General features: G+C 32.0%; 14 protein-coding genes and 2 long non-coding RNA genes across 20 annotated transcripts; 5 read left to right on the top strand and 11 right to left on the bottom strand.

The window, feature by feature from the left end:
- Nucleotides 1–21,085: 21,085 nt before the first annotated feature.
- Nucleotides 21,086–25,199, bottom strand: LOC145331836 (peptidyl-prolyl cis-trans isomerase-like 3). Its single transcript, XM_080176683.1, has 5 exons — nt 25,026–25,199; nt 24,311–24,415; nt 23,081–23,168; nt 22,007–22,106; nt 21,086–21,278 (listed from the first exon to the last, which is right to left on the bottom strand). Exons 1-5 carry the CDS (start codon nt 25,164–25,166, stop codon nt 21,221–21,223), a joined length of 492 nt encoding a protein of 163 aa, XP_080032809.1. The 5' UTR covers nt 25,167–25,199; the 3' UTR covers nt 21,086–21,220.
- A 27,729-nt stretch (nt 25,200–52,928) lies between these two features.
- On the bottom strand, nt 52,929–55,636 carry LOC145331833 (proteasome subunit beta type-2-like). Its single transcript, XM_080176679.1, has 5 exons — nt 55,498–55,636; nt 54,892–55,077; nt 54,492–54,618; nt 54,049–54,104; nt 52,929–53,425 (listed from the first exon to the last, which is right to left on the bottom strand). Exons 1-5 carry the CDS (start codon nt 55,563–55,565, stop codon nt 53,239–53,241), a joined length of 624 nt encoding a protein of 207 aa, XP_080032805.1. The 5' UTR covers nt 55,566–55,636; the 3' UTR covers nt 52,929–53,238.
- On the bottom strand, nt 55,587–79,966 carry LOC145331832 (uncharacterized). Its single transcript, XM_080176678.1, has 30 exons — nt 79,880–79,966; nt 79,551–79,607; nt 79,036–79,173; nt 78,238–78,389; nt 77,785–77,857; nt 76,964–77,059; nt 76,315–76,575; nt 75,709–75,840; nt 75,161–75,391; nt 74,774–74,841; nt 74,400–74,478; nt 72,673–72,833; nt 71,137–71,530; nt 69,896–69,993; nt 69,416–69,537; nt 68,870–69,035; nt 67,407–68,539; nt 66,453–67,039; nt 65,844–66,137; nt 65,228–65,570; nt 64,724–64,888; nt 64,296–64,402; nt 63,426–63,516; nt 62,637–62,981; nt 61,972–62,087; nt 59,799–59,917; nt 59,355–59,421; nt 58,634–58,707; nt 57,732–58,178; nt 55,587–56,052 (listed from the first exon to the last, which is right to left on the bottom strand). Exons 1-28 carry the CDS (start codon nt 79,934–79,936, stop codon nt 58,639–58,641), a joined length of 5,721 nt encoding a protein of 1,906 aa, XP_080032804.1. The 5' UTR covers nt 79,937–79,966; the 3' UTR covers nt 55,587–56,052; nt 57,732–58,178; nt 58,634–58,638.
- A 428-nt stretch (nt 79,967–80,394) lies between these two features.
- On the bottom strand, nt 80,395–84,180 carry LOC145331835 (peptidyl-prolyl cis-trans isomerase-like 3). Its single transcript, XM_080176682.1, has 5 exons — nt 84,003–84,180; nt 82,917–83,021; nt 81,741–81,828; nt 81,299–81,398; nt 80,395–80,580 (listed from the first exon to the last, which is right to left on the bottom strand). Exons 1-5 carry the CDS (start codon nt 84,141–84,143, stop codon nt 80,523–80,525), a joined length of 492 nt encoding a protein of 163 aa, XP_080032808.1. The 5' UTR covers nt 84,144–84,180; the 3' UTR covers nt 80,395–80,522.
- A 1,376-nt stretch (nt 84,181–85,556) lies between these two features.
- On the bottom strand, nt 85,557–91,350 carry LOC145331834 (uncharacterized). Its single transcript, XM_080176681.1, has 4 exons — nt 91,196–91,350; nt 89,286–89,498; nt 86,016–86,118; nt 85,557–85,731 (listed from the first exon to the last, which is right to left on the bottom strand). The coding sequence occupies exons 1-4, from the start codon at nt 91,331–91,333 to the stop codon at nt 85,631–85,633; spliced, it is 555 nt and encodes a 184-aa protein (XP_080032807.1). The 5' UTR covers nt 91,334–91,350; the 3' UTR covers nt 85,557–85,630.
- A 14,494-nt stretch (nt 91,351–105,844) lies between these two features.
- On the top strand, nt 105,845–112,978 carry LOC145331556 (trans-3-hydroxy-L-proline dehydratase-like). The gene is made up of 17 exons (XM_080176268.1): nt 105,845–105,900; nt 106,256–106,292; nt 107,255–107,308; nt 107,630–107,699; nt 108,495–108,604; nt 109,152–109,210; nt 110,047–110,108; nt 110,185–110,225; nt 110,769–110,829; nt 111,026–111,084; nt 111,170–111,221; nt 111,393–111,431; nt 111,489–111,582; nt 111,681–111,733; nt 111,849–111,931; nt 112,332–112,415; nt 112,841–112,978. Exons 1-17 carry the CDS (start codon nt 105,848–105,850, stop codon nt 112,883–112,885), a joined length of 1,056 nt encoding a protein of 351 aa, XP_080032394.1. The 5' UTR covers nt 105,845–105,847; the 3' UTR covers nt 112,886–112,978.
- A 4,609-nt stretch (nt 112,979–117,587) lies between these two features.
- Nucleotides 117,588–141,275, top strand: LOC145332674 (uncharacterized). 4 transcript variants are annotated; one of them, XM_080177681.1, is made up of 25 exons: nt 117,588–117,620; nt 124,545–124,617; nt 124,749–124,778; nt 125,299–125,394; nt 127,064–127,192; nt 127,604–127,702; nt 127,820–127,921; nt 128,059–128,175; nt 128,246–128,344; nt 128,481–128,570; nt 128,780–128,866; nt 131,712–131,810; nt 132,052–132,162; nt 132,471–132,569; nt 133,847–133,945; nt 134,189–134,308; nt 135,848–135,946; nt 136,088–136,207; nt 136,320–136,454; nt 136,593–136,691; nt 137,122–137,220; nt 137,377–137,454; nt 139,952–140,032; nt 140,674–140,722; nt 141,156–141,275. In XM_080177681.1, the coding sequence occupies exons 1-24, from the start codon at nt 117,603–117,605 to the stop codon at nt 140,700–140,702; spliced, it is 2,208 nt and encodes a 735-aa protein (XP_080033807.1). In that variant the 5' UTR covers nt 117,588–117,602; the 3' UTR covers nt 140,703–140,722; nt 141,156–141,275. The 4 variants fall into 4 exon arrangements, with proteins under 4 accessions (XP_080033807.1, XP_080033808.1, XP_080033809.1 ...); XM_080177682.1 differs by having other exon boundaries at nt 137,377–137,458; nt 139,956–140,032; XM_080177683.1 differs by lacking the exons at nt 131,712–131,810; nt 132,052–132,162; nt 132,471–132,569.
- A 3,166-nt stretch (nt 141,276–144,441) lies between these two features.
- On the bottom strand, nt 144,442–149,946 carry LOC145332673 (uncharacterized). The gene is made up of 14 exons (XM_080177680.1): nt 149,858–149,946; nt 149,119–149,229; nt 148,424–148,522; nt 148,165–148,263; nt 147,941–148,030; nt 147,704–147,802; nt 147,514–147,612; nt 147,280–147,384; nt 147,045–147,143; nt 146,867–146,950; nt 146,638–146,736; nt 146,392–146,469; nt 145,650–145,698; nt 144,442–144,571 (listed from the first exon to the last, which is right to left on the bottom strand). Exons 2-13 carry the CDS (start codon nt 149,201–149,203, stop codon nt 145,670–145,672), a joined length of 1,065 nt encoding a protein of 354 aa, XP_080033806.1. The 5' UTR covers nt 149,204–149,229; nt 149,858–149,946; the 3' UTR covers nt 144,442–144,571; nt 145,650–145,669.
- Nucleotides 149,947–186,525, bottom strand: LOC145332443 (uncharacterized). The gene is made up of 20 exons (XM_080177435.1): nt 186,493–186,525; nt 159,257–159,311; nt 159,078–159,146; nt 158,683–158,799; nt 158,137–158,277; nt 157,396–157,506; nt 156,032–156,133; nt 154,158–154,259; nt 153,913–154,011; nt 153,689–153,778; nt 153,465–153,554; nt 153,230–153,328; nt 153,040–153,138; nt 152,806–152,910; nt 152,575–152,673; nt 152,397–152,480; nt 152,168–152,266; nt 150,992–151,069; nt 150,394–150,522; nt 149,947–149,990 (listed from the first exon to the last, which is right to left on the bottom strand). Exons 1-20 carry the CDS (start codon nt 186,508–186,510, stop codon nt 149,947–149,949), a joined length of 1,830 nt encoding a protein of 609 aa, XP_080033561.1. The 5' UTR covers nt 186,511–186,525.
- On the top strand, nt 177,463–178,626 carry LOC145332006 (uncharacterized). The gene is made up of 3 exons (XR_013883998.1): nt 177,463–177,623; nt 177,952–178,021; nt 178,500–178,626. It is a non-coding gene; the product is annotated as an uncharacterized LOC145332006 (long non-coding RNA).
- Nucleotides 186,526–189,062: 2,537 nt separating the features above from the next.
- LOC145332672 (uncharacterized) lies at nt 189,063–241,001 on the bottom strand. The gene is made up of 14 exons (XM_080177679.1): nt 240,949–241,001; nt 239,761–239,830; nt 236,093–236,161; nt 235,710–235,811; nt 234,741–234,863; nt 233,600–233,698; nt 228,727–228,849; nt 227,501–227,599; nt 225,190–225,291; nt 224,957–225,055; nt 224,719–224,817; nt 224,482–224,556; nt 222,613–222,661; nt 189,063–189,282 (listed from the first exon to the last, which is right to left on the bottom strand). The coding sequence occupies exons 1-13, from the start codon at nt 240,964–240,966 to the stop codon at nt 222,633–222,635; spliced, it is 1,107 nt and encodes a 368-aa protein (XP_080033805.1). The 5' UTR covers nt 240,967–241,001; the 3' UTR covers nt 189,063–189,282; nt 222,613–222,632.
- Nucleotides 202,840–206,330, top strand: LOC145332754 (uncharacterized). 2 transcript variants are annotated; one of them, XM_080177806.1, is made up of 5 exons: nt 202,840–203,062; nt 203,645–203,781; nt 204,601–204,687; nt 205,001–205,092; nt 206,141–206,330. In XM_080177806.1, exons 1-5 carry the CDS (start codon nt 202,846–202,848, stop codon nt 206,214–206,216), a joined length of 609 nt encoding a protein of 202 aa, XP_080033932.1. In that variant the 5' UTR covers nt 202,840–202,845; the 3' UTR covers nt 206,217–206,330. The 2 variants fall into 2 exon arrangements, with proteins under 2 accessions (XP_080033932.1, XP_080033930.1); XM_080177804.1 differs by having other exon boundaries at nt 204,977–205,092.
- On the top strand, nt 206,546–210,976 carry LOC145332219 (uncharacterized). The gene is made up of 9 exons (XM_080177173.1): nt 206,546–206,765; nt 207,510–207,570; nt 207,913–208,037; nt 208,560–208,604; nt 209,114–209,177; nt 209,581–209,615; nt 209,917–210,021; nt 210,174–210,227; nt 210,568–210,976. The coding sequence occupies exons 4-9, from the start codon at nt 208,574–208,576 to the stop codon at nt 210,675–210,677; spliced, it is 399 nt and encodes a 132-aa protein (XP_080033299.1). The 5' UTR covers nt 206,546–206,765; nt 207,510–207,570; nt 207,913–208,037; nt 208,560–208,573; the 3' UTR covers nt 210,678–210,976.
- On the bottom strand, nt 212,663–218,127 carry LOC145331898 (uncharacterized). The gene is made up of 8 exons (XM_080176770.1): nt 217,965–218,127; nt 216,810–216,883; nt 216,593–216,651; nt 215,717–215,885; nt 214,674–214,928; nt 214,349–214,415; nt 213,766–213,841; nt 212,663–213,413 (listed from the first exon to the last, which is right to left on the bottom strand). The coding sequence occupies exons 1-8, from the start codon at nt 218,120–218,122 to the stop codon at nt 213,342–213,344; spliced, it is 930 nt and encodes a 309-aa protein (XP_080032896.1). The 5' UTR covers nt 218,123–218,127; the 3' UTR covers nt 212,663–213,341.
- Nucleotides 241,002–248,892: 7,891 nt separating the features above from the next.
- On the bottom strand, nt 248,893–251,792 carry LOC145331101 (uncharacterized). The gene is made up of 5 exons (XR_013883685.1): nt 251,760–251,792; nt 251,063–251,112; nt 250,475–250,561; nt 249,922–249,954; nt 248,893–248,957 (listed from the first exon to the last, which is right to left on the bottom strand). It is a non-coding gene; the product is annotated as an uncharacterized LOC145331101 (long non-coding RNA).
- Nucleotides 251,793–251,960: 168 nt separating this feature from the next.
- Nucleotides 251,961–279,734, bottom strand: LOC145332442 (putative G-protein coupled receptor Mth-like 1). Its single transcript, XM_080177434.1, has 17 exons — nt 279,601–279,734; nt 278,865–278,959; nt 275,282–275,377; nt 269,048–269,122; nt 268,244–268,335; nt 266,393–266,480; nt 265,989–266,081; nt 263,368–263,481; nt 262,951–263,018; nt 258,765–258,872; nt 257,951–258,035; nt 257,344–257,387; nt 256,252–256,375; nt 255,253–255,315; nt 253,895–253,985; nt 252,069–252,193; nt 251,961–252,011 (listed from the first exon to the last, which is right to left on the bottom strand). Exons 1-17 carry the CDS (start codon nt 279,677–279,679, stop codon nt 251,961–251,963), a joined length of 1,491 nt encoding a protein of 496 aa, XP_080033560.1. The 5' UTR covers nt 279,680–279,734.
- Between the last annotated feature and the right edge of the window lie 237 nt (nt 279,735–279,971).

Here is a 279,971-nt window from a genome sequence, read left to right as displayed (position 1 = left end):
ATTGATTAATGGCTTATTTTCTTCGTTTTTTAAGGCAATTAATATAACATTAAAAAAATATTTCAGTTTTTTAATTAAAATTTACAGTAAAATCTAAAATTCAAACTTAGGTGACAACATCTAAAAATGGTTTTAGCGCATTTTTCTTATGTTTAAATCTCATACCCTTTGCAAGAAATGTTTTTTGATTTTCAGTAGTTGACTTTGGAGGGCCAGTACTCCCTCCCTGATTGAGATATGGCCTTCAAACTTTGATATATTCTAGTACATGTCCCCAATAGTATCTGTATCAATTTTAAGCTCTATATCTCTACTTTGAAGCGTTTTGCAGCCATTCTTGCAAAAGGTAGAACATAAGAAAAATGCGCTAAAACCATTTTTAGATATGTTGACACCTAAGTTTTAAATTTTACATTTTACTGTACTTTTTAGACTAAAACTATAATATTTGTTTGTTGTTTTATAAATTGCCTTAAAAAACGAAGAAAATAAGCCATTAATCATTAAATTCTGATAACTATAAGTGGGGTAAAATTGCTTTCAAAAAAGTTCTCATAAAAAAAAACACACTGTATATATAAGGGTACTGGATAGCCCCGCAGGTGAAGGCCCTGCTGTTTAAGGGCAACCCACAGGGGTCATACATTATTTACTAATTATTAAGGTCAGGGGTGGGTTCATAGTGCTTAAAAGGTACTTTGAGAGAAAGCACTTAACTAGGTTGTTTCCTTCCTATGTTAAAACCTATAAGTCCAATTTCCAAAATATCAACAGGACAGTCTACAATTGTTTTGATAGGCTTGAGAATGAAAAAAAAACATTTCTGGAAAATATAACAAGATTCTCATGTGATAGATTTTTAAAAGCGAAGCTTTTCTATAATTAGGGTCGGTCCGTCCGTCCGTCCGTACGTCCGTACGTCCGTAACGGATAGCTTTTTTCGTTAATTTAGACATGTTAGAATTGTCCTATCGATTTCAAATTTTGCATGGTGATTCCTTTAGTAGTTAGGTACGATTTAGAAAGCGTAGCAACTTTATAATCATTACCAAAATGTCCGTACGTCCATTTTAAACATGTTGATTTTTTAACTTTTTTAAATAGCTTTTTTCGTTAATTTAGGCATGTTATAATTGTCCTATCGATTTCAAATTTTGCATGGTGATTCCTGTAATAGTTAGGTACGATTTTGAAAGCGTAGCAACTCTATAATCATTACTAAAATGTCCGTACGTCCATCTTAAACATGTTGATTTTTTTACTTTTTTAAATAGCTTTTTTCGTTAATTTAGGCATGTTATAATTGTCCTATCGATTTCAAATTTTGCATGGTGATTCCTGTAATAGTTAGGTACGAGTTAGAAAGCGTAGCAACTCTATAATCATTACCAGAATGTCCGTACGTCCATTTTAAACATGTTGATTTTTTACATTTTTAACAATAAATTTGTATGTGACCTAATTATCTGATTGGTCTGATTTTTTGTATACTGATTCCTAGGACAACAAAGTACAATAATTAAAGCGAAGCAACTCTATAATCAAGTCCTAAAAATGTAAGTGTGTCCATAATCATTATCCTGTATCAAGCAGTTTTTCAACAAATTTACTTACAATTTTGCTTTGACTCTTATACATTCGCATTCTGATTATTCAGTTCTGACATTATACAAGTCTTAATGTCCGTTTGTCCTTCCATTTCAGAGCTTCGCTTTTATGGATGTTGTCATCCTTGTTTTTGAGAAAACTATTTTGTTATTTTAGTGTTCAGTATTATACTTCAACTTTTATCATAGGGCAAGATGTAATTTTCCTATTATTGTGAATACCAAACCAAGCATCTAAAAAAGTGGTTATTATCTAAAATCTATAAACTTCAATATTTGGGTAATATTGGACCTTCATGGTAAAGGTTAATTATCTGGCCATTATCTATGTAGAGTAAAATATAGCAGTACATAAAGTACAAATATAATGACCTGAATAATCTAATTTAGACAATTTTTTATAAAAAAGGACAGTTATCTTTCATTTCACAAAGTCAAAATTTTTCATCAAAACCAAAGTTTAGAAGTTATTTATTACTTTAATAATATTTGTGTTCTAATAAGGAGAATGAGATGTACATTGTGGAAATATTAGTTTGATAAATTACCCAAATTAAAACTAAGACATTATTATGTTGAGATAACAGGTCTAACAAGGATAATAATAATTATAAGCAGCACAGCTAAATCAAGTTAGATTAAGAAAGAAAGATTCTATTATAGTAAAAAAGTTATATTACAATTGTACTTTCCTACAAAGCGCCTATCAAACACTAAAATAACCCTCCCAAGTTTTAAATCAATTGAAAATTAGTGGGGAGGCAGTTTTTATTCTATGCCTAGCCCCCAGGGGAGACTCTAAACTTGTGGGACTCATCACTACAATGGCTTAACACTGCAGGGCTAACCATTACCAAATATGATTAAATCTTACCTAAAGTAACTAACAATATATTGCCCCTTTTTTTAAAGTTTCTGAAATTCATATAACAGATAATAAACAAGGATGACAACATCCATAAAAGCAAAGCTCTGATACGGTATGACAGACGAACATTAACTCCTGTAGAGTGTCAAAACTGAATATACAAAATTTTTATATATAAGTTTTGACAAAATTATATGTAAAGAAGGTGTATCAACTTTTTTTTTATAGCTAGCCGGTTCTTTTAGTAAGTAGTAGATGTAAAATTTTTCATAGAATTCAAATATGCAATCGGTTTTTTTGTAGACCTCTTATTTTTTAAGTAATTTAAGTTTTTTAAAAAAATAATTAAGTCGGTTTTAAGGTACTAAAACGCAACAAAATAAAAGAAGAAAATGGCCAGTAAGAACAAAAATAGTAAGATCTTTAATTTGACACCTTACTTTTAAAATTCTGTTGAGTAATTATCAAAAAAATCTATCTTTTTAACCTCGGTTTAATAAAAACTTTAGACCTAAATATTTTCTCAAACAGACATAAAAAACATGGGTTCATATATACCTTTAGAATCAGAAAAATATTACGAATCCATTGTAAGCAAAATTGAAAAAAAGTAAAAAAATTAAAAATTAAAAAAATGGCCAATTGTATTTTTTGTTCTGGCAACACTATCGTCTTCCCTTTTTTACCCCCTCTTTACCCCCTCTATACCCCCTTCCCATTTTTATACTCAATTCAAAAGTTAAGACGTTGCCTGTACAATATAATATGATATTTTCATATAATTCCTTTTATTGTAGTTTATATACTATATTGTAAACTTTTTTTTTCAATTTTGCTTACAATGGATTCGTAAAAATTTTCTGATTCTAAAGGTATATATGAACCCATATTTTTTTACTTGTGAAATGATAAAATTGAGTTCAAAGTTTTTATTCTCGTTGGTTTAAAAAAATCGATTTTTTCAATAATTACCTGACAGAATTGAAAAAGTAAGGTGTCAAATTAAAGATCTTACTATTTTTGTTCATAATGGCCATTTTCTTTCTTTTTTTTTGTTGCATTTTAGTACCTTAAAATTGACTTAATTATTTTTTTTTTAAACTTAAATTACTTAAAAAATAAGAGGTCTACAAAAAAACCGATTGCATATCTGAATTCTATGAAAAATTTTACATCTACTACTTACTAAAAGGACCGGCTAGCTATAAAAAAAAGTTGATACAACTTCTTTGTTACGAAACTTCATAAATACAGAGTACTGTTTAAGAACATACTGACATTTTTAGGACTTGATTATAGAGATGCTTCGCTTATAACTTTGTACCTTATTGTAATATGAATCAGTACACCAAAAATCAGATCAATAGGATGATTATATCGCACAAAAAATGTTGATAAAAAATTAAAAATCAACATGTTTAAAATGAACGTAGGGGCATTCTGGTAAAGATTATAGAGTTGCTACGCTTTCTAAATCGTACCTAACTACAATAGGAATTATCATGCAAAGTTTGAAATCAATAGGACAATTCTAACATGCCTAAATTAACGGAAAAAACTATCCGTTACGGATGGACAGACGGACCGATCATAATTACAGAAAAGCTTCGCTTTTAAAAATAGCAAACTATAGAGTAGGTGTGCTGCAAGCGTAAATGTTCATTTAGTGGTCTGTTGAATGATGATTAGTGCGAATTTATAGACAGTATACTAGGGTTGGGCCGGATATCCGGTCTGGCCGGTTATCCGGCCGGATATCCGGCCATTTTCAATATCCGGCCGGATACCGGATATTAAAACTATTCGGTTACATGATATCCGGCTGATTTTTGAAGCCGGATATCCGGTTATCCGGCCGGATATCCGGTAAATTGCCGGATATCGAATGTTGGCCAGATATCCGGCCGGAACCGGATATCCGGCTTTAGAAATCAGCCGGATATCCGGTATCCGGCCAAAAAAGTATCCGGCCCAACCCTACTGTATACATACATATACTGACAGACATACCCTAATTATATAGAAGCTGTACTCCTATACAAATGTTGTAAAGAAAGGTCAAATAGTGTATTTAATAACTGTGCATTTTTCTCTTTTCAAAAGCGAAGCTTTTCTTCATTTAGGACGGGTTCGTACTTTATTAAGTAATTATGTATGATTTTTTTTATAAAAATAAATCATTTTAACAACAACAACAATTTAGGCATGTTAGAATTATCCTATCGATTTCCAAAGTTGCATGATGATTCCTGTAAGAGTTAAGAGCACGATTTATAAATCTTTACCAGAAAGTCCGTTCATGTTGATTTTTAACTTTTGACAAAATAAATTTTATTTTTATTTATCTGATTATTGGAATAATGATTCCTATGATAATAAGGAACAAATTTATCAGCGAAGCATCTTTATAATCAAGTCCTAAAAGCAAGTCCTTTAACAGTAACCTGTTGTTAAGTGTTAACACTCTAATTTTTGAGCTTCACTTTTTTGAATGTTGTCATCCCTATTGTTGATAAAATTCTAAACATTTGGATACATTTATATTTCTACATGTACATTCATTTTGTACAGTAGAAGCCCTTTAATTTGATTTTATACTTTTAGTATAGAAGCTAGTCCATAAGTCAATATTTGAGACCTGCGGATTGAAGTGTCTAGGGGATTTTGAGATGTGGAGGGTGAAAAGTCAATTTCAAATTTTTTAAAAATATTTGGTTGTGTCATTTTTTCCAGAGGGGTTTTCTCTTGGGAGGGTGTTGGTAGCAGCCCTAAAATTGTAAATGAGACCAATATCGGTTCAACTGTTAGTGAGATGCTTGGGTATAGACAGAAAGACTTTCTGTTACTTTTATAATAAGCTTCTATTGTACAATTACTTGGTCTTTAATTTATGCTAGACGGGAGAAATACAATTTATATTACTATTATAATAGACTAGCGACTTCGCCCCTAGCCTCTAGGGGCTTTGCCCAAAGAGATAATTAATAAAAAAAATAAAAACTAAGTACTACTGGTTCTGCCAGTAGTTTTATGTGTTTACTAACTTCCTCATAAACCAAAAAATTGGGGGGGGGGTTGGGAGGGGGTTGTGGGTGTCCCACCCCCCTACCCCCCCCCCAAAAAAAAAGCCTAAAACCACCACAGGAACAGTAGGTATATTCTCTGAAGAGTAGAATAAAATCGGTTCAGTGGTTACCGAGATCTTAAGGGACGGACAGACATCAAGCTACTTTTATAAGAGATAGAATGATGAAGTTTTTTTGCAAAGATTTTTTTGACAATGAGAATCTAACCTACACAGTCTCTTGAACATAAGAAAAATTTAATTGTCCGTTAAGATATCATAAACCACTGTATTGATAAAGTTTTTATTTTAGGTAAGCTTCATTTAAGTAAATTAAAAAGCTTTCGTTTGTGAGATGGTTTAATGCTTTTTAGTTTTGAAATGGAGTCATACTTTTGGTTTTAGGCTATTTTCTGGCACCTTTCTCTCTCCACTCGAATACAGAGCCCCTGGGCGCTAGGGGCAAAACCCATAGTTAGTAAAGTAATTACCTAGATAAATGTATCAAAAAATTATACTTTTTAATAAACAATTAAAGTGTACATGAAACAAGGATGACAACATCCATAAAAGCGAAGCGCTGAAATAGTAGGACAAACGGTCTTTAACACTTGTATAGTGTCAGAAAGAAATAATCAGAAAATAAATGTACATATAAGAGTCGAATCAAAATTGTAAGTAAATTTGTTGAAAAACTGCTTGATACAGGATAATGTTTATGGACATAATTACATTTTTAGGACTTGATTATAGAGTTGCCTTGCTTATAATATTGTACTACGTTGTCCCAGGAATCAGTATACCAAAGATCAGATCAATCGGATAATTAGATTACATAAAAATTTGTTGTTAAAAAAGTAAAAAAAAATCAAAATGTTTAAAATGGACGTACGGAGATTCTGGTAATGATTATAGAGCTGCTACGCTTTCTAAATCGTAACTAACTACTACAGGAATCACCATGCAAAGTTTGAAAACGATAGGACAATTCTAACACGCCTAAATTAACGAAAAAAGCTATCCGTTACGGACGGACGTACGGACGGACCGACCTTAATTATAGGAAAGCTTCGCTTTTAACAATTAAAATGTACATGAGAATTAAAAAGCTCCGTTATTTTGTATATATTCATCCTATTTTGATTTGTACACAAATACTTCAAGTTTACAAAAGTTCAGGGATCTTAAGGGATAAGCAAATGAACCGACACAACCCAATCTGTCCCGATTTTGTATCACTTTGAAAAGTGCGATTCTAGTTACGTCATATACGTTTCGGGAAAGAAAAAGGGAAGGGGGGAAGAAAATCTGTTCAAAAGAGAAAGGAGAAAAGGGAAGAGATTTTCTTCCCCCATTCCCTTTTTATATGACGTCACAGGAATCGCACTTTTCAAAGTGATACAAAATCGGGACAAATTGGGTTTTGTCAAATGAACCATATATGCATGTACATTAGACATTAGACAAGTAGACCAAAAACAACCTGGAGGAGGGAATTCCTGGATGAACTGAAAGATGAGAATCTATCATCTTTCAGTGATGCCTCTACTGAGATGATGATGATTAGACATATAAATTACCACTTCTGTAGATTAAGAGTATTGGTCGAACAGTTTGTGCAATGCAATAAAGATTTATTAAAAGACCTAAAAAATTTTAGGCCAACAAATAAAAAATCATATTTATAAAACTTTGGGTACCATCTAAATTTATAATCCACAGTCCTCTCCCTCCCTCCCTGACAAAAAGTCAAAGAATTTATAAAACTTTGGGTACCAGCTAAATTTATAATCCACTGTCCCCTCCCTTCCTCCTGACAAAAGTCAAAGTATTTATAAAACTTTGGGTACCAGCTAAATTTATAATCCACTGTCCCCTCCCTTCCTCCTGATAAAAGTCAAAGTATTTATAAAACTTTGGGTACCAGCTAAATTTATAATCCACTGTCCCCTCCCTTCCTCCTGATAAAAGTCAAAGTATTTATAAAACTTTGGGTACCAGCTAAATTTATAATCCACTGTCCCCTCCCTTCCTCCTGATAAAAGTCAAAGTATTTATAAAACTTTGGGTACCAGCTAAATTTATAATCCACTGTCCCCTCCCTTCCTCCTGATAAAAGTCAAAGTATTTATAAAACTTTGGGTACCAGCTAAATTTATAATCCACTGTCCCCTCCCTTCCTCCTGACAAAAGTCAAAGTATTTATAAAACTTTGGGTACCAGCTAAATTTATAATCCACTGTCCCCTCCCTTCCTCCTGATAAAAGTCAAAGTATTTATAAAACTTTGGGTACCAGCTAAATTTATAATCCACTGTCCCCTCCCTTCCTCCTGATAAAAGTCAAAGTATTTATAAAACTTTGGGTACCAGCTAAATTTATAATCCACTGTCCCCTCCCTTCCTCCTGATAAAAGTCAAAGTATTTATAAAACTTTGGGTACCAGCTAAATTTATAATCCACTGTCCCCTCCCCTCCTCCTTAACAAAAGTCAAAGTATTTATAAAACTTTGGGTACCAGCTAAATTTATAATCCACTGTCCCCTCCCCTCCTCCTTAACAAAAGTCAAAGTATTTATAAAACTTTGGGTACCAGCTTAATTTATAATCCACTGTCCCCTCCCTTCCTCCTGATAAAAGTCAAAGTATTTATAAAACTTTGGGTACCAGCTAAATTTATAATCCACTGTCCCCTCCCCTCCTCCTTAACAAAAGTCAAAGTATTTATAAAACTTTGGGTACCAGCTTAATTTATAATCCACTGTCCCCTCCCTTCCTCCTGATAAAAGTCAAAGTATTTATAAAACTTTGGGTACCAGCTAAATTTATAATCCACTGTCCCCTCCCCTCCTCCTTAACAAAAGTCAAAGTATTTATAAAACTTTGGGTACCAGCTTAATTTATAATCCACTGTCCCCTCCCTTCCTCCTGATAAAAGTCAAAGTATTTATAAAACTTTGGGTACCAGCTAAATTTATAATCCACTGTCCCCTCCCCTCCTCCTTAACAAAAGTCAAAGTATTTATAAAACTTTGGGTACCAGCTAAATTTATAATCCACTGTCCCCTCCCTTCCTCCTGATAAAAGTCAAAGTATTTATAAAACTTTGGGTACCAGCTTAATTTACAATCTACTGTCCCCTCCCTCCTAAACAAAAGTCAAAGTACATAATAAAATGAAACTTTTCATTGCCACAAACTTTAATTAATGATTTAAATCTTTCGCATAAGCAGGGATAGGACAATGTAAAATGAATTTAAGGCCGAAACTTATAAATAAAGTAACAAGATCTTTTTGCATCTTTGTGTATGTCTGTTTGCACTGAAGGATTTCGCTGAACCTATACGGTTCTGCTTTACAGTGTAGCTTCTCATAGGTCTTTGGCAGGTTTATAACTGTTTTGGGGGAGGGTACCAACACCCTCCCAAGAGAAATTGCCCTTAGAAAAAGGTGCCCCCTGTAACTGGACATCAGCCATATGACGTCATAAAAATGAGGAAGATAAGAGAAGTGAGAAAGAAAATCCCTAAAATAAAGATGGATAATCCTCTCATTTCTTTGACGTCACATGGCTGATTTTTGAGACACTTTGTCCAGTTACGACCCCCCTTCTAAACTTTTTATTTTTAAAACTATAATCGAAAGTGGGAATGGTCTACTTCCCCACCCCTAACAAGCCTTTAGAGGACTCTAGGAGCGTAACCTTTAGTTTTACCTAACTTAGCTAAGCAAGAATTGTAGATTAATTTTATCATCTATCCTTGTTTTTAAGGCAACAAGGACAAATTTTTATTTAAAAGCGAATACATGTAAATTACCCCGTCCCGTTTTAGAAAAATTTTGTTAAAATTTTTGCCCCCAGCCATAATATGGTTGATTTATGCAAAATAATGACCCATGCAAAATAGTTTTTCTGTAATGCAAAAATTGCGATGGTACAAGCACTGCAAAGTTTTTAAATTTGCAAAAAGACCTGTTTTTAAAGCTCTTGTACCATCTCAATTTAAAAGATTTTTACAAAATTTCAATTCTAGTGTGTCGATATCAACCTGAAATTTACCAAAAAAATGGGGGCAGTCTCAATTATAACATATGAAGGACAAAGGTGCAGCAAGTAATTTTCCAAAGTAAAAATTGCCAAATTTCATACATTAATAATAGGGTTAAGCTGGATTGGACGGATACGGATATCCAACTGATTCAAAATGCTAGATATCCGGTATTCAGGTTTATATTGACACACTAGAATTGAAATTTTGTGAAAATCTTTAAAATTGAGATGGTGCAAACTTTTTAAAATCTGCAAAAAGACCATTTTTAAAGCTTTTGTTCCATCTCAATTTTAAAGATTTTTACAAAATTTCAATTCTAGTGTGCCAATATAAACCTGAATACCAGATATCCAGCATTTTAAATAAGTCGGATATCTGTATCCGTCCAATCCGGCCCAACCCTATTATTTGTGTATGGAATTTGGCAATTTTTACTTTGGAAAATTATTTGCTGCACCTTTGTCCTTCATATGTTTTAATTGAGACTGCCCCCATTTTTTTTGGTAAAGAAGGATGTATCAACTTTTTTTTTTATAGCTAGCCGGTTCTTTTAGTAAGTAGTAGATGTAAAATTTTTCATAGAATTCAGATATGCAATCGGTTTTTTTGTAGACCTCTTATTTTTTAAGTAATTTAAGTTTTTAAAAAAAATAATTAAGTCGGTTTTAAGGTACTAAAACGCAACAAAATAAAAGAAGAAAATGGCCAGTAAGAACAAAAATAGTAAGATCTTTAATTTGACACCTTACTTTTAAAATTCTGTTGAGTAATTATTGAAAAAATCTATTTTTTTAACCTCGGTTTAATAAAAACTTTAGACCTAAATATTTTCTCAAACAATAATAAAAAACATGGGTTCATATATACCTTTAGAATCAGAAAAATATTACGAATCCATTGTAAGCAAAATTGAAAAAAAGTAAAAAAATAAAAAAATAAACAAATGGCCAATTATATTTTTTGTAAACACTATCGTCTTCCCTTTTTTACCCCCTGTTTACCCCCTGTTTACCCCCTTCCCATTTTTATACTCAATTCAAGAATTAAGACGTTGCCTGTACAATATAATATGATATTTTCATATAATTCCTTTTATTGTAGTTTATATACTATATTGTAAACTTTTTTTTTCAATTTTGCTTACAATGAATTCGTAATATTTTTCTGATTCTAAAGGTATATATGAACCCATATTTTTTTACCTGTGAAATAATAAAATTAAGTTCAAAGTTTTTATTCTCGTGGGTTTAAAAAAATCGATTTTTTCAATAATTACCTGACAGAATTGAAAAAGTAAGGTGTCAAATTAAAGATCTTACTATTTTTGTTCATAATGGCCATTTTCTTTCTTTTTTTTGTTGCATTTTAGTACCTTAAAATCGACTTAATTTTTTTTTAAAACTTAAATTACTTAAAAAATAAGAGGTCTACAAAAAAACCGATTGCATATCTGAATTCTATGAAAAATTTTACATCTACTACTTACTAAAAGAACCGGCTGGCTATAAAAAAAAAGTTGATACACCTTCTTTCAGGTTTATATCGACACACTAGAATTGAAATTTTGTAAAAATCTTTTAAATTGAGATGGTACAAGAGCTTTAAAAACAGGTCTTTTTGCAAATTTTATAAACTTTGCAGTGCTTGTACCATCGCAATTTTTGCATTAAAGAAAAACTATTTTGCATGGGTCATTATTTTGCATAGATCAACCATATTATGGCTGGGGGCAAATGTTTTAGAAGAAAAAAGAAGATACAAATTTCCCATATTTATTCATCAACGCTATTAGAGAATTTAGTTCTAAGTAGAAAAGGTACTTTTTGATCCGAAATGTCCGTCCGTCAATGTACATTGATTGACTGACCCTAGTCTCTAAGTCCTAAATATGCATGGTCATAGGTTACGCATGTTTATGTGTCAAGGCATTCCCCCTACTCTTACTCTTATTGTCAAACTCTAAAAACATCAGAAGCTAGCAATTAGTATCATTTTTTAAAATCTTAAGAAAATTTGCAGACGCCTGTTAGATTTTTTAAAGCTTTGGTTGACAAGAATAAAAAGGACCTCAATAGTTTTTCTTCAAGAGAAACATTCCTCGGATTTCGTCTTATTTTGAAGTAGCCTTTCTTTTATTTCTAGCTCTATCATTATCATAATCATTAACATTTTCCTTACCTAACCTAAATTAACCTATCAAAAGCTACTGTAAAAATACGACGAAACTCGCTACTTCGTTTTCTTTCCATGATCCCATTCCTCTATCTTCTTTAATTAGAGTCTACACTCAAATCTGCCCCCTAATATTTACATGACAGAATTTTACACATAAGAACTTACATCTTCAGTTTTTAGATTTTTTTGTCTTCTAAAGTGATTGAGTTCTTTTTTTTAGGGGAGCTTCACAAAGGTTACGGGATGGTTTTAAGATGTTTTATTTTAAATTTAAAATTGGATGGTTTAATGCTATCTTTTCTAATTTTTGCCCCTAGCTTTCTACCCTGTGACTAGGGGCACAGCCGCTAGTATGTTAATATGATGGCAGCACAAAATATTGATAGGGCAAAGCCTGGACCAGGTGTTAGCAATCCATCCCTCAAATAATTTAAATGTTGTTGAATGTTTACAGATATATAACTGTGTTAATTCCCCCCCCCCCCTCCCCTCCCTCCCTCCATCTCTCTCTCTCTCTCTCTCTCTCTCTCTCTCTCTCTCTTTCTCTCTTTCTCAGTTGTTCTGTCTTTAAATCTTCTATTCATAGATATAACGGTATAACTATGGAACAACAAAAAGTTTATAATAGCAATACTGAGCTGGATCTTTAAATCATTTCAATGGTGCGCCAAATCGGGGTGAGCCAACTTTCCACCAATGAGAGCACAGCATTTTACGAAATGCCGCGCTATGATTGGCTGAAATTCAGCGCACCCCGATTTGGCGCACCATTGAAATGATTTAAAGATCCAGCTCTGAATAAAATGAATTTTGGTAATGTTTTTGATCATGGAAAGAAAATATAGTAGCGGGTTTCGTTGTATTTTCACAGTAGCTTATGGTTAAGTAAATGTTTAATAGGGTTAGGAAATTGGCCCTGCAGGGTTAGTGTCCCCCACAGGGGCTAGAAATAGGAGAAAAGCTACTGTGAAAAACGACGAAACACGCTTCTTAGTTTTCTTTTCATGATCCATTTTTTTTGTTGTAGAAAGATATATTGTCTGATAAAAAGTTTTTCCTCCTTATAAATTAAATCATATTTTTAAAAGCGAAGCTTTTCTATAATTAGGGTCGGTAAGTCCGTACGTCCCTCCGTAACGGATAGCTTTTTTTGTTAATTTAGGCAAATTTTGCATGGTGATCCCTGTAGTAGTTAGGTACAATTTAGAAAGCATAGCAACTCTATAATCGTTACTAGAATGTCCGTACGTCCATGATGTAATTATCCGATTGATCTGATTTTTGGTATGCTGATTCCTGGGACAACAAAGTACAATATTATAAGCGCGAAGCAACTCTATAATCAAGTCCTTAAACATTATCCTGCATCAAGCAATTTTTCAACAAATTTACTTACAATTTAGCTTCGACTCATTATACATTTATATTCTGATTATACAGTTCTGACACCATACAAGTGTTAATGTCCCTTTGTCCTACCTTTTCAGAGCTTCGCTTTTATGGATGTTGTCATCCTTGTTTAAAGATTAAATGGGAGGGGAGCTAGAGCATTGTAGGTCTAATTAATTCACAATAACTCTTTGGCCAAAATAACCAATTGCTGAATTTACAACATAGACTCTGATGGGAAGATTTATTTTCCGTTCATAACATCCTTTAAAATCATCCAAATTAACACGTAGGAACAATATATATTTTGTCTCAATTGTAAATAAGCAAAATAAGAATCTTAGGTGTACAATCAAACAATTTTTCCCCTTTATTATTGGTCTGTTAAAGTCTTTCTAGCCACTGAACCAATTAGGTTTTAATTTTGGGGAATGTTATCGCGACTAATAAATTTCAAATCTAAGATCTTGATGGTTTTTCTACCTCAGATCCCCTAGATGCTAGAAGCACATTCGCTAATTTTGAAAAATTTATTCGGCTGTATATGAAAAACTGTGTAAGATATAGAATTAAAGCTACCACCGAAGTATTCAGTATCAGTATGCTTTATAGTATATGCTGTTACGGTACACCCTTCATCCCCCTCCCCTGCATCCTTAACCCACCTCCCTTACACCTCTTTACCCACGTCCCCAGCAAATCTTTACCCACCTCCCTTACACAACATTGCCCTTGTTGGCGCCCTCCCCTCTCTGATGACCCTTACTTACTCGAGAACATAGGCTACTAAACACAGAATAATATAGAGTAGCAACAAGTAGAAAATGGTAATAGTGTATTTGGTACAATAACATGCTATAATAGTTATTTATCGCATCGTATTATAGACAACTTTCCGCAGATATTAAAATGAAAATTATTGAGGACTCTAGTGGGACTTTTTTAAAAATAATACGTAGTTAACATTTCTATGTTGCGTTCAAGTCTCTACGTAAAACAAAAATTTCGATTTGTTTGCTATTTATCTTGGGAGGTTGGTGATACCTCCAACAAAATAGTTATAAACCTTTCCGGGACCTATGAGAAGCTACCCTTTTAAGGAGAACCCAATTGGTTCTGCGGTTAGTGAGATCTTTTGGTACAGACAAACAGACAGACAAACAGACAGACAAACAGACAGACAAACAGACAGACAAACAGACAGACAAACAGACAGACAAACAGACAGACAAACAGACAAACAGACAGACACACAGACAAACACACATCCTGTTACTTTATTATAGGGATATTTTAGGCGATACATAATAAGCTGAACCCGATCGGTTAGCGAGATCCTTCGGTACAGACAAACAGACAGACTCAGAGACAAACGCATATCCTGTTACTTTATTATAAGGATATTTTAGGCGATACCTATTTAAATATCTATATTTTTCTATGTTACTATACTATACTAAAGAAGTTACAACTATTTAGTGTAAAGTATATAAGGTGTGTAACGGGTCCAAATAACGGGGGTAGTTTTAACTGGTTGTAGATAAAGTATATCTGACATGAAAAATATATATTCTAACCGGTTTATGATAATAACAATAATAAAAGGAAAATCTCATTATTCGCTCTTTTTTTAAGTGCAACTACAAATCCTAGCGATTTTAAAATACTAAAAATGATAAAAAGATTTTAGAATAAAATAGGCATAATATTTGAATTGTAAACCTATATATTTAATTACATCCAAGAAAAGCCACAAGGCAAATAAATTAAAGAGTAACTGCACTGTTGATCAACAATTTTTTGGCTGGAAATCCACAGTTTGAAAATTATAGGACAATTCTAACATGCTTAAATTAATCAATTTATCGCATCATATTATAGACAGCTTTCCACGGTTATTTAGAATGAAAACATATACAAATAAAACCAGTTTTGTGGGCCCTGAGGTGCCTAAGGCCCATGGTAAAAAAATTAGCATTAATTTTATGATTTTTATTTTAATAATTGTGGAAATCTGATTGTTATACCAAGCTAAACATTATTTTTCAGTATTGCATAGAGCCGGTTCTAATCCAGCGGATATAAATCGGTTTGGAAGCCATACTGGAATAGGTATTTATCGCATTGTATTATAGACAGCTTTCCGCGGTAATTTAGAATGAAAAAATATACAAATAAAACCAGTTTTGTGGGCCCTGAGGTGCCTAAGGCCCATGCTAAAAAATTTAACATTAATTTTATGATTTTTATTTTAATAATTGTGGAAATTTTCTGTAATACCAAGCTAAACATTATTTTTCAGTATTGCATAGAGCCGGTTCTAATCCAGCGGATATAAATCGATTTGGAAGCCATACTGGAATAGGTATTTATAGGTATTATAGACAGCTTTCCGCAGTTATTTAGAATAAAAAAATATACAAATAAAACCAGTTTTGTTTGCCCTGAGGTGCCTAAGACCCATGCTAAAAAATTAAACATTATTTTATGATTTCTATTTTAATAATTGGAAATTTGACAGTAAAACGAAGCTAAACATGATTTTTCAGTATTGCTTAGAGCCAGTTCTAATCCATCTGATATAAATCGGTTTGAAGCTATACTGGAATATATATTTATCGTATTGTATTATAGACAGCTTTCCACAGTTATTTATAATGAAAAAATATACAAATAAAACCAGTTTTGTAGGCCCTGATGTGCCTAAGGCCCGTGGTAAAAAAATTAACATTAATTTTATGATTTTTATTTTAATAATCGTGGAAATTTGACTGTAATATGAAGCTAAACATGATTTTTCAGTATTGCTTAGAGCCAGTTCTAATCCATCGGATATAAATCAGTTTGAAGCTATACTGGAATAGTTATTTGTTGCATTGTATTATAGACAGCTGTCTGCGGATATTAAAATGGAAAATTATAAGATTAAAACCAGTTTTGTAATAAAGGCCTGTGATAAAAAAAACTGACATTATTATTTATGATTTTTATTTTAGTAATCGTGGGAAAATGTGGAAATTTGACTTTAATATGAAGCTAAACATGATTTTTCAGTATGGCATAGAACCGGTTCTTATCCAGCGGAAATAAATTTGTTTGGAAGTCATACTGGAATAGTTATTTATTGCATTGTATTATAGACAGCTGTCCACGGATATTAAAATGGAAAATTATACAATTAAAACCAGTTTTGTGGGCTCCAAATGGCCGAAGGCCTGTGCTAAAAAAACTGACATTATTCTTTAGGATTTTTATTTTAGTAATTGTGGGAAAATGTCTGTAATACAATGCTATACATGACTTTTTCAATATGGCTTAGAACAGTTTCTTATCCAGCGGATATAAATCGGTTTGGAAGCCTTACTGGAATAGTTATTTATCACATCGTATTATAGACAGCTGTCCGCAGATATTAAAATAGAAATACAAGAGTTAAAAACTTAAAAACGAAGTGAAAAACGTTATTCTATAGCCATTAAATTACTAACAATATTTGTTAAAAAGTATCGTTAAATTGGATGGTTTGTAACGTAAAAACAACGTAAAAAATTGATTAAAATAACGGTTATTCTATAGCCATTATATTGCTAACAATATTTGTTAAAAAGTATTGTTAAATTGGACGGTTTTAACGTAAACATGATGTAAAAAACTATTTAAAAAAAACGTTATACTATAGTTATTAAATTACTAAAAATATTTTTATATAAAAAGTATCGTTAAATTGGATGGTTTTAACGTAAAGACCATGTAAAAAAGGATTAAAAGACGTTATTCTATAGCCATTAAATTACTAATAATATTTGTTGAAAAGTATTGTTAAATTGGACGATTTTTAACATAAAAATAACGTGAAAACGATTCTAAAGCCATTAAATTACTTACAATATTTGTGCCAAATTGTCTGTAATATGATGCATTTCAGTATGGCAGAGAACCAATTATAATCTAGCGGATATAGCCATATAGGTTTATAAAACTTTGGGTACCAAATGTAATTTACAGTCCAATGTTTACTAAAGGTTATGAAACTTTGGATACCGAGTGTAATTTACAGTCCAATGTTTACAAATGGTTATAAAACTTTGGGTACCAAATGTAATTTACAAACCAATTTTTACTAATGGTTATAAAAGTTTGGGTACCAATTAGAACATGTTGTATAGTTAGGTTGCTAATATGGACCTCATTTATTGGTAAGGGGTAAGGGGTTGGGGGCAGACCCACATGGCAGGATTTATGCTAGCTTTCATTTACTAGGTTTAAATTTCGGATCAATTACTTTTTTCCTGTAACAAAATTTACATTAACTTTTTGTGCAAAAAAACCCACTAAAAATAAAGAAAGGAGTCTGAATTTTTTTGTGTCGATTCCTTAGGCAAATAAGAATCGCAGTTCTATTATGCTTTGTGCCCGATTTTTACGTTTAAACCCCTATAGTTATGTAATCTTTGTCCGTAGGTTTTTCGTTTAAATTTCGGATCAATTATTTTTTTCCTTTCACAAAATTAACTTTAACTTTTCGTGCAAAAAAAAATTAAAATAAAGATAGGAGTCTGAAATTTTTTGTGTAGATTCTTTAGACAAATGACAATCGCAGTTTTTTCATGCTTCATGATCGATTTTTACGTTTAAATCCCTTTAATTATGCAATCTTTGTCCGTAGGTACTACATTTAAAAAAGTCTTTTTTTATACTATTAAATAAAAAATGTTGATTGTCTTTGAGTGTCATTAACTCGTTGGCCTTTCAATGTAGATCGATGAAATTTTAAACATAGCTAGTTAAAGTAGTTGGTAGTCTCTGTATGAAATTTCATTATTATCACATGAATACAAAAAAACTTATTACAATCGTAAAAAACGACACTAAAAACCATAAGCCCCAAATGAAAATAAAAAAAACATTTTTAAAATAAATTATTTAAGACTGTTCATGTTATCGTCAGCTAAGGGGTTAATACGAGCCCACTTATTGAAACCATTTTTAAGATTTTTCATGAAAGTGAAAGTGTTCCCCATTTTCAGGCCATAAAGGGGGAGAGGGAAATGGCCACAAACCGGTTTCAACATATCCAACACAATACAGAATTAATCTATACTCAATCGTTTTAACTAACTCCCTACTTAGGGTGAGGTGGGGTGAGGGGGGGGGGGGGTATTATGAGACACCCTCTTGTTGATTGAGTATAGATTAATTCTATATTGTGTTGGATATGTTGAAACCGGTTTGTGGCCATTTCCCTCTCCCCCTTTATGGCCTGAAAATGGGGAACACTTTCGCTTTCATGAAAAATCTTAAAAATGGTTTCAATAAGTGGGCTCGTATTAACCCCTTAGCTGACGATAACGTGAACAGTCTTAAATAATTTATTTTAAAAATGTTTTTTTATTTTCATTTGGGGTTTATGGTTTTTAGTGTCGTTTTTTACGATTGTAATAAGTTTTTTTGTATTCATGTGATATTAATGAAATTTCATACAGAGACTACCAACTACTTTAACTAGCTATGTTTAAAATTTCATCGATCTACATTGAGACAATCAACATTTTTTATTTAATAGTATAAAAAAAGACTTTTTTAAATGTAGTACCTACGGACAAAGATTGCATAATTAAAGGGATTTAAACGTAAAAATCGATCATGAAGCATAAAAGAACTGAGATTGTCATTTGTCTAAACAATCTACACAAAAAGTTTCATATATGGCTATATCCGCTAGATTATAATTGGTTCCATGCCATACTGAAATGCATCATATTACAGACAATTTGGCACAAATATTGTAAGTAATTTAATGGCTTTAGAATCGTTTCAGGTTGTTTTTATGTTAAAAATCGTCCAATTTAACAATACTTTTCAACAAATATTATTAGTAATTTAATGGCTATAGAATAACGTCTTTTAATCCTTTTTTACATGGTCTTTATGTTAAAACCGTCCAATTTAACGATAAATACAAATTAGGTAGGAAATAAGAATGAAATTATAACCAAAAAGCAATTTTCTAACTGTTAATAATTAGTGGCAAAGGTACAGGTATGATTTGAAATGTAAATCTGTTTGTCTTTATGCTTCGCTACTTAAAGATATTTTCATCTTTGTTTAGATAAAAATGTATACATACCTTATTAATTTTGTTCTTCTCCTGGAAACCTAGGCAGTATCACATTTCCTGCTTTTTTGCATTTTATACAAAGTTTCATCTGAAAAATATTAAAGATTCTTATAGAGTTGCTTATAAGTCATACCTAACTGTTATAGAAATCATCATGCCATGTTTGAATTCGATAGGACAATTCTAATCTGTTTAAATTAACAAAAAGAGCTAACCGCAATGGACGGACGTACAGACAGACCGACCCTTATTATAGAAAAGCTTTGCTTTTAAAATTTGTATAATATCATCACTAGACTAAATTTTATCTTGGGATGTAATTGTAAAGCTCTCTATAATGGAGAACTATATTAACATACAAATAACGTATTACAATATATATAAGGATACAAATATTACATTATATAATCTTGTCAATAAAACATTTTAAAAAAAGGAAACCAAAAATCGCCACGTGTCACTAAATGTGTGTATATGAAGACGTTTGTTTGTGTGTGTATTTCTCTCTAAAATCTTTATACACTGAACTATAATCAACAGCAGAAAATATATTCTATTAGCGTAGCTACTTTATGACGCATTTATTTTAATTTTGATTAATGAAAATTATCTAACAGCAATTTAATTATTAATTTAAAAAATAAATAAAATATTTTCTGTAATTATAACTGCAAACAAGTATTCCAGAATTATTTTTTTTTGTTTCTGATAAGTCATTATGATTTTAAAATTATTAAACTAAAAGATTTCTGTCTGCTTGTTTATTGTTTATCTTTTTATTATTGCGCTAGTTTTTATAAGAATGCCCCGTCATGTTGCATGATTTCTCGTGACGTCATTCATATTTTAGTCCCCAAAGTCAGTCAGAAACTGCTAAATTCATGCACATTCCCTTTAAGCCAGTCCCCAAAGTCTGAGACTCCTAAAATATGAATATTCGATCCATTGTCCCCTCCCTTCCTCCCTGATATAATATTCTTTGTTAGAGATATCTAGAAAACAAGGACAAAATCCATAAGCATAAGAAGCCCGAATAAATCTTGTAGTGCGCGAACAAACAAAATGAGTAATTGAGCAGATATTCAGTTCTCATAACAATAAAAAAAGAAAATATGCAAAATAAAATCCAATAATATCACAAACCTTAAAAAATAACATTGACTTACTTCTTAAAATGCTTGACCGACAGACAGACGAACAAACAATGTATAGATTAGAAAGGCATATGTTACAGGAATCTTCATTAAAAATTTCAGCTGTTTATTTTTAATAGTAGAGCCGAGAATTTTTCTTTCATAGCGATACGGACAGACTTACGAATAGAGAAATTAAATAACAGAGCAGCTTCGCTACTAAAAACCTTACCTTGCTAGGTTTTACTGTTCTCTTCCCTTCCCCCCGATGTCGATATAAAAAATCCATTATTTGTTTAGTCTAAACTCTGAAAGCAAAATGATTATTTTTCAACAAAATTAACAATAGTTTATGTAGTTAAAGGGGAGGTAGCAATAAAAAAATATGTGGTTGAGGGAAAAATGTAAATATTAAGAGAACTGAAAACATTTTTTTTCTTCTATTTTTCTTCCCTCCTTGGTGAAAAAAAAACTAAAAGAATATGTGGGAATTATTGTGAATAAAATTAAGAGTTCTGTAAATATTTTTTCTTTTTTCCCCTTCCTTGGTGAAAAAAAGCAGGAGGGGGAAAAATATTTGCAGCAGGGGAATTAAAATGAATCTTGTGCAGAATATACACCCCTGGAGGTGCGGGGAAAATGACGCTCAAGTGATTTCGTTACCAGTTTTTTTTTTCATTTGATAGATTTTAAATTTTGCTTTCTTAATGAAAAATGTAAAAAAATCAACAAAAAAATTATATAAATACAATGTCAGGTACATACAATAAGTAGAATGATTGACTAATCAATTCTTCAATGATTATTTCTCTGTTTTAACCCGCCAAAGGATTGGCATGAATTGTTATCCTCTCAATTTTAGCCTCTTTTCCTTAAGTTTAAGTCCATAAAATCATCAATTCGTTTAATTTTACACTGAAATGTATGTGGTATATCAAGGTAGGGAAGGAAGGGGAGGGGATAATGCAATTTATGTTGAACTGGTCCCTAAAGTTTTATGCACAGTAACAGAGATGGGTTTTTGAAATATGAATGCCGCGTTTTTTCGACATTTTTTCGACATTGATTGATTGAACGAAGACGATTGAATTTCAACAGAGTATACAACTTAAGAATTCAAAATTTTAAAATTATTATTTTAGCCATTTGTATAATGTCTAACACAGCTCTAAAAAGATGCATTATTAATATGCAGCAAAAAAAGGATTGAAGATAATTTTATTTTCTTCTATGAAGGCCGTACCAACAAAAGCGAAATAATTAAATATATAGTTGTATACTCTGTTTAGATTTCGCGAATGCCGCGCTTGTTATTCATAGCGTAAAAAATGTCGAAAAAACGCGGCATTATCTTTTAAGAACCCATCTCAGATCCCTCATTAGTTTGCTTAAAATCTTTAAAAAAAACTTCTGTGTGCAAAATTCCACCCAAAAAAATTAATCTACAGAATGGGCAATTTTATTTAACATAATCGTGAGTGTAAATCAAATTATCGTCCATTGTCTTATCCCTTTAGATACTACTGTCTGTCTAAGAAAATAAGTATATTGAAGAAAAAATATGACTATATTGCAATTTGACAGATTTTAAAAACTTTCCTGGAGTAGGTTTAAAATTTTTGGGATTAACAGGCAGACGTTCCAGAGTGTCCAAACTGTCCCACCCATCAATTACTTTACCAAATACTGTGTTCTTTAAATCTAAATATCAGAAAATAAGTCATAAAAATAAAACATGTTAACTGATATAGAATACGAGAATATATTGAAAGGTGAGAAATTTGTCGTCAATTTAGGTTGACTATAGGGACATCATTAACTGGTCAGTTCGTTCATCCAGTAGGATGGGAAGGAAATGGGGTAAATTGATTATCATTTACTAAGTATATTTGCGATAACTTTTATTTAATAGATTCTTCCAATTTTAAACATTTACAAAACAGCCTGCTATATTGCTTCAAGATACATGTCAGATCTATATAGGAAATAAATGTCTATAAATGAGCTCAAGTTTTCCAAGGAATAAATGTTCAAAACTCATAGTGCTCCAATAATCCTCATTAAATTCTCATTGACCAAAGCGATAAAACCTTTATTCTATTTGTTTATGGAATGAATAAAGTTTTTCAATCCATGTTGATATTTGAATTACATTGACGTATTTAATCTTGATTTAATAAACAAAAAAATATACGTTCATAATATAGAAAATCAAAGAAAACTCTGTTTTAAAAGAATTCGATTGTGGCGACACTTCCGTAGTGTTCAAATATTAAAACTAAAATTTTAATCATATTAACCCTTTGGTGATGGTAATGTAAATAAAAAATATAATTGAAGAAATCTTTTTAAAATCATTTAAAATATTAAATATTTACTTCTTTCTTTTAGATAGTAATGGCGAGGGAGGAAAATTTAAATAGATAAATAGATATGTACTTATAGAAAACTAGCCAATAGTGAGATAGTTATATCGAGCCAACTCTAGTATTCAATACCAACAATTCATTTTAAAAATACATAATAATTTAATAAAAGTCATTATGAAAACATATTTCACTAAGACTATACTATACAATTTGCTGATCAAAACTATGAACTATATTCTATGTACAAAATAGACCAACACATTGGCTTGTAAAAAATCTTTGCTGGCAAGCAATATGAAAACGTACCTAATGTTGGTTGGGGAGCATATGTAATGTAAAATTGAGATCCATTTGTGTTGGGTCCGGAATTTGCCATAGATACTACGCCTCTAGCCTGAAAGCAGGACAAAGTTAAAATCTTCTAGATAAACCAAAAAACATTGTTTCGTGTAAGCGCTGGCCCGACAATATATAGGTATTAATATTTATTATACTATATGGTCAATCAAATACAAGAATTCATTTAACTCGAAAAGGACTTTCGGGTATAGTCCCTTTCGTGATAAAGCCTCTTAAGGGCCTTTCATCATAGATTCACACTAGCTTTTGATATGTTATTTTAGGTTAGGTTATGTTAGGTGATTGCACCATAGGGATACAGTCCAACGCAGGGGCTTGAAATAAGAGAAAATCTAGTGTGAAAACGCCCTTTATTTGTTATTTATCGCATATTAGACAGCTTTGTACGATTAAAATCAGTTTTGTTAGTCCTGAGTGGCCGAATGCCTGGGTTAACATAACTAGTATTAATTCTATGTTCTGATATTGCTATATGCTATACATGATTTTTTAGTATGTTTTGTAACAATAATGGAAAGGGGTAGTTTCACGAAATGCATTTGAACTTAATTTAGTGAACCGCATATTTTTGGCTAATTAATGGGTTAAACTATATTATTATGGCATATATTTGAATGAATTTTAATTTAAAATGTAGTTTTGAAAATATCAAGACTTGAAAATCGTCTTTTTGTGATATTTGCAATTTAAAAAGACAGTTTTCAAGTCTGGATATTTTGAAAACTACGTGGTAGAAAATTGAAATTCTTTCAAATATATGCCATGTAAATGTAGTTTAACCAATTAACCAGGAAAAAATATGCTCACTAAATTAAGTTCAAATGCATTTCGCAGGGGTGTATATTCTACATGGGATCCCCTGCTCAGGGGGGGGGGGGGGGAGGGGGGGAAATAAAAAATAAGTGGTTGGAGGGAAAAAAATGTAAAAATTAAGACAACTGAAAACATTTTTTCCATTTCCCCCCCTCCTTGGTGAAAAAAACCTTAAAAATGTGTGGTAGGAGGGATAAAATAAATAAAATATGGAGTTCTTTAAATATTTTTCCATTTTCCCCCTACTTGGTAAGAAAAAACTAGGGGGCGAAGAAAAATAAAAAATTTTGGAGCAGGGAAAAAAAATAAATCTTGTGCAGAATATACACCCCTGGCATTTCGTGAAACTACCCCTTTAGTTACCTTGTGTTTAAGATCATCCTTTATTTCATCAATAAATTTTCCTCCCCAAATACTTTCTCCTCCTTTGCCAGTATTTGTTGGATCTCCTGTTTGTACTATAAATCCCTAAATAAATATTATTTCATATTATATGCGCAGCTAATTCAAAACAAGCGTATATCCTTTAGCGGAAGGGAGCTATAAAACATAAATAATTTAAATCATAGGTATTGCCATTCATTTACTTCTAGAAATTCAGAACTTTATAAGAATTTTTACATCAGTAATTTTCTTTTTTATATTTAAAAGCTAGTAAAGTTATAAAATAAACCCTACTTTATTGCAACTTAAAAATTGTGTTTATTGTTTTAATTTCAAAGAATTATTGTGTATCAATTGTAAGTCTCAATTAAAGTATTTCAAAGAACTGAGAAAAATCAAAATAAACAACTTTAACAGTATTAGTCATAAAAAGGAAAACCAAGGGAGGAGTTGCGCTAAAAATCCGTAAAGGTTGTGAGTTAAAAACAGTACCTAGTAGAACGATAAAAATTTAAGTTAGCTTAAATTTTTTTGTCTTTAGTTATTTCTAATAAGAAAGACCTACATATATTTAGTGAATATTACCGTTCTACTACTAGTTTTAAGCCTTAAAACTCACACCGTTACGGATTTTTAGCGTAACCTACTACTTCCCTTTACATTAATTTTTAAGTCTTCTATAGAACTAGCTTACCTTAATATTTCTGATAAAAATGCATCCGTTATAGTAGTCAGTCCCTGCCAGGGCCAGAAAGTTCTCCACAGTTTTAGGACAGGATTCTGCAAACAATTCTAGTTTCATGTCCCCCACTGTTGTGTGTAATGTTACAGACATTTTGTTGTCTGAAAATATAAATCATTTAGGTATATTTTTAAGTTTAAATAATAAGGACAGTTATGCTCATAAGTAGCGCAGCAATAACTAAGAAAATTTTCAATAATAATGTTTAAGTGTGGGGGGGGGGGAGGGATAAGTTCTGACACTTTTGCGTGATTATAGGCTTTGTCTTTGGAGTGAGAGGATAGATTATTTAACAAAAAAGATTATTTTTGGGATGTAGTTTTCCTATTTTTAAAAAATTTTTGGATTTGGCCTCCAGGTTGTCTCTGGACAGGTAAAGCTGAAATTTTTTTTTTGAAGAGATAGAGTCCAACTTATTAAACAAAATATGCATCTTTTATCTTTCAATATGTAAATAACATTCAAAAAGATGCATATTTTGTTTATAATTTGACTTTTTTTCATTATTACCTGTCCAGAGACAACCTGTAGGCCTGCAGCACCTGAAAATGGAAGCCAAATCCAATTTAAAAAAAAAAAAATAGGAAAACTACATCCCAAAAGGAGTCTGTTTTGTTAAATAATCTATCCTCTCACTCCAAAGACAAAGCCTATAATCCCAGTTTACGCAATAGTGTCAGAACTTACACCCCCCCCCCCTTCCGATAATAATATACAAAAATATAATATATACTAAATAGTAATACTTATCGATTGCAATGTATAAATCAATTTATATTTTTGCTGGAATTTGTGACAAACCGATATTATACCGATTATTGACTACGCTACTTATGTAGCTATCAATTTTATTTTCAGGTACTTAACAAGCGTATTTGTTAAAAATGCATTTTTATTACAATATATAAAAAATAGCGGTTTCGCCACTAGCCTCTAGGGGCTTTGCCCCATAGGTGATTTTAAAAAAGTTAAGAACCACTGGTGCAATAACAGCCACATTTTAAAAAACGGGGCGATATTTTTTTCAGTTTTGGTTAGGTTGGGGGAGACCCACCTCCCAAGAAAATAGTTTAAAACCACCACAGGACCAGTAGGTATATTCCCTGAAGATTAGAATCCGATCGGTTCAATGGTTACCGAGATCTTAAGGGACAGACATGATTCTACTTTGTATTATAGATACTTAAGGATTCAAATTTAATTTAAGAATCCACCTCAGGATGATGCTCGATCTGTACCACTATTGATTCCTGTGACGTAATAAAAATGAGGGATTCTCCATCTTTTTTTATGGGTTTTCTTTCCCACTTCCCCTCTCATCTCCCTCATTTACATGATGTCACAGGAATCAAAAGTGGTGCAAAAGTGGTACAGATAGGCATAGGCGTCCAAGGGGGGGGGGGGGGGGTAATGGGGCGATTACCCCCCCCCCCAAACGATTTTGGGGGGAAATAAAAAATCTCTAATAAAAAAAATTTTTGCTCGCTTCGCGCGCATTTTTAATATTATATATTTAATAAAATTTAAATTACCCCCCCCAAAAATTTTACCCCGGGGGTAAATTTTGGGGGGGTAAACTAAATTTACCCCTGCCAACAGATTTCAGGGGGGGTAATTACCCCCCCCCCCAAGCAAATTTTACCCCCGGAGTAAAAATTTTGGGGGGGGTAAAAAAAATTTGCGGCGGGCATCGCGCGCCATTTTACCCCCCCCCCAAACACGAATTACCCCCCCCAAAATAAAAAGCTTGGACGCCCCTGCAGATAGGTACTGATGTTACATATCTATATCTCATTACAAAATGATGTATTAAGAAGGGATCTAAGGGGATATGACAATGGCCGATAAATTGATGTACATCCCCAAAAATGATACACAAAATTGCCCTTTCTGTAGATTTAAATTAGTGGTTGAAACATTTGAACGCACAACTTAATAAATGAACCAATCAAAATTTACGTCAACGAATAAGAAAACGTTAATATAAAGCTTTGGGGACTAGTATAATAAACAGCCCATTATCTCCTCTTTGTTACACACTATTTTTTAAGAGAGACAAATATTTTCAACTTCCCGAATTGTTTTAAAACCCAAGGATAAGTTTTATTTTCAATTCGTCATAACAATTAATAATTCAAACTGTAAAATTGTAAATTGAATTTCATATACAAATATACTTATATTTTATACAAATTGGGACTTTGTTTTAAGAAAGCTAGAAAAAATATAAATGAAAACAAGGATGGCAACATCCATAAAAAAAACGAATTTAAGATACACTTAATCACTTAATTGTACTAGGAATCATGTTAACCAATTAATATCCACTGGATTAGAACCAGTTCTCTGCCATACTAAAAAAATCATACATCATATACATATAATATATGTATATACTACCAGGCTGGGCTAACAAAACTGGTTTTAATCACATCATTTTAATATCCGCAGAAAGCTGTCTATAATGCGATAATCAACTATTTTAAAATTGAAGCGATAACCATATCCTATAATAAAATTATCTATTTTTAGTGGACATACAAACTTATTAGTAATGATTATAGAGTTGCTATGCTTTATAAATTGTACCTAACTGTTACATGAATCATCATGTCAAGTTTTAATTAGTAAGACAATTCTAACATGCTTAAGTTTACTGTAAAAGCTGTCCGTTACCGACTGACAGACGTACTGGCCGTCTCTATAAGTAGAAAAGCTTCGCTTTTAAATATATTAGAACACACCCTTTGCTGATATGTGCTTTATACATTTTTTATATGCGAAGCTTTTCTATAATTAGGGTCGGTCCGTCAGAGAAGTTAGTTCTTTTCGTTAATTTAAACAGGTTAGAATTGACTTGTCGTTTTTAAACTTTGCATGATGATTCCTATAATAATTAGGTACGATTTAGAAAGCGTAGCAGTTCTACAGTCGTTGCCAGAATGTCCATTTTAAACATGTTGATTTTAAACTTTTTTAACAACAAATTTTTATGAGATAAAATGATCTGATTGATCTGATTTTTGGAATACTGATTCCTATGACAACAAAGTAAATGCTATTAGCGAAGCATCTCTATAATCAAGTCCTAAAAATGTAAGTACATCATTAAACAGTATCCAGTATTCAACAAATTTTGCAACAAATTTACTTACAATTTTGTTTAGACTTATGCATTAATATACATACTGCTTATTCATTTCTGACACTGTTGTTGTTCGTTTGTCCTACCGTTTCAAGGCTTCGCTCTTATGGATGTTGTCATCCTTGTTACATAGATTTTGTTTGTATTAACAGTTTAAATTTCTCAATCAACGGAAACTTGTGCCAATAATAGTTTATACGTCGCGAGTACATTCATCTTAGCCACTGATATACAGATACAGTATTCGAAGAAAAAGTATTTAAACAAAAGTTAAAAATAAATTATAGTGCAAGGGCGTCCAAGCTTTTTAATTTTTTTTTTTTTTGGGGGGGGGGGTGGTAGGTAAAAATTCAAAATTTAATCTTTATATCATACAGGCAGGCTTTTTATTTTTTTTTATGTCCATGATAAAGTGTTTATATTTTTTACGGTAAAACACACCTAGTATCGAAGGGGGAGAAAAAAAAGCCTAAAACCATCCAATTTAAAAATTAAATAGCCCAACCAAAAGGATGCCTTCAGAAAATGTTGAAGTCAACTGGCTCAGTTGTTACCAAGATCTTAAAGAAAAGGCGAAATATACATTACCACTTTTTTACTTGTTAGAAGTAAAAGATCTCTAAAATGGTAACACCGTTTGGATTGTAATTTTTAAAGACGCATTTTGTATCTTGAGAAGGCCTGAAGCGGAGCTGCTAATAAATATGACTATTTGTTTTCTTTGATAACAACTGTGATATGCTTTTCCACATTAAGATGAGAAAAAAATTATTTTTAATATTTTTATAGTAATTTATGTATGATGAAAAAGTAAATCTCATTTTCAATTTATTTTAGCGATTTTAATCGTCTATGTTTATATGTGTTGATTATCATTAAGGGTGTAATAGTTATTTCTCGTATCGTATTATAAACGGCTTTCCGCGGATATAGAATGTACAATTATAAGATTAAAACCAGTTTTTTAGCCCCGTGGTGCCGAAGGCACGGGCTAAAAAAACTGGTTTTAATCTTATGATTGTACATTTTTATATTCGTAGAAAGCTGGATATAATACGATGCTAGACATAGTTTTTTCGTATGGATGAGAACCGGTTCCTATCCACCGGATTCGAATGAATACGAGAAATCAATATATCCTCCATTGTCTTATCCCCTGAGCTCCATGATTACCCCATGGTATTGTCTTATCCCCTGAGCTCCATGATTACCCCATGGTATTGTCTTATCCCCTGAGCTCCCTGATTACCCCATGGTATTGTCTTATCCCCTGAGCTCCATGATTACCCCATGGTATTGTCTTATCCCCTGAGCTCCCTGATTACCCCATGGTATTGTCTTATCCCCTGAGCTCCATGATTACCCCATGGTATTGTCTTATCCCCTGAGCTCCATGATTACCCCATGGTATTGTCTTATCCCCTGAGCTCCCTGATTACCCCATGGTATTGTCTTATCCCCTGAGCTCCATGATTACCCCATGGTATTGTCTTATCCCCTGAGCTCCATGATTACCCCATGGTATTGTCTTATCCCCTGAGCTCCATGATTACCCCATGGTATTGTCTTATCCCCTGAGCTCCATGATTACCCCATGGTATTGTCTTATCCCCTGAGCTCCATGATTACCCCATGGTATTGTCTTATCCCCTGAGCTCCATGATTACCCCATGGTATTGTCTTATCCCCTGAGCTCCATGATTACCCCATGGTATTGTCTTATCCCCTGAGCTCCATGATTACCCCATGGTATTGTGCTAAACCTTTGCATATTTAGCGGCGCAATATTTTAGGGATAATTATTCTTAAAAAAATAATCTAAAAACTTTTGATTACTTCCCTCAAAGTGCCCCCACTCCCCTTAAGAGATAAGACAATGAACACGAATTGATGATAAACAAAATGACCCTTACTTTAGATTAAACTATCGGTTGAAAAGTTTGAAAACTTCAAGTTTGAACCAACCAATCAACGTTGAATCCGTACAATTTTTTGCGACTTCTAATTGGTTTAAAATTAGAAGTAAGTTGTTATATTTTTTGGCAAAATTAATTGAAATGATTGCTAAAACGTGAATAAATTCCATGTCTTTGAATATTGAAACTTTAACATAAATAAATCAAAGCTATAATTTTTTCTACTGTTTATTTTTACTAATTCTTATCTCTACCCCACAGCAACCCCCAAAATAAAACAATTACGGTGAACATATTACAACAACAAGAGGGTTGTAGATAATGTATATCTGACATGAAAAATATATCTTCTTTGAATTAAGTCCCCAATAAACTTTTTTTGGGGGATTTAAAAATTAATTTTTAGTGTTGCTGTAATCATTTTATCCGGAGCAAAAGCTCTTTTTTTACTTCGGGTAATATTGTGGCTTACAGAACATTTTTATATAATTCACTTTATATTGATACAATAAAAAAACATTACTCTGTTCATTGGAAATAATTTTTTTTTCCAAAACAATTAATTTCATTGAAAAATCTAACATTTACAATAAAACAAATAATTCTGAAATCTAACCAATAAGAAGTCTTGTTTTATATAATTCTTTACAATTCAAAAAAAGAGTGTTTTCACAAAGTGACTTATTTCCAATGTAGTTAAATATTTTTTATTTAATTAAAATGAAAAGAATGAAAACCATACACATAAAAGATACATACTTTTTAAAATTATTTTAAAAGATAAGTTTGAATAATCTTATTTTATAACACATTTATATATGTGACAAAAATAAATTTGTTGTATTGCATGAACATTTGTTGTCATTTAACCCTTTACAGCCATTTTTTATGTTTTTAAAATAAGTGAGAGAACACAAACATGTTAATGTTAATTCGTTGATATATTATAAAGAATTAATTTTTTAGTGAATTTTTATAGTAAAATCATAAGGCCTAATTTTACTCTATACCAGAATACAATATTTATGAAGCAAAACACTCTAAAAGCTACGAATTTTACCCAAATAAAAAAAAACCTTTTGCTTCGGTCAAAATGATCACGGCAACAGTAAAAATTAATATTTAAATCCCCTCAAAAAAGTTTATTGGGGACTTAATTCAAATTTAGGCTCTGCAGTCTAATTCTACTGGTGTCATAGTATATTTTTTATATACGTTTTAAAAATAGGTTAAAAACAGTTTAAGATATAAACTTTTGCTAAAATAAAATTATATTTATAATTCCATGTAAATAAGACTAATATAAAAGTAACAGGATTCCTTTTGGGTGGAGGTTACCTCCCCCCTTTCAAGATAAATCGCCCCTAGAAAAAACAAAACAAAAGTGGAGGGTCGATATCCCCCTTCCGTACAGTGTCCCTAGAGGCCTCTAGAGGAGTAGCTCCTAGTATGAAATATAGAGAAAGGGAGTGTGAGCTATTTAGACAGAGATTAAGTGGAAGGTGAGGTTAGGTTAAATAAGTTTACTTTGGCACCACTTTGATTATACCTGGCAGGTTCACCACCACAATGAAGATCTACACATTTCCAGCTTTCAGCCATTTTTATTCTTGTCATTGAAATTATGTGTTTGTTTTATATGAACACTAGCGGCTTCGCCCCTAGCATCTAGAAAAAATTCTGGTGCTGCCCATAATTTATGGGCATCACCATGGGGGTGGGGAATTTTCATTTTGGGGGGGGGTTGGGGGTGTCCCATCCCCCCAAGAAAATAGCTTAAAACTACCACAGGACCAATAGCTATATACCCTGAAGAGTAGAATTCGATCGGTTCAGTAGTAACCGAGATTTTAAGGGGCGGACGGACAGACAGACAAACGGAGAGACATCAAGCTACTTTGTATTATAGATAATATGAATCCTTATACTAAAGTAACAGGATGTTTGTCTGTGTGTGTGTCTGTCTGTGTGTCTGTACCGAAGGATCTCGCTAACCGCTGAACCGATCGGGTTCTCCTTAACAGGGTAGCTTCTCATAAGTCCCGGGAAGGTTTATATTACGTTTTTTAACTAAAATTAAAAATAATGGGGGGGGGCACCCCCCCAAAAAAAATTTCCACCCCCCAAATATTTTTTAAAATTGTTCTTTTAAAATCTAAAATAAGAAATTGGGTTATCAAATTCGACTCCCCCCTCCTCAAGTAGCCGCTAGTATGAACATAAAGTAAGATAATAGAGGGGACATGAGCTTTATGTAACTCTCCCCTCAGGCAGGGACCATCTCCTGATTTTTGTATTGGGTTTTTGCAATCAGCGAATAGTGTCGGAAATATAAACACAGCCGAGACCTAACAAATGACAAGAAAGCAATTTGCAATCAGATGAGAAGGGTCTCTGCCACTAGGGTAGGTAGTTGTCTGGATTATACAACATCTATACTTTAGTTATAAAAGCTATTGATCAATCGCAACCCAAGACTACTTTATCAAACCAACATCTTTGTACAGGCCAAATATATATTTCAAAAACCAAAGTTTTCATTCTCAATCGTCCTGTAAAGGAAAAAACACAAATCAGTAAATCATACATACAAAAAGTCTATTTTTGAAAAATCTGAATAAGATATTTACTTTATATTTAAAAGATGAACATTTTAATCTTAACTTTTTGATAGATTTGTTGTTTCGTCCTAAAACTGTATCACAATGATTGATTACAGTCAATAACATAAAAACATATACACATACTTAAAGCCTTTTTGAATTTTATTTCAGTAAGGTTTTTTTTTGTCTGTAGCTTAAGATTTCTAAAACTACTGAACCGATATGGTTCACCTTTACAGTAAGGCTTCTAATAGGTCCTGGTATGGTTTTAGGCTACTTTATTATTTCTATAAATAAGTCCAGGTATGGTTTTAGGCTATTTTTCTGCCAATTTATATCATTTTGAATACAGAGCCCATAGATGCTAGGAGCGGACCCAATAGTATAATATAATCTGGTTCTTTTAACTGTATATTTGTCTCTAACAGATAATTATGATACTTTGTATGTTCATTGTTTATTCCTGTAACACTCAAGCATAATTTAGAAAGCATGTACACATTTTAGCATTTTTGTCTACATTTTTTCATTTCCCATAACTCGATTTCTGGCCTGTTAATATCTAGAACGATTGTCACGATGTGCAATGATATGAGCAAAGTATCTTTATAATCTAGTCTCAAATTGTAATTATGCACCCTTCTTAAGCATGTTTGTTAAAAGCGAAGCTTCTCTATAATTATGGTTAGTCCGTCCGTAATTTTTTTTGTATGATATAATTATTGAAATAGACATGTTAGAATTATCCAATCGATTTCAAACTTTGCCTGATGATTCCTTTTACAGTTAGGTACAATTTAGAAAACGTAGCAACTCTATAGAGGGGGGGGGGGAGTTCTAACACATTTGCGTAAACCTGGTATATAGGCTTCATCTTTGGACTGAGAGGATAGGTTATTAAAAGATAAAATCATTCTTTTATGATGAATTTTTCCAAGTTTTAAGATTTTTTGGATAGGCCTCCAGGTTCTGGAGCTCCAGGCCTCCAGGTAGTCTCTGCGCAGGTAAAACTGAAATTTTTTTTTAAAGAGTTAGAGGTCAACTTATAAAACATGCATATTTTGTTTTAAAAGCTGACCTCTAACTCTTCAAAAAAATATTTATTTTATTTTCAATTGTACAGAGACCACCTTGAGGCCTGGAGCTCCGGAACCTGGAGGCCTATCCAAAAAATCTGAAAACTTGGGAAAATTCGTCATAAAAGAATGATTTTATCTTTTAATAACCTATCCTCTCAGTCCAAAGATAAAGCCTATATACCAGGTTTACGCAAATGTGTCAGAACTCCCCCCCCCCCTTATTACAAGAAGGTTCATACCTCCATTAAAACATTTGCTGATATTTTTTAACATTTTGACAACATATTTTTGTATTTTTGCAACAAATTTATGTACAATTTCGTTAACACTTACATTGTGCTGCTTTTTAATTAAGTTCTGACATTCTTTAAGAATTGTTTGCCCTTCCTTCTGATTATAGAGATTCGCTTTTATGTATGTTGTCATCCTTTTTCAATAGGATTTGGATGTGTTATCTAAAACACTTCCAATTACAAACTGATGTCTGAACATAGATTTATTAATATTCAGGGAGAAAAAGTAAAATAAAGTTTGAATAAATTTTTTAACCGCTATTATTTACTACGTACCAAAGGCAAAAAATTACAATCTCAGAATATTTTTGAGATATTTTTTTAATCATTCATTGACCCATGCCTGCATTCCTGGATTAAGCAGACTTTATGATGGTGTTTTAATTGATTTTAAGTGTTAATGTTTTCAGCAAAGCCACTTTACATTTATGTTTTGAGTCTGTTCCTACTTTGGATAATCGCTAGTGGCTACGCCCCCCTCTTCACTTTCAATTGTAGTTTTAACAAGGATACAACATCCATAAGTAGCGAAGCTCAAAAATTTTGATTGTATATCAGGAAAAACAAACTATAAAGCAGTGTCATATAATAAATATTAATATTGGTAAAATAGGGAAATCATCACACCTTTAAAATCACGCAACCTTATAATCATGAAAACTTGAAAATCTAGGAATCAAGCTAGCACCGCAATTAATAGACTAATCTTAATGAATCTTGATGGAAATATGTAGAACATGAGTATACTCAATCCCTGATAATTTCAACAGTCAATCCTGAATAGGAATTAAGAAAACCACGAAAACCAAAAAAATCTAGGAATCGATCTAGCACCCCAATTAATAAAAAAATATTAATAAAAATATTAATAAAACTTGGTGAAAATATGTAGAATATAAAATTAATTAATACCTGAAAATTTCAGCCCTTAATCACGAAAACATAAAAATCTAGGAATCGATCTAGCACCCTAAATAACAAACAGACGGACAAAACAATGTATATATTAGATGGGCATATATAGTGGAAATCTTCACTAAAAATTTTAGCTGTCTATCTTGAATAGGAGCCGAGAAAATCACGTTTCCCCCAATTCATTAATTACGGACAGACGGACGGACGGACGGACGGACGGAAATTGTGAATTATAGAGTAGCTTCGCTACTAAAAAGAAAAATTTTATAAATTCCTATCAGGGTAGGTAATTTTTTATAGAGCCGATTTCTCTTGGGAGGGTGTTGGTACACTCCCCCAAAATAGACATAAACCATCCCAGGACCTCTGAAAAGCTACCCTGTAAAGGAGAACCATATCGGTTTAGTAGTTAGCGAGATCCTTTGGTACACACACAAAGACAGATAAAGAGAGATCCTCTTTCTTTATTATAAGGATAACTTCGCCCATAGCCTCAAAGAGTGGGGGCCGGAGGGGAATACCGCCCTCCCTCCATTTAATAGTCATGTAAGCTAATTCTAGGCTTTTTAAAAAAACTTATTGTTATTACCTAATTGATCAGATCAAGTATAAATTTTTTTGCCAATCCTCCATAAAGCATAATTACATTTTTAGTAGCGAAGCTACTCTATAATTCACAATGTCCGTCCGTCCGTCTGTCCGTAATTAATAAATTGGGGGAAACGTGATTTTCTCGGCTCCTATAAAAGGTAGAAAGCTGAAACTTCATCAAGGAGCACAATTAACTATAAGACATCAATGGCGGTCGGACTGCTTTTTAGCAGGTTTTAGGCTATTTTTATATTTTCCAAATTTTCCCAATATCTTTGGTGTTTATGGTACGATTTTCAAATTTTTTTCAGTTAAAGATATCAAAATTAAATTTTCCGTCGTTTGAAGAAAACAGCGATGACGGTCAGACTGCCTTTTAACAGGTTTTTGGCTATTTTTATATGTTTGACATATTTCCCCATATCTTTGATTTTTTTGGTCCAATTTTAAAACTTTTTTTGCATTAACAGTTTCAAAATATTTTTTTCACATTGTTATGTGCATCTAGTATGTAATTTACTTTAACCGTCTTCATCATACAAAATAAAACAAAGTTTTGTGTTTATTTTCTCCATTAAATCTATTCTTGATTTAATAAATGCACTTTAAATCTATTTGTACGTATTCCCATCCACAATTTTTTGTGCTTTGCTACTTATGGATGTTGTCATCCTTGTTTTCAGATTCTTCCTTCTCTTTATTTTAGAACTAGGGGCTTCGCGCCTAGAGGCCTCTAGGGGCACATGAGGGGGGGGGAGTTGTCTTCGATTACCAATTTTTTTTATTTAGATTTCAAAAAAATGTAAAAAAAAATATTTGGGGGTGGGAATTGTCGACCATCCCTTCCCCCCCCCCCCCCCTAGGTTTTCAATTTTAGTTTGGAAAAAAAATTTTTTTTTTTTTTTTTTTTTGGGAGGGGTAATTTTGTTTCTAGAGGTGAATTCTCTTGGGAACCCTCCTCCAAAATAGTTATAAACCTATGACCTATGAGAAGCTACCCTGTAAAGGAAAACCATATCGGATAAGCCGGATCCTTTTATTTTATTATAAGTATTCAAAGCTGCACTCAGTGGCGTGCGAAGCACTTTGTCTAGGGGGGGGCATTTTGAAAATTTTGCCCCCCCCTAAATCAAAGTGCCCCGGGGGGATTATTTGATTATGGGCCTTCTAGTCCTTATCCCTTCTTCCCCATCCCTATTTCCCATTTATATCCCCCATATCTTCCCCCCTCTCTCTTCTCCCCCATCCCTTCTCCCCACCCTGCAATGACCGAAGGGAAGGGAGCTAGAAAGCATCTTCGAAAAAAAAGAAGATAATTTAACCTTCCACCCCCCCCCCCCACCACAAAACATTTTTTATGGGAGGAAGGGGATGTTATAAAATCTCAGCAGGAAGGAAAATTTTTTTGGGGGGGAGATAAAAACACTCATTTTGGAAATAATTTACCAAAAATAAACCTAATATGTAAAACTGATTTTAAATATTTCTTTATTGTATGACAACAAGGATGACAACATCTATAAGTAGCAAAGCACAAAAAATCATTAATAAGAATAAAGACAAGAAGATTTAAAGAGCATTAGTTTAAATAAATATATATTTTAGGTAGAAAAAGTCACAAATCCTTTTTCTTGTATGTTGTGTGATGACAGTCAAAGTAAATTACATACTAGATGCTCGGAACAACGAGAGATTTTATTTTTTTGATATTATAATCCACAAAAAAATTTGTTGTGCTATAAAATCCAAAGATATAAAGAACTTTGTAAAAAATAAAAAAAAATACTTGTCCTTTCATCTACAGATATGAAAATCTCTTAGAAATATGGAAAACTTTGGGGTATAGTCTCTTTTGTGGCAACGCCTCTTAAGGGGCATTTCGTCGTATTTTCATAGTAGCTTTTAATAGTTTATTATAGGTTAAGTTAGGTTAGGTGATTTTCCCGCAGGGTTAGGCAATTGGCCCCACAGGGGCTATAAATAGGGGAAAAGCTACTGTGAAAATATGAAGAAATTAAGAGGCAATGTCACGAAAGGGACTATACCCGAAATTTGATTTTGATACCCTTAGCTACAAAAATTTTGTGAATTGGACCAAACAATGGGGGAATTGTGAAAGATACAAAATTGCCAAAAACCTCCTAAAAAGCAGTCCGACCTCCAGAAATTTCTAATATTTAATTATACTCCATAATGTTGGGAGTGTTAACATTAAGTTTTAGCCTTCTATCTTTAATTGCAGTTAAGAAAATTACATTTCCCCATTAGCATTACAAACTGACAGCCATAGTTATTATAGAGAAGATAAAAAGTTATATCAACATATCCTACCCTCTTCAAATGGCAATTTAACAATATGTCAATTTTTCATGTAGTGGTGTTTTAAAGGATTTATTAGGGCAGTGTGCAAAGCGCACCGAAAAATATTTATTTCCTCTTTGAACTAAAATCAATTAACTACAACAAGAGTGACGTATTTTAACAAGTTAGGAATATAGAGTGTAGTTAGTTTTAAGGCTCTTTAATGAAAATTGCCATAAAAAAAAACATGTCTTTTTGTAAGGGTATGTACACAAAAAAATTATAAACTTATCATGAACATCATATGACATCATGTATAGTTATTAATTTAGACAGACATACAATGTTGAAAAAAAGGCTTAGATAAATATCAACGCTGTTTCATTTTTATTTAAATAACTTTTTGATTAAATATTTGATTTTTACAAATGTTTTTATACAATGTGATAAAAAGCAGAAACCAATTGGAAGGGCGCGAAGCGCAAATTTTTTTCTTCAAATATGCAGGAAGGAGGGAAGGTGTTTTGGGCTTTTTATTACACTAGTCCCCAATATTTCATATAAACATTTTCTTATTCGTTAGCTCAACATCTTTTGGGACTTAAATGGAATATTGATTGGTTGGTTAATTAAGTTGAGTTTCCATACGTTTCATCCACTAATTGTAATCTATATAAGGGGTAATTTTGTGTATCATCATTGGGGATGTACAAAATTTCTTTGGTAAAAAGTTTATATTATACAAAAAAAGATACTTCCTATTAAGGTTAAATGAATAGTAACTGTCTGTTTGGCGTGAAGCGCCAAAACATTTTTTTGTTGAGTATTTCTTGATCTTTTTTTTGGAAATTGGGAGAGTTTTGCTTTTTGTATGGTAGGGGGCAAAAAGGGGCATTTTTGTTTACCAGGGGGGGGGGGGCAAAACGGGGCATTTTTCAACATTTAGGGGGGGGCAGGGGGGCGGTCGCTAGGGGGGGGCAGGGGGGGCGTTTTGGTCGCTAGGGGGGGGCGATTGCCCCAAACGCCCCCTTCGGTTCGCACGCCACTGGAGTCTGCACTAACGAAGATATAGGTGATTATTTTTCTATAAAAAAAAAACATATAGGATTACAAATATGTAAGTGGTGCTTCTAAATAGATCCTACAAGAACCATATTAGCTTCTCATACCCTGCGGCCCTTTCTATAGGGATATCTGTCATAAAATAGGTACAAACCTGCTTGAAACTCCCTGGAATGCAGAATTTAAATAATACCCCACATTTATTTTTTATTTTATTTTTTTTTTTTCGGGGAGGGACGTTTCCTTGGCCAAATTTCTCTCCCACCAACCTCCAATTATCGATCCTGACTTCCCGGAAAATTGCTAAACAAATTGAAATTAAAATATGAATTTTATTTTACATTACATAGATAAATAGACATCCTGTTACTTACGAATTAATGTCAATTATAATATGATTTTGCTTTTGATTTATTTTCGAGATGTCTGGAGAAATATAGTTTCTCGTATTCATTCGAATCCGGTGGATAGGAACCGGTTCTCATCCATACGAAAAAACTATGTCTAGCATCGTATTATATCCAGTTTTCTACGAATACAGAAATGTACAATCATAAGATTAAAACCAGTTTTTTTAGCCGGTGCCTCCGGCACCTCGGGGCTAAAAAAACTAGTTTTAATCTTATAATTGTACATTCTATATCCGCGGAAAGCCGTTTATAATACGATACGAGAAATAACTATTCCTGAAGACCTAGATTTTTAGTAGGAAATTATTACTTATAAAAGCTTTTAATGAAACAAACTCGACTATTTTTAAATTTCCCCCAATTGAGCAAAAAAAAGGTTAAAAAGAAAAAATCAGTTTTATGGCATAATTGTCTCTTTTTTTTGTTATTTTGTTTTAATCAAATAATGCGGCCTTATTCTAACGACGACATTTATTTACTTTTGTACTACTGCGCATGCGCGATTTCGGTACTTTTGGGCTATGCGCACAAAACTAAACAGAGTTACCATATATTAATTATTGTAAAACTTCTTTTTCTGTATCTTATGATAACTAGCTATAATAATAAAGTAACAGGATGTGTGTCTGTTTGTGTGTACCGAAGGATCCGCTAACCGCTGAACCGACCGTGTTCTCCTTACCAGGGTAGCTTCTCATAGGTCCCGGGGAGGTTTATAACTATTTTGGGGAATGGTATTATCACGCTCCCAAGAGAAATCACCGATAGAAAAAATTACTCCCGTCAAAATAAAATTCTTTTCATCTTTTGTAATAAATTTCTAAGAGAACAAGAGGCGAAGCGAAGACAAAGTCATAATTTCATTTTCAGTTAAGTTATACATTTTAGGGAAGATTTATAAAGGTCCTGGCAGGGGCGTCCAAGCTTTTTTATTTGGAGGGGGTAAACATTTTTTAAGGGGGGGCGGGATAAAATGGCGCGTGAAGTGCGCCGCAAATTTTTTTACCCCCCCCTTGGATTCTGGAATGCTTTTGGTTTTTTTATCATAACATCTAAAAACGGTTTTATGCAATTTTTCTACTCTTAGAGACTAAAACTGATATTTTTTTGGTAAATGAATTGCTACCAAGTTCTTGATCTTGATAATCATGGGCTTTTAGTAAAGTAGCGTTTGGGGGATGGTGCATTTTGAATTAAAATTAATTAAAAAATAAATAAATTTCCAATAAAAGTTGCACTATCAGAAAATCTCATTTTATCTGGAATTATCTGGTTTTTCAACCTTAAAGTGTCACAACTATAAAATTGAATTAACTGCCCATTGTCCCCTCCCTTCCTCCCTGTTGTTTAATTGTAAACAAAAATAACACAGTAATAATACTGTAATAATATGAGTATCAATGAGTAGCAACCAGGGAGGGAGGGGAAATTTGACTGTAATTCATACTGGCACCCACAATTTTATAAACACGTTGGGGACTGTTTTCCAATATTGGTCTAAATCTACAGAGGGGTATTTTGTTTATCATTATTTAGGATTATTATCCTTTGTCTTATCCATTTACATCCTTGGTAGCTTGACATATAGGGATAGGATAATGGAATATAAATCAATGTTCACCCAAATTTGTTTGTAGACACAACACAGTAATAATACTGTAATAATGTAAGTATCAATGAGTAGCAACCAGGGAGGGAGAGGACATTTGAATGTAAATTATTCTGGCACCCAAAATTTTATAAAACGTTGGGGACTGTTTTCCAATATTGGTCTAAATCTACAGAGGGGTTATTTTGTTTATCATATTTAGGGTTGTTGTCCATTGTCTTATCCCTTTAGATCCTTGGTATCGGGATTCATGGCATATAGGGAAAGGATAATGGAATATAAATCAATCTTCACCCAAATTTGTTTGTAGACACAACACAGTAATAATACTGTAATAATGTATCAATGAGCAGCAAGCAAGGAGGGAGGAAGATGACATTTGACTGTAATTTATACTGGCACCCACAGTTTTATAAAACTTTGGGGACTTTTTTCCAATATTAGTCTAAATCTACAGAGGGGTAATTTTGTTTATTATAATTTAGGATTATTGTCCATTGTCTTATCCCTTTAGATCCTTGGTAGCTTGGCATATAGGGATAGGATAATGGAATATAGATTAATCTTCACCCAAATTTGTTTGTAGATGCAATATCAATATCAATTTGACTCTAAATTATACTGGCATTAAATTTTTTTTGGCATAAAAACATTAGGAACTTTTATTAAGTCTTTATGAATTGGTTCTACTAGTATAGTATCCAAACTTTTCCACCAATAAGCTCAATTAACAGAAGGGGTAATTTTGTTTATCATCATTAGTTGGATCAGGGGGGGGGGGTTTAGAGGTTCATCAATTTATCATCTAATCCCTGTAGCTTTAATGTAAAACAATGCGCTTGTAAAATATATAAGCTCAAAGTTTTAAGAAAAAGTTAATTAAAGAAAAGCTTCCCTTTCAAAATATTTATAAAGAAAAAAGGTATAAAATTTGTGAAAGTAATTTTATGAGCTAACTAAACTTCTTTTGTATTTCTAAGAGCGTGGCTTTTCTATATTCAGGACAAATGATGTGTATCAAATATATATTTATGAAATTGAAAGCATGTTAGAATATTTCTATCAATTTCAAACTTTGTATGATTATTCCTGGAATTATTGGGCACAAGGTTTTTCTTTTTTAACAAAAACAACACGTCCAAAAGTAGCAAAAATGTTTGAAATTAAAAGCTAACAAGATCTGTGTCTTTCAGTCTGTCTGTACCAAAGTCTCTTGCTAACCGCTGAACCGTTATGGTTTTCTTTTACAGTGTAGCTTTTCATCCTGGGAAGGTTTATAGCTATTCTGAGGTAGGGTAACATCACAATCTCAAAAGAAAATAACTCTAAAAAATGACCCCTCCCCTCTAAAAAAAAAAAAAATTTTAAAAAATTTATTTCAAACTAAAAAATAAAAGTGGGAGGAGTCGGCTTCTCCCCCTGTACCCCCAGAAGCCTCTAGGGGCGTGGCCGCTAGTATTAAGATAAAGAGGACTTCTAGCATTACAGACAGACAGGGGGATAAATACAAACAAATAGAATATCTTTGCTACTAATAATATTATGTTTCTTAGACATTTAAAGTACTTTTGGTGCTTTCACTGAAATCTATATCTTGACCAACAAATCCTACCCCACTGATTTATACTCCTGCATGAGGCTCTAACCCTACAAAGGTCTTATTACTACGGGTAACTATCCATGCGGGGCTCTCCTAACCTTAACTTGTTGTAACTTATCCTAAAATGACAATGAAAAATACAGGTTTTAAAACTTTTTTCTTTTTTGAATTTGAAATGAGAAAACCTTTTCGCTTTCATTTCATTAACATATTAGTGCTTATTTGTCCATATGCAGACTCGCTTTAATGGATGTTGTTTTCATCCTTGTTTTGGGTGTCTTTTGTTATGAAACTGATAATTATACAATTCATCTTAAAAAGGTTTACAAAGATTACAATATTCAGCGATAGAGATTTGACATCTGAAGAAAAAACATAGCTGTAACCAACAATTAAATCATTTCATTGTATAAAATGGTTGATTTTGTTTTTCATTAATAAGGATGTACATCAATTCATCGTCCATTGTCTTATCACTTTTGATCTCTGAGTTTTTGGCCCAAAAACTTTTTTTCATAATACTTTTCTGTATTCTTTGTTTAAATGATTGAAAACAAAAGTCAACTTTTAAGTACAAAGATTCTTTACAAACAAAAGATTTAGAAAATAAAACAAGGATAAAAATATCCATTAGTAGCGAAGCTCAAAAATCATGGTTTTATAGGAGCCGAGAAAATCACGTTTCCCCCTTTCTGTCTCAGACGGACGGACGGACGGACTGACAGACGGACGGACATTTCGAATTATAGAGTAGCTTCGCTTATTAAAATTAGGGTGAACGAAATCTACAACAATAGAAGCGAAGCTTGTTATATTTGAATGTGTTAAAAAAGGACGTATAGACTTTAGTGGGTCTGTTATTTATGGAGAACTGAAGGGACAAGACAATGGATAAACTGATGTGCATCCTTAATGATGAAACACAAAATCAACTCTTCTATACATTAAAAGTTGTTAATAAAAGTTTTTAAGCCATCAAATGGAGGAGCGTGTTCGCAAGACTTTCAGTGTTTTAAAGCTGGAAACTTCTTTTTGGAAACTTAGAGAATTTTTTTGTTTTGTTTTAGAAAATAGCCTCGGTTGCGTGCACAGTGTTTTGTAATAGACATGTATTATTTCAGGGAGTGAAAAAAATTAAAATTTTTAGGGGAAGGTTATCATCCCCTTACACATGCATGTGCTCGACTAATGACACTATAAGTTCTTACAATTCAACAGACAGTGACTTCAACTTATAGAGTAGATACGCTTCTTATAAGATGAAGAATGAAGATAAAAAATGTAGAGTTGTGCTAGATATTTATTCAAATCAAGGACATGGACAATCAATAATAAAAACTATTTTGTCGACCGAATGTTCGTCCAACTCTTTAGATCCTTCTAACCACTGAACCGATTGGGTTGTGCTTTTTTATGAATAAACTGGTCCCAAGGCAGAATCAATTTCGTAATTTAGAGTGGGGGGAGGGGGGGATATGTCACCCACCTTTCACAAACCACTGCACATAGGGGCAACAAGGGGCATCAATTCACCACCCCCAAATCAAGTTTTAAACATTCTATGAGTATTATCATACCCAATGTACATCAGATTTCAAAGGAATCGTAAAAATTTGCTTTTCAAGTAAGCATTCTAATGCATGAAAGTCAAGAAATGCAAAAATTTTCTTACAGAAAAAGGCATACTTTTTGTGTTTCACCAACAATTATAAAAGTATTATAAAATCTCTTAGAATTAACGTAATTAGACAAAATAACTTTTGATGAGTCATGCATTACATATATTTTGACAGTATAAAAGAAAAAAACACAAATTGAAGAAATTAGTCCTAAATAATTCTAGTTGAAGTCAAGATTTTAGTTTTTTTTATTTGTTTTTTAATCAACTTTTAAGTAGACAGTAAGAGGAAACATGTTTTCGCCGGGTGTCGCCGGTTAAAAAAAACGATATTTGATTACCCAAAGACATATTTTAATCGCCAGTACTGGTTTCACTTACCCTCCCGCGCCCCTGTAGGGGTTTTTAGTCCATTTTCTGAACGTAAGTGCACGAAAAGTTTGTAAGAAAAAGCGTTTAAATGCACTTTTAAAGTCAAAACTTAAGATATAATTTAAAATAAAAAAAGACACAAAAACATAGACATATTGGGAAATATTTATTCTGACTTAGAATTAAAGTTAATAATAAATATTTTCTATTGCACTAAATGATGGGAAGGAGAGGGGGGGGGGGGCTAAACCTGAATCTAAACTTCTTTATGTTTGATGTTTTAATGTAACTAAATAACCGTTTCTATAGATTATTACAAATATCAGGGATCTAAAGGGATAAGACAAAGGTCAATAAATTGTTGTACATCCCCAATGGTAATACACAAAATTACCCCTTGTGTAGATTAAGGTTATAGTTAAAACATTTGAACACACAACTGTAAAACTTTTGGGACTAGTTTTATAAATAGCCCAATGTCCCCTACCTCACTGCGGAAAGGTAAAGTTAATATGCAAATAACGTGAGGTTCTTATAATCATTCTAAATTGGAATTAGCAAGTAGTCTATCTGTCTGTCTATTGGTAATGCTTTGTTTTTAAATTATGTAGTTACATGGTATTCATGTTTAACATCAGCAGTTTTATTTAGAAAGGGAGGGGACTGCTAATTACACTAGTCTCCAACCTTCAAAGTTTTATAATAACGTTTTTATATTCGTTAGCATAAGAACTTCAGGAAATTTAATTGATTTTTTATTGGTTGGTTCATTAAGATAAGTGTCAAAACTTTTCAACCACTAATTGTCATCTACAGACAAATAATTTTGTAATATAATTTATTAAATATGTATCAATATTGGGGATGTACATATTAATCGGTTATTGTTTTGTTCCTTAGATCCCTAGGTGTTAATATATAATACAAAGTAGCTTGATGTCTGTTTGTCTGTCCGCCCATCTCTTAAGATCTCGCTAACCACTAAACCGATTGAATTCTACTCTTCAGGGAATATATCTACTGGTCCTGTGGTTGTTTAAAGCTCTTTTTCAAAAATAAAAATCCTCCTCAATTTTTTCATATTTCTATAATTAGGGTCGGTCCGTCCGTACGTCTGGTACAGATAGCTCTTTTACTTAACTTTAACAGGCTAGAACTGTCCTATCGATCTCAAACTTTTCATGCTGATTTCTACAACAGTTAGGTACGACTTAGCAAGCACAGCAACTCTATAATCGTTACCAGAAAGTCTGTACATCCATTTATAACAAGCTGATTTTTACTTTTTTGACAACAAATAATGGTTTTGAATGTTAAAAATATCCTATTCATCTGATTTTTTGAATTCTGATTCCTATTTCAATAAGGTGTAATGTTATAAGCGAAGTATCTTTATAATCAAGTCCTAAAAACGTCAGTATGTCCTTAAACAGTAACATGTATTTAATCAGTTTTAATTACAATTTTGTATAGACATGCATTAATATTCAGTTCTGACACTTCACAAGTGTTAATGTTTGTTTGTCCTTCCATTTCAGAGCTTCGCTTCTTTCATGGATGTTGTCATCCTTGTTTAATTACCTCTTGGGGCAAATCCCCTAGAGGCTAGGGGCAAAGCCGCTAGTATTCATATGAACAGTAAACAAGAATCATAATATCATTATAAATATAGATATTAGTTAATAAAAATTTATGTTAATCATGCTTACATTTATAATGGATTTATTAAACATAAAAATAAAGTGAAACTTGTAGCTTGCTAAAATAAGGATCCCCATCCACCCCCATTTACACCATCCCCTCCCCTCTTACTGAAATGAATTCCATGACCCCAAATTTGACACTTTGAACACTAAAATCGGACTACAATTGACATAGTTACACTTTTAAGTGCCCAAAAAGCTAGTGATAGGGTAGCTGCGCTACTAAAAAATTCTCATATTGCTCTGATAACCAAAACCCCTAATTAGACATTTTAAACATGAAATTCAAGATAGATAGATGGATAGATAGATGGATAGATAGATGGATAGATATATAGATGGATAGATGGATAGATAGATGGATAGATAGATGGATAGATAGATGGATAGATAGATGGATAGATAGATGGATAGATAGATGGATAGATAGATGGATAGATAGATGGATAGATTGATGGATAGATAGATGGATAGGGTAAGGGGGGGCTATTTTCGGGAGGGGTTAATTTGGTAATTTTCTATCTACCTTCATAAAATGACCTTTATCTCCATGTTTCTTTCAAATGACAGAAAAAAACATAAAAGCAAATTTGTTTGTTGTTAAATTACCTACAAAAAAGTATAAAATGAAATTTTAAGGGTACTAAATAATTAAATCCCCTTTTTGGTTGATTTGCCCCAATGTGCACTGGTATATATTGAGTCATCAGTGGGATCTTTTGAAAAAAATCGGGACATCCAAAAAATTTAAAATTGACTTTTATCTATCCTAGGAATTAATAATGGCTGTAAGTAGACAGCTAGAAAAGAAATTTTTAAAAAATATTCATTTTTGGCGGATTTATGCCATTTTTAAAAAAGGTAGTGAAAAATTTCTTTTCAGTTTTGATGATTTTCCAGATTTTTTTACACAATTTTTTCAAAGCAACAAAAAATACATTTATGTTCATCTTATGAAAATAATTTTTGATTGAGGTACTTTTCAGATACCTGTACCAATGTCTAATTAAAGAAAAATTTTAAAAAAATATTTTTTTGGTGGTGTAAATTGACATTTTGTGAGAGAATTTCACCAAAAATATTAAGATTTTTAACCCCAAAAAATCAGTTTTCTCCATTTTACACAAAAACGGACAGGAGGCCCCGGGTTTTGCAATAATAATATCAATATACAACATGTATTGTGTATTAAACAGTTTTCACAACCTGGGGCCTCTTGTCCGTTTTTGAGTAATTGAGCATTTTACATTGCATGGTTTGAACAATTTTGTTCTTGTTAATTTCAAATTTTCCCCCGTTAGAGGGGGAAGGAGTCATTTTAGAGCCCAAAATCATCTCTGCAATGTTTTCTAACTTTTAGAGGCGGAACTTTCTTTACTTCTGCATTATTTGCCTCCGGTCAACCGTTACCCCGTTATTTGCCGCCGTTGGCGAGATTTTTAACGATTTTTGCCGTTCTCGCGGTTTTAATGGACATTTAAGGGTTATAGGAGTCATTAAATAAAAATGACTTATAAATACTTTTATTTTAGCAATTAAATTTGCTAAATTTCATGTGTTCTAAAAAAATTTGTATTTCTAACTGGTTTTGGTCCAGCAGAAATTCAAATGTGCGAATTAATTATAATATTGCAAAAACATTATATACGCATCAGAGAGAGAGAGAGAGAAATATACGTTTGAGAGAGAATATAATATTAGTAATTATGTTTATATTCTTATACAAACTTTAAATGAAGATAGCTAGACTTAGAATAAAGGTATTAACACAAAATCAAAAGTGTTTTGAAAATTATGTTATTGTTGTTTATATCTGTAAAAAAAACATTTGAAAACATGCCTTATAAGTGTCCTATTTTACTTATACTGGACCTACCTAAAAATGCCGGGACTCGAACTGGGTGCACCTGACGCTATATTCATGTTCACAAACATTGTTTGCATTGAAGAAATATTTACATAGACGTTGATTTTGTTAAAATATTCCTATCTTAACTAAAGTTATGAAGTTTTATAGATTTTTAAAAAATAGGGTAGCTTCGCTCCTCCAAAACAGCAAGACGTACATACCAAATGCACATTAGAAGTTAACAGGAGCAAAATTTATGTTATTTTTGAGTTAAAGCAAAAGAAATTACATCATTTCGTCAAATACAAGCTTTTTTATTGATGTTTACTTTTGTCTACCCTAAATGTCCCGTTTTTTGGCAAAAGATCCCACTGTGAGTCAGTTTATAAAACAAGATATTCCAGTTATGCCAATGCCTCATGACACATCAGCAGTAGAAACAATTTAAAGTTTTATTTCAGACGCGATTCTAATAATTAAATTCAATAATATATTACCCTAACTCTAATTGTGGCATCAGATATCGCGCAATGGATTTCTTCTAGACAATGCTAAGTCTGCGCAATAATTTTGCACTTAATTTAAAATCAGACTTAGAAGATTGTCAAAATTTCATTGCTTAGTTGGGATGTTCGAAGCCCACCAAAAACGTTACACTGCACTCCGTTCTGACTTTTAAATACTATTTAGAACAGGTAGGGAGGGGACACTGGGCAGTTAGTTACATAAGTTCTCAAAGTTTTATAACAACGTTTTCTTATTTGTTGGCTCAAAAACTGTTGGTAGTTTTTTGGAATTATCCAGTGTCAAATAATCCAATTATTCAATCTACAGAGGGGATAATTTTGTTTATTATCATTTATGATTTGTGATCAATTTATCGTCGATTGTTATATCCATTAAAATCCCTGGTATGAATGTAATTTATACTGAGCTGGATCTTTAAATCATTTCAATGGTGCGCCAAATCAGGGTGCGCCGAATTTCAGCCAATCACAGCGCGGCATTTCGTAAAATGCTTTGCTCTCATTGGTGGAAAGTTTACTCACCCCAATTTGGCGCACCATTGAAATGATTTAAAGATCCAGCTCTGGTAACCCAAAAGTTACATACTTAAATACTTCATAATATCTTTATAGGTTTGTTCAAACTGGCAGTACTTAACAAATAATTTTAGTCTACAAAAGTCCTCAGGGGTTATCCTACTATATAAAGTATAGTAAGCTTGTCTATAATACAAAGCAGAACGATGTCTGTCTGTTTGTACCGAAGGATATCGCTAACCCCTTAACCGATCGGGTTCTCCTTAACCGGGTAGCTGCTCATAGGTCCCGGGAAGGTTTATAATTATCCCAAGAGAAATCACAAAAAGTTCGAAATTTTTTTTTATGTAGACTTGACACAACATATGTAGAAATTATTAGAAAATTATAGACAACATTTAAAGTGCCACTAGAGGCCTCTAGGGACGTAGCCACTAGTATATATAGACTTTGGGGGTGTATTGTACATTAATTTATCGCCCATTTTCTTATTTCTTATACCTGCATTTAAATCCCCGGTTATAGAGTTGCTTTACAATTTTTAAATGAAAGTCAGGTATCTAAAGGGATAAGACAATGGATGATAAATTGGTAAACATCCCCAATTATGTCACACACAATTTCCCTTATGTACCTTAAAATGGTTAAAACATTTGAACACTTAACTTAATAAACCAACCAATCACAATTCACTAAAGTCCCCAAAGTTGTTCAGCCAACGAATAAGAAAACGTTATAAAACTTTGGGGACTGATTGTAATAAACAGCCTATTGTCCCCTCTCTCTCTGAAAGAAAGTTGTATTTTTTTCCTGTTACAACTTGTATTAATTATCAAGAAACCAATCTAATATGCAGGGATATAAGGAATTGGACAATGGACCATACAATAATATTTTTCTAACTATTGTAAAGATCCTGTAATAGTTATTTCTCGCATCGTCTTATAAACAGCTTTCCGCGGATATAAAATGTACAATTATAAGATTAGAACCAGTTTATTTAGCCCTGAGGTGCCGAAGGCACGGGCTAAAAAAATTGGTTTTAATCTTATGATTGTACATTTTTATATTCGTAGAAAGATCGATATGATACGATGCTAGACATAGTTTTTTCGTATGGATGAGAACTGGTTCCTATCCAACGGATTCGAATAAATACGAGAATAGTTATTTCTCGCATCGTATTATAAACGGCTTTCTGCGGATATAGAATGTACAATTATAAGATTAAAACTAGTTTTTTTAGCCCCGAGGTGCCGGAGACACCGGCTAAAAAACTGGTTTTAATCTTATGATTGTACATTTTTATATTCGTAGAAAACTGGATATAATACGATGCTAGACATAGTTTTTTCGTATGGATGAGAACCGGTTCCTATCCACCGGATTCGAATGAATACGAGAAAGTATTTTATAAAACTTTGGGGACCAGTATAATTAACAGTACTATGTCCCCTTCCTCCATGATGTTACGTAATAAGGAAACAATTTTGAGCAATATCCCATACAATTTGTTTAGACTGAAAATTAATAATGGTAAACTAAAACAATCGATATCCTATTTTTATGTAGAATAGCCTTTTTTTTGTCTGAAGCTTAAGATTTCGATAACTACTGAAACGATTGAGTTCTCCATTTTGTGGAAGCTTCTTATAGGTCCGTGGATCGTTTTAGGCTATTTTCCTACTTTCACTCCTCTGTTGAATACAGAGCTCCTAGATGCTAAGGGCACAGCCGATAATATATATATATATATACTAACGGCTTCGCCCCTAGCCTCTAGGGGCTTTGCCCCAAGAGGTTTGATTAATATTATTTTTGTATTTTAAAATTTAAAAAAAAAATTTAGTTTTAAAAAGAAATTTTTCTATAGAGGTGATTTTTCATTTTTTGGGGTAGTTAGGGGTGTCCCACCACCGAAGAAAATAGCTTAAAACCATTATAGGACCAATAGGTATATTCCCTGAAGAGTAGACCCCAATCGGTTCAGTGGTTAAGCTTCAGACGGACAGACAGACATCGTTCTACTTTGTATTATAGATATTAATATCAGGATGTTGCACCACATCATCATGTACACTAATAAAGTGATACTTGCAGCTGGCTAAAATAACTCCTAATGGATGAAAGAACTGGCCAATAAATGAGGTCTATGTTAGCAACATAAATTGACGACTAATTTTCCCCTGTCATAATATCCACGTATATTCTGTATCTATTAGAACGGTACAACTCAAGTCTACGAGAAAATGGCTCATTTTTAACTGGCGACGGTACAAGGTATAAAAATTTGAGGAATGCTGTTCTGTATTAAAATCAACACGGATATGTAATGATTAAACAATTACAGAGAAAATAAGGATGACAATATAATCTACAAGGGGTTACGCCCCTAGCATTAGGGGGCTCTCTATTCTAAGATTAAAAATAGCGTATGACTGCAAATAAAATAGCCTAAAACTATGACATTTGCGAACCTTCCCTTAAAGGAAAAACTCCATCGGTTAGGTAGATATTGAAAAAAACCTTACTACTTAATGATAATAAAAGCAAAGCTTTAAATATTAGAAAGTAAGACAAAAAAATCATCAACGAAAGTAGAGCATCTACGCAATTGATTTTCAACATTAGAGTAAAAGTTCTAACAAAATATGGACACACTTACTGGACTTTCCGGGAGGGAATACATTGGACTGTTATTAGGTACACTTGTATCCAAAGTTTTATAATCATGTTATCTTATTTGTTGAATCAAAAACTTTGTGTTCTTTTAATCAATTTTGATTGGTTAGATTGCGACGAGTAATGTCCAAACGTTTCGACCATTATATTTATTTAACAGATTGGGACATGCAACAATTTAATAGACCATTGTCTTGCTTTTAATAGCGAAGCTACTCTATAATTTGAAATTTCCGTGATTTTATCGGCCTCTTTTCAAGATGGTTTTATATAACTCATAGTCTAGATAGACAGTTGACATTTTCAGGCATGAAATAAGTTAACATTTTAAATATTTTCACTAAGTTTCTTTAAAATTTACTTATTGGTTGTGGTGCTAGATCAATTCCTAGATTTTCAAATAATAAATCATTAAAGGTTTCGTGATTTATTTTATTTTAATGTTTAATTTGTATTATACTGCTCCACAGTTCATTTTTGCCGTATGTCCCAATTGTCCATCCATAATTTTTAGGCTTCTCTACTTATGGATGTTGTCACCCTTGTTCTATTTAGCAAAGGATTTGGTAATTATTACAGTGTGAATAATGTACTATTTCTTTTATAGCACTGAATGATTTTTCTCCTCAATTGGATTCAACAATTTCATTTGATGAACCAAAAAACCCATGACATTATTTAAAAATATTTTCCAGTATTGGCTTCTAAACCAATTAATATCCGCTGGATTAGACCGGTTCTCAGCCATATTGAAACATCATGTATAGCATCGTATAGAAGACCATTTTCACGGATTTTAAAATAATAATCATAATATTAATCCCAGTTTAGTTACCCCGGGCCTTAACAAACTGGTTTTAATATCAAATTTTACATTTTAATATCCGCAGAAGGCTGTCTAAGTATATATGATGCGATAAATAAGTATTCTTAAAACAGTAGATTTTTAATGGATTTTAAACCACCATATAAAAGTTAAACGTTAGCTTTGCTTTGGAAAGGTATAAAAATGGACAAGCTGATACTGAAAATAGAGAACAATTCAACCAAAAAAAACTTTAAAATTAATTTTAGTTTTTATTACAAATAATTGCAATTTAAAAAGTTTATCACATAGTATGACAATACATAAGATACAATAATCTTGAAATTAACCAGTTCAAATAAATAAGAATAAAATACAACAGTTGAATTTTTTTGAATACTTTTAAAAGTTTTAGTATTATTATTTCATAAAAAATCTTCCAAAATTTTGAGAAAAAAATCTGTCAAACTTATTTTTTTTACGAAGGATCACTTTCCAAATGAATCAAAATTGATTTTTGTTGGGTAAAAGACACATTTTTCTGGAAATAAAAATAGGAAAGAAAAATATTAAGCACTGGTAGCGGAGTTGGCGACAATCTGGGGGGTGATAGGGTCCATATCCTTGACTCCGTCCTTGTCAATGACGGTGACACTGAAGTTGGGAAGGTTGATGATGAGCCTCTTGTGCACCTCCTTGACACACTCCACCATGAGGGCGTACGCCTGCTCTTTAGTCATGTCAGGCTTGTAATGTCTGAAATATAAATTTTTAAAATATCCTATTATATAAAGTAGTAAGGTTTTTTGTCTGAAGCTTAAGACCTCAATCTTTATTGAACTGATTGAGTTCTTTTTTTAAAAATCCTTTGATGGATTTAGACCGTTCTATTCTAAGAATTAAGTCTTGGGATGTTTTAAGCTATTTTTCTAGCCCACCTCTTCCTCTTCGAATACAGAGCCCTTAGATGCTAAGGGGGTATCCGTAAGTATAATATAAAATGATGGCATTATTGTTCATCATTGGGGATGTATATCAATATATCGGACAGTGTTGCGGATCCGCATTGATTGTATGCGGATCCGGATCCTCCAAATTTGGTCAGTGCGGATCCGGATCCGGCTCCGAATCCTTGACAATAGAAATACCAGGGGTATACGAAAAGGGAAGGGGAGATTATATACAATGTGAGAGAGAAGAGTGTGGGAGTGAATCAGCTGATCTTAACACGGTTACCAGATATTTCAAAATTTGTAAGTGACAATTTTATATAAATTTAGGTAGATTTTTCCATAAATTTATACCCCAGGATCCGGATCCGCATTTTTTTGCGGATCCGGATCCTTGGACTTAAAAAATGCGGATTCTTGCGGATTTACCTGTCCATAATAGTAGTTGTGAAGAAACCACCATAACCGTGGGCAGCATAGGGAGCCTAAAATATGAAAACAGTGATCAAATCATTTAACCAAAGCAACAAATTTCATAACACAAGATATATAATCCATACGCTTTCGATCAAAAACCAGATTACCTTCGAGACACTGTCTTTTAATTATAAAATAATATGGATTTTTTTATTTGCAGTATGGTTCAGATACTTCTTTTAGGTCCAGAAAAAATGTTTATTCAAGAAAAATCTCCCAAGAAAAAAAAAATTACCCCCCCCCCCCCTCCCCACATATCAAAAATATTTCTTTGGTGATTTTAAGATATGAATTTAGATGGTTTTAGGCTATTTTTTCATTAATATTCAGAGCCCATGATGCAACCACTAGGTAGAAAATTATATAGTAGCTGCGCTGCACACAATAAAAACTACCTTGATCATGGCTGCCAAGTAATCCATCTGGTAAAGCTCCGGGGTGCTGGTAGCTGTATCATATCCTGCCAGCAGAAGGTTCACCTGGTAGGGTGTGCGAGATCTCAGGTAGTCGGCAAGGTTACGTCTGAATAAATAATAGATAAATTATAACTTGGATGTTGTACTAGAATTTCGTAATTGTAATTTTAAGGTGCTTTCCCTCAAGAGTATAAGTACCCATTCGAGACCCCTTATTTTATTTTATTATTGTTTATATTTTAATAAATTGAACGTATGGGGGGAGAGTGGTTTTCTTGCGTTGACATAACCCTGTGGGGCTACCCAATAACCTAATCTAACAAACAAATGACTAACGCCTTATTATCAACGGAAAATCGCCGGGGAAAAAAAACTCCACCTGGTAAAGTTGGCAGCAGCCGCCGGTGACAGCTCATACCCGTTCCTCATCTTGTAGAGCTGGATGTTCTTCTGGATGTACTCGGCAAACTGGGAGGTATCTCCGCTCTCTCCGGACACGGCCATGATCAACCTGTCCGACAGCTCCAGGTATTTCTTCTGGTCAGATTTCATCACCATTATGGATCTGAACAATATCATCATATGTAAGTTTGTCAACATAGAGATCAAATAGTTAATAATCGCATCGTATTATAGACAGCTTTCCGCAGATATTAAAATGTACAATGATAAGATTAAAACCAGTTTTTTTTCCCCGAGGGACCGAAGACTCCTTTTCTTGTGATTTTTATTTAAAATTTTGTGGAAAATTGAATGTTATACGATGTTGTACATGATTTTTCAGTATGGCTTAGAACCAGTTGTAATTCAGCAAATATTAATCGGTTTAGAAGCCATACTGGAAAATCTTTTCTTAAAACAAGACATTATTTTTTTTGCAATATGCATAATTTCCCCACACCGTTTTAAAAAGACAAACAAACAGACAGCCAATACAAGTGAATTATAGCGTAGCTGCTCTAAACAACAAATATATATGTATAACCTGGCGTTAGTCTGATCCGCAGCGACCATGACAAAGTCCTGAAACTGCATTCCCATCAGACACTCCATTTTCAAGTATTATCACAAAAATCTGCAAAATCATAAAGATTCTGGTTTTTAACTTTTTTTATATTTACATTATTTTTGACATATTTTTTCTTCATTATAATCTTATGGCAGCTGGAATAAACAAATACTTTTTTTTCTTTTTAACTATCTACTAAAATATAAAATAATAAACTCTAATGAAAAAAATACAAGACTAATATAAAGAAATAAAAAATCTGAACAAAAAAACAAAATTAGCTACCATTTCAAATTGTTTAGTACTTTAGGTTCGTTTTTTGCCTTTCAAATAATCATTACTAAACTATAAAAAATATGAGAATTAAATTTCTGGCTAAAAATGCGAGACCTGCCATACTATCGAGTATATGATGCATTACAGTACGATACATAAATGTATTCAGTTTTAGGCTATTTTTCTAAATACAACAATAGTAGTATACATAGACATTTCTTTTATGTACATTGATGTAAATTTCAGTATTGATGCCTAATGGTGATTCGGTATGATATTATTAAGGACAGTTATGTTCATAAGTAGCGCAGTTGACAAAATGTAAAAAAATACATTAACCAGAACATTAGAGTAAAGTAAAGAGGGAGATAGGGTTAAATAACTGTATCTCCCCATCGCATCAACCTTTCTATTTCTATTGGGTCATTGAAAATCAACCAATGGTGTCGCTTATATTAACACAGCCAAGTAGCAGACAATAATTTAGAATCAGACGAAAAAGGTCATTGAAAAAGAAAGGGAGGTAGTTGTCTGTATGTACATCTATACTATAGATCTGTTACCAGAAAATCCTTCCACATTTTTAAAAAAATATCATGAAATTTGATGTGTGTCTGTTGGTACAGGTCTGTAGAGGTTTGTACCTGCGAATAGGAGCGCTATACTTTAACAAGAAAGAACCAACGTATTGACATACAAACAGAATCTATGTAATAAAGTAGCTGAACATGAAAAATCATAATTATGATAAATGAAATGAAGCATAATATTTTTCAGCAAGACAAAAATATGCAAATAAAATGATACATATTAATAAATGCCCTTAATAGAAGAATTATCAATTTAGGAGTTTTTAAAGTCGCCTATAGGCATCTATTCCATTATACAAAATTTTTTTCCAGTATGGCTTCGAATCCGCTGGATTAGAACAGATTCTCAGCCGTAATGAAAAATCATCTACAGCATCGTATTATAGAATATTTCCACGAATATTAATCTTATAATTTTTCATTTTAATATCCGCGGAAAGATCTCTATAACACGATGCGATGAACAACTATTAATTCACCTTCAGCTTGGCTGACGAAACACAAACATTTGAGCTTCGATATAAAAAAAATGAAGTCTATCTCATATCCGATAAAAACCGCTCGTTAATACTAAACGGTTTTTATTATATGAGATAAATATGTAAAATATCATGGTATCACAAGTTTTTTTTCTGTCAGCTAGGATGACAATTTTATTGGCAAGAGAGAGAGAAAATAATGAAAATTATTTACCACAAGACCCGGACAAACAAAAATTTAGCTTTACAACATTAATTTGAGTATTTATCTTCAAATAGGCCTTTTTAAAAGCATTGGCAACGTTACCTTCGAAATTTCGGCGGAATCGCCGCTCCCGCCGAAAATTGCCGTTTCCCGCCGATTTTTTTTGTCGCCATATTAGACAATTTTCAATCATCTTAGATAAACTTTTGTTTTTCATAAAAATTTCCCTTATATTTTCACTTGACACTTGTAAGATTTTAGACTTGCAATTTTTTAAAATATTGACATTTTTGAAATATTTCAAGTGTCACGTGAAAATATACCTAAGAGAAATTTTTATGAAAAAAAAGGTTTATCTCAGATGATTGAAAATTGTCTATTATGACGAGAAAAGGCAAAAAATTTCGGCGGGAAACGGCAATTTTCGGCGGGAGCGGCGGATCCACTGCAGTTTCTTCGCCGTTCCATAATGTACCTCTTTAAAGCAACTGCCATGTCAAATCTCAGAGCTGTGACTCTATATTTAGTATATCAGACCAGTCTTAGAAGATACTTAAGTTATCATACAAGGGATAACCCCAGAGTTAGGACAATCGAAGATAAATTGATCTACAACCCCTTAAAAAAAACAAAAAATCTGATGGAGAAAAAATTATCTACCATTGTCCTATCCATTATTCCCTGATATATTTAATCTATTCTGATGTTTTTGTATGAATTGTAGAATTTTCAATGGTTGTAGAACCAACAGAAATCTCTTTGGTGTCGTCTTTTACAGAATCCATGTGATCTTCAGTGGGATCTTTTGACGTAACTTGATGCTCAAGCGATGACTCAATTGAAGTTCCTTCAGCTATTGTAGCAAGATCTTTAGAGGCTTCATTATCAGGAGAATCCTCAATGTTATCCTTCAATCCATTTATAATATCAGCAATAGCTTTGGATTCAGCCTCACCAAGAGAATCAAACAAATCCTCACTTTCCTCTCCGCCAAATGGTTCATTGTCATGGGCATCATGGTTGAAGTCTCTGGATTGGTTAGCTTGATCTAGATCATCTTGTTTATGGTGAACACGGACCAGGCTGAACTTTCCAGGACTTGTTGCACTAAAACAATAAATGTATAAATTTATATAGATGTATAACCAGACAATTACCTAGCTCCCCATGTTGAGAACCTTTTTTGTCTGCTAGCAAATTTGCTCTGTCCTTTGCAACTTGTCTGTTAATATTCCCGACGCTTTTGGTTGATTTTCAAGAACCCAATTGAGAGTCGGTAAAGGGTCCTCGAGAAGGGAAAATACAATTATTTAACCCCTTCCCCCCCCCCTCTTTTTTTACTCTAACACTAAAACAGTAAGAAAATGCTGAAATGAGGGGTGGATATTTTCCATCCCAGTTAAACTTCTTCCCCTCCAACCCTCTAATTCTTCCCTAATTCATATAGTAAAAATGTGTAATATTTCATTATTTTGAATACCCCCCCCCCCCCCCAAATAGAATAAAGCTCAAAAAGGCAAGGGTGAAGAAACGAAGATAAAACAAAAGGTAATTAGGGTTACCTGTGCTAGAGATGCCAGTTTTTATCCACGTCTGATGGCGCACAATCTGAACAGGCCCAAGACCAGCCATGAACCTTAATATGGACATATTATTGATTCACTTACATTCAAGATGTCCGTCTGTACATTGTACAATGTATGGTACATCTATCTATCTATATGTCAATTTTATAGCAATCCAGGATTATCTAGATTCTTATTTATTTTCAATTCATTTAATACAAAAAAAAACCCTCGAAAAGTAAAGCTGAAAAACAATAATATCTAAACTTTTTGACTGACATACAAGTCGTATTAGAATACAAGTGGAAACCGGTGAAAAAAGTGTCGGCTATTTAACTTGCTAACATGGACATTACATGTTGGCCAGTTCGTTCATACAGTAGGAGGGGATGGGATAAATCCGATCGTTATTTTAGCCAGCTACAAGCAGGGGTAGCTATTCTAACCAACAATTCTACAAAAAATCACGAAACCTTATAAACTATCTGGTGGTATATTTTGTTTAAAGAAAGAAGGGAAGGAAAAGGGAAGAAATAGGGGAAGGGTATTGGCGGGAAATTTTCCTTTAAAAAATTGGGGAAGGGGGTGTTTGTTTTATGGGGGGTTGGGGGAAGAGTAGAATCCAATCGGTTACCGAGATCTTAAGGGACAGACAGACATCATTTTACTATGTATTATAGATTGTGGATAATTTCCGATAAAAGTAAAAAAAACTCACCTTGGGAGATTTTTTGACAGGTGGATTAAGACATCCAAAATGGAAACATTTGGCACATTCGTCACATCTGAAAAAGTATTAATAATTCAACTGTAATGAAACTTGGAGAAAGGCTGAGGGGGGGGGCGGGGTTGTTTTGAGTAATTTAATTGAATTTTGATTGTTTGGTTCTAGTTGTATCCACTCCCAAACTTCAGAGAGGAAGGGGAAATTGGGCTGTTTGTTACACTAAACACCAAAGTTTCATAATAAAGTTCTCATTTGTTACCTTGACAACTTTAGGGACTTTTATTGAATTTTGATTAGTTGATTCATAAAGTTGAGTGTCCAAACTTTTTAACCACTAACTTTAATGTACAGATGAGGTAAGTTTGTGTAATAACATTGGGGATGGTACATAAATTTATCGGCCATTGTCCATTTAAATCTGTACCGCAAACATACCTGACAAGAGTAGAATTGTTGCCCTCTCCCTGGCAAACATCACATTTAGTTCTAATATCCCGCGACTTCTTTGTTGTACTTGTTGACCTCTCCCTGCGGGGCCGACTACTCAGAACATTCTAAATATTTTATATTCTAAAGCATCTGTGTCCTGTCCAGTAAGTGCAGCCACTATTTTTTTCCCCCTTGGAATAATATTGCAGTTACTTACGTTTTTTTCTTTATTGGCGTCAATGTCTGTTAAGACAAAAAATTTATTCAAATACTTTTTCCTGTTTTATGTCTTTAAACGTAGATTTGTTACAGTTTTTCGTCATTTGTATTCTAATAAGACTAAAAGGTACTGTTTTGGTTCAACTTATTACAAAAATTATTAGTTTTAAAAACTAAATGTTTTTAGACATTTCATATGCAGAAAATTCACTTTTCAGATAAAAGGCAATTAAAATCTTTATTTATTTTATAAAAGGTTACAACTGCACTTATATTCCAAAATTTTTATTGGTTTTAGTGAAAATTAACTGCACTTACTGTCCAGTAAGATCTCGGAAAAAGAAACAATAAACAAGTGATTCTGACCCTTATAAAATCTAATTGGAAAGGTTTAAGGTAAGATATAGTCGATGGAAAATTCAAATCCCCCCCCCCCCCTCTTAAAGAAAGAATCCTTCAAAAAATGAAAAACCATTTTGATCATGATTACGCTTTACTGCGAAAAAGAAATATTTAAAAACAAGCAATTACGTTTCATATTTGAAAGTTCAATTTAAGGAATTAAGTACATTTTAAGGAATTAATTCTATTCATATTATATCCACTGATTTGACCTTTTCATTTTAAGTTTAAACATTCTGCAATGTATGCTCAATAGACTGGCCCAAAAAAACATGAATTTTAAAATCTTTACCATATCAATTTGCGGATACCTTGAAGTTGTTACCGGCTCAAATGTAGACCTTTTAGTGAAAACTAGACCTCTCTACAATGAGAATTGATCTCGAAATTTCAATCTTAAGTTTTTTTTTATGATTTTAACAAGAAATAATTAAAGAACTGCCAACCTAAAATAATGTAACAAGAGTTCAAATATGAAGCAATTATAAAAAGTAGGCAGAACCGCCATTTCTGCCGAATAATTCCGAAAAACGTCTAAAAACATTGTTTTATTTAAATTGATAATTTGTGTAAGAAATTGATCTAAAACAGTAGCTATTAGTCTTATGAGAAGAGAAATGATGAAAAACTCTAAAAAATATACATTTTAAAGACATAAAATAGGAAAAAGTGTTTTAAATAAATTTCATGGCTCAACAGGCATTGTCGCCGCCTATAAAGAGACAATTTATTTAAATAAAAAATTAAATGAAGGTAAAAAATATGTAATATACTTATTCTCATATTTAAATTTTAAAAAAAGCATACCTACTAATAAAAAAATTAATATTGCAAAAAATAATTTGATTGTTTTTTATTAAACCAGGAATAAAGAGTAAGGCTTATCTTTGATTATTTTTCTTCAATGATTTTGCAGTATGAATTAGCTTTCCCAAATTATTGTAATTGTACATAAATAAATTTTTATACTTTCTTTCTTCATATGTTTATTCCTGGTGATTTTAATATTTTATTTCAATGTTTGTAAACAAACAGACAGAAAATTTGATGTTTTGCTTTATATCTGGTGTAAGGCTATATTAATTTGGGAAGAAAGAATGAAAATAAAAATGCATTTGACGAAATAGCGATAGATTTTTTCTTAAAATCAATTATAGGGCTAAAATCTAAAAACAATACATAACCTATTTTTACATTCCGCACATTGAAAAGCGATTTAGACCTTCATTTGGGCCACACTAATGCTCAACTATCTTACAGGGGTGTATTATATTCTGCACAAGATTTATTTTTCTCCCCTGCTACAAAATATTTTATTTCCCCACTACCCTATTTTTTTTTAGCAAGGGGGGGGGGGATGGAAAAATATTTGAAAAACTCTATATTTTATTCATTTTATCCCCCCTACCACACATTTTTTAAAAGTTTTTTTTTGTCAAGGAGGGCAGTGGGGGATGGAAAAAATGTTATCATTTCTCTTAATTTTAACATTTTTCCCCCCAACCACATATTTTGAGCAGGGTCAATTTTGCAGAATATTACACCCCTGCTATCATACCTCTTTCCCAAGATCATCCTTCTTTGAGTTTAACTTTTTGGCAGCTGTCTCGTCCGTTTCCTCTGGAGTTGCTTCTGTGTTGGAGGAAGATTCGGCTGCTTTTGTACTAGTAGAACCTAAAAATATATTATCCTATTATCGTAAAGAAGTATGGTTTTTCTTGTCTGAAGCTAGAGATGGCAGAAAAAGTTGATCTGAATTTGTATTACACATCTTTAAAAACAACAAGGTAGTTGTTTTAATTTCTAACCAGCGCTGCGGAGCCGTTTGATTTTGGTGCGGCTCCGGCTCCGGCTCCGCGGAGCCGTCTGTGAAGATAGCGGCTCCGACCTAAAATCCAGAAAAACTCATAATTTTTTTGCCAAGTCTCGTTTTGAATTTTGACGGTTTAAAAGTTCAAGTTTTGATAAAAATGAACTTGAAAAACTTAAAAGGGGCATTTGCACATGACACAACAGTTACCAAATTGTAATTAATAAAAAATTTCTTATTTTAGCTAACCCGGAGCCGTTTTTAACGAAAATAACGGCTCCAGCAAAATATGGCGGCTCCACGGCTCCCGGCTCCACAACGCTGTTTCTAACTATTGTCCTTACTCCTAAAATCCAGCGTTTTCAAGATATTAGGCAGAAAAAAAAACAAGAAAAAAGTTTTGTTTATATCACCTGTCTCTTTAGCTGTTTTCGCGGGTTTCTTACTTGAAGAAGATTGCTCCCTATCAGCTGAGTTATGGTGTTCTTTATCAGCTGCTATTTGGCTTTCCTTATCAGTTGATTTGCGCCGCTCTTCACCAGCTGATTTTTGTCGCTCCTTTTCAGCCGATTTACGCAATTCTTTGTCCGCTGATACTCTGTATGCGTCGGAAAACGCGGGAACGCTGGGTAAATTTTTGGCGCTACTGACAGTTGGTGACGCGGCCTCGCGCGCAGGTCCTGGCAAGAAGGGTTGGACACCACGCGGCACAGGTATGTGACTGTAGTGGTGAGGTTTTAGGCTAGGAATTGAGTGACCTGAACAACATAATGTTTTTAAATAAGTTTGAAAAGTTGTTTCATAAAGCTTTATCTAAATGTTAAATTTCAGTTATTTATTTACCTAATGACTTTTCTTTTTAAAAATCTTTTTTTTTTCATAGATAGAGCAGCAACGATTAAGTAACAAAAAATGGGATATTAAACACTAAACAGTAAATAACAGTAGTACCCAAAGTTTCATAACCACCTTATCTCATTTGTTGGCTCAAAAACTTTGGGTACTTTTAATAATTCGTCGGTTCTAAGCTATTAGTACCCAATCTTATCAACCAAAAATTTCAATCTACAGATGATGTAAACACTGTGACTTGGATTTGTGTATCAAGAGGGCTGTATGTAGGTAAATTAATCGTCCATTGTCTTATCCCTTAAATCCCTCATTTCAGTAGGTACACAACACCACTAACTATTTATATTTACCTGGAGATTTTAAAGAGAGGTATCCCTGTCCAAATCCAGGAAATCCAAAGGGAGGTATCAACCCTTTCTCATGGTCTTCCCGTCCGCCATTCTACAAATTAAATGTTCGGTTAAGTTAAAAAAGGATATTAAGAATGGACGTAGAATATACGTAATATTATGACGGGGGGAAAATGTCATCCATTTAGGTTTCTATTTCCTCTGTCATTTATTGGCCACTTCGTTTAACCAATAGAAGGGGGGGGGGGGATGGGTAAAGAAAGGATCGTTATTTTTTTTGCCCGCTACAAGTTTCACTTTAATAGATTTAGTTTTACTTTAGACTTTTTTTGAAAATTTTTTCTAGGGGGGATTTCCAAAAAAAAAATAGTTATAAACCTTCCCGGGACCTATGAGAAGCTACCCTGTTAAGGAGAACCCGATCGGTTCTGTGGTTAGCAAGATCCTTCGGTACAACTATACAGACAAACAAACATACATCCTCCTGTTACTTTATTATAAGGACTAGCGGTTACGCCCCTAGAGGCCTCTAGTGGCACTTTAAGTTTTTTTTTTATATTTAAAATATGTCTATGTTGCGTTTGACGTTTATGTTTGCGTTGAAATGTCTTTCTAAAATCGAGAAACGTAATAGAAATTTCGATTTTTTTTATTTCTCTTGGGAGGGTGGTGGTACCCTTCCCCAAAATAGTTAAAAACCTTCCCGGGACCTAGGAGAAGCTACCCTGTTCAGGAGAACCCATCGGTTTAGCGGTTAGCGAGATCCTTCGGTACAGACACACAGACAGACAAACATCATGTTACTTTAGTACAAGGATGGCAATAAACTAACTAGGTACTTAATTATCTAGAAAATAATGAAAAATTCACCTGCAAATGACCACCTCCTCCGCTGGAGGAATGGGCTAGTTTCATCTTTTTCTTTGGATGCAGAGATTTGTGGATATCTAGTCCTTCCCCTTCATCATCTGCTTCCCCTAAACATACATCGCGGCAATTAAAAACAGAATCGAATGCTGTTTTAACAGTGATCTCATGCGCATGTGGATGATATTCAACCTTTTACTTAAACATTGGTCTGTGTATGACAGGTGTTCTACTTCTATTTGATGAAAACAACGAAAACACACAGCCCCCACATTAAAAAAAATAAACTAAAATCAAGGGATAAGTTTTTTTTCCATTGCCTAACCCCTGAAGAGAGGGTCTTATCACTGTAGTACCCTAACCCTGCGGGGCTAATTAACATAACTTAAACTAACCTATAGTAATAAATAAAAATAAACGCAAAAGCTCACCTGACGTGGCAAGACGATCCTCCACTGTGTCCGGGGTCCCTTTACGGTCACGGTCGGTCTCTTCTGCGGGTGGAGGCGGGGGTGGCAGCGGCTTTATCTTGATCTTTATTGGTTTCGGGGCTATTCGTATGACACACTCGTCGCCGTTTTCTTCTATGTCAGGTTCTAAACACATTTGACAATTAAACAGGAAAATATTTGTTATGAAGCTACCTCCTCAGTTTTAGATTTTTGGGTATACAATACATACAGACACAAGATGGAAAAGATGTTTAGTGTAAATGAAGGAAACGAAATGTAAAATAAAATGAAAATTAAGAAACCTATTTGTAGCACGACCGACAGTCCAATGCAACGGACCAAAATATGTCAAAACTTAATGCAAATTAGCGTTGAGAATATATACAAAAAAATCTCCTATCTTTGTTAACTAGAAGCTGAGGAAATCACATTTAGAATTAAAGAGTAGCTTCGCTTCTTCATAAATACAAAAAATAGCTTTACCTGAAATAATATTTGCAGACAGCAGCGCCTGTTTCCTGGCCAACTTCTCCAGCCGTTTCCTCTCCTTCCGCTGTTTCTTCCTCTCCCGTCTCTCCATCTCACTTTCGCTGCTCTCGTGCAACGTCTTCTTGCCGCCAGACGTTTCTACACCACCGCCACCCAGTCGCGATGGGGAATTTATCGACCTGTCGTCGGTCAGGTTCAGCGAGTCGGTGGTGGTGTTGGCGTCCGAGTTGTCCATGTCGTACACGGAATCATCACTCATGGAGGTAGAATGTTGGCTGTTGGCCCCGCCACCGCTGCCCCCGTTCACTGTGCGTCCAGTTGAAGTCGACGGGGGCAACTAAAAATTTAAGATATTTTTTTTATGCGAAAAGAATCCAAACTTGATTTTTTACGATGAACGTCACATCATAAACTAACAAATTAAAATTTAAAAAAAAAGTCTCCTAAGATGTTAAGCCAACGAATAAGTAAATATTACTATAAAACTTTGGTGACTAGTGCAATAAATAGCCCAATGTCTCCTCCCTCTCTGTGAAATTCAATTGTTATTTTTTACGAGAAAAAAGTTTCTTGTCTGACGCAACTATCTTAAAAACAAAAAGAAACATACCTGACCAATCTCCTTTTCTTTTTTACCCAGCCAGGTCTTGAAGTTCAAGCTATCACTTGAATTATTATAGCCGGATTTTGTGCTATGCGTCGGGGACAACATTCTATTTCTTTGGGGACTTGTAACATGGGGCGGGGATGGAGTGACGGGGGGCATTTCCTTCAGAGTTGCTTTGCTCTTGAAGAATTTCTTGGGTGGTAGGCCAGGGGAGACTAAACCGTTTCTAGTAGCATTGGAATCTGTGGATTTTATGGGTTCGTCTTTTGGTGGTGGTTTGGAAATTTCTGGGATTCCCTAAAATAATTTTGACATTTATAAATATGACTACAATGTAAAATAACTTTGACAGTCCTAATATTTACAAGGGAAGGAATATTTGAAACTAAAATACGTCAGTGTGACTTTAATCGGTCGGAATCCGTGCAAATTAACTTCTATTTAAAAGAATTTTCCACTAAAGCTTTAAAACGATTAAGTTGGCAAGGGTCAAGGACCAAACAAAAGCTAACAATTGTATACAAAATATGACAATAAATATATATTTTTTTCAGGTTAAATTACGCTTTAATTTTACCCCTATAAAACGTTTAATAGCCGCTTTTTCATTACCTGAACGACTTTAGAAGCCTTGGCCTCGCTGTGATGCTTATTAACTGCAAATGTTGATTGTCTGTTGGGTGTGCTTGTGGCAGCCGGTGACTCTTTCACACTTCTGGATGGTTTGTCAGGTGTACCAACAACGTCCTTGGAACCTGCTGCTATCTTATCTTGAGCCTTAGGGTCCTTGGCATCTGCTTTCATATCTTGAGTAGTCGAATCCTTGGATTCGGCCGGCTTTTCTGGGTTTGCAGTCTCTTTTGCTACTTTGTCAGACATGTTGCGCGCTTTAGACCTGCTTCTAGACGATGGAGTTACAGAGGTTGACCTGCTCGAGGACGCTGATCGTCTGACAGAGGCTGACCTACGTGCCCCTCGCCCACTTGATGGCGTCTCACTTACAGAATCTTCTTTACTAGGAGTGACAAATTGATCCGTAGAAGTATTCCCCTTGCTATTGTTTACACTGTTAGATAAAGGTTCATCCTTGTTATGCTCTTCTGATTGTTTTTCCGACTCCAGGGGAGCTCTGCGCCCTCGCAATCCACTTCTCCTTGTTTTCCCACCTTCTTTTGTGCTTGGTGTGGACTCATCTTTAGCTAGGAAAAATAATTTTTGAATATCATTAATTTTTTGGTTATTTGTTAGTATAAGAAAAGAAATATTCTCAAAACAGTGGCGTGCATAAGAGTTATGGTATTTGTAGATCGTACAGGGGGTATATGTTAAGATAGGCCTACTTAATGATATCATCAACACCCTCTCCCAAACAAATGATTCTCTTTTACAGTGAAGCTTTATATAAGTCTAGGTAATCTTCCAAAGAGAAATCACCCCACAAAAAATGATTTTTTTCCTTTTTAAAACAAAAATTAAGGGTCAACTTCCATTCCCCCCCCCCCCTAACCTTAAGTGTAGCGAGAGACCTCTAGCGGCGTGGCAGCTAGTTTAAGATAATCTATATACCTGGAGTTTGCTTTACAGCCTTGGTACCCTCAGCTACTTCTTTCTTATCAACATTTTCACGAGATTCTTTGGATACTGTTGTGTTAATACTCTTCTCTGACTCTCCTTTAGATTTATCAATATTAGGAGTAAAATTCGAGGTTTTGGCCAAAAATGCGCCAATATTTTCTACAGTTTCTTCCATGCTTTGATTAAGAATATTTTTATCAGTTTCTGTAGTTTCAGCCGATTTTTCAGTTCTACTTGTAGTTGATTTGCCAGCAATCTTAGTGTCATCATTTTTGTTTGAATCATTTGGCTTATGGTCAGTTTTAATGGTATTCTTGGCTTCCACTGTTCTATCCTTAGGTGCTTTATTATCCTCTTGAGGTTTACTGTTGGTAAAAGACTTATTGCTTTCCTCCGGTTTCGAGGAACTACTTGTAATCTCTGATTGCACTGAAATATTGCTGCTCTCATTATCACCTCCTTTTGCAACTCTAAGCTTCCGAATGGATCTTAATGGGTTGTTACTACGAGGCTTCTCGGAAGAAGCAGTCGGATCAAGAGATGGTTCATTTGAAGCTTTACTTGATTTATCATCATTCATAATAAGGGTATGGTGAATAACTAACGGTGACTTGATAATAGGTACACTTGAACCATTGTCTGTATCTAAGTTTTTATTGGAAGCATTTGGATTAGAATCAGCAATTTCAGAGCTCTTGTTAAGCGAACTTTCATTAGATTTTGCTTTAGGAATTTCATCAACTGGCGCTGCTTTTGCTAGCTGGGAAGATTCCTCTTTGTCCTGTTGAACAGCAGCTGCCAATCGTTTGGAAGATTTCACCTTGGGAGTTTTAACTACCGTGGATTTTTCTTTTACCCTGCTAGAGGATTTTTCTTTTTCAGCATTCGAGGATTCTTTAGGTTCATTAATTTCCAAAGAAGCATCGACATTATCTGTAGTTTTGTTTGGTGCATCCTTGTCTGCAACATTTTCCAGGCTACTTTTATCTGCTTTGCTTGGGGTAGGTGTAGGGACAGTTTTGGCTGCTTCTGGGGTAGATGGGGTGGTAGACGTTGTACTTCTTCCCGATCTACGACTTGATTTCCTGCTGTCTGATGGTTCAGCAGTTGTCTCAACAATATCACTAAAAAATATCATTTATAAGATTAAGGCAAATTGTAATTAACTAGTGGCTTCGCCCCTCGTAATTATGGAATAGAATATGCATTGATATATTGACTGGGAAAATTTTTCATCAATTTAAAGGTTGCTAACATGACCTCATTTATTGGTCAGTTCGTTCATCCAGTTAAAGAGGAAGGAGATGGGCTAAATGGGATGTATCAGTATTTTAGCCAGCTGCGAGTATCGCTTTATTATAGTAAATGAAAATCTGGTGCAACATCAAAGTAATAATATATCTATTCTGATAATAGAGTAGCCGAGGTGCAATACACAAACATAATCAAATTACCTTGAAATTTTAGGCAAACTAACAACAGCACTCTTGAAAACTAATTCTTGTGAATGTGAGGTTTTCATGGGTTGAGGAGTTTCAGCTTGTTTAGTATTTTCATCAACATGGGACATTTTCTTCTTTTTACCCTTGGATTCCTGGCGACTAGATTCGCTACCAAGATCTAAAAAAAGACAAATTTTTAAATCAATATTATGTAGAAAGCTTTTCACAATTTCATAAAGGAACATTGATGACAACATCCATAAGTAGAGAATAAAATTATCGATCCAGCCGTTAACTAGATTCTAATGGACATAAAAAATACAGTCAGAATTCCTGTTACTTTTCTTCGATTAAACCTATGTTAAAGGTTGTATACACTGAATAATGAAAGGTTTTAATCCTATAGTGATAATAATGAAAGTTTAAGTCAATTAGGACGATTTTAACATAAAGAGTGTCCCTATGCTACCAATTTTCTTGCACGAGATCTGACTGAAGGTTGTGGGCCAAATTATGAAAGGTTTAAATCCTATAGACCGATTTTAACATAAAATTTACCTTGCTCTGTTGATTTTCTTTTATGGGAAGTAGGTGGGGGAGGTGGACTGAGTGATGATATCGACAGAAACGAGGTGTCCAGAAAACTGTCATCATCTATGACCGGAGCGTTTCTTCGTTTTCTACATAAAAATACAATTTTATAAGATAATCTAGTAGGACAAAAACCATAAAAGCAAAATCAAACGATCAATCCCCCCCCCAAAAAAAAAAAATTGTAGAAGTAAAATTTTCGTATCATGGAAAGAAAGCGAAGTAGCGGATTTCGTCGTATTTTCACAGTAGCTTTTCTCCTATTTCCTGACCCTGCGGGGCAATAATTAATTTTTACCTAACCTATTTTAAAATAACCTATAAAAAGCTACTGTGAAAAAACGACGAAATCGATACTTTGTTTTTTTTTCCATGATCCAAATTTTCATTCATAAGTAAAATGAACTTCCAATTGTCCCTAGAGGCCTCTGATAACAGAATAGGTACCTTGAAGATCTAGGTGCATCAAAGTCAATAATTTTCTTGTCATAATGGAATGGTTCTGAAGGATCTTTGTCGCAATCTGTGCACTGCCAACCGTATGCCTGAAAAAATATAAAATTATTTTCTAAGGAAATAATTTAAAGTTTGTGGATAAAAACAAGGATGACAACATCCAAAAGTAGCGAAGCTCAAAATTATGGATGAATATCGGGAAAAAAATTACTACAGAGAAGTGTCATAAAATAATCATTAAACTTGATAAAATAAAGAAATCACAAATCGCACAACCTTTTAATCATGAAAACTAAAAAATATAGGAATCGATCTAGCACCGCAATTAATGGACAAATCTTAATGAAACTTGATGCAAATATGTAGAATATTAGCATATTCAAGCCCTGATAATTTTAGCCGTCAATCCTAATTAGGAATAGAGAAAATCATGAAACCTAAAAATCTAGGAAACGATCTAGCACCCCAATTAATAAATAAATATTGAAAATATATAATGTAGAATGTAAGATAAATTAATCCCTGAAAATTTCAGTTCTCTCTCTTGAAAAGGAGCCGAGAAAATTACAAAAACATAAAAATCTAGGAATCGATCTAGCACCCCAAATAACAAGACAGGTGGACAAAACAATGTACAGAATAGATGAGCATTTGTCAAAGGAATCTTCACTATAAATTTCAACTGTCTATCTTTAATAGGAGCCGAGAAAATCATGTTTCCTCCATAGCGTTACGGACTGACTGACGGACAGACAAAGTGAATTATAGAGTAGCTTTGCTACTATCACTTCCAATGGAAAACAAAATGTAACACAAACAATCTTTTGGAATAAAAACTTACTTATTATGAAAAACATTTCAATCTACGCTTTGAAAAAAACGGTTTTATTACATGACTAAAAAGCGGATAATTAACATATATTAAAGTTATCTCTGATGAATCTCAAGAACCCCCCCCCCCCCCCCCCCCAGTGCAAACTAATAAACAAAGCAGCAAATCAACCTTTACCGTTCGTTGTCTTATCCCTCAAGATCTCTGATATTTAATACAGATTCAAAACTAGAATAGTTATTGAGACAGCTTTCCGCGGATATTAAAATGAAAATTTAAAAAGTAATATTATGATGTGATATTTCAATATTTGTAGGATACAATACATGATTTTTCAGAATGGTTCTAACCCAGCGTATATTAATCGGTTTCTAAGACATACTGGAAAACAAACCCTTACCCTGGTCTTTTTAGGCATCTTTGGAAGCGGGGGATTAAGACAGGCCAGATGGTAATAAAACTTGCAGACGTCACACAGTGCCAGCAGATGCTGGTCCTGATTGCTGGCGCATGTCTGGCAGGTCTTCAGGTCGGCCAGACCGCCGCCACCGCCGCTAGCGGAAATCACAGTTGGAGGAGTGGTGTTATTTGTGGTTGAAATCACAGCTGGTTGCTTAGGCGTTGGAGTTTTATTGCTTGGCGGATTTTTCTTTTCCGAATTGGAGGATTTTTTAGCTGTGGGACGTCGCGACGAGTTGCTGCTACGTGCAGAGGATGGGCTCATCAGAGGTTCAAAATTTGTTTGGTAGGAGTCACCGAGTATGTTGGGAATGTTTGTGTTTTCAGGGTCTAACCTAAACACAAAAAAACATAGTATTAATAAAAACTGAAAATAATAACTAAGTTTTTTTTTCTCTTTTCTGAAAGATTTTGGAAATAAATAATCTGATTTAGTTGACTTTTAAACAGGCATATTGGAACTTTTTTCATAGATGGGTCACTATCTCCTTTTAATTTCTTTCTGTATTAACAGAACATTTAAACACGAGGTAAATACAATAAGGATCTAATTCTTAATAATTAGGTAAAAGGGAATGATATTCTAACAAACAATTCTAAAGGAATATTACCCCACAACCCCCTTCCTCTTTTCCTCCCCTTCTTACCCACCCCTCTTTAGGTATATGAAAAACCAAGATATACCACCAGCTAACTTCAAAGGTTTCGTAATTTTTTTTTTGTAGAATTGATTGTTACAAAAGCTAGGCCTGCTGAATAATAGATGCCTATGTTTGACCATTGTTGGATAATACTAAGTAGTTTTAACTTTTTTTATTCTAGAAAAACTTTGTAAAATCCTTGGTAGGATTTTGTAGGTAGGTATATTTTATTTTAAATTCTAAGTTCCCACTTGAGGATAAGCCACAAGTACCCAAATAGGATGACAACATCCATAAAAGCGAAGCTCTGAAACGGTAGGACAAAAGGACATTGACACTTGTATAGTGTCAGAACTGAATAATCAGAATATAAATGTATAAGAATCGAAGCAAAATTGTGAGTAAATTTGTTTGATGCAGGATAATGTTTATTTATGGACATACTTACATTTTTAGGACTTAATTATAGAGTTGCTTAGCTTATAATATTGTATTTTGTTGTCCTAGGAATCAGTATATCAAAAATAAGATCAATCGGATAATTAGATCACATAAAAATTTCTTATTAAAAAAGTGAAAAAATCAACATGCTTAAACTGGACGTACGGACATTCTGATAACGATTATAGAGTTGCTACGCTTTCTAAATTGTACGTACCTACTACAGGGATCACCATGCAAAATTTGAAATCGATAGGACAATTCTAACGTGCCTAAATTAACGAAAAAAGCTATCCGTAATGGATGTACGGACCGACCCTAATTATAGAAAAGCTTTGCTTTAAAAATAGGGTTTCCACTGATCTCCATAAAAAATCTAACTAAAGGACACACACCTGTGTAAAAGATCATAATAGGATTCAATTTTATCTCGGAGTTGTTTGTTGACATCTTTTTCCTGTTGGTTTTCCTGTGCCAGCCTGTCATACTCGACTCTGTTGACTGTATCAGTGTCGGTCAGCTCGGTGTAGGATAATACTGTTGCGGCTACTTTCTCCTTTAACAAAAACCATTGATTTGATTATGGAAATAAAACGGGTAAATAAAATCTGAAATATAAATGACGCAAGTGAGTACAAAATATATACGCATATTTTGGTCAATTTTGGTGTTTTTTTAAAAAAGCTAAATATAATGATAACTATTAAAACAATTTTAAGTATAACTTTTATCTTATTAGGATAACAATTAAAAAAGAAAAATATTTTTACTATATGCAATTCGTGTTCAAACACCTAATTGAAAAAAATAATGCAAGATATAGCTTTTATTTTAAGATAGACGAGGGGCAACGCCCCCAAGAAGCCTTTAGGTATTATTAAAGTGGGAGGGGGATAATTCAACCGCCTTTATACTTTTTAATTTGAGTTTTAATAAAAAATATTATAAAAAAATTTTAGGTAGTGGATTTGAAATTGGCGCATTTGTATAAACACCAGTTAATGCACAAAAATAAGGGGGGGAACAAAACAAGTTTTAAAAAATCTGAGATTGATTAATATACGCTGGATTAAACCGGTTCTTTGCGAAACCGAAAAATCATGTATTACAGACAATTTTCCACGAATAATAAAAAAATATCCATAAAATTAATTAACAGTTTTAATCATAATGTTTTATTTTAATATCCATGGAACGTTGTACAAAAAAAACAGACAAAATACAAATCATAGAGCAGCTTTACTACAGGGGTGTATTATTCTGCACAAGATTCATTTTATTCCCTTGCTACAAAATTATTTACCCCCCCCCCCCTCCCCCTATTTATTTCGACCAAGGAGGGGGGGGGGGGTGAGAAAATAAGAACTCTATAAGGGGGGGTTTTTAATGCAACCATCTCGTAATCAGTGAGCAAATGGCACTTAGAATTCGAATCTACATTTATAGATTTGCATGAGTAATCCTTGGTAGGTTTATTTTCCCTAAATCGAACAAAAAGTTGGAAAAGTAACAGCTAACGGCTCAGCTGTTTTGCCATTTTTTTATATTTATATTGCAAATTAGTCACGAAACCTCTCTCAACATAATACTCTTTTCTACTCCAAAACGTTATCAAACGGTTCTAGACGGTAGCTGTTGGTACTAAAAGTTTTAAAATTGGTTATTGCTATCATTTAACATGAATTAAACCAAAAATATGTTTTAAAAAGTTGATTCCTACGTAATTGATGATGGATTTACCCTGAAAATAGGCAAAAAACGGCTGAACGGCTGAGCCGCTAGCCGTTACTTTTCCAACTTTTTATTCGATTTAGGGAAAATAGACCTACCAAGGATTACTCATGAAAATGTTCAGATCGAAATTCGAATTCTAAGTGTCATTTGCTCACTGATTACGAGATGGTTGCATTAAACCCCCCCCCCCCCTTTATTCATTTTATCCCCCCTGCCACATATTTTTTTAGTTTTCTTACCAAGGAGAGGGAGAAAATGGAAAAACTATTGTTAGTTCCTTAATTTTTACATTTTTATTCCACCGACCACATAATTTTTTCCCCTTCCCCTTTGCAGGGTCAATTTTGCAAAATATACACTTCTGCTTTACTATCTTAAAATTTCTGACCTGCATGGAGACTATTCTATCTGTTCTATCATGATAATACGCTGTAAATTCTACATTCAAAGCAGGATTCACACTCCACCTAAAATGATAATTATTCAAACGAAATGTATTGTAAAATCTGTGTATAAAACTATTCCTAAATTACCAGTGTGGGAAGAGATATTGGACTGTAAATTACACTGGTAACCAAAGTTTTAAAACTACGTTATTTTAATCATTAATTTAAAAACTTTGGGTACTTCTATTAAATTTGATTTTTTGGTTCAAAACATTTTCAACCAATGATTTTGATCTACAGGCGGGATAATTTTGTTGATCATCATTGGGGATATATAAAAAACATTGTCTTATCCCTTATGATCCCTGAAAATTACCTTTTACTAATATCTGCAAGAATTTCCCTGTTCTTCTCTGCCTCGTCCATTGCTTTTCTGTTCAGCCCCTGAAATGGTTTTATTATCACTTGGATGTTACAACAGGTTTTCAGGTTTTGTAATAAAGTGACACTCTCAGCGGGCTAAAATAACTAAAACCTCTATCCACCCCCTTTACCTCACCTCTTTTCCCCTACTGGATTAACCAACTGACCAATAAATGAGTTATATAATAGCAACTTAAAATGGAAAACAGTTTTTCCCTGTCAAAATATTCACGTATATTCTATACCTATTCAATTCAGGCAAACTATAAATGATATAATTTATAAACTCGAAACCGGTTATAAAGATAAGAGAAAAAAAGAATATGAAATATTATCTCACCATGAGATCCATTTTGTTGTACGACCGTTTCAGGAAAGCACTGCTCGTCAAAATGGACCGCGGCATTTTCTGCGTGGGCAACCAAGATGGCGGATGCGTGTTTTCCCGCCATCTTGTCTGCTGGTACTGCAGTTTGCGTAAAATGCGGGAAATACCGTTATCACTGGTGCCGCCAACGTCTGGTGGGCTGGAAATGGCGGCAAAATCTGACCGAATCTTGGCACATCGTTCCTAGGTAATGAATATTCATAAGTAGTGCAGCTACTCTATTAATAGAACAAAACGGTGTCCGTCAGTAAAAATTTCCGTAGGTCTCTTACATATTGTTTAGAATACAATCTCTTTATGTAAACAATACACATTTAATAGACCACAAAACTTAAGAAAAACAAACACCTTTGGTAGGTTAAACCTCACATGTACATTTTTACTGAATATTTTTATTCTAAAATTCTGCTTGCTTGCCGATTTTAATGATATTTTTTGTTAGATTGCATCTGAAAAAATATATAAGAATCTTCAAAAGGCTTTTTTGAAAGGCCACCTACCTTGTACTGTAATGAATAGGTTAGAAAACTAAGTTTTCTTCTTTTAGTGGTTTCTGAGTCTGAATGTAGTTTACAGTGGGCAAAATAGGATTCATGGTCGTCTTCCTTCGGTTCAGATAACAGGCCATGCTCCTGAAAATAGAAATTTACATGATCAGGGATCTTAAGGGATAAGACAGTGGATGTTAGTTAAATTGACGCAAATAATTTTACCCCTTTGTAGGTTTAAGTTAATGATTGGAGACCGATTTATAAAAACCAATCAATATTTAAATAAGTCTTTAATTTTGTAATGAAAAAAATGAGAAAATGTAACTATAGAACTTTTAAAACTTTCCTATGCTTTATAATAAATGAAAATCTTAAGGACAAAGGTTCGAACTAAGACGCTGATATTCCTTTACAGCCAAGCTTCTTATAGTTTCAGTGAAAGTTTTTTTTAACTATTTTAGGAATGGTACCTCCAACCTCCAAATAAAAATAAAAAATGACCCATCTTTAAGTAGGTATTTCTTTTTTAAACCAATCAAAGGATCGACACCTTCTTTAGGGACGTAGCCGCTGGTCAATTTTTAAGTTCTGTGCTACAATTAGAATATAAATTACCTGGGCACAGGTGACATGAAAATATGATTTACACATGCCAGCATCGCACTCAATACAGATACCGGTGCGCGCAAACTTCTCCTCCGCGCACACCAGGCACGAGCGCCGTCCCCAGTTCTGGTAGTTCAGCTCGAACAGGGTTGCGCGCGTGATACGCTGCGGGTCGAAAAAGCTGATGCCGGGAATGTAAAGCGCGCACACCAGGTGGATCCAGCCGCCGGCGTCGGTTTCCTTGTAGATACCCCCAGTGTTGGGGCATACCTGAAACAAGATTAGTTTTCATGAAACGGATGCCTTTCCAAAATGAAAAAAAGATTAATGTCCCTTGGTTTACATACGCACAAACCCCTAAGGAAAAGAAAAAAGGCGAAGATACGTAAAATTTCAACACACATACACGCTACTTCTCTAGGTAGCAAATAAACTTAATAATACTGCATAGAATGATTGAAAAAATTGACAAACAAACATGTTTTAAGGGACCACTGTTTTCAAGGACCCTATGACCATACAAATATATATATAGAAATTATTAGGTAATTTTTTCATGAATTTAAGAAAGAAATAGGTGAAATTATAGATAAAAAAGCATAGGTAACTAGGTATTTTATTTAACTTGTTTATGGCTTACTAATTTTTTTTTGTTTACCTGGCAAGGAGGATTCTGGACCGAGGCCCTGCAGGGTTCACAAAACCAGGGTTCTGTGCTCGCGTCTGACAGATTACTTGCTATACTTCCAGATTCCTAAAAAGGAAACAAATTGAAAGTATGAAGTATTGTAGGATAAAATTTTCAAATGATTACAAATATGTCTGTTTAAAGACCATACACATAAAAGTGGGGGGGGGGGGGGGGGGGGGCGAAAGTGACACTTTTTGAAACCAAAACTAAAAGTCAACAAAGGAACTCAACTAAAAAAAAGAGTTACAGGTCTGAGATTTTGCATGGCAGTTGCTTTATAGGGGTACAATATGGAACTGTGAAGAAACGGCGGCGCAACCGCCGTTTCCCGCCGAAATATTTTTGCCTTTTCTCAGCGGTTTTCGGCGGTTGCGCCGCCGTTTCTTCACAGTTCCATATTGTACCCCTTTAAAGCAACTGCCATGCAAAATGTCAGACCTGTAAGTCTTTTTTTTAGTTGAGTTCCTTTGACTTTTAGTTTTGGTTTCAAAAAGTGTCACTTTCGCCCCCCCCCCCTTTAAAGTTGAGGTATAATACAGTATGTGTTTACTTTATAGTCATTAATTCTTAGTAGCCACTAGGGGATTAACTCACGCTTAATGTTCGAGCACATGATGACTTGAGACGCTGTCTCATGTAAAGTAGGGTTGGCCGGATATCCGGCCGAATACCGGATATCCGGCAGACATCTAATGCCGGATATACGGTCGGATATCTGGTAAATTGCCGGATATCCGGCCCAACCCTAATGTAAAATATACAGTATTAAGTTTTGATAAAGAAACTACCTGAATTCCATAGCAACCTTCATGTACAGAAACCCCACAGCCATCACAGACAGCTATCTCATCAGTGTCATCACTAAAACAATAACATAACAATAATAACAAAAGAGAATGAGATAATATATACACACTCTAAATCAGCTAAATAATGAGTCAGCTATAAATAGACGCATTACTCGACTATTCGACCCCCCATGTTTTTTTTTAGTTTCATAAGAAAAATTTAAAACATTCAAGGCGGAGGGGGTTATTTTTTTTTAGGACGATTTGTTTGGGAGGGTGGTGATACTCTTCCCCAAAATAGTTATTAACCATTCCAGGACCAATGAGAAGCTACTTTGTAATATAGAACAATAATGGTTCAATGGTTAGCAAGATCCTTCAATACAGACAAACACACAGAGATCCTGTTACTTAATAATAAGGATTACAAAAGGAGATATCGAAATTTCTTACCTTCTGGAACTAAGACAGGCGCCACAAACAGTTTTCCTGGCGGCTAAGCTGCTGGCAACAGCTGCGGCCGTTTGTCTGTTTGAATGCTGCCGTCTAGCAAATGTTAGCAGCTGGTCTGTGGTAAGATTTTTTCTCAGCTGTAAAAGTGCGTCCTAAAAATTAACAACCATTTTTAAATCTTAAAATCAAACACTTAGTAGCATTACAATTTCTTTTTTCTCCTGCATTTTGAAAAATAAGTAAAATACATGGGCAATAAAACTAAAAATTGTTCAATAAAATAGTGCAAAATTATTATCATAATCTTACAATTTAAACGGTAAAATGTCACAATTTAACGTTATTTCTTAGAATTGATTTATGTTATCAAACACTTTTTAAAAGTCAAAAGATTGAACGTTAGTAAAACCTTAAGAGTTTTGTGTTATTTTCAATAACTCTTCCCAATACTTGTTAATAAAAAGAATTATTTAATTTTCATCTTTCCCAATTATGCTAGACAATTGATTTTAAGGAATCGTTTCCTACCTTAAAAGCTACTAGGAGACTATGTTACCTAGAGAGAGAGAGTGGACAATGGGCTGTTTATTACACTAGTCCCCAAAGTTTTATAATAACGTTTTCTTATTCATTGGCTCAACTTTGGAGACTTAAGTGATTTTGATAAGTTGATTCATTAAATTGAGTGTTTAAAAGATTCAAACACTAATTTTGATATATAGAAGGGTTAATTTTGTAAGATGTACTGTACATCAATTTAACGACCATTGTCTTATCCCTTTAGATCCCTGACGTTACCTCTTGAGGTTGACTATCGTCACTGGCGTCACTATCATCCCCATCATCGTCACTGGAATCCTCCCCGCTACTCCCATCCCCATCCTCTCCCCCACTGGAGTCAGACTTATCAGAGTCTATATCCTCATGGTCGTCAACCTAGGAAATAAAACGTTCGTTTAAATCTGGTTTTAATTTTTCATAACATAATCAGATCAGGAATTAAACTTTAATGAGTCTATATGGATATTGTGTATCTAGCTTTAAATCTTCCTACACACTGTACTAATATGGTTCTCCTTTATAGTGAAGTTTCTTAAGGTCCAGAGAAGATTTGTAAATATTTACCTATTTAAAATACACCAAAGAGGAGGGTAAACTTATCCCTTCCTCTTCCTCGAGGCCTTTAGAGGCTTAGCCGCTAGTATTTACGAAAAATAGTACGAAATGAACAACAAAATCATAATGTTATTTTTAACTGACATATTACAATTTCCTTCCTGTTGGCATTAACAAGAAACCAATAAGAGTCTGACCTGAAAATCTGAGTCATCTGATTCCTCTCCACAGAGGGCCTCTAAAGCTTCTGAATCCTGAGCAAAAAAATAATCATTAAAATATGTAACAAACAACTCCAAGAAATTCTTAAACCTTAAAAAATAACATTTACATTTTTAAATGTTTGACCGACAGACAGACGAACAAACAATGTATAGATTAGATGCGCATGTCATAGGAATCTACACTAAAATTTTCAGCTTTTTATCTTTAAAAGTAGCCGAGAATTTTTCTCCCATAGCTTTACGGACAGATTTACGAATAGAGAAATTGAATAACAGAGTGGCTTCGCTACCAAAAACCTTACCTTGCTAGGTTTTACTGTTCTCTTCCCTTCCCCCCGATGTCGATATAAAAAATCCATTATTTGTTTAGTCTAAACTCTGAAAGCAAATGATAATTTTTAATAAAATTAATAATATGTAGTTACCTAGATAGTTAAAAATTAATTCAGGGGTGTATATTCTGCAAATTTGACCCTGCTAAAAGGGGGGGGGTGGTAAAAAAATGAAAAATATGTGGTTGTGGGAAAAATGTAAATATTAGGAGAACTGAAAACATTTTTTTTCTATTTTTCTTCCCTCCTTGGTGAAAAAAAAACTAAAAGAATATGTGGGAGGGAGGATAATATGAATAAAAAGAGTTCTGTAAAATTTTTTTTATTTTTTTCCCTCCTTGCTGGAAAAAAAGCAGGAGGGGGGGAAAAAATTTGCAGCGGGGAATAAGAATGAATCTTGTGCAGAATATACACCCCTGGAGGTACGGGAAAATGACGCTCAAGTAATTTCGTTACCAGTTTTTATTCAGTTGCTAAATTTGGAATTTTGCTTTCATAGGTAATGAAAAATGTAAAAAAAACAAAAAAAACAAAACAATATAAATACAGTATCAGGTACATACAATAAGTAGAATGATTGACTAATCAATTCTTCAATGATTATTTCTCTGTTTTAACCCGCCAAAGGATTGGCATGAATTGTTATCCTCTCAATTTTAGCCTCTTTTCCTAAAGTTTAAGTTCATAAAATCATCAATTCGTTTTATTTTACACTGAAATTTATGTGGTATATCAAGGTAGGGAGGGGAGGGGATATTGCAATTTATGTTCAACTGGTCCCTAAAGTTTTATTCACAGTAACAGAGATGGGTTTTTGAAAGATGAATGCCGCGTTTTTTCGACATTTTTTCGACATTGATTGATTGAACGAAGACGATAGAATTTCAACAGAGTATACAACTTAAGAATTCAAAATTTTAAAATTATTATTTTAGCCATTTGTATAATGTCTAACACAGCTCTAAAAAGATGCATTATTAATATGCAGCAAAAAAGGATTGAAGATAATTTGTTTTTCTTCTATGAAGGCCGTTCCAACAAAAGCGAAATAATTAAATATATAGTTGTATACTCTGTTTAGATTTCGCGAATGCCGCGCTTGTTATTCATAGCGTAAAAAATGTCGAAAAAACGCGGCCTTATCTTTTAAGAACCCATCTCAGATCCCTCATTAGTTTGCTTAAAATCTTTAAAAAACCTTTAGTGTGGAAAATTCCACCAAAAAAATAATCTATAGAATGGGCAATTTTATTTATCATAATTGTGAGTGTAAATCCAATTGTAGTCCATTGTCTTGTCCCTTAAGATACTATTGTCTGTCTAAGAAAATAAGTATATTGAAGAAAATATGACTTTCATTGCAATTTGACAGATTTTAAAAACTTTCCTGGAGTAGGTTTAAAATTTTTGGGATTAACAGGCAGACGTTCCAGAGTGTCCAAACTGTCCCACCCATCAATTACTTTACCAAATACTGTGTTCTTCAAATCTAAATATCAGAAAATAAGTCATAATAATAAAACGTGTTTATTAATATAAAATACGAGAATATATTGAAAGGTGAGAAATTTGTCGTCAATTAAGGTTGCCTATAGGGACATCATTTACTGGTCAGTTCGTTCATCCAGTAGGATGGGAAGGGAATGGGGTAAATTGATTATCATATTCAATACCAACAATTTATTTTAAAAATACATAAGATAACATATTTCACTGTGACTTTACTATACAATTTGCCGATCAAAACTATGAACTATATTCTATGTACAAAATAGACCAACACATTGGCTTGTAAAAAAAATCTTTACTGGCAAGCAATATGAAAACGTACCTAATGTTGGTTGGGGAGCATATGTAATGTAAAATTGAGATCCATTTGTGTTTGGTCCTGAATTTGCCATAGATACTACGCCTCTAGCCTGAAAGCACGACAAAGTTAAAATCTTCTAGATAAACCAAAAAACATTGTTTCGTGTAAGCGCTGGTCCGACAATATATAGGTATTAATATTTATTATACTATATGGTCAATCAAATACAAGAATCCATAGTTTCACACTAGCTTTTGATAGGTTATTTTAGGTTAGGTTATGTTAGGTGATTGCCCCATAGGGATACAGCCCAACGCAGGGGCTTGAAATAAGAGAAAATCTAGTGTGAAAACGCCCTTCAAGTTATTTGTTATTTATCGCATATTAGACAGCTTTGTATGATTAAAATCAGTTTTGTTAGACCTGAGTGGCCGAATGCCTGGGTTAACATAACTAGTATTAATTCTATGTTCTGATATTGCTATATGCTATACATGATTTTTTAGTATGTTTTGTAACAATAATGGAAAGGGGTAGTTTCACGAAATGCATTTGAACTTAATTTAGTGAACCGCATATTTTTGGCTAATTAATGGGTTAAACTATATTATTATGGCATATATTTGAATGAATTTTAATTTAAAATGTAGTTTTGAAAATATCAAGACTTGAAAATCGTCTTTTTGTGATATTTGCAATTTAAAAAGACAGTTTTAAAGTCTGGATATTTTGAAAACTACGTGGTAGAAAATTGAAATTCTTTCAAATATATGCCATGTAAATGTAGTTTAACCAATTAACCAGGAAAAAATATGCTCACTAAATTAAGTTCAAATGCATTTCGCAGGGGTGTATATTCTACATGGGATCCCCTGCTCAGGGGGGGGGGGGGGAGGGGGGGGGAAATAAAAAATAAGTGGTTGGAGGGAAAAAAAAACGTAAAAATTAAGACAACTGAAAACATTTTTTCCATTTCCCCCCCTCCTTGGTGAAAAAAACTTTAAAAATGTGTGGTAGGAGGGATAAAATAAATAAAATATGGAGTTCTTTAAATATTTTTCCATTTTCCCCCTACTTGGTAAGAAAAAACTAGGGGGCGAAGAAAAATAAAAAATTTTGGAGCAGGGGAAAAAAAATAAATCTTGTGCAGAATATATATACACCCCTGGCATTTCGTGAAACTACCCCTTTAGTTACCTTGTGTTTAAGATCATCCTTTATTTCATCAATAAATTTTCCTCCCCAAATACTTTCTCCTCCTTTGCCAGTATTTGTTGGATCTCCTGTTTGTACTATAAATCCCTAAATAAAAATATTTCACTTTGTACGCGTAACTTATCCATTGAATTGGATTTGGCATCCAGGTTGTCTCTGGACAGGTGAAAATTTAAACAAATTATTTTTTCTTCAAAGAGTTAGAGTTCAATTTATAAAACAAAATAGCCATGCATCTTTTATCTTAAAATATGTAAATAACAATCAAAAAGATGCATATTTTGTTATATAAGTTGACCTTTAACTCTTTAAAATTTTTTTTTTCATTTTTATCTGTCCAGAGGCAACCTGGGAGGCCTGCAGTACCTGAACCTGGAAGGCCTAATCCAAAGGGAGAGGTAGGTTTCGGGTAAAATCAGTAAAGGTGTGTGTTTTAAGGCTTAAAAATAGTAGTAGATCGATAATACTCACTAAATATGTGTATTTCTTATTGAAAAGAAATATATACAATTTTTTTTTAAGTTTACATAAACTTTTATCGTTCTGCTACTGTTTAACTTATAACCTTTATGGATTTTACCCGAAACCTACCTCTCTTTTTTTTTTAAATAGAGAAACTACCTACATCCAAAACGGAAACTTTTTGGTGAAATAACATTATATCCTCTCACTCCAGAGACAAAGCCTATAATCACGGTTTACGCAAAAGTGTAAGAACTACCTTCCCCCCTGGATAAGTCTTAATTAAAGCATTTCAAAGAACTGAAAAAAATCAAAATTAACAACTATAACAGTATTAGTCATAAAAAGGAAAACTAAGGGAGGAGTAGGTTGCGCTAAAAATCCGTAAAGGTTGTGAGTTAAAAACAGTACTAGAACGAAAAATTTAAGTTAACTTAATTTTTTTGTCTTTAGTTCTTTCCAATAAGAAATACCTACATATTTATAGTGAATATTACCGTTCTACTGCTATTTTTAAGCCTTAAAACTCACACCGTTACGGATTTTTAGCGCAACCTACTCCTCCCCCTTTCATTTATTTTTAAGTCTTCTATAGAACTTGCTTACCTTAATATTTCTGATAAAAATACATCCGTTATAGTAGTCAGTCCCTGCCAGGGCTAGAAAGTTCTCCACAGTTTTAGGACAGGATTCTGCAAACAATTCTAGTTTCATGTCCCCCACTGTTGTGTGTAATGTTACAGACATTTTGTTGTCTGAAAATTTAAATCATTTATTTATACTAATGTTTAAATAATAAGGACAGTTATGCTCATAAGTAGCGCAGCAATAACTACGAAAATTTTAAATAATAAAGTTAAAGGGTGGGGGGGGGGGGATAAGTTCTGATATTTTTGCGCAAACAGTGATTATAGGCTTTATTCTTGGAGTGAGAGGATATAGTGAGAGTTTATTTAAGGGATGTAGTTTTCCTATTTTTAAAAAAATTTGGATTTGACCTCCAGGTTGTCTCTGGACAGGTAAAGCTGGAAAATTTTTTTTTTGGGAAGAGATAGAGTTTAACTTACAAAACAAAATATGCATCTTTTATCTTTCAATAATGTAAATAACATTCTAAAATATGCATATTTCGTTTTATAATTTGACTTCGAACTTAAAAAATTTTTTTTTCATTTTTACCTGTCCAGAGACAACCTGGAACCCTGCAGCACCCGAACCTGGAGGCCAAAGCCAAATTTTTTTAAACTAGGAAAACTACATCTCAAAAGAAATCTTTTTTTTGTGAAATATCATCTCACTTCAAAGACAAAGCCTATAACCACTGTTTACCAAAAGTGTCATAACTTACCCCCCCCCCCCCCCTATAATATACAAAAATATATAACCTTGGTTACTGTATACTAAATAGTAATACTTATCGATCGCTATGTATAATTCAATTGATAATTTTTGCTGGAATTTGTGACAAACCGATATTATACGGATTATTGACTACGCTAATTATGCAGCTATTAATTTTATAATTCAGGTACTTAACAAGCGTAATCGTTAATAAATGCATTTTTGTTACAATATAAAAAAAATAGCGGCTTCGCCCCTAGCCTCTAGGGGCTATGCCCCATAGGTGATTGTTAAAAAATTAAGAACCACTGCACTGGTACAACAGCCACATTTAAAAAAATGTGGAGGTATTTTTTTCAGTTTTGGTTAGGTTAAGGGAGACCCACCCTCTAAGAAAATAGCCTAAAACCACCACAGGACCAGTAGGTATATTCCCTGAAGATTAGAATCCGATCGGTTTAATGGTTACCGAGATCTTAAGGGACAGACATGATTATACTTTGTATTATAGATACTTAAGGATTCAAATTCTGTAATGTTTGCGCGGAATCTACCACTTTTATTCTTTTATATCCCATCTTATAATGTAAAGTAGTAAGCTGTTTGTCTGTGGCGAAGGATCTCGCTAACCGCTGAACCGCTATGGTTCTCCCTTAAAGTGAAGCTTCTTTCGTGTGTCCAAGGAAGCTATTAAATATTTTTGAGAAGGCTATCTCAACCTTCCCAATAAAAACTTTCTTAAAATTGGAAGGGGGCAATTTTTCCCCCGTCCACCGTCATTAAGTTTCCCTGGAAGCTTATAGGGGGCGTAGCCGCTGGTATTTTCATTATATATTCATGTAAATTACAATATTTTACGAGTAACATAGCAAACATTACACTTAAACATTTTCCTACGTGTTCATGTTATTATAAACAATGTTGTAGCTTTTCTTAAGATTTTGTACTTTCTCTGAATTCTCGAGGAAAGCTCTTCTGCAGGAGTCAACATCTTCTAAAAAACAAACATTTTCTCCTATAAATATTTGAGAACATTTTCGTCATATCTAGTTAACCAAAATACGACCAATCACAAAAAAAAGATTTTTTGAACGCAACATAGAAATCGCAAAATTTTTAAAACTTCTTTTAAAATTGGCCGTTGGAATTCAACTCCCCTCTTCTCAAGTTCTCCTAGAGGCCTCTAGGGGCGTAGTCGCGAGTATACAAGAAAGGACTGACTAACACACTGAAATTGTAGACTTGCTGTGCTTCCAAAACAAAATGAAAAATTGGTACCTGATAATTTATTCATACTCTGTTGCCTAGCTGCTAATAATTCCTCGGAAGGTTTAGGAAAAGTGACAGGACAGTTTGTAATTGGTGCGTCTGTTTGTAATACCTAGAAAAAATATGATATGAACAGTGTTTTTAATCAAATAAAAGCAAAATATTATTTATTTTATTTTATCAAATTCAATAATGAACAAAAAATGATATATTAATTTTAAGGTAGGAGCCGGAGCCGCATCAAAATTATACGGCTCCCACACCCTGGATATGAACATATCATTATGTTAGAAAAATACCGGCTATGCCCCTAGAAGACTTAGGGACCCATGAAGGGAGGGAGAAGAGTAAAAATAAGTTTATATTTCACATGGGAAAGAAGTGGTTCCCCCTCCAACCCTTCTCCCCAAAATATTTATAATCCTTCCCAAGACTTATGACAAGATACATTGTAAAGGAGAACAATATCGTTAGGCGTTTTAATAAGGGGGGGGGGGGGGAAGTTCTGACACTTTTGCGTAAACAGTGATTATAGGCTTTGTCTTTGGAGATAATGGATAGGTTATTTGGCAAAAAAGTTTCCTTTTGGGATGTAGTTTTCCTATTTTAAAAAAAATTTTGATTCGGCCTCCAGGTTCCGGTACTCCAGGCCTCCAGGTGGATTATGGACAGGTAAAAAAAAAAATTCAAGATAGAACAAAACTTATTTAAAAAAGTTGGTACTTTATGGATGGTATGAACTAATTTGAAGAAAATTTTGAAATCGGGCTCCAGGTTCAGGTGCTGCAGGCCTCCAGGTGGATCCTGGACAGGTAAAAATTGAAAATTTTTACTTAAAAAGTTAGAACAAAACTTATTTAACAAAAGTGGCTTCTTTATAGATGGTATTAACTAATCTGAAGAAAATTTTGAAATCGGGCTCCAGGTTCAGGTGCTGCAGGCCTCCAGGCGGATCCTGGACAGGTAAAAATTGAAAATTTTTACTTTAAAAGTCAGAACAAAACTTATTTAACAAAAGTAGCTTCTTTATAGATGGTATTAACTAATCTGAAGAAAATTTTGAAATCAGGCTCCAGGTTCAGATACTGCAGGCCTCCAGGTGGATCCTGGACAGGTAAAAATTGAAAATGTTTACTTTAAAAGTTAGAACTAAACTTATTTAACAAAAGTTGCTACCTTATGGATGGTATGATCTAATTTGAAGAAATTTTTGAAATCGGGCTCCAGGTTCTGGTACTGCAGGCCTCCAGGTGGATCCTGGACAGGTAAAAATTGAAATTTACTCAAATTTTCAATATTGAAAAAAAAATTTCTAAGAGGATAATACCAACAAAACTTATTTAACAAAAGTGGCTTCTTTATAGATGGTAGGAAGTAATTTGAAGAAAATTTTGAAATTGGGCTCCAGGTTCAGGTGCTGCAGGCCTCCAGGTGGATCCTGGACAGGTAAAAATTTCAATTTTTACTTTAAAAGTTAGAACAAAACTTATTTGACAAAAGTGGCTTCTTTAAAGATGGTAGGAAGTAATTTGAAGAAAATTTTGAAATCGCGCTCCAGGTTCAGGTACTGCAGGCCTCCAGGTGGATCCTGGACAGGTAAAAACTGAAAAATTTTTCTATTAAAGTTAGAACAAAACTTACCTATTTATCAAAAGTTGATACTTTATGGATGGTATTAACTAATTTAAAGAAAATTTTAAAATCGGGCTCCAGGTTCAGGGATTGCAGGCCTCCAGTTAGATCCTGGACAGGTAAATATTGTATTCATAAAGTATCAACTTTTGTAAAATAAGTTTTGATCTAACTTTTAAAGTGAAAAAATTCAAATTTTTATGTCCAGGATCTACCTGGTGGCCTGCAGTACCTGAACCTGGAGCCCAATTTCAAATTTTTCTTTAAATTACTTCCTACCATCCATAAAGAAGCCACTTTTGTTCAATAAGTTTTGTTCTAACTTTTAAAGTATCAACGTATCAACTTTAGTTCAATAAGTTTTGTTCTAACTTTAATAGAAAAAAATTTCAGTTTTTACCTGTCCAGGATCCACCTGGAGGCCTGCAGTACCTGGACCTGGAGCCCGATTTCAAGATTTTCTTCAAATTACTTCCTACCATCCATAAAGAAGCCACTTTTTTTCAATAAGTTTTGTTCTAACTTTTAAAGTAAAGAATTTCAATTTTTACCTGTCAAGGATCTACCTGGAGGCCTGCAGTACCTGAACCTGGAGCCCGATTTCAAAATTTTCTTCAAAATAGTTCATATCATCTATAAAGAAGCCACTTTTGTTAAATAAGTTTTGTTCTAACTTTTAAAGTAAAAAATTACTGTTTATCTGTCCAGGATCCACCTGGAGGCCTGCAGTATCTGAACCTGGAGCTCGATTTCAAAATTTTCTTCAGATTAGTTAATATCATCTATAAAGAAGCCACTTTTGTTAAATAAGTTTTGTTCTAACTTTTAAAGTAAAAATTTTTAACTTTTACCTGTCCAGGATCCACCTGGAGGCCTGCAGCTCCTGAACCTGGAGCCCGATATCAAAATTTTCTTCAAATTAGTTAATACCATCTATAAAGAAGCCACTTTTGTAAAATAAGTTTTATTCTAACTTTAAAAGTAAAAATTTTTAACTTTTACCTGTCCAGGATCCACCTGGAGGCCTGCAGCACCTGAACCTGGAGCCCGATTTCAAAATTTTCTTCAGATTAGTTAATACCATCTAAAAAAAAGCCACTTTTGTTATATAAGTTTTGTTCTAACTTTAAAATTAAAAATTTTCAATTTTTACCTGTCCAGGATCCACCTGGAGGCCTGCAGTACCAGAACCTGGAGCCCGATTTCAAAAATTTCTTCAAATTAGTTCATACCATCCATAAAGTACCAACTTTTGTTAAATAAGTTTTGTTCTATCTTAAATTTTTTTTTTTTTTACCTGTCCAGAATCCACCTGGAGGCCTGGAGTACCGGAACCTGGAGGCCGAATCCAAAATTTTTTTTTAAAATAGGAAAACTACATCCCAAAAGGAAACTTTTTTGCCAAATAACCTATCCATTATCTCCAAAGACAAAGCCTATAATCACTGTTTACGCAAAAGTGTCAGAACTTCCCCCCCCCCCCCTTAATGACTGGTTGTCGAGGGCAAGGCTAAGTAAATTACTATGTGTAAATCTCGTCAAGAAAGCGTGTGGCATTCATACTATTTCGTACTTAGGGCTTCCAGTCAAGTATTGTGCGAAAAAAGATAGGTTCTTCTAGGAATGACCAAAGAAACAAATACTTACTTTTAGAATCTCGGAGTTTGTCTCCAAGGTTTTTTCGAGCATTTTTGCTGCCTTATTTGGATACTTAGCCCTGCGCCAAGTTGCAGTCAGCAACGCATCATTTAATTTCTCTACATCGTCGGCTTCGGTTTTACCCTGATCGGACGATTCTGTTGTCACTTTTTCGTCTGCTGATTCGTCGCCAAAGCACTTGAGGATGGAAAACTGAATGCTCTAAATAGACGTTGTTGTAGTTAGTAGTGATGGGAATCCGGATCCGGAATCCGAATCCGGAATCCAGAATCCGCCCAATTTTCGGCCAATTTAGGAATCCGAATCCGGATCCGGAATCCGTTTTTTATAGCGGATTCCGGATTCTAAATTGGTAGGCTAAATTTAATTTAAATAGGTTAGAAAATACCAAGCACATTTTTAGGACATACGTAGCACTTAAATTTTTAAATTTACTAATGTGATGTAAATGTTTATTTATGCTGGAAGTCAACACTTTAAACAAATCAAGGCTTCAACCAAGTAACATAGTGATAAATTAACGAAAAAAGCTATCCCTCTGTGACGGACGGCCTTTTAAAATACTGCTAGAATCCGGAATCCGAATCCGGAATCCGCCAAAAATAAGAATCCGGAATCCGCAAGAATCCGTCACTTTTTTTGACGGATTCCTTCAGAATCCGGAATCCGAATCCGGCCCAAAAATTCGACGGATTCCCATCCCTAGTAGTTAGGAATACAATAATTTTGATAATAAGGGGGGTGGGGAAGTTCTGACACATTTGCGTAAACAGTGAGTATAGGCTTTATCTTTGGACTGAGAGGATAGGTTATTAGGGATAAAACCATTCTTATACAGGGGTGTATATTCTGCACAAGATTTATTTTTTTTCTCCAGCGACAAATTTTTTTATTTCCCCCCCCCCCCCCCCTAGTTTTTTCTCACCAAGTAGGGGGGAAAATGGAAAAATATTTAAAGAACTTATATTTTATTTATTTTACACCTCCTACCACACATTTTTTTTAGTTTTTTTCACCAAGGAGGGGGGGAAATGGAAAAACTGTTTTCAGTTTTCTAACTTTTTTTATTTTTTTCCCTCAAACCACTTATTCTTTATTTCCCTTACCCCCAGATTTAAGATTTTTTTGGATAGGCCTCCAGGTTCCAGAGCTCCAGGCCTCCAGGTGGTCTCTGTACAGGTAAAAATTCAAAATAAGATTTTTTTTTGAAGAGTTAGAGATTATCTTATAAAACAAAATATGCTTCTTATTGATTGTTATTCACACATTTGAAGAAAAAACATACATATTTTGTCTCATAAGCTCACATCTCACTCATTAAATTTTTTTTTTCATTTTTACCTGTACAGAGACCACCTGGAGGGCTATCCAAAAAATCTTAAATCTGGGGGAAATTCATCATATAAGAATGATTTTATCCCTAATAACCTATCCTCTCAGTCCAAAGATAAAGCCTATACTCACTGTTTACGCAAATGTGTCAGAACTCCCCCCCCCCCCCTTGTATTTCAGGATGGGAGGGGCTAATACTAAAAAACATTAAAAAAAGATATGAAGGACACTTCAAGATGACACATAACAATAAAGCATAATACATTTTATCATAAAAAATTACTAGACCCAATCAAATTAAAGTCGGTAATATGAATCTTAGATTTAACCAACGACATAATTAATTTAAAAATATCCGTGATTTCAGCTATTGTTTTTGAGTTCTTATCATGACCAGCCCACAAAAATAGCTGAAATCATCTAACTACAGAAAAAAAAATATTGCATTGGCGCAGACTAAAATACTAATACCTATTAATTGCAATATGCCTAATTCTTGGACAACTCGCAAACCTTGTCCCCTAAATAAGTCTAATCTACGGATATCAAATATGTTTACAATTTACCTGTCTAAAAGCTTGAACATATCTGTCAACAAAGGCTTCTTTATCTTCTTCCAGAATATCCGTGTCATGAACAGAGTTTTCTACTTTTTCTTTAAATATGGAAATAATTTCATCTACTATTTCATTATGTAATGCCATGCTTGATTTTTTTGTAATTATCTGAAAAATAAAATAAATCATACGTCGGCCTCAGAAAATGAATTAATTGCAACTGGGTCACTTTTAGAAACTAAAACAAAATAAATCAAGCTGAAAAAAAGACCTTACCTGGGAATTGCATAAATTGGAACTATCGAGAATGTCATACATAAAAACACTGCCGTGAATACAAACATATCAGGTGATAACTAAATTATCAAAAGAAATAAAGCTAGCTAGGAAGAAGGCTTTTATAGTTCCGTTACTATTTTATAAAAATCCATATTGTACCACATCAAGGCAGCTGCAAAGAATCCCTTAGTGGTGTAAGAAAGTAGTTTCATTTAAGCGGAGGAAAAGGTTAAGTTTCTTTGCAGTGTTGTGGATCCGGATCCGCAAGGATCCGAATTTTTTTGAGTCCAAGGATCCGGATCCTCATCCTCGAGTGTAAATTTATGGAAAATATCTACCTAAATTTATATAAAATAGTCACTTACAAAGACATTCTCGTGATGAGAGCCAATCTTTAAGGTTTAGATTCAGACTTAAAAATTAAAAGTATTTTTGACTTCGAGATTAAGGAATAATTAAATTTTTTTGAAAAATTTGGTGATTATATTTTTATTGTCAAGAACCCGGATCCGCATACAATCAATGCGGATCCACAACACTGTTTCTTTGTATAGTGTCACATATATACGCTTACACCCTTTAAAAATAATACAAAAACTAAAAATTCACAGTTATCTATTTTGTATCCTTTATATATATATGGTGCAATTCACAAATTAAGTCCATAATTTATAGAATTAAAATGTAAAATGTACTCAATTAGCCGGCCTTCCTGCAGTTAAATTAAAATAAGAAAATCATCCAAATTGAAGCCTGTTTTGTAGTAGGTACGTATACAAAGCAAATGTGATTATTTAAGTATTAATTAATCATGCTGAATCTCATAATTTAAACATATTCGAGGCAGGGACATGACACTAGATAATATCTTTACTCAACTTAAAAACTTTGAAAGCTAGTTTAGAAATATGTGTTTTTTTTAAAGGATATTTCACCGGTTAAATAATATTTCTTATTAATACGCCAAATTGAATTAATATATGTATATAAAAACAGCTAAATAACTATAAAACAACAAATTGTGTAAGTTTTCATTAAATTCATGCTTACTAAAATATATATAAATTAAATTCAAAGTCATGTTTTCACTTCTTCTTTTGTGATCATTTTTATGCAGAGTAATGAAAATTGTGCGCGGCATGCGCCTTTTAAGACAGATGTGCCGCATGTCTAAAAATGAAATTATGATTTTGTCATTAACAAGTGGCTTCGCCTCCTATTCTCTTGAAAATTTATTACAAAAGATGAAAGGGGGGGGGGGAATTTTTTCTATGTTCGACTTCTCTTGGGAGCATGGTGGTACCCTCCCCCAAAATAGTTATAAACCTTCCCAGGACCTATGAGAACCCGATCGGTTCAGCGGTTAACGAGATCATTCGGTACACACAAACAGACACACATCCTGTTACTTTATTATAAGGATAGCTAGATATCATATATACGTTAAATAATTTAAGATTCAGAAAAATAAGTTTTTTTACAATTAATATCTGGTAACTCTGATTAGTTTTGTGCGAATAGCCCAAAAGTACCGAAATCGCGCATGCGCAGTAACACAAAAGTAAATTAATGTCGTCGTTGGAATAAGGCCGCATTATTTGATTAAAACAAAATAACAAAAATAAGAGACAATTATGCCATAAAACTGATTTTTTCTTTTCACCCTTTTTTTGCTCAATTGGGGGAAATATAAAAATATTCTAGTTTGTTTCATTAAAAGCTTTTATAAGTAATAATTTGTTACTAAAAATCTAACTCTTCAGGAAACTATATTTCTCCAGACATCTCGATAATAAATCAAAGCAAAATCATATTATAATTGACGTAATGTAAAATAAAATTCATATTTTAATTTCAATTTGTTCAGCAATTTTCCGGGAAGTCAGCTAGGATAATTGGAGGTTGGTGGGAGAGAAATTTGGCCAAGGAAACCCTCCTCTCCCCGAAAAAAAAAATAAAAACAAGGATGACAACATCCATAAGTAGCGAAGCACAAAAAATTGTGGATGGGAATACGTAGAAGTAGATTTAAAGTGTATTTATTAAAATCCATAGATTTATTGGAGAAAATAAACACGAAACCTTGTGTTATTTTGTTTGATGAAGACGGTTAAAGTAAATTACATACTAGATGCACATAACAATGGGGAAACAAATATTTTGAAACTGTTAATGCAAAAAAGTTTTAAAATTAGACCAAAAATACCAAAGATATGGGGAAATATGTCAAACATATAAAAATAGCCAAAAACCTGCTAAAAGGCAGTTTGGCCGCCATTGTTTCTTTTCTTAAAACGCCAGAAATTTAATTTTAATATCTTTAACTGAAAAATTTTTGAAAATTGGAGCATAAACACCAAAGATATAGGTAAAAATGTGAAAAATATAAAAATAGCCAAAAACCTGCAAAAAGGCAGTCTGACTGTCATTGTTTTTTCTTCAAATGACAGGAAATTTAATTTTGATATCTTTAACTGAAAAAATTTCGAAAATCGGACCATAAACACCAAAGATATGGGGAAAAATGTGAAAAATATAAAAATAGCCAAAAACCTGCAAAGAGGCAGTCTGACTGTCATTGTTGTTTCTTCAAATGACGGGAAATTTAATTTTGATATCATTAACTGAAAAAATTTTGAAAATCGGACCATAAACACCAAAGATATAGGGAAAATTTGGAAAATATAAAAAATAGCCTAAAACCTGCTAAAAAGCAGTCTGACCGCCATTGATGTTTTATAGTTAATTGTGCTCCTTAATAATGGGAATGTTGTCAAAAAATTTCTGCTCTCTATCTTTTATAGGAGCCGAGAAAATCACGTTTCCCCCAATTCAGTAATTACGGACAGACGGACGGACAGACGGACGGACGGACATTGTGAATTATAGAGTAGCTTCGCTACTAAAAAATGTGGGGTATTATTTAAATTCTGCATTCCAGGGATGCTTCACACTAGCTGTTTCAAGCAGGTTTGTACCTATTTCATGACAGATATCCCTATAGAAAGGGCCGCAGTATTTTAAAGGGTATGAGAAGCTAATATGGTTCTTGTAGGATCTATTTAGAAGCGTAAGCCTATAATATGATAACATTAACCACTTACATATTTGTAATCCTATATGTTTTTAGTAGCGAAGGTACTCTATAATTCACAATGTCCGTCCGTCCGTCCGTCTGTCCGTAATAAATGAATTGGGCCCAGCTAGAAACGTCGTAAGGAAACTCGCATCCGATATGTAGTATATTATCGCCAAAATCTTATTTAAGATTTTATAGCAAAAATCGAAAAAAATCGCTAGGGATTAATTCGATTTTGTAGTAAAAATCGCGGCAACCACGATTTCCCTAAGATATCGTAAACAATAGCATTTTATGTGTGTCAACACACACTTACAAACAGACACACAACCAACATATAATCAACATCATTCTGTGAGAAATATAGTTTATAAATTGGCCGCTAGAAGCTTACATTATTTTAAAAAATATATTGCATTTTTTCTGTTGTCAAACAAAATAAATATAAAACTGATAACTAAAATTGTCATAATGTGTTTATGTTTAATATTGCAAATAAAAGTATTTTTAAAAAGTTTTTTTTCTAAATAGCAACATTTTTAAATGTGTGTCTTAAAATTCCTTAAATCATTGCCATTCATCATGATAAACAAATAAAATATTCTATCAAAGTTATTTGAAAACTTTTGAGAGTATACATGAAGTAGAAGGGCACAAATAATGGGGTCTCTTTACACCATGTCTCTCTCTGTCTCTCACTCTCTCTTTCTCTGTCTGCATGCACAGTATGAAATGGATTCTTTATGCAACCTCTTACTTACATACAATATTTACAAACAAAACTACATGATGTTAAATATTTTTTAAATGTACTTTTTATTCACGATTTTGGCACGATATCGCTTACGAGCCTTACGATATCGCTTACGATTTCGTGTTTGTATCGCGCAGCTCTAAGTACCTTTTCGACCATTTATCGTAACATATCGTCGATGTGCATTGGACGACTATTTAGCGATATCGTAAGAACTCGTGCTCGATTGCTACACGATATCGGCGCTATAGTAGCGCGATAGTGACGCTACTTTCTGGCTGGGGGGGAAACGTAATTTTCTCGGCTCCTATTCAAGATAGACAGCTGAAATTTTTAGTGAAGATTCCCACTATATATGCCCATCTAATATATACATTGTTTTGTCCATCTGTTTGTTATTTGGCGTGCTAGCTAGATCGATTCCTAGATTTTTACGTTTTCGTAATTTTCTTAACCCCTTTTCAAGATAAAGTGCTGAAAATTTTCAGGAATTAATTAATTTTATATTCTACATATTTTCACCAAGTTTTATTAATATTTTTTTTATTAATTGGGGTGATAGATCGATTCCTAGATTTTTTAGGTTTTCATGGTTTTCTCAATTCCTATTCAGGATTGACGGTTGAAATTATCAGGGATTGAGTATGATCATGTTCTACATATTTCCATCAAGTTTCATTAAGATTTGCCTATTAATTGCGATGCTAGATCGATTCCTAGATTTTTAAGTTTTCATGATTATAAGGTTGCGTGATTTTAAAGGTGTGATGATTTTCCTATTTTATTAATATTAATATTTTATTATATGACACTGCTTTATAGTATTTTTTTCCTGATATACAATCATAATTTTTGAGCTTTGCTACTTATGGATGTTGTCATCCTTGTTTTTTTATTTAAAAATAATCACCTATATCTTCGTTAGTGCAGCTTTGAATACTTATAATAAAGTAAAAGGATGTGTCTATGTGCATCTGTCTTTCAGGATCTGTTTTTGTGCGTACCGGTGGATCTTGGCTGATCCGATATGGTTTTCCTTTACAGGGTAGCTTCTCATAGGTCATAGGTTTATAACTATTTTGGAGGAGGGTTCCCAAGAGAATTCACCTCTAGAAACAAAATTACCCCTCCCAAAAAAAAAATAAAAAAATTATTTTTTCCAAACTAAAATTGAAAACCTAGGGGGGGGGGGAGGGATGGTCGACAATTCCCACCCCCAAATATTGTTTTTTACATTTTTTTGAAATCTAAATAAAAAAAATTGGTAATCGAAGACAACTCCCTCCCCCCTCATGTGCCCCTAGAGGCCTCTAGGCACGAAGCCCCTAGTTTAAAAATAAAGAGAAGGAAGTATCTGAAAACAAGGATAACAACATCCATAAGTAGCAAAGCACACAAAATTGTGGATGGGAATACGTACAAATAGATTTAAAGTGTATTTATTAAATCAAGAATAGATTTATTGGAGAAAATAAACACAAAACTTTGTTTTATTTTGTATGATGAAGACGATTAAAGTAAATTACATACTAGATGCACATAACAATGTGAAAAAAATATTTTGAAACTGTTAATGCAAAAAAAGTTTTAAAATTGGACCAAAAAAATCAAAGATATGGGGAAATATGTCAAACATATAAAAATAGCCAAAAACCTGTTAAAAGGCAGTCTGACCGTCATCGCTGTTTTCTTCAAACGACGGAAAATTTAATTTTGATATCTTTAACTGAAAAAAATTTGAAAATCGTACCATAAACACCAAAGATATGGGGAAAATTTGGAAAATATAAAAATAGCCTAAAACCTGCTAAAAAGCAGTCCGACCGCCATTGATGTCTTATAGTTAATTGTGCTCCTTGATGAAGTTTCAGCTTTCTACCTTTTATAGGACCCGAGAAAATCACGTTTCCCCAAATTTATTAATTACGAACAGACGGACGGACGGATATTGTGAATTATAGAGTAGCTTCGCTACTAAAAATGTAATTATGCTTTATGGAGGATTGGTAAAAAAATTATACTTGATCTGATCAATTAGGTAATAACAATAAGTTTTTTTAAAAAGCCTAGAATTAGCTTACATGACTATTAAATGGAGGGAGGGCGGTATTCCCCTCCGGCCCCCACTCTTTGAGGCTAAGGGCGAAGTTATCCTTATAATAAAGAAAGAGGATCTCTCTTTATCTGTCTTTGTGTGTGTACCGAAGGATCTCGCTAACTACTAAACCGATATGGTTCTCCTTTACAGGGTAGCTTTTCAGAGGTCCTGGGATGGTTTATATCTATTTTGGGGGAGTGTACCAACACCCTCCCAAGAGAAATCGGCTTTATAAAAAATTACCTACCCTAATAGGAATTTATAAAATTTTTCTTTTTAGTAGCAAAGCTACTCTATAATTCACAATTTCCGTCCGTCCGTCTGCCCGTCCGTCTGTCCGTAATTAATGAATTGGGGGAAACGTGATTTTCTCGGCTCCTATTCAAGAGAGACAGCTGAAATTTTTAGTGAAGATTCCCACTATTTATGCCCATCTAATATATATATTGTTTTGTCCGTCTGTTTGTTATTTTAATTGGGGTGCTAGATCGATTCCTAGATTTTTACGTTTTCGTGATTTTCTCACCTCCTTTTCAAGATTAAGGGCTGAAATTTTTAGGGATTAATTAAATTTTCATTCTACATATTTTCACCAAGTTTTATTAATATTTTTAATTAATTGGGGTGCTAGATCGATTCCTAGATTTTTTAGGTTTTCGTGGTTTTCTCAATTCCTATTCAGAATTGACGGTTGAAATTATCAGGGATTGAGTATGCTCATGTTTTACATATTTCCATCAAGTTTCATTAAGATTTGTCTATCAATTGCGGTGCTAGATTGATTCCTAGATTTTCAAGTTTTCATGATTATAAGGTTGCGTGATTTTAAAGGTGTGATGATTTCCCTATTTTACCAATATTAATATTTATATTTACTTCTCTAAAATAACTGAGACAACGGGAAAAATTAGGGAAGAACTTGATAAGCTAAGTCAATGTAATAGTGGGAAGCCTAGTGAAAAGGCTAAAATCATAGCTCCAATAACCAATTGGTTTATTGAACTAGAATCTAAGATGAATGATTTGTCTAAGTTTGTTTTCGGGTTATCTAATAACCAGAAGACGCTAATTGAAAGAATTGAGAAACTAGAGGCCACCGTAGCTATCAATGTGGCTTCTGGCGACCTTGTGTCTGATATCGAAAGGTCAGCAGGGTATAAAGATTTGTGTAATGAAACCATGCTTGCTTCTCTAAGTAGTAAGGTCCCCAACTTGGATTTAGGCGTTCACATTGATAGGGATTCTGACATTTCTATGATTGAAACGGTGAAGACAAAGCTTTCTTCTACTCTCACCCCTAAAGTTTTATCGGACGTAGTAATCACCCCATTAGCAAAAGAAACATTTGAGAAAAATGAAAAGTTTATCGTTCCAGTATTACTAAAATCCAAAACTAAACAAGGAAAGGCTGCTTTAGATAAGGCTCTAAAGACTAAGGGGTTAGATGTTAACTTTCATTGGCCTAAACAATTGTTTCCTATTATTAAAAGTTTAAGAGAAAAGTACCAAAATGTTAAATCTGAGGACATAGATTTAACCTCTAAGCAAATTCTTATTAGGCCCAGCGCAACCGGAAAATCCATAATGGTGTCTTACAGAACAAGGATGGGTACTAACTGGACATTTTTAGAAAGTTTTAAAACTCCTGCGCCTCAAGCAATGCTTGTAAACACCAAATTCTTGCAACCTTTCTCTAGTAAATATATACAAATGTGAGTAAACAAAATAATCATTGATTTAAAATATTCTTGTCAAAATAATGCATTATTTATATAAACTGCTCCTTTTTGTTGTTACTTTTAAATGGTATATTTACTATAGATGTGAAATGTTATTCCCCCTTTTACATTCTCCCCCTTCTGCCCTTGGTTGTAATTTACCCCAATTTTATCATCCAAATCTCTACTTTGACATTTCTCATAAATTGCAAAAAAATATTTTGAAACATTACACTATGTCTCTTGGTTCAGTTTTATCTTTCAAAAAAGGGATAAACTTTTTTAACTTGAAGAAAAATTATATGTCTTTTTGTAAGCTTTTAGGGGATCCTAAATTTAAAAAGGCGAGGAATTAATATTTGAAGAAGTAATTTTAAGTCCCCCTCCCCCAGTAAACCAGCCTACATCTGGAAATTCTTTTTGCTTAGACAATGTAAAAGTTATAAGTCAAAATATGAACTCGCTAAATTTAAGTTTGGCCTCTCTAGATAAAGATGGTGGGAAGTTTAAAATGAAAATTAATGCAGTTTTAAAAACAAATTCACATATAATTTTACTTCAAGACACGCGTGTGGGTAATAATATAACATTTCTTAAAAACTATTTAATGATAAGTAAATTCGGAAATTATGATATTTATCTTAATAGCACAAAAGGGGATCGTGGTGTAATCACAATGATAAGGAGAAATTTTTGTCATAAAGTTTATAGAATATTTAAATCTAGGTGTGAAAATGTCATTATCGTTGATTTGCATATAAATAATGAACGAATGCTTATCATTAACTGTTATGGTCCAACTCAATCTCAAAATAAAGATTTTTATTCACTCTTAAAACAAAAAATTGAAAGTATTGGAATTTCTAAGTTTGTTATTTTGGGAGATCTGAACTGTTTAACTTGTGATTTGCCTATAAATTCTAACGTAGTTTTGAATAATTATGAAATTCTTAACATGAGCGCAATACCTAACTTAATTCACACAAAAACTTTAGTTTCATGGATAAGGGATGGATTTATTGTAGACAAATTTAGACTTTTGTATCCAAATTTAAAAACTTATAGTTATATTCCTTTTAGTGAACAAGCTATAAATAGGTCAAGGATTGACCATTGTTTGGCAAGCCCACAATTTAGTCCATTAATCAAAAAAGTTGAATATCCAAATAGGCTATCAAAATATTTTGACCATAAACCTGTCACTTTCTTTGGAAAAAGTAAGAATATTACTAGACCAAAAGTTATTGATAGCTCCCTACTTAATATTGAACATTTATATTCTACAGTAAAATTTTCTGTGTACAGCTTTATGGTTGATAATACAGAACCTCCAAATAAAAATGAATTAACTCTACTAATTAATAGGATTAACATTTTATCTTTGTATATTCAGGGGCTTGAAAAAACGATCTTAAATCTACCCAATGACAAATTTTGTAAACATTTAATTAAAGTTTATAGTAATGAAATTGAAGAAAACTGTTCACTTTTTCCCAGTATTGAAACTTTTTTATCTTATAACACTAAGTTGGAACCGGACTTAATGTTAGAATGTTTATTAAATGAAATAAAAAATACATGTATATCATTTCAGTCATTTTATGTTAAAACAACAAAGGAGGAAAAAAATAAATTGTCTGATCAATTATCATATTTAAGAAGTATTGGTGATTTTAATTCTGTTAATTTTAAAGAAACTGAGGCAAAACTTTTGGAAATTGAACACAGAGAAAATCTAAGACTTTTGGAAAACACAAATTATTTTAACTTATTAAACCATGAGAAAAGCACTAGAAGCTTTTCTGAACTTTTGAAAAATAAGAACTCTCATGAATCTGTATCTTTGATTAAAGACTACTCAGGGAATATTATTCAAAATGATGATGAGAGACAAAATTTTATTGTTAATCACTTTAAACAACTTTTTAGCACGTCTGTTGAGCCAGAAATTTCTTTTGAAGAATTTTTTGAAAGAAATGAAAATGATCCAATTTTTGACCCTTTTAAATTATCGCTAGAAGATAAATTAAATCTTGAGTCACCTATTCAAATGTCTGAACTTGAAACCGTGCTTAAAAATGCTAATTTAAATGCTGCTGTTGGTTTAGATGGCATACCTATGGCGTCAATTAAACATTTTTGGGATTTAATTAAAGATACAATGTTACATGGTTTTAACTATATGGCTAATAAAGGGGAGTTAAGAGGTATGATGAATATAAGTAGAAGCAATTTGATTCCAAAGGGTGGAGATAAAGATCTTTCTAATATTAAAAATTGGCGTAGCATTGGTATACTTACATCTCCTTATAAACTATATAGTGGAGTTATAAATTTAAGATTAAAAACTGTTGTAGATTCCATAATACACAATGCTCAGAAAGCTTATTCCGATCAGTATTTTATACAAGAATGTTTAATAAATGTATATGAACTGCTTTCAAAATCAAACTCCACAAATTCTCCTTTAGCAAGTCTAATAATTGATTTTTCGAGGGCATTTGATACAATAGGAAATACCTACTTACAATCTGTATTGCATTTCTCTAATTTTGGTCCAAAATTTATTTTAATGGTATCTTCTACTTTTAAAAACCGAAAATCTTGTATCTTGACTGATTGCGGTTTAACACAAAATTTTGAAAATAAAATAGGTATTATTCAAGGAGACCTTCCATCTCCAAATTTATTTAAAATTGCAATAAACCCACTCGTTATAAAATTATGTCTAACAAACACTCTTAAAATTCCAAATTCAATTCCTTACAATTTTAACAGAGATGAAAATAAAGTAAATGTAGCAAGTGGTTTTGCAGACGATATGCAAAACTTCATGGAAGTAAAGGCAGAATCTCTCCAAAAATGTTATGATATTTTGACCAGCTTTGGAAAATTATCAAACCTTAAAGTTAACAACTCTAAGACTCAAATTATAATAACTGGTGGGTTACCTTCTTTAGATTTTATAAGAAAAGTTGAGGAACTGAATTTTGAAATTTCAGATAATTTCACAATTTTAGGTCTAAGCTTGCACAAATCTTTAAATGACACTAATTTAATTTGGGACAAAATATTGGCAAAAGTTGTAAAATTGCGCAATTTTTGGAATTTATTCAATCTTAGTATTCCTGGAAGGGTTTCTATTATAAAAACATATTTTTATTCACAATTATCATATCTAGGTTCAATTTTCGAACCAACAGACCAATTTTTAGCAGACTTTGAAAAGTGTGTTGTAGGCTTTCTAAAACAAGGGGGAAGGATTGCAAAGGATAGAATTTTTCTTGACTGTAGCAAGGGTGGGCTTGGCCTGCCTAACCCAAAAGAATTTCTCACTAGTCTTAAAGTTAGCATTTTTTTAAAAGGTCTTAAGGCAAATGATTCATGGGGTAAAGAATTGAGACAATATCTTGCAGATCCCGAAAACCCTTTGTCTATACAAATTGATAAAATTATTCCAGAATCTAACCCAATTTTGTACAATCTAGTTAAAGCTTTTTTACGTTTTTGTGATTATTATTGGAAATTTAGTGGAAACATTCTCGCTGCCCAAGTTGTTAATAATCATTTATTCACGGATAATCAAGGAAATATGATCAATAACAACTTCTTCACAATAAACTCATGGTTAAGGTATGGTAATGAACTAAAAAATCTTACCTTAAGTAATTTTATCTCAAACTTTGGCAATGTTTTAAATTATGATGAATTTTGCAGGAAATCTTCCTGTTATGTAACCCCAAATGAATTTATAAGAATGAAACATAATCTAAGAGTATTTTTAAATAGGTGTAAAACAAAATTTTCTCAAAAATCTGTTTCAATATTAGTCTTTATTTCAAAGCCCAATTTGAGAGCAAAAGATTTTAGATACTTCTTAGATATATCCAAATCTATGTTAACTAATTGTCAACCCGTTAAAACTAGAAATATGTGGCTCAGTAATGAAATAGATATAAATAGAGAATCAAGGTTTATGTGCATGTGGCGATTATCCTATCTTCCCATGAACATAAGAGACTTTGCTTTTAAATTATCTAACAATCTTCTTCATTTTAATGCAAATTTATCAAAATTTAGTGACACTAGTCCAGCATGTACACAATGTACAATAGCTTTAAATCTTCCCACCCCTAGAGAAACTTCTTGTCATTTTTATCTTTATTGTTCATCAAATACAGAATTACTTTTAGAATATTTTAACACTTTTCTTTACCAATCTAATATAACATGGGTTGCCAATTATGTTCTCTTGGGAGCACCGTCTAATATACCATTCTATAAAGCTATAATAATCAATACAGAAATTATTATTTCAGCTTGGTTTCTTTTTGAATGTAGAAATAAGAAAATTAAACCTGTATTGTCAATGTTAAAAGAGTTTTTAAAGAATTTTAGAGCAATATTTATGCGTTTCCCAAAATATCAGAATGCGTATAATAAGTGGATAAGAGGATAAAAGGGTTAGTGTTATTACAGGGACATTAAGAAAATCTGTTTGTTAGTTTTTGTATCTCTTTCTTAATATCTGTCAATATTTCTTTCAACTATGAATTTTTTCTAACTTAAACTTTCATTCTTTTTTTTTCAGTTTCTTAAGCTGACGGCTCAGGGTAAACAGATAATCAGGATAACCAAAAATCCTTGTGTTAATGAAAAAGATGCCATTGCCCTCACTTTGACTAGACGAGAAATTACCAGCACTCAACACATCTTCAAAGAAGACGGAACACATGAAAGAAACCAAATTTATTTTTATATAGTAATTGTAAATAATTTCAATTTTATATTTTTAGTAATATTTTTGTGATTTTATATTTATAAACTGATTAAAAACCAATAAAATACGTAATAATAATAATAATATTTATTATATGACACTGCTTTATAGTTTGTTTTTCCTGATATACAATCATAATTTTTAGCTTCGCTACTTATGGATGTTGTCATCCTTGTTAAAACTACAATTGAAAGTAAAGAGGGGGGCGTAGCCACTAGTGATTATCCAAAGTAGGAACAGACTCAAAACATAAATGTAAAGTGGCTTTGCTAAAAGCAATAACACTTAAAATCAATTAAAACACCATCATAAAGTCTGCTTAATCCAGGAATGCAGGCATGGGTCAATGGATGATTAAATAATTTTCTCAACAATGTTCTGAGATTGTAAATTTCTGCCTTTGTTACGTGGTAAATATTGGTGTTTTGAAAATTTATTCAAACTTTTTTTTACTTTTTCTCCCTGAATATTAATAAATTTATGTTCAAACATCAGTTTGTACTTGGAAGTGTTTTAGATAGCACATCAAAATCCTATTGAAAAAGGATGACAACATAAATAAAAGCGAAGCTTTATAATCAGAAGAAAGGACAAACAATAACTCTTATAGAATGTCAGAACTTAATAAGCAGAACATCAATTTATAAGTGTTAACGAAATTGTACATAAATTTGTTGCAAAATTGTGTAAATATAGGAAACAGTAAATGGACATAGTTTCATTTTTAGGATTTGATTATAAGGTTGCTACACTCACAATAATTTACCTTGTTGTCCTAAGAATAATTATTCAAAAAAAAAAATCAGTTGAATCAATTCATATTAAAAAATGTAGTCAAAATGTTAAAAAATGAGCATATGTTTTGAATGGACGCATGAACCTTCTGGTAATGATTATAGAGTTGCTATGCTTTCTAAATTATACCTGAGTGTTACAGGAATAAACAATGAACATACAAAGTATCATAATTATCTGTTAGAGACAAATATGAGGGGAGATATAACTCATGTCCCCTCTGTTATCTTACTTTATGTTCATATTCATATTATCTACTAGAGTTGGCTCGATATAATTATCTCCCTATTGGCTAGTTTTCTATATGCATATCTATTTCTCAATAAATCTATTTTCCTCACCCGGCATTACTATCTAAAAGAAAGTAAATATTCAATAATTTAAATGATTTTAAAAAGATTTTTAAAATTATATTTTTTTCTTTACATTACCATCACCAAAGGGTTAATGATGATGATTACAATTTTCGTTTAATATTTGAACACACAAAGTGTCGCCACAATCGAATTCTTTTAAAACAGGGTTTTCTTAAATTTATTATATTATAAATTTAAATTTTCTTTTTTATGATTAGAAATTAAATACATCAATATAAGGTAAATAGCAACATGAAATGAAAATAATGAATTTATTTTTAATAAAGTAAAACAATGGGTCTTATCGTTCTAGCCAATGAGAGTTTATTATGGATTATTGGAGCACTATGAGTTATATACATATAATCCTTGGAAAACTTGAGCTCGTTTATAGACATTTATTTCCTATATAGATCTGACATGGATCTTGAAGCAATTAAGCAGGCCGTTTTGTACATGTTAAAAATTGGAAGATTTCATTAAATAAAAGTTATTGCAAATATACTTAGTAAATAATACAAAGTAGCTTGATGTCTATCCGTCCGCCCCTTAAAATCTCGGTAACCACTGAACCGATCGGATTCTACTCTTCAGGGTATATAGCTATTGGTCCTGTGGTGGTTTTAAGCTATTTTCTTGGGGAGTAGGACACCCCCAACCCCCCCAAAATGAAAATTCCCCACCCCCATGGTGATGCCCATAAATTATATAAGGGCGGCACCATAATTTTTTTTAGAGGCTAGGGGCGAATCCGCTAGTGTTCATATAAAACAAAAACCTAATTTCAATGCCTAGAATAAAAATGGCTGAAAGCTGGAAATGTGTAGATCTTCATTGTGGTGGTGAACCTGCCAGGTTTAAAATCTTTTTAAAAGCGAAACATTTCTATAATTAGGGTCCGTCCGTCCGTAGCTTTTTTATTATTAATTTAGGCACGTTAGAATTGTCCTATGGATTTCAAATTTTGCATGGTGATCTCAGTAGTAGTTAGGTACAATTTAGAGAGCGTAGCAACTCTATAATCGTTACCATAATGCCCCTACGTCCAATCCATTTTCAACATGTTGATTTGTTTCACTTTTTTAACAACAATATTTAAATTCTGATTACTTGGTTCTGACACTGTTAATGCCCTTTTGTTCTACCGTTTCAGAGCTTCGCTGTTATGAATATTGTCATCCTCTTTTTTTTGATGATTATTTAAATCTAGGATTGTTCTGTCTGGTGTTCCAGATTTACAGGGACAGGTATCTAACATTAAGTTTATTCTTGGAAGCGAAGTTTTTCTATATTTAGAGTTGGTCCGTCCGTATCAATCATCTATTTTTGTTAATTTAGACACGTTAGAATTGTACTATCGATTTCAGACTTTTCATGGTGATTCCTGCAATAATTAGGTATGATTTAGAAAAAAGTAGCAAATCTATAACCTGTACTGAAAGTCAGTATGTCCAGTCCATTAAAAAAAACATATTTTAACTTTTTTCACTAATTTTTTTGTATGATATAATAATCCTATTCATCTGATTTTTGTAATAAGGATTCCTAGGACAACTAGGTATAATATGTATACAACAGAATTTTTTCTTTAGACTTAGAACTTAATGTACTGCTTATTAAGATCTGACACTCTACAAGAGTTATTGTTCGTTTGTCCTTCCTTCTGAAATTCTAAGCTTTGATTCTATGAATGAATTAAAACTCGTAGCAAAATAAAAGAGAATAGTTAAAAGGTGAGCAAAACATATGGACCTTTTTAAAATTCAAATTGCGTTGCTTGTGAACTTTAATTTTTTGGAAAAATAAGAACAGTTTCTGTGCTATGTATACCTGTGCTACTTATAATTAGGGAGCTACAACCTAGCTACTAAACTATTTGTAGCTCAGGAACTGTACTTATATTTCCAAAAATTAGAGTTCATAGCGGTTCTATCAGTATGCATGATATTTTTCTACTATTAGCACAAGCCGCGCAATTTGAATTTTAAAAATATACACACTACGTTTTGTACACAATATTCTCTAATATTTAGTAATATACTCGCAAGTCAAGTTTTAAGTCAGTTGGAACATTTTACCACGTAGCTCCCTCATTATACGTAGCACAGGTATACGTAACACCTAGGAATCGTTCTAAAATTTCTAAAAATTAGAGTTCATACTGGATTTTCTAATTATTTTAGGAAATCCCCATACAATTTTATTTTAGACAATGGCTGAAAAGCGAAAATACTTCATGGAAAATTATGACAATCTTAGAAAAGTAAGATTTAAAACTAATAAAATTGTAAATCTATGAAATTTTTTTATTATCTTAAATTATGAAAAAGTCCTTTAAATCAATTAAAGAAAAATTTACAAATGATTAGATCTTTTTAATAGTACATAATCGTAAAATGGTGAATGTAGTAGGAATCTAAAGGGATAAGACAATGGCCTATAAATTGATGTGCATCCCCAATAATAATACACAAAATTATCCTTTCTGTAAATAATTTTTCGTGGTTGAAACGTTAGGACACTCAACTTAATGAACCAACCAATAAAAATTCAATAAAAGTCTAAAGAGATAATTTTAAATTAGATTTTGCTAACTGAGCCCCGAGGTTATCCCTGTCAAAATGTTAACTTTCTAGTTCCACCAACAAATCCAGGTATCCAGGGATCTAAAAGGATAAGTCAATGGCTGATAAATTGATGTACATCCCCAATGATGACACACAAAATTTACCCCTTCTGTAGTGGACGAAACCTTGAAACACTCAACCTAATAAATAAACCAATCAAAATTTAATAAAAGTCCTCAAGGTTGATAAGCCAACGAATAAGAAAACGGTATTGTAAAACTTTGGATACTAGTGTAATGAACAGCCCATTGTTTCCTCTCTCTCACTTCTATGTAGGTATCATATTTTGGAAATGGTGGGAAAAGAAAAAACTTGGTGAAGTTAATTCTGAAAAGTTCTCTAATCTATGAATAATGAATATCATGATTTATAGTTCTTAATAAATCATAGTTTTGAAAATCTAACATAAAAAGTTTTGATTTGCCGCATTTATTTTTAAAAGCGAAGATTTTCTATGATTAGGATCGGTCCCTTTTTTCGTTGATTTTGGCATGTTAGAATTGTCCTATTGATTTCAAACTTTGTATGATAATTCCTGTAGTAGTTAGGTACGATTTAGAAAGCGTAGCAACTCTATAATCATTACCAGAATGCCCGTACGTCCATTTTAAACATGTTGATTTTTCTACTTTTTTAACAACAATTTTTTATGTGATCTAATTATCCGATTTATCTGATGTATATTGATTCCTGGGACAACAAAGTACTATATTATAAGCGAAGCAACTCTATAATGAAGTCCTAAAAATGTAAGTATGTACGTTTGTCCTACCGTTTCAGTGCTTCGCTTTTATGGATATTGTCATCCTTGTTTAAAATTAGAGGCTGATTTTGGGTACATAATTGGTGAGCAGAACAAGATCTATCCTTTATTTTCTGGACACAATACCATTTGTACAGTCACCTGTATACTGGAAACTGGATTACACAAGGTAAATTCCATGGATCTAAAGGGATAAGACATTTTAAGACAGATAAATTGAAACACATCACCTATGATAATTTACAAAATTACCCCTTCTGTAGATTATAATTATTGGTTGAAACGTTTGGGCAATCAACTTAGTAAACCAACCAATCAAAAAGTCCCCAAAGTTGTAAAGTTAACAAAAAAGAAAAATTAATTATATGTATAACATTGGGGACTAGTGTAAAAAACAGAACTTTGTCCCCTCCCTTCTTTGTAAATACTTACATATTTCCTTACTAGTCACAGCGCCTCTAACGGTTATTTTTCCTGGAAGGGTAGAGAACCCTCCCCAAAGAACCATATAAGATCAGCGGTTAGCGAGATCCTTCACAACAGACAAAAAAAGCTTACTACTTTAGGATAGGACAATTTAAGACAGTTTGGATTTCAACAAAACTTTTTCAATTTTCAAAAGTTGATGTGAAACCAGCAATAAACTATGATGTTACAAACTAAATCAAATTTTTTATTCTCATTGCGTTTTTATTCTTTTTTTACATTTTCCTTAGATAACAGAACCTGTAACAAATCTTGTATTAGAGGCTCCTGGTGGACTCATAGAAATAAGGTTGTCAATTTCAACTCAATTATAATAAAGTTACTCGCAGTCTCATCGCAGTCTCATCGCAGTCTCTCCGACCGTCTGTTAATAACAGTTAGCTCTCTTTGTTTATTCAGACGTGTTAAAATTGTCCCATCGATTTCAAATTTTGCATGATGATGTCTATAATAGTTAGGTATGATTTAGAAAGCTTAGCTTCTCTGTAATCGTTACCAAAAAGTCCTTACGTCCATTTAGAACATATTGATTTTTAACCTCTTTGACAACAATTTTTTATGTGATGTAATTATCCTATTCTTCTGATATATTGAAGACTGATTCCTATTACAACAGGGCAAAATGTTATAATTAAAGTATCTCTTTTATCAAGCCCTATGTCCTTAAACAGTATACTCTATTTAAGCGTTTTCTAAATTTTAAGATTTTAAACTGTTTTATTCAATTCTGACACTCTACAAGTGTCTATGTTCGTTTGTCCTATCGTTTCAGAGCTTTTATGGATGATGTCATCCTTGTTACAGATTAACCAAGATCAAATTATAAAGAATTCAATATTTGATTCTGGTATATGTTTTAGAATTAAATATGATTTTAAAGTTTTAATCACTATAATAAAGTAGCAGGATGTTTGTCTTTCTATCTGTACTGAAGAATCTCGCTAACTGATATGGTTCTCCTTTACAAGGTGATTCATGACTATTTTGGGGAAAGTTACTCCCACCCTTAAAATACTTTTTTAAAGCTAAAATTTAAAAAACTCCCCTTTCCTCAAGGCCTCAAGAGGCTTAGCCGCTAGAATTTATATAAATTACTATGGTAATAAATTGTCACCATATATTTAGTGCTGAATGTAAGGATGGCAGGGTGTTGAAAGTTAAAATGAAGTCAATGCTATCATTTGTAGGTAAATTAACAGTCTGTAATTTTAAAATATTTTTTTTGTGTTATGATTTTATACCTAACTTTTTATTATTATTCAGAAAAGTGCAATGTTAAAGTTCAAGTTCCTGACATCGGTGAGGTACATAGAAAACATTAGGAACTGATATACTTAGGGTTGGCAATCCAAATCCGAATCCGAAATCCAGAATCCATCCAATTTTTGAATCCAGAATCCGAATCCGCAATCCATTATTTTAATAGCGAATTTGGATTGCTAATTGTTAGGCTAAAATTAGCGTCTTGAGTTTTTTGTTTCAAATATATATTTTAATTTTTAACAAAGTTAGGTTTGGTTGAGTAAGGGTTAGAAAATGGCCTCTGTACGGTCTAGAAATAGGAGAAAAGCTACTGTGAAAATATTAAAATTGATTCTTTCCAGTACCCGATAAAATTTAATCCCTTAATTTATTTTAGAAATGGCCTTGTAAAATTTTGCTACAATCTGCAATCAGAAAATTCGGAATCCGTATAAAAATAGGAATCTGGAAACAGGGATTAATCTTTTTCAATTTTGGGCAGATATTGTAAGAATCCGAATCTGGTCCAAAATTGGACGGATTGCCAACCCTAGATTTACTATCTTAATATTCAAATAAAATACATGTATTGTTAAAATTTGTAGGTTTGTGCAGATATTGTCTTCAGTGGCATGTGGTATGTAGTGGTTGACATTCATCAGTTAGGTAAATGATTAAAGAACCTTTATAATAAAGTAATAGGATCTTTGCCTGTCTATCCATTCATAAAATCTTAGCAAATTTCATGGCACTGAAATTAACTTCATTCAATAATTATCCACCCTTATTCTCTTAATTATCTACACAGGCAAAGAGGCAGTTGCTTAAAAATAATAAAGAAATAGATTTAAATATTTTATAGGAATTGATCTAAAGCCTGAAAATGGCAGAAAGCTTGCTTCTGTTGGGGAAAGGATAAAGGTTAGAATATGATAAAAATTTTGATGCTGTAAATTATAATGCTGGCATAAAATTACTTATATAAAGATATAAATTTTTACTTAAGGTTGCAGCTCGTGAACAACATCCAGTTAATCATCCTACTTTAGATTATCCAGGTGAAGTAGCAAGGACGTCCAAGCTTTTTTTTTTTTTGTGGGGGGGGGGGGGTAGGAGTAAAAAATTAAGAATTTTGGGAGTCTAATTTTTTTTTGGAGGTCTCTGTGAAAGAGAATAGTTTATATTACTAAAAAAATATTTTTCATGTGAATGTAATATTAATTTTTCAGGACCTGACATTCTTGTATTCATGACAAAGCCTAATAAAGGTAAAATAAAAGTAAAATAACTTTTATGTTAGTTTACTATAAATACTTCACTCATAGAGGATGGCATGTTTGTTTCCCAAAACACTGTAGTCATGTCTAATGGTCAATTAGATTGGAACAACCCAGATACATTTACAGCCATGCTGGACAGGTAACACAAGTTTATCTGAAATTTTACAATTTGATTGAAAAATGTAGATTAGAATTAATGTAGAAATTCTTGTGTGGTATGTAATTTTCTTCTGATAGGTCACCATGTGGATCAGGAACTGCTGCTGTTATCACTCTACTTCATCATAAAAGTTTGTCTCATTCTTATTTCAGTCTTTATTATCTCATAAGTATTATTAATGATGTTGTTGTGTTTTCGTGTCTGGGGTCGTTATCTTTTAATATGTTTTTTAATTAAACTATTAGAAGTCATGAAGAAAGGAGACACATTACGCCATCATGGTATTCTGCAAACTTATATGTATGGACACATTTTAGATACCCATGAGGTAGATTTTATTAACATTTATGATATCTTTTCATGATATTATTTGAGGTTGTTTTACCAGGCACTACTAATGTAAAAGAAAAAAGTTGACCCTCAAGATTACACCTTAAAGTAATAATTTTCGAAAAGGTTATAGTCCCCTAAAACGTAAACAAGAAGAATTAAAATCCATTCAGACCCTTCTTATGAGATATTGGCATGTTTTTGCACACATTTTTGCAAACAGTAATCATTTCCATTATTTGAAGTTTGGTTTTATATTTCCAAATTCATACACAAGAGTACAATTTTCATCCACCATTTTCTAGCAATATAATTATTGTAATCAAGATATAAATGCACATCTTATGTGGTGAAAAAAGGCTAGAATGCCATCCCTTTTTAACACTTTTTCGTATTAGTTGGAGGATGGAAGTATAGGGGTTCTTCCAGAGATTTCTGGTAGAGCTTGGATGACTGCTAGAACTGAAATTATAATGGAAAAGGTAAGGATGATAACGATCAAATTCATAGAAAATCTTAAATATTTATTACTATTTGCCCCATGATGTAATTTAAAAAAAAAAAAAAATCTTTTTTTTTATTTCTGGTGCTGCTGCCCCTAATTTATGTGAAGTAATTTCCCCTAAATTTTTTTTTGAGGTGGGGGTGGTTAGGGGTGTCCCACCCCCCAAGAATATAGCTTAAAACCACCACATGACCAATAGGTATATACACTGAAGAGTAGAATCTGATCGGTTCACTGGTTACCGAGATCTTAAGGGACGGATGGACGGACAGACAGACAGACGGACTGATAGACAGACAGACAGACATCAAGCTACTTTTTATTATTAGATAACTTGAATGAGACTCTCCCTCTTTGAGTTAGGAATTTTGTATAACCTTTACTGTACTTTTTCTTTTCCAGGATGACCCATTGCAAACAGGATACACAGTCTCAGATATTTGGTGATAGATGCATCATTACTAAAAACATTTATTCCATATTGGTAGTCTTACTTGTTATTTAGTTTAATAAAAATAATTGAATGAATGTTTTCTTTAAAAAAATATTAAAATAAATATAACACACAGGAACTAATGAAAAGTAAAAACAGGAAAATATTTTAATTAGACACAAATTATGTTGAAGAAAAGTGGAGAATTGAAACAATCTAAAACTGATCTAAATTCTCAATTAGTTGATAAAAAATAGTAAAAAATGATGCCCAGGGAACCCAGAACTAGTTTTGGTTAAACTGTATGAGTACCTTCCCTACTATGATTTTTTTAAATAACTTTTTTCACATAAGAGATAATGGAAAAAAAACTTTTGCATGGGGAAAATCTATACTCACGGTATGCGAAAACTTTATATTTGATGACTGTGGGGTGTAGGGTTCAGTCCCTCCCACTCCCTTCCCATCCCCAAAGTGGGAGCAAATATATTTGGAAAAATTCTAGTTTTTGCCTCTTTAGAGGGGGAAAGAGTCATTTAAGGGCCATCTCTGCAGTGTTGTAGAACTTTTGAAGGCGTTTGATATTATCCGCCAAGGAAGTTGTGACTTTTGCCATTCCAGAGATTTTACATCTCCTTCTCACCCAAAATATCCATCAAAAACTCAGGAACAGCAAAAATCACAACTTGGTCAGTCAATAACGGCAAAACTATTCGCCAGAGGCGGAAGATAAATAAGTAAAGTTCTTCAGTGCTGCAGAGATGGCTCTTGGCCCTAAAATGACGCTTTCCCCCTCTTAAGGGGCAAACACTAAGATTTTTCCCCAAAAATTTGCCCCCAATTTGGGGAGGGAGTGGGGGTGGGAGGGACTGAACCCTACACCCCACAGTCATCAAATATAAAGTTTGACATAATGTATAAAATTTCTATCCTATTGATTTCAAACTTTGCATGCTAATTTTTCTAATAGTTGGGTACAAATTAAAAAGCGTAGCAACTCTAATCGTTACCAGAAAGGCCGTCAATTTAAAACATTGCTGATTTTTTAACATTTTGACAAAATTTTACAAAAGCTGTAGATGCCAGCAGCTGTCAAAATTAATTCTGCCACAGGGACAATGCAGCTGCTTTTTTTTGCCGCAGCTCTGCAGCTAAATGTACATCTACCCAGGGAGGGAGGGTAAATTGGGCTGTTTATTACACTAGTCCCTAAAGTCTAATACGAAACCTTTCAAAAACAAAAAAATCCTTTTCTATAATGGATTTAGAATATACGTGGATATTTAGACAGAGGGAAAAGTTGTCGTCGATTTAGGTTGCTAACATTGACATCAGTTATTGGTCAGTTCTTCATGCAGTGTGAAACGGAGGGGAGGTGGTTAGGGAGTGTGGTATCGTTATTTTAGCCAGCTACACATTTCACTTAATGATAATTTCCAGAGTAAATGATAATCTGGTGTAAGATCCAAGTAATAATAAATCCATTATTTACCCTAACCTTCCTTTGAATAATTACATATATTCCAATGCTTTTTAATAACAGCAGGCCTATTCCAACAATCAATTCTACAAAAAAATCACGAAACCTTTGGAAGTAAGGTGGGGGTATATTATCTTGTTTTATGTGACTGAAGAGGGATGGGTAGGAAGGGGAGGAGAAGGGGAAGGGGGTAGTGGAGAAATCTCCTTTAGAATTGTTTGTCAGAATCACATTCCCTTTTCGAGGCTTATCTAAAATTAGGGTTGGTCCGTCCGTCCGGCATGGACAGTTAGCTCTTTTCGTCAATTAATAAAAATGTTAGAATTTTTCTATCGATTCAAATCTTTGCATGGTGATTCCTCTAATACTTAGGTACAATTTGGAAATTGTAGCAACTCTAAAAGCATTACCAGAATGTACGAACATCCATTTCAAACATGTTGATTTTTAACTTTTTTAACAACTAATTTTCATTAGAGCGAAGCTCTGAAATGTAAGGACAAACAAACATTAACACTTGTAGAGTGTCATAACTGATTAATCTGAACATAAATGCATAAGTCCATACAAAATTGTAAGTAAATTTGTTGCAAAACTGATTAAATACATGATAATGGTTAAGGAAATAACGTTTTCAGGACTTTACTATACAGATGCTTCGCTTATAACAGTGCACCTTGTTGGAATAGGAATCAGTATTAAAAAAAATCAGATGTATAGAATAATTTTACCATACAAAAATTTGTTGTCAAAAAATAAAAATAAATAGCTTGTTTTAAATGGACGTACGGACTTTCTGGTAACGATTATATAGTTGCTTCGCTTTCTAAGTCGTACCTACCTGTTGTAGGAATTAGCATGCAAAGTTTGAAATCGATGTACAATTCTAACCTGTCTAACCTGTTAAGGACGTACGGACAGACATACGGACCCTAATTATAGAAAAGCTTAGCTTTTAAATAATAACATTTACTCCCTAGGGCGGACATAGTTAGTAATTGGGTAGCTTAGATATGAAAATCTAGTTTAATATCTTTTTTTTATAATTGAAGAAGCAAAAAATGTTTTTAATTAACCCATTGACAGCTCAGGTAGAATTTATGTCCATAAAAACTCTATTGGGATGACCTAGAAATTAAAATGTAACATGCAAAGCAAATACGCTTTAATTTTTCCTAGAGCCCCCTTTTCATAAGATTGCATTTAAGACTTCAATTTCTTTGATTTATTAATTTTATTGTTAGTATCGAAGCTACTCTATAATTCACTTCGTATGTCCGTCAGTCCGTAACGCTATGGGGGAAACGTGATTTTCTCAGCTCCTCTTCAAGATAGACAGCTGAAATTTTTAGTGAATATTCCTATTAATTGCGGTGCTAGATCGATTCCTTGATTTTAAAGTTTTTGTGATTTAAGGGTTGCGTGATTTTAAAGGGTTCGTGATTTTAAAGTTTAATGATTATTGTATGAAACTGCTCTGTAGTAAATTTTTTCCCAATATCCATTCATAACTTTTTGAGCTTCGCTACTTATGGATATTGTCTTCCTTGTTTTTATTTAACTTAGAGGTTAACTCAATAATTAACTAAAAATTGATCATTATTTGTTTTGGCCGGTGTCTAATGTATAAATATCATTTGACCACATGAGGTATAGAGCAGATTATATGTTTTCATAACAAAGAAAGAGAGAATATGCAAAAATTTGAATTCACGAAACCTTAGAAAAATAAGGTTATGTCTTTGAAAGTTGTAAAAAGGAAAACAGCTAAAAACAGTCAGACTATCATAGATCTTTTATGTCTAATTATGGTGCTTAATGAAGGGAATATTGGGAAGAAGTTTCAGCCGTGTAACTTTTGTAGGATCAGAGAAAATCTGTTGTAATAAAAAAAGCGGTATTATCCTCTTAAAAATATTTTTTTCAATTTTGAATATTTGAGTACTCCCCCCCCCCCCCCCCCCGACAGCGAACTGTGAACTCTGGCCGCAGCGCTCGGCTCCCTAGCCGCAGCGCTCGGCCCCATTGCCTGCCTAGCCGCAGCGCTCGTCCCCCTTGCCTGCCTAGCCACAGCGCTCGGCTCCCTAGCCTAAAACCTAACCTAACCTAAAATAGTTGTTTGTCGTAAGAGGATAACGCCAAAAAAGCTGCTTAAAATCAGTCCGACCACTACGGATGTTTTATACTTAACTATGCTCCATATTTATGTAAATAGTGACAAGAAGTTTCAGCCTTATATCTTTTATAGGAGGCGAGAAAATCAGTTGTGGAAAACAAAAACGGATTAAAAATAAATGGACAGACGGACATTTCGAATTATAGAGTAGCTTCGCTACTAAAAAAAAGCTAATGCTATGAATTAAACTGACATATATAAAAAAATGCTTATTTTTTTTATTTTTAGCTTATCTAATAATTGGGCCAAAACCTTTGTGGGTTGTAACTGACAGATTGACGAACTGAATGATGGACTGACTGACGGACTGACTGATGGACTGATGGACTGACGGACTGACTGACAGATTGACGGACTGAATATTGGACGGACTGACATTTACACACACACAATTTCAAACTTTCTCTCTAACACACACACACACACAAACTCTCACACACAATATAAAGCCCCACCTTAAATTCTTAAAGTACTAACACAACAAGAATGACAACATCCATTAAAGCGAAGCGCTGAAACGGTAGGACAAACAGACATTAACACTTGTATAGTGTCAGAACTGAATAATCAGAAAATAAATGTATAGAGGTCGATGCAAAATTGTAAGTAAATTTGTTGAAAAACTGCTTGATACAGAATAATGTTTATGGACATACCTTCACTTTTAGGACTTAATTATAGAGTTGCTTCGCTTATAAAATCAGATCAATTGGATTATTAGATCACATAAAAATTTGTTGTTAAAAAGTAAAAAAATCAACATGTTTAAATTGTATGTTCGGACATTTTGGTGATGCTTATAGAGTTGCTACGCTTTTTAAATCGTACCTACTAGAGGAATCACCATGCAAAGTTTAAAATCGATAGGACAATTCTAACATGCCTAAATTAACAAAAAAAGCTATCCGTTACAGACGGATGTACCGACCCTAATTATAGAAAAGCTTCGCTTTTAAAAATAGGTTGAAATCTCGGTGAATTACATTTTGTTTTAACTTGGTGAATTACAAAAAAATACCAAAAAGAGAAAATACATTCAGATTCAACAATCATTAGTTCTTTTGCTTCCGTGATCATGATAACATCTAGCTTTGTAAGTATTTGCTTTGACTCTAGCCTGGAGGGGGAGATCAAAAAATAGCCTAAAACCAACCTATTAATAAAACATTCTTTACAGTTACAACCTATTCAGAACAGAAATTTTTGAGATATTTAGCTTCAGACAATAAACCTTACTACTTTATGTCACAGGGTACTAGCGGCTACGCCACTAGATGCCTCTAGTGGTACTTTAATTTTTTTTTTATATTTAGAATATGTATATGTTGCGTTGACGTTTATGTTTATTGAACTCTCTTTGTAAAATCGAGAAATGTAATTTTTTGTTGTTGTTTTTTTGTGATTTCTCTTGGGAGGGTGGTGGTACCCTCCCCCCTAAATAGTTATAAACTTTCCCGGGACCTATGAGAAGCTACCTTGTTAAGGAGAACCCGATTGGTTCAGCGGTTAGCGAGATCCTTTGGTGCAAACATACAAACACACAGACAAACATCCTGTTACTTTAGTATAAGGATTATATTATCATATCAATGCAGTGATTATGATATATTTAACATGCATAGCTGAAGAATTTTAAAAAACAGGTTTTTCTATAATTAGGGTCTTAAAAGCGAAGCTTTTCTATCATTAGGGTCAGTACGTCAGTCTGTCTGTCATTCCATCAACAGTTATCTCTTTTCGTTAATTTAGGCTTTAGCTTTTAAGTTAAGATATTTGGGTGGTTTTTAAGCTATTTTCCAGACCTGCCTCACCTCCCCTAGAGGCTATGTTTGAAGCAACTAGTATATTACAAAAAAATGTTTGTTACAAAACTTGTGATGCACACACTAACACACACACAAAAACCTACTAAACACACACACAAACAAACCTACCACACACACACACACATACAAACCTACCACACACACACACACACACAAACCTACCACACACACCCACACACACACAATAGTTATGTAAAAACAAAAATTGTGAAAAATATAGAACCCAGCCTATATATTTTCACTAGAGTTGGCTCAATATAACTATATCGGTATTGGCTAGTTTTCTATAAGTACATATCTATTTATCTATTTCTCAATAACTCAGTTTTCCTCCCCCGCCATTACTATCTAAAAGAAAGAAGTAAATATTTATTAATTTAAATGATTTTAAAAAGATTTTTTGATTATATTTTTTCACATTACCATCACTAAAGGGTTAATAGGATTAAAATTTAAGTTTTAATATTTTAACACAAAGGAAGTGTCGCCACAATCGAATTCTTTAAAAATAGAGTTTTTTAGATTTACTCTATTATGAATGTATATTTTTTATTTATTAAATAAGGATTATATACTTTAATGTAATTCAAATATCTACATGAAGTGAAAAACTTAATTCATTCCATAAACAAATAGAATAAAGGTCTTATTGCTTTGGTCAATGAGAGTTTAAAGAGGATTATTGGAGCACTATGAGTTTTAAACATTTTACCACTGGAAGACTTTTCTCGAGCTAATTTATAGACGTTTATTTCCTATATAGATCTGTCATGGATCTTGATGCATTAAAACAGGCCGTTTTGTAAATGTTAAAAATTGGAAGATTTCATTAAATAAAAGTAATCGCAAATATACTTAGTAAATAATTTCCTCCATAACTTTTTCTCAACCCAACATTTAATGTTTTTAAAAGCAAAGCTTTTCTATAATTATGGTCGGTCCGTCCGTCCGAGACAGATAGCTATTTTCGTTAATTTAGGCATGTTAGAATTGTCCTATTGGTTTCAAAATATGCATGGTGATTTCTGTAGTAGTAAGGTAGAATATAGAAAGCGTAGCAACTCTATCATCTTTACCAGAATGTCCGTACATCCAATTTGAAATTTAAATTTTTAACTTTTTTAACAGCTAATTTTTGTGTAATAAATTATTTGATTGATCTGATTTTTTGCGTACTGATTCCTAGAACAACAAAGTACAACGTTTTAAGTGGGGCATCTATATAAACAAGTCTTAAAAATATTAGTATGTCCCACCGCGCTTTAAGCAAGCACTTCTACTGTACTATAAAATTTGAGTCAAAACAAATCATTTTGCATCTCTAGAGTCACTTTACATCAAATAATCACAGTATGTTAAAGAACATATTTTTCCTAATCCTATTGTAACTTCTGAACATTTGAAATGTTTAGGATCAGCTGTTATATCAGCTGTACACAGAGTACAGCCAGTAATAGTATATAACATGGTTGCCATGCAATTTGGAAACTTTTTCCCCTTGAAAAATAATATTCATTAAAATTTTGGAAATACATTTTTTTGTATTGGTAGCTTCTAAAGAACAAATTAAAACTTTAAATATGGTTGTGAAAATCTGCATTTGAGCATAAGATATCTAGCTATACTACGTGCGGTAGTGGTTAGTACCGTCTTACCCGTAATTTTTGCCTTCCTTCTTAGCTCAAAGCAATGGATTGGTTTCTACTATAGGCTTGCTTATCTCAGTTATGCTTGGGTCCAACTAGGACATTGTTTTTACTCATTGAGCCTTAAAGTTTTTCAAAATTGTCTAATTAATTAAGAACAAGCTAAATTTTTTTCAGGGGATTACCAGTTTTCGGCGGCAACAGCAGTTTTGCAGCCATTTCTTAACAATTTCATATTGTATGATATTAGAGCAACTGCCATTTCAAATTTTAGCATTCTACTCCTGTATTACAGTCTTAAAACACATACCTTAACGAAGATAATAATGACCCCATTTTTTATAAAAAATAACAGACAGTTGGTTCTAGTGATCAGAATGAAAAGAAATTGCTAGGGTATGTTTAAAAATGTATTTTCTTTTAAATACTTTCTAAAAAATGAGTATAAAAGCTCAATTTTAAAAATTATCAGACTTTAAAATTCATAAACTTTAGTCGTCAATTTTGAGAAATTTTATTTATAAAGCAGTTATTTTAAGAATTAATATAATTAAATAAACTAGTTTTCTCTATCTTTACACAGTTATGGAATCTCAACGACAAAGATTTTTTTATCCAATCTTGACAAGTGAGGTATTTTTGGAAAGAGGAATATATATAGAAAACGCCTATGAAAATTAGAAAATCCGCAGAAATCATATTTGCAAGTTATTTGCAAAAATCTGCAATGCTAATTTGCAAAATTAATTTCATGCTTTAAATGACTTATTTAGAAAAAAATCTTTTTATGAAATGTGTTTATTTATAAGTTTAGAACATACTTATGGCCAAAAAAAATTCTATAATGTTACTTTTTTCACCTGATATGTGAAAAAAGCAGTTTCTCACATTTTGTGATAAAAAAAGGTATAGGAACAAAAAATATGATTTTTCTTGATGTAAACACAATAATTGGCATAAAATCTATCATTCTAAATGTAAAAATCAGATATAGACTCCTTTTTTAGAGCTAATATAGTGCAAAAAGTAACCAAGACATTTTTGCAAAGTATGAAAATCTGAAGAAAATGGTTCTTTTTGCTTTTGATATACATATCAGATAAATGTATATAAGATTAGTGATTAAAAACTATAAAACATGTTATAAGTTTTTTCAACACTGTCATTGATTAAATTGCACTTTTAGGTTTAAGAATTACCAAAGTAGTGCATAAAAACTCTTTTTATGATGTTATTAAACAAAATAAATGCCAAAAAACCAACTACAAAATGGTCTACTGCATTATAAAAAACGCCTAATTGTTGATTTGAATTTATTTTGTTTAATAACTTAATAAAAAGTGTTTTTATGTGCTACTTTGGTAATAAGTAAACCTAAAAGTGCATTTTAATCAATGATAGGGTTGAAAAAGTTATAACTTGTTTTATAGTTTTTGATCACTAATTTTATATACATTTATCTGATATGTATATCAAAATCAAAAAGAACTATTTTCTTCAGATTTTCATACTTTGCAAAAATGTCTTGGTTATGTTTTGCACTATTTTTGCTCCAAAAAGGATTCTATATCTGATTTTTACATTTAGGATGATAAATTTTATGCCAATTATTGTGTTTACAACAAGAAAAAACATATTTTTTGTTCCTATACCTTTTTTTATCACAAAATGTGAGAAACTGCTTTTTTCATATATAAGGTGAAAAAAGTAACACTGAAGAATTTTTTTTTGCCTTAAGTATGTTCTAAACTTATAGATAAACACATTTCATAAAAAGATTTCTTTTTAAATAAGTCATTTAAGGCATGAAATTAATTTTGCAAATTAACATTGCAGATTTTTGCAAATAACTTGCAAATATGATTTCTGCGGATTTTCTAATTTTCATAGGCGTTTTCTATATATATTCCTCTTTCCAAAAATATCTCACTTGTCAAGATTGGATAAAAAAATCTTTGTCGTCGAGATTCCATAACTGTGTTTAGCTATAATTTAATTTCAACAATCGTTTTATTACATGTAAAAAATCACTCTAAACTTTGGGGAAATATATCAACAAAATGTGGCGACCCTGAAATTTAATGGTAATATTTGTGACACACCAGAAATCCAATTAGTTTTGATTTAACGCGCCATGGTCCTTTAACATAATTATGTAATTAAGCAGTTTTTCAACAAATTTATTTAAAATTTTGTTTCGGCTTTACATACATTTATATTCTGATTATTCAGTTATGACACTGTACAAGTGTTAATGTTTGTTTGTCCTACCATTTTAAAGCTTCGCTTTTATGGATAATGTTTATGAAAACTCAAACTAATATTACATTTGTTGGCCCATTCCTTACGTCTGTTGGTGCAGGTGCAGCTATTCAGCCAATTAATACTATTTGAAATTCCAAAATTTAAATATTTTGTTGGCATAGAGTTGGCGCAAAACTTGTTTTTGATGTAATTGGAGGGAAGTGGGTGAGAAGGGGGGGAGAAAAGAGGGAGTTGTGGGGAAATTTTCACTTAGTATTGTGTAGTCCTTGCTCTTGAGGCAAATTAAACTGAATTTAATCCTAAGATTTTTAGTACATAGCGAAACTACTCTATAATTCACTTTGTTAGTAGCAAAGCTAATCTATAATTCACTTTGTCTGTCAGTCCGTCTGTCCGTATGGGGAAAATGGGATTTACTCAGCTCCTATAAAAGATAGAACGCTGAAATTTTTTATTAACATTCCCATCATTAAGGAGCACAATTAGCAGGTTTTAGGCTATTTTTATTTTTTTTTTCATATTTTTCTCTTCAGTGTTTATGGTCCGATTTTCAAAATTTTTTCAGTTATAGATATCAAATTTAAATTTCCCGTCGTTTAAAGAAAACAACCATGAAGGCCAGACTGCCTTTTTAGCAGGTTTTAGGCTATTTTTGTATTTTTTCACATTTTTCTCTTTATCTTCAGTGTTTATAGTCCGATTTTCAAATTTTTTTCAGTTATAGATATCATAATAAAATTTCCCGTCTTTTTAGCAGGTTTTAGGCTATTTTTACATTTTTCACATTTTTCTCCATATCTTCAGTGTATATGGTCCGATTTTTCAAATTTTCAAAGTTAAGGATATAAAAATTAAATTGTCTGTCATTTTAAGAAAACAACCATGGCAGCCAGACTGCGTTTTATCAGGTTTTGGCTATTCTTATATGTTTTACATATTACCCCATATCTTTTTTTTTTTTTTATCCAATTTTCAAACTTTTTGGGGATATCAGTATCAAAATAATTTTTCCCATTGTTATGGGCATCTTTTATGTAATTTACTTTGACCATCGTCATCATACAAAATAAAATAAGGTTTCGTGTTTATTTTATCCAATAAATCTATTATTGATTTTAATAAATACCCTTTAAATCTACTTGTACATATTCCCATCTACGATTTTTTGTGCTTCGCTACTTATGGATGTTGTCGTCCTTGTTTTCCTATCTCTACAAAACTGCAAAATGCAATAAATAACTAATCTTTAAATAATTATTAAAATGATTTAGTACTTTATTTCAGAAAAGCTTCACATGGGTCCCAGGCTGATTTTAAGATATGTTATATTTAGATTTAAGCCATGGGATGGTTTTAGTTCATTTTCTATCAAATATAAAGCTCCTAGATGCTATGGGTGAAGCTGATAGTCCTATTATATGATATTCAAAATATAATATATTGATTTTAAAAGAATAATATAGCAATTTGTCTAACTCACTTCTAGTAAAGCATAAAAAAAAATTGGGGAGAAGGGGGGGGGGGTGCTGTTGATCTTTTGAAGGGTCTAATACAGGCAACAAAAGTGGTATTTTTAAAAGCGAAGCTTTTCTATAATTAAGGTCAGTCCGTCCGAACGTCCGTCCGTCTGTAACGGATAGCTTTTTTAGTTAATTTAGGCATGTTAGAATTGTCCTATTGATTTCAAACTTTGCATGGTGATTCCTTTAGTAGTTAGGTACGATTTAGACAGCGTAGCAACTCTATAATCATTACCAGAATGTTCGTACGTCCAGTTTAAACATGTCGATTTTTTTACTTTTTTAACAACAAATTTTCATGTGATCTAATCATCCGATAATGTTATAAGCGAAGCAACTCTATAATCAAATTCTAAAAATGTAAGTATTAAGTATGTCCATAAACATTATCCTGTATCCAGCAGTTTTTCAACAAATTTACTTACAATTTTGTTTCGACTCTTATACATTTATATTCTGATTATTCAGTTCTTACAATTTACAAATGTTAATATCCGTTTGTCCAACGTTTAATTCAGTGCTTCGCTCTTATGGATGTTGTCATCCTTGTTATTAATAAATTATGATTAATTCCCTTTAGGAAATATATGTTTTTATTAGCTGTAATCAGATTGCTAAAGATTTACCATGCTTTCACCCTATACAACTCATTTTGTTTGTCTGTATGTCTAATTTTTCATAATTCTATGATTAAAGGCTATGCTACTTATTTTAGTTTTTATTATTATTTAGCTACAAATAAATGTTTTACTAAATTTAGGTTTGTCTGATGTTGTATGTTGGAGGCAGCTTATCCAACACATACTTCATACATACTCCAACTTACGATTATGGTAAGATTTTTTTGATTACAGAACCTTATATAACATTTATAAAATCTATTTGGTAGTTAAATCAAATTTATGTTATATACTAATCAGACATTACCTAAATGTAATTTGAATTGTTATTTTTTTATTAATAGAATATGAAGAAAGAAAAGAGAATGAAAGTGGTGAGTTATATTCAGATTTTTGTAATTATTACTTTCCTTTTATTTAACAATCTTTGTTTTTAAGTCCTTCACCTCATCGACTGTTAAGGGTTAAAAATATTTTTTTTTTGAATATGTAATTTTAAATTTTTCTTTGTACTAAGAAGTGATGAGAAGTGCCAACCCCTTTATTGTTGTTATGTGTGATTTAATCTGCAGTTTTAATCAGGGATCTAAAGGGATAAGACAATGGCTGATAAATTTATGTACATCCCCAATAATGATACACAAAATTACCCCATCTGTAGATTACAATTAGTGGTTGAAACGTTTGAACACTTAATTTAAAGAGTCAATCAAAATTCAATAAAAATTCCCAAAATTGTTAGGTCATCAAATAAGAAAACATTATAGGAGACTTTGGAGACTTGCATAAAACAGCTGCCTTCCTCCCTGATTTTTTTCCCAAAAGTATAAAAAAAGGAGAGAAAAAGAGTTGATGCAGCACTAAAAAGATAACACATAATATGTATTTGTTTAGAAATAATAAAAGCTGCTTGTAATGGAAATGGATCAACTGAACTTGTAAAAGAGTTACTAGATGCTGAAGCCAATATTGAAGAATTGAGTGAGATAGGTAAATTTAGCATATTTATTATCAAGCTCAGGAAGCAATGTTAACAGTTGACACAAGCCTGAACCAAATACCATTTTTTCCCTCCCAATTCTATACACTAAATTGTCACACTTTAGTCAGGATGGGCATATATTTTTGTAAAACTTGTGTTAAAGGAATGGAAAATTAAAAATGTCTGTATGTGTAATATTACAAAACTCCGATACAAATTTTGTTTACACATTTACAATAGTTTTACAACTATAGTTCAAGATAGTTTAATAGTTACTTATTATACAGGGCGTTTAAAAAAAAACTGCGTTTTCCAAATTTGGAAAACAACCATTAGGAGTACAAAAAAAATAATTATATATTCTCTATAAAAATATGCATCGAAATTGTTTTAGGTGTTTTTTAATATCTCTGAAAATAACGGCGCATTTTAGAGCATAAATATTTCAAAAGATGCGTATAATGCTTTTTTCTGGTAGAATTTTGTGCCTTAAGGTTGGTTTTCAAAAATTTATTCACTTGAAAACAACATCTTAATATGGCCAATACAATTTTCTACCAATTACACTAAAAATTTCATTTAAAATTCTCTCACTGAAAACAAATATTCAGTTTTTCTTTTTGTATACTTAAGAAACATGACCTTAAAAATTGCTCATGTTCGTAATTCCCCACCCCTCATTTATTCCTATAATACTTTAATTTGATTGACAGGTTAAGATGTAAACTCATAATTTATCCATAATTTGTAATTAAATGCTTTAATAAAAAACATTCAAACTTCAATAACTTTTTTGTCTTTAGAGATTTTTTTATCAAATAAAAAGGAGTTTTTTTCTTTTTACTATAACCTACGTTATTAAAGAAGATTCTTTTAATGCAAATACATCACAATCAAGAAATGTGAAAAAATGACAATTTGCAGTTTCTTGAAAATGCTTTTGTAAGGAGCTAAAAAGCATTTAACCTTTAAAACTCATTAAGGTACTTTTCTTATACCTTTTTCTAAATTAATATTGAAATTCTACGATTTTTTTATACATAATAAAAGAGTTATTTTAATTTTTCTTGCACAACATTTTTCACATAAAGCAATTTTGTAAACTATGTACCTATCATAGAGGCCGTATTTTTAGAGATAATGAAAAACACCTGTTATAAATTTGATGTACTTTTTTACAGAGAATAAGGACATATAATCGTTTTTTCTGTATTCCTTCTGGTTGTGTCAGAAAAACGGAAAACGCAGTTTTTTCTGAAACACCGTGTATACTGTAATGGATATAGAAAATATTCTGGCAATATTTGAAATTTCTCACTTCCCTTTGTCGACAAAGAAGGTAGAAATAATAAATTTTACCCTGTGCTTACTATATTGACCAAATCTATTATATGTTCAATATTACAAAAATGTAATACATAATTTTGTAATATTTGAAACAAAAGCAACAAGTATTTCTGAATTAACCCACAAATAAAATTACAAAATAACAAGAAGATCTTTTTTTTGGAATCATAATTACTGCAGTTGAGCCATCACCTTCCCACCTTTGGGCATTTTAACTAATATCATCAAACATGAATAGGTCTTTATTGATTTTAAATTTTTATTGTTAGTTAAAATTGTCTGTTTCACATTTCTTTTTGATATGATAATGTGTTCAAATGTATTTTTTAGCTTATCTTCCTGGTGGTTATGAAATAGCAAACAAAACAAGTCTTATTTGTGCAACTGAAAAAAATAATAAAGAATTAATCTTCTTCCTTCTACAATATGGAGCAGATGTCAATGCTATGGATTCAACAGGTTAGTAAGATACGTACAAGTTACAGCAGTACATGATAATCATTTTATTGCAACAAATGACTATACTTATATGACAGAGTAGGTTTGGTCTGTCCATCTCATAAAAGACTGTATAAATTTTCATTGAAAATTAATCGGGTTTGTTTAACCCACACTGCCATTTAAGTTACTTGCAGATTTAACCCTGGCCTCTATAAGATTGTTCCAAAGAGGTACTGGAAAGCCTCCCTCCTATAAAGACTTGATATTAAAGCTTTAGAGATATTATCTAAACTGTTCATTATTGTCACATTATTTATATATAATTAACATCCATCCATCTATATAACACTATAAATTTAACTTTGTGTATATATAAATAAAATATAAACTACAAAATGCATATCATAAATTCAATATTTCTATATCTAGGAATGAACAGTCTTATGTATGCAGCAAAGTCTGGTAACACAGATATAGTTAGGATTCTTTTATTTTATGGAGCTGATGTCCATGCTATGGATGAATATGGTAAGTTATACTATTATTGTCACGTTATCTATCCATACATCTATCTGTGTATCTAAATTACTATAAATGTACTATAAACAATAAAATATATTTTAAATCCAATTTGGCTATTTCTAGGAAAGACCATTCTTATAATGGCAGCAGGATCTTATGGACCCCCAGATACAGTTAGGATTCTTTTAGAACATGGAGCTGACATCAATGCTAAGGATAAACAGGGTAAGCTATATTAGTACATTGTCACAATAACTATTTATCCAACCATTTACATATATATCTGTATACATTTATCTCTGTGCATTGAATCCCTATAAATACATTATTATCAGTAAATATAATATATATATATATATCAGGAGAGACAAGTCTTATGAAGGCAGCAGGTTTATACAGTTACAGTTTAGAGGAGGATTCAGCTACAGTGAAGTTTCTTTTAGAACATGGAGCTGATGTCAACATTACGAACGAAAGGGGTAATATAACATATAATCTATATGTGATATATATTCATGAATTTGCATAACACTATATGTCTATATCTAGGACAGACCAGTCTTATGCTGGCAGCACAGTTTGGTAACACAGATGCAGTTGGAATTCTTTTAGAACATGGGGCTAACGTCAATGCTAAGAATGAACAGGGTAAGTTACATACTATTAATGTCAAAATGTCTATTTATCCATTTTTCCTTATACATTTATTTATGTGTATATAACTCCTATAACTGTACAATAAAGAACAAAATATGTATTATTAATTCAATATATGTATTTCTAGGAAAATCCAGTCTTATGTATGCAGCAAACACAGATATAGTTAGGATTCTTTTAGAACATGGAGCTGACATCAACACTAAGGATAACCAGGGTAAGTTACACACTATTATTGTCAAAACATCCATCTATCTATAAACATTTATATCTGTTCATATACATACATCCTATAGCTGTACTCTAAACAATAAAGCATATTTTAAATTCAATATGGCTATATCTAGGAAGTATCAGTCTTATGTGGGCAGCAGAGTACAATAAAGAACAAAATATGTATTATTAATTCAATATAAATATATCTAGGACAGACCAGTCTTATGGTAGCAGATACAGATACAGTTAGAATTCTCTTAGAACATGGAGCTGACATCAACACTAAGGATAAGAGTGGTAAGCTGCATACTATTAATGTCACAATATTTATCTATCTATACATCTATTTTCTATATATATACAGTAATACCCACAAAAAAGTATCTTTTTAGGGTATACAGCCATAGATGTCCAAGGGGGGGGGGGGGTAATGGGGCGATTACCCCCCCATTTAAAATTCACCCCTAACCTGGGGGTGCCGTAGGCACCTACAACCATTTAGGAGGGGGTATTTACCCCCCCAAACAATTTTGAGGGGGTAAATACCCCCCAAAATAAAAAATCTCTAATAAAAAAAAAATATACCCCCCCCCCAAAAAAAAAGCTTGGACGTCTATGTATACAGCCTTTATTTCTTAAGCCCAGTTCACAAAAGACAAAGGTCGACCTCTAAAAATTTTAGGTCGACCTATAGAAGCTTTAGGTTGACTTATTTTATAAAGGTATTTGTGGGTTGTACTTCTTTAGGTTGACCTACAGAAAAAATCGGTCGACCTTGAAACGTTATTTGTGAACTGGGCATTAATGTATCATCAAAAATGATGTTCTTGTTCTCTGTACAATTTTACACCAGATCAAGAAAAAAAATAATTTTAAGTATATATCAACAGAGGTTTTTAAGGCCAAAGTTTCTAAAAAGCTCTTGAGAAAAAGAATTTTTTGTTTGTTTTTTGTTTATCATATTTTTTTGAAGGATGTATAATGTATTTCTGCTAACTGAAGAATAATATACAAAGAATGAAAACTTGTGAAAACCTTGTAGAGACCTAACTCTGTATTGTATTTGAAATCCTTACATAAAAGTAACAGTATATCTGTGTGTCTGTTTGTACCAAAAAATCACAATAACTGCATAACCTATATTGTTCTCTTTTTCAATATAGCCTCTCATAGATAAGGTTGGGTAAGGCTTATAACTATTTTGTAAGAGGGTACCACCACCCTCCCAAGGAAAATTGCTCATGAGAAATCCACCCAGTCATAATCTTTTTTAACTTTTATTCTATCAAACTAAAATTGAATATGGAGAATCAATTTCACCTCCCCCTCCACAAAACCCATAAGTGCCCCTTGAGGCCTCTAGGGTTATAGCAGCTAGTATAGTGTATACTAGCGGCTACGCCCCTAGAGCCTCTAGGGGCACTTGAGGAGGAGAGAGTCGAATTTGATAACCCAATTTCTTATTTTAGATTTTAAAAGAAAAAGTAAAAAAAAAATTGGGGGGGGGGGGAAATTTTTCTTATTGGCTTCACATTGAAGAGGTTTCGTGATTTGCAATAGATTTTTTTTAAAGGTGAACAAAAAAAATAAGCTTTTCTCTTTAAAATTAAATCAAGCCTTTGCCAACGTCTCCATCAACTGCGTCATATCTGTGATAATTTTAGCAGGCAAGGGTATATAGTCTCCCTTAATCATTTTAATTATCTTCATACAACGTTGACTCAGATTAACTTTATGAGCAGGCAAATCGTCGCCAAGAACTGAGATCTCACTATTAATTGATTTCAGCTCCTCAATAGCTTTCAAAGTCATACCAAGTTCACTATAATTCTTTTGTGCCATGACAACATCACTATATAAGTCTTGTAAGTTATCATCATTCTGGATTAACACATCAAGGGTGGAAAAACCATTCATAATACGATCAAAGTTTTTATACATATCATGAACAAGGAAACACTCCTTTCCGAGATTGACGTCAAGATCAGCAGTATCAGTCACTACTTGCATCACTCTTTGTAACTCATTGGCCAAGTCATCCACTGCCTTGGGCAGTCTCTCCGACAATATTTTGTACCTAGACTTTTTAGGTGGCATTTTCACTTTTGATCAGCACTGATTACAATTATAGTCACGTGTGGAATTTAATCACATCCAACACATTCACGGTAACTGTCACTGGCTAAATTGTTCATCTGCTGTCTGACTTGAATACCGTTTCATTGTTTCGGTACACGGCTGACGTAGAAGGCTGATGCCTGACCTATGGATACATGGCCGTATACAAGATCTTAAAGTGCAGATGCACTAAACCTCAAAATAAGTCAAAAATAAAAAAATTCTTATTGGCTTCACATCGAAGAGGTTTCGTGATTTGCAATAGATTTTTTTTAAAGGCGAACGAAAAAAATAAGCTTTTCTCTTCAAAATTAAATCAAAAACATATTATGAATTGATAATTTTTTAGATAGAATCATTTTAAATTACTATAAAAATGTTCTGGTTCAAAAATAAATCAATTACTTGGTCTATTTTAATGAAAATAAGAACATTAATTTGCTTCCTTGAAAATATCACTCCATTCTAATTTTAGGGCTTAAAAAAGAATTAAATATTTACCAAATCGTTGATCATGACAAGCAGGGAAGCATCCAAGGTATATTCAGCACGAAGAACACCACATTTCATTGCAAAACATAGTTTTTCATTCACACAAGCTCCGCGCTTCTCAAAGGAATAAAGCAATATGGCCTCATGGCGTCTGTTTACGCTTGGTGCGCGTTCATTGTTTAAAATGCCGCACGCACATATGAAATTCAAATATTAGCATCCTTCTAACAACCCTATTATGATAAGGAAAAGAAAGGATAAGAGTTCTAATCCACACAGGAAACATACTATTCAAATTCCAATACACTATGATAACAATAAAATATATATCTTAAAAACACTCTATTCAATTAGATTAATAGAAAACTAGTTGCTTCAACTCACCATCCTCATATTATATATTTAATCAGAAAATAAGTTTTTAAAAACATAGAAGATTTCAAATATTTATTTTTCTTTATCAACTTTCTCTGTAAATAAGAACTTAATCAATGCAATTATATATTTTAAATCCACTATGGCTATTATCTAGGAAGTACCAGTCTTATGCGGGCAGTACAGTATGGAACCCCAGATAAAGTTATGATTCTTTTAGAACATGGAGCTGACATCAACTCTAAGGATAAAAGTGGTAAGCTACATACTATTATTGTCACATTATCTATTTATCCATTAGTGTACTAATTTACTAGTGTACTTTTAAACCAATATGTTGCAAAATAAATGATAATAAAAGTTTTATCACAGATTAGTTAATTCTAAAATTAATTGTTTAACAAAACTGGATAACGCAGTTAATTTTGGGCCATGGTGTATGTAAACATATTCTTAACAACAAGATATACATTAACATTCAATATGTCTATATTAAGGAGAGACCAGTCTTATGAAGGCAGCAGAAGGTGATTATGGTATTGAGGCATTTGCTAAAGTAAAGATTCTTTTAGAACATGGAGCTGATGTCAACACTAAGAATGAACTAGGTAAGCTAAACACTATTAATTTTACAATATTTATCTATACATCCATATATATATATTAGGGCGGGTTCATATTGGAATTAGACAAAGAGGGGATATGCAAAAGATATAACTAACTTAAATAAAATTTCTGACCAAAAAAGAATTTTAAATAATTCTGTTTAAGAATGCAACCACTTAACAATGTATTTCAATGATAAAAAATATACAAAGACGACATTCATGTCCTCTCCTCTTATTATTTCAGTTGCTATTAGTGCTAGAGGGCTAAATATTTAAATATATTTTAAATCCAATATGTCCATATCTAGGAAGGACCAGTCTTATAAATGCAGCATTGGGGAGAGACACAGATACAGTTAGGATTCTTTTAGGACATGGAGCTGACGTCAAAGCTAAGGATGCAAGTGGTAAGCTACTTACTATTATTGTCACAATAATCTTAGTAAATTAAATAATTTAAAAGACACATTGAAAAATAAGGACACATCAAAATGATCTTATATGAATTTAAAAAGGAGATGGAACAAACAGTTACTGATTTTGTCACCAGATGGCAGTTGTTAACACTCCCTGTTTAGCTTTGTTTTCTCCATGTTTTGACCTTATTTTTAGTTTGACAATTGTTATTTTGTAATGAAATGAAGGATTTTAGTACTACAAACACCCCTGTGAATTCATATTTTAGTTTTAATGAAAACTAATTTTTTTGTGGGACATTCTACAAAGAATGGAACCATATATAGGTCAAGTAACTTTTTCAATTAGCAATGATTTAATTGAAAAATATTATTTATTTAATTCAAAAATATTATCTATTTAAAATTTTGAACAAGTTTGCTTTTATAAAGTTCTACATAAAACCACTCCTTAAGGGAGTTGATTCATGGCCATTTTTTTCAGTTGCTTTGCTAAGGTCACGGAAATTCAGCTTTAAATAAATCATATATAGAGAGGTTTTGTGACAGACTTTATAATAGCAAAGTTGTTCAAAATTTTAAATAAATAATATTTGCTTTTCTTGTCATGATTATGCGGTAACTCCTAGTGGATGAAAATTGAACTTGAAATTTTCAAATCTAATTTTCTCAAAAACGGCTGCATTTTAGATTTTGTTGAAAAGTGAAATGAAGTTACCTAACCTAGAGTAATGAAATGCACTATATCCCAATTTAGGTTCTGACACAAAAGTCAAAGCACCTTCATACGCACTGTGTATATGCAGCGCGGGTGCAAGATAGTTACACAGTTAGGATGCTTCTATACATGAAGCTCAAAGTCAAAGCACCTTCATACGCACTGTGTATATGCAGCGCGGGTGCAAGATAGTTACACAGTTAGGATGCTTCTATACATGAAGCTGACATCAATGCTCAGGAAGAGAATTATGCTAAGCTACATACTATTTTTGTCACAATGTCTCTCTATCCATATATACATTTATCTCTGTGTATATAATTCCTATGATAACAATAAAATATATATCTTAAAAACACTCTATTCAATTAGATTAAAAGAAAACTAGTTGCTTTAACTCCCCATCCTCATATTATATATTTAATCAGAAAATAAGTTTTTAAAAACATAGAAGATGTCAAATATTTATTTTTCTTTATCAACTTTCTCTGTAAATAAGAACTTAATCAATGCAATTATATATTTTAAATCCAATATGGCTATTATCTAGGAAGTACCAGTCTTATGGGGGCAGCACAGTATGGAACCCCAGATACAGTTATGATTCTTTTAGAACATGGAGCTGACATCAACCCTAAGGATAAAAGTGGTAAGCTACATACTATTATTGTCACATTATCATTTTATCCATTAGTGTACTAATTTACTAGTGTACTCTTAAACCAATATGTTGCAAAATAAATAATAATAAAAGTTTTATCACAGATTAGTTAATTCTAAAATTAAATGTTTAACAAAACTGGATAACGCAGTTTATTTTGGGCCATGGTGTATGTAAACATATTCTTAACAACTAGATATTCATTAAAATTCAATATATGTCTATATTGAGGAGAGACCAGTCTTATGAAGGCAGCAGCTGCAGAAGGTTATGGTGGTATTGAGGAGGCATTTGCTAAAGTGAAGATTCTTTTAGAACATGGAGCTGATGTCAACACTAAAAATGAACTAGGTAAGCTAAACACTATTAATTTTACAATATTTATCTATACATCCATATATACAGTGTGTTTTTTTTTATGAGAACTTTTTTGAAAGCAATATTACCCCACTTATAGTTATCAGAATTTAATGATAAATGGCTTATTTTCGTCGTTTTTTAAGGCAATTAATAGAACAACAAAAAAATATTTAAGTTTTTATTTAAAAAGTACAGTAAAATTTAAATTTCAAAACTTAGGTGTCAACATATAAAAATGGTTTTAGCGCATTTTTCTTAAAAAAATGGATTTTCTGTAGTCGACTTTGGGGGGCCAGTACTCCCTTCCTGGTTGACATATGACCTTCAAACTTTGATATGTTCTAGTACATGTCCCTAATAGTATCTGTATACATTTTTAGCTCTATATCTCAACTTTGAAGTGTTTAGCAGCCATTCTTGCAAGAGGTTGATTATTTGAGCATAAGAAAAATGCGCTAAAACTATTTTTAGATGTTGACACCTAAGTTTTGAATTTTAGATTTTACTGTACTTTTTAAATTAAAACTTAAATATTTTTTTGTTGTTCTATTAATTGCCTTAAAAAACGAAGAAAATAAGCCATAAATCATTAAATTCTGATAACTATAAGTGGGGTAAAATTGCTTTCAAAAAAGTTCTCATAAAAAAAACACACTGTATATATATTAGGGCGGGTTCATATTGGAATTAGACAAAGAGGGGATATGCAAAAGATATAACTTAAATAAAATTTCTGACCAAAAAAGAATTGTAAATAATTCTGTTTTAGAATGCGACCACTTAAAAATGTATTTCAATAATAAAAAATATACAAAGACGATATTCATGTCCTCTCCCCTTATTATTTCAGTTGCTATTAATGCTAAAGGGCTAAATATTTTTGTGAATTTCACCAGTTTGAAAATGAATTTCAGACTATAAATAAGTCAGTGTCATATTTCAATTCCTTACCCTTTATTTACCAACCTTTTACCTACAACTAGACATATATTTGTATACCTGAAAGTCAAAAATTTATTTAATCAGAACTATGGCTTCATGGTGCTCCAATGAAAGGCCTTGAGGAGTAGAATCAGGAACTTTTGTCTGTTTCAAAATATCTCATTCCCAGCCCTAGAAATTACTAAAAAACTACCATTTTTAAAGGTTTATAGAGACTTGTCCAATTTGTAGAGGTTTTTTGAGATTTTCTCAGGCTAGGAACGAGATTTTTTGAAACAGCTAAAAGTTCCTGATTCTACTTCCCAATGCCTTTAATGGGAGCATTATGAAGCCATAGTTCTGATTCAATAAATTTTTGACACCCATTTACAAATAGCTATACAATTGTATTTCTGGTCATTAGCAGTTTTAAGACTTAGGATATATTTTAAAACATCCAGAGGTGTATTATACTCATAAAAATCATTTGCAGATCTTGCTTTGGTCTCAGAAAAAAATGTCCAAAATCAACCCACCCTAATATTTATAACTGTAAATTTATCTCAGTGTATAAAAATATATATTATAAATTTAATATTTCTATTTCAGAAGAGACCAGTCTAATGAAGGCAGCAAGGTTTTGTTACACAGATTTAGTTAGGATTCTTTTGGAACATGGAGCTAACGTCAATGCTAAGGATAAAAAGGGTAAGCTTCATACTATTATTGTCCCATAATCTATATATAATATATATCCATCCATCTATATAACACTGCAAATTTATCATGTGTTTATAAATATAATATAAACTATAAAATATATTATAAATTTAATATCTCTATATATAGGAGATACCAGTCTTATGAAGGCAGCAAGTTTTTATTTCAGAGATTCACAGTTTGATAAAACAGCTACAATGAAGATTCTTTTAGAACATGGAGCTAATGTCAACACTAAGAATGAACTTGGTAAGATCACACTATTAATGTCACAATATCTATTTTATATATTTATCTCTAAATTCCAAAATTGTACTTTAAACAATGAAATAGATTTTAATCATATATATATCTTTATCAGGGGAGACCAGTCTCATGAAGGCACTAGTCTCTAGTTATGAGACTTATGAGTCAAGAAGGAAGGAGTTTGACGAAGTAGCTACAGCCAAGATTCTTTTGGAACATGGAGCTGATGTCCATGCTAAAGATGAAATTGGTAAGTTACATACTATTAAAATGACATTATCTATATATGATATATCTCTATCTATCAATATAACACTATAAATTTATATCTGTGTATATATTAATATAATCTAGACAGCAAACTAAATATAATAAATTCAATATCTAGGACAGACCAGTCTTATGTGGGCAGCACGATATGGAACCCCAAATACAGTTAGGTTTCTTTTAGAACATGGAGCTGATGTCAACACTCAGAATGGTTGGGGTGAGTTACACGAATCATTAATTATATAATATGTTAACAGTTATATCCCTAGAGTGTCTATAGGGACACTTGAATTTGACATACCAATCTTTTATTTTAGTTTTAAAAAGATGAAGAAAATATAAAATAAAAGTGGTACTTTTTTTCTTAGGGGCGATTTCTCTTGGGAGGTTTGTGGTAACCTCCTCCAAAGTAGTTATAAACCTTCTCAGGACCAATGAGACAATACATTGTAAAGGACAACCATATCAGTTCAGTGGTTAGCAAAAGCTTTTGGTACACAGTCACACAGAGATCCTATTACTTTATTAACAGGATATCTTTATCCATCCATCTGTATATCTGTATCCATACATTTATCTCTGTGTAGATCTGAATATAAACTAAAAAACAAAATATTATAAAAAAAAATTAATATGTTTATATCTAGGAGGAACCAGTCTTATGTGGGCAGTAGAGTCTGGTAACATAGATACAGTTAGGATTATTTTAGAAAATGGAGCTAACATCAATGCTAAGAATGAACATGGTAAGCTACATACTATTACACTCACTATATCTATCTGTTCTTGCATCTCTTTTTATATGTGTGTGTATATAAATTCATATAACTGTATTCTAAACATTTAAATATGTTTTCATTAAATCAACATTTTAATATAGATCCTAACATTAATGTATCTAGGTAGAACAGCACTAGATACAGCACTATATCAACAAGAAACAGCATTCAACAGAAGAACTGAAGTATCACAACTTTCTGGTAAGTTACATACTATTTTAGTCACATTATCTATATATAAGATACATTTTCTTTATATATTTAGTTATAAATCTCAACAAAAACATTTAAAATTAGAAACTACAGCTGCTTCATAACAATATATATTTTAAAGAGAAAAAAATCTTCATTATCAATTGCATCTCTTGCTAAAGCAATATTATCTTGGTCGTATCTTGTATTGTATAATATACAGATGGCCACTACATAATAGCTCTCAGAGCATACAGTCGCATGCACAATGTGAAAGCTGCAGTAAACTCACTTGTGACTTAAGTGAGTAACTTCACACAAAAAATGTAGCTTATTAATATCAACTTTTATATAAAAACATTTATTCCAAGACATATCTTCTAGAAACTACAACTCAAAATGGATCTAAGTGATAATATCTACAAACCCAATTCAATGTCAACCACATTTTCTAGACAATATCAACACTTCATCTTTAAAATTTCATAATCCTCATAAATTAAAATCGCTACTATGTCATCTCCGCCTTCATTTATAAAAATAAAATTCTTCAAATTTAAAATATTTTACCTAAATCGGCCACTTATTCCCAAGAAAATAAGCAATATTTCATAGTCAACTTAGCCTTCAAAAAATAATTTTCCGTCAAATCTTCTAATATAACTTAATCTGCCAGACATTAGTTGTAAAATTATACTTACATCACTCACTTCTGTAATATTCATAACAAAATTGGCCTAGCATCAGAATTCTGCTAGCTAAGGGAGGGGTTAGCATTTTTCTAGGTTTTATGTAGGTCTCCAAAAAATTAGTCCTTAGATTTACGCTTAATGAGATGGGGCATGAATCTATATTGACTACATATAATAATTCAAACTTCAGAGGTGTTTTTTTATTAAGTAGATTTAACAGCAAATGTCACCAATATCAACTGCAAACCTAAAATAATGTATCCTAATTGGCCACCACGTTCAATTCTTAATCTGCTAGACATTAGTTATAAATTATACTTACATTATTCATTTCTGTAACACAAGACAACAATGGCCTAGTATCAGAATTTTGCTAGCTAAGTAGTGGGGTTAGCATTTTCAATTATAAAGGTCTACCAAAAAAAGTCTTTAGATTATGCTTATTGAATGATGGGCAAGGGCATTTATCTATTTATGACTACATATACTAACCTAAACTTTCAGGAATGTCAATATGATTTAACAAAATGTCAGCAATGTAAACTTCTCCAAACCAAACTACCGTATCCTAAACGGCCACCACATTCCATTCTAAAAAATCACAGCTTCAAACAATTTAGACATCTAAATATAGAGTAGCTTCCTTCTAAATATCACAATAAAATTTTTTTTATTTATGATACAATCAGCATAATTTTCTTCTAAACACACAAATTAGCATATTTTTTACATTTTAGAACTCTTAAATGACATTCATTATTTCTACAATTGTTTTACTTACAAAATTTCATTATAACTACAATAATAACTACATATATAACTACAAGGTAATTACATTTATAACTACATTTCTATTTATACAAACAAAATTCCAATAGAAACACATAATAAACACCAGTAGAGTCACATTTAATTAAATGCAGTGTAAATAACTGCAATCATATCTCCAAGGGTTTTTTTTACTCCCTTATCAGATAACACAAACAGCGGCTTGGGTAAATCCTCTAACTTGACTAATGGTCATAAATGAGGTGTCAAGTCGCAATTATTTACTTATGACTGACTTTATGTTCTATTTTGCATTATGATTAATTGTAATTGTTTTTTCTACTATGTGATATGGATGTGAGGAAATGTACAGATTTCCAAAGAAGCCCAAAAAAGTTTATGGATTGTACAAATTCTTTTTGTGTGCGGAAATGTGATGCATTTGTCCCCATCGTGAAAAACAAAAAGTTTATTTTACTTTAATTCTAGTCTTGCCCTTTGTGCTTAGAATTATATTTTACAAATGAAATTTATTAAGTTAGCAAGGAGGGAGTAGAAATTTTAAATTATATCATTACCTCAAGTATTATAATGAAAATGCTAACTTATTTTTATTAAATTTTGATTCATTGGTTCCAATCAATAATTTTATTCAATAAGGGTAATTTTTATAATTGTTTTGGTTGTTGTAGATGAATGTGTTATCCAATGTCTGATCCCTTAAGTTCCCTGATATCATTTAAGGACTTACAAACCAGGGATCTAAAGTAAAAAGACATTGATGTATAAATTAAAGTGCATTTGCAAAATTACCCCTTTTGTAGATCACAATTAGTGATTGAAACGTTTGGACACTAGACATAATAAACCAACAAATCAAAACTCAATTAAAATACCATACATATACAATATATATACATTTATTTTTATCTGTGATTATCTAAATTCATATATCTGTACTATAATCATAAAATATGTTTTCATCAAATCAATATAATCAATATTTTATTATTATTACTAATATTAATGTATTTTAATGTATTTAGGGAGAAAAGCAATAGATAAAGCACTTTATCAACAAGCCTTCAAAAGTAGAACTGAAGTAACAAAATTATTGAGAGCAAATGGTGAGCTTTAACTTAACTTCTTACACTTTAACTAAACTTTTTTTTCTTTTTCTTTTAGTGAGATTTAACCCTGTAGAGACCAAACTCTGTTTTGCATTTGATGAATATTGTATAAATTCTTACATAAAAGTAACATGATTTCTGTATGTCTGTTGGTTACAAAGGATCACAATAACTTCAAAAATCTATATTATTATTATTATTTTCAATGTAGCTTCTCATAGATAAGGTTGGGGAAGTTTTATAACTATTTTGGAAAAGGAAGAGAAATCAACTCTAGAAAAAACACCCACTCATAATCTTTTCTAACTGTTATTCTTTTAAACTAAAATTGAATATGGAGAATCAACTTTACCCCCCCCCCCTCCCCCAAAACACAAGAGCCCCTTGAGGCCTCTAGGCACCCCTCTCCTGGATAAAATGTTCATTTTAGAAATAATGCGCATTCAGTTTTTTTCATTATCTGATAAATTTATTTTAAAATCAAGAAGATGTCAAATATGTTTCTTTTATTTATTAATTTTTTCCTGTAAATAAGAACTAAACCGATACAATGGTTGGCATGATCTTTAAGGACAGACAGACAAACAAACATCCAAGTCTCTTTTATATAAACACAATTAACTTCAATAATATTTTAGGAGCTAAGAGAGGAGCTGAAATTGAGTAAAGTGTAAAAAGAAATGGAAGGTAAAATATTTCGCAGTTATAAGTTAAGCTTTTGTCATGGAAGTAGCAATTAATAAATTTCTATCTAAAAACTCACCTTAGAGTAAATAAGTAGTTCTTTTAAGTTTGCCAAAAATATGCGAATTTTAAAATTTTGTACACCCATCTATCCAAACAATGGTATAGAGCCATATATAAATCTATTTTTGTTGTTACTTCTCTGGTAGCATATTCAATATCTAGAATAAATCAATAAATTTTTTTTTACTTTTTTATAATCTTAAATGTTTATGGCAGATGTTTAATGATCTACTTTTTATTTTTTATCTATCTATGGTATAAATAAATTTGCTACCAGACTATATATGTTTCTTTGGTTTATCTTAAATCCTATAATTATGTCAATTATATCAATTTAATAACTGTTATAGTATTTACCTTTTTTTATTTTCAGTTCAGAATCACTTTGGATGATTGAATTCCTTTACCTACCTGCTTCGTTTTAATAACTGTGTTTTGTGTATATAATTGATTATTGACTGATCATGATTTTCAATATATAAATTTTCAATATTTTCATTGTCTTTTTTTATATCTAATTTTCTTATTATGTTTCTTTAAAAAGTGGCCCACACATATGTTAAAAAAAAACACATTTTCAAAATAATTTTGCAATATGCAAAATGATTTTTTGTTCCCTTTTCTGTGATGATTAAGTTTTGTAGGATATTTTTCTTGTAATATAGACTAAAACCTTGGACAAATACTCTGAAAATATGTAATGTTTAATGATAGATATAGCTGTTTACAAAATCTTAATAGAAACAAAACTACTCTTTATGTTTAGAATTTATTTTTGGTAGGAAAGCTACTCAATAATTAGAAATAGCCTTCATACTGTCTGTCAGCAAGGTTTAGTGGGGAATGTTATTTTCTCTGCTGCTATTCAAGACAATGAAGATTTTTTATACTAGAATATACATACTTATTACATTGTCAAGAACAAAAATTTAAATATTACACCATATAAATAAAACCTATGTACAAAAGGTTTTGTAATTTTCTATTATAATCTTATTATAATTCTTTTTAATTGATGTCCATCCTATCTGATTAATCAAAACTTACCTCCCTCAAACTAGTTAACAAGATTTATACCTAAGAGAAGCTAAACAATAAAAAGTCCATTTCCATATAAACCTTCCCTAGACCTTTGAATAGATTCACTGTGGAGTAGAACCATATCAGTTCTGTGGTTACCTAGTTCCTTGATACAGATATCCTATTACTTTTATATAAGAATACCCTTTTTTACAAGGAACAAGATTTAGCAGAAATAAGGATTTTAAGGATCTACCTGAACCATAACATTTAAATTAGTAAATACTGCTGCTTCATAACAAAATATATTTCAAAGAAAAATCTTCATTATTAATCTGTAATAGAAATCAACACATAAATAGAAAAAAAAGCTTTAAGAATTATAAAAAATAGTCAAATTGTTAAAATATATCATAACAAATAAAATTACAGCTAGTTCATACATCTTTACTCTATAAAAATCAAATGAAAAATGGTCAAACTAGCTGTGTAACAAGAGAGAGAAAGAATAGGGTAAGCAGTGGTAGATGAAAATGGAATATCAATATGCATGTAGCCATGGTATTAAATCTTTAACCTGCAGGATCAAACCTGGAGGAATTTGAAATTGACTTTAACACTCACAGGGTGGGGCAAATAAAACCTGAGATATTTTAAACAGCCATAGCGCTAAAACTACTTGACCAGTCATGATGTTTGATGCAACTATAAAAATCTTAGGTAACAACCTTTTTGCCTATAAAATTTGTTAAGCGATGGAGGATGTGTACTCCAAGCTGTATACACATATGTTCAACAAGGCAGATTTGAATTGTGCCTTTAGTTACCTTGGATTCCCGACTTTGGCCCACTAAATCTGATCTCAGTCCATCTGTAGGTGAGATGAACTTATGAAACTTGCTGGAGATACTGTTATATACATAATAAAGACACTAGAAAAGACTAGAGGTCTATGGAACAGCTAGCTTGGTCGTAATACTCAGACAAAGTGAAACGTGCCAGATTTGATATGTCAAAAGCGTCAAAAATCTTGAAAATTTCTAGGTTCTCGACTTGAGGGGCCAATATGGAACCCTGAAACTCGTTTTAGACCATGGGTTGAGCTGACAATTCTAGCTAATTCTTTGTGCCATTTTCAAAAATATTAAAAAAACGTTGTTCTAGCTCTACTGTGGCCAAAATGAGAGACGTTGTGTCTAAGGGTAGCTTGAAAGATGGGTGAATTTGGATCCTGCAGTTACTCACGTTTCTAAGGAGATATTCCTCCCAGCAGCCCCGATCTTAATTCATTTGACTTTAGGGCCTGGGGCCCCTTGAAGCATACACCAATATACGCGCCCACGCTATAAAGATCTTCCTCATTGCCATTGTTGAGGAGAACTCTGCCAGCTAGGATATGGACATGCTGACAAGAGCCTGTGAGCAGTTCAGGGGGCGGGTAGATGCGGTGATTGAGGCTAGCGGCGATTTTATTGAATAATCTTATAGTCATATACCTAATTCGTTTCCCAGTTTTTAAAATTTAATAAAATCTGGAAAATTTACGATTTTATTTTCATTTGTTCAAAAATTTTAATATATCTGGTTTTATTTGCCCCACCCTGTATATTTGGATGTACTACTATAGGATATTTTAGTATTTTGTTAACATTAAAGGCTTTGTTTAAGTTAACAAAAGAAATTAGCTCTTTACCTGGATGACCCTGTCAGTTTTGCTGGCATCCTGTGCCCGCCAGTATAGAGATATTCAAAAAAATTCCACTCTCAGTTATGTGTCATACTAAAATTTACTTTGTTTAGCCCTCTATCTTTCACACACAGAAAATGAGATAGAATAAACGTTAAGGCTTAAGTGCTTCATTGTGGACAAATTAAAACAATTGTCAACTCCTACAAATCGCAATTGGTAATTCTAAGTTTATTGTATGCCTGAAAAAATGTTAATATGTTACAATATTTTACAAAATCTAAACTTTACTAAACTAAATTTGAACATGACGATGGAGCTTAAGTCAAATTTGTTTTACTCACTTTGTTATTAGGTCTGCTGTAATTTGTTTTGTATATAATTGTTGCTGGCTGCAGTTTAAGATAAAACATGCATAATTTATAATTCTCTATAAAATTTTCTATTTGATATGGAAACCTGTATATATTTTGCAAAATGTTTACTCTTTAATAACTTTTAGTCGCTGGTACAATCTCATTTAAAGCTTAGATAATGACACTATTATCCCTTCAAAAAACGTATTCTAGGAAAACTTAACCCAAACAAATGAACATTACATTATTCTAAAAAGTTGAAATAGTGGGAGGGGGGGAGTTTGTATGGTCCACATACGACTAGAGGCACATTACCACATTCATTGCACTTAAATCATAAAAACTAAACAAATTAATTCTACTCTGATTAACAAAGAAAAAAAAGTTTGCCCTTATTTTTTTGATTTTAAAGAAAAGACCAGGTAGCTTTTATGATTTTTTATATTTTTCCCATTATTTTTGGTAATTTTGGTGCGATTTTCAAAGTTTTTGTGGGTAATAGTATCAAAATAGATAAAAAACTCTTCCAGTCAGACAGTAAAAGTAAATTAAGATACGTTAAAAAAAAATTCAAATCATATTAAAAAAAAACAATAAATATTTTGAATATATATTAATTGAAAACCATAATCAATCAAAAATCAATTATTTTCACAAACATAAATATTTTTACATAAAATTGAAGCAGGTAGGTAAAATAATCCAATCATCCAAAGTTATTCTGAACTGAAAATAAAAAATTAAATACTTTGTGCACGTTTTTGCACAAACTTTATGTTAATCTTGAATGATTTACTTACAAGTCAAGTTTTAATTCAGTAAGAACATTTTACCACGTAGCTACTTAACTATAAGTGACGCAGGAATAGTTTTCATAATTTTAAAAGATAGAGCTTAAAGGGGTTCTAAGGGTATGCATGACATTTTTTCTACTATTAACACAAGCTGCCAAATAATTTTAAAAAAGCATTTTTTGCACACCCCTTAGGAATTAGGATAAGCAGAAGAAACATATATAGACTGGTAGTAAATTTATTAATACCATATATAGATAGAAAATAAAAAGTAGATCATCTGTCATCTGTCATAAACATTTAGGATTGTTTAGGGGCTGCTATTAAGCTAATTAATTCCATTTGAAATTGCAGAAAATTAAATATTTTGTTGGAGTAAAGTTGGAGTAAAACTTGTTTTTGGTGTAACTTAAAGGGAATTGGGTAAGAAGGGGAGAAAAAAGGGAAGAGGGTAGGGAATAGAAGTAACAAGTAAATAGATTCATTCAATTGTTTAGATAGATAGATGAACAAAATATTAAAATTTGATATATTATTTTTCAAAGAACATGTTCTAACTTTTGTGATTTTTCTTTAACCTATTCATGACGAGCTCCCAAAGTTCAAAGGTTTGATTCACCACACCAGGGTTCAACAAAATAGATGTTTTCAATAATTACAGAATTCAAAAAAGTAAGGTGTCAAATTACAATTCTTACTATTTTTTTCTTCTTTTTTTGTTGCATTTACGTGCCAACTTAATTTTTAAAAAAATTATTACTTCAAAAATAAGAGGTCTACAAAAAAACCAATTGCATATCTAAATTCTATGGATCATTTTACATCTACTTCTTACTAAAAGCACCGACTAGCAATTTTCTTTTTAAATCACAAAAAGTTTGGACACCTTCTTTTAAAGAACTACTTATTTATAAAATAATTTTCCTTAATAGAGGTGAGTTTTTAGGTAAAATTAATTAATTGCTACTTTCATGACAAAAAATTAAACTTACAACTATAAAATATTTTACCTTCCATCAACTTTAAAACTTTACACAATATCAGATCCTCTCTTAGCTCCTAAAATATTAATTCAAATTAAATGTGTTTTAGAGAAAGGGATGTTTGTTTGTCTGTATGTCCATAAAGATCCTGCTTAATGATTCAGTTCTTATTTACAGGAAAAAGTAGATAAAGAAAAGAAACATATTTGACATCTTCTAGGTGTTTAAAAACTTAATTTCTGACTAAATATATAATATGAAGATGGAAAGTTGAAGCATCTAGTTTTCTAATTCAATTCAATTAATTAAGTTATCTAATTCAATAGAGTTTTTTTAAACTTTAAACTTTAAATTAGAAAATTTTGTCTTTACATTTATACACTATACTAGTGGCTATAACACAAGAGGCCTCAAGGGGCATATGTGGTTTGGGGGAGTGGGAGGTAAAGTCGATTTTTCATATTCAATTTTAGATTAAAAGAAAAAAGTTAAAAATATTTTGAGTGGTCGATTTCTCTTGGAAGGGTGGTGGTACCCTTTTCCACAATAATTGTAAAACTTCCCCAACCTTATCCATGAGAAGCTACATTGAAAAAAAAAAAATAGGTTCTGCAATGATCATTTGGTACAAATAGACACACAGACATCCTGTTTCTTTTATATAAGTTTCAAATTTAATACAGAGTAAGGTCTCTACAGGGTTCAAGATCTCTGAAAGGGCTAAAGAAAAAAATTTAGATAAAGTGTAGGAAATTTAGTAAATGCTCACCATTTGCTCTCAGTACGTTTGCTACTTTAATGCGATATCTACCTCTGATATCTAGTGCTTCATCTAGTGCTGTTCTACCTAGATGCATTAATGTTTAGATTAGTAATAATTTGTTGATTTAATATTTCATTGTTTAGAGAACAGTTAGATTTAGATAATTTCAATTGCATAATAATAAATGTATTTAGAAAAATAGATGTATGGATGGATAGATAGATATTGTGAAAATAATAGTATTTAACTCACCATTCTCATCCTTAGAGTTGACATCAGCTCCATTTTCTAAAAGAATCCTAACTGTTTTTGTGCTACCAACCTTTGCTGCCATTATAAGACTGGTATGTCCTAGATTTATACATATTTGATCTATAACATATAATTATAACATAATTATAACATATAAATACACAGATAAATGTATACAGATATATAGATGGATTGATAGATATTGAAAAAATAACAGTATGCAACTCACCACAAATTTTAGCTCCATGTTCTAAAAGAATTCTAACTGTATCTGGGTAACCCTTCTGTGCTGCATACATAAGACTGGTCAGTCCTATAAATAAATATAATGACTTTAAAGTATATTTTATTGTTTAGAACTTGCATTTATGAAATTATATACACAGAGATAAATTTATGAAGCTTACCATCGTTATCCTTAGTGTTTATACCAGCTCCATGTTCTAAAAGAATCCTAACTGTATCTGTGTTACCCATCTGTGCTGCCTTCATAAGACTTGTCTTTCCTAGATATAGTTATATTGAATTTATAATACATATTTTGTTGTTCAGAGACCAGTTATAGGAGTTATATACACAGAAATAAATGTATAGAGATATATGAATAAATAGACATTGTGACAATAATAGTATGTAGCTTACCCTGTTCATCCTTAGCATTGATGTCAGCTCCATGTTCTAGAAGAATCCTAACTGTATCTGTGTTACCCTCATAATCAATTGCTGCACTCATAAGACTGGTCATTCCTGATATATTAGATTTAAAGTATATCTTATTGTTTAGAGTTCATGTATAAAAATTATATACACAAATGAATGTATACAGATATATAGATGGATGGATAGATATTGTAAGAATAATAGTATGTGACTCACCCCTACTACTCTTAGTGTTGACATCAGCTCCATGTTCCAAAAGAATCCTAACTATATCTGTGAAACCCTGTTGTGCTGCATACATAAGACTGGTCACTCCTATATAAATATAATGGCTTTAAAATATATTTTATTGTTTAGAGTGTATTTATAAGAATTATATAAACTGAGATAAATGTATGAAGCTTACCATTTGTATCCTTAGTGTTAACATCAGCTTTGCGATCTAAAAGAAATCTTACTGCCTCTGTTTGCCACAAATTTGCTGCCACTATAAGACTGGTCTGCCCTAGATATATATATATATATTGAATTTATAATACATTTCATTGTTTATAGTACAGTTATAGTAATTATGTACACAGAAATTAATGTATACAGATAGATGGATAAATAGACATTGTTACAATGATAGTATGTAGCTTACCCTGTTCATCCTTAGCATTGACGTCAGCTCCATGTTCTAAAAGAATTTCAATTGTATCTGTGTTATCAGTAAACATAAGACTGGTCCTTCCTAAATATAGACATATTTTATTTAAATTATATTTTATTGTTTAGAGTACAGTAATAGTAATTATATACACAGAAATAAATGTATACAGATATATGGATAAATATACATTGTTACAATAATAGTATGTAGCTTACCATATTCATCCTGAGCATTGACGTCAGCTCCATGTTCTAAAAGAATCCTAATTATATTTGTGTTACCAGTCATTGCTGCCATCATAAGACTGGTACTTCCTAGATATAGACATATTTTTTTTAGAATATATTTTATTGTTTAGAGTACAGCTATAGAAATTATATACACAGATGTAAATGTATATATATATATATATATATATATATATATCAATGAATTGATAAATAGTTATTGTGACAATGATAGTATATAACTCACCCTGACTATCCTTAGCGTGGACATTAGCTCCATGTTCCATAAGAATCCTAACTGTATCAATGTTATTATTCCCTGCTGCCTTAATAAGACTGGTCTCTCCTAGATATGGAGAGATATATTAAAATACATATTATTATATTGAATTAAAATACATATTTTTGTTATTTATATATATGTAGCATCCAGTTTTGCTGGATACTACACAAGTTCTACAATGGTGAACACTATGGATGGTCAGACATATGGACAGATATATCCTAATTTTATACAGCTTTGCTTCCTTGATAATAAACAATAAGGACAGGATCATGTATAATATAAGGTGTATGCTACTACATGGTCTTAATAGAACTAGTTTATTTAGCAAAATAATGAAAAACCGCTGTAATGACCATAAGATATTGAAATTTAAAATCTTAATAATATTTATATGGGTTATAAATCTTATTTTTAACTCTGCAGTATAATTCTACAGGTGCCAGAGTATATTTTTGATAACCCTCTCAAAAGTGCTTCAAAATAATCTAAATGACAGTGTGGGTCCCAAATCTTATACCATGAAAATTATAAAACTATCAATACAGCCTTTTATCAGATCTTGATGAATAATCAAAGCATACACTGTTATATAAGTATTGAGTTTTGTTGAAAAAGAAATGATTATCATTTACTGCAGTAAAAAATATTTTACTAACCCCATTCATTCCTAGCATTGATATCTGCTCCATGTTGTAGAAGGAGGTTGATTAATTCTTTATTTTCTGCAGTAGTTGCACACATCAGACTTGTTTGGTTCAAAAAATCACCTAAACAAATATTTCTATAAACACATTATCATTTCAAATGAAATTTTAAAGTAGATAAGTTTTATTTAAAAAGAAAACAAAATATTGCTAATTCATGTGTAATGATGAAACTTTGCATGAGACTATAAATATTCAAGTATGAATTCATATTACATTAATTTATACATTTTAGTTTAAAATATGAATAAATTATGTATTGGATTTTTGTAATATTGAATATGCAGATAACATTTCAAATTATTCTGTCAATATAATGATCACACGGTAATATTTGTAATTTTTACATTCTTTATCTGAAAAGTAGAGAGAAATTTTACCATGTGATTACACATTGCCAGAATATTTTGATTATCCATTCAAGTATGAACAATATAAACTACAATTTACCAATGGGACTATAGCACATCCAGCAAATTTACAGTGGATGTATTTTTGGCAAAATGTTTTCATTTTTTTATACTGTAATTCATATGTTTTTACTTAAAATAGTTAAAGTTAACATTTTTGTATTATTGCAGAAACAGGAATAGTTTAATAAAATTTCTTTGAATGTTTTTTTTACAAATGGTATTTGCTTTAATTGCTTACTAAATTTGCTAAGCTTGATAATGATAAATATGCTATTTACCATATTCAGAACGTCCCAAATGTCTTTCTTCTACATTGGCACCAGCATCCAGCAACTCTTTAACAAGTTTAGTTGATTCATTTGAATTTCTAAAAATCTCCATTATTTCCAAAACAAGCAGCTTGTATTATATCTAAACAAGTATATATATATATATATATATGTTATGTGAAATCTTATGAGTACAACAGCAAAATATTTCTGTCCTATTTTACATCACCTAATTTACTTTACTAGGTTATTTATTGTAAGTGACATTTATATGGGAAAATGGCAATACCATGGATGTAAAATTAATTTCAATCTTCTTGAATTTTAATAATGAATAAATTTCCATTTGAGTCTGTCTTTATATTAAGATACCAAGATATGATGGTAGGGTAGGGGAGATTTGGGGTTTAATTAAAACTACAGATTACATCAGACATAATAATAATAGTGGGGATTGGCACTTCTCATCATTTCTTGGGGCAAAGAGAAAAATATATTGAAATAAATATATACTTTAGAATTACAAAAATGGGAATATAACTTACCAGGTTGATCCTCATAATCTAAACTAGGTTGATCCTCATAATCTAAACCAGGTTGATCCTCATAATCTAAACTATGTTGATCCTCATAATCTAATCTCATATTCTCATTTTCAGTTCCTCTTTTAGCTCCTAAAATATTATTGAAATTAGTTGTGTTTATATAAAAGAGAAGGGATTTTGTTTGTCTGTCTGTCCCTAATGATCCTGCTAACCATTGTATTGATTCAGTTCTTATTTACAGGAACAAAATGTTACAACAAAAAAAAACATATTTAACATCTTCTAGGTTTTTAAAAACTTTTTTTCTGTCTAAATATATAAATATGAGGATGGAAAGTTGAAGCATCTAGTTTTCTATTAATCTAATTCAGTAGAGTTTTTTTAAACTTTAAATTAGAAAATTTTGTCTTTACATTTATACACTATACTAGTGGCTATAACACTAGGGGCCTCAAGGGGCACTTGTGGTTTGGGGGAGGGAGAGGTAAAGTCGATTTTCAAATGCAATACAGAGTAAGGTCTCTACAGGGTTCAAGATCTCTGAAAGGGCTAAAGAAAAAAATTTAGATAAAGTGTAGGAAATTTAGTAAATGCTCACCATTTGCTCTCAGTATGTTTGCTACTTTAATTCCATATCTACCTCTGATATCTAGTGCTTCATCTAGTGCTGTTCTACCTAGATGCATTAATGTTTGGATTAGTAATAATTTGTTGATTAAAGGGACTATGAACGTAAATTTTTCTCATCTTAATATCAAATCTTAACATTATCTCATTCATAATATCTCACAGATAGAGCAAAACGCGCTTTTGTTTGCTGAAAAAACAGATTTTTCTGAGGATTTTTATAATGTAAAGGGAAAGGAAGATATTTTCCGTATTATATAAAATGTGCATTACATTGCTTTTTTTTCTCCCATTATAGCTAAAATTAAACTTTTTCACATAGTTCTTGATTTTTCCTAACCATTAAGCTGACTTTTAACATAATCCTTGCTTTAAACCAATGTATAGTTACTTAGAAATTGATGAAATAAGCAATATTTTTTATTGAAAATGAAATACAATAACAAAGCTAGAAACAGGTTTTTTTATTAGTATCCAATTAACTTTAGAAGGCCCATCTCTCGCCTTCCTTTAATTACAAATTTGTAAATAATAAAGACGCAATATTTCTTTATAAACAGTCTGATAAAACTGTAAACTAATTCTCCAAAGTGGGTTATTTATTGTCCAACACAATAAAAAAGGATATTATTGTTTTAAGTAACCTATGAGATTCAACCCTTTGTAGACAGTGAGGTATTTTTTGTCAATAATACGAATTTAAAATAGGTCTTTATTACCTAATTACTACGTTATAAAAAAACTAATTGGCAATTTTATATCATAAAATAAATCCTTAACAGTAAGTAAATTGTTTCAACTATATATGACAAGTTAAATATCCCTACAAACATTATAAGAAACAAAAACATTCAGATTTTCCCTGTTTTTTCCTTTTTCCCTTCCAAAATACCATAAAATCAAGGCATTATTCCTGGAAATTTTTTTTAATAGGACGTTTTTGGTTGATCAGTGTAGTAAAATGTGCTTAGAAAATGATTTGATAATCAGATGAGAAATATTTACATTCACACTCCCTTTAAATATTTCATTGTTTAGAGAACAGTTAGAGTTAGATAATTTGAATTGCATAATAACAAATGTATTTAGAAAAATAGATGTATGGATGGATAGATAGAAACTGTGAAAATAATAGTATTTAACTCACCATTCTCATCCTTAGAGTTGACATCAGCTCCATGTTCTAAAAGAATCCTAACTGTTTTTGTGCTACCAACCTTTGCTGCCATTATAAGACTGGTATGTCCTAGATTTAAACATATTTGATCTATAACATATAATTATAACATAATTATAACATATAAATACACAGATAAATGTATACAGATATATAGAAGGTTTGAAAGATATTGAAAAAATAATAGTATGTCACTCACCACAAATTTCAGCTCCATGTTCTAAAAGAATTCTAACTGTATCTGGGTAACCCTTCTGTGCTGCATACATAAGACTGGTCAGTCCTATAAATAAATATAATGGCTTTAAAGTATACTTTATTGTTTAGAACTTGCATTTATGAAATTATATACACAGAGATAAATTTATGAAGCTTACCATCGTTATCCTTAGTGTTTATACCAGCTCCATGTTCTAAAAGAATCCTAACTGTATCTGTGTTACCAATCTGTGCTGCCTTCATTAGACTTGTTCTTCCTAGATATAGTTATATTGAATTTATAATACATATTTTATTGTTTAGAGTGCATTTATAGGAATTGTATACACAGAGATAAATGTATACAGATAGATGGATAAATAGATATTGTGAAATAGTATGTAACTCACCATTCTCATCCTTAGCATTGATGTCAGCTCCATGTTCTAGAAGAATCCTAACTGTATCTGTGTTATCCTCATAATCAAATGCTGCACTCATAAGACTGGTCATTCCTGATATATTAGATTTAAAGTATATCTTATTGTTTAGAGTTCATGTATAAAAATTATATACACAAATGAATGTATACAGATATATAGATGGATGGATAGATATTGTAAGAATAATAGTATGTGACTCACCCCTACTACTCTTAGTGTTGACATCAGCTCCATGTTCCAAAAGAATCCTAACTATATCTGTGTAACCATGTTGTGCTGCATACATAAGACTGCTCATTCCTATATAAATATAATGGCTTTAAAACATACTTTATTGTTTAGAGTGTATTTATAGGAATTATATACACAGAGATAAATGTATGAAGCTTACCATTTGTATCCTTAGTGTTAACATCAGCTCCGCGATCTAAAAGAAATCTTACTACATCTGTTTGCCAAGAATCTGCAGCCAAAATAAGGTAGGTCTGCCCTAGATATATATATATATTGAATTAATAATACATTTCATTGTTTATAGTACAGTTATAGGAATTATGTACACAGAAATTAATGTATACAGATAGATGGATAAATAGATATTGTGACAATAATAATATGTAGCTTACCCTGTTCATCCTTAGCATTGACGTCAGCTCCATGTTCTAAAAGAATCCTCATTGCATCTGTCCTACCATTCAACATAAGACTGGTCCTTCCTAAATATAGACATATTGGATTTAGAATATATTTTATTGTGTAGAGTACAGTTATAGGAATTATATACACATAAATAAATGTATACAGATATATGCATAAATAGATATTGTGACAATAATAGTGTGTAGCTTACCCTGGTTATCCTTAGCATTGACGTCAGCTCCATGTTCTAAAAGAATCCTCATTGCATCTGTGTTATCAGTAATCATAAGACTGGTCCTTCCTAAATATAGACATATTGGATTTAGAATATATTTTATTGTGTAGAGTACAGTTATAGGAATTATATACACATAGATAAATGTATACAGATAGATGTATAAATAGACATTGTTACAATAATTGTATAAAGCTTACCATATTCATCCTTAACATTGACATCAGCTCCATGTTTTAAAAGAATTTCAATTGCATCTGTGTTACCAGACTGTGCTGCCAGCAAAAGACTGGTCTGTCCTAGATATAGACATATTTTTTTTAGATTATATTTTATTGTTTAGAGTACAGCTATAAAAATTATATACACAGATGTAAATGAATATAGACATATATATCAATGAATTGATAAATAGTTATTGTGACAATGATAGTATATAACTCACCCCAATTATCCTTAGCGTGGACATTAGCTCCATGTTCTATAAGAATCCTAACTGTATCCATGTTGTTATTATGAAATGCTGCCTCAATAAGACTGATCTCTCCTAGATATAGAGAGATATATTAAAATACATATTATTATATTATAAATTAAAATACATATTTTTGTTATTTATATATATGTAGCATCCAGTTCTGCTGGATACTACGCAAGTTCTACAATGGTGAACACTATGGATGGTCAGACATATGGACAGAAATATCCTAATTTTATACAGCTTTGCTTCCTTGATAATAAACAAGGACAGGATATTGCATAATATAACGTGTATGTTACTAAATGGTCTCAATAGAACTACAATAAACAGTTAGTTACAAATCATAGGTACAGGGATAGACATAATAACTACAATCAGAATCACAATTACATCAATTAATGTCAGGGAGTAAGGGAGGGGACAATGGATCGAATATTCAATTTTTAGGAGTCTCAGACTTTGGGGACTGGCTTAAAGGGAACATGCAAGAATTTAGCTGTTTCTAACCAATCTTGGGGACCAATTATGAATGACGTCACGCAAAATCATGCATAATCTCGCGGCAAACTAGCGCGTCAACAAAAAGATAAACAATAACAAGCAGACAGAATATTTTGATTTTGTAAATTATTTTGTAAATTGAATCATTACATTTTTTATATCTAATTCTTGTTTAATGTTAATTCATTCCGATTAGTGCGTTGTAGAAAGAAATTATATTAAGATTATTAGTTATTATGAGCAAAGCATTCCTATAATTAGGTCCCGCACATTTGTACGTCCGTAACGGTTAGCTCTTTTCGTTACTTTAGACATGTTAGATGTTTCTTATTGATTTAATGTAAAGGCAAAAGTTTTTTGTCTTTAGCTTAATATTTCTGTAATTAATGATCCGATTAATTTCAAAATTTTAGGGAAAATTCACGAAGTCCTGAGTTGTTCAAGGTTTGTTTATCATTAAAATCTCAAGATGGTGTTATTTTTTTTTCTGTCCTGGATGCTAGTAGCGCAGCTACCAGTTATCCTAAGATATGTTACTTAAACCTTAAGATCTTTAAAATTAAGATGTACTTATGTTCTCAACTATTTTATTTATGTAGTATGAAATTTTGACGCAAGGTATCTCTTTTTTATTTCGTTAAATGAAATAACTTGAGTTAAAAGTTCTGTAGGAAGGTAATTGTTTTAGTAAGTTTTGTAATATAATTATTTAAAGGCTTTTTCATGTCAAAGCTTTTCAATAAATACAATAAAAAAATTTGGGTAAAAGATGTTTTAAAAGTAAAATGGTATGTTTCCTTAATTTTCCGAAGTTTAAATAATAACAATTATGGAAATGAATTGTAAACAAGGGTCTTGATCTCTAGAATCAAAGGCTTGTAGTAAAGCATCAGTTTAAGGATGGTGCATTTCGAATTAAAAACAATTCAAAAAGTCAAAAATTTCCACTAAAGGTTGCTATATTGCAAATACTTGTTTTATCTGGAAATATCTGGGTTTTCAACCTTAAAGGGTCACAACTATAAAATTGAATTAACTGCCCATTGTCCCCTCCCTTACTCCCTGAATTAATGTAGTTGTTGAGGGAGGGGGATAAATGTATGGAATATGCAGATAATAATAAGTAAAGAATCTCTATGGGTCTGTGTGTAAAAAGGAACTTACTAATCACTGAACCGATATGGTTGCATATGTTCTGTATCTGTGTAAACCAACTAGTTCTGCATATATTAGACAGGTATATTTTAGATAGAGATATAATGGCTTTAAAATACATCTTATTGTTCAGAGTGCATTTTTAAGAATTTTTTACACAGAGATTAATTTATGAAGCTTACCATTTTTATCTTTAGTGTTGATGTCAGCTCCATGTTCTAAAAGATTCCTAACTATATCTGTGTAACCTCTTAATCTTGCTGCCTTCATAAGACTGGTCTCTCCTTAGATATTAGATATAAAGTATATTTTATTGTTCATTTATAATAGGATAAATGTACATAATTAGATAGCAAAGCTACTCTATAATTTGAAATGACCGTCTGTATGTTTATATGTACAGCATGACCCTCCAAAAAGTATTTTTAAGCATCTGCAGCCCATATTTCTCAATGAATTATCAAAAAATGTATATGTCCTTGTTTTCTGTAGATTTCCACATAAGTAGATATAAAAATATTTTTTTTACATCAATTAACAGCTGAGATTTTTAGAGCCAAAGTTTTAAAAAAGTGGCTGAGGAAAAAGTAACTTTTCAAGAAAAATGTTTTTTTAAAGTGAAATGACATGTTTTCTTCATAATTTCAATACTTTTTGTAAAACTTATATAAAGATGTTTCCAAGAAATTTTATTTCATGCTGAAAGCACTTTTTTCACTTGCTCTAAAAGGCATTTTTAGATTAGTGTAAATTGCAAAAACACCCTTACAGAAAGAAATCCTATAAAAAATAGTAGCAAATTGAAAGTTTACATAAACAGAAATCAAACACTTTTTATTTTATCAAAATAAGTTAAAAAACCAAAAAGTTACAGCTACAAACTTTTATTAAACATTTAACAATTTAAATGATTTTTATGTGTCTTAGATTAATTTGATGAGTGGGTGTGAATTTATTGGTAAAGGTGGCGCTAATCCTTCCGGTAATGAGCATAAATTGGGGAGGGGTTTATTTAAGGTCATATTAATAAGTGGGAGATATTATAAGATTTGAGGGAAAATGGTTATAAGAAAAATGTATTCAGTAAAATTTGAAAAGTAGTTTTATATATGGAAAAGTAACGTTTTTTAATGCAAAAAAATGTATCAATTGTAAACTTGCTCTTCTTTCTTATTTGTTTTTTAACTGGTTGATAAAAAGTAATATACTAATAAAAAACTAAGAAATATTTAGCAAAATCCAGTTTCTCAAGCACTTTTTCCAAACTTTGGCTTTAAAAATCTCGGCTGTTAATTGATGTAAAAAAAATATTTTGATATCCTTTGATGTAGAAAATTATAGAGAACAAGTACACATGAATCTTTTAATGTTTTATTGAGAAATATAGGCTGCAGATGCTTAAAAATACTTTTTCGAGGGTCATGCTGTATATCTGTTAGTCTGGAACGTTTTTGGGGAAACATGATTTACTCGGCTCTTATTAGTATTGAGTTTTGTTGAAAAAGAAATGTTTATCATTTACGGCAGTAAAAAGTATTTTACTAACCTCTTTCATCCATAGCATTGATATCTGCTCCATGTTGTAGAAGGAGGTTGATTAATTCTTTATTTCCTGCAGTAGTTGCACACATCAGACTTGTTTGGTTCAAAAAATCACCTAAACAAATATTTCTATAAACACATTATCATTTCAAATGAAAATTTAAATAGGATAAGTTTTATTCAAAAAGAAAACAAAATATTGCTAATTCATGTGTGATGATGAAACTTTGCATGAGACTATAAATATTCAAGTATATATTCATATTACATTAATTTATACATTTTAGTTTAAAATATGAATAAATTATGTATTGGATTTTTGTAATATTGAATATGCAGATAACATTTCAAATTATTCTGTCAATATAATGATCACAGGGTAATATTTGTAATTTCTACATTCTTTATCTGAAAAGTAGAGAGAAATTTTGCCATGTGATTACACAATGCCAGAATATTTTGATTATCCATTCAAGTATGAACAATATAAATTACAATTTACCAATGGGACTATAGCACATCCAGCAAATTTACAGTGGGTATATTTTTGGCAAAATGTTTTCATTTTTTTTATACTGTAATTCATATGTTTTTACTTAAAATAGTTAAAGTTAACATTTTTGTATTGTTGCAGAAACAGGAATAGTTTAATACAATTCCTTTGAATGTTTTTTTTTACAAATGGTATTTGCTTTAATTGCTTACTAAATTTGCTAAGCTTGATAATGATAAATATGCTATTTACCATATTCAGAACGTCCCAAATGTCTTTCTTCTACATTGGCACCAGCATCTAGCAACTCTTTAACAAGTTTAGTTGATTCATTTGAATTTCTAAAATTTGTGTTATCTCCATTATTTCCAAAACAAGCAGCTTGTATTATATCTAAACAAGTATATATATATATATATATATGTTATGTGAAATCTTATGAGTACAACAGCAAAATATTTCTGTCCTATTTTACATCACCTAATTTACTTTACTAGGTTATTTATTGTAAGTGACATTTATATTGGAAAATGGCAATACCATGGATGTAAAATTAATTTCAATCTTCTTGAATTTTAATAATGAATAAATTTCCATTTGAGTCTGTCTTTATATTAAGATACCAAGATATGATAGTAGGGGAGGGGGGATTTGGGGTTTAATTAAAACTACAGATTACATCAGACATAATAATAATAGTGGGGATTGGCACTTCTCATCATTTCTTGGGGCAAAAAGAAAAATATATTGAAATAAATATATACTTTAGAATTACAAAAATTGGTATATATAACTCACCAGGTTGATCCTCATAATCTAACCTATGTTGATCCTCATAATCTAAACCAGGTTGATCCTCATAATCTAAACCAGGTTGATCCTCATAATTTAATCCGATATTCTCATTCTCATATTCTAAATTTAGTAAAGCATGTAAGTAATTTAAAAAAATAATAATCTACTTAAAACAAGTAGCATATAAGCTCCTAATCATAGAATTAAGAAAAACAGACAAGAATTTAGAAGAAAAAGTAAACATAACTGTCAGACAGTTGAACACAAAGAGCTGTGGGAAGTGAAAGTGTAGCAGTACAGACTGACTTATAGAGTAGCTGTGCTCCTCTCTAACTTTTGGTGTCAGATTCCTAAATCTTTATGATGAATAACTTTAATATAAACTAATTATAACTCACCAGGTGTACTTGACAATATATTCTCATAATCTAATGTCATATTCTCTTCTTTTCCATGATATTCTGATTCTAAATAAATGACAATATTAATGACAATTAGATAATTTGAGGTAAGCCACAAGTTATTAGTAGCCTGCCAGGTTAGAGCATATTCTGCAAAATCTAATAAAAAATCTTACCATCATAATAAGATGGATATAATAAGCTGTCTCCAACATACAACATCAAGCAAACCTAAATTTAGTACAAATTTGTTTTTGGATCTTTTAGTATTTGTATTTTATCACCACTTGAACAATAAAATACCTCCCCTGTTGTCTACATTAGGCCCTTATAAAGCACAGCCCCCCCCCCCCTGCCTTTTTGTTTTTGGTTTATTTACTAATAAGTGATTAGATAAATGATACATTATTCTTTGAAGTCACTTTATTATATGTATATTAATATGCATATAATAGGATTAGCAGCTTCACCCATAGCATCTAGGAGCTCTGTTTTGATATGATAGGGAGATAGCAGAAAAATGGCCTAAAACCATCCAAAGGCTTAAATCTAAAGATTCTTTGAAATGTATTACTTTATGTGTTAGAACAGGATATGGGAGGGTTAAATATATCAAGGTCAAGGTTGACACAACAATGCAATGATTACAAACTTGTGCTGATATAACAACAACACAATAGTTTGACTGCAGGTGTAACAGTTATTTTCATTAAGGCTTCGAAACCAACTCATATCTGGTGGATTTGAACCGCTTCTCAGACATACAGAAAAATCATGTATAGCATCAAATTACAGAAAATTTTCCACGAATATTGAAATAAAAATCATAAAATTAATACTTATTTTAGGCCCCTCTGGTCAACAAAACTGGTTTGTTATAATATAATTTTTATTTTAATTACCATAGACAGTTTTGAACAGATATGTAAAAATGATAGGATTAAATCCAGTTTAATTTGCCTCAAGGGTCAAAAAGGGTCAGGCCAAACAAAACAAGGTTTAATTTCATGATCTTAAATTGAGGTTTTTTTCTTCCCCCCTCCAAAAAAAAAAAAAAATAAAAAAATAGTGTAGCCGCTTGTATCTATAATACAAAGTAGAACAATGTCTGTCTGTCCGTCTGTCCGTCTGTCTGTCTGTCCCTTAAGATCTCGGTAACCACTGAACCGATCAGATTCTACTCTTCAGGGTATCTACCTATTGGTCCTGTGGTGGTTTTAAGCTATTTTCTTGGGGGGTGGGACACCCCCAACCCCCCAAAAACCAAAAAATCCCCCCCCCATTTTTTTTTTTTTTTTTTTTTTCTTGAAGGAGATTTCCATGGTCCTTTACGATTTTCGCCATAATTTTTTTTTATCACCACTTGGCAAAGCCCCTAGAGGCTAGGGGCGAAGCCGCTAGTATATATATATTTTCAAAGCTAGATATGTACCTTTATAAACTTTTCATTATCACTGCATTGATATAATGATATACTAGCCTCTAACATAAATTATTAAAGGTTATTGTCTAGATCAAAATATCTAAAAAAAATTCTAGTTTGAATGGGTTGTTTTTTTATGTAAAGTTTTATAAATATATTGGGTTGGTTTTAGGCTATTTTTCTGACCTTCCACACTCTTTACTACAGACTAGAGTTGAAGCAACTAGTATACTTACAAAGCTAAGTGTTTTCATGGTCACAGACGCAAAAGAACTGAACTTGAATCTCAATACTTTCACTTTTTCTATTCTTTTTTTTGTAATTCACCAAGTTAAACAAAAATGTGATTCACCAAAATTTCAACCTTTTTTGTTGTTCCGTGTTGTTTTATACTTACTATTGTATGTTAATGAATTTGGGGTGGGACTTTTATTGTGTGTGTGTGGAAGCAGCTTATAGTGCCAAGTAAAAAATGACGTCATATAATACAAACTTTTGGAACTTTTATTGATTTTTGATTGGTTAGTTCCCCTACTATCAGTGTTCAAACTAACACTTATTGTCTTATCACTTGAGATCACTGATTATTTACATAATTTAGATTTTTATTTTTAATAGTAGCAAAGCTACTCTATAATTTGAAATGTCCATCCGTCTGTCTGTCTGTTTGTTAAGAGAGACAAAGTGAGGGAAATGTGATTTTTCGAATCCTATGACAGAGCTAGAAGACTGAAACTTTTTGACAACATTCCCATTACTAAGTAGCTTTCTACCAAATTAAATTCTAAAAATTTTTGTGGGTAAGTTTATGTCCATTAAGATCTTTAGAACGGCTACACTAACCATTACACAATTTTGTCCAATGAATAACGTGTCCGTGCTGTGTGGAGAAGCCTCGCTTCGCTCGCTTCCCCACACAGCACGGACACGTTATTGAATTAAATTGAAGCTTGCCTTTTTCCTGTGTCCAAATCTTTTCCTCCTCCCGCAGACTATCCAGACTGTCGGGGGGGGGGGGGGGGGGGGGGGGGGGCTACTAAAATTTTCAAATTGATAAAAAATTTTGTAACAGGAAAACGCCACTTTGTCCTAAAGCAAAGTGCCCCTAGAGGGCACTTTGCTTTAGGGGGGGGGGGCATTTTTATTATATACCTATTTTAAACAAGGGCGTTCTAAGGGGGTGGGAATACTTGATTATGGGCCTTCTAATCCCTATCCTTTCTACCCAATCCCTTCCCCCATCCCTTCCTCCCATCCCATCCCTTCCACCCATCCCTATCCCCAATTTATATCCCCCATCCCTCTTGCTAAAAGGCATCTTGCAAAAAAAAGAATATTTACCCATCCCCCCCCCCCCCACATGGAATTAAAACCTTTTTACACCACCTTCAAACTAAAATTAAAGACAACAAGAGTTGTGTTATTTTATCAAGTCAGGAATATAGAATGTTGTGAGCTTTAATCAGGGTTTTTAATGAAAATAAACATATAAATTGAAGCCGAATATTGAAGTTTACAAATGTTTTTTATAGAAATAACAACAAAATATAAAATTTGACAAAAAGTAGAAATCATTTGAAAGGCTGGAAAGTGCAAATTATTTTTAAAATATGCAGGGATGGAGTGGACATTGTTATTTTACTAGTCTCCAAAGTTTCATGAATACGTTTTCTTATTCGTTGGCTCAACAACTTTAGGGACTTGATTGAATTTTGATTGGTTGGTTAATTAAGTTGAGTTTCCGTACGTTCCATCCACTAATTTTAATCTATATAAGGATTAATTTTGTGTATCATCATTGGGGATGTACATCTTTTAATCGTCCATTGTCTTTTCCCTATAGATCCAAGCAAATATGTATTTTCTTTATGGTAAAATTTATATTTTTAATTTTTAATCCATAAGTAGCAAAGCACAAAAAATCGTATATCAATATTTTAGATTTATTTGAGAAAATAAGCAAAAAACCCTATTTTATTTTATATGGTGACTGTTAGAACAACAGTCTAAGTAAATTTAATACTAGCAGATAAGAACAATGGAAAAAATTATTTTGTTACTGTCATCAAAAAAAGTTTAAAAATTGAACCAAAACACCTAAGATAAGGAGAAATATGTAAAATATAGAAATAGTCAAAAACCTGCTAAAAGACAATCCGACCATGGATGTTTTTTATTTGGTTATGATAGGAATGTTGTCAAAAGTTACCTTCTAACTTTTATAGGAGCCGAGAAAATCATGTTTCTCTTTTACCATGTCTGACTTTTTCTACATTAGTTAAAAAATGATGACAACATCTATAAGTAGCGAAGCTCAAAAATTGTGAATGGATATTGGGAAAAAATTTACTTTAGAGCAATTTACTACAATAAACATTAAAGTATGAAATAGGGAAATCCCAATAACTTTAAAATCACACAACCTTTAAAATCATGAAAAATTAAAGATTTAAGAATTGATCTAGCACCGTAATTAATCTTAATGAAACTTGATGGAAATATGTCAAATATGAGCATATTTAATCCCTGATGATTTCAGTCGTCAATCCTGAATAGGAGTAGAGAAATCATTCTATCACCCCAACAAATAGACAAATCTTAATAAAACTTAATGAAAATATGTAGAATGTAAAATTAGTTAATCCCTGAAAATTTCAGCACTCTATCTTAAAAAGGAGTTGAGAACATAACAAAATCTAAGAATCGATCTAGCACCCCAAATAACAGACAGATGGACAAAACAATGTATAGATTAGATGGGCATATGTAATAGGAATCTGCACTAAAAATTTCAGCAGTGAGGGCGTTGGCAAGGGTGGGGGTTAGGGTGGGGCATTTTGGGCGCTAGGGGGGTTGGTGATCGCCCCAAGTGCCCCCTTTCGGTTCGCACGCCACTGCAATGAAGGTTTTAGTCTATATTACAGAGATTACATTACACAATTTACAGAGATGTTAAGCATTTGTCCAATGAAGGTTTTAGTATATATGTAAAAAGTTTTTTTTATTTACATATATGTGGGCCACTCTTAAAAGAAACATAATAAAAAAATTAAATATAAAATAACAATAAATATTTTAAATATTCATATATTAAAAATCATTATTGATCAATAATCATTTATTTACACAAAACATAGTTATTTTAAAATGAAATTGAAGCAGGTAGGTAAAAGAATCAAATAATCCAATCCAAGTAATTCTGAACTAAAAATAAAAAAATAAATACTATGTATATATGAAGATTTATAAATAGATATAATAGACATAATTATAGGATTTAAGATAAACAGAAGAAATATATATAGACTGATATAAAATTTATCTATAGCATAGAAGTTAAAAGTAGATCATTAATCATTTGCCATACATTTTGGAAAGTAAATAAAAAAATATATGGCTCTAATTGGTTGCATAGATGGATGGAGAGAATTTTAAAATTCATATAATTTTGGCAAACTTAACCCTTAATGGTCGGCGGTTTTTTCTTTCTCATTTTCTGTGTGTCAAAGATAAAGAGCCCAAACTGCGTGACTTTTAAGGTATGGTTATGAGAGTTGGAATTTTTTGAATATCACCATCCTGGCGGGCACAGGATGCCAGCAAACCTGGCAGGATCATCCAGGTAAAGAGCAAAAATATTTTTTTTGACTGAAACAAAGCATTTTATCTTACCAAAATACTAAATTATTCTCTAGTAGTACATTCTAATATGAAATACAGATGTTCAAGTCAATTTCGGGTTCCAGGTATGATCCTCCAGGTCCTGGTCCTCCAGGTTTCCAGAAATCTTTAAAAGACTCCTGTGGCCGCAATTTTTGACTTAAAGACAAATTTTAAACTTAAGCTTTTCTTACATGTCTACATCATGTATTAAAATTTCACACAGCCGTTTTCCCGCCGACTGCGGACTGCGGCGGCTGACAGCTGCCAAGTACAGCTGCGGCCGCTGAAATTTATGTTTTGATATTCTAAATTTAAAATTTACAGAATGATGAATATTTTCTGCAAAAAAATTGTTCTTCTAGCTTCAAAAATAAGAAAATTATAGCGGTTTAAAATTTTTAAGTAAAAAAGGACCTAAAAACAAAGGTTGTTAAATAAAATGGTGAAGGATTGAAAATTGACTTTGACTTACCTAAAGGGAGTGTGAACGTAAAAATTTCTCATCTGATTATCAAAACTTAACATTTTCTAAGCACATTTCACTACACTGATCAACCAAAAACGTCCTAATAACAAAAATATCCAGGAATAATGCCTTGATTTTATGGTATTTTGGGAGGGAAAAAGGAAAAAACAGGGAAAATCTGAACTTTTTTGTTTCTTATAATGTTTGTAGGGATATTTAACTTGTCATATATAGCTGAAACAATTGACTTACTGTTAAGGATTTATTTTATGATATAAAATTGTTAGCTAGTTTTTTTATAACGTAGAAATTAGGTAATAAAGACCTATTTTAAATTCGTATTATTGACAAAAAAATACCTCACTGTCTACAAAGAGTTGAATCTCATAGGTTATTTAAAATAATAATATCCTTTTTTATTGTGTTGGACAATAAATAACCCACATTGGAGAATTAGTTTACACTTTTATCAGACTGTTTATAAAGAAATATTGCATCTTTATTATTTACAAATTTGTAATTAAAGGTGGGCGAGAGATGGGCCATCTAAAGTTAATTAGATACTAATAAAAAAAAAATGTTTCTGGCTTTGTTATTGTATTTGGTTTTCAATAAAAAAAATGGCTTATTTTATCAATTTCTAAGTAACTATACATTGGTTTAAAGCAAGGATTATGTTAAAAGTCAGCCTAACCGTTAGGAAAAATCAAGAACTATGTGAAAAAGTTTAATTTTAGCTATAATGGGAGAAAAAAGCAATTTAATGCACATTTTATATAATACGGAAAATTTCTTCCTTTCCCTGTACCTTATAAAAATCGTCGGAAAAAGCCGTTTTTTAAGCAAACAAAAGCGCGTTTTGCTCTATCTGTGGGATATTATGAATGAGATAATGTTAAGATTTGATATTAAGATGAGAAAAATTTACGTTCACAGTCCCTTTAAGGTCGGAAAATCATTATCAAACAGGGGACTTGCATAAAATAATTAAGCCCTTTAGCTTTAACAGGAACTGAGATAATAGGGGAGGGAGCGTTAAACACCTCCTCCCCATAACCTATAAAGGTGCGGCAAGGGGCCCGACTATTGAGGGTCAAAAGAACTACTTATTTATAACTATGAAATATTTTACCTTCCATCAACTTTAAAACCTTACTCAATATCAGATCCTCTCTTAGCCCCTAAAATATTAATTCAAATTAAATGTGTTTTAGAGAAAGGGATGTTTGTTTGTCTGTATGTCCATAAAGATCCTGCTAACTTTTGTTATGATTCAGTGGAAGAAAAATATTTGACATCTTCTATTTGCTGACTAAATTTATAATATGAGGATTACCATTTAGTAATTCCATTAATGTGATTGAATATAGTTTTTTAATAACTTTGATATTGAAGCATTCCCTTTACATTTTATACATTATTTATACCTTACCTAATGAAAGCTAAATTGAAAATAAGAACAATATAGGTTCTGCAGTTATTGTGATCCTTTGGTACAAACAGACACACAGACATCATGTTACTTTTATGTAAGGATTTCAAATGCAATACAGAGTTAGGTATCTAAAGGGTTAAATATGACTGAAAAGAAAATTTTTTGATTAAGTGTAGGAAATTTAGTAAAAGCTTACCATTTGCTCTCAGAAATGTTCTCATTTCAATGTCACTGAATTTGAAACCTCGTACTGAATCTAGTACTGTTCTACCTAGATGTAATTATTTGTTGATTTAATATTTTATTGTTTAGAGTACAGATGGATAATTTCTGATATATACATATGTATATAAATAATCGTATATAGAAAATAAAAAAATAGTAAACTCACCATTCTCATCCTTAGAGTTGATATCAGCTCCATGTTTCAAAAGAATCCTAACCATTTTTGTGCTACCAACCTTTGCTGCCATCATAAGACTGGTTTTTCCTATATATAGACATATTGGATCTATAATATATAATTTGATATATGAATGAATACAGATATATAGATGGATGGATAGATATTGTAAAAATAATAGTATGAAGCTTACCCTGTTCATCCTTAGCATTGATGTCAGCTCCATGTTCCAAAAGAATCTTCACTGTAGCAAATCCTGCTGCCTTCATGAGGCTGGTTTCGCCTGATATAGATATATTTGATTTATAATACATATTTTGTTGTTTAGGTTATATTCATATACACACAGAGTATCCTAACTATATCTGTGTAACCCTTCTGTGCTGCATACATAAGACTGGTCCATAGAATAAGGAGGAATAGAAATGAAAACCTCAAATATTTTAGGGAATATTGAAGAAAAGTTGCGCTTGCGCAATAAAAACATAATATGAGACTTGAATGGTACACATGTCAAGTTGGGACAAAACTGAAACAATATCTTTTTAATGAAAATATATCGAAAAGTATTAGATTTTTCCTCTAACTTTATGTCTCTACTGCATAGAAATTAAATTTATGTTTATCTAATATTGTTTACATTTCACCACTATGTACTTTATGACGCAACTTGTGTAATCACTTGATTACGAAATGTAAACGTAACTTGCGTATAACTCAACAATTAATAAAATAATTTATGATAATAATTGAAATTAAAATACTTAAAAATATATAATTCTTTTACTCTCAGACCTAGAAAGAATTAAAAATCAGCTGCTAAGGATTTTTTGTAAACAAATTCATGCGCAACCCTAATACAAATGCCGTGATCATTATTTATTAACCAAATTTTTTTCAAAGTCATTTTTTTTACTAAATTCATGTTGAAATGAATTTTTGTTTAAAGTTTTGCTCATACTATAAGGTTTTAATTCATTGTGAATAGGATAAATATGGCTGGACGATTGGCTGTATGGCTTTTAGTATACTATTAAAAAAGGCATTTATTTTTCATATCATTTCTCGATAATATCTGAAATCATGTGATTTTACTACAAGCCTTGTAGCCATTTAGGGCTTTCAAAAGTTCCAATTTTATTTTAGGCTAGCCAGGCAGAATCTTCTACCTGGATTCTATTCTATACTTTATCTTCTTTGGACTGGTCAGTCCTATATATAAATATAATGACTTTAAAGTATATTTTATTGTTTAGAATACATTTATAGGAATTATATACACACAGAGAAATTTATTCAGCTTACCACTGTTATCCTTAGTGTTGATATCAGCTCCATGTTCTAAAAGAATCCTAACTGTATCTGTGTTACCCTCTTTTGCTGCCCACATAAGACATGTTCTTCCTAGATATAGTTATGTTGAATTTATAATACATATTTTGTTGTTCAGAGACCAGTTATAGGAGTTATATACACAGAAATTAATGTATAGAGATATATGAATAAATAGACATTGTGACAATAATAGTATGTAGCTTACCCTGTTTATCCTTAGCATTGACGTTAGCTCCATGTTCTAAAAGAATTCCAATTGTATCTGTGTTATCATCAACTGTGCCTTCATAATAAAACTGTGCTGCCAGCATAAGACTGGTGAGTCCTAGATATACATATATTGAATTTAAAATAGATATTTTGTTATTTAGTGTACAGGAATATAAACACAGGAATAAATGTATACAGATAGATGGATAAATACATTGTGACAATAATAACATGTAGCTTACCCTGGTTGTCCTGAGCATTGACGTCAGCTCCATGTTCTAAGAGAAATCTAACTTTATATTTGTTACTCCACTTTGCTGCCCACATAAGACTGGTCTGTCCTAGATATAGACATATTGAATTTATAATACATATTTTGTTGTTTAGATTATATTCATATATACACAGAGATAAATGTATGGAATATACAGATGGATGGATATCTTTATAATAAGTAAAAGAATCTCTGTGGGTCTGTGTGTACTAAAGGACCTTGCTAACCACTGAACCAATATGGTTGCATATGTTCTGTATCTATGTTACCAAATGATAAAGATATAATGGCTTTAAAATATATTTTACTGTTGAGAGTGCATTTATAGGAATTATATTTACAATTATAGATGTATGAAGCTTACCATCTTTATCCTTAGTGTTGACATCAGCTCCATGTTCTAAAAGAATCCTAACTGTATCTAGGTTAGAAACTGTATTAAACGCATTCATTCTGCATTCAACTGAAAGACTGGTCATTCCTAGATATTGAAATACTGAATTAATAAAAAATATTTTGTTGTTTGCATTATATTCATATATACACAGAGATAAATGTATGGAATATACAGATGGATGGATATCCTTATAATAAGTAAAAGAATCTCTGTGGGTCTGTGTGTACTGAAGTACCTTGCTAACCACTGAACCATTATGGTTGCATATGTTCTGTATCTGTGTTACCAAACTGCGCTGCCAGCATAAGACTGGTCTTTCCTGGATATAGACATATTCTATCCTAATGTATCTGTATCTGTGTAACCTACACGTTATGCATATTTTAGACAGGTATATCATAAATAAGGAAATCATGGCTTTAAAATATATTAAAATATATATTTTATTGCTCAGGGCGCATTTATAGGAATTACACAGAGATAAATTTATGAAACTTACCATTATTATCCTTAGTGTTGACATCAGCTCCATGTTCTAAAAGAATCCTAACTGTATCTGTGATATCATACTCTGCTGCCTTCATAAGACTGGTCATTCCTAGATATTGTTATATTGAATCTATAATACATATTTTGTTGTTTACATTATATTCATATATACAAAAAGATAAATGTATAGAATATAGAGATGGATGGATATCTTTATAATAGGTAGGGTCTGTGTGTACTAAAAGTGATCGCGAATTTAATTTTTCAAAATGCATTTTCGTTTACCTTTTCGTATTTTTAAAGTAATTTTCAAAGTATAATGCCTTAAAAGTTCAACTAAGTTAGAAAAAAATCAGTTTAAAATGCAAAGAGTATTTCCACATGAAAATAATGTTAAAATCTGTGCAAGAATTAAATTATGAAATAATAAGCTATTTTTTCGCTCACAGATAAAAACAAAAAAAACAATACTTAGGAAATATTTTTATAATACATCTCTAATAATATTTGTCTTCAAACTTTCTTTAAAATGTAATGAAAAAGTTTGGTTTATTTTAAAAAATTATGAACCGAATTTCGGTATGCTTGAGCTGGTATAAAGACAATAGAAAAAGTGTTTAAATCTATAGAAAGAATGATATTTAAGAATTAAATTGTTTAAAAAGTAAAAATGTATTATATTTGCTATATACTTCAGCAAAAAATTCAATCATTTTATTAAAGTTTTTCCATAAAAACAAACATTATTTTTTTTGTTCCAATGAAAAGTTATTGTAATTTGTCACACACACACACACACACGCACACACACACACATACCTTACCTATCTTGCCACACACACGCACACACACACTATCGTAGTATAACACACACACACACTTAACGCCCCACCCACGAACCCACTTGCTACATAAAAACCAGGGAATTAGAGGCATAAGACAATGGCCGATAAATTAATGGATATCCAAAAGGATAATATACACAAAATTACACTTTTTTTAAACTATATTTAGTGGTTTAAACATTTGGACACACAAAGTAATGAACCAACCAATAAAAATTAAATAAAAGTCCCCAGAGTTATTTATTCAATGAATAAAATGTCATTAACTTTGGGAACTAATGTAATAAACAGCTAAATATCCATTTCCTCCCTGAATACAGAATAGAAAGAATGTCGAGTTTTTAATAAAAAGATTTAACAATATCCTATTTTATAAAGTGGTAAGCTTTTTTTGTCTGTAGCGAAGGTTTTAGGCTATTTTATTTTTATTAAAAAAGTTGCTAGTGAATTAAATAAAATTAAATATAAAATTACAAGATTAGAATGATAATCTTTTTATACATTAAATAATATTTAATTTAAAACTAACCTAGGTAGAGTTAGGTAGAGAGAGAGAAGGAGAGAGAGAGAGAGAGAGAGAGAGAGAGAGAGAGAGAGAGAGAGAGAGAGAGAGAGAGAGAGAGAGAGAGATAGATAGAGATAGATAGATAGATAGAGAGAGAGAGAGAGAGAGAGAGAGAGAGAAGAAGAGAGAGAGAGAGAGAGAGAGATGGTTAGAGAGACAGATAGATAGAAAGAGAGGTAATAAAATGTCGTGCCGGTAAAAAACATTTTACTTTTCGAACTTCGGCTAATTTTCTTTTTTGCTTTTTTTATCATTAAAATGATAATCATGTTGTGTTACTTTTAAATGACATTTAAAAAAATACACAATGCTTTATCTATTTTGAATACAATTCCCTATAAATGCACTGCAATTGTTCGTATTTAATGCATTTATTATTCAGTTTTCATAATAATGATAAGCGCGGTATCGTTCTGTTTAGAAAATTTGAAAATTGTTTTTCATCTAATTAAATATTTTTCATTTTTGTGGGCAATATTTTTAAAGATTTATCTTCAATTGTTAGTTATCTACCTATATATATAACGTTATTTGCAAATTCACAGCCACTTTAAGGACCTTGCTAACCACTGTACCAATATAATGCATATGTTCTGTATTTGTGTTACGAAACTGTGCTGCCAGCATAAGACTGGTCTTTCCTGGATATAGACATATTCTATCCTAAATGTATCTGTATCTGTGTAACCTACACGTTCTGCATATTTTAGACAGGTATATCATAGATAAAAATAAATGGCTTTAAAATATATATTTTATTGTTCAGAGTGCATTTATAGGAATTATATACACAGGGATAAATTTATGAATGTTCTAAAAGAATCCTGACTGTATTTGGGTTATCCCACTGTGCTGCCTTCATAAGACTAGTCTCTCCATGATATATTAGACTTAAAGTATATTTTATTGTTTAGAGTGCATTTAAATACACAGAGATAAATGTTTACAGATATATAGATGGGAGGATAGATAGATATTGTGACAATAATTATTATAGCCTACCATGTTCATTCTTAGTATTGACATCAGCACCATGTTCTAAAAGAATCCTAACTATATCTGTGTATCCATGTATCTGTGCTGCCCACATAAGACTGGTACTTCCTAAATATATTTTATTGTGTATAGTACAGTTATAGGAATTATATATATACACAGATGTAAATGTATAAAAATATATATATAAAGGGATTGATATATAAATAATGTGACAATAATAGTATGTAACTTACCTAGTACATCCCTAGTGTTGACAATAGCTCCATGTTGTAAAAGAATCTTCACTATGTCTATAGCTGTTTTATCAAACTCTGGTGCCCTTACATCATATTTTGCCAAAGAATAACCTGATGCCAACATAAGACTGGTCCTTCCTAGATTTATACATATTAAAATTACTATATATATTTTGTAGTTTATAATGTATTTATTTGTAATTGACTTATTCTTACATTATACATTAAAATTTTTATTTTATTTTGCCCCTCCCCCTGACCGATTAAGGTGTGGCAAGGAGCCCGACTGTTAAGGGTTAAGGGATTAGTTATACATCTGCTGCTCCCTCCCTGATTAAGCCTTGTATGACAACCACTTTAATATATAATTCTTATTTATATGTATATACTTAATCCATGTGTTATTATATACTGTTGTAAACTATCAGTATTTAAGTTGCCCTTTCCAAATAAACATCAAACTGGAATCACCATTAGTTATTGTTATAGGTAGATCAGCAAAGCTGACCTACAATGCGTGGTTATAGTCTGTCTGTCTACCAAGCTGGTGATTACAAACCCATTGAGACTACAGCAGGGACACTCACACTTAACCAATATAAGATATTAAAATTTAAAATCCTAATATAAATTAATGTGGGTTATAAATCTGCAGTATAATTCTACAGGAGTCAGAGTATATTTTTGATAATCCTTTCAAAAATGCTTCAAAATAGTTTAAATGACAGTGTGGGTTAAACAAACCCAACTCATATTCCATGAAAATTATAAAATAATTAATACAGCCTTTTATAAGATCTTGATGGATAGACAAAACTTACACTGTTATATAAGTATCAAGTTTTGTTTCTGCAGTAAATAGCATTTTACTAACCGCTTTCATCCATAGCATTGACATCTGCTCCATGTTGTAGAAGAAGGTTGATTAATTCTTTATTTTCAGCACTAGTTGCACACAGCAGACTTGTTCGGTTAAATATGAAAGGTTCATCACAAAAACCACCATCTTCTGAAAAAATATTTCTATGAACAATATCAAATCAAATAAAAATTTAAAGTAGACAAGTTTTAGTTAAAAAGAAATACTAAATTAAAAATTGCCCTTTCATGTATGGTGATGAAATGCCCCAAATTAGAGCCACTCGTGGGAGGAAAATGGTTCAACTGAAGTCATATTTTTGTAATTATATTTTGTTTTAATAGAAAATATTTGTTAAATAAAAATTATCTCAGAATTATGCATGATACTATGTATAAAATCATAACACATTAATTCATACATATTAGTTTAACATATGACATAATTATGTAATATGTATTTGATTTTTGTAATATTGCATGTACAGGGATACATTTTAAATTATTCTGTCATTATAATGATCACAGGGTAATATTTGTAATTTCAACCTTCTTGGTCCAAGAAGTAGAGAAATTTCTAGTTTTGCCATGTGATTGCACACATTGCCAGAATATTTTGAATATTCATTCAAGTATGAGTAATATAAACTAAAATGTATCAACAGTTTTGTAGAACTAACACATCCAGCAAATTTACATTGTATGTATTTTTGGCAAAATATTTTCAGATTTTTATTACTGTAATTCATATATTCTTATTAAAAATAGTAAAAGTTATGTATTGCATTTTGGTATTATTGCAGAAACAGGAATAGTTTAATAAAATTCCTTTGAATGTTTTTTTTTAAATGGTATTTGCTTTAGGCTTGTGTTAACTATTGAATTTTAATTGCTTGCTAAACTTGCTAAGCTTGATAATGAGAGAGCAACAAAATATGCTGAATTTACCTTTAGGTCCCAAATGTCTTTCTTCTATATTGGCACCAGCATCCAGTAACTTTTTAACAAGTCTAGTTGATTCATTTCCATTATCTCCAAAACAAGCAGCATGTATTATCTCTAAAAAAGTATATATACATAACAGTGTCCCGGATAATAATTTTTTTTAATTTTGGCCCCAAGCAAAAATATGGTTGAATAATGCCAAAAAATGACCCATGCAAAATATTTTTTCTGTAATGCAAAAATTGCAACAGTACAAGCACTTAGAAATTTTAAGGCAGGTCAAAAATTCATTGCATCAGAACTATGGCTTCATGGTGCTCCCAGGAAAAGCCATGTGGAGCAGAATCAGGAACTTTTGTCTATTTCAAAATATCTCATTCCTAGCCTGAGAAAATCTCAAAAAATGTCTATAAATTGTACAACTGTCAATAAACTATAAAAATTAGTGTTTTTAAGTCATTCCTAAGGGCAAGGAGAAAAATATATTGAAATAAATTTATACTTTAGAATTACAAAAATAGGAATTTAACTCACCAGATTGATCCCAATAATCTAAACCAGGTTGATCCTCATAATCTAAGCCACGTCTATCCTCATAATCTAATCCCATATTCTCATATTCTAAATTTAAAAACACATATACTTTTTAAATAATAACTACTTAAAACAAGTAGAATGTAAGCTATTAATCATAGAATTTTGAAAAACAGACAAGAATTTAGAAGAAGAAGTTAAAGTGATCGCAAAGCAAGTTTTAAAAATTTGATATATATTTGGAATTACTTAGTTAATCAGAATTATGACAAAAATTTTGCTAAATTTGATATAGAAAGTGCCTTAAAACTCCTATTTGTAAATTCGCTACAGTATAACTAAAATTCATTGACACAATTCTGTGCTAAACAAACATTTAGATTTGTTTGCATTTCTCTTAACACAGATGGAGTTAATAAAATTAATACTTGTAAATTAAGAGATAAATTACTGCTTATTATGCAGTTATTATCAAATTTGCTTATTGACAACTGAAAAAGTTGCAATTAAGGTTTAAAAATGTTGGACCAAATGTCTAAAAAGATATTTTTCAGCTTATTTTAGTGCAACTAACATGACAGGCAATCAGAACTAGTGAGGAATAATGTAATATGGAAACACAACTTTAGGTGCACTAAAATGGTTTTAGAGAGATGTATTATTAGTAATGCACAGTTGTATTCAGTATAATTTTTGTTATCAATGTTGTGCCAAAGTGCCTCAATAAAATGACCCTTAGAACAGGAGGAAACTGGTAGTGGATGTATCATTTATTAAATAATACATAGTTATCAAATTAAAAATATTTTGATTGTGTAATTGTGAAACAATAAAATATGTATAGTCTAAATATTTTTTACAGTTCTTTATTGATATTACAATTATAAATGATGACAATAGGAGCTCCTTTAAATCCACAAACAATAAAATATGTATAGTCTAAATATTTTTAACAGTTTTCATTGATTTTATAATTACCAAAGAAGACCATTAGAGCCCCATTAAATCCACAAGCAATCAATTGGGCTATGAGGTGAAAGAGCATGCATTGATGTTCCCATTTGGCTATCATAAGTAGGTAGATTAGTAATTATACAATTCATTCATACCTCTTCTCAATGCAAATAAAAGGCTTCAGTATGGAAAAAAGCATGAGGCACTCTAAAATCAGAAGAAACAAATCATGTAAAAAAGTGCCCTTTTAAATCTTCATGCCACCTATTGCTTTTAAAGGCAAAAATGCCTTCTTGTGGGTTTCCATATAATCATCATTTTATGGGGAATTGGAAATCTAATTACTATTTGGTATTGTGTGAGGGTCTACAAGTGTACACAAAAAGGGCAGAGGGAATGAAATATTTTCCCCTCATCAAAGATTATTTATATATATATATATACAGGGTGTGCCACATATCTAGGGACTTTTTTAAAACGTCCATAGCGTCAAAACTACTTGACCAATCAGGACGTTTGACCCCACTATATAAAGCTTAGGTAATGACCTTTTAGCACAAAAAAATCTTTGGGCGAAGATGGGCTTGTACTCCGAGCTGGCCGCGCTTATGTTCAACAAGGCAGATTCGAAGTGCTCCGGTGGTAAAATCTGGATTCTCAACTAGGGCCCACTAAATAAGACCTCAGCCCATCTGTAGATGAGCTAGAGTTATGTAAATTGCTGTGGATACTGTTAGATACATAAGTAAGACATTAGAAAAGACTACAGCTCTTTATCTAAAATGGCTTGGCTTTAGTACTCCGGCAAAGTGAAACGTGGCAGATTAAGAGATGTCAAAAATCGTGTAAAATCGTGAAAATTTCTCGTTTCTCAACGTCAGAGACCCATATGGAACTTAAAACTCATTTTAGACTATGAATTGCGCTGACAACCCTAGATGAATCTTCCTGCCATTTCCAAAAAGGTATAGAACGTCGTTCTAGCTCAACTGTGGTCCAAATAAGAACCTCCGTGTCAAATGGTAGCTTGAAAGTTGGGTGAATTTGGATCCTGCGGTTACTCACATTCCTAAGGAGATGGGGCCTCCCAGCAGCCCAATCTTAATTCAATGGACTTTTGGACCTTGGGCTACTTTGAAGCATGCACCAATAGACGTACCCATACCATAAAGACCTCCCTCATCGCCACTATCAAGGAGAACTTTGCCAGCTTGGACAGTTACATTCTGACCTTGGCCTGCCGGCGGTTGAGGAGGCGGGTAGAGGCGGTGATTGGTGCTGGCGGCAATTTTATTCAATGATCTAATAGTCATATACCTAATTTGCTCCCCAGTTTTTAAAATTTAATAAAATCTTTAAAATTGACGATTTTATGTTCATTTGTTTACAATTTAGAAAAAGTCCCTAGATATGTGGCGCACCCTGTAGATGTTTAGATTAAAAGGAATAAATAAGTTTGAAAAATATTTCTAGAGCCATTTCTTTTATTGTGATAGTAGTTTGATTTTTTTACATTCATACAGTTACTTTAGAAAGCATCATTCATCACTTCTCTGGTCTGATTATACATAAATGTTTTGCTATTAAATTACCCAAGGATTGAGAAGATGATTATATATATGTACCACTAAAAGGGACCCTTCAACATTGCCTATTAATGCTCTCAAACATGATACTATCTTGTAAAGAAATACTTTTACAATTGCTATTTTTATTTTATAGTGGGCTCTACTTGTCTATTAAGATATATAAGTTTTTAAGTTTCAAAGGGTTAGGGTGAAAAACATAATCAAGATAATAAAAAAAAATGTTTGTATTTTTAGGTTTTTTATTTTTGACCTTTTACAGGCCCGGAAATGCAAATGAAAAGACAAAATTTGAAAAATATCTTCCATTATTTTTTTTTTTACCAAAGACGACATTTATATTATCCTTATGACTTCTTATTGGCACATACAATTCTACATACAATTGGCGCTTTCTGATTGGTTGAAACGCGCTAACGCTAGCAGACAAAGACAGAGAAAAACAACAACATTGAAATCAGCACCAAACAACGGAAGCAAAACAATCCATTATTGTGAATTATAAACATTTAAAACAAACAAATAAATGTTAATTATCTTTATATAAAATAGTGAAAATGAAAACTCGAGATAAGTGTTCCAAATATAACCCAATTGGTGAAAAATTAAAGAATACTAGGCCTCCTACGTTTAGTGAAATTTTGAAACTTTCAAACTATTATCAAAATCCAAATTTGAATGAACGTAATATTGTTAAAACTTATGTTATCCCCGATATTATGGAAAAATGGAGTAAAGTACACAATAATCTACCACTAAAATCTGAAAAAAAAAACATTGTTCTTTCTTTATGTAATTTCTTAAGTGATGTGAAATGCTGCCGATTTAAGAAAGCAACAAAAAAAAGATTGCAGCTGCGATGCCCAACTAATACGAGTGTTTAATGTAACTACATGTTCTTGTGGTCTCCCAGAGATAATTTGGAGGTAGGAAAAATTAAAAACATTATTCTAGTATCGCTTCAAAACTGATTAATATCCGGTTTTAAGCTATACTAAAAAATTATGTCTAGCATCTATTGTTTTTAGTTTTCTACAAATTTAAAAGTTACAATGTAAAAAATAACTATTCCAATATAGCTATTAGCTTCGAGACCAATTAATATCCACTGTATTTCCTTGGAAAGTTGTCTATATTACTATGCAACAAATAATTACTCTCTTAATATTCTATTACTTACCTATTTAAATCATAAGTTTGTTAATTAAAACAAGGATTAATTTGATAATAAAATGAATATTTTTTATATTTCAGTAAGCCAACAGCTAAGTGTCCAGCTGAACAACACTCTCATGTTGCATGCAATTGTCCAGCCGACAGTAAGGTTAGAAAATTAGTTAATAAACTTTTTAAAAAGTTAAATCTTGTGCGAAAAAAGTTGCTTTAAGTTTAACTATTCCCTATCCTTGAACCTTTCTCAAACAAGCATTGCAGAGAATTAGCATCTAATAAAAAAAACTATTTCCAGTCAGGGGGGAGAGGACATTTGCTGTTTATTACACTAGTCCCCAAAGTTTTATAATAACGTTTTCACATTCGTTATTTTTAACTTTTATAAAATTTTGATTGTTTTGTCTTTAAGTATAGTGTCCAAACGTTTCAACTACTTATAGTTATTTACAGAGGGGTTAATTTTGTGTGTCATCATTGAGGTTTTGCATAAATTTATATGTCAATGTCAAAGAAATTATGCAAAACAATGCAATATAATAATTTCAATACTAGTTTAAGACTGTACTTTATTAAAGAAACCGATTGCATACCTAAATTCTATGGAAAATTTTAATAGTTTTACTTTTTAGATTCCAAGTTTTGATACTGAATACATGAAGAAGATCTTACATCCAAATGGTCCCCCTAGTGATCTGTGCTTCGGAACTGTGGACATTAAAGAAACTAAGAGGGGTGTATCTATTATAAAGAAAAAAATAACTAAAGAGGTTAATTAAAAAAGAAAATAGTTAAGTGACAATGATCAAAGTGACACAGCTCTAAAATTAGAAATAAAGACAAACGAACAATAACTCTTGTAGAGGTGTCGGAACATAATTAATAGAACATTAACTTGTAAGTCTATACGGATTTTACCAACCGTGATGGACAGACATTCAGACGGACTGACTCTAATTATTAAAAAGCTTCGCCTACCTACCAATCTCTCTCTCTCTCTCAGCACCATTCTTATTAATTTACGTAAATACTAGCGGCTACGCCCCTAGAGGCCTCTAGGGAAACATGAGTGGGGTGGGGGGGGGGGGGGGTTGACCCTCACTCCCATTTTTATTTTCAGATTTAAAAAGAAAAGTATTTTTTTTTCTTATTGGGGGGGGGAGGGTTAAATTTGTATTAGGAGGGTTGAGTTAACCTACCACAAAATAGTTAAAACCTTCCCGGGACATATAAGAAGCTTAACTGTTAAGGAGAACCATATTGGTTCAGCTGTTGGAAAGATTCTTTGCTACATACAAAAAAGCTTGTTATTTTTTAGACTAAAATTTGCTGAAAAATTCATTTTTATTTAAAGGTAATAAAATTGACGGTTAGATGGACTTTTTCTATTAATAAAGATCACCTGAAAATTGTTTTTGTGATAAAAGAAAATATAATTTATTTAATTGTTGAATGACATTTGGCATGAAATATTGTTTTGAATGACAGTTTAATATTCTTTTAACATTGATTGTTTAAATCTAATCATATATTAATAAAATCTAAAATGTACTGAATTTCTTAATTTTTCACATTTCCTAGGGTATTTTTGGAGCCATTTCCGCTTGCCGATATTGAAATTAGGGCTTAAAACTCTTCATAGAGGTTGTTAGATACCTATGTTGATTATGTTTTTGACCCTAACCATAAAGAAATCGGAAAATTTTAGAAAACTTATAAAGCTTATTGTCTATTCTATGATGATTTGGGGGTGACTCCAAATAGGGGAAGGCAGTTCAATATTTACAGTACAAAGGTTTATTTTGTACAGCCTTCCCTTGTTGAAAGGCAGCCCCAAAACATCATAGACTATACAAAAAAAGGGCAGGGGGAATGAAATATTTTTCCTTCATCAAAGATTATTTATATATGTATGATGATTTGGGGGTCCCTTTAAAAAGGGTAAGGCAGTACAAAAATTACCTCATCTGAGTAAATTATGTAGAACTTAACAAATTTTTATTGTCATAATAATAAATATGTTAAATAGAACATTGATACAGGAAAGGCATTATTTCCTATAAGTTATATTTATGTGGCATTGCAATAAGTATATTTTCTAACTAAAATTTTTTCTGTATCAATGTCCAATTTTACAAAATTATTAGTTTTTCAATAGCTATTTTATTTTATACTGGGCTCTATTTGTATAGTCTATCATGTTTTGGGGCTGCCTTTGAACAAGGGAAGGCTGTACTAAATAAACCTTTGTACTGTAAATATTGAACTGCCTTCCCCTATTTGGAGTCACCCCCAAATCATCATAGAATAGACAAGTAGAGCCCACTATAAAATAAAAATAGCAATTGTAAAAGTATTTCTTTACAAGATAGTATCATGTTTGAGAGGATTAATAGGCAATGTTGAAGGGTCCCTTTTAGTGGTACATATATAGAATCATCTTCTCAATCCTTGGGTAATTTAATAGCAGAACATTTATGTATGATCAGACCAGAGTAGTGATGAATGATGCTTTTTAACGTAACTGTAGGAATGTAAAATAAATCAGACTACTAACACAATAAAAGAAATGGTATGAATGAATTGTATAATTACTAATCTACCTACTCATGATGGCCAAATGGGAACATCAATGCATGCTCTTTCACCTCATAGCCCAATTGATTGCTTGTGGATTTAATGGGGCTCTAATGGTCTTTGGTAATTATAAAATCAATGAAAAACTGATATTTAGACTATACATATTTTATTGTTTGTGGATTTAAAGGAGCTCCTATTGTCATCATTTATAATTGTAATATCAATAAAGAACTGTAAAAAATATTTAGACTATACATATTTTATTGTTTTACAATTACACAATCAAAATATTTTTAATTGGATAACTATGTATTATTTAATAAATGATACATCCACTAACTTTTATTAACTTCATCTGTGTTAAGAGAAATACCAACAAATCTAAAGGTTTGTTTAGCACAGAATTGTGTCAATAAATTTTAGTTATACTGTAGCAAATTTAAAAATAGGAGTTTTAGGGCACTTTTTATATCAAATTTAGCAAAATTTTGGTCATGATTCTAAATAACTTAGTAACTATGTATCAAATTTTTGTATCAAATGTATCACTTGCTTCATGAACACTTTAACAGACAGTTGAATACAAAAAGTTGTGGAAAGTTTTATAATGAATATCTCTGCCTTTAAGTCTGTGTTTAAATCTCTTCAGTTGCGGAAATATGATGGGGGTGGGGGGATGGGTGCTTTAAGGTTAAATTAAAACTACAGACTACAATAATAGATTGGTTGGCACTTCTCTCATCATTACTTGGAGCAAAGAGAAGATATATTAAAATAAGTAAAACTTTACAATCACAAAAATGGAAATATAACTCACCAGGTTTACTTATATTCTTATTATCTAATGTCATATTCTCTTCTTTTCCATGATATTTTGATTCTAATAAAGTACAATTAGATAATGTATGTTTAGAATATGATATATAATTACCTGGAAATATCACTAAACTTAATTTAACTACATAGCTGTTTAATTTCCCTATAAATGCATAGGTATCATTGAATCTCACATTTAAAAAAAATCAATTAAAAATAAGGGCTACACTAGGCTCTTTGAGGGAAGCCATCAGTTACTAGTAGCTTGCAGAGTTAAGGCATATTCTTCAAAATCTAATAAAAACAAATCTTACCATCATAATGAGATGGATAAAAAAAACTATTGCAGGATAAGCTGCCTCCAACAAACACAATCAAACAAACCTAAATTGAGTAAATCATATATTTTCATAGCTAAATAATTATTATATGTACAGCAATTGGAGTAACTCTTTTACAGCAAAAGACAAAGTCAATTATTTGCATTAGTTAGTAAAAATGAGCAATTTATCTAAAGTAAATTCAACCATCTAACTAAGATTTTTTTTTTATATTAGACCCTTCTAAAGGTCACCCCCCCCCTCCCTCCTTTTTGTTTTTAGTTTAATTTACTAATAAGTGATATATTATTCTTTTAAATCACTATATTATATGTAGATTAATATATAATATATATATAATTGCATTAGCAGCTTTACCCATAACATCTAGGAGCTCTGTTTATGATAGGTTAGGGAGGGGGTAGAAAAATGCCCTAAAACCATCACAAGGCTTAAATCTCAATATTCTTTCAAATGAAGACCCCAATCATTTTATTATATATTTAAATCATAGTCTTTAGTGAAAAAAAACTATATTGATTTATGTATTAGAACTAGCGGCTACGCCTCTAGAGGCCTCTAGGGGCACTTGAGAAGGGGGTAGTTGATTACAAAACCAAATTTTTGATTTAAGATTTTTATAAAAGGAAAAGAAATTGGGGAGGGGGGTATTACCAGAACCCTAGATATACCACACTTTTCTGGGATCTTGCCAGATCAAGTATCAACTGTGGGGAATACCAAAGGATGACTCCATGCAAAATTTGGGCCGGATCCGGCCAAAACCGGCCGGGATTTTTATAAAAAACCGTTTTTTTTCCGGTTTTTAGGGGGTATCTGTAAATCAAGCCCCCTCCTGGGTACGCCCCAATGATGATTTTTGCTTTAAGGTCTGATCTGAATTCCTCAACACTGGATATGACCCCTAGAGTTGAAAAAATGGTTAAAATCCGGTCTTTTAACCGGTTTCCGGCCTTTTCCGGCCCAAAAAAAAAATTTTAAAAATCAAAATTTCATCTAAAATTTAAAAAATATGCTTAAAATTACATTTTTCATTAATAATTTTTCAAAAAACAAAAACCTTAGGTAATGAAGATAATTTTAGCAACTTAAAATGTGAAAAAAGGTTGAAAATTGACAAACTTATGTCAATTTGAAAAATGTTGGTAAATCCTAAAAATTTGACGGATTTATACATACATTTCAGAATTTAGGTTGACTATGGTCTTTAAGACACGCCATATCCAATAAAATTGCAATGAGAAGGTCTAAATGTTTTTCTGAACTAAAATTCGACATACCCTGGCGGTTCCAGGGATATATCATTAAGGCCGTACGGCTGGCCAGAAAGCTTTAAACAGGTGGCCGACTAAAAGCCGGATTTGATAGTTATCAACCGTAAAAAGTAGCGATTTTCGTTTTTTTGGCCAAAACTCATGCAAGGAGTTGTTTTTTGGGATTGACATACAAAAGCAAGTTTGTACAACTTTTTGGGGCGGACATTTCTTTACTTACACATTATCCGCCACAGGTGAACCGTTTGGCGGTTATTTGCTGCCAAAATCGCGATTTTCGGCGATTTTGCCGTTCGCGAGGTTTTAACGACCATTTTTGAGGGGAAGGAGTCATCTAATTAATATAACTCTGAAATACTTTTCATTTGCAAATTAAATTGGCTACATTTCGTGTGAAGTAAATTTTTTTGTGCATCCAACGGTTTTTGTTCCAGTTGAAATTTAAAAATTATTACTTTTTAATTATAATCATTTTTTTCTTGTAATTTTAAAACTAATTAAACACTAATTGTTAGTACATCATAATTAATTCCACATTTCAATCACTGATATTTACTACTTGGTAATTTTTTATTTATCTTTTAATTATCTGATTAATCTCTAATGATTATTACTTTGTAAATCTGAATACTTATTATTCATCTCTAGCAATTATTTATAAACTAAAAAGTAATAAAAATTACTATAAGATATGTATTAGGTTAGGTAGTTCAATTGATAATCAAATAAAGTAATTTAGAAATGGTAATAGTTACTACATTATAAAAAAAATTATAACAATATGAATAAGTATTGATCAATTAGTAATAGGATATTTTATATGATTATTAATTATAAAATCATAAATTATAAGTAATAAAAAGATAATGATAATTAATATGAGTTATTATACATAGATTTAAAATAGGTTATGTAATATAATTTATTGATTGATTTGTAATAGGTTATATTTGATAATTAATACTTATAATACTATAACTGAATAATAATAATAAGATAATCATAATTATTATGCATAAATATGGTAAGATAATATAATTCACAATTATAGTGTTATAATCAAAAAAAAGATAATTTGGAGCCTGCAGCTTAAAAAATTATTTCACCCAAACTTGTTTCTTGTGGGGGGTAAATACATTTCATGAGGTTGGTGTAATTAGTAGTTGTTTTCCTATTTTTAAAATTTCAACTGGAACAAAAACGGTTGGACGCACAAAAAAATTTACTTCACACGAAATGTAGCCAATTTAATTCGCAAATGAAAAGTATTTCAGAGCTATCTTGATTGGATGACTCCTTCCCCTCAAAAATGGTCGTTAAAACCTCGCGAACGGCAAAATCGCCGAAAATCGCGATTTCGGCGACGAATAACGGCCAAACGGTCCGCCAGAGGTGAATGATACATAAGTAAAGAAATGTCCGCCTCAAAAAGTTGAACATTAATGAAGAAGTGTCCTAAGTCGCTAAATCGACTCCATCATCCCCTAAAGGGGCAAAACACATAGATTTTTTGAAAAATCGTCAAAAATCGTGCTTTTGGCGGCGCGTATCGGCCAAACGGTTCACCCGTGGCAGATAATGCATAAGTAAAGAAAAGTCCGCCCCAAAAAGTTGTACAAACTTGCTTTTGTGTGTCAATCCCAAAAAACAACTCCCTGCATGAGTTTTGGCCAAAAAAACGAAAATCGCTACTTTTTACGGTTGATAACTATCAAATCCGGCTTTTAGTCGGCCACCTGTTAAAAGCTTTCTGGCCAGCTGTACGGCCTTAATGATATATCCCTGGAACCGCCAGGGTATGTCGAATTTTGGTTCAGAAAAACATTTAGACCCTCTCATTGCAATTTTGTTGGATATGGCGTGTCTTAAAGACCATAGTCAACCTAAATTCTAACGTATGTATAAATCCGTCAAATTTTTAGGATTTACCAACATTTTTCAAATTGACACAAGTTTGTCAATTTTCAACCTTTTTTCACATTTTAAGTTGCTAAAATTATCTTCATTACCTAAGGTTTTTGTTTTTTGAAAAATTATTAATGAAAAATGTAATCTAAAGCATATTTTTTTAAATTTTAGATGAAATTTTGATTTTTAAAATTTTTTGGGGGGGCCGGAAATGGCCGGAAACCGGTCAAAAGACCGGATTTTAACCATTTTTTCAACTCTAGGGGTCATATCCAGTGTAGAGGAATTCAGATCAGACCTTAAAGCAAAAATCATCATTGGGGCATACCCAGGAGGGGGCTTGATTTACAGATACCCCCTAAAAACCGGAAAAAAACGTTTTTTTATAAAAATCCCGGCCGGTTTTGGCCGGATCCGGCCAAAATTTTGCATGGAGTCATCCTTTGGTATTCCCCACAGTTGATACTTGATCTGGCAAGATCCCAGAAAAGTGTGGTATATCTACAGAACCCCCCAAAACCCCAATTTTTATTTTTTTTTTTTTTTTTTTTTTCTATGGGTGATTTCTCTTGAGAGGGTAGTGGTACCCTCCCAAAAAATAGTTATAAGCCTTCTTGGGACCTATGAGAAGCTACCCTTTAAGGAGAACCCGATCAGTTCAGTGGTTAGTAAGACTGACAAACACACAGACAAACAGACATCCTTTTACTTTATTATAAGGATAGGATATGGGAAGTTAAATATCTCAAGGTCAAGGTTGACACAACAATACAATGATTACAGATTTATATTACTAATATAACAACACAATAGTTTTACTGCATTTGTAACAGTTATTTCCATTCTGGCTTCGAAACCAACCAATATCCGGTGGATTTCAACCGATTCTCAGACTTACAGAAAAATCATGTATAGCATTGAATTACAGACAATTTTCCACGAATATTTTTAAAAAATCATAAAATTAATACTTGTTTTAGGCCCCTAAGGACTGACAAAACTGGTTTGTTATCTTATAATTTTTTTATTTTAATATCCACAGAAAGCTGTCTATAAAATTATACAAAAATAACTATTATTTCATTGTATCATAGACAGTTTTGAACAAATATAGAAAAATGATAGGATTAAATCTAGTTTAATTTGCCTCAAGGGACAAACAAAACAAGGATTAATGTTATGATCTTAAATTGAGGTTTTTTCTTAAACAAAATTTATCCCTAAAATAAAGTAACAGGATGTCCGTTTTCTTATTTGTCTGTGTGTCTGTGTGATTATAAACGCTGAACTGATTGGGTTCTCCTTAACAGGGTAGCTTCTCATAGGTGCCGGGAAGGTTTACAACTATTTTGGGGGAGGGTACCACCACCCTCCCAAGAGAAATCGCCCCTAGAAAAAATTCCCCCCCCCAAGAAAAAAGAATAATAAAATAGTGTAGCCGCTTGTATATATATATAATATATATATTATGAGCTATATATGTACATAAAATATATCATTTTCACTGCATTGATATAATAATATACCAGCCTCTAACATAAAGTAGTAAGCTTGGGTTATTGTCTAGATCAAAATATCTATAAAAAAACTCTAGTTTGAATGAGTTGTATTTTTAAGTAAAGTTTTATACATATCATGGGTTGGTTTTAGGCTATTTTCTGATCTCCCACACTAGATCTAGAGTCGAAACAACTATATATACTTACAAAGCTAAGTGTTTTCATGGTCACGGCCGCAAAAGAACTGAACTTGAATATCAATACTTTCACTTTTTCTATTCTTACTTTTGTAATTCACAAAGTTTAACAAAAATGTAATTCACTAAAATTTCATCCTACTTTGTTGTTCCGTGTTAAAGAATTTGGGCGGGGCTTATATTGTGTGTGTGTTTGTGTGGAAGCAGCTTATAGTGCTTAATAAAAAAAATGACGTCATACAATACAAATGGCAAGTATACATTAATATTGACCAATGGAAAATGTATGCTGGCTTAAAATTGGTCATTTGTATTGTATGACATCATTTTTTATATAAGCTGCTTTGTGTGTGTCTAGTTTGGAGTATTTATTTAGGTGTGTGTGTTTGTGTGTGTATGTGTGTATTTATTTTTTAAAGGAAGGGAGCAGATGTTGGACTATAAATTACAGTGTAGTACCCAAAGATATATAACTATTATTCATGATCATATCTTATTTATTGTCTTTAAAACTTTTGACACTTTTTTTGATTTTTGATTAGTTAGTTCCCCTACTATCAGTGTCCAAACTAACCAATAACAATCAGATGGGGTAATTTTGTTTTGGTGATTGGAGATGTATATCAATTTATCATTCATTATCTTTTCCCTTAAGATCCCAGATTATTTACATAATTTAGTCTTTTTATTATTATTGTTTAAAAGAAACCACTATCTAACATGAACTTGCGGCCCAGATTAGAAGCAAAGCTATTCTATAATTCACTTTATATGTCCTTCAGTCCGTCAGTCAGTACCTAACACTATGGGGGAAACATGATTTTCTCTGCTCCTATGCAAGATAGACAACTGAAAGTTCAGATTTACAAATTTTCACGAAGTTTAATTAAGGTTTGTACATAAATTTTAATTGCTAAATCTACTTCTACAATCTATATATTTCTATCAAGTTTTATTAAGATTTGCTTATTGGTTGGGTGTTAGATCGATTCCTAGTTATTCAAGTTTTCATGATTTATTCATCTCCTATTAAATATAGACGGCTAGAGTTTTTAGGGAGGAAATAAGTTTAAATTATACATATTTTCAATCATTTTCATATTTATAATTATTGAGTAGCTTCCTACCAAATTAAATTAAGCTAATTAGTTAAGAAAAGCTATAAATATTGCTCCGTTCTACAATAAATTCACAATAAATTAAAATAATAAAAACCTTAAACTGATCAAATGTAAATAATGAATTAGATAGGGGGCAGGGGGGGCAGGAGGCGGTGTGAGACAAATATTCCTTATTTCTGATTTTTATCAACAGTTAATAATACATGCCACGTTTTCATATACATAAAAAGTAACAATATAAAAGTAGTCAGGAAAAACTTTAAGCGAATGGTCCTGGGAAGGTTTTTATTTTGGTTAATTTGAGGATATTATCCACTATCCTCCCAAGATAAATTGCCACTAGAAAAAATTATTATTATACTTTTTCAGTTTATCGGTTAGCAAGATCCCTCTGTGCACACATACAGTCGGACATTCTGTTACTTATAAATAAGTATGAAACTCATTATGCAATTGTAATTTACTTTTCCTAAATATTTTGCTTTAAATTGAAATCCTTTGCTACTTTATATTGTAGACTATAGCGATTGCACCCGTAGCATCATGAAGCTCCGTTTTTAAATTGGTAGGAAGGGGGCAGAAAATAGCATAAACAATGGCCTAAAACCACCATAGGACCTTGTGAAGCTTTTATTTTGAGTTTACAGAGCATAAAAAGAAGGGTAGAGAATTTGAATTTATAACACCCGCCAAAAGTATAAGAGATTCAGAACATAATTGTGCGTTTTAAATTTAAAAATGGGTAAACAAATAGCTTTTTTGACAAGAGGTTACTTTATCCTGACTTAAATATCCACCAATTAAAAACCCTATTTTATCAGACAAAAAAAATATTCAATTTACTAATATCTTATAATAACGAGTATCTCTCCACCAATTTTTTCAATTTATTATAAAAATAAAGAGATGGGATTGGTTGTGATTTCATTGGGATTCTAATCAAATTTTAAGCGCGAAAAGGGATATTAAGATAAAAACAGTTAAATGTAAAGGTAAAGATCTCCCTCCCCAATCTCCTCCTCCCTCACCTATTAAGAATCCAGAAAAGGTGTACAAGTAATTGAAACTAGTTGCACAGTATTAGAAGTTACTATGCCTTTTAAACACTGGTTTTTCCCCCCTAAGATATTGTAAAAAAGGGGTATGAGGTAAAAAGTCCCGTTGGCCAGCAATCTTTCTTTATTGCTGGTAACTTGCAAAATTTGCTGGTTGCCAGCTAACAGGAACCTAGAATTTATTGGAATATGAGTGCTGCTGGATCCAGGAATCTTGTAATAGCAACCAGGAAGCATTCGTTACCAGCAATATTTTACCATGAACTGCAGTAGATCCCGATTTTGTCCAATAGAGGTTTTAGTCTATATAACAGAGGGGTATGGGGAATCAAACATCTCCCCCTTGTCTCTACAAGAAAAACATCCCACAAAACTTAACCACCATGGGAAATAAAAAAATCGTCTTGCAAAAGTATTTGTTTTTTTACATATATGTGTGCCACTATTGAAAGAATCATAATAAGAAAATTAAATATAAAAATAACAATAAATATTTTGAATATTCATATATTAAAAACCAATATTTTTTAATAATCATTTATTTACACAAAAAATAGTTACTTTAAAATAAAATTGAAGCAGGTAGGTAAAAGGATCAAGTCATCCAATACAAGTAATTCTGAACTGAAAATAAAAAAAATAATTACTAGATAAGATAAGATAAGATAAGATTTATTTTCCTCAAAGGTACAACATATTTTATTAGATATATATCATACATTAGGTTACTATGCTTTGATTGGTTTGATTGTTCTGGTTTGTTATGTTTGATGCAGGTTTGAGAACAATTTACATAATAACTATTATTAAGTACCTAGCATGGAATTGACCGAACTTCGTCTCCACCTAGTTACCAGGCCAGTTCGAATAGAATAAAGATGACATTTTACAAGAAAAATTCCATGCAACATTGTACCAGATAGTTGGCATAACCCTTTAAGGGTTGTGGAGCCACTGGTGTACTTTGACGCTTGCCAAGCCGATACAATGTTATATGTGCAAATAAATAATCTTAACAATAATGATAATAAAATACAATATCTTGCTGTGTATTTCAGACATCCTCCTACTATCAGTTGCCACTTCTCCAAGCATAAATTCGGAACAATTAAGGAACCAAAACCTTCAAAAGAAGTCGCTATTCCCGTTGTGATCCTTTTTCAGCTCTACATAGACAGTTTCCTTTGTAACAAATTATTCTCATTACAGAGTGGAGTTTTGTCCGTGTATAAGGACATCTCCACACCAATAATTACAGGATAACGATAAATATCGCGACAATGCTGGTCCAATCCAAAAATAAAATAAGATAAGATAAGATACTCCAATGATGTGTCCATAGATAATAAACCGTACCTATATAACGTATTTAGGTACCTAAGTGAACAAGGTGTAATGATTGGTTTCGATTCCTACGGAATCTGATTTTTATTTCTTGAGAATGGATATAATAATCCACTAATGTACAAAATAAAATAAAATATAGTTCATATGCGATTCCTACGGAATCTGATTTTGGTATTTTGAGGTAGTGGGAGAGTATCCCTAAATGTGTAATGTTCGATTCCTCCGGAATCTGATTTTTATGTTTTGAGAACTTGTCACAGCATAGCTGTGTATGGGGCATCAATAGTGGGAAAGAAAAAAAAAGGGAGGGGGGGGGGGTGGGTGGGAGAGGGGAGGTGCTCAAAAAGTGTTTATATTAATCTCACCATTTTTAAAGAGAAGGGTGAAAGTGGGTCATGGTAAGATTAAAAAAAAACTGTGGCGTGCTGTCGCGCGCTAAATTTGGTCATAGCTTAGCTTTTAGTGGAGTTTTTAATCTTACTGTTGTTTAGACACAAAAATGTTCGGAGAGGAAGAATACCAACAAATGTGGCAGCCGCTACGCAATCGATTGACAATAACATATCAACGACTTCTCAATATAGTTAATGGTGACAATGTCAGCGATGAAGTGCGTCGTGAGGTAGCCCGTCTACTATACCAGCAGGGTTATCTTGAAACCGAGTTGGCACTCACTCTGTATAACCCCAACAAGGACATGGAGTATCATGAAAATAAATTGGGTGAAATAGCACAGCAGATAACTGCTCAAGAGGGGGCTTGTCTCCAACTTTAGCTCCAGAAAGTGGCCATTACCGGTCAAGACTAGTTATGGTCAAATTCTCTACGACTTCATATACAAGATATCCGCAAAAATATCCGTAAAACATCCACAAAAAAATCGACAAATAATCAACAAGTCAAATATGGCTATTAGAAAAATTGTTTTGTGAGAAATAGTACTGTAAAAAAGAGTTAATTTGTGTGCTAATTTAATTTTAAAATGTACCATAAATTCATCAATTTTGTTTAATTAATAAATCCTAGATATCTTGCTATGAACTTTCATTAATATTGTTTTAAAAGATGTATATAAAGCAATAGGATGTCTGTTAATATGTTGCTATGTAATAATATTGCATTAGCATCAAAAAAAAAAATAAAGATAAAAAGTATAAATTTATGAAGTAGATACTAGTTAAGTATGGGGGGAAAAATCAGGGAATTGAAAAGGTATGGGGGAGGGGGGGGGGGGGGGAAACGAAGGGGAGAAAATGGGGCGTGGTGAGTGGTTTGTTCACGGCCGTGGCTACCTACCAGACAGACGGAGCGGCGCTTATTGTTTGGTATAGGCAGAAGGGGGAAAAGAAAAAAGGGGGTGGGGGGAAGAATGGTTTCCTGGTATAGCACAGAAGAGTGAAAAAAGGGCGGGAGGGAAACAATTGGTTGTGAAGCATAGGGGAAAATACGCGGGAAACGGAAGTGGGGAAAGTGTATTACTAATTAATTAATTTATATTAAAGATTACATAATGTATGGTGTTAAAACACAAAAGGGGTATAAATATGGGGTGGGTTAGGTCAAGATTTAATTGTTTCCAAGATGTCAAATCAAGAAGAAGAAGTAGGACAAGGCCAAGGTGCTATACCAGGCGGAGCGCCGGAAAATCCGGAGGAGGCTGGAGGTGAGGAAAATGTTCCCCTCCATGCTCAGGTGCAGGAGCTCGTCGCCATGCTCGACACGAGCGACGACGTTGATGATCCTGTACCCGTCGTCCAGCAGCTGTTGAACCTCGCGGCAGTGCCTGATCTACTCCCATTTCCGGGGGTAGACAGGCGCTGTCTAGACCTCTGGTTTATGGTCAAGCGCAGGTTGAATGGCGTCGTGTACGAGGGCGACATGCTGATGTGGAGGAGGTTCCGCAACGATGCCATCGATGAGGAGGTCCTCCGCATGATGTATGGGAACTATGGGTTAGTCGTGCGATTAATAGCAGCACTGCCCACGTTAGCCCGGTCCTTCCAAGCCAACATGGACGCCATCGCCGCGATGGACCGCCTGGTCACCGTCCAGCAGGACAGCCTAGAGGAGCTGCTCCATCAGGAACCCGACGGCGTCGACGACTCCAGCGACTACGACTCCTAGGTGGCTATGCCCTCTGTACAAGAGCTTAACCAGTCTGCGATAGTCATTATAATAAATTTCGATATCAAAATTTAAATAAATAAATAAATAAATTTTCGGCCAAAATTCAACAAAAACTTTGTTATTTTTATTGGATAGATAGAGGTTGCGTGATTCGTTAGCTGCTGGATTAAGAAAATAATATAAAAGAAGTGATGTAAAAGAAATAAACTAAGGGTAAAAATGTAAAAACGATAAAATGGATAAAAAACAAACTATGCCAAGCTACTCTATACTTGGGTATGTGTGTCGGTTCCTACGGAACCTATTCGTTGTGATTTGAGGTTAAGGAAATGCTGTTTTATTGAATTTTAACAAAGAAGTTTAATGCTTACAGAAAGTCGTGGGCTAAAAAAATAAGGAGTACGGATAGAAACTTGGTTTAAGCAAACAAAACAAAAAAAAAGTCAAAGAGAACAGAGATTTTTATCATTAGCAAAACAAATGTTGAGTAAAAGGAAAGAAAAGTATTTGTATTTTAATTAAAACTCAATTTTGTTTATGTAATAAGTAAAACATTTTTTCTTAAAAATATTTTTATTATCAATTAATTTAATTTCAAGTGGAAGGTTGTTAAAGATAGTTGGAAAAGAGTTAAGAGGGGCGTGCAGGAGGAAGTTTCTATTGGTGCCCGGTTCGTAAGCAAAGTTGTTCCTGTTCCTTGTGCCATACGTATGTCTGTCTTGAACAAAGTTCCAAGTGTTTTCAAAGATTTTAGGAAAAATGCCTAATTTATAGGCGTGCATGAATTTACAAACATTGAATTCAATTAATAGGTTGAATGGAAGTATGCCATTAGATTTAAAAAATTCAGCTGTGTGAGCTCTGCTAGGTAAGTTTTCAATTATTCTAATGGCTTGCTTTTGCAGTTTAATAATAGGTGCTAACAGATACATAGGGCAGGCAGTGAACAGGAGACAACAATATTCGATATTCGACTTAATGTAAGAAGTATAGAGTAGCTTTAGGTGTTTTTTGTCCAACAAATGACGCATTACTTTCATACTATAAATTATTTTAGAGACTTTGCTATAGACTTTTTCAAGATGATAAGAAAACTTCATTTTCTCGTCTATTTGAATTCCTAAGTGTTTGATACTACCCTCGTTGGTACCGCTAACAAGATCCAACTTAGTAATTTTTGACTCATCATTTTCATTGTGGTTGTTCATATTTACATAAACTTCAAAGTTGGTCTTAGCTACGAGCTCAGCGGGGGTGAGTATCTCTCAGGGGGTGGAGAAGACCATACATTTGGTCTTGCGGGGGTGTATGAGAAGTTTATTGGCATTGTACCATTGGGTCAGTCTGGGGACAAGCTCCTTTGCAAGGTTTATTAATTGGATAATATTCTGCTTTTCAATGAAGCCCACTGCATCATCAGCAAAGAGATTGATTAGGGTCTCTTCACTGCATGAAACAAGGTCATTGATGAAGATTAAAAAAAGAATTGGTCCCAGGACTGACCCCTGGAGTACGCCAATGATAATGAATTCAATGGTAGAGGAGAAAAGGCCCTTAAAAAATACACGCTGCTTTCTATTTGCATAGTAACTACGGAACCAATCGAGTGCAACCCCCCTTATCCCTGAATTCTCCAGTTTGCTAAAAAGGATGTCCCTATTTATCATGTCGAAACACTTTCTTATGTCCAAAAATATGGCCATACAGGAAGCGTTTCGACTGAGTGCTTGGGTGATCATTGTACTTAAGTTCAATACGTTATGAAAGGTTGAGATCCCTTTCATGAAGCCAAACTGGCGATTGCTAAAAAAAGACCGATCCTCTAAAAACTTGACCAGCGTATCACAGACATATTTTTCGATGGGTTTAGAAAAGTTATCAATGAGACTAATGCCTCGATGATTATCTGCCTCGCTGAGTGAACCTGATTTGTGAAGGACGACTATTTTGGAAGTTTTCATTTTTTCAGGAAAAGTGCCATTTTGAAGTGATAAATTATAAACATGTGTTAGGGGAGTGGCAATGGTATCAGCACAGCGAGACAGAACATACATCGAGACATCATTGATGTCTGTGGAACGCTTAGGTTTAATGCTTCGGATAATATTAATAACCTTGAAGGGGTACAATGGTTCAAAAAAGAGGGAGTCCTGACATGGGGGTGGTAAGTATTCAAAAAAATTTTTGGGTGTGGAGGGAATTTCAGGCCTTAAGGAAGACCCAATTTGACTAAAATAACGATTGAATTCGTTAGCTATTTCTTGGTCATTTTCAATTTTGTTTGGGCCTACTTGAAGGTATGTGCACTCAGGGGAAGATTTATTAAAACCAATGACCTCTTTAAGAGTTTTCCAAAGTTTTTTCCCATCCCCATTTGCATCTCTTATTTGTTTTCTGTAATAATCAATCTTTGCTCTTCTCACTTGCCTATTATAATTATTCCTATAGACATTGTAAATACTTTCATTTTCAATTGTTTTGTCTTTTAAAAAGTTACTGTACAAAATGTCTCTATGCAATCTACAACGCAATAAGTAATCTGACATGAAAGGTTGTTGGGGCTGGGTGCGTTTGTTTTTTCGTTTTTTTCTAACTGGACACTTTTCATTATAAAGTTTCAAAAAGGTTGAAATAAAGTTATCATAAGCAATGTTTGTGTTGTCCTGACTTAAAACATGATTCCAGTTAGTGTGGTAGAGTGCATAGTTTAAAGCATCAAAGTTTTCATCATTCGATTCTCTTTTTTCAAAAAAATCTGGAAGTTTGGGTTTATTTACTTTGTCTATTCGGAATGAATTAATAATTGGCAAGTGATCGGAGATTTTTGAGGTTAAAACAAAAGATGACATTAGGTTTTGAATAAAATTCCCTACCCCGAATAAATCAAGAAGGGTTGCTGTGGTTCTAGTAACTCTAGTGGCTCTGGTAACAGTATTTATGATACCGTTAAAAGAAAAGGATTCAATAATTCTCATGGAATTGCTATTTATGTTACTTATTTTGAAAAGGTCAAAGTTGAAATCTCCTACAATGAAGTATGGTATGTTTAGTGCTGCTATTCTATCAATCAAATCCAAAAAAAGCTCAAAAAATTCTTCGATTTCAGTATTACTTTGATTAGGTGGGCGGTAGCAGTTTAATAAACAAAACTTTAGACCATTGTAGGAAATTTTTAAGCAAATAGATTCAAGAATATTTTCTTTAAATGAGAACTTATCAAATAATTTATCTACTTTATAGTATCTGCTTACTAAAATACCCACCCCTCCCCCCCTATTATTTGCTCTAAGTTTAACATGCCAATCGTAATTATTAATCCCATAGCAATCCATATTTACATCCTTATTTAGCCATAATTCTTGGAAGCACAGAACATTTAAGTGGATATCGTGTTGCTTGAAGAAGTCTACAGTTGAGACAATAGCCCGGTTCACAAAAGCTTTTTAGAGGTCGACCTTTTTTTTCAGTAGGTCAACCGATTTTAGTACAACTGAAATATAACCCAACCTAAACTTATTCTTATTTTTTTGCTTCTATTACACAGTTTTTGTACATGAAAATGATAAGAGATTGTAATAATTACCCCATTATTCTTATTTACAAGTTTAATTATATTGTTCGACGAAAAAAAAGTTACTCTATACTTGGTCTCATTTTGCTTACATAATTAAAATCATTGGTTTATCTTTCTATCCCTGCTAATGGTCAGTGAAAAACATATGGTAATTCAAATTTATTTTAAAAATATTCAAAAGCTGTCTTTTAAAAACTGTTTTAATATATTTTTTTTTATCTTAACATAAAGTAAAAACAATTTTTATAATATACTTTATTTTCATTACGTGTCCTAAAAAAGTCAGCTATTCATCGCTTTTATATAGAAAAAAAAATAAGAATCGTAAATAGAATTATCAGCTGATATCAATTAATTACGTAAATTTCTTTATTTTGATCATAAGACTTATGTTAAAATTTAAGTGATAGAGGAAGAAAGCACTAAGATTATTATTATTATATAGGTCTTTTCCGTATACTTAATGCCAATGGAGAATGAGTATAATTCTTATTCTCAGTTTATATATATTTTACTTTATTTAAAAATGTTACATTTCAGAGTTTTCAAAGATGAAATTCGTTGAGCAGCTACCTTTAATCTTTCTTTAATTCATAATAGGTAAACAAAATGTTCAAAACTTTTCTATTAGGGTCGGTCCATCCTTGTCAGTAACTAAATAACTGAGTGAAATTGCCGCTGTAGACCTCTATGGCTTAGACAGAAAATTTAATTTTTTTCCCGTATTGATTTGAAACCGATCAATATTCGGTCGATTCGAACCGGTACTAGGCCATACTGAAAAATTATGCATAGCATCGTATTCTATCGAGTTTTCTACAAGTATTAAAACTTACAATTATTGGATAAAATCAGTTTTTTAGTCCCCTGGCGCCGCGGAAAGCTGTTTATAATACGATGTGATAATTAACTATTTCTAGTCATATATCCTTGTAATAAAGTAACAGGATGGTGTCTGTCTGTGTGCTCTTTTTTTTATAACTTTGAAAATTTTTCACCCCACCCTCCCCCCTCCCGGTTCCTTATTTTTTTTAAAAATACGATAAGGTTAGGCAGACAGGTGAGACAAGCGCTGCGGCTACGCAGGTCAGTGGGCAGCGGCCATGGTCATTATTTTGTTTGGGGGAAGGTGGGATATAAAAATTTCTAAGAAGACTCTACCGGATCTCGCTAAATGCAAACGATATAGTTATCCTTCACAGGTCCTGGAAAGGTTTATAACTATTTAGGGAGAGGGTAAAACCAGACCACCCAAAAAAAAATTTAATGGGGGGAGGGCGAGAAAACCCTGTGCACACCACTACAGTAATAAAAATAAATATGAAACTAAAAATTTCAATAAAATATATCTGTCTCAAATGATTAAGATTTATAAACACATCTTTAAAATGAGTCTTTTACAAACAAAATAGGGGAAGGGGGTTAAGATACATTTGCATAAACCGTGTGTATTTGCTTTATCTTTGGACTGAGAGGTTAGGTTATTAGGGATAATATCATTCTTATATAATAAATTTTCCAAAGTTTTATGATATTTTAGATAGGCCTCCAGGTTTATGAGCTGTAGGCCTCCAGGTTCAGGAGCTACAGGCCTTCAGGTCGTCTCTGAACAAGAAAAAATAAAACTTTTTTCACCTGGAGGGCTGCAGCTCCTGAACTTGGAGGCCTATCCAAAAAATCGTAAAACTTTATATCAACTTAAATAACAAAAGATGATTATTTTGTTTTATAAATTTTAACTCTTCAAAAAAAACAATTATTTTACTTCTTCATAGACGACCTGGAGGACTATAGCTTCTGAACCTAGAGGCCTACAGCTCCTAAATGTCGAGGCCTATCAAAAAAATCTTAAAACTTTGGAAAATTTATTATATAAGAATGATTTTATCCCTAATAAACTATCCTCTCAGTCTAAAGATAAAGCCTATACACACAGTTTACGCAATTGTGTCAACCCCCCCCCCCCCCTCTTGATCCATTAAAAACCTTCAATAAATTTAAAATTCATATTTTTATTTCCTTAAATAATGATTTTAAAATTTTTTTTTAGATGACCTGAACCTGATACAGAAAAATGGATAAGACACATGCTGAGTAATAGTATACAAAGAAAGAAACAGTATAGCTTTCAATGGCTTTTGGCAAAAAACACATTTTTTATGTATGTAGGTTTATTAATATTTTGTGTCTGATTGTATAAACTTTTTTTCATCACATGTTTATTATTTTGCTTATAAGCATCAGAATAACCTTTAGTCGTTCTGTGTGTTTTGCACTTCTTTAGACAAAAGTAAAGTTTATTTTTTAAAAGGGGATGTTTTTAATGAAACAAATCTCATTTATTTTTATTTCTTAACAAATGATAGCCCAAACACAAGAAATTTCCTATCTCAAATCTAAATTAATTTAATCATGTAAAATAGTTTGTTATATGCTTTCATCCTAAATATAAATGTCAATTGAAGTCAATCTTGCCAACCTTAAAAGTAGAAATGTGTACTACCTAAGCTTTTTTTTATTTTAAAAATTAATAAAAAACAAACGTACAATTTCTATAAAATTTTAAATAAACAAACTTTAACAAGTCTTTAACATTTGATTATAACATTATTTGAATTAAAAAGCTCTTAAATAAAATTAACACAATAATATTTTTTGTTCATTTTAATAGATTTTGTAATATTTTTTAATGTTATTATTGTGTAAAAAAGTATAATATACAACACAGTACAGCTTCATTGATATTTCTTTGTACTAGTTATCTTGTCTTTTAGGCTGATTTATGCTTGAAAGATATAAATAAATTTTCTTTTGATTATAATTTGTTTTATAAAAAAATTAGTAAAATTGTAAGATTTTAATTTTTATCCCCTTTCAGTGGTTACATATAAGTAGCGTGTTTGGCCGTTGGTCTTTTACCTTTCATCTAATTTTAAAATTTATCTTTTTCATAGAAAGCCTTCAATTTAAACTTTTTAATTTTTGTGTGGTACCTAATGTAAATAGGGTAATATCCTCTTAGAAATATTTTTTTTAAATTTTGAAAATTTGAGTACCCCCCCCCCCCCCTTGACAGAACTATGAACTATGGCCGCGGCGCTCGGCCGCCTTGCCTGCCTAGCCGCAGCGCTCGGCTCCCTAGCATAAAACCTAACCTAAAAATGATGTTCTGTCGGGGGAGGGGGGGGGGGGGGGAGTACTTAAATTTTTAAAATTGAAGAAGAGGAGAACGCCGTAAATAGATTTAAATGTGATTTTTTATTTGTGTATCGTATTTAATTATATAACCTTAAAACATGAAATTTAATAAACGTATTGATATTCAAAAATTATTAATCAATATTTTGTTTTAACAAGAATGACAACGATCATAAGTAGCGAATATAACATGAAGTGTATACAGAAATAGAAAGTATTAAACAAATTTTTATTGGCAATATGTTAATTCCTGAAAATTGCTTTATATCATTGACAACAGCTTTGAAAAAAATCTCGGAAATTTAATGCATTTCAGGCAGTGCAGAAGAACAACATGTTCTAGATTAGATAAGCATCATTTAATTAACTATTGAAATGTCGGAAAAAAATAATACAAAATCCCACTGGAAAGATAGAAGATGAGACAATCGATCATTGAGTTTGTGTTCATTTCCATTGTTATTGAGAACCTTTAAAATGTTTCAGCTATCCTATATAGCAGCTAAGAATTTCCTGTTCCCTCATGACCCCTTCTTCCGGACGTTTAAATTCTCGTGCTTATTGTAGTTAACTCTTATATAGGGGGTGGGTGGTGGGGAGGGGTGAATAATAATTTTGAAATTCTTAAGATCTAGCGCCCTGCTCCCTCAAAGCAAATAAAAACTATCGTAGTTTAAAGTAAACAAGGATGACAACATCTATAAAAGCGAAGCTCTGAAACGGTAGGACAAACGGACATTAACACTTGTATAATGTCAGAACTTAATAATCAGAATGCGAATGTATAAGAGTCAAAGCAAAATTGTAAGTAAATTTGTTGAAAAACTGCTTGATACAGGATAATGATTATGGACATACTTACATTTTTAGGACTTAATTATAGAGTTGCTTCGCTTATAATATTGTACTTTGTTGTCCCAGGAATCAGTATACCAAAAATCAGACCAATCGGATCATTAAGTCACATACAAAGGGGGGTGGGGGCGAAAGTGACACTTTTTGAAACCAAAACTAAAAGTCAAAGGAACTCAACTAAAAAAAGAGTTACAGGTCTGACATTTTGCATGGCAGTTGCTTTATAGGGGTACAATATGGAACTGTGAAGAAACGGCGGCGCAACCGCCGAAAACCGCCGAGAAAAGGCAACAAAAATTACGGCGGTTTTCGGCGGTTGCGCCGCCGTTTCTTCACAGTTCCATATTGTACCCCTATAAAGCAACTGCCATGCAAAATCTCAGACCTGTAACCCTTTTTTTAGTTGAGTTCCTTTGTTGACTCTTAGTTTTGGTTTCAAAAAGTGTCACTTTCGCCCCCCCCCCCCTTTGTTGTTAAAAATGTAAAAAAATCAACATGTTTAAAATAGACGTACGGACATTTTGGTAATGGTTATAGAGTTGCTACGCTTTCTAAATCGTAGCTAACTACTAAAGGAATCACCATGCAAAATTTGAAATCGATAGGACAATTCTAACATGTCTAAATTAACGATCCTAATTATAGAAAAGCTTCGCTTTCAAAAAGGACCTAAAACGAAGGTGACTTAGAAGGGTCGAAGGTAGAAAAACAAGGATGACAACATCCATAAAAGCGAAGCTCTGAAACGGGAGGACAAACGGACATTAACACATTAATCAGAATGCGAATGTATAAGAGTCAAAGCAAAATTGTAAGTAAACTTTTTAAAAAACTGCTTGATACATGATAATGATTATGGACATACTTACATTTTTAGGACTGATTATAGAGTTGCTTCGCTTATAATATTGTACTTTGTTGTCCCAGGAATCAGTATACCAAAAATCAGACCAATCGGATAATTAGGTCACATACAAATTTGTTGTTAAAAATGTAAAAAAATCAACATGTTTAAAATGGACGTACGGACATTTTGGTAATGATTATAGAGTTGCTACGCTTTCTATCTCGTACCTAACTATTACAGGAATCACCATGCAAAATTTGAAATCAATAGGACAATTCTAACTTGCCTAAATTAACGAAAAAAGCTATTTAAAAAAGTAAAAAAATCAACATGTTTAAAATGGACCTACGGACATTTTGGTAATGATTATAGAGTTGCTACGCTTTCTAAATCGTACCTAACTACTAAAGGAATGACCATGCAAAATTTGAAATCGATAGGACAATTGTAACATGTCTAAATTAACGAAAAAAGCTATCCGTGACGGACGGACGTACGGACGGACGGACGGACCGACCCTAATTATAGAAAAGCTTCGCTTTTAAAAATTACTTACATTTTTATGGTAGGATAATCTTTATAAAAAGGGCACAATTTAATATTTATTAGACCGCTACCTATCAATAATAATTTATAAGGACCCTTCCTTTATCTAATCAATTCAGGTCAGACGGAGGGTTAAAGTAAGAGCACACGTTGGTTAGGTGGTCAAAAGAAAAGGGAAGGATTCTTACGCCACTTTAAACTAATTTACGAATTTTGATTGGTCGTTTTGCGAAAGAAGAGTTGTCATTGGACAAGTTAGGAACTAAGATACGTGTGTTTTAAAATCAAGTTTTCTACGCATCGAAAGTTTAAATCATTTACGTAAACAGTTTCAACAGTTTCGGAGCCGTAAAATTTTGATGCGGCTCCGCGGAGACGTAGATCTGGAAATACGGCTTTTATTTGATTAAAGTTATATAAAAGTAGAAGGATGTGTGTCTATTTGTTAGGTAACAATAGTTTTTCAGTTTATTTTATAGAAATAGACCGTCGCCAAATTATAATATTACTTTAAAAATCATTTTTAGCCAATCTGGAGCCGGAGCCGTTTTTAACGAAAAATACCACTCTAGCTCCACCAAAAATGTTGCTGCCCCCGGCTCCGAAACGCTGGTTTCAACGATAAAAAAACAAATTATTGTCTTAATAGCTTAAACAATATATATTATTATTTAGGTAATTAATTAATATAATTTCTTTAAGTTAGTGACGTATTTGAGTAATAAATCTTTTATAGATTATTTAGTCCTTGACAGGTTTATAATTGTATTTCAGTCTGTTATTAAACGCAATCTGTTGCTATTCCTTTCAAAAATATCTTTAAGGCTATCGTACAACATAAGTTTTTGTAAATCAAAGTTTTGGTGTCGTGAAAGGGATATATCCATAAAGGAGAGGTAGCTTTCGGAGAATCCTGTAAAAGTGTGTGTTTTATGACTTTAAAAAAAGGAGTAGAACTCTAAAATTTGGTATGGCAGTTGCTCTAATATGGTACAATAAAGAACTGTGAACAAACGGCGACAAAACCACCGCTACCCCCTAAAACCAGTATGTCCTGCAAATTTTAAAATTCTACTCCTATTTTAAAGTCTTAAAACGCACACCTTTACGGTATCTGAAAAACCTACTTTCCCCTGTAGTTTAACAAGTTACTCAATAAATATTCTAGATCTACAACGGATTTTAAAAGCGTAGATTTTTTATAAATAGGATCTGTCCTTAGCTGTTAGCTCTTTTCGTTAATTAAGACATGTTAAAAGCATCCTATCAATTTTAAATTTAGCTTGATGATTCCTATAACAATAAGTTACGATTTAGGAAGCGTAGCCACTCTATATTCGTTACTAGAAAGTCCATACGACCAGGGGTGGGGTCTAAATTCCCCTCCACTGTAATATCATTATATACTAGTAATAGGATGATTGTATGTTATGCTAAATCTTACAATAGTTTCCTTTCCAATATATCTTCCCAAAGGTTAAAGGAATGTTTAAAAATATTTTTTGGGGATGGGGGGCACCACCACCCTCCTAAGATGAATCGCCCGTATAATTAATGCCCCTTCCCATCGAAATGATGGACAGGGGTCGACTGAGCTACCACCCCCCCCCCCCCCCCCACCCAACCCCAAGTTCTCATAGAGCCCCTAGTACAAATTATTAGTCACATAGGTAATTATTTTCAGTTCTAGAAAATGGATGATATTCTGGATGTCCTAGATCTTCAAGATGTCCATGATTTTGAAGTCCTGGAACAGTTGGAAGAAGGCCAACAGGATGAGAACCCAGATGTACCCATTAACCAAGATGATCCTAACAACCACGAAGATGACGAAATTGTACAAAGATACCGAATCAATCCATTCACCATCCCTGATGTAAGATTTAAAAAAAAATATCGATTCAGAAAAGGTATTTTTTATGCAAAGTTATTCTATTATTTTTCTTAAAATATTAAATGCTTTGTTGAAGTTTAAAACACACAAATTATCAACTATATGAAGACTTAAGATTTTCAAGTAATAGATTTCTTATAAGCAGGTAAAATTAGCACAATTAAAACTAATAACTTAAACATTGCTCTGTTATTTTTTTAAGTAAATTACTCTGTAATTCAAATGTCTATCTTTCTGTCCACCTGAAACATTTTTGGTAAAACATGATTTGCTCTGTTCTTATATAAAAAAATACCTAGTTGAAACTTCTTGTCAACGTTGGCATCATTACAAAGCTTAAGTATAAAATATCAATAACAGTTTTGTAGCCGCTTTTGTCAATAACAACTAATTTCCTTATATTTTAAAAAAAGAGGGGGTGGGTTCTTGGTGCTGTTCGTAAAACCTTGAACAAAATGGACTTAATATTGAGATATAATTATGAAACTTAGTAGTACATAAGCCAGGTACTATATCTAAATGAAAAAAAGAATTTAAAAAATTATATTTTTAGGTAAATTTTTAAGTCCTGTTATAATAACAATCAATTTTATTTAAGAGAATGTACGAGTAATTGTTGAAAAAGTGTCTCCATCTCTGGCCCCTCAAGATCGACGCGGAAATCCACTGTCAACCCCTCAAATAGTTTGCTTGGCACTAGAGCAAATGGCTAGTGGCCATTTTCAACGCACCCAGGTAAATACATAATGTAACACTAGCATTTTTCTTCTTGAATTTTAACTTAAGCCATTGTTAATGACTTAAATTTTTTTTCTTCTATAAAAGCAAAGTTGAACTTAAACCACCAAAAGGCTCCCTGAAAATTGCAACACATTCAAACAAACACTTTCTGAGATTTTAAGACTATAACAGAGTATAATATATACTATGAATAGCTTTGGGTCTAGAGGTGATACCAATTCTAAAGATGTTTTTTTTGCTTCAATTTAAGATTGGTTGAAAATTTAGCTTGTTTAATATAATAGATTTTTAAAAGAGAAGCATTTCTATAATTATGGTTTGTCTGTCCATACATCCAATAAGTCTGTACTTCAGTTTCTTTACATTAATTTGGACATGTTAGAATTGTCCCTATTAAATTCAAATTTTTAATGATGATTCCTATACCCTTAAGGTACAATTTAGCAACTCTAATCGTTATCAGAAATACGTACGTCCATTTCAAACATGCTTTTTTTTTATTTTTATAAAGAAAAATTTTCACATAATATAATTATCCTTTTAATATGATTTTTGGAATACTGATTCCTAGGATAACAAAGTACAATGTTATAAGCGATGCTTCTCTATAATATTAATCAAGTCCTAACGATAAGTATCCTGTATTTGAGCAGTTACATCAAATTTACTTTTCCTAAAAGCTTATATATTTCTATTATACTTATTCAGTTCTGACACTCTAGTTTTCATAATCATTTGTTAATTCCTAAGCTTTGCTTTTATGAATTTTGTCATCCTTGTACTGAAAAATATTACTTAAAAACTGTATTCTAGGGAGATCTTATAGGTGTTGGTACATCTACAGTTAATAAATACTTGTACAAGTTTTGTGATGCCTTGATTAGTAACTGCAAGAACGAGGTAGATATGAATTTTCTTTTCTGTTGTGGAAAAAACACATCCTCGTAGCAGTTAAACAGTAGTATCTCTTTTGTTTTTATAGAAAAAAGAAAGAAAAAAAACAATATAACTTATTATTAACGAATTTACTCTATAATATAAAATATCCGTCCAAAAAGTTTTCGGGATAATAAAGAAATTAAGATACAAATTATTAAATTCTGTCAATGGCAAGTGGGTTAAATTAAGCAATATTTTTTGTCATATTAAAAAAAAACACCCTGTATAAAATTAAATATTTGTGTTTAAGTACATACGAATGCCTAATGATCAGGAGTGCAAGGAAAATAAGAAGAAAATCTGGCGAAAATACAGACTAAAGGGCGTCTGCATGGGGATTGATGGAACCCACTCTCTGTTTCAAAGGTATTTTATTATTACATGTACCTCAAACTGATTTTTTTTATTGTACCAAGGACCCTTAAATATTAAATCAAAATAGTTTTTCTTTATCAAGTTTTAATTTTTAAACGACATGCATGAAAAAGAGATAGTGATTTAAGAATTACCCTGGGCTGTTATATTTTTGGTAAAGGGATAGTTGCATGTAATGCATTTCAGAAAAATAATTTAAAGTTACAAGTATACCATCTAACATATAAAATTTTGTATTACAATAAATAACGATTAATTACACACCAATTAAATAGTCATTATGCTGTTTTTGTAAAAACAATACAGACATTTATGTTGCATATATCGAAAAAAATTATTTTCAAGTTTTGATAATTAAAAATCTAAAAAAATACCTATACGTCCTATAAATGTAGTTTAACAATTGGAACACAAAAAATATGCAGTTCTCTAAATTCAAGTTTAAATGCACTTCGTGCAACTATTTCTTTAGGTTATTATTGAATATGTTTAATTGAACTAAATACCTACCTAATAAGTTCTATCATGATTTTAACAAATTTATACAGCTTAAATCCAACAAAACATTCAATAACATATGTATAAAAAATAAAATGATGGTGCACAAAAAGTTTGTCTTTCTGTCCGTCTAATCATTTGTTTGATAGATTGTTAATTACACTTTTGGATATAGCACAGCTTTAAAAGTGTTTTTCACTGTTTGATTTTGGTGTTTTTGAGCTTAATTAATCTATGACATTATGGCGTCTGCTTTCTTTCATTTGTATGTCCATTAGTCTGTATGTATTTTAGCTAAAAAATCAAACTTATATGCCTATAAAAGAGATATAGGAATAGTTCTTTTTTTGTTAGTTTTTATTGATATCGAGGTGATTTTTATAGGGCAATTTCGTTTGCGTTCGTTTGTTTGTGGTTCTTTAGTTTTAAATTTGTCCAACTTATCCTAATCAATTTTGACACTATGGCATCTGCATTTTGGCATTTGTATGTCGGTATGTAGTTTATCAGTAATAGCATAAAATACAATATTTATATTCAGTGCACCGCGAGGATTACCTGAAGACAAGAACACAGAAGATTTTTTAAACAGGAATCTTTATAATACACTTATTTAAAAATTGAAACAGTCGAGTGGGTTACATACAATATCACAATTATGATAGGGATGTTCTAGATAAAGAAGTGCTATAGATTATTTAGCCCGTATTGGTCAAGTCATTTTTACTAAATGCAACTGCTGAATAAAAAGGTTTTTAACGCCGAAAACAGCAATACTTATGTATCAGACGCTTTTTTTACTTCGGCATTAATAGGAGCTGATAACATAAAAAAAAAAATTGGTCTTTGAAATTAACATATTAATTTTGTTAGCAAGTTAAGTGTTATAATAATTTATTAGACATTTAGATTATTCTTTAAACTTACTAGTAACAGCAGGAATTTTGATTTAAATAAATTTGAGTTTTTGAATTTAAATTTCTAAGATCAATTTGAACATATTAACTTCTCTGCAGCTTTGCTTTTCTTCTAAAAACCAAATTCTACTTATATAATATAATTTTCATGAATTGTATAGAAAAATAATGATTTTATATAATTCCTCAATCAAAATATGTAATAAGGGCCAGACCACATCATTTATGATGTTGTGGAAAATGCGCCAGGTTTGTTTTTATTTAAGTTTTCGACAATCCTTACAAAGTAACAGGATCTCTGTCTGTCTGTACCGAAGGTTCTCGTTAACTGCTGAACTGATATGGTAATCCTTTACAGGGTAGCTTCTCATAGGTCCTTGAAAGGTTTATTTTATGGGAGAGTACCACATCTTTCCCCAGAGAAATCACAAAAAATAAAAAGACGCAACCCTGCTGATGTTTTTGGCAATTAGCAAGACATATGTAAATAGGTGACTTTAATGTAGATTGAAAAGAAACAATTTAACTTAGAGCCTCTAGGGGCGTATCCGCTAGTGCAATAAATAAAGTTAGTTGGAGTTAAGATATAACGAATTGAAATTTCCGCCATGGCCTGCAAAGTTCAAGATGATCCACAAAATACAATTGAACTAAAATTTTGTTTAATGTTAAGATTTTAATAAGGGCATCATCGACGAATATTTTTTTGGCTATTTCTCGCCAAACTAGACAAATTCGAATCATTTGAGATAAGTTTTTTTTTATGCCGTTTTCAAAATTATCTAATTTATCGAGAAAAAGCATAAAGTCTGCATAAAAAATAGGATCATGGCGGCACAGCGGTTTCGCCACCGTTTCTCTAAAGTTTCATATTCTACTCAATTAGAGCAACTTCAATGCCAAATTGTAGCATTCTACTACTGTTTTAAAGTCCTTAAACACATACCTCTACAGAAAATAATTAGAAAAAATGACGCCCCTTATAATATATAGGAAGGTCACATGATGCAGGAATATACAGGCAGACAGAAGTAAAGGCTTACCTAGAGAGCAGGTATTATAAACTATGATTATTTACTAAGCTTCTGCTCTAGACTGAAAGTATAGGGGTATATTCTGCATGGGATCCCCTGCTAAGGGGTTGTGGGATTAAAAAAAATGAAACACACTGTAAACACCTGAAGTTAATATAATCAATGAAATTTTTTTAATTCGACCAAAAACATTAAAAATATGGGAAGATATTTGAAAAATAGTAAAAAGCTAATTGGCCTCTCAATTACAGACACATAAATTCATAAGAATGATATGAAATTTCATTTAATCTAGGGGAGGGGGGGGGGGGTGATTGAATGAAATATATTTTCCTGCCTGTTTATTTTGAAACATTTTTCAGAGTTCCAAGACAGATCTGCCTTGGAGACAAAGGGTTTGCCTTGTCAAACAGTTTAATAAGACCATACAGCGAGAAAGAAGCTGAAGAGGATAGGAATAAGGCTCTCTTTAATATAAGATTGTCAGGTAAATCTTATCTGATAGAGAACAGGAAAGAAGAAAATGTTTATTCAAATTGCCATTTTCAGTTATTTTATAAATTTTTTAATATTTATCTTTAGCTAAAAAGGATGGTTCTGTTTAAGGACATACTTACTTTTTTACTTGTTTATAGAGATGCTTCGCTTATAGCATTGTACTTTGTTGTAATAGGAATCGGTATTAAAAAAATCAAATAAATTGGACATTAATTTATAAGTGTAAACAAAATTGTGCTTAAATTTGTTGCAAAATTGTGTTAATATAGGATCCTACAGAAAAAGGACATACTTTCATTTTTAAGATTTGATTATAGAGTTGCATTGCTTAATCTTATATTACTTGACATTGTTGTCCTGAGAATCATATGCATATGAATAGGATAATCATATCATACAAAAAATAAAAGAAATCAGCATGTATTAAATGGAAGTAGGGACTTTCTGGTGCCGATTGTGGGGTTGCTAGCTTTTTTGAACCCTTATTATAGAAAAAATATATGTTTTTAAGGTGCGAGGGTAGAGATGACGGAGAATACCTATGGAATAATGAAAGGTAGCTCAATTATTAATGCTTAAATCAGGAGTGTAATTTTGCACAAGAATTATATTTTTCTGTGGCTGCAAAATATTTTATCCCCCCCCCCTCCTCTGTTATTTTATTAAGGAGGTGGGAGGGGTACATATTCTGCATGGTTGATCCTGCTATGTGGTTGGGATAAAAAAAATGTATAAATTGAGAGAACTAAAACATTATTTTCCATTTTTCTCCCCTCCTTGTCGAGAAAAACTAAAAGAATATGTGGGAGGGGGGATAATATAAAAATATGTGCAGAATATACACCCCTGGGAGGTGGGAGAAAAGTTTTCAGTACTCTTTGCATTACCCATTTTGGCTATCTCAAATATTTTTCTAAAAAAAATCGATGTTTATTTTGAACTATTTATTTTGTTAAGAGAAAATTAACACACCAAGGATTAATTATGCATTTTGTTTGCAGAAGTACCATTTGTGTACTGACTATGAGTAGGTTAAAACCACCCACCTTCTACCTTTTTCTTTAGGACGATTTACAGTGCTTCGTGGTGCCCGAGTTCATGTTGAGCATTATCAAAAAGTAGTCATAGGAAAATTTAAAATTAAATTAAAACTGTTTCCTTTTAAAGTACTATAATATAATTTTATGCAGTAGTTGGATGTCCATATGCCAATGTAGTAGAATGTACATATGTGTATTAATAACATCAAAATTTTTTAATACGAAGCTTTTCTATAATTAGGGTAGGTACGTACGTCCGTCCGTCCATAGAAGTTTTTCAACAAATTTACTCACAATTTTGCTTTGACTCAAGTATTCATTTATATTCTGAGTATTCAGTTCTGACACTATACAAGTGTTAATGTCCGTTTGTCCTATCGTTTCAGAGCTTCGCTTTTATGGATGTTATCATCCTTGTTTAAAATAGGAATTATTTAATAAAAACCAACTTTTATTATCTGTTGAGAAGTTATTTAATTTTAAATTGATAGGTTGTTGCATTTTGCACAATATGAGCATTAAATTAGGCAAGACTTACTGGATAAAGTTTTACAGCATTGAAAAATGCGTGTTTTTATTTAAATTTACTAATGGTCCTAATATATGTAGAGAACTTAGAAAAAAAGTAAAACAATCAAAAATAAAATTTCTTTAACCAAAAACATAGTGCATTTATATTTCCCAAAAGAATAAACATTTATAATAAAGCACCTACAAACTGTAATTTATTTCAATTGACTAGATAGGTTTTTATTTGATTTTCAAGCTTTTTTATTTGATAGTGACTATCATTATATTAAGATTATTAAGTATGGATCTTGAACGCAGGGGAAATTTTGAACCATGACCATGATGGGAAAACTAAAAACCCAGATGATTTTAACCTCGAAGATTATGAAGAGCCCGATATTGCAGAGTTTCATAATTTGACAGGCAGGGTTGGAAGAAATTCTTAAAAGTTAAATGAGCACATTTTCACTCATTTCTTATTTTTTATAACACCAGTTTTTAAGCTAAACAAAAAACTTATTGAAACTACCAACATACATTTGAAGTTAAGTTTATTATTCCAACCTCATTCTAAGGTGTTGAAGCCAGAGATAGAATGAGAAGCCATATGGCTCCATTTGAAACTCAAGGTATGATTTAAGCTATGATACATTTAAAACTTTGGGTACATAACTTGTTTATAAAGACAACTAAAATGGGGACCATGCATAAAGGTGAGAAGCGATGATAAGCACCTTCAAGCAGTGACAAGAATTTTTTAAATAAATATGTTAGGTTACTGTCAAATATTGTTAAGTGAAGATGAGACAAAATCTTTTTTACCACAGTTATTTTTTTTTTTGGGGGGGGGATAAATATGATCATACTGTTAAATAATTAAAGATTAAAATTGGTTTCAATTAATATATGAAAATATAAAGAAAAATAAATTGTGCTGTACAATCCTTTATTACCTACTTAATCTTGTAGGGGAAGTTGTAATGCTTGGGGGAAGACTGATGAATGAAGATGGAAATTTGAGTGAATTCTCCGACGACATCGAACTGGATGGTTCCGGAGAAGAAAATTTTGAAATATAGATTATTATTAAGCCTGTAAGTCCAAGATTAAAAGGGGGGAGGCGGATGTGCCACTTTTTTAAAACAAAAGTAAAACGCGCATGAACTCAGCCTTTAAAAGAGTTACAGGTCTAAAATTCGGCACAGAAGTTGCTTTTGAGGAGAACAATATGGAACTGTGAAGAAACGGCGGCGGAACCGCCGCTCCCGCCGAAAACCGCCATTTCCCGGCAAAAATGTTGTTTCTCTTTTTTCGCCATATTAAACGATTTTAAATCATCTGAGATAAACTTTTTTTTTCATAAAAATTTCCCTTATATTTTCACTTGACACTTTTTTTATTATTGACATGTTTGAAGTATTACAAGTGTTACATGAAAATGTGGGGGAAATTTTTATGAGAAAAAAAAGTTTATCTCGATGATAGAGAACTGTCAAATTTGGAGGAAACAGGCAAAAAACATTTTTGGCGGGAGCGGCGGTTCCGTTGCCATTTCTTCACAGTTCCATATTCTTCTTCTTAAAAGCAACTGCTGTGCCGAATTTTAGAGCTGTAACTCTTTTATGGGCTGAAATCATGCATGTTCTACTTTTAGTTTCAAAAAGTGGCACATCCGCCCCCCCCCCCTCCTTTTATATGTCTACGGATTTTTTGTATTTATACGAGTAGAAAGTAATCTTTAATTTAAAAAATGTAATCTAGTTTTCTTTAAGTTTAAATTGTAAAAGTTTAAATGAAAATTAATCTTGCTAATGAGGTTCAATGTTAACAAGTGTACAAATAAGCCCCCGCATGGCCGGGGTTAGGCATTTAGAAAACATGTAAGATAGTTTAGGTAAAGTCTCCTATCCGACGTTTGTCAGTCAGAGAGAGAGGGGACAATGAGCCGTTTATTAAACTATTCCCTTAAGTTTATTGGCTTAACAACTTTGGTGACTTTAAATGAACTTTGATTATTTGCTTTATTAAGGTAAGTGCCCAAACATTTTAACTACTATTTTCATTTATAGAAGGAGTAATTTTGTGTATTAACATTGGTTGTGCACATAAATTTATCAGCTATTGTCTTATCCCTTAATATCCCTGTTTTCACTCCTGAGTAATGTTTATTTCACCAATGAAAAGATGAATCCAATAAAGTTTTCTAAAAATATGTTATGATTCATTACTTTTTAGGAATACAATTTTCATAAAAGCAAAGATCATAAATAGAAATAGAATTCCACTCATTATAATCAACAATGTAATAACAAGGATGACAACATCCATAAAAGCGAAGCACAGAAACGGTAAGACAAACGGACATTAATACTTGTCTAGTGTCAGAACTGAATAATCAGAATATAAATGTATAAGAGTCAACGCAAAATTGTAAGTAAATTTGTTGAAAAACAGCTTGATTCAGGATAATGTTTATGGACATACTTACATTTTTAGGACTTGATTACAGAGTTGCTTCGCTTATTACATTATACTTTGTTGTCCCAGGAATCAATACACCAAAAACCAGATCAATCGGATGATCAGATCACATAAAAATTTGTTGTTAAAAAAGTAAAATAATCAAAATGTTTAAAATGGACGTACGGACATTTTGGTGATGATTATAGAGTTGCTACGCTTTCTAAATCGTACCTAACTATTAAAGGAATCACCATGCAAAATTTGAAATCGATAGGACAATTCTAACATGCCTAAATTAACGAAAAAAAGCTATTTAAAAAAGTAAAAAAAATCAACATGTTTAAAATGGACGTACGGACATTTTGGTAATGATTATAGAGTTGCTACGCTTTCTAAATCGTACCTAACTACTAAAGGAATCACCATGCAAAATTTGAAATCGATAGGACAATTCTAACATGCCTAAATTAACGGAAAAAGCTATCCGTTACGGACGGACGTACAAACGGACCGACCCTAATTATAGAAAAGCTTCGCTTTTAAAAATACAAATTAAGTTAGTTATTCAAAGCTAATTCGAACACGTTTTGCATTAAACATCGATAGTTAACAATTTTTATTTAAGAAAGAAACAAAAATATTTTAAAATTACAGGGTTTTAAATTACATATTATTTTTTAAACTTTACTATGGAAATATAGAGAGGGGGGGGGGGTGGATAAGACACCTTTTGAGACCAAACCTAAAACTGAAAGGAAATCGATCACAAAAATGCAGGGTGTTTTTTTAAAAGGAAAAAAGTATTGCTTAACAAATTAATTAAAGAGTGTGGAAAAATGCGTAATTTTTTTATTCGAATTGTGTGGCTTGTGTTAATAGTAGAAATATGTTATGCATACCGTTAAAATCGTCTTAAACTCTAGTTTTTGTATATTTAAGTATGATTCCTGTGCTACGTATTTTTCAAGAGCTAAGTGGTAAATGTTCCATCTGACTTAAAACTTTCCAACATAGCACAAAATGCAACGTACAAATAGCATAAATATGATATTTACAAACAAAAAACTATTAATAAAAGCCGCGAAATTTAAATTTTAAAAATATACGCATTTTTGCAACTCTTAAATTGGTCAAGGTTTATTAATCTTGGAAAAATAGACAATTTTTAACTGGTTTTTAAAGCTAAATTTGTTGAAAATCGCTAAATATTTTTTTTCACATACAAAACTCTCCAACCAATATAGAAAATAAGATATAGAATATTAATTTATGTCAAATGTTCAAGTGAATTTTTTAAGTTTCGCTTCATTTATTTTTCGCATGAATTCGATCTGTTCCACCAAAAGTTGCTTCTAAATGAGGGAAATTAATTATAATCATTGATATATAGAGACTAAAAGTTATGCTTCTGTAGAGAACTAAATTGTTTAAACCTACCTCGATTTTAATTTTTTTTTTAGTAATATTTTTCCACATATTTATTAATATGACTATCAGTCTGTCAGTCATCATACAAAATATAATACGAAATAAATGAATGTTTCATTATACTTTTCTCAAAGAATTTATTATTGATTTTAAAAACCTGCTTTTTAATGTCCTTGTCCGAATTCTTATCCATGATTTTTTGTGCTCAGCTACTTATGGATATTGCCATCCCTTGTTGAATAAATATTATCTAAATTGAATTAATATAAACTGTACCTCTAGATTTCTTTTCTCCATTGCAGATTTTAATTCCACAATTTTTTTGGCCCTCTCCAGCTGCTCTATTGACCAACTAAATATTGTTGATGGTATAGTTCACGTCAAGGCCATCCTTGGACCTTAACCTTATCTTTTATTAAGTCGTATTATCATAGTCCTATCGAGTTCAAGCTTTGCATCATGATTCCTGTAAGTAATGTTGGATTTTTAAAAGTATAGTAGCTCTATAATCATTACCAAAAAGTAAAAACGTTCTTTTAAAAAATGTGGATTTTCAACTTATTGAATAAAAAAAAATTTAAATTATAATTGATTTTTGAAGAAATTTTATCAAATGTTTTGTTGAGTTGAAAGTGCTAAATAAAATAAAACAAAAAAACATTTTAGAATGACGTGAAATGAAAAAGTACATTAAACAGACTTTACATTGTTTTGAAACAAATTAAAGTACAAATTTGTTAAAACTTTAATATTTGTATTCTGATCATTGAAGCTCTATCACTCTACACATGTCAATGTTTGTTTGTCATCATTTTTATTTTGAGCTTTGCTTTATTGGATGTTATCCTAGTTTTATTACCTTTCAATGTTTTTTTCTTTTATTTTGGAGACAGAACAGTTTAATTCAAAGATGGTGTCTCCGTTTTCTAAAAATTGTAATATCATGTAAGTAGGTAAGTTATTTAGGTGGATTTTGCATTGAAACTTTTAAATCATTTTAATAAATATGATAGACATAAGAAAGTCATATGGACATTTGGTAATTGAAATATGTATAAAGTCGTAATTTGAAATCAACATCAAGTGATCAGGTTTTCTAGATATTGTTGTTTCCAAAGACATTTGTTAAAAGGAAGGTATCTATGTAAAAAGGAAGAAATTGATTAATGTCATATTTTGATTACCTAGAACTGTTCTGCTGGTAATTTGTTGTTGCACGGGGGAAACGTTGGTGTTGGGGAAACTTGTGGCAGGGGATGAAAAAGGTGTTACAGAGGTGGGCGTTTGAAAAGGAGAATTTAGGGTGATTTTTGGAGTTAAAAGTTGGGAAGTAACATGGTCAGGACTATTGCTAAAAATGGGCGTGGACGAGGATAACTTTGAGGATGAAGGTTTTGGAGTAGAAATATTTTCATCAACGGGGTATGTGAGCTTGCTGCCTAAATTATACATTTATTGATAAATAAATTAGGTTTTTGCATAGAGAAAAAAATCCTTTATCCTTGTGGGTTTTTGTCAGCTTATACCAATAATGAAATGAATTTGTAAATAATCACGAAACCTATACATGTTTTTCAGCTGTCATGATAAAAATGACGACCTCTCCATTTGCCCCCCTAATATTATTTTATATTAATTTCGCTTGTTGGTTATACACTATTCCTGGGTTTTTGTTAGCTCTACTACTTTATTAATACAAACTATAATCGCTTTAAAATATAACACACAAGTTTGTTTTTGTGTCTAAGTGTTTGATGATCTATAGTGCGATCTCCTTTTAATTAGGGTCGTATGTACGTCCGTAACGTTAGCTCTTTTCATTAATTTAAACAGGTTAGAATTGTCCTATTTCTAACTGTGCACGCTGATTCTTATAACAGTTTGTTAGGTACGATTTAGAAAGCGTAGCAACTCTATAATCGTTACCAGAAAGTCCGTTCGTCCATTTAAAACAAGATGATTTTTTTACTTTTTTGATTACTCATGCCAAGTTTTATAATGAAATTAGAATTCTAAGTGCCAATTGCGCATTGATTACGAGATGGTTGATTACCCCCCCCCCAACACACTTTTGCTTTGTGATTCATAAATTCACGAGAAACCCCTCTCCAACCTCTACCAAAACCCCCACCTTCTAAAACTTTTTTTGACAGCACCCTCACTTACATTTTATGTTCGTGTTTACTTTAAATGACCTTCATTTTTACATGACTCAAAACTATTATACCTTTAGGCCGAGAAAGTAGTCTATAGCGGTTAAAAATAGGTTCATCGTCCTCGGAGGCTGAAGGAAAAGATGGCTCCACTGGTGGGGGGCCTCCACCAGTTTTTTTCGCCAACGAGTTTCTTTTTTTTAACTTCTTCTCGTATTGTTCTAGTCGACTTTTGGTTTTTATCTAAATATATTTTTTGTAAGTAGCATAGATGCTCTATTGCTAATTTTGTCTGTTTAAATAGTTGCAAGAAAATACGATTTCTTGCAGCTTGTATTGAAGATAAAAAGCTGAAATTTGTTGTGATAATTCTTATGACCTATGTGCATCTATTCATCCGCTCGTCGTTGACAAGGTGATAGGTTCGAATCTCGGTCGGACACCGCGTCATAGCTAAAGGCGTTAAAATTGGTTCCCATTGCTACCATGTCAGATGAGCTATGTAAATAGTTAAGAGTGGGGAGAATGCCTTGGCCCAAAACAGGCGCAACTCGTTACCATGCACAGTTAGGACTTCTCAGACAAAGGTCGTGCATCACAGAGAGTTGGTTGTCTTATGGATGTTACTTAACCTAATATCCTTGGGTGTTAGAGTATCGTATCCCATTACACGTTGATTATGCTTTGGATTTTCTAGATGATCACTAAAATTCAAAGGAGAATCCTGCCCTTTCCAAGTAATGGTAATTCATTTTGCCCATAATATTGTTTTCACATCGTTAGTTATAACAGAAAATCTCTGCAATTAAGTAGCCCACTTTAAAAATTAACATAGCTAAGGAAATGTAGAGTAGGTTAATTAGCATTAAAACCATACGTATACAAGTAGATCTGCAAGAATTTAAAAATATGTACAAATGTAATTAACATCTAAAATGAAAATAATTTACCTCGGCCTTGTCCCTTGTCTGTTCCTGGGGTTTTGTAATATTTTCTCTTTTCCATTTTGCTAGAAATAAGAGAATTTAAAAAAAAAAGGAAATAAAATGTAAGTTTTAAACATCACGTTTGCCTTTTTGAAATGAAAAATAATAACTGACAGACGCACCAACCCTAAATGTATATAAATACTTAAAAAGTTAGAATACAAATGAACATAACTACTACCTTTTATTTGAGCGAGGCTTTTGGAGGAGTTTTCGTTCACGTTGTTGAACTTTGTGAGGACGGTTTTCCACAAGCTATAAAATATTTTTTTTAATTGACTGCATTAATATAAGAATAATTAAAGTAATTTCATAAATTACAATTGAAAGTTAGCACAATGTAATGTCAAATCTTTGTGTTCAACGTATACATAATCCTTATGATAAAGTAATAGGATGTTTGACTGTGTGTTTGTATGTTTGTACTGAAGGATCATGCTAACCGCTGGACCGATCGGGTTCTCCTTAACAGGGTATCTTCTCATAGGTCCCAGGAATTTATAACTATTTTGGGGGAGGGTACCACCACCCTCCCAAGAGAAATCACAATAAATCAATTTTTTTTTGAAACTCCTACGTAACATTGCAAAGTATCGTATTATTTTTTAGAACACCAAACATTTAAAGTACCACTAGAGGCCTCTAGAGGCGTAGCCGCTAGCTACATATATTGCATTATAATCTTGTTCAGTTTAGACTTTTTAAAATCGAATATGTTGTATAATTATGGTCGATTTGCCTATATGTCCAATATGAAAGGCTGTTAAGGTTAATAATAATTTATACATGTTAGAATTGTTTTATCGATTTAAACTTTGCACAGTCATTCCTTTAACATTTAGAAACGATTGAAAAAATGTAGTAACTATCTTTTTTTATAACTTTGCTTTTTTGGATGTTGTAATCCATGTTAGTTATACTCCAAAAATATAAATCAAGACGGAATTAATTTATTATGTTTAAAATTATGCAGTATCCTTCAATGCTGATAATAGAAATATGAAACTGAATTTTATATATTGTAAAGGGGTAGTTGCACGAAATGGATTTAAAATTGAATTTATTGAACTGTAAATGTTTTCCTGTTCAATGGTTTAAACATTAACAGTAAGGCATAAATATAAGAGCATTTAAATTTTCTACAATGTACTTTTAAAAATATGCAATTTATATAGCTGGATTTTTTTTTCTAACATGATGACTAATTTAGTGTTGTCTAATTGAATATTATTTATTGTAATACAAAATTACATTTGCTAAAAATCATTTTTCGGAAATGTACTTCAGGCAACTATCCCTTTGGTATATTAAGAATCATCTTAACAATTATATCTACCTGTGGATACGCCAAGAGTTTTTTTGGCGGGTCTTAGGGTCGCTACACATCAGTGCATAAAAGTTTTTCTGTGTATTAGAATTTTCATTGCAAATTGTTGTGGCTTTCATGCACAGTACCAGACTCTGGTACTGTGCAGCAGACCAAGCTTTTGTCATTTTTAAAATCTGAAATTGATTAAAATTTTTATTTAGTTTTGCTTTACCATGAACAATATAAAAGTTGTGCAAAAAATGCAAACATTTTTAAAATTCAAAATACGCGGCTTGTGTTCATATTAAAAAATGTTACATATTTTAAACGTCATAAACATAGTTATTAAAATAAAAGTAACATTCTTTTGCTATTTGTAGTTTAGGAGCTACGTTGGAAACTTGAGGAAAAGAATCAAAAGTTTTAAATAAGATGAAACATTTTACCACGTATCTCCTTTACTATAATTAGCACAGTAATAACTCTTATCTTGTCTGTCTGTTTGTACCGAATGATCTTGGTAACCGCTGAACCAATCGGGTTCTGCTTAACAGGGTAGCTTCTCATAGATCCTGGGAAGGTTTATAACCATTTTGGGGGAGGGTACCACCTCCCTCCCAAGAGAATTTTTTTACTTAGAGAGATTTCAACGCAACATACTTGAAAGTAAAATAGAAAAGTTTCATAAAGACTTGAACCAAAAAAACAAACATTTAAAGTGCCACTAGAGGCCTCTAGGGGCGTAGCCGCTAGTAACTATTATGTCACTTTATTTGAAAAGCAAACATTATTATACACACATAAGTATGTAACCTTTGTATCACAAACTAACCCTTCTTCTTGCCTCGCAAGATGTTTAATAACTTTAAGCAAACGTTAATATATTGTGATATTGGAAAAAAATCGCAAATAAAATAAATATAATATAATAATATTTAAAGAGTTTAAGTATTGTAACAATTTCAATAAAACTTCGAAAAGGTATTTGTTTTGACCGCCATTTTTTTTTAAGTTAGTCGGACTTTTTAATAATCAACTCTCAGCTGTAGCATGTACTAAAAAGTTGAAGGACGTTTCTTCACCATTGCAAAACTATTATAATAAATACAACACCAAAATTATTTCGTTTTAATTTCATTAACTAATTACATTCAAAGTACTTTAAGATTGCAGATATCATTTTTCTTGAAAATTAAATATTATTGAAATTATTTTTTTGGGGGATCATGAGGACGTCGGTCTAAATTTTCTAAAGTCTGACTTACAGCTGTTATTCTCAGGGAAAAAGGAACATTAACTAATTTATTTTTGAAGTAAAAATTCAAAAGTATGACTGAAAAAAGGTTGACCTCAAAAAAGGTTAACTGAAAATTTCTATCGGTCGACTGTTTAGCTTTTGTGAACTGGGCTAATATCATTATATTTAGAATGTAATGACTGACAATTAATACTAAAAATATTGAGAAGGTTTTCGTTGAATGTTTTCAGTTTCTGTACAATACCTTGTTCACTTGAAAAGACACAATTTATTCCGAATTCATTTTCGAAATCATTAAAGTAATCACCGTAAATCGGATTCATAAGATTTAGACCAACGTTATCGTTCAAGTTACCGTTATCCTGGTTAATTTGTTCATTAGGGAGGTTTGTCATAGTAGAGCTGGTCCAGGAGCACCGCAGGAGGAATCGTTTTAACGTCAAGTATGGACATCTGAAACACAGTAGATATTAATGAACAAATAAAGATAGTTAATATACAAAATATTATCGTTGAAACGAAAAAAATTACTATATTTACTATATTTATTCCGATTGCGTTTAGTTTATGTGTGTGTTGGGGGTGGCAACACATTTAAAAGCTAGTTTAGTTCCCCCTACTCGTTTTCATACAAGTTCCATATATTTTATATGCTAAACAACAAAAAATAGAGATATGATAGAGACCATAGTTTAAGATTAATAGGCGACATTGACGTTCGAACGATTATAAGTTAAGTAATATATATATAATATTAAAAAGTTCACGTCATATGGATCAAAATTAACTCCAAAATATTTAAATTATTCTGAAAATAACAACTATGCTGAATGTCTTATGTTAGGTACCTTTTTTCGCCGTTCAAGATACTTAACTTCATGTTGAGATTACCGCCTTTGTTGCTATACGTTTTGTTTTATTGGCGGTGTCTCTTACTTCCTTGATTTCTCTGGATTTGGCCCTCGTGGCAACAGGATCAGAAGGTGCTGAGTCAACGGTAAATGTCCTCGTGGCAACAGGATCAGAAGGTGCTGAGTCAACGGTAAATGCAGAAGATGCAGAAGATGCGGCGGCAGATGCGGCGGCAGACGTGGCGGCAAGTGCGGCGGCGTGTGCGGCGGTAGGTGCCGCATTAAATGCGGCAGGTACGGCGGCAGACACTGCGGCAATTGCGGCAGTAGATGCAGATACGGCGGCGGTCACGGCGGCAGGTGCGGCGGTGAGCGCGGCGGCAGGTGCGGTAGTGAAATCAGCGGCAGCGGCGGCGGCGGCGGCGGGTGCGGCGGCGGGTGCGGCAGGTGCAGACTGTGCGGCGGCGGCAGGTGCAACGGCGACATGTGCGGCACTAGGTGCGGCGGTTGCGGCGGTTGCAGTTGCGGCATTATGTGCGGCAGAGTCTATGGGAGGGAACACAGCCAGGTCCTCAAGAGCTGGGGCAGGGGCAGACGTTGAAATATGTTGAACCGTGCTGGCTGGATGGGCAGTGATAGTACTAAACTGTCTGGGGAAGTCATCCTCTGTTAAATCAGCTTGGTTCGAGAAGAATGTTTTCCTTTCCTCAGGCGTTAACTTGTTGAAACGAAGGATCGGCGGTGCTTCAGACAGAAAAAAATCCTCACTTCCAGGTATGGGTTGAGCCATTTCCTTCAGGTCTTTGCCGAACGGGTTAAGGCAGCGTATCCAGCGGCTGCCGTTCTTGAGCTGGAATTGTACATATTGGCCAGCGACTTTGGCCCTCGAAATCTGGTTGGTGGCATATACAAAGGTCATTGTCTTCCTGTTGAGGTCTGACATATCTTGTTTGGCTTGCACAAATCTGTTGGGAAAGAACGGGACCGGTGACGCGTTATTCCTGGGGTTGAACCTCTTGATCTCGGCGTTGTAGCGGTCGAGCACAGCCTTCTTATTGTTCATCCACGCGTCGAGGTAGGATCTAGACATAAAACGAAAGATAAAAACGGGGATCTGGCCCTTTGTATATGGGAGCATATGAGCACGCTCAACGATATCACTAAAATGTGAAGGGATATATTCTAATTCCCCTCGTTTAACGGCGGTTTCAAGGGTGGGCCTTATAATGTTTCTGAATATAACAAACTCAGTGATATTTTCACGGTTCCATGGCTGCTGAAAGTTCACTATTCTACAACTCCAATCGCGACATCTTTGCTCTCTTATCGAGTTTTGTAGAAGTTGAAACTTTACGAAATTTTCTCTCGACGATTCGACAGAGTTTAAGTAGTCCTTTTGTTGTGTAATCGTAGTCCTAATCGCTTTTTGCTCACTTGCGACTGATTTAGCGTCGACGAAATTTTCAATGCCTTCAATAGATTGTAATTTAACATTTAAATCTGAGACTCTCAATTTAATATCATTAATTTTGGTTTTATGACTGGCAAAAGTACTATGGATAAGCTCATCCCTTACCTTGGCTATATTCGCATCGTATTCACTAAACTTAACATCCAAAGCTGCGTCCAAATTTGTTTTAAATTTTGACCAATATTCTGGGTTGTCACACGTACTACAGGCCATGATGAAGTGAAGATGGCGGATCCGAGGGTGCTGAAAGAGTGTGGGTCAGCTGACCAATAGTGGGACGCGAAAAAATGTTAGCCAATGGGAGAGCTTATTTGTCGGGAGTACTTTGCGCCGGTAAAATGTTGCCAGACCGATAAATTATCAAAAAGTTTTAGAGAGTGTCTTCACTATAAATTGTTCATTAAAGCGATTAGGTTACACATAACATAAATTTTGATTTTTTAATTCATTTATTTAATGTTTTATTTTCACTTTTTGTGTTAACAATTGACCGATACGTTAACACAAACACATTGCCAGGCCTAAATACGAGGTGCCCTCTGGCTACAGTGTCTTCCCTTTCCTCCAACTGCGGAGTGACCACGGGCAGTGGGGAGAGGGGAACTAGTTGAGAGAGAGGGGGAAGGTAGAACTGAGCTTAACACATGGGGTAGGGCGGGGAGAGCTTGCAAAATGCGTGTTCTCAGCCCGACTCTCTGAACTAAACTGAACTATAACAGTTAAAGATTATTAAATAGATATAAGAGACATAGGATTTATGATAAACAGAATAGACTAGTAGCATAGAACTAAAAATTAGAACATTTATCATGTGTCATACATTTAGGAATGTAAATCAAAAACAAAAAACTTTATAGATTAATTCTTGATTTTAATGGATAGACCAGTTGATAATAAAATATGTAACCAGAGAAGTAACAAATTAAATAGATACATCTATATATACACACAATTGTTAAGATAGATTAATGGACAAAATATAAAAATTCATAAATCTATAAAATAATTATTCAAAATTTTTTTTTTAGATTGAAATTGATTAATTTCTAATTTAATGATGAAAATTAAACTTATAATAAGAATGAATTATTTTACCTTTCATTGCTTTTTACACTTTATTCAATTTCAGTTCCTCTTTTAGCTCCTAAAATATTATTGAAATAAGATGTGTTTATATAAAAGAGAATAGTTATTTCTTTCATCGTATTATAAACCGCTTTCTGCGGATATAGAATGTACAATTATAAGATTAAAATTAGTTTTTTTTTAGCCCCGAGTTGCCGAAGACACAGGCTAAAAACATTGGTTTTAATCTTATGATTGTACATTTCTATATTCGTAGAAAGCTGGATATGATACGATAATAGACATAGTTTTTTCATATTTATGAGAACCGGTTCCTATCCACCGGATTTGAAAGAAATTTGTTTGTCTTTCTGCCCTTTAAGATCCTGCCAACGATTGTATTGATTCAGTTCTTAATAATTGGAACAAGTTGATATTACAAAAAGAAACATATTTGACATCTTCTATGTTTTAAAAAACTTATTTTCTGACTAAACTGAAGTTGAATCATCTAGTTTTCCATTAATATAATTGAATAGAGTTTTTTAATAACTTAAAATTTTAAACATTGTCTTTTTATTTATATACTCTACTAACAGCTATAACCCTAGAGGCCTCAAGGGGCACTTATGGTTTGGAGGAATGGGAAGTGAAATTGATTCTCCATATTCAATTTTAGTTCAAAAAGAAAAAAGTTAAAAAAGATTTTTTAAAACCCTTATACACTTTCCCTGAATAGAAAGGCATAGTCAATCCATAGACGTCCAAAGGGGGTGGGGGGTAATGGGGTGATTACCCCCCCCCCAATTTTTTTTCCATTTTACCCCCCCTAAATACGAATTACCCTCCCCCCCTTAAAATTTTTTACCCCCCTCCTTAAAAATTTTTACCCCACCCCAAAAAAAAGCTTTGACATCTATGAGTCAATCTATATAAATTACACATCTATGAAATAGAAGCCAAGTCATAAAATACTATTTGACCGCCAGATTTCAAATTCTTTTGTCATGATGGGTATGTGAAGGCATGCCTTGCAAATAGGGAAAGTCATTCTCCTCCTCCAAATCTCTAAGCCCCCCATATGAAATTCACCTGTGTAAATTTTCACATAGCAATGCTCACCTTTGATGCACATCCCCTTATGCATTGTTTCCCCAAGTTTAACAGAGCATGGTTTACACCTAGTCAGGTTTTACAACCTCCCCCCCCCCAAAAAAAAATCTTGGCATTCTATGATTTTCTTTAAATTGGTTGTCTAAAACAAGCGTGTCTTGGAATAATTATCTATATTTAATACATTTATTATGATTGTTGTTTTAAGGTGATATTGATAATGTAATACATACACTTATTATTGTTAAATTTTTCACTGATATAATTGTCCTACGATTTTTTGTATTAATGAAAGGAATGTGAAATAAATGTTGTCTTATTGTTTGAAATTTACTAATATTATGATTTCTTATATGTTTAAAAATAACTCCATGTATAATTAACTTTTCAACAGTCAATTAATGATGTATTTGATGATATTATTTTATGAATGCTTTCTGTGAAAATTAATGTGTTTTTAATTTTAGTTTCTATTATTCTAATGATTTTTAGTATGTCAAAAGAACAATGTGGAATTTAGAAATTTTAGTTTTGATTAGATTACCAGGGAATAGTCCTTTTCGTAGCGACGCAATGGTTAAGGGGCAATTCGACGTTTTTTTTAAAATGGCTTTTTATAGGTTATTTTAGGTTAGGTTAGGTTATATTTGGTTAGGTAATTGCCCCACAGGGTTAGGCAATTGGCCCCGCAGGGTTAGCAGAGTAAGGTCTCTACAGGGTTAATAGCCACTGAAAGGGCTAGAGAAAAAAAAAATTTGATTAGTGTAGGAAATTTAATCAGCTTACCACTTGCTCTAAGTAATTTTGTTGTTTCAAATCCATTGATCCTGTTATCTATTGCTGCATCTAGTGCTGTTCTACCTAGATGTATTAATGTTTGGATTAGTAATAATTTGTTGATTTAATATTTCATTGTTTAGAGAACAGTTAGATTAATTTAGATAAACACATATGTATATACAAAAATACATGTTTGGATGGATAGATAGATATAGTGAAATATGATAATAGTATGTAGCTTACCATTATCATCCTTAGTGTTGATGTTAGCTCCATGTTGTAAAAGAATCATAACTGTATCAGTGTTAACAAATTGTACTGCCTTCATTAGACTTGTCTCTCCTGATATATATGTATATATTGAATATAGAACATATATTTTTTTGTTTAGAGTACATATATAGGAATTTTATACACAGAGATAATTGTATATAGATGGATGTATGGATAGATATTGTTTCAATAATAGTATGTAGCTTACCCTGTTCATCCTTAGCATTGATGTCAGCTCCATGTTCTAAAAGAATCCCAACTGTATCTGTTATACCATTATCTGATGCCATCATAAGACTGGTCCATCCTAGATATAGACATATTAGATTTAGAATATATTTTATTGTTCAGAGTATAATTATAGAAATTAAATACAAAGATAAAAATGTATATAGATGGATGTATGGATAGATATTGTGACAATAATAGTATGTAACTCACCATGAACATCTTTAGTGTTGATGTCAGCTCCATATTCTAAAAGAATCCTAACTATATCTGTGCTTCCGCTATACACTGCTGCCTTCATAAGACTTGTTCTTCCTAGATATAGCTATATTGAATTTATAATACATATTTTGATGTTCAGAGACCAGTTATAAAAATTATATACACATATTTAAGGCCATTTTATGTACCAAAAATATACACGGCCTGATCTCTGAAAAAACGTCAAAAAAAAAATATAAACAATAATAATATTTTGGTTCATTTTGGCAGCAATTTTTAATTTATGACATTTTATTTTAAATAATGACATATTATAATGTCATTTTTTTCTATAAAACGTCACAAAAAACAAGATGGCCACCAAACCTACAAAATTTTATTATTATTTTCTATTATTTGTGATAAATAAAATGATATTTGATTAAATTTAGACCAATTAAATTTAAGTCAATTTAAATCATTTAGACAAGGTTGTATTTAGATGTTGATTTAAAAAAAAATTATTTACATATTAATAAAATATTAGATTTGATTAATATTATTGAATTAAATAAATGATATTTTTTATTCTATCATTGCTAATTGAAAAAGTTACTTGACCTATATATAGTTCTATTTTTTGTAAAAGTTCTGACCAAAAAAATTAGTTTTCATAAAATACATGAAAAAGGGAACTAAAATGTAAATTCATAGTGGTGTCTGAAGTACTAAAATCCAGGAAGTAAGGGAGGGGACAATGGAATGTGCAAGAATTTAGCAGTTTCTGACTGAGTTTGGGTACTTGCGCATGAAATGCCGCTACTTGTTATGTATGTTTTGAATATTGCAGACGGGGAGAAGGGATAAGGGAAGTGGGGGCAAGGAAAATAAACACTCGTTGTGTTAGTTTGGAATGTAGCAGACAGGGAGAAGGGAGGTGGGGGCAAGGGAAATAAACAGAATAAAAAGGGGCAGTCATATTCTTGCTAGCAGCTGGCCGGGTCCAATAATCTTGTAATATAAAAATCACACCAAAAAACCTCAATATATTTCATCAAAAACAAGTTGTGATTTAACGGATCTTGGACAAAGTAGCTTCGGACAAAGTAGCTTCGGACAAAGTAGCTTCAGGACAAAGTAGCTTCCTGACAAAGTAGATCAGGACATTTACTTAAGAAAAGTAGCTTCTAATATTGATAAAGGTTATAGCCGCAGCGCTCGGCCCCTGGCCTGCCTAGCCGCGGGCGCTCGGTTCCCTAGCCTATAACCTAACCTAACCTATGTTAGCCTAAAAACATTTATTTAAGAAAAATATCATCAACTGATAATACATAGGTGGTTTAGAATTTCGTGGATTTTGCAAAAAGGGGTTGATAGATTTTTACAATTTTTAATATTGTTTTTATAAGTTTTAATAATGTTTTTACAAATTTTCGGTTAGGTTAGGTTAGGTTATAGGCTAGGGAGCCGAGCGCCCGCGGCTAGGCAGGCCGGGGGGCCGAGCACTGCAGCCATGACCTTTATTAACAGTGGAGGCTACTTTTCTTAGGAAGCTACTTTGTCCGGAAGCTACTTTGTCCGGAAGCTACTTTGTCCTGAAGCTACTTTGTCTGAAGCTACTTTGTCCAAAGCTACTTTGTCCGAAGCTACTTTGTCCAAAGCTACTTTGTCCGAAGCTACTTTGTCCAAGATCCGATTTCACTTTACATGACGCTATGGAAATCTATTATTCAATTACCAATCCCTTTATAGTTTCCGACAAATTTATTGGATTAAACTGGATTTCTTTGATAACTCTTAAATTGAATTAATTGCCCATTGTCCCCTCCCTTACTCCCTGACTAAAATCCTTCATTTCATTACAAAATAGCAATTGTTAAATCAAAAATAAGGCCAAAACATGGAGAAAACAAAGCTGAGTGTTTACAATTTCCATCTGGTGACAAAATCAGTAACTATTTGTTCCATCTCCTTTTTAAATTCATATAATGCAAAATAATAATTTAGTATGACATTAATGTGTAATTCTTTAAAATATTTTAATATGGGCCAAAAATAGATAAATGACATATTGAAACGACCTTAACTTTTCCATTTAATCAGGCATTAATTTAAGATTTTTTTTTTACAAAAATGGTGGCAAATAAAAAACAATTAAGGTCATATCAATAAGTCATTTTCTTTAAATACATCACAAATATGACATATTGAAAATTAAGACCATGTCAATGCAACATTTTATTGAAACAAGACCGCTACCATATATGCTGAGTACAGATAGATTGATAAATAGATATTTTGACAATAATAGTATGTAGCTTACCACTCACATCCTTAGCATTGACATCAGCTCCATGTTCTAAAAGATTCCTAACTGTATCTGAATCACCAGACACTATTCCATTCATAAGACTGGTCCATCCTAGATATAGACATGTTGGATTTAGAATATATCTTATTGTTTAAAGTACAGTTATTAGAATTGTATATGCACAGATGTAAATGAATATAAATACAGAGTGATTCTAAATAAACTAAATTTTCCGATTTTCAGAAACAAGCAGAAGGAATACAGAAAAATGATTATATGTAAAAGAGAACATAAAATTTTTAAAAGGTATTTTTCATTATTTCTAAAAATGCAGCCTCTATAAAAGGTATATAGTATCAAAAAATGCTTTATGTGAAAAATGTTGTGCAAGAAAAATTGAGATAACTCTTCCATTTTGTTTTTAAAAATCCTAAAACTTAATTTAGAAAAAAGGTCTAAGAAAATTACTTTAATGAGATTTAAAGGTAAAATGCTTTTTAGCTACCCACAAAATCATTTTTAAGAAACTAAAATTTGTCCTTTTTCACATTTCTTAATTGTGATGTATTTGCAGTAAAAGAATTTTCTTTTTCTTCCATAATGTAGCTTATAGTATAAAGAAAAGAAAATCTTTATATTTGACAAAAAATATCTACAGACAAAAAAAGTTATTGAAGTTTGAACTTTATTATAGAAATGCTTTTTACCCTATTTTGATTATTAAGTTATTATGACAGATTATAAAATATAAGCATAATTTGTCAAAAGGGGGCAGAGATTTGAAGATTAAATCCGGTCATCATCTAATAATCTGATTTATACTATTGTAATTTTATCTAAATAAATTGTATTTTTAAGATGTTTAACATTTAGAATCTGTTGAATAAAAACTTTAGTGAATAAAGAATATGTGTGGTAATTTTTTATAGAATGGCAGAAATATTTTACTAAAAATAAATCTACTTAAAAAATACAAAATAATAGACGAAAAAGTCATCACACACACTTTTTGAAATCTTTATGCTCTAAAATGCGCCGTTGTTTTAAGAGATATTACAAAATGCCGTTTCTAACTTTAATGTATTTTTATTACAGAGAACAAGGACCTATTACTATTTTTTCTCTATTCCTTCTAGTTGTGTCAGCAAATCAGAAAACGCAGTTTATTCTGAATCACCCTGTTTACATGTAAATGGATTGATGAATAAAAAATATGACATTAATAGTATGTAGCTTACCCTGTTCATTCTTAGCATTGACATCAGCTCCATGTTCTAAAAGAATTTTCACTGTAGCTGCTCCCCACTTTGCTTTCTCCCCAAAACCAAAATAATATGCTGCCTTCATAAGACTGGTTCCTCCTGATATAGACATATTGAATTTATAATATACATTTTGTTGTTTTGATTATATTTATATATACATAAGCCCAGTTCACATAAGCATAAAGGTCGACCTATAGGTTGTACTTTTAAAGCTGTACAGCTGGAGGTTGGTAAAAAAATTTTCATTCAACCTTGCCTAAAAGTAATAACAATTAAATAAAAAGATTTTAGGGTAAAACTATAAATAAACAAGAGTAAAGTAAAATCTTTTTAAAGTGCATCCATAAATTCTTTATACTTTATATTTTTAAGGTGTTTTATATTAATTTTATTTGTAAATTCAGATTAGAGATAACTATTTAAAAAAAATAAACTGAGATGATTGTTGGAAAATTTCTTATATAATTAAGATAATAAGACCTTAAAACTGAACAATAAATTATTAGATTTTAGTAATTATCAGTAATTTTAACAAAAGTTTTTGTTACAAAGCTTTTCCATAATGCAAAGTAAATTCTAACAAGAGTGTTGATTTAAAGGAAGCTGGCAAGATATAAAATGCTTTAACTGCTGGAATACTGCTACAAGTAGACCCGCAAATTTAAAGCCTTCAGCTTCAATAACAAAAAAGTTTTAGGCATTATAAAATCACATTTTATGTACAATGAAAACTTTGAAAGATTTCCATTGCTCATAATAGAAATTAGGATATTAAATTATGTCGCCTAGACACAAAATCATAACCTTATCTTTGTCAGAAACTTAGGTTGCCAATTAATGATTAAATTTTCATAATAAAAACACAAGATTTCATAATAAAAATCTCTGAAAAAAATTAGGTTTAATTTACAATTTTCGGCGTAAGATCATAGCATAGACAAATGAAACTAATGCAAGATCAGCTGTGATTGGTTCTTAAACTGATTCAGACTTCTAATTGGCTGGAAATACAACAGTACAACGCAAGATAAACTGATTTTTTTTTAACGATTTTGACTATAAAATGGGTATTTTTATTGTAAAAATATAATTAGTTACTGGCAACCTAAATTTATGACAAAAATTAGCTTATAATTTTATTTCTAGACTACATAGTTTAATTTCTAAATTTCTAACATTAGCAATGAAAATCTTTAAAATTTTTTATTGTACACAAAACTTCATTTTAAAATGCCTTCAACTTTTAGTTGATAAAGCTGAAGGCTTCAAATTTGGGATATTGGATCTACTTTCAGCAGTTAGATCGGTGTATTTCTTGCAGGCTTCCTTTAATATATATAGTTTTGGAAATTCATATAGTAATTCACAAATATTACAGAATTTTATGATTTCATGTAATGGAAATGTATTTCCGCCAATCTGAAGGCTGAATCAGCTCAAGAACCAATCACAGCTGAGCTTGCATTAGTTTCTTTTGTCTCCTCTATGATTTTATGCTAAAAAATGCAATTTAAACTTAATTCTTTCAGAGATTTTGACTAGTAAATGTGGTTTTTCTATTTTAAAAATGTAATCAGTTACCAGCTATCTAAGTTTCTGACAAAGATAAGGTTTTGCTCCACAACCTGGTCCTCGAAACAGTCGCACCCTTTAATCACACTACTATGATTAAGGCGCAGCGCTCTCACCTCCTGTTACAGTCCAAGCCTGATTCAGTGAAACACTAATATCTGTCTGATTAGAAATACTATCCAATGAAATGACTAATTATATTCAAACCAAATCACTAGATAATAGATTACTAAACAGTAGATATATAATTTACCTAAAAACCCTATTCCGAAAATAATGTGTTATCGGTGGTTTCAGGATTGTATATCAACGATCATACGTTTATTGGAAATCAAACTATTAAGTTATTGGTAACCTATAAAACTCAAATAAATATTTTAGGCCAAGATCTATAGATTGCGCTAGTCTCTTTACCTCCGAAGAGGCATCCACTCTAGTGGGGACATGCTATCCAACATTCGATGCCTTTAGGTGGTTAGTCTACTGTGTTATCTTAAAGTCTTGGCGTAAAATAAATAAGAATCCCTAATATTTTATACTGAGATTTATCGAATAAGCTAGTCTCTTTACCTCCGAAGAGGCATCCACTCTAGTGGGGACCTGTTAACCAACATTCGACGCCTTTACATGGTGAGTCTACTGTGTTATCTCAAAATCTAGCACAAAATAATAAAGAAATAAATTCCTTTCAACCTCAGAATAAGCTAGCCTCTTTATCTCCGAGAAGACATCCACTCTAGTGGGGGCCTGCTAACCAACATTCGACGCCTTTACATAGTGAGTCTACTGTGTTATCTTCTGGTTCTGGAATTATACTACTAGAGAAATAAAATTGTCAGAACCTCAGATCCATCATGCGATCCCTTATCATGGGTTCTACTGTGATATCTTAAGGTCTGAGCAAATTTTACTCCTTGTAAACTAATTTCAATGACTATTTATCAATACTTGCCCATAAGGGCTTAAACCCTATTACTTCCCCCCTATACCTAATACATAAACAAAGTTTTTTTAATATCTCAGATTTTTATTTTTAAGGGAACGGAATAATTTTAATTAACAAAATCTATTTTATTTTAGGTATGTTTTGGCCAAAAATCTCAAAGAAAAGTTTACTCAAGCTAAATTCTGTCAAAGATTATAACCCGACTTAACCCTTAAGATTTTCGACTGGTGATATAGAGTGTAGTATCACAACTGTGTTATTGAGCCCAAGTGGGCTGCCTTTTATAGGCCTGACTTCCTACTAACCAGGCAGAGCCTGCTATCCAGGCAGAGCCTGCTAGCCAGGCAGATTCTACTATCTAGGCAGAATATCACCAAAAGATCTTCCTTCCCCTTTTCTTTGAGACATTTGAAATAAAATAATCGAGTGTTGTTACAATGTGACTAATTAGCAAATTAAAGATTATAAAGTGATCACATATCATTACTACATAGTAAAACGAAGATATAGAATTAGTGATTTCAAAGATTCCTTTGTTTAGGAAATTTTAGCCAATATCTGTTCTTATTATATGTTTTTTAAGAACCATTCAACTTTATAAGATCCTAAACTGAGACTATTTGAAACCAAGAATCCTACAATTATATTATTGTTATTCTATGAACTAGAAACCATTCTAAATATTTGACTATTATATTGATAATTTTTTGTTGTTTTGTGAGAATTACCATAAAAAGAGTTAAGTTTTAATTCAAAGACTAAATGCATAAAGACAAAAAGGGGAGGGTATTATGTTAATTTGTTCATATAAATGGGTAAAAATTATTGTTGATCACCTCCCCAAGACACAGGGGAAGGCAGAAATCTTTTCATGTGTTGACTCGTGGAAAACTTCTTATTGGGGCCTATAGCCTATTGAATTCAAACTTTTTCTGGATATTTGAATATAAAAGGGGTAACATTTTGATCAGATACTGTTTCAAGATATAAGGGAAGGGAAAAATTTAGGCATATGTGTTGAGCTGTGGAAAAGATACATGTCAATAAACTATAGTTCATTGATTTTAGCAGGATTTTTCTTGATTATTTTTGTTCATAAAAAGGGGTAAAGTTTTAATTCAAGTACTAATACAAAGAAAAAAGGGAAGGAAAAAGTCTTTCATATGTTGAATTGTGGAAAAGTTATGTGTCAAGGACTATAGTTCATTGAATTTTAAACATAGCCAGATTTTTCTTGATAATTTATTTCTAGATGTTTCTTTAAGAGTTTTGTATAATAAAATAGAATTTAAAGTAGGATTGTGTTTTATCCCTCGTGAAGCTACTCTACAATTTTCTGTGTCCTCGTAAAATTGTCTAAGAGGGAAAAATAGCGATCCAGTTTAAAGTTTGTGTCTAGGAAACGTAATTTATCATTTTAATTTCTATTAAGAGCAATAGAAATCTTTCAAAATTTTCATTGTACTGAAAATGCCTTGAGTTGAAGACTATAAATTTGGGGTATGTGGTCTTATTTTGGAAGTCTTTCAGCAGTTAAAGCTTTGTATATCTTGCAGCCTTCCTTTAATAGTCGGGGATAAGACAATTGAAGAAAAAGATTAATATTCAGGGACAGGACAATGGAAGAAAAAGGTTAATATAAGAGAAAAGACAATGGAAGAAAAGGTTAATATCAAGGGATAAGACAATGGAAGAATAGAGCTAATAGTCAGGGATAAGACAATGGAAGAAGAAGGTTAATATTTAGAGATAAAACAAGGTAAAATATAAATTTTTAGGTGGTGCCTGCACCACCCATTCACTAGTACAGATATATAGATGGGTGAATAAAATCGTTTTTGTATAATTCTTTATCTAGAAGCGGAAATACAATTTAAGTTAATAAATTTTTACATCTGTGATTGGTGGATTGAAAATTATCTGTGCTCTGATTGGAGAAGCTAAAGTGTCGCACATCATTCAACCAATTCGTTTTTTGTATAATTCTTTATCTAGAAGCGGAAATACAATTTAAGTTAATAAATTTTTACATCTGTGATTGGTGGATTGAAAATTATCTGTGCTCTGATTGGAGAAGCTAAAGTGTCGCACATCATTCAACCAATTAGAGCGCAGGTAGTTTCCAATCCAGCTATCCTATTGGTCAAAATTTATGAACTTAAATTGTATTTCCGCGTTTAGATAAATAATTATACAAAAAACGAATTTTATATAAAGTTCTTAAAATTTGATGCAGATTTCAAATCTAGCTTTAACATTAAAATTCCTTCCAACTTATATATCCTAGTGAATAGATTGATAATGTGACAATAATAGTATTTAGCTTACCATTGTCATCCTTAGCATTGACGTCAGCTCCATGTTCTAAAAGAATCCTAACTGTATCTGTTTTACCCAGCTGTGCTGAATTCATAAGACTGGTCTTTCCTGATATGTAGATATATTAGATTTAAATTTTACCCTCTAATAGTTATCAAAATTTAATGACTAATGGCTTATTTTCTTCGATTTTAGGACCATTAATAGAACAACAAAAAAAATATTTCAGTTTTTATTTTAAAAGTACAGTAAAATAAGAATTTTAAACTTAGGTGTCATCATCTGAAAATGGTTTTAGCGCATTTTTCTTTTTGCTTAAATCTTCTACCCTTTGTAAGAATTGCTGGAAAACGCTTCAAAATTAAAATATAGAGATGGAAATTGATACAGATATTATTGGGGACATGTACTAGAATATATTAAAATTTGAAGGCCATATCTTTACCAGGGATGGAGAAGTGCCCTGCCCCCCCCCCCAAAAAAAAAAGACTGAAAATATTTCAAAATTGAGTTCTCCATACATTTTTTGCACTATAAGGCCCTAAGAATCAGTTCTAGACGTAAATTTCCACTTTTAAAGGTATTTTTGTCCTCAAACAAGTAAATGCGGAGGTATAATTCATAATCTTATTAGATATTTAGCTTTTTTGGTGGGCCCAGGTAAAAACATCATTAGAAGTGGGGTTAAATGAACCCAATGTATCAACCTTTCCCAACACTAAAAAATTGGATTTTCAGTAATCAACTTAGGGGGGCAGAACTCCCTCACTGGTTGCAATATGGCCTTCAAACTATAACATGTTCTAGTACATGTTTCCAATAGTATCTGTATCAAATTTATAGCTCTATATCTCAACATTGAAGCGTTTTGCAGCCATTCTTGCAAAGGGTAGAAGGTTTGAGCATAAGAAAAATGCGCTAAAACCATTTTTAGATGTTGACACCTAAGTTTGGAAATATTTTTGTTGTTGTTATATTAATGGTCTAAAAAAGGGGAAGAAAATAAGCCATTAATCATTTAATTCTGCTAATTATGAGTGGGGTAAAATTACTTTCAAAAAAGTTCTCATAAAAAAAACACACTATATAAGTTATGAGGTTTGTTGAACAAAAAATATTATCATGTACTAGTCCCTCATATCTTACTAACCTGATGAATCCATAGCATTGACATCTGCTCCATATTGTAGAAGGAGGTTGATTAATTCTTTATTATCTTCTTCAGTTGCACAAATAAGACTTGTTTTGTTCCCTATTCCATAAAAAACATAATCTAAAAAAAATATTTCTATGAACTTGATCAAATACAAATTTTGAGTAGACAAGTTTTATTTAAAAAGAAATATAAAATCAATAATTGCTTATACATTTTTGATGATATTATAGTTAAAATGCCCAAAATTATAGCCAAATGTGGCAGGGAGATGGTTCAACTGAAGTAATTATTTTGTGTTAATAGAAATAGAACTATGCATTAGACTATGAATATCAAGCATAAATTTATTTTAATTCATTCATACGTTTTAGTTAAAATATGACAAAATTATGAATTAGATTTTTGCAATATATGTAACTGGATATACTGGGATAGATTTCAAATTATTTTGTCAAAATAATCATTAATCATTATATGGCAAAATTTTTTTTACTTTTCAATGTATATACAATGTCAGAATATTTGGTATATCATGCCATCATGATTAATATTACAAAAATTTAATTTAAGACTATTATGTAGAAAAATAAGCTAATTCCTCTAAAATTCCAATAATTTGTAAAATTGTAAGTTTATATGATTACAAATATTTTTGTTTGATTTCTCTTTTAGTGAAACACACAAAAAAACTTGCTTTTTACTTAAAATATGATGATGATTTAATGTTAAAGTTTAATAATAAATAAGACATTTATAAATGTCCAATTTTTTTATTGTTTTACACATATATATGCCTTTCCAGATTAAAGTATGAAAATGTATTCCAAAATTTATAGTTTAACAAAAGTATTTGAAAGATTTTAAATTTTTTTTATTTGATTCAGTCTTGTGTAAATTGTTAACAGGCTTTTAATTGCTTGCAAGTTTGATAGATTAAAAAGCAGCAAAATATGATAAATTTACCAGGCTCACTCAAACTTCTTTCTTCAATATTGGCTCCAGCATCCAGTAACTCTTTTACAAGTTCAGTTGATACATTTCCAAAACAAGCAGCTTTTATAATTTCTAAACATACATATATTATGAAACCTTGTTCATAGCATAGCTATATTTTTCTGTCCTATTTTACTTTTTTTGTTACAACCATGTTCAATTGAAAATAGCAATGCTAAGGTGGTAAAATTTATTTCAAAATTTTTTAATGTTTACTTTATATCTATTTTAGTTTATGAGATATGAATGGAGTGGGAGGGGGGGGGGTGTTTAGGGGTTAAATTTAGACTTTAGATAACATCACACAAAGATATATTTTACTTTAGACTTTAAAAAATTAGAACATAACTCACCAGGTTCTCTTGACTTTCTTTCCTCATAATCTAATTTTCTCATTTTCTCAGATGATTCATATTCATATTCTAAATTGAGAAAAACATGTTATTGTAAAAAAATATTAATTTTATGTAAAACAAGTAGCATGTAAGCTCCTAATTACATAATTAAAAAAAAACAGCCAAGCATTTCAAAGATCAAGTTAAGATAACTGCATTCAGAAAAAGATAAAAGAGAGGAATCAAGGTATTTAGAATACTAAAACAGGAAAAAGGATAAGAGGATGAATACTCACCCCTTTTACATTGTAAAATATTACTTCCCCCCACATAAAATAAATTGTCTGCTATTTCTTTTAACTGCTAGCAGCTTTTTGCATTTTAATCATAAAGTATTCTATATAAGTAAAAAATAATTTAAAAATATACATCTTACTATTTCTATTATTCTATAATTTATTAGGTTTTTAAAAAAAAATTAAGGAAAATATTTAAAATACAATTTGATTTAGAATCTTAAAAAGCAAACAGCCAGTTGCGGTAGAAAAGTATGTTAACATAATAAAACTTTTAAATATTTACTAATAAAACAAGGATGACAACATCCATAAGTAGGGAAGCACAAAAATTTGTGGATGGGACTGACTGTCATTGTTGTTTTCTTCAAACAACGGGAAATTTTATTTTGATATCTTTAACTGAAAAATTTTTGAAAATCGGACTAAAAACACCAAAGATATGGGATAAAATGTAAAAAATATAGAATAGCCAAAAACCTGCAAAATGGCAGTCTGACCTTAATAGTTGTTTTCTTCAAATGACGGGAAATTAAATTTTGATATCTATAATTGAAAAAAATTTGAAAATCGGACCATAAACACCAAACATATGGGGGAAAATGTAAAAAATATAAAAATAAACAAAAACCTGCAAAAATGCAGTCTGACCGTCATTGTTGTTTTCTTAAAACGACGGAAAATAAAATTTTGATATCTTTAACCAAAAAAATTTTGAAAATCCGACCATAAACACCAAAGATATGAGGAAAAATGTGGAAAATTAAAAAATAGCCTAAAACCTGCTAAAAGCCGTCCGACCGCTATTGATGTTTTATAATTAATTGTGCTCCTTAAAGGAAGCCTGCAAGAAATACCACGTTTTAACTGCTGAAAGACTGCCACAAGTAGACCAAATATCCCAAATTTGAAGCCTTCAGCTTCTATAACAAAAAAGTTCTAGGTATTTTAAAATGACATTTTATGAACAATGAAAATTTTGAAAGAATTGCAATGCTCATGTTAAAAACTTTGAAATTAAACTACGTGGCCTTGAAACAAAATCATAAGCTTATTTTTGTCATAAATTTAGGTTTCCAGTAACTAATTATATTTTTACAATAAAAATACCCATTTTTATAGTCAAAATCATTAAAAAAAAATAAGTTTTATTTGCGTTGTACCGAATATACTGTAGCCAATCAGAAGGCTGAATCAGCTTAACAACCAATCACAGCTAAGCTTGTATTAGTTTACCCCTTTGTTTCCGCTATGATTTTTGTTTAAAAATGCAATTTAAATCTAATTTTTTTCATAGATTTTTACTATGAAATGTGGTGTTTTTATTGTAAAAATGTAATCAGTTACAGGCAATCTAAGTATCTGACAAAGATAAGGTTATAATTTTGTGTCTAGGCGACGTAATTTAATATTGTTTTTTCTTTTATGAGCATTGGAAATCTTTCAAAAATTCCATTGTACAGAAAATGCTATTTTGAAATGCCTAGAACTTTTTTAATATTGAAGCTGAAGGATTTAAATTTGGGGTATTGGGTCTTCTTGTGGCAGTCTTTCAGCAGTTAAAGCGTGTTATTTCTTGCAGGCGTCCTTTAATGATGGGAATGTTGTCAAAAAATTTCAGCATTCTATCTTTTATAGGAGTTGAGTAAATCCCATTTCCCCCATAGCGTTACGGACGGACTGACGGACGGACGGACTGACAGACAGACAAAGTGAATTATAGAGTAGCTTCGCTACTAAAAATAATAGTTCAGCTCTAGTGGTGCTAGTTGGATGTGCTTAAAATGGATTGCCTATTTCTTATCTAATTTCCAAATGTGTACAGCAGATAACCCAATTATTGCAAACGCTATTTTCAGCTACCCGGTCAAAGGGAAAAGCGATATAATGTATAAACGATTTATACATTATACTTCAAAATTTTAATTTTTCAAATTAAGATTTTTTTTGAAAGTTTGAAGCTTTTTTAGCTAGTAGTAAATTTTGAGATAGGACGCGGACGCTAAGTACACTTTCGGAAACTAAAATTTAGTTCATCGCTAGTTGTATACTTCAAAGACTTACATGAAAATATTATATAAAATATTTCAAAACTGAATAATCTAAACTAGTGAATAAACTGTATGCTATCTAGGTTTTCTCAAAGATAATACACGAATATACAATATTTTTAACATTTTTTAGTAATGGTATTTAGTCATCAGGGTTTGGCCCTTTAGTGACGAAAATCCAAAACAAGAAATATAAACACAAAATTAAAATAAATGACAAGTTCTATATCCAAAGCTAGATGGCACTGAAAAACTGATTATTATGATTTACAATGAAGTGTTTATATTAATTTGTAAAAACGTTGATTTATTAAGAAATAAAAGTTAGATAGACGGCAATGTAAATCTTAAAAACTAATAATGTGTGTAATGATTAAAAAGTTAAGAGAAATTAATAATGATAATTTTGTATTTTTTCATCAGGTTTTATCAGAATTGGTAATATTTAAAAAAATTTCTATATAATCCTATAAAAATCAGATGTATGCTTCAAGTAGCAACTATAATTGTTTGGAAATTAAACCTTATTTTTAAATATTCCCATTTTGAAAAGTGGTGGAATAACAATAAAAATTCAGCGCGGCATTAGCCCACTGCCTATTTTAGTTTTCTAAATACCTTGATTCCTCTCTTTTATTTTTTTCTCTATGGATATCCTTCACTGCAAAAATTTTGAAAATCAGACCACCAAAGAACAAAGATATGGCAAAAATGTTAAAAATAAAAAACTAGCCAGAAACCTGCTAAAATACAAAATCCCTTAGAACAATAGGAAATTTATTTTTGATACTCTTATTCATAAGAATTTTAAAAATAACTCACCAGGTTAACTTGACTATCGGTACAATTCGGTAATGTCTGTTTAGAATATCACTCAAATTTGCTCTAGCTACCAAATAGATATTTTTAAACGGTGCTTTCCATCAACCCACTTATTTTTAAACTAGTGGCTACACCCCTAGAGGCCTCTAGGGGCACTTGAGGAGGGGAGAGTCGAATTTGATGACCCAATTTCTTATTTTAGATTTTGAAAGAAAAAGTAAAAAAATATTTTGAGGAGTGGAATTTTTTTTTTTTTTGGGGGGGGGGTTACTTTACATTTTTAGGGGGGTTGGGGGTGTCCCACCCCCCAAGAAAATAGTTATAAACCTTCCCGGGACTTATGAGAAGCTACCCTGTTAAGGAGAACCCGATCGGTTCAGCGGTTAGTGAGATCCTTCAGTAGAGACACACAGATACACAGACAAACAAACATCCTGTTACTTTAGTATAAGGATGTATTGTAAATAAGGGCTTCCCTATGCTCCATTCTGCAAAATCTAATTAAAACAAATCTTACCATTATAGTAAGATGGATAGAACAAACTATTGCAGGATAAGCTGCCTTCTACGTACAACATCAAACAAACCTAAATTTAGTAAAACATGTAATTAAATTTTTTTTTTTTTAATCTAAAAAGGTTGCAAGATTTCCCTTCCCCTGTAGGTATGAAGCCCAAAAAGGCTAGAGGCAAGGAAATTTTTAAAAAACATTGAAAATAAGGATTAATTAAAACATTTAAAAAATATATAAAAAAATTAAAATATTCCAGGAACGCCGCTAGATAATACATAATAGGACTAGCATCTAGGAGCTCTAAATAAGATGAGGGTGGGGAGGGAGCAGAAAAATGGGGTATAGTCCCTTTAGTGACAATGCTTCTTAAGGGGCGATTCATCGTATTTTTTCAGTAGCTTTTCTCCAATTTCTAGCCCCTGCGGGGCCAATTGCCTAACCCTGTGGGACAATCACCTAACCCAATATAACCTCAAGTAACCTATAAAAAGCTATTTCAAAAATACGACGAATCGCCACTCATAGGGCATGCCACAAACGGGACTATTCCCGGCAAATGGTCTAAAACCATCCCAAGACTTAAATCTAAAAATAACATAGCTTTAAATCAGCCTTGGACCTACATGAAGCTTCTCTGAAATTAAGAACCCAATCAGTTCAGTAGTTTCTTTAAATAGAACTAAAGGAAATTAAAAGATTATAAATTTGATTTTATCACCCAAAAAAATTAAAACAGACTACAAACACCAAAAATATATTTATGTGATTTTATATTAGTTTTAAGATTTATATAATTTAAAAGCAGTCAGACCACCATTGATTTTTCATAGACAAATACTGAAATGATATTGACTTGAAATTTGAGCTGTCTATTTTAAATAGGAGCCTATAAAATCACATACTTTCTAAACTTCAGACAAATAGACAGACACACAGACTGACATTTTTAGTTAAAGAGTAACTTAGCTACTAAAATATATTGTAAGCATTGCATAACATATATGTATAAATAAAATCCTTAAATATGAGGATTGGAGTTTAAATTTAATTCAAAAGATAATCATCTAAAAAAATTGTAGTCTGAAAGGGTTGTATTAAGTTTTATAAATATCTTGGGTTGGTTTTAGGCTATTTTTCTGACCTACCACGCCCTTTACTACAGACTAGGGTCAAAGAAACTAGTATACTTACCAAGCTAATTGTTTTCATGATCACAGACACAAAAGAACTGATGTTGAATCTTACTACTTTCTCTTTTGTCCTTTTTTGTAATTCACTAAGTTTAAACAAAATTTAAATTCACTAAGTTTAAATAAAATGTAATTCACCAAGTTTTAAAAAAATTGTAATTCACTAAGTTTAAATAAAATTGTAATTCACTAAGTTTAAACAAAATGTAATTCACCGAGAGTTTAAACTATTTTTGTTTTAGTACTTATATTAAAGAAATTTAATTAAGGTGGGGCTTTATATTGAGTGTGAGAGTGTGTGTGTGTGTGGAAGAAGCTTACAGTGCCTAGTAAAAAATGACGTCATGTAATACAAATGACCAATAATAGGCCATTATACCAAGGGTAAAACGTAAACTGGCCTATCACTAATTAATAATTTTAATCTTCAGATGGTGTAATTTTGTTTTGGTGATTGGGGATATACTTTAACTTATAAGGCATTGTCCTATCCCTTGTCGTCCAGGGGCGTCCAAGCTTTTTATTTTGGGGGGGGTAAAATTTTTTTAAGGGGGGGGGTAAAATGGCGCGCGAAGCGCGCCACAAATTTTTTTTACCCCCCCCAACATTTTTACCCCGGGGGTAAAATTTGCTTGGGGGGGGGGTAATTACCCCCCCTGAAATCTGTTGGCAGGGGTAAAATTTGTTTACCCCCCCCAAAATTTACCCCCGGGGTACAAATTTTGGGGGGGGGTAATTTAAATTTTATTAAAAATTTAGTACTAAAAATTTTTTTTGTTAGAGATTTTTTATTTTGGGGGGGGTATTTACCCCCCTAAAATTGTTTGGGGGGGTAAATACCCCCTCCTAAATGGTTGGGAGTGCCTACGGCACTCCCAGGGTAGGTGTAAATCTTAAATGGGGGGGGTAAAATGAAAAAAATTTTGGGGGTGCCTACGGCACCCCCAAATTCGTTTGGGGGAGGGTAATCGCTCCATTACCCCCCCCTTGGACGTCTATGTTGTCGTCCCTGGTTTATTCAAACCTTTTTCGAAGCTTTTCTATAATTAGGGTAGGTCCGTCCGTCCGTCTAGAACGGATAGATTTTTTTTGTTAATTTATGCATGTTATAATTGTCCTATCTTTTTCAAACTTTTTACGATTAAGAAAGCGTAGCATCTCTATAATTGTTACCAAAAAGTCCATACGTCCATTTAAAACATGTTGATCTTTAACTTCTTAACTTTTTGACATCAAATTTTAATGTGATATAATTTTTCAAATGATCTGATTTTTTCAGGGATAAGGGATGGGAAACCTGACCGAAAATTAGGTCTCAGCCTCCTTTCTAAAGTGATGGGGCAACTTTTCTTTTTTGCCTATAAAATCAACTCATTTTCGCCAGTTCATTATTGGCTGTAGGCTAATATCCAATAGCCTGAAACTTGCTTTTAGCATTAACCAATTATTAATAACAAACGCGTCCCCCAGTTCATTATTGGCTAAATTAATTCAAGCAAACATAAATTTCTGCTATTAGAAAGACAACAATGGAAAGTTTCTGCTATCAGAAGGACAACAATATATATGACGTTCAATCACATCAACTTATTATTAAATCTACACATTAATAAATGTCCATATAGCAAAACATAAATTGAGAGATCGTTTTTTGAAGACTGAGTAGGATTCAACATTTTATACTTTAGAACAATGTGAAAAACTCATTGTCTTTAGACAATTTAAAAGTTACATTTCATGTGGAATTGATAACCCACCTAAATGATTACAAATACAAAACTAGTTCAATATGTAAATAAAAGTGTACTGTGTTTTGTTAAAAAAAAATTTTCATTAATTTTGGTAAAAATTATTGCACACTTAATTGAACTTTTCTGTTAATATTTAACGTAAAATAAATTTTTTTAAAAATTCTTAATTTATATGTATGCTATGGAACAATTAGTTGATAGAATGTTACCCATGTACTTATTCAAATCTACTTAATTTATTTATTAAAGCTGGGGGGCTAAAGCGGTGTTTATTTCTAAATACAAATTTTGGGGTGAAGTAGATCCCCCCTTAAAATGTTTGAAAATAAATCAGATTTAACCATCTCAAAAAAAACTTTTTTTTTAAATGGGGGGGGGGGGGGTTGGCGAAGTAATAACGGTATTCTACTTAAAGCCACTAACATATTGGTTCTCTGGAAAGTTTTTATTATATTTTATGATTGGTGAAATCAACTACCTGAATTCTATTCTATACTTTTTTTCTTTGCATTCATATAATAGCTATTTCATCATTGTTCATAGTTTTCAAATGTAACTACTGCGTCATCCCGAAACTAGTTTTTTAGGCCTAGTTGGAAAATAGGCCTGAAATAATATTTTCTTACGTTTCCCATCCCTTATCCCTGATATGTCCTGGGAAGGTTTTTAACTATTTTGGGGGAGTTTACTACCACCCTCCCAAAAGAAATGACAAAAAATTGAAAATTTTCTTAAAATCTGGGAGACTTCAACGTTACATATGGTAGGTATCGTAACATAAATAAGGAGACTTCAACGTTACATATGGTAGGTATCGTAACATAAATAAGGAGACTTCAACGTTACATATGGTAGGTATCGTAACATAAATAAGGAGACTTCAACTTAACATATGGTAGGTATCGTAACATAAATAATTAACATAGACTTTAACAAACAAAAACATTTAAAGTGCCACTAGAGGCCTCTAGGGGCGTAGCCGCTAGTATGCAATAAATAACTAAGCTTTAAATAATTATTAAAATGATTTAGTACTTTATTTCAGAAAAGCTTCACATGGGTCCCAGGCTGATTTTAAGATATGTTATATTTAGATTTAAGCCATGGGATGGTTTTATTTCATTTTCTATAAAATATAGAGCTCCTAGATGCTATGGGTGAAGCTGATAGTCCTATTATATGATATTCAAAATATAATATATTGATTTTAAAAGAATAATATAGCAATTTGTCTAACTCATTTCTAGTAAAGCATAAAAAAAAATTGGGGAGAAGGGGGGGGGGGGTGCTGTTAATCTTTAGAAGGGTCTAATACAGGCAACAAAAGTGGTATTTTTAAAAGCAAAGCCTTTCTATAATTAGGGTCGGTCCGTCCGAACGTCCGTCCGTCCGTAACGGATAGCTTTTTTAGTTAATTTAGGCATGTTAGAATTGTCCTATTGATTTCAAACTTTGCATGGTGATTCCTTTAGTAATTAGGTACGATTTAGAAAGCCTAGCAACTCTATAATCATTACCAGAATGTCCGTACGTCCAGTTTAAACATGTCGATTTTTTTACTTTTTTAACAACAAATTTTCATGTGATCTAATCATCCGATAATGTTTTAAGCGAAGCAACTCTATAATCAAATTCTAAAAATGTAAGTATTAAGTATGTCCATAAACATTATCCTGTATCCAGCAGTTTTTCAACAAATTTACTTACAATTTTGTTTCGACTCTTATACATTTATATTCTGATTATTCAGTTCTTACAATTTACAAATGTTAATATCCGTTTGTCCAACGTTTAATTCAGTGCTTCGTTGTTGTTATCCTTGTTATTAATAAATTATGATTAATTCCCTTTAGGAAATATATGTTTTTATTAGCTGTAATCAGATTGCTGAAGATTTACCATGCTTTCACCCTATACAACTCATTTTGTTTGTCTGTATGTCTAATTTTTCATAATTCTATGATTAAAGGCTATGCTACTTATTTTAGTTTTTATTATTATTTAGCTACAAATAAATGTTTTTTTAATATTGATTACTAGGACAACAAAGCACAATGTTAAAAGCGAAGCATCTCTATAACCAATTTATAAAAATGTAAGTATGTCCTTATAGTTTTTTTCTGATCTAAAATTAAAGCTTAAAAAACAAACACTCAAAACAAAATAGAAAGTCGACAAAAAATAGTTTGTTACATACTTTATTATAGCAATGCTTTGCATTTAGTATTTTGCCAAACAATCATGGAATCCCCTTTTCAAAATTTGAAAATGGAATAGCTTTTTTTCTGGTGGTTATAGAGTTTCAAAAGTTTCAATTGACTAATTCTAAATTAACGGACGTTAGTAATAAATAAAATCTTCAGGGATCTAAAGGGCTAAGACAATGGCCGATAAATTGATGTACATCCAATTTAATGACAAACAAAATTACCTGTTTTATAGATTAAAATTAGTTGTTGAAACGTTTGGACACTCAACTTAATAAACCAAACAATCAATTTCAAAGTTGTTGTGCCAATGAATAAGAAAACATTATTATAAAACTTTGGGGACCAGTGTATTAAATAGCCCATTGTCCCCCTCTTTCTCTCTCTCTGGGTAGACACAGCTTTTCTTGTAAAAAGCTAAGCTTTGCTATAACTAGGGTCATTACGTAACAGTTAGATTTTTTCGTTAATTTAGGCATGTTCTAACATTTTAAAACTTTAGATGATGATTTCTGCAACAGTAAGGTACAATTTAGAAAGTGTTGCAACTCTATAATCGTTACCAATTAGTCCGTATGTCCATTTAAAAAAAATAGGCTGATTTGTTATTTTTCACCCTTTAGTCTGATTTTTGGAAAATTGATTCCTAAGACAATCAGGAACAACATTTTAACGAAGCATCTGAATCATGTAATTATACTCAATATTATTGGACATGCTTGCATCTTAAGACTTCGTAATATAGAACCTATGCCCCTAACATTGTACCTATTCGTTTTTTGAATCAATACAGCTTATACCAATACCGAAATTAATTCGGACAAAAATCACGAAACCTATACGTGTTTTTCAGCTGTCGTTGGGGGGCAACACATCGTAAAATTGACGACCTCTCCATTTGCCCCCCAAATATTATTTTGGATTTTTTTCGCTTGTTGGTTATACCTTATACCTGGAATCAATATTCCCTAGATGCAGAAAAGCTTTGCTTGAAAAAATACCAACCTTAAAGGCGATTTTTTGCAACTGCAAATCTTTTGTGTTAATATGTCTGTCTGTCATTCGGTTTTTTCTTTTTGCGTATAGATTTTGAAGTTTAATCACCTGTAAAACGAGCAAATGTTGGTAAAAATGTTTAAAATCAAAACGGCTAAATCCATATAAGTGATATTTGAAATATGATGCTAGACATATAATTCCATGTCGAAATTGAGTTTTCAAGTATTTTGGATATTAAAAATTACTATCTAGCTGCTATATTACAGATTAAAAATATCGTCATTTAATCGTTTTTGCTTATAGTTTTTTTACAATATATTAAAGAAAATAATAAAAAATTACATTTATTTTCAAAACAAATTTTAACAACAACAAAGGGTTAAGTTATAAGCTTAACACAAAAAAATAGTAAAGCATTTTTTACAGATTAACTTGAAAGCACTATTTAAATGTTACAACAACAGAATGACAACATCAATAAAAGCGAAGCTCTGAAACGGCAGGACAGACGAACTCTTGTAGAGAACTGAATATGCAAAACATAAATATAAAAGTTTTGAGAAAATTATACGTAAATTTGTTGCAAAACTTCTTAAATACAGAATACTGTTTAAGGATATACTTCCATTTTCAGGACTTAATTATAGAGATGCTTCGCTTATAATATTGTTGTAATAGGCATGAGAACTCAAAAAATCAAATCAATCGGATTATTTTATCACATAAGAATTAGCTGTTAAAAAAGTTAAAAATCAACATGTTTAATGGACGTACAGACATTCTGGTAACGATTATAGAGTTGCTACGCTTTCTAAATCGTACCTAAGTACTACAGGAATAGTCAAGTTTGAAATCGATAGGACAATTTCTAAACATGCCTAAATTAACGAAAAGACTAACTGTAACGGACGTACGGACCGACTCTAATTATAGAAAAGCTTCGCTTTTATAAAGCAAAGTTGATTTACTTACACATACTCTTAGTTTTAAACAGGTACAACATCAAGAATAGTTAATTATTGCATTGTATTATAGACAGCTTTCCGAGGATATTAAAATAAATAATTATAACGATTTCAACCAGTTTTGTTATCCCGAAAGTCCAGGCTTAAAATTTATTATTTTTTATTGGTGGAAAATTATCTGTAAAACGATGCAATACATGATTTTTCAGTATGGCTGAGAACCAGTTTTAATCCAGCGGATATCAATCGGTTTCAAAGCCATACTGGAAATATTATTATACATATTTACAAAATTGTAGAAGGTCGGAAGTGCCCCTTCATACCTACTCAAAAAAACAAATAGTTATGGCAAATGCCTAATTATTTTTAGTCCAATGTAGAACTGCGACAAATCAGCGGCGTATCTTTTGCTGCCGCCGCATAAAAAAATACGACAGTTTTTGGCGGTTAAACGTTGTTTTTCAGTTCCACAAAGTCTTACAAGCAAAATTCCAGTGCTCGTTTTTTTGGCTGAGTTTTTACCAAAAAAGTTGCACTCCGCATCCCTGCTTTAACAAAAACAAAATATTTATGCATGTTTTTATTGACTTTAAAATTAGGGTCTTTACCGTATAGCCCAATGCAACATAAAAGCAAGTGGTGAAGTCTGGAAGATTTACAAGATTAATTTCAGACTAATTTCAGTTTGGTTCTAAATTTGATTTACTTTGCTATTTTTCTTTTGTTATTCGTGAAAAATTGTCTATAGAACAAAACACATGATTTTTCAGTATGGTTCAGAACCGGTTCTAATCCAGCGGATATTTATCAGTTTCAAAGCCATACTGGTGTATATATATACAATTTTGAGGGTAACAAACATGATTAATGATATAGTTACATTCTGACAATACTTCAAATTAAAAATAACATTTAATAACAATAATTATAATATTTATAACATTAAACAAAGACTAAATATTAAGACATTGCACTTTTTTTACTATTTTTTTTTATATTCTTTACTGTACTATACTATGTAAAAAAAAGAATTATTAATTACAGTCCTAATACAGGCAAAAAAATCTTCTTATTCTGTTTATTTACTTTATAGTAAAGCAACTCTAAAATTCACTTTGTCTGTCAGTGCTTCATAACGTTGTGGGGGATATGTGATTTTGCCAGCTGCTATTTAAGAATTTTACGAAGATTCCCCATATCAATGATCATCCAGTATGTAACTTACTTTGTCTGTCGGTCTATCAGTCATGCAACAAAATTTAAATAGTAAAAAATACGTGATTTAAACAAATCATCAAATACCTATAAATCTCCTTGTCCATATATCCTTCCGTGATTTATTGTTCTTCGCTACTTATGGATTTTGTCATCCTTGTTTTTGTCTTTATGAAAGAGGTCATATAGTTATTGTTCTGACTTTCTTGTTGTGCCACCCTTGTTTGAAATAAATTGAAAAAAAGGAGAGATTATTATTTTTAGTTAGCTTAACCCCTGCGGAGAGCCCTAACCTAACCTGACCTAAAATAATAAAACTCACCCCCCCCCCACCCTTTTTTTCAACTTTTTTCAAAATAAAGGGTGTTCTCTTAGGAATAAGGTATATATAGCCAACATGCTAAATAAATCTAAAATAATATTTGGGGGCAGATAAAAAGGTCGTCAATTCTACAATGTGTTGACCCCCAACGACAGCTGAAAATCGAATTAATTCAGGCTGGGTTAAAATGGATTAGCAGCATGCAGTTGAATTCATCCATGATGTATCAGCGGCTGAACAGGTTCTGTGTAGGCCTGCTGAAAAGCAGCTTATAGTGCCTAATAAAAAATGATGTCATACAAATGACTAATGATAGGCCAGTATATGCACATTTTACAAGTGGTCAATTAAAATGTATTCCGGCCTATAATTGGTCAATTACAATGTATACTGGCCTATAATTAGTCTATTAAAATGTATACTGGCCTATTATTGGTCATTTGTATTGTACGACGCCATTTTTTATTTGACACTAAAAGCTGCTTCCCTGCTGTTGTTGGTTCTGTAAATGTTGCTTGTTCAATACCTGGAGCCGGATGTCGGTCCCTCCACTGGTTGAAAAGTTTGAGCAAAATTTTATATAATATTTATTTATCGTTTCGTATTATCATAGACATCTTTCCGAAGATAAACAATCAAAAACTATTGGATTAAAATCAGTTTTGTTAGTTTCAAAGTCCCGGGATAACAAAACTGGTTTTAATTTTATGATTTTCATTTTATTATTCGTGTAAAATTGTTTAAATACAATACTAAACATAATTTTTCAGTATGACTGAGAACTGTTTATAAATGCTTCTCCCATGAAATAAAATGATTCAAAGATCCCTCGAGTCTGATATTTGTCACTCTTCTCATTGGACACGGCAAATTTAGGAATACTAGGCAATATACACAGGGAGGGAGGAGACATTGGGCTGTTTATTACACTAGTAGCCAACGTTTTATAATAATGTTTTCTTATTCGTTATCCTAACAACTTGGAACTTTATTGAATTGTGATTGGTTCGTTTTTTTAGTGTTCAAGCGTTTCAACCATTTATTTTACGCTACAGAAGGGATAATTTTGTGTATTATTTGGAATATATATTTATTTATCGGCCATTGTCTTATCCCTTCAGATCCCTGCAGTAGACACTCTACTTAGCCCAGGAATATTAAGGAATAAGCCAATTGACGTACATTCATCCCCAATGATGATAGACAAAACTTCCCTTTCTGTATGATTATTTAATTTATAGGTTGAAACTGCTAGTTTGAGCCGACTACTAAAGATTTAACTACTGAGTACACAAAGTTTAAAGAGAAAGGGTCCCACATAGTTTTAAAACGAGGGATCATGAACTCTAGCATCTGGGGGAGGGCGGATAGTTCATTCAAATAGCCTAAAACCACCCTAAGATATTTATAAAGCTTCCTTAAAAAAGTAAAACCCATTCGGACCAACAATTTCGGAGATATTTAGCATCTAATTTTACAATGTGTGTTAAAAATAAATCTAAATTTTGCCCTAACCCTGCATGAGATCTGTAGGAGCTGTCTTTATCCCTAAAATTGTTAGAAAATTATTAATGGAAATGGTTCCAGGACAATCGCAGGAGTCCCAAACGTCGAAGTGGACAAACGCAGGAGTGTTAAAATATTAATTTTTTTTAAGTATCTCTGTACAGAATAGGTTAGGTTAAGATATGAATGTACATATAAGCCCCCCGCAGGGGTTGGGGATTTAAAAAACCTATGAGATGGTCTAAAATAGTTTAGGTTGGGTTAAGTGTCCACTCCGACATTTGGGACTCCTGCGCTCATAAAACCAAGCAAGAAAGATAATTACAGTATGTCTTCAAAACCGATCAATACGCTGGATTAAAACCGGTTTTAAACCATACTGAAAAATCCTGTATAGTAAGGTATTTTAGCCAGTTTTCTATGGATGATTAAACAAAATATAGTATAAATACAAGGTTTCTTACCCCGGGACTTCGGCCCCCAGGACTAAAAAAATGGTTTTAATCTTACATTTTTTCATTTTAATATCCACGAACACATGTCTATAATACGATGTATGTACCTGTACCAATTGACCGTATCTTTGGTAGAAGTTGTCATAGTAGATCCTCGAGATAGCTGACTTCGTGCCGTCAATCTGTTCCTTACTCTACAACATTAGAATAAAACAATAGAGGGGGAAGGGGTTAAATAACTGTATGTTCCCACTCTGAGGTTCCTGAGCCGACTTTCAATTGGGTCTTTGAAAATCAACCAATAGCGTAGTGAATATTAGCCAAGTCGCTACAAAAGAGTAGAAAGCAATTTGCTAGCAGACATAAAAGGTCTCTAACAGGGGGATTCACATTTATAGATTTACTTCTATACTAACAGAATTATTAACCCTAGATAGACTGTTAACCACAATTCAAATTCAACAATTGTTAATAGACAACTAATATAATTGGCTTTAAAATATTTAAACTAGGGCTCGTCAGCCGCGACTAAGCCTCAATTTTAACCTGTTTGAATGCTTTGAAATTTGTTTTTAAAAAGATGGATTGGCATATTTGGGTCAGACTTCCAGCTTTTAAATTCTTATAGTATGATTTCCTTGAGGCTTACAGGCGGCTGCCGGGCACTGATTTAAACAATTTTAAATCAAAGTTACCTTTTGACTGTTTTCTTTTTGCAGATCAAAACAAGAAACACTAATACTCCCTTCAATAAAGGAAAATATTATCCAATGAATTACCCTGCGGTTGCGCTCAAAGTGCCTAGCAAGCATAGAAACCACCTCCTCCCTTATTAAAAAAATGAGAGGGGTAACCGGATAAAGTGTCTCAAAAATCAGCCATGTGACGTCATAAAATGAGTGATTATTCATCCCTTTTTTAGGGGTTTTCACGTCACATGGCGGATTTTTTAGACACTTTGTCCCGTTACTGAAAGGGGTGTATATTTCGTTTGTTACTTTAGGTCATTCAGGTTATAGGGTAGTCCCGCAGGTTTATTGACTAATAGACATAAAGAAAAACTTATCATTATTTTCAATTCATTTTGGAAAACTATGATCTCTGCTCGCTAGGCACTTTGAGGGAAAGCATTATTTATAGAAATTAGCACACTTAAGTGAAGATGATTAAAGTCCCTCCACAGATTATGACGTCATATGATAAAACAACCGATGAGAGGCCAGCATAAATTTTACCATTGGTCAATTAAAGTGTATACTGGCCTCTCATTGGTTATTATATCGTATGACGTCATAATCTGTGGAAATTTGGAAATTAAATGCAAATTAAGTTTTTTAAGATAGTGGTACAAAAAGTACTATAAAGAAGTCTTACATATGAAAAAATACTTACTGTAAATAGATTTAGAGTGTCCAGAATTACTCTAAATAATAACAATTTCATTAATATTTTTATATAAATAGAATGAAAATTTTAATATCAAGTAATGTGTCTTTTGTATTTTTTTTCAGCATGGCTTTGAAACCGAAAACTACTGAAAATCATGTATTGTATTGTATTACACAAAATTTTCCACGAACAATAAAATAAAAATCAATTACAGTTTAGTTGGTTAATGACTTCAGCCCCTCGGGGCCAAATAAACTGAAATTAATCTCATAATTTTTCAATAAAAAGTCCGCGGAAAGCTGTATGTAATACGATGCAATTTGCAATCTTTTCAATTGAAATATTTTTTGATGAAATATTCCTGTAATAGAAAGAAGAACCGGCCCCCATAGAGTGAGATAAACTTTGGGATAGAAACTCTCCAAGCCATGGAATACCTATATATATATAGATAGATAGATAGATAGATAGATAGATAGAAGAACCAGCCCCCATAGAGTGAGATAAACCTTGGGATAGAAACTCTCCTAGACATGGAATACCTATAGATAGATAGATAGATAGATAGAAGATCCAGCACCCATAGAGTGAGATAAACTTTGGGATAGAAACTCTCCAAGCCATGGAATACCTATAGATAGATAGATAGATAGATACATACATAGATAGATAGATAGAAGATCCAGCACCCTTAGAGTGAGATAAACTTTGGGATAGAAACTCTCCGAGCCATGGAATACCAAAAATAAAAAAATTGTGTATATACTAAGGAAATAGTAGCTTTTGCATTATTCCATAAAATTGGTGGCAAGCTTCCAGTCAAATGCGCTTGATAAGTCTAACTGTTCCTAATGTTGACCAAACGCATATTTAAAATAGTTTGACCTAATAAGCACATATGACTGGAATCTTACTCACAAATTTACGGAATTTTGCGAAAGATACAATTCCTTTTCTACGAATAATAAAATAAACTTTAAGACAGAAACTCTCTGAGCCATGGAATACCTATAGTTAAAAAGATATCTAAATAATTATTTGTTGGTCTCTTATTATCTTTCCAATAAACCTACCAAACCGATTAATATTCGTTGGATTAGAACCGGTTCTAAGCCATACTATAAAATCATGTATTGTATCATATTTATACAATTTTTTACGAATAATAAAATAAACTTTAGGAAGTAGGAAACTCTTCAAGCCATGAAATACCTAGATGGATAATTATATATCTAAATAATTTTTTGGTCTGTAATTCTATTTCCAGTATGGCTTCAAAATCTATTAATATCCGTTGTATTAGAACCGGTTTTAGGCCAAACTAAAAAAAATCATGTATTGTATCGTATTATATAAATTTCCTATAATGATAAAATAAACTTTGGGACAGAAACTTTCCAAGCCATGGAATACCTATAAATAGATTCCTGAAGTTAGGATTCAGATGCACACGGTGAATTTGAAGTGATCATCTTTTGGCCAATCATAGATTGGTAAGCTTTGCGCACAGCTGGTTGTATTCTTTGTTACATTCCACGCAATTCTTATGGAAGCTACTCAATTATTACAACACCCTCCGGTCCTAGAGTTTTGGCAAGTGTTCCATATTAAGCCACTCTAATTAATGACATATGAATGAGGAGCATGGACGAGGGAAATCATGTTATAAGTTGCTTGATAGATAGAATTCTTACTACTTGCAAATCTCCCTCCTTACAAAATCCAAGTGTGCTAACCACTACACTGTGGGACATCCTGCGATTCTATTTAATGAAGTAGTAAGTATTTTTTCTGTTAAGATTTTGCTAACCACTTTGAATACAGTGCCCCTAAATGCCAGGGGTTTAGCTGCTAATATTCCAATAGAAAATTAAACTCTCTTGCATGGAAGCTTCCATCAACACGGTATTTCGGACAAGCATATACAAAACATACTTTTAACAAGGATGACAACATCCATAAAAGCGAAGCTCTGAAACTCTTGTGTGTGTCAGAACTGAATAAGCAAAATAAAAATATATAAGTTTTAACAAAATTGAAATCCATCATGTCTAAAATGTCAAAAAGAGATAACCGTTACTGACGAACCAACCCTAATTAAAGAAATTTTTTTTTAAAATGCACTATTTAAAACCTACCCATTATAAAGAATAGCTTGATAACAATGAGAAAATTTCCTTTGTTTTCTCCAGATCTAGTCAAATTTGATGAATTCTTCCAGTGATCAACCTACATAGATAGATAGATAGATAGATAGATAGATAGATAGATAGATAGATAGATAGATAGATAGATAGATAGGTAGATAGATAGATAGATAGATAGATAGATAGATTAATTGAATCAAAATTTATTACAAGTCCTCAAAGTTGTTAAGACAGAGAATAAGAAAACGATATTATGAAACTTTGAGGACTAGTGTAATAAACAGCTCAATGTCCCCAATATAGAAATTTTTTTGAGAGATTTATAAATAAATAGATAGGTTGATAAATAGCTAAGAGTTTTACAATTTCGTTAATTAAAGGCAGTTGGACTTATGTACAACGTTTGATAAAAAGATAACTAAAGATATGTCCAATTGATTGGTCGAACCAAACTTACACCTAAATAAATGGCAAAGTTTTGGTTATTATTCAATTAATATATTCTAGAGTTCTAATTTATAGCACAATTTCTTGTTTTTCATGAAAAGTTAGCAACTTTAAAGGTCGTCTTATGAAGATAAGTTTTCAAATTTTGTACTAAATGCATAATAGCTTAGGAAAACATTCAAATTAATAAGTAAATGGGCGTATTATGTTTGGGGTTAAGTCAACATTCATTTTATATTTAGTTTTCTTAGTCAAACTTTTACATGATATATTTTCTAATATGGCCTCGAAACCAATTAATATTCTCTGGATTAGAACAAGTACAGCTGCGGCACCCAAAATTTATGTTTTGACAATTCTAAAATAAAATTTACTTAAAGATAAACATTTTCTGAAGAAATTGTTTTTCTAGCTTCAAAACTAAGAAAAATACGGCCATTTGAAAGTAAAAAAGGATCTAAAAAAAGATTGTTAAATAAAAGGGTGAAGAATATTTGACTTTGACTCACATATAGTCGGAAATTCATTGCAGAAAAACTGTTATCCCTCTATCTATAATAGAAGGTGAGTTAATTTTATTTTTCCAAGGACTACTCAAAGCGTTATAGAATACTTAAAGTAAGCTTGAGGTATTTTTTTCTTACAGGCCAAATTAGCATAATAGTTATTCATCGCATCGTATTATAGACATCTTTTCGTAAATATTCAAATGACATGTTATATTTTAAAATCATTTTTGTTAGCCTAAGGGTTTTATAAAGTTTATGATTTTCATTTTAATACTCATTGAAAATTGTATGTAATGCGATGCTATATATGTATGATTTTTCAGTGCGGCTAAGAACCGGTTCAAATCCAGAGGATATTAATCGGTTTAGAAGCCATAGTGGAAAACTACTTACCAAAAAGTAGACGGTTATTAGGAAGAATATAATGTTCATCACTTGTAAAACCAATGTGATACTCTGAAAACAAAAATATTTTTAGAAAAGTCTTTTATAGTACAGTATTTATAAAAAATTACGTCATACTGGCCTACAATTGGTAACTAAGTCTGTGTATTTGTCTATCATTAGTCATTTGTATTGTAAAAAAAAAATAAGAAGGACCAAAGAAATCTCCTGCAAAAAAAAAGAAAAAGAAAAGGACCAAGGATATCTCCTACAAAAAAATAAAAATGGGGAAGAAAATAGCATAAAACCACCACAGGACCAGTAGGTATATTCCATGTAGAGTAGAATCCGATCGGTTCAGTGGGTACCGAGATCTTAAGCTTCAGACGGATGGACGGACAGACAGACATCAAGCTACTTTGTATTATTGAGAATACTAGCGGCTTCGCCCCTAGCCTCTAGAGGCTTTGCCCCAAGAGGATTAATCAAACCAATTTTTCGTATTTTAGATTTAAAATAAAAGTAAAAAAAAATTTGGGGGGAGGGGAATTTTTTTTGGGGGGGTAGTTGACCCAACTATTTCAGTTTTAGTTTTAAAAAGAAAAAAATTTTTGGGGAGGGGTATTTTTCATTTTTTGAAATAGTTATAAACCTTCCCGGGACCTATAAGAAGCTACCCTGTAAAGATGAACCCGATCGGCTCAGCGGTTAGCAAGATCCTTCGCTACAAACAAACAGACAGACAAATAGACAGACAGCAATCGTTCTACTTTGTATTATAGTTATGTTTACAGACATATAAACTTTCTACTCTTTCTTCTTTTTGAGAAAAAAATACATACTAAGTTGAAAGCATTGAAAAGTGTCATGTGTGACGTCATACAAAATACTTCTAAAACCACATCTTTTTTAGGGATTCCTTTACCACTTCTTCACTCATCCCTCGTTTTAAGACGTATTTTTTTGACGTCACACCTGTCACTTTTCAGCGCTTCCTAAGTTGTCAACCTGAAAGTACAGAAACTCTGCTGTCTTGAAGAATGTATGGCTATTGACGACCTCCATTTTTGGAGCCCCTATAAAGCATTGGGCAGCTCCCATGTCTGGTCGAGTCCACTCGCAGGCTCCAAATCTAAAGGATAACAAATATTAGAAAAAAATCCTATAAAGTTTCCTAAGCAAACCTATGGTTTTATAAGCTGTACACGTATATCCAATTATTTAAAGTTTTATATATAAACACAAGTTATTTTTTACCATTTTAGTTTTAGAAGACAATTGTTTCACTACTAAATAGATCATCAGTTCCAATTAAGATGTATAAAATCAGAGTTAAAAAAATATATGTCTTTGCATTTTGAATCCTTTAAAGGTACTAAATAATAAGCAAAAAGTAAGAATTATGTGTTAAAAAGTTCTACCCCTTGCAGGGGTTTTTACAACTTATATCCTGAATGGGCTTGGAGAGATTTGCATCTTGATATGCAAAAGGGGAGGTGTTTAAAGGGAATTAGCAAAAATAGGTCATATTTTATCAGTATAGTATAGGAAAAATTAAGAGAAAACTCTAACACCCAGACTTTATAGAATTTAGCCCATTATTCTGACTTAATAGGTATCACAACAACGACTTTTTTTACAACTCCCCTTTGACGTCTTTGCTACAGAACATAGTATCCACATATTTATGATTTTTTTGCATTGGGTATGTTCTATTTTTACCTTATTTAACTAACATGTATAATAGATTATATTTATTTATTACTTTTTCTATTTGCTTTGCAAGTAGAGATAACATACATATATAAGTTTTTACTTATAAAATTGGAGTTATAATATTTATTTATCATAGGGTTTTTATAGACAGTGGTCCGTAGATAAGAAAATAAAAAAAAATAGTTAATTCACACTAAAAGCATATGATTATGTATAGTTTCATTTTTCAAACAATTTTTTATTAATATTAATATTAAAGTCAAAGAATTATTACCAGTTCGTTGGCATCGAAAGCTAACGAAACTGGTTTTAATCTTACAATTTTTTATTCTGATATACACGGAAAGCTGTCTATAATACGATGCAATAAAAGATTTGTATTACCTGTCTATTAAAGATATTATGATACAGATGATCAGTGGTAGCCCCTAAAATAAACATACATTTTTAGTTACATACAGCAAAACTTTTCGATAATTAGGGTCCATGCGTAACGGTTACCTTTTTTAATGCATTAAAATTCTTCTATTGATTTTAAACTTTGCATGTAGATTCCTATAACAGCTAGGTAATATTTAAGAAGCGTAGCAACTCTGTAATAATTACCAGAAAGTCTGTACGTCTATTTACAACATGATGATTTTATTTTTACCTTTTTAAAAACAACTTTTTGTACAATTTTGTTTAGACTTTTAGCAGATAGATTATACTTAGCTGGATCTTTAAATCATTTTAGTGGTGAACCGGATCGGGGTGCGCTAGAGGTGGGCCGACGGTGCGCTAAAGCCGCTGCTAAATAACATTGATTTTTAAAATATTTTTGACGCGGTTACACTCGTCAAGTGTAACTGCCGCGCCAGAGCCGCGCCACTGGGCGGGCCGGTTCGCCTATGCCATTTGGATTTAAAGATTGATATTAGGTGCGCCGATCTAGATCGCCCCGATCTGGCGCACCACTAAATGAATTAAAGATCCAGCTCTTGTGTTTAACCTGTGCATACGCCATGTTGATTAGAAATTTCTTCATTTCATTATCCGAAGCTGCGCTCATAATCGCACTGAACTTCAAACATATACTACAAAAAAAACAAAATTGTTATTAGTATTCAGGGATCTAAAGGGGTAAGACAATGGCCGATCAATTGATGTACATCCCCAATGATGATATACAAAATTACCCCCTTCTTTAGATTACAATTAGTGGTTGAATTGTTTGGACACTCGATAAAATGCACAAGCAAATCAAAATTCAATAAAAGACCCCAAAGCTGTTAAGCCAAGGAATATGAAAATGTTAATATAAAACTTTGGGGACTAGTGTGATAAAAAGCCAAATATCCCCTACCTCTCTGAGTCTACATATATGTTGGTTAGGTTTATAAACGGTCATTTAGCCCCCTTGTCATTCTGCTTCTTTAACTTTTTTTCCAAGTAGGATGGGGACATTGGGCTTATCAGCTTTTGGATCTGTATTAAAAATTGGTTGGTTTGTTCACTTAGTGTACAAACGTTTCAACTACTAATTGTAATCTACAAAAGGGGTAATTTTGTGTATCAACATTGGGGATGTACCTTAATTTATCGGCCATTGTCTTATCCCTTTAGATTTCTGCTTAATTTTCTGCTTAGAGTTTACAGCTCCCGACAAATTTAAGTCTTTGCTTTAAGTCTTTCCATTTTTGAAGAACAGCTTTAAATTTGGACATTATAAATTTAAAATTTTATACTTTTTAGTCTTTATAGTTTACACACAAACATCTAACTACTTTTAGAGGTTTCAAAGCTAAACCTGGTGAAAGCTTTACCTTGCGGCCATAGCATTAATCCAAAACATAAAGGCCAAAAAGAAGTAAAGTGTAGCATATCCTAGCAGTATACAGGCAGAAGATCCTGGCTCCAAGCTACCAGTATTCCTAGATAGATAGGTGTATAGATTTATAGGTACAGTTAAGGATATAGATAGATAGATACATTGATAAATAGATAGATAGAAAGAGTAGCATATCCTAACAGTATACAGGCTGAAGAACCTGGCTCTAAGCTACCAGTATTTCCAGATAGATAGATAGTTAGATTTATAGGTACAGTTAAGGATATAGATAGATAGATACATTGATAAATAGATAGATAGAAAGAGTAGCATATCCTAACAGTATACAGGCTGAAGAACCTGGCTCTAAGCTACCAGTATTTCCAGATAGATAGATAGTTAGATTTATAGGTACAGTTAAGGATATAGATAGATAGATACATTGATAAATAGATAGATAGAAAGAGTAGCATATCCTAACAGTATACAGGCTGAAGAACCTGGCTCCAAGCTACCAGTATTCCTAGATAGATAGATAGTTAGATTTATAGGTAAAGTTAAGGATATAGATAGATAGATACATTGATAAATAGATAGAAAGAAAGATTAGCATATCCTAGTAGTATACAGGCTGAAGATCCTGGCTCCAAGCTACCAGAGTTACTAGATAGATAGATAGTAAGATTTATAGGTGCAGTTAAGGATATAGATAGATAGATACATTGATAAATAGATAGATAGAAAGAGTAGCATATCCTAACAGTAGACAGGCAGAAGATCCTGGCTCCAAGCTACCAGTAGTCCTAGATAGATAGATAGTTAGATTTATAGGTACAGTTAAGTATATAGATAGATAGATACATTGATAAATAGATAGATAGAAAAAGTAGCATATCCTAACAGTAGACAGGCTGAAGATCCTGGCTCCAAGCTACCAGAGTTCCTAGATAGATAGATAGATAGATTTATAGGTACAGTTAAGTATATAGATAGATAGATACATTGATAAATAGATAGATAGAAAGAGTAGCATATCCTAACAGTAGACAGGCAGAAGATCCTGGCTCCAAGCTACCAGTATTCCTAGATAGATAGATCGATAGTTAGTTTTTTATGTGCAGTTAAGGTTATAGATAGATAGATACATTGATAAATAGATAGATATAAATAGTAGCATATCCTAGGAGAATAAAGGTACTAAGAAAGAGAGGGAATGTCTGATTGAGCCAATAGGAGAATCGCATCGGAATTTACATTGGATCTCATTGGTTGAAATTATGTACACATTTTCCTACGAAGGCATGTTTTTTTTCATTTCATACATACATAAAAGTCAGCTGTTAACAGTATATTTTCTTAGTAGAAAGCTTTGCGGAATCAGAATTAATTGCCCAAAAATTTCGTTTACAATTTGAAAGCTTGAAACAAAGTTGGATTCTTAAAAAAAAAGTTAGGCTGGCAACTCGCTGGTGAGGCAAAATTATTTTTGTGAAAAATCCTCCAAAATCGAATAAAAAAATTTACAAAAATGAAATAAAATCTTAAGAGGGTTATTAACATATGATTTTGTTTAATTTTTGTAGATTTTTAATGTGCTTTTGGATGATTTTTCACAAAAATAATTTTGCCTCACTATCGAATAGCGAGTCTATCATTTTTTAAGAATCCACATCAGCTTGAGTCGAAAGTAAACAATACTTTTGTCTGCTAGGAATGTTCTCTCTTAGATTTGACGAAAAAAGGGTTCAGAATATTCTTCTACTCTTCTATTTCTATTCTAGGAGTATACAGGCTGAAGAACCTAGCTCCAAGCTACAAGTATTTTTAGATAGATAGATACATTGATAAATAGATAGATATAAAGAGTAACATATCTTAATAGTATACAGGCTGAAGAACCTGGCTCAAAGCTACCAGTATTTCTAGATAGATAGATAGTTAGATTTATAGGTACAGTTAAGGATATATATAGATAGATACATTGATAAATAGATAGATAGAAATAGTAGCATATCCTAACAGTAGACAGGCTGAAGAACCTGGCTCCAAGCTACCAGAGTTCCTAAATAGATAGAAAGATATTTAGATTTATAGGTATAGTTAAGTATATAGATAGATAGATACATTGATAAATAGATAGATAGAAAGAGTAACATATCCTAAAAGTATACAGGCAGAAGATCCTGGCTCCAAGCTACCAGTATTCCTAGATAGGTAGATAGTTTGATTTATAGGTACAGTTAAGGATATAGATAAATACATTGATAAATAGATTGATAGAAAGATTTTATTTATTAATTAAAGGATTAATTATTGAATAAATGGATATATAAATACAGTATGACCCACGAAAAAGTATCTTTTAGGGTATACAGCCCTTATTTCTTAATGTATCATCAAAAATAGCATATATCCGTGTTCTCTGTACATTTCCACACGAGCATATATATAAAAAATTAATTTTACCTCCATTAACATATAGAGATTTTTAGAGCTAAAGTTTTGAAAAGGTGACTGAGCAAAAAGTAACTTTTAACATAAAACAACTTTTTTGGCAAAATTAAGATAGAAATCCTATTATTTTTGTTACTAGCAGAAACTTTATACAAAAATGAAATAAAAAATTTAGGTTTTAAGTTAAAAGCATTTTTTTATACATATTTTTTGAGTCTTTTTAGTGTAATGATATTTTGAAAAACTTACTTATGAGGCAAAATTGTTTTAGATTAAAAAACAAAATAAATCTTTATGAATATAGCAGGAAAATCGTTTTTGTTTTATAATCCTAACTTTAATAACAAAAAAAGTTATAAGGAAAATAAAATTACATTATAATGATTTTTTAGTCTAAAAAGCTTAATTAACCCCCTATTAAGTGATTGAAATGTCAAAAAAGGGGACGGAGCAACTGTCATAATTAATCCCTTTCATAAATAAGGGTAAGTAAATAGCCTGAAATTTGCAAATAATCAATTCATTCAGTAGTATTTTTTGCCATTAAAAATTTAGTTAACTTGTTTTTCTTTGTTTATTCTTCCATTACCAGAAAGACATAATGTAACCATCCAAAAATAGTGGGAAACAAAAAAAAATTCTTTTTCTCAGTCACTTTTTCAAAACTTTAGCTCTAAAAATCTTCGGTGTTAATGGCGGTAAAATTAAAGTTTTTATATATGCTTGTGTGGAAATGTACAGAGAACAAGTACATATGCTATTTTTTATGATACATTAAGAAATAAAGGCTGTATACCCTAAAAGATACTTTTTCGAGGGTCATACTGTAGATGGACAAATGGATTGATGTATAAATAAACAGATAGATAAAAATAAAAATAGACAAAAAGAGAGTTAATATGTGATTTATGAGGATATATAAAGCATGACTCAAATTTTAGATTTAATAAATCCACAAGAGAAATATCAAATAACATCTCAACAAAAGAACAGTCATAATTATTTATCTTATTGGTCTATCGACAATTTTCCGCGGATATTAAAATAAAAACAAATATAGATTAAAACCAGTTTTGTTAGACCCGAGTAGCCGAATGCCGAAGGCACGGGCTAAAAAACTGGTTTTAATCTTATGATAGTAATTTTTATATTCGTAGAAAGCTGGAGATAATACGATGGTAGACATAGTTTTTTTTTGTATGGATACGGCAAATATTTATCGGTTTCAAAGCCATACTGGAAAAGGGATTCAACAATTTTATTTATTAAAATCAGCAACTAAAATTTTATTTTTAATGTAAATTTTAGCTTACGGGATCACTACATTTATACACCCCTCCCATTACGAGTTTCTTTTGGTTAATTTTATGTAAACTTATATTGTGTATGTATTTTTATGCTTTATTTACATAGAAAGTCCATTACCTAATTCATTATTACAATATTGTTTAAATAAAATAGTGGATCGCCTAAATTCATATTTTTTTTCTTCATATTTTGCATAACTAGATCTAAATAAATGTAATAAAACCTGAAATTCACCCTCAGAAATACCGCAATTTATCTCTATTTTCTTTAATTACCATAGGTTTATTATATCTTAAAATGCTTTTCATAGTAAATAAATACGAATTTTGTGTTTCTTGAAAAAATATATATAATGAAGAAATAGCTTTTAAATGTACTTAACATGACGTTTAAGAGGATCCTGACAATTTATTTTTTACCTTGTTATATATCCCGTAGCCAAAAGTATATAAGTCAACAACAGATTCATGATGAACCCAAGAGTTATCTAAAAAACAATGGATAAATAAGTTTGAGATTCTTGCATGCCCTAATAAAATGTTTCTCGCAACTGACTAATATAACGATACACTTCCCCCCCTCTCTTATGACTTTACACCCATCCCCTCCGGGGATCTAATGGGATAAGACAATGGCCGATAAAGTGATTACAATTGTATACAATTAGGGATTAAAATGTTAGGACACTCAATTACTAACTTAACTAACCAATCAAAATTCAATAAAGGTCCCCAAAGTTGTTAAGTCAACGAATAAGAAAAAGTTAATATAAAAATCTGGGGACTAGTGTAATAAACAGCCCAATTTGACACCTCCCTCCCAGGATATATATTTACCTTTCCAAACAGGGGTCTATGAAGGTCTGAATCAATGGCATAAGAAATAAGGGTGATCACCAGGAAAACTGAACTTATCAACAGGGCACTCGGGTAGAATACCATCGTGAAATCCTAAAATAATAAATCGTGTTTGAATGTTAAAGGAATCATCAAGCAAAGTTTGTATTCAATTGGACAATTCTAAATTAATGGAAAGATCTAACTGTTAAAGACGGATGGACGGAAGTACCATAATTATAGAAAAAGCTTCGCTTTGAATAACATGGACGATCACATCCATAAAAGCCAATCTTACAGATCTTAAATGGATCAAATATACATGCCTATTTAGATATTTTGTTTCCCTCAAAGTTCCTATTCGAGCACTGAATCCACCCTTGTTTTTATATAAATTGAACATAATAGGGGGGGGGGGGGATAGTAGGAGAATTTAGTGCTTTATAAGCACTTTAATAAAGAGCACCAAGCTTATTCAGCTTATAATAACAAAATTTTCTAATATTTTCTTAATAAAATTATTCTTTAGTTTTTACTAAAGAAAATACAAATATTGCAATTCAAATACAGCCAAAACTACCATTATTAAATATCTATTTTCAATGGGATAAAATAATGCAAAAAAATTGAAGAGACATGTAGACCAGGGAGTAAGGGAGTTGATAATGGATCGAATATTCAATTTTTAGGAGTCTCAGACTTTGAGTACTAGCTTAAAGGGAATGTGCAAGAATTTAGCAGGTTCTGACTGACTTTGGGCAATAGCGCATCAATGCTGCTAACTCGATGAGTTAGTTTTGAATATAGCAGACAAGTATCAATAAACTTAATTTCTAGCAGACGGCGGGTTTTAAAAATTTGTTTTCTCTAAAAAATATCATTTCATAGATAAAAACTTTATTGTGATATTTGTATAATAAACAATCTAAGAACCCTTAAATTAAATTCTTTTATATGGTGGTTTTTTAAAGTTTAGGAATATGGGTTGAACGAGTTCCAGTGATATTTTTCTAGTAATTAATTACAGAATGGTTACATCAGTCTGTTGTACTGGTAATCTAATTTTCAATTGAATGTTTTTTTTCTTATTTAACAGTTTTTCTAGATTTGATTATCATACCCTTTACAATTTTCTTCAAATTTTCTGGATAAATCTGGATTTCATGGCCTTTTAGCAGAAACTCTGAAATTGAATTAATTGCCCATTGTCCCCTCCCTTACTCCCTGCATGTAGACACCTTTAGTTATGATCATAAAGTATCTTATATGTAGCTGATCACATCAGATATTTTTTCATTTCCAAATATACATAAGTCCTGACATTTACACCACTAATTATAGAAAAAAAATGTACAGATACGCATTTAGAGTTACCTACTTGTTATTCTTTATTGTTAATTGAATAAAAAACAAGGATGGCAACATCCATAAAAATAAAGCTCAACTGACCAGTAATGCAAACGAACATTAACAAATATAAAACAAAAACTTATTCTAGTTCTAATTTAAGTTATTGTTATATTATCCTTTACAGGATGAGAAGTTGCAATGTAAAGGAGAAACATGTTGGTTCAGTGGTAAGCGATATCCTTCGGTACAGACAGACGAACCGACCGATAATATGCTACATTACAGCTAACTACGTCTATTGTCTATTTCCTTTTAATTAAGAAAAAAATATTTCTGTCCAGGGAGGGAGGGGACATTGGGCTGGTTATTAAACTAGTCACCAAAGTTTTATAATAACATTTCTTATTTGTTGGCTTAATAACTTTGGGGACTTATAATAAATTTTGATTTGTTGGTGAATTACATTGAGTATTCAAACGTTTCAACCAATAATTGTAATCTACTGAAGGGTTAATAGTGTGTTTCATCACTGGGTATGTAAATCAATTTATCAGCCATTGTCCTATCCCTTTAGATCCCTGGTTTCTATCTCTTTGTTTATTTATTTGTATAATCCACATTTTATGTAGACTTTATCTTAAAATAATGTTATTTCTAGACATGTTTCTCTGTTTTCATTCTTTTTTATTACACATTTGTTAAGAAAATCATTATCTTTCTATCTATGTATGTATGTATGTATCTATATATCTATCTATCTATCTATCTATCTATCTATCTATCTATCTATCTATCTATCTATCTATCTATCTATCTATCTATCTATTTATCTATATATCTATCTATCTATCTATCTATCTATCCATCTATCTATCTATCCATCTATCTATTTATTTATTTATCTATCTATCTATCTATTTATTTATTTATCTATCTATCTATCTATCTATCTATCTATCTATCTATCTATCTATCTATCTATCTATCTATCTATCTATCTATCTATCTATCTATCTATCTATCTATCTATCTATCTATCTATCTATCTATCTATCTATCTATCTATCTATCTATCTATCTATCTATCTATCTATCTATCTATCTATCTATCTATCTATCTATCTATCTATCTATCTATCTATCTATCTATCTATCTATCTATCTATCTATCTATCTATCTATCTATCTATCTATCTATCTATCTATCTATCTATCTATCTATCTATCTATCTATCTATCTATCTATCTATCTATCTCTCTATCTATTATACCTTATCTCTGGTGTCATCAGCTTCATCCCTGGTACAAATCATAAAGTTTGTCTCAATAATGCTGGAATTAACTTCATCCTCCATGTGAACTAGTATTGGGTATTACTTTCTTATAATCACAAACAGGCCTCTTGGGGCATCTTAAGGATTAAAAGGGGGGGGGGGGAGGAGTTCAAAGAGAGAGGGGAAAATGGGCCGTTTATTACAGTAGTCCCCAATGTTGAATAATAACATCTTTTTATTCATTGGCTTGACAACTTTGGGACTATTATTAAAGGGGCAATATTGTGTATCAACATTTGAGTTGTACATCAATTTATCAGCCATTGTCTTATCCCTTTAGATCCCCGCCTACATTATAAAAGCAATGCCAGTGGTCATAAAAAAAAGTAATATATTCCTAGGCAGAATTCGTCGGCTGTATGGTGGCTAAACTTGAGTTCTGTGTTGGATATGGGGATACTCCCCACTAGCTCACCCTCTGCATTTATACTAAAACATATATAGGTAGGTAGATAGATAGACAAAATTCGTCGGCTGTATGGTGGCTAAACTTGAGTTCTGTGTTGGATATGGGAATACTACCCACTAGCTCACCCTCCGCATTGATACTAAAACATATATAGATAGATATATAGACAAAATTCGTCGGCAGTATGGTGGCTAAACTTGAGTTCTGTGTTGGATATGGGAATACTACCCACTAGCTCACCCTCCGCATTTATACTAATACAAGGATGATTTTGCTATGTGAAGGACAGAAAAGCTATGTTTTGCAAGATTATGCTATGTGAAGGACAGAAAAGCTAGGTTTTGCAAGATTATGTTATGTAAAGGACCAAAAAGCTATAATTTGCAAGATTTTGCTATGTGAAGGACCAAAATGCTATAGTATGCAAAATTTGCTATGTGAAGGACCAAAAAGTTATAATTTGCTTTTCGATTTATCATGCAGAGTTTGAAATCGATAGGACAATCATAACATAGAAAAGCTTTGCTTTTAACAAGGAGATTTTTTTTCATTTATAAATAGCGCATATGAAAAAAAAGAACAATAAGTTTTAATGTAGATAATAGATTTAATATACATAAAAATCTTTAGTGTTAAGGATAAAGAAAAAGATATAAAGATAAATAGAAAAGAGCGAAATAGCGAGTGAGAGAGAGAGAGAGAGAGAGAGAGAGAGAGAGAGAGAGAGAGAGAGAGAGAGAGAGAGAGAGAGAGAGAGAGAGAGAGAGAGAGATAAAAGTAGATAAACAATATAATGCAAAATTTCAAAAGAAGTAAGTTCTAAATAAATTAACTTTTATATAATCAAATTACCATGACCCAATCCTAAAAGTACAACATTTATTTATTAAATCAGAAATATTTTTAAAAATCATGAATTTAAGTCCCTTTCTCTGATAAGCAAATGCAATTATAAATAATTATATGTTAAGCATATTTTTATGCATATATATATGCTTTATGAATAATTATTAAAAATTGGTGGTGACAATTTTGGCTAGTCTCGAATAGAAGACATTATACATGATGAGATCTTATTTTGATATATTTCTGAACCAAATTTACTTAATGATGTGTATTACGCCCTTCAGACAACCAACCCTTTGATTGCACAACCTTTGCCTGGATGTCCTTACTATGCATAGTAAAGAGTTGCACCTGTTTTAGACCTGTTTACATTTCCCCTACTCTAATTATTTATGCTGCACACCTGACATAGCAGCAGAAAGGACAGGATGTATGTTTCTCTGTGTGTTTGTCTGTACTAAAGGATATCGCTAACCGCAGAACCGATATGGTTTTCCTTTACAATTTAAGTCCAGTAGAAATTTATGAATATTTATTAACTATATAACTAGCCTCTCAAGAGAAATCGACCCTAAAGAAATACCCAACCTAAAAATTTTTTCTTGTCAATTAAAAAACTGAAAATGAAAATGGGTTGGGGGGGGATCGCCGTCCCACCTCAAGGGCTTATGGGGCCTCAGCCGCTTGTAATCTTTTGAGTGAGGAGAGAAGGGTAGGACAAACAGACAAAAAACCGCATTAGAATTGCATTATATCTGCGCTACTAAAATAATAGAAAACAGTAAAAGTGTCGAACTATGACGTCAGAAAAAATTAACAATTAACCAATGAGAGGCCGCTATATATTTTACCACAGTGAATACTGGCTTCTTATTGGTTAATTGTTAATTCTTTCTGACGTCATAGTTCGACACTTTTACTGTTTTCAAAATAATACCTTGTATTCATGTAGAAATAGTTGGCCTGGATATAATGATGATATCTGCTGGGACAATAAAACCTGCCCGGGCTATCTCTCAGCTTTAATACCTATATTTAAAAGGAATAAAATAGTCTGATAAATATCTTTAATACAAAATAGAACGATGCCTGTCTGTCCGTAAGGTCAATCAAACCGCTGAACCGATTTGACTATTTTTTTAGGTCTTGCGGTGGATTTAATCTAACATCTTATAGAAGACTAGACATTATTTTTAAAGCAGCTTATACATAGGCGTCCAAGGGGGGGGGGTAATGGGGCAATTACCCCCCCAATTTAAAATTTACCCTTACCCTGGGGGTGCCGTAGGCACCCCCAACCATTTGGGGGGGGTAAATATCCCCCCCCAAAATAGAAAATCTCTAACAAAAGAAATTTTTGCGCGCTTCGCGAGCATAAAAATACTAAATTTTTGATAAAATTTAACTTACCCCCCCAAAAAAAATTTTACCCTGGGGGTAAATTTTGGGGGGGGTAAACAAATTTTACCCCTGCCAACAGATTTCAGGGGGGGTAATTACCCCCCCCAAGCAAATTTTACCCCCGGGGTAAAAATTTTGGGGGGGGGTAAAAAAAATTTGCGGCGCGCTTCGCGCGCCATTTTACCCCCCGCAAAACCGAATTACCCCCCCCTTAAAAAATTTTTACCCCCCCCCAAAATAAAAAGCTTGGACGCCCCTGAGCTTATAGTGCCTACTAGAAATGGCACCATGAAATACAAATGACGTAAATTTTTAGTATGAACTATAAGCTGCTTCTTACCTTTCCTTTGTCGGTTGTGTAGGTTAGGAAGTTGATTTCTGTGTTGGAGTTTGGAGGCGCACACACCTTCTTGGGCTGAAATAAAATAATATCATCAAAATGGTTTAAATGGCCTTCCAATTGAGACCATCATCCTTATAATAATGTAACAGAATGTTTGTTTGTCTGTTTGTCTTTACCGAAGGACCTCGCTATCCGCTGAAGCGATATGGTTCTAATTTACAGGTTTAGAAAGTTAATTTCTGTGTTGGAGTTTCTTGGGCTGAAATAGTAATGTTTTCAATCCACAAGGACGTCAAATCCATAAAAGCTATAAATAAAACCCCAGCCTTTTCAGACATACTTCGGCCTCTCAGGGCTAACAAAATTGGTTTTAATCTTATATTTTTTACTTTTTATCAGGGGAAAGCTGTCTATAATTCCATGCGATAAATAACTATTCTCCATAATTATTTTGTGCGTGTTTTTGTGTATGTTTGTAAAGTATACATTTTCAAATATCCTAATATTTTAAGGTAAATAATGTTTTTATAAGGTTAACAACATCCATAAGTAATTGTTGTAATACGATGCTATGAATTTTCAGTATAGCATAATAGAATAGTTATTTCTCGTATCGTATTATAAACGGCTTTCCGCGGATATAGAATGTACAATTATAGCCGGGGCACCACGGGGCTAAAAAAACTAGTTTTAATCTTATGATTGTACATTTCTATATTCGTAGAAAACTGGATATAATACGATGCTAGACATAGTTTTTTCGTATGGATGAGAACCGGTTCCTATCCACCGGATTCGAATGAATACGAGAAAATATATTACTAAATATTTTGACTTTATGTGTTCAATTATATAATTTTCGCAAATGAAAAATCGCAATTCCTCAAGTTAAATTTACAAATATTTATACTAGAGTAGAAATAAAGTTTGCAAAAATACCCTTTTTCGCCATTTGAGTTCTATCAATTTATGTTATTAATTAGATTTGCCTCTAGGGGCTTTTCCCCTACAAGTTCATTGGAGAATTTTTTTGTAAACGTTTAAAATATTGCAAATTTTTGAATAGGTTGATATGATTTTTATATATATATATTCATTTCAATTTTTTTCTTATTTTTGCCTTAAGCCAATTTTTTTAGTGTGGTAATTTTTTTTGGGTGGGGGGGGGGGGCGGGATGGAGAAGTCCCCCCCTTTCCCGGCCCAAGACATTTGCATAATATGATAATACCACCGTAGGACCAGTATCAATATTCCATGATGAGTAGAGTCAAATCGGGGGTATTTGTAGTATACTTTGGAAATAAAGGATAATAATTCAAGTTTGTGTGTATATAATTTTACAACTTGTAAAGATTTGATGTAATCTTTTTTATTGAAGAAATAACTATAAAAAGTTAAAGGCGTCTTTATTTCATTACATTAATTTTACTCTTTCCCTTATCCTAATATAAAAATTATTTTTTGTCTGAATATTTGGGTGGTCTTCCTTCAAGTACGTAGACATGAAGTTAACCCCACCCCCTTCCCCTTATTTTAAAATAGATTGAAAATAAGAGTGAGATATAAAAGTTAGAAAATTAACATATACCTCTTTAAAATTCTGTCAATTTTAATTTTAATGATTTATAATCGATCGACTATATGGTATTAATAAAAACTGGCCTGAACGACTATCTGCGCTGCCTAACCTTTTGGGGCTACCCAGTACTTAGTGTAAATATAACCTAACCTAACTGACGTAAAGTTATAAACAATCAAACTATGTAAGTAGAACCCCCAAAGTACAAGGGCGAGGGGAGTTTAACAGTGGTCAACAAGGTACAAGGTACAATATTTTATCACATAATGACTGTACATAAATACATACAAACAGACAGACATTTTGACAGAGTGGATGCAAGAAATCTAACCTTGTCAAAAAAAGGTGTCTAAACACTGCATTTTCTTTACCCAGGTAAGTAAAAAGTGTTAAATTTGTCAGGGATCTAAAGGGATAAGACAATGGACGATAAAAGGATGTACATCTCCAATGATGATACACAAAATTACCCCTTCTGTAGACTTAAAATAGTGGTTGAAACGTTTTAACATTCAACTTAATGGACCAATTAAAATTCACTAAAGTCCCCAAAGTCGTTAAGCCAACGACTAAGAAAACGATATAAAAAACTTTGGGGGCTACTGTAATAAACAGCCTATTGTCCCCTCTCTCTCTATCAAAAAGGTGTCTAAACACTGCATTTATTCTATACCTGGATAAAAAAGTGTTATGAGTAAAATTAGTCGAGGGTCTAATGGGATAAGACAATGGCCAATAAATTGATGTACATCTCCAATGATGATACACAAAATTGCCCCTTCTGAAGACTAAAACTAGTGAATAAAACGTTTGAACACACTACTTAATGAACCAACCAATTCAAAAGTCCCCAAAGTTGTTAGGACAACGACTAAGAAAACGTTATTATGAAACTTTGGGGACTACTGTAATAAACAGCGCATTGTCCCCTCTCTCTCTATCAAAAAGGTGTCTAAATACTGCATTTATTCTATACCTGTATATAAAAAGTGTTTTGAGTAAAATTAGTATAAATAATGTTCAGCTTTGTTTATGTTTATAGGTGTCCTACAATTTTCAGGGGTGGAGGGGACATTAAAATGTTATTACACTAGTCCCCAAAGTTCTATAATAACATTTTCTTATTTGTTGGCTTAACAACTTTGGACACGTTTACTGAATTTTGGTTGGTTTATTGGAATGTGGGAGTGTCTAACGTGTCACTAAATGTAATCTACAGAAGGGGTAATTTGTGTATCATCATTGGGGATAATTTTTTACGGCCTATGTGTTATCCCTTTAGATCCCTGTACAATTTTAGATGATATTAGAGGGATATTGAGTAATATTTTATTTTTGTAGTAAGGAAAAATCAAGAGGGTTGTATGTTTGCCCTTAAAGATCTTAAAAAACGGAATGACTGATAAGTAAGTATATGTTTATTTTATTATATTTTATAAACTTCAATTTTAGATGATGTTAGAGGTAATATTGAGTAATCTTCCATTCTTGTATTAGAAAATCAGGGACGTCCAAGCTTTTTTTATTTGGGGAGGGGGGGGTAAAATTTTGAAAATAAAAGTTTTTTTTTTGGGGGGGGGGTAAATTTTATTTCATAGAGGCATTTTTTTTTATTTGGGGGGGTAAAAATTGAAAATTTGGGGGGGGGGGTAATCACCCCTGTACCCCCCCCCCCTTGGACGTCTATGTTAGAAAATATCTGGGAATTTGTCTGTTTGCCCTTAAAGATCTTAAAACGACAAGCCACAATAGTACAAATAATTTTAAACTTTGTGTATTTCAATTATTATTTATTGAAAAGTTTAAACACTAAACGTTTGAACCAACCAATAATGAGAGTATCTATGACATATTATTTAGCATCTAAAAAAAGAATACGACTCTAATCAAAATCTAGTGTTTTGATCGTCTGTTTTTCTTCATAAAATATATTTCTGTAAAACATCTAAAGAATATTTTTAAAGTTTTTTTTTTATAGTTTTCAATATTTCTGCGTCATAAATTTTAAGATGGCAGCTGCGATTAAAGAATTGAATGACAACATAATAAAAATACGCGTGCGAATTTCGAGCACTTCTCTAACTCATTCTCAAGAGAAATTACAATAATTGAAAAAAAAAATTTCCTCGAATAGAGACTCCTCGTAACATTGCAAAGTATAGTAGCAATTTAATAGAGACTTCATCGCAACATTGCAAGGTATCTTATTATTTTTTTTAAAACACCAAACATTTAAAGTGCCACTAGAGGCCTCTAGGGGCGTAGCCGCTAGTAATTATATAAAACAAGAAAGAACTGTCAAGTTAGACGGTTGGACAAACAAATATCAACACTAGTAGAATATCATAACTTAATAAGCAGAATTTTAAAGTCTATACTAAAGTGCTTAAATAGAGGATACTATTTAAGCACTTACACTTATAGTTATATATTTATTATAACTAACTGTTACAGGAATCATCATGCAAAAGTTTGAAATCTTTAGGACAATTTTAGGACATGCCTAAATAAATGCTAAGAGCTATCCGTTACAAACAGACAGACGTTGGCCGATAAATTGATGACACACAAAATTATCCCTTCTGTAGATTATTGTTGGTGGCTTAAACGTTGTATCACTCAACTTAATGAACCAACCAATCAAGATTAAATAAAAGTCCCAAAAGTTGATAAGCTAACGAATAAGAAAATGTTATTATATAACTTAGGAGACTAGAGTAATAAAAAGTCCAATGTCCCCCCCCCTTCTCCCTGACTATAAATGCTGTTTTGTCTACACTCTCTCATACTTGTATAAACTTTCAACTTTCATTACAGGAAGGACATCTTGTAACTTTTAACATCAGTTAAAAAAACAGATTTCCAAAAAAAATTAATATCTTAATAGGATAAATAGCAGAGGATTTCTCTTAGGTAGGTGGTGTTATCCTCCCCCAAATTAGTTATAAAACTTCCTAGGACCTACTTGAAGCTACCCTGTAAAGAAGAAGGAGTTCAGATAGACAGACAAACAGACAGAGATCCTGTTACTTTATTTTTAGGATTTCCTTATAAACAAACAGACAAACATACATGACTTGAATTAAACCCTATAGACATGCATACAGTCATCCTATAACTAGAATCTAACCCAACCTGGTTATGTGATTCTAAATCACATCTATGGACAGTCCAACTTCTATCTCTTTGTCTAACATTGCGTATAAGACAGACAGACAAACATCCATTGCTTGAATTTAAACCTATAGACATGCATACAGTCATCCTATAACTAGAATCTAACCTTACCTGGTTATGTGATTCTAAATCACATCTATGAGCTGTCCAACTTCTATCTCTTTGTCTAAAATTGCCTTTAAGACACACAGACAAACATCCATTACTTGAATTTAACCCTATAGACATACAGACAGACATCCTATTACTATAATCTAACCCTACCTGGTTATGTGATTCTAAATCACATCCATGGGCTGTCCAATTTCTGTACTTTGTCTAACATTGCCGTTAAGACACACAGACAAACATCCATTGCTTGAATTTAACCCTATAGACACACAGATACACATTCTATTACTAGAATCTAGCCCTACCTGATTATGTGATTCTAAATCACATCTATGAGCTGTCCAACTTCTATCTCTCTATCTATCATTTCCTTTAAGACGTAGAGACAAACATGCATTGCTTGAACTAAACCCTATAGACATACAGACAGACATCCTATAACTATAATTTAACCCTACCTGGTTATGTGATTCTAAATCACATCTATGGATATCTTTTTGTCTAACTTTGCCTATAAGACACACAGACAAACATCCATGGTTTGAATTTAACCCTATAGACACACAGACAGACATCCTATTACTAGAATCTAACCCTACCTGGTTATGTGATTCTAAATCACATCTATGGGCTGTCCAACTTATATCTTTTTGTCTAACATTGCCGTTAACGTTGCCTATAAGACACACAGACAAACATCCATGGTTTGAATTTAACCCTATAGACACACAGACAGACATCCTATAACTATAATTTAACCCTACCTGGTTATGTGATTCTAAATCACATCTATGGATATCTTTTTGTCTAACGTTGCCTATAAGACACACAAACAAACATCCATTGCTTGAATTTAACCCTATAGACATACAGACGGACATCCTATTACTAAAATCTAACCCTACCTGGTTATGTGATTCTAAATCACATCCATGGGCTGTTCAACTTCTGTCTCTTTGTTTATTATATGCTTTAAGACACACAGACAAACATCCATTGCTTGAATTTAACCCTATAGACATACAGACAGACATCCTATTACTAGAATCTAACCCTACCTGGTTATGTGATTCTAAATCACATCTATGGATAGTTCAACTTCTATCTCTTTGTCTAACATTGCCTATAAGACACACAGACAAACATCCATTGCTTGAATTTAACCCTATAGACACACAGAAAGACATTCTATTACTATAATCTAACCCTACCTGGTTATGTGATTCTAAATCACATCTATGGGCAGTCCAACTTCTGATCTTTGTCTAATATTGACGTTAAGACACACAGACAAACATCCATTGCTTGAATTAAACCCTATAGACATACAGACAGACATGCTATTACTATAATCTAACCCTACCTGGTTATGTGATTCTAAATCACATCTATGAGCAGTCCAACTTCTATCTCTCTGTCTAACATTGCCCTCTGGGCAACATAAACGAATACAGACAACCTAAAATTAAGAAAAAAATTATCGTTCACATATTTTTAGTACCAAAGTAAAAGTGTTTTTGCCTCTGTTCCTGTCTGTCTTCGTGTCTGTCTTTCTGTCTGTCTTCATGTCTGTCTTCATGTCTGTCTTCGTGTCTGTCTTCGTGTCTGTCTTTCTGTCTACCTTTCTGTTTCTCTTTCTGTCTGTCTTTCTATCTGTATTTCTGTCTGTCTTTCTGTTTTTATTTCTGTCTGTCTTTCTGTCTGTCCTTTTGTCTGTTTTTCTGTCTGTATTTCTGTCTGTCTTTCTGTTTTTATTTCTGTCTGTCTTTCTGTCTGTCCTTTTGTCTGTTTTTCTGTCTGTATTTCTGTCTGTATTCCTGTCTGTCTTCCTGTCTACCTTTCTGTCTGTCTTACTGTCTGTCTTTCTGTCTGTCTTCTGTTTGTCTTTCTGTCTGTCTTTCTGTCTATCTTTCTGTCTGTCTTACTGTCTCTCTTTCTGTCTGTCTTACTGTCTGTCTTACTGTCTGTCTTTCTGTCTGTCTTTCTGTCTGTCTTTCTGTCTGTCCTCCTGTCTATCTTACTGTCTGTATTTCTGTCTGTCTTCCTGTCTACCTATCTGTCTGTCTTACTGTCTGTCTTTCTGTCTGTCTTCTGTTTGTCTTTCTGTCTATCTTTCTGTCTGTCTTACTGTATCTCTTTGTGGATGTCTTTCTGTTTATCTTTCTGTCTGTCTTACTGTCTATCTTTCTGTTTGTCTTTCTGTCTGTCTTTCTGTTGGTAGTCCTGTCTGTCTTCCTGTTTACCTTTCTGTCTGTCTTACTGTCTGTTTTTATGTATGTCTTTCTGTCTGTATTCCTGTCTGTCTTCTTGTCTACCTTTCTGTCTGTCTTACTGTCTGTCTTTCTGTCTGTCTTTCTGTCTGTCTTTCTGTCTGTCTTTCTGTCTGTATTTCTGTCTGTCTTGAAATGTTTGGATACTCAACTAAATGAATATCAATATCTGAGGACTATATTAGCAACAATATTATAATACTTACACAATCCCTAGGGTGTCCAGGTATAGTACAACAAGGAGCATCTATAATTAACCAATATCTGAGGACTATAGTAGCAACAATATTATAATACTTACACAATCCCTAGGGTGTCCAGGTATAGTACAACAAGGAGCATCTATAATTGATCAATATCTGAGGACTATATTAGCAACAATATTATAATACTTACACAATCCCTAGGGTGTCCAGGTATAGTACAACAAGGAGCATCTATAATTAACCAATATCTGAGGACTATAGTAGCAACAATATTATAATACTTACACAATCCCTAGGGTGTCCAGGTATAGTACAACAAGGAGCATCTATAATTAACCAATATCTGAGGACTATAGTAGCAACAATATTATAATACTTACACAATCCCTAGGGTGACCAGGTATAGTACAACAAGGAGCATCTATAATTAACCAATATCTGAGGACTATAGTAGCAACAATATTATAATACTTACACAATCCCTAGGGTGTCCAGGTATAGTACAACAAGGAGCATCTATAATTAACCAATATCTGAGGACTATAGTAGCAACAATATTATAATACTTACACAATCCCTAGGGTGTCCAGGTATAGTACAACAAGGAGCATCTATAATTAACCAATATCTGAGGACTATAGTAGCAACAATATTATAATACTTACACAATCCCTAGGGTGTCCAGGTATAGTACAACAAGGAGCATCTATAATTGACCAATATCTGAGGACTATAGTAGCAACAATATTATAATACTTACACAATCCCTAGGGTGTCCAGGTATAGTACAACAAGGAGCATCTATAATTGACCAATATCTGAGGACTATATTAGCAACAATATTATAATACTTACACAATCCCTAGGGTGTCCAGGTATAGTACAACAAGGAGCATCTATAATTGACCAATATCTGAGGACTATAGTAGCAACAATATTATAATACTTACACAATCTCTAGGGTGTCCAGGTATAGTACAACATGGAGTATCTATAATTGAACAATATCTGAGGACTATAGTAGCAACAATATTATAATACTTACACAATCCCTAGGGTGTCCAGGTATAGTACAACAAGGAGCATCTATAATTAACCAATATCTGAGGACTATAGTAGCAACAATATTATAATACTTACACAATCCCTAGGGTGACCAGGTATAGTACAACAAGGAGCATCTATAATTGATCAATATCTGAGGACTATAGTAGCAACAATATTATAATACTTACACAATCCCTAGGGTGTCCAGGTATAGTACAACATGGAGTATCTATAATTGACCAATATCTGAGGACTATAGTAGCAACAATATTATAATACTTACACAATCCCTAGGGTGTCCAGGTATAGTACAACAAGGAGCATCTATAATTAACCAATATCTGAGGACTATAGTAGCAACAATATTATAATACTTACACAATCCCTAGGGTGTCCAGGTATAGTACAACATGGAGTATCTATAATTGACCAATATCTGAGGACTATAGTAGCAACAATATTATAATACTTACACAATCCCTAGGGTGTCCAGGTATAGTACAACAAGGAGCATCTATAATTGACCAATATCTGAGGACTATAGTAGCAACAATATTATAATACTTACACAATCTCTAGGGTGTCCAGGTATAGTACAACATGGAGTATCTATAATTGAACAATATCTGAGGACTATAGTAGCAACAATATTATAATACTTACACAATCCCTAGGGTGTCCAGGTATAGTAGAACAAGGAGCATCTATAATTAACCAATATCTGAGGACTATAGTAGCAACAATATTATAATACTTACACAATCTCTAGGGTGTCCAGGTATAGTACAACATGGAGTATCTATAATTGAACAATATCTGAGGACTATAGTAGCAACAATATTATAATACTTACACAATCCCTAGGGTGTCCAGGTATAGTAGAACAAGGAGCATCTATAATTAACCAATATCTGAGGACTATAGTAGCAACAATATTATAATACTTACACAATCTCTAGGGTGTCCAGGTATAGTACAACATGGAGTATCTATAATTGAACAATATCTGAGGACTATAGTAGCAACAATATTATAATACTTACACAATCCCTAGGGTGTCCAGGTATAGTACAACAAGGAGCATCTATAATTGATCAATATCTGAGGACTATAGTAGCAACAATATTATAATACTTACACAATCCCTAGGGTGACCAGGTATAGTACAACAAGGAGCATCTATAATTGAACAATATCTGAGGACTATATTAGCAATAATATTATAATACTTACACAATCTCTAGGGTGTTCAGGTATAGTACAACAAGGTGCATCTATAATTGATCAATATCTGAGGACTATAGTAGCAACAATATTATAATACTTACACAATCCCTAGGGTGACCAGGTATAGTACAACAAGGAGCATCTATAATTGATCAATATGTGAGGACTATAGTAGCAACAATATTATAAAACTTACACAATCTCTAGGATGTCCAGGTACAGTACAACAAGGCGCATCTATAATTGACCGTTCAGTAACACCAATTTCGGTTGTGTCCTCCAGTAAATCTTCTAAAACAAGAACATAAAAAGTTATTTATTGCATCGTATTATAGACAGCTTTCCGCGGAGAAATGAAAAATGAAGTTTTTTATATTGCCCCTTAAAAATGACGTCATACTGGTCTACCATTGGTCAATTAAAATATATACTGGCCTGCTATTGGTAATTTAGTTGGATGACGTCATTGTATGACGTCATTTTGTATGGGCACCATCAAGTGCTAATGAAAAAATGTAAGATTACAACCACATTTGTTAGCTCCGAAGGGCCAAGGGTTTTCATTTTAATATGCGTAATTTTTTCAGTATAACAGAGAACCGGTTCTAATCCAGAAAATACTAATCAGTTTCGAGCCATACTGGAAATAATTTTCTGATACTAATTTGAATATAAGATATACATGGATATATTGACAGGGGAAAATTTGTCGTAAATTTATTATATGGACCTCTTTTCTTGGTAAGTTTGTTCAGCCAGTGGAAGGGAAAGGGGGTTGGATGGAGGGTGCTGTTATTTTAGCCAGCTTTAAGCATAACTTTATCAGAGCACATGAAAAAAATATATTACATTGAGTAATGCCATGACATAATACAAGCAGATATGAACATAGAACCTATCTTTCATTCAACTATCCCTCCCTCTATATTTACCTAAAGAATAGCTAGACTCTACATGGAGTAATGCCATGACACAGTAGAGCCAGATTGGAACCTGGACCCGTAAATACATTTTCCTCGATTTTTTTATCTAATATATTCAAACATTTTTATATAGAGAAACTTCTGAAAAAATTATTATAATTTTGTAATTAGTTAAGCATCAGATTTATTGAAAAGTTTCGCTACTGAAGACTAACCTTATATAAAAAGTAACAGGATGTCTATGAGTGTTGCTAAGGATCGATATTATTTTCTTTTTTTCTTTTCTTTAAAATTTCCATAAAATGGGTCCCAGGATGTTTTAGGCTATTTTTCTGTACCTTTTCTAACTCTTTTAAGCCCCTAGATTCTAGAGGCATAGT

This window comes from Acartia tonsa, chromosome 11 (assembly GCF_053477335.1).
Source record: "Acartia tonsa isolate MP-2025a chromosome 11, ASM5347733v1, whole genome shotgun sequence".
Taxonomy (NCBI): domain Eukaryota; kingdom Metazoa; phylum Arthropoda; class Copepoda; order Calanoida; family Acartiidae; genus Acartia; species Acartia tonsa.
This window is presented reverse-complemented; position numbering and strand designations above follow the sequence as displayed.

Coding starts and splice junctions, on each gene's coding strand:
- LOC145331836 (XM_080176683.1), bottom strand. CDS start 25,166: ATGTCTGTAACATTACACACAACAGTGGGGGACATGAAACTAGAATTG. Junction 24,416..25,025: donor TTTTTATCAGAAATATTAAG/GTAAGCTAGTTC, acceptor ATATTTATTTAG/GGATTTATAGTACAAACAGG. Junction 21,279..22,006: donor AAAAATTTTAAACCTACTCC/AGGAAAGTTTTT, acceptor GACTTAAACTTA/AGGAAAAGAGGCTAAAATTG.
- LOC145331833 (XM_080176679.1), bottom strand. CDS start 55,565: ATGGAGTGTCTGATGGGAATGCAGTTTCAGGACTTTGTCATGGTCGCT. Junction 55,078..55,497: donor GCGGATCAGACTAACGCCAG/GTTATACATATA, acceptor GATATTGTTCAG/ATCCATAATGGTGATGAAAT. Junction 54,105..54,491: donor ACTTGGCAGCCATGATCAAG/GTAGTTTTTATT, acceptor TTCATATTTTAG/GCTCCCTATGCTGCCCACGG.
- LOC145331832 (XM_080176678.1), bottom strand. CDS start 79,936: ATGGATTTTTTATATCGACATCGGGGGGAAGGGAAGAGAACAGTAAAA. Junction 78,390..79,035: donor ACGATAGTCAACCTCAAGAG/GTAACGTCAGGG, acceptor GTTAATTTTTAG/GACGCACTTTTACAGCTGAG. Junction 62,982..63,425: donor CCTCTCTTTAAAATCTCCAG/GTAAATATAAAT, acceptor TATGTTGTTCAG/GTCACTCAATTCCTAGCCTA.
- LOC145331835 (XM_080176682.1), bottom strand. CDS start 84,143: ATGTCTGTAACATTACACACAACAGTGGGGGACATGAAACTAGAATTG. Junction 81,829..82,916: donor AGGATGATCTTAAACACAAG/GTAACTAAAGGG, acceptor TCGTGCTTTCAG/GCTAGAGGCGTAGTATCTAT. Junction 80,581..81,298: donor AAAAATTTTAAACCTACTCC/AGGAAAGTTTTT, acceptor AACTTAAACTTT/AGGAAAAGAGGCTAAAATTG.
- LOC145331834 (XM_080176681.1), bottom strand. CDS start 91,333: ATGGCATTACATAATGAAATAGTAGATGAAATTATTTCCATATTTAAA. Junction 89,499..91,195: donor ATGTTCAAGCTTTTAGACAG/GTAAATTGTAAA, acceptor ACGTCTATTTAG/AGCATTCAGTTTTCCATCCT. Junction 86,119..89,285: donor CAAACTCCGAGATTCTAAAA/GTAAGTATTTGT, acceptor TATTTTTTCTAG/GTATTACAAACAGACGCACC.
- LOC145331556 (XM_080176268.1), top strand. CDS start 105,848: ATGGCTGAAAGCTGGAAATGTGTAGATCTTCATTGTGGTGGTGAACCT. Junction 105,901..106,255: donor TGTGGTGGTGAACCTGCCAG/GTTTAAAATCTT, acceptor ATTTAAATCTAG/GATTGTTCTGTCTGGTGTTC. Junction 111,932..112,331: donor ACATTTTAGATACCCATGAG/GTAGATTTTATT, acceptor TTTTCGTATTAG/TTGGAGGATGGAAGTATAGG.
- LOC145332674 (XM_080177681.1), top strand. Junction 127,703..127,819: donor CCATGCTATGGATGAATATG/GTAAGTTATACT, acceptor GGCTATTTCTAG/GAAAGACCATTCTTATAATG. Junction 137,221..137,376: donor CAATGCTAAGAATGAACATG/GTAAGCTACATA, acceptor TAATGTATCTAG/GTAGAACAGCACTAGATACA.
- LOC145332673 (XM_080177680.1), bottom strand. CDS start 149,203: ATGTGTGCAACTACTGCAGAAAATAAAGAATTAATCAACCTCCTTCTA. Junction 148,031..148,164: donor CAATGCTCAGGATGAATATG/GTAAGCTACATA, acceptor GTCTATATTTAG/GAAGGACCAGTCTTATGTTT. Junction 147,385..147,513: donor CAACACTAAGAGTAGTAGGG/GTGAGTCACATA, acceptor CTAATATATCAG/GAATGACCAGTCTTATGAGT.
- LOC145332443 (XM_080177435.1), bottom strand. Junction 152,911..153,039: donor CAACACTAAGAGTAGTAGGG/GTGAGTCACATA, acceptor CTAATATATCAG/GAATGACCAGTCTTATGAGT. Junction 152,674..152,805: donor CAATGCTAAGGATGAGAATG/GTGAGTTACATA, acceptor AACTATATCTAG/GAAGAACAAGTCTAATGAAG.
- LOC145332754 (XM_080177804.1), top strand. CDS start 202,846: ATGGATGATATTCTGGATGTCCTAGATCTTCAAGATGTCCATGATTTT. Junction 203,063..203,644: donor AAAATATCGATTCAGAAAAG/GTATTTTTTATG, acceptor ATTTTATTTAAG/AGAATGTACGAGTAATTGTT. Junction 204,688..204,976: donor TTAGTAACTGCAAGAACGAG/GTAGATATGAAT, acceptor TTTGTGTTTAAG/TACATACGAATGCCTAATGA.
- LOC145332219 (XM_080177173.1), top strand. CDS start 208,574: ATGACGGAGAATACCTATGGAATAATGAAAG. Junction 209,178..209,580: donor TATCAAAAAGTAGTCATAGG/AAAATTTAAAAT, acceptor TAAATTGATAGG/TTGTTGCATTTTGCACAATA. Junction 210,022..210,173: donor AGAGTTTCATAATTTGACAG/GCAGGGTTGGAA, acceptor CCTCATTCTAAG/GTGTTGAAGCCAGAGATAGA.
- LOC145331898 (XM_080176770.1), bottom strand. CDS start 218,122: ATGACAAAAGCTTGGTCTGCTGCACAGTACCAGAGTCTGGTACTGTGC. Junction 216,884..217,964: donor AACTCTTGGCGTATCCACAG/GTAGATATAATT, acceptor AATATTTTATAG/CTTGTGGAAAACCGTCCTCA. Junction 214,929..215,716: donor ACTACTTTCTCGGCCTAAAG/GTATAATAGTTT, acceptor TGTATAATTTAG/GCAGCAAGCTCACATACCCC.
- LOC145332672 (XM_080177679.1), bottom strand. Junction 236,162..239,760: donor CTATCCATCTTACTATAATG/GTAAGATTTGTT, acceptor TTCTCAATTTAG/AATATGAATATGAATCATCT. Junction 234,864..235,709: donor AAGAAGTTTGAGTGAGCCTG/GTAAATTTATCA, acceptor TATTTTTTTTAG/ATTATGTTTTTTATGGAATA.
- LOC145332442 (XM_080177434.1), bottom strand. CDS start 279,679: ATGTATTTACGGGTCCAGGTTCCAATCTGGCTCTACTGTGTCATGGCA. Junction 275,378..278,864: donor CTGGACATCCTAGAGATTGT/GTAAGTTTTATA, acceptor TCTTAATTTTAG/GTTGTCTGTATTCGTTTATG. Junction 258,873..262,950: donor GCTACGGGATATATAACAAG/GTAAAAAATAAA, acceptor CTATCTATCTAG/GAATACTGGTAGCTTGGAGC.